The sequence below is a fragment of the Barbus barbus genome, assembly GCF_936440315.1.
Source record: "Barbus barbus genome assembly, chromosome: 25".
In the NCBI taxonomy this organism is placed as follows: domain Eukaryota; kingdom Metazoa; phylum Chordata; class Actinopteri; order Cypriniformes; family Cyprinidae; genus Barbus; species Barbus barbus.
In genome coordinates this window covers 20,446,424-20,694,558 of record NC_136753.1, presented here as the reverse complement: position 1 = coordinate 20,694,558, position 248,135 = coordinate 20,446,424, and the positions used below count along the sequence as shown (strand labels likewise).

Genomic DNA, 248,135 nt, shown 5'->3' with positions numbered 1-248,135 from the left:
CTGTGAATGTGTGAGACTTTTGATTCATTTGTAAATAGCTGAAAACAAAGTGGAGTAAACGTTAAAACTATTTAGGCTACTAACCAGTGTATAATAATATGACAAAAAATACCAAATTGCAATATCAAGCAGCATAACAGTCTATTTTTGTGCAGCTAAAATAACTAAAAGCAGCTGGCACTGGAAGCATTGAAGGAAAAAATGGCTGCATCCATTCTTATGGTAAAAATAAGATGGTTAAATAATAAAATATGGCAAAAATATGCTGTTTAACTAACTTTATCTAACTTGTTCAGGTTTTGTAATGGGAGTATTTGACCTATATGAGAAAAAACACAGACTGGAGAAGAAGACAGTTAATGCTAATGTTCGAGTTGGCAATTTTTGTGGCGACAATGACAATGCAATGCATGCACAGACTTTCATTTAAAAAATTACATTTTGACACATTTTGAATGAAACAACATATGAAATCAAACTTGCATAGGTAGAAGCACCAACATATGTGCTTAGAGTATATATTAGGCCTATGACAACACCAGCAAAGTTTGGGGTTTGCACAACTTTTGACCAATGAGTTTCCATGACTTGCAGCCATTCGTGACTATTTGAAAAATTATTTTATAGAGATTGCTCTCGCGAAGAGCAATTTCTAGCTGATGAAATATCATCTGTACATACTTTTTCAGATGTTATTCCATAACTTTTCTTGGCCTGAAATAACCATTTTAAAATTGTATAACACTTCCAAGCTTTCCATGACAGTGAAAAAATAAATAAATAATATTACCATTTAAATAAGTAACAATTAAATAAAGCAAAATTAAGCTTAAGTCGGTAGAGGTTTAATTTAGGCTAAAGTGTTTTTCCTCCCACTAATGCCCCAATTAGTTACTGTAAATAATGTAAAAGCTGGACTTAAAAACAACAGCAACTATTAAGACATAATGAATAGGACACTACATATCATTAAGTGGTGTATTCAGCTGTCTTTGAGATCACAATGCCTCCACTTCAGATTAGATTGCAATATGGGAAAGGACAGCCTTACTGATGGAATTTCAGAGTCCATTAAAGCAGAACCGATGGGAGGAACGAACCAGACATTAAACGATCCGAATCCAGAATGGAGAGACCATATCAGCCACATCTATTAAGAGCATTATTAGATTAGAACAATATGGTGGAAGAGGCATACCGGCAAAGAGCAGATCAATCAATACAGGTGATTTTTTCCCCCCAAGCAAGTGCTCGGAACATGCGGTAATACATCTGCTCTCTCTTTTCTAGCTTTCTTTCTCAGTGTCCATTCCTCCACTCGCTTTCTCAAACAGATCCATCTGTGAGAGCCGCTCCGCCCACCTCCGCACTTTCTCCAAGTGAGCGGGGCTGGCTCTTATATAGAGAGAAACATGAGTAGCTATCCGTGTTATCATTGCTATTGAGTGTATTCCAGCCACTGTCAGGGTAATCTAGATTGATTCGGCCCTGATTTATGGCCAGTGTTTATCAAATGCAGCCTGGAGAAATAAATATCACCGCAAGGATTGGTGTCTTTTAGAACCCATATTGAAGATTGGACTTTAACATAACCTTAAAGACACTCTTAACGCCTCTCCAGTGCTTTTTTTTTTATTGGGTCATCCAAATTACTATAATCGTGTAGCACCCATAACCTCACAAAGTTACTAATGGTAGAGTGTGTTTTTATATAAACTATGGTACTTATTACATATTAATGTGGCACTTGGGGGTATTTCAAAGTATAACATGAGACTATGTCCAATAACCATAGCACTATCATCGTACATGCCCCAAAACAACAAAAAAAAAACAAAACTGGTTTAGCTGGTTAATTTTGACCAGTTATCCCCTTCTGGGCCCAAAGAGCATCTTTCTATATTAGCAGCCATTCGAAAATTGTGTTTTCCAGCAAAATACATTCTTCTCCAAGTAACATACATTTCCAATATTGTTAGCAGATGTATAGTAAAAAAACAGAAAAAACTAACTTTTACCAGTGTTTTACAAGTTCCCAATTTGTTTGTTTGTTTATTTATTTATTTATGTTTTTTAAAGAAGTTTGTTATGTTCACCAAGGCATTCATTTGGAATAAATAATGGAATTAGACTTAATAATGGCAAAATAAAAGCACATAGGGGATAGATAGATAGATAGATAGATTTATATTTTTATTTTTCCATTTATGCCTTTGACGTCACTGTTCAGGATAGTTGCTTGTGAAGGTATGTGCATGATGAATGGAAATGCTAACGTATGTGTATCTCCAGGTGTTACGTAGCTCTTTGGGAAACAGCATAGTACTTTTTAATATCTTTAGTGCTGTATAACTTAATATAATGAGATGAAAACCATAAAATACCCAGTAGTTTTGGGTGTGAAAATCACTTCACAAGAAATTGATCATTTGAATCAGACTGTATATGGAAACCATTGTAGAATCTCTCAAAGAGAGTATACCATAAATAAAACCCCAAAACAACATTTGATTAGATGGCAAGGTGCAGGAGCTGATTTATGGGAATGAAGAGGGAGAAAGTGAGAGGGGGGAGATACAGAAAGAAAGCGAGAGGAACTGAGGTGGGGAGTAATTTGATTGAATGTGTTATGCCGGCTTGATAAAACCTGGCAGAGGTCAACAGCTGCAAAACTGCCCTCTATGGCCTTGTGCTTCTAACCCATCGAAAACAAGAGCAATGCTGAAGCCGTAAAGTTAAATTGGTATTTAATGAGAAAGCACATCGGCTGATCACTTCAGCCACCCAAGAGTTTATGAAGTAACCACTGGTCTGCTTAATTAAAGAACTATCAGCCCACTTAGATTTAGAAGAGTTGCAAAATTATCATAAGCTCTGGCTCGAAAACCGAAGTGCATTTTTCCAAGCCGTTCCAGAAAGTAGCAGTGGGTGATACATCAGCATCAACAGAGAGAGAGAGACTCTGCAGGGTGCGCTGGAGATTGCAGTGCGTTTAGGTGACATTAGGATGGTGTTGTGTATCACAGTCACGACGGCGGTACCAGGAGTGAGGCAGTGCTGTCTAGCAGTCTCTTCATCACTTCTGTGCACGGCTCAACATCGCTGAGATACAATCTTGTTTCTTTAATCCATTACAGGCTCACATTACCCACACAACACAAACACATCTCAGTTTGCCATGGCCTGCTGCTTGGATATAAAAGTGGCTCATTTGATCAGCTCATTATTTTCTCCTAAGACCCCTCTCGCTCACATTTTTTCAGCTTCCCATGCGCTTACTAGCCCAAAACTCACACAGCAGAGGGACTATTAAGCTCTGAAGATATCTGTAGTGTGTTGCTTGAAAAAAAATATATATTTTTTTAAACCTTGGATTATATACTACTTCGTTAAAAAAGTCAATATGTGTTTATAAAGGTGAAAGGTGAGGTGCGTATTTTTTTGCACCTCTAGGAGCACCAATTGGAATTGCAAAAATAATGGCCTACAGCAGTGTTGTTTCTCGTTAACTAAAGCTAAAACTATTAAAAAGGGAAAAACCAGAAACATAGAAATGTTTCCCTGGGAATTAACTGAAATAAAATAAGTAATAAGAAACTACTTACTAAAAAAACTTACTAAAACTAAAATAAATAAATAACTATATACAATTTTATTAAAGTCCAAATTGATATATAAAATAGCTAATTCAAAATATGAATTAATATTATAATATATAAAACTGGCCATAAAATAACTAATTTCAACAAAGAAATAATAATAATGACAATGAAATATGGCACATCTACATTCATAACACCAGGTTTGGCAGGAAGGATTATTAATGAAAACATTACTTAATTTTTGCATTTTCCTCTCACCAGTGTTATTTTAGTCTTATCAATATACAATCACAGTTTTTGTTAATATTTTGAGTTAAATGTTATTTTAATATTTTATGTTTTTATTTTAATTTTTAATTTTTCAAAACATATGTTCAAAACAGCGTTTTAGTAATTGTATTGTTTTTGTCATTTTTAATACTTCAACTTGAACTAAAGAAAATTAGAAAATTAGACATCTAGCTAAAATTGAGTTGACATATATATTTTACAATTTACATTTTACTTTATCATATGCTTCAGAAGCATACAAATTATATAAACAAATTGTATTGTACTTTTATGGTACTTATTTGTCCTCTTTAAATTTTGGCAGGACAAATCACCATCCATGTTCATGGAAATCAATCACCATCCATGTTCATGGAAATCAAAGGCTCAGACATTCTGCATGATATCTCACTTCTGGGGAAGTCGTGGCCTAATGGTTAGAGAGTCGGACTCATAATCCAAAGGCTGTGGGTTCGAGTCCCCGGCCGGCAGGGATTGTAGGTGGGGGGAGTGAATGTCCAGTGCTCTCTCCACCCTCAATGCCACGACTGAGGTGCCCTTGAGCAAGGCACCGAACCCCCAACTGCTCCGGGTCTGTGTTCACTGCTGTGTGTGTGTATGGGTCACCATACTTTGTTACACATTAATGCTGAAAATTAGAATGACATTAGGTTGAGTAAAGGATGCTAAACATTTCAAAAGAAGCCTTTAAGATATTTCCCATAACGGTGAAACATCATCAACCACTGGACAACAATACGGTCTGAACCTATTCTTTCATCTCTTCTCCTTGTTGTTTACTTTCCTGCTTTTAAATGTCGGCCCCTGTTCCTGTTTTAGACATAAAGTGATAACATGAAGTGTGTACATGAGTGCTGAACTGAGAGTCAGGACACTGATATGCTTCTCTTGATGGATGGCTAAATCAAAGAACAGACTTCTCCCAAAAGGAGGAAGTGAGGAGCAAAGGCAATGATACAATATTGCTACATATTCTTCAAGGGATGGATTAGTCCATAATATTACATATGATATGTTATTATAATATGATTTTATAAGTGGCTAATTGTATAGTGGCACTCTCCCTAGCAATAATCTTTTCATAATTACATTTTTTCTCTCACATTTATCTCACTCTAAGGTCTCATGGATGTTTTCTCTCATTACAATTAAAGCATTTACTTAATGCCGTGGAGGATTTTGTTTTTGTTTAATTAACCAAAGCACCTTTGTTCTTGCTGGAGGCAAAGAGAAAATGCATATCAAACAATAAATCACGATACAACGAATGCATGTTACAGAAGCGGATGTGGGTTGACGTTTGCGCCCCTCATTAAAATCGCTGTACTTTTAAATTATTCATACACTCCTGTTTTGTTATAGCTGTTGATCCATAGCAATTGAAAATCACCAACCAGTCGGTGGATTCGTGCATGATCTGTTTATTAAAAAGGAGTTCGCTCGCCTTGTGTTTCTGAATGTATAATACAATTCCAGAGCTCCCGAAGCAGAACACCCAAATAAATCAAATTCATTAACTCTGTAATTGATTTCATTATTTTTCATGCTCATAACAGAGAGTTTTTTTTTTAAAGGTTTGCAGGAAGGGATGGAGGCAGCTTGGGAGCATGAGGCAAAGGTTGAGCGCATAAACAGCTTGGCCAGGGGGAAAGTCGCTCTTTAATTACATCACAGAAGAACTGTGAGCCGTCGGCAACCCCCTTCATCAGACCAGCAATAGTGGCTGCACTGGATTAGAGTTAAAATTCAACCAAAAATGGAGAAAAGCAAGAAAAATGTGTCTTTATAGTCACATAATATATATACACAGTATGCACATATTATATAAACAAAAACTGGATTTGGATGCAAAATCACGCGATTAATCGCTACTTAATACCTTAACCCCCGGTTTAACAGACAAAGCTTAAGATAGTCCCAGACTAAAATGCATGTTTGAGCTGTCTCAACTGAAAATATCTTGCTCTGACATATCTTAAAATATGTCAGTGTCATTGTTCTGTGTCAAGATGCACACCTTAATGCTTTCTTCTAAGATATTTTTGTAAATGTTGCTTAAATATCTTAATTTAACTAAGGCTTAGTCCTGGCTTAAGCTAAACTAAGCCTAAGTCATTTTGCATCTCAAGTAAGTATCTTGATATAAGAATGTTTAGATATTTGTACTGGAGAACAAGACAAAAACACTGAGTAAGAAAATCTTTTTTTGTTTGTTTGTCTATATTGACCTTTATCTGAACATTTGTAGCAGTGTGCATTGAGTATATGTTTGTTTTCTGTTTCTGTCAGTTCAGATTTTGATCAGTTGTGGAGGTGTGACCCCAAATTCACTGACTGCAGGCCCATTCCCATGAGCACACGCTACAGATTGCTAGCCACTTTTCACACAGCTCTGCTGTTCAGACAATCCCACTCTTCTGATACACACTGAAAAACAGTGTTCCCTCTCGGCTTGCTTTTCAGTAACATTCAGTGTGTTTTCTTAACTGACGTTCTTACTGTCTAATGTCCTTAAGATGAAATTTGAAGGCTTGTTGACTTTTGAACAGCAGAACATTGAAAGTGTATTTTTGTTTTGTTATTAATTTATTATTTATTTTTTGTTAAATGAAAAGAGTTGAGAAGAACCATTAACATATTCCTTTCTGCTGAAATTAAAATATGTAAAATTGAACATGAAAATGTTTGAGTAAAATTAAAAAAAGTTTGAGTAAAATTAAATTACTGAGGAAAAACTCATTTATATATCAAATAGATTTACATACAAAAGATGGGTGTTGGTATGAATTTTTTATGATATTTGATTAAAACTTAAGGGTATAAACCACTAATAATATATTGCATTATTAATATTGTGAAATATTATTACAATATAAAATAGATGTTTTCTATTTTAGTAAATTTTTAAACGTTATTTATTCCTGTGATCATTCTAATATGATTTCATGCTTAAGAAACATTTCCTACAACAGTTTATTACAACAGTTTATACTTTTGTGGAACCGGTGATCATTTGGTGATCATCTGGGATTTTGACAGACAATTTGAGGGTTCTTGGTATGGAAGACTCAAAGAAACAAAGAAAACAAAGAAAAGGATTCAAGCAGAGGTCTTTTGTTGTTGTTTAATAGCAGCCCTGGAGCACAATATCAAAAAGTGCAATCTGCAATAGCTGCAACTGCCTGGGCAGCAATTGTAATTCAATAACAAATGCTTTTGAAACAATGATAAACCCATGCTATTGTGTAGATTTTGTCTGAATTCATTGAAAACAAGACTGTGCTGTCATACTGCTTTACTGACTGCAGCCTGTAACTCTAAACACCGGCCTGATGAGCGTGATGGTATCAGATAATAGTATCCACCAAGAATGGATTACACGCCATAAAAGGTTTCCTTAACCGTATAAAGGGAACATGCAAGGCAATTTTATTTCAACTGCAGTCCTGAACATTGTAATGGAGCTCTCAGTTCCATGGTGAATGCTTTGCTTTACATGCTACAAAATCAACCCTCTACACAAGTGGCTTCTAACAAAAGATGAATTATTCTTGCTTTAGAAGCTTCAATGCATGAACCACAGCAGAAATCCAAGGAGCTCTAAAAAGTTGCTGACATGGGAAATATACTCTTAACTACATATAGTGTACACAGAACAATGTAACCATATTCAGATGTCAGTTTGCGCATGTTTTTGCGTGCTGTGCTACCTCTCCAGAGCATTCATTTACTTCAGAAATGTAGAAAAACCTGCCATTGGTTTTGTAGGATATTTGTCAGAGAGAAAAACACTAATTTAAGTAAATAAAATTCACATCATGTTTTTCTCGCTTCGGTTGAGCACAAAATAATATAATATTATATTTTGAAGTATGTTGCTAACCAAACAGTTCACGGTAGCCATTGACTTCCATTGTATTGAAGAAAAAAAAATCTGTGGAAGTCAATGGCTACCGTCAACTGTACAGGTTTGGAACAAGACTTTTTATTTTTGGGTGAAGTTGTGGAGCACAAGGAAAACAAGCAAATTAGGTAACCCGAATGAATCAGTGCAACAAGCAAGATTTTCATAGAATTTAAATGACACCCCTGACATAATGAGATTGACTAATTATCTTAGCTAGGTATTAATATAGACCAATAAATTAAAACGGATCAAAAAGCTCTTCAGGGAGAAAGCTTTACAATGACCTTAATGAAAACACTGAAATGACTAGGAAAGAGTGCTGCAGAAATTACAAATATGAAGAAAAGTAATCCATTGAACTGCTTTTCCAACTGGTGCTGATTGATTATTGATTGGGAAAAACCAGAGAGGCTGCGGTGATTGTGAGATGTTGTTCTACCTACTGAGGGATGTTTGCTGTGATGAATTGTGGGTAAATATTTATTATCACCCCTACTTTGTCACATCTCTCACTCTGTTTCTTTCTACTCTTTTTACTCTTTATGTGTAAATAATGTGTGCTGCGTTTTATAAAACATAAATCTTTACCTGCGCTGAAAGGAAACATAATGCTCATACCTCCTACACTTTAAATATATATACCAAACCATTGATGGTAGCCACTGACAGCATTTCTTCCCTATTTTTCCCCTAATTTAATGGTCAATGGTTACCATCAACTGTTTGGTTACCAACATTCTTCAAAAGAAACATGTTTGAAACAACTTGAGGGTGAGTAAATTATGACAGAATTTTAATTTTTGGGAAGATTATTGCTTTAATTCTGCCAATATTTTTCAATAAATAGATAAAAAAATATGCTAACACTTTAGAATAGGGAACACTTATTCACTATTAACTACGAATTGTCCCTCAATAAATTACTACTTTGCTGCTTATTAATAGTTAGTAAGGTAGTTGTTAAGTTTAGGTATTGGGTAGGATTAGGGATGTAGAATAAGGTATTAATATGTGCTTAATTTGTACTAATAAATGGCTAAAATTCTAGCAATATGCATGCTAATAAGCAACTAAAGAGACCCTAAAATAAAGTGTTACCAAAAATACATTTGACGTTATTTATTTGAAAATGTAACTTGTTATATTGTGGTGTAAATTTAACAAGTAACATGTTACTTACTTTAAATTAATCTGTTTTCATAATGTGTTCCCAAGACTGTACAATAGTTATAGTCTTGGGAACACATCTGGTTGTTGCTATTGTGACTGTACAATAGCAACAGGACAAGCTCACATCAGTAACATTACTTGTTTTGCATTTTTGTTGGGCATTTTTTGCTAATATTGTGTGTGTTAAGCGGCCCAAAAGCATATACTGTAAGCACACTTACACAAATAACCTACATATGAAAAACCAAGCAGGAAAGTATTGATTTCTCACCATAATGCCAAAGCAGCAACATGAGACTCACAGCACATACCCTTAAAGTAGTGATCGATCATCGATCTGCACATACCAATGCTGCCTCACCTAAGGTCTGACCATCATGCTTTTCACAAACGCCATGTTCTCTCAGTCAGGACTTTAATAGGGGTTCCCTCATGACCCAGTTCAACATCCAGAAGAATGTTCAGAGGAATATGTCTTATCCTGACCTACTTTTGAGGATGAGTTCCTCTTAATGTGGTACTACATATTTTTAAAGACATTTTTTTATGATTTATTTGGTCATTGTTTTATTATTAAATAAAATCTGAGCAGTTTATGCCTGCATTTTGTCATTAACCCCTGCACTTTCATGGCATTCTTGGGATCTCTGTTTTACATACTTTTTAGCTCATATTTTGTCATTGGCTTGTTTTGTTTTATTTTGGTACGGTCCATTATTCTATCATCCATTTTTTTTTATCTCTGAGACCAATGTAGTCTATTCCTGGATGAAATGAAGCAGTTAGAGGTAATTTACTTTGAAATATCTGTTACGGTCCAGAATATAACCTGGATAGAAATCAGGCCAAAAATACTTCAGAAACAAGATGCTGAGGTCTGAGGTAGGATATTAGGCTATTCTAGTCTCAAAAATGTTCAGTCCATCACGCAACATCATGTGGAGGCTGATTGAAGTCAAGATTGGGCCTGAAACCAAACGCAGTGTTTTTCCTTCATTTCTTTCAAAAAAGAGAAGCTGCATCAAAAGCACATTGGAGTAAAAAATCTATTCCCTGTGTCACAAAGAGAGACTTTAATGAGCTGGCCGACTGCTCTCTCTCTCTCTCTCTCTCTCCCTCCCTCACTCACTCACACAGCCACTCTTGAATTGAGATAAACTGTGTCAATCTGGCACGAGAAATCACAGGGAATTTATTCTGTGCCGATTTTTGAAGTTGTGCATCTCTATTTAATATGCATGCCATGGATTCCATTCTGAATACCAGTGGCAGCTCTCTTAAGTCTCAGAACACCGTGAACCTGTTCCAAAACCTAGTGACCATTCTGTCATGGAACCTCACAAGTGACCAATTTTTGTGCGCTCTGTAGAGGCAGCATCACTGCACACCACACATCGCTCTGCATTGGAAAACATAATTTACAATGAATTCAAATGCTATTTCAAGTCTAATGATCTTATAATAATCTAATGATATCATAATACCTTATATTTATTTAGGTTTGTGAAATATGCCTCTTATGATTGCCAAGGCTACATTTATTTCATAAAAATATATAACTATAAATATAAAAAGAAACAAACAGTATATATAATTTTTTAACAGCAGGCCTAATATTGTGAAATATTATTACAATTTTAAATAACTGTATCTTATTTTAAGATATGTTAAAATGTAATTACTCTTGTCTTCAGTGTCACATGATCCTTCAGAAATCATTCTAATATACTGATTTAGTGCTCAAGAAACATTTCCTCTTATTATCAATGTTGAATACAGTTGTGCTGCTTCATATTCAATCATTGATGAATAGAACATTATAAATATATTCACTGCCACTTTTGATCAGTTTAATGCATCCTTGCTAAATAAAAGTATATGTAGAATCATCTACACCAAAGAAAAATAGGAATGTAGCATTGTTTTATGGTACACAATTGGCTGCTTATTGGCTGTGCCCAGTTATAATGAGGATGGTAGTGCAGTGCTGAGAGAAGCATTTTGTTCTTCCTCAGTGTCTGTAACTATTGATTAAAAAATACCTTTGCTGATCTTAGGTCAGTAGATGGATGCTACAGGGTGAAAAAGGCAATAAATCAGAGTCTGTCATGTATTTAACAGATTAATGGTTCATTTGATTCCTCCATCTGGAAAAATAGAGGGCTTGTTCGACTTGTAACCCCGTAACACTCTTTCACCCTGAATATATACACTGGTGGCCAAAAGTTTGGAATAATATTGATTTTTGAATGTTTTTGGAAGAAATCTCTAATGCTCACTAAGGCTGCATTTACAGTATTTGATCAAAAATACAGTAAAAACGAATATTGTGATATATACATATATATATATATATATATTTACAAATAACCATTTTATATTTGAATGTAGGCTACTATCAGATCCTTTAGAAAATGCTGACTGTGTTAATTCTCTCGTTTTTGTGTTTCTCATGGGTGAGCAGCCTATGAAGCACAGCTGAATGGACAGGGATGTGCATAACAGACCAGACTTTCTGTCTTCAGGCTCTGGGACCAAAAATCATGTGATACATAAGTAGACAGCTTGCAATCAGAAAATGTATTGCTTCTGTGTAATATGCAATAGTCCAGTAACCTGGGAATAAAAAGGAGGTTTGTGTTTGTGTGTGAATGAGCGGTGGATACCAGTGAATGTTTTAACTCTGTTGACATTCCCAGCTGGTGAGGGGAAAGAACGTTTGCATTTCAGCCTTGGGGGATGTAGCTTTATTCAGGGAGTCCTTCATCTGAAGAGTGTGAGTCACAGAGGCATGAACCATCACAAGTACACACTCGAACACACACATACACACACAGTGACGGAGATATATGGGGACCTAAAATATGAGCTTATCTCATATACTTTCTGAATAAGATTGATGTGGTAGTTACAGTTTTGGAATGTTTTCACTAGGTCTGGGCTATCTTTATCTGGCCCTGTACATCCAAAGATACACACTGTACCAGAACATCCGGTCACATTTTATTTTAAGGCCCAAATGTCGCTATTAACAAACCATTAGCTATGACTTTTGTCTCAATAAACTCCTAATTTCTTAATTAATAATTAGCAAGTAAGTTTAGGTACTGGGTAGGATTAGGGATGTAGAATATGATCATGCAGAATATGTGCTTTATGAATAATAAACAGCCAATATGTTAATAATAGGCTTGCTAATAAGCAACTAGTTAATAGTGAGAATTGGTCCCTATACTAAAGTGTTACCGAACATCCGAATTTGTTATTCATACTTCAAAGATTAATAGAATATCAGATAAATTGCTGTTCAAAATTTTGGGTTTAGTAAGATTTAAAATAATAATAATGATAATACTTTATCCTTTTTCATATTTTACATTTAACCAAGCCTTTTTTCTCCTAGAAAGCAATGAGTTTAAATGGAGAACAATGGAGAAAAAAAACAAACAGATTTTGTAAGTTCTTAAAGTCTTATCAAACGTCAGATTTTAACAGAGGTTTCAACATGTGTAGGCATAAATGAGATAACCGTTAAGCCTCCCAAGCCAACTTCTGAGGAATGACAAATTCCTCTTGAGATGATACCATGGTGTACGTTGATAACTTTTTTGTTAGTGGTTAAAAACAGATTTTTGCATCTGTCTGAGAAGAGAAACTGCCAGAACTCCCTCAGCAGCAAAAACATGTAGCTCAGAACCTGTTATTCTAATAAACTCTCCAACAATTCTCCTCCGCTCTGTCTGGAAATGCTCACTGACATTCGTGCTAAAATGTAGAGAACACTGTTGAAGGCACACCATACACAGCACCGGTTTGAAAGTACTTTGAGTTGGCATGTGTTACAGTATAATGCTCTTGTCGTTGTTTAGTGTGATTTGAATTGGAGGCTCAAGGTCTGTGTATTGTGTGGGGATGCACAGAAACACAGTGACTGGTCGCGTATAAGCGTTCCCTATTATACTGAGGGGTTTCTGGGAATCACGCCAGGCTTTCCAGGACAATAATACTATGATACAATACAACATTTAGAGATATTGGAGTCCACCTGTTCTTATAAGAGAGGTCAGATGAATGTGGTTGAAATGTAGCTGGAAGTTTCAACATCATGTTGCCCTTTATTCTTTGCTTGCAGTTGCATATGTGTGTATTGCTTCAGTATACACACACACACACACACACACACACACACACACACACACACACACACACACATGTTGGTTTTTGTGGTTTATGGGGGCTCTCCATAGGCGTAATGGTTTTTATACTGAACAAACTGTGTGTGCTATTGCCCTACACCAACCCTACACCTAAACTTAGCCCTCACAGGAGACTTTGTGCATTTTTAGAATTTCAAAAAAAACACCATTTAGTATGTTTTTTAAGCCTTTTGAATTACGGGGACATAGGCAGTGTCTTCATAAACCACCTTCATATTGTAATACCTCTGTCATACCCATGTCATTATACAAATTTGTGTCCTCATAAACCACATAAACATGCACACACACACACACACATACTGTATATTTACTCACCCTCATGTCTTTCCAAACTTGTATTGTTTTCTTTCATCTGTGAAATACAAATGGAGATGTCAGCAGAATGTCCAAGCAGGAAAGCATAGTGAATGGTGATTTTAATATTTTATGCTCTGAAAAAAGGCACTATACAAAGTATATTGTGGTCCATTTTCATCATTCACTACACTGAAACAAAAGGTAACTGGTTTTATTCATGTCAATAATTTTATTTAACATCAATGGATCAACCTATATACATCAATTACCAACAAAAATATTTTTTAATAAATTCAAAATAGTTAATTAATGAACTAATTTCAGGGTTTTCATTAGTTGACAGCTCTAATATACAGTTAACAAGGTCTCCATTTTTTTTTTATAGTGACAATGATGCATGTACAGTATTGCATATAATTCACCATATGTATTTTTACAGTGAAGAGTAGTAAAGTAAATGCAGAATATCAGAGGTACAGTGGCTGTGCATAAAGTACAAACTCTTACATCAATACATCATGTAAATAATAATATTAAATTGTTCAATATTTGTTTAGTATTGTTTGTATGAAATATGCTCATCTTGTAATGTTGACTGGCAGTTCAATTTGTTTGTCAATACATGTTTGATTGGCAGTTCAATATTCATGCTGTTTAGGGATACAAACAGTTCCTGAATCTGCTTGTGTCGGTTGTTATCCTGCAGAACTTTCCTCCAGGCCACAGAGATGAGAACAGACTGTAATCAAGGTGACTGACACCCTGAACGATGGTGCAAGCTTTGCTGTAATAGCAGCTGTAGTAGATGCTCCCTCTACCCTCTGCTCTGAAAACCTTGCAATACAATGGTAAAAGTTCATACATTTACTCTCGAATTTACTCATGCAGTGCTCAGGCCACATTGCATTAGAAACTGCAGTGTTATATACTTCACATTTCCATAATACAGTTGTCTTGAGCGTTTTATTGAACAGAAAATGAATATATTCATACCAGATTTAATTTAACATAAGCTTAAAAGAAAATTCTGGGTTTAATACCGACTCACCTGACAGCATTAATACTGATTACAACAAAAAATAACTCATTCACCTTTTATTAAAAAAAAAATCAATGTTATAGTGAGGAAATTTGAAATGATCATTATTTGAAATAAAAGAAACATCAAATCAAATATATATATTTCTGCCAAGGCAAAAAAATATACAAATAAAATATAGTTCAAAGTGAAGTTAAAAATCTAAATCAAAGGGACAGTAGCAAATGGATATTTTTGGTAATCAGTATTATCTCATATATGCTGAATTTCATTTGTACTGAACTAAAGTGAAAATCTTGCATGTACAATAGATGTTTATACTGTATACTGTAAACCCTAATGTTAACCCTAAAGTTTATACTAAAATATCTCTCAAAAAGTCATAATTAGAAGTTCCATTATAAGAACATTACTGTAAATGTGTTTTACTGTGGGATGAGTTGAAATCATTTCGTGTGATAATCAACAGCATGCCATGCCATAGATCTAAAAGTGATTAAATTGTATTTAACCCAGAATGTTCCTTCCTGAAACTTGTCTCATCCCCACATGGAAGGACACTGGTGGCAGAGAAGTGAACTGCCTTATTAGAGGGTTAGGTCTGTGGCACATCTGTTAATAAAAGCTTGTTAGGAGTATTTGATTGCCACATATCAGCTATGTGGTCATTGATGGGCCCTACGACCGACAGAACTGATTTCCTGCCTTGCTTGGCTTTGATTAATTGTGCTGTCTTTTGTACGTGGGTGTGGAGGTCAGTCGTGGGAGATGGCAAATGAGAATTTACTCCACACACTCTTATTTGTTATTGGTGAAGACTAATCACATGCACTTCACCTCCTGCTACCACTTCTGAATACAGCCCACACACACAGAGACAATAAAGAGATCTGAGCACTCCTGCTTCTGCACATTCGCTTTTCTCTCTCTGTGTAGCTTTCTTTTTAATACATAATAATGAACACTAGTGGGTGTAGGGAATAGGTGATGTCTTCAGAATTTAAAATTCTAAAAACTAAAAAAAAAGTTCACAATTTGTTAAAAATTTGATACTTTGTTAGATAAATTTAACGTGTAACTTGAGATTTGGATTTCGTCAGAAAAACATAAAGAAATAGTTCACCCAAAAATGAAAATATGCTAAAAACGCACTTACCCTGGGGCCATCCTAGATGTAGATTCTGACGGCATCCATTCACTGCACAGGATCCACTGGCAAGCAAGTGATATAATGCTACATTTCACCAAATCTGCTCTGATGAAGAAATAAACTAATCTACATCTTGAATGACCTAAAGTGAGTGAATTTTTGTGTGTGTGTGTATGTGTGTGTGTGAATTACTCCTTCTTAAATACTTCAGTGTATACAATATGATATATGCAGCAAGGATACAACAATAGTTTGTATTTTATGTAGATGTCTTTTATATGTTGATACATTACATCTTCAAACTGACAAACATGCATAGTAATAATATTATTTATTTAAATATTCAAAAAAAATGTGTGTGTATATATATATATATATATATATTGTGACGAGTCGGCTGCCTCCCCCCTGTCCATCATCACCACCCCGTCCCGTATTCGGCGCCCTTCACCAGGCTCCCGACGGGAGTGGGTGTGTAAGAGAGGAGGGGCGCTGAACACCTAGGGCTGGCGGCGTGTGATGAGGCGCACCTGATGTGAATAGAATAGAGCCTCATCACCGCCGCCGTTTAAACGCCGAGCGCGCCTCTCCTCGGGAGACCGGTCTCTTCCCCGTGCATGCACGCTGGTGTCCTTGTGGGTCCAGGAAGGGTGCGTCGAGCAGGACTGCTGCACCCGTTAGGCGGCTGACGGGCCAGGATGCCGGGCCGCCGAATCCCCCAGAAGCGCCGGGAATCCAGGAGATGGAAGGAGCCGCGCAAGAGACGCCGCCGCCACTCGCTCACGGCCCCGAGAGGGGAGCGCGTGCGGCCACCGGACTCCGCCCCTTCCCTGGACCCTTCCCTGACGAACACTACCCTCCTTCACTAGCCCCGCGGCACAACGAGGACACCAGATTCCCCGTTTATTTGGACACTTTTCCCCTTGGACACTTTATTTTCCCTTTTTATTGTTTAATAAAAACCTCTCCGAGGCTTGACGCCACACCCACTGTGTCTGTCGTTGGCTCCTCCCGCCACAATATATATATATATATATATATATATATACACATACATACACATATATACTGTATATACACACACACACACACACACACACACACACACACACACACACACACACACACACACACACACATATATACTGTATGTATATATATATATATATATATATATATATAAAATCGATACAAAAATGATGTAAATGCGAACACTGTGTGCATGCAACCTAGAAATGCAAGAAACGTATGTACAGGAGGATAATGGATACAGAGGAATTCCAGACTGTTACTTCCAAATATAGCACATGAATGCATAATGATGTCCCTAAAGTAAAGCTAGAGAAGGAAAAACACCCACCAGTCAGATTGAGGAAAAAAAGATGCTATATTTATATAAAAAAAGTCTTCTGTTGGTCATGCCATACAGCAAATACTAGCATGCTTTAAGATTACCCCACAGGACCAGCCTGATTCTGTATAGTGCAGTTTAGCTCATGTAGGTTGTGCATTCAAAACCTGACTCATCATGACTGGGCGCTTTACAATCAGGCGTCAGATGCAATCAAAGCTTCTGGAACACCGAAGGCTTTGGCATTGAAGGGAAGCAGTGACATACATGAACACCTACAGGAATAGATAAGCCAAAAATGTTATATTGTTTCCTATCTATACAGTCATATCTGACCTAAGTCATGAGACCTCTGCAGGTGCAATGCTCACTTCCCTCTGTTTCATCATACACACTTCTATATGCACGATCAGCAAGTTCAAAGATGCTTGTCATTGGTTAGTCCCCAATAGCAAGTTTTTTTTTTCTTTTTTTGAAGTGCACTTAGTTGCTTACAATGCCTTTTCTCAGACGAGAGCAGTGAGAGTTGAGGGAAACTTTAAAAAGCACATGCAAACCAACATTTCTTGGCACTTAAGTACTTACGAGCACAAGAGTTTACGAGAACTATCTAGACCCGTGCACGATCTTCAGCCACTCCACTTCTAATTTCTCTATCTCTCTTCATTTCTGTCAGGGGTAATAAGCAAATTGCACTTCTCTCTCTCTTTCAGTGTGTCTACAATCACTGAGACAAAGCAACCTAAGCAAACATTTTATTTTAACAATATTTTTGTTTACTTCCGTAAATAATGCACTTTTGTTTTTAGGGGCTTACAGTATAAGAACATTTCAAAGGCTAAATTAGTCAAGGTAATGTCTATGAAAAAAAGCATGTCTGTGACCTCGTGTGTAAAGTAAAAACCTGCACATTTGTTACTTCCTAAAATGAGGATGAAACATTTATGAATAAAAGGCAGGAGGTGCGAGTAAGTGTGTAAGAGAAAAGACAAGGAGTGTAAGCGGGAAAATCTAGTTAATTATTTGTGAGCACTTTGTCTTCCACATATAATGGTTATGTGTGGATTTATAAACCTATAAATAAAGTAATATAGAAAAAGAGTGTATGATTTATTCATACTACATATTTTGTACTGTGTGCAATGGTAAAAGTATTTTACTACACTAGTACTCCCTCTCCTAACTGGTTTACAGTAAACTAATTATTTTACAGAACTGAACATGATATAATTTTATGATCAAGTTATAATATGTCAAATCATGTTAACAAATCATAATTTCTCTGGAGCTGAGTATTACAAAAATGAATATGCTTGTGTCGTAATTTTAAGTCTATGAAAGATTATACCAGACTTTCAGAAAACACTTAAATTGTATTAATTATGTATTATTATGCATTATTGTTATAATCATTATAATGGCAGAAATACTAAGAGGATTGTAACAAGGTTCTATTGTTAGTCATTACTCAGAAAGCGAATGACATTTTATAATATTCTGTTATAAGATTTTTAAAATATAAATATATATTTTGGTACTATTGTGTTTCCGATCATTGATTTTATTAAATATGATGGAATGCTCTTGAATTGACAAACCAACTAATATGTTTGTTGTTTGACCTCCAACAATAATGTCAGTTCTATGATGATGTCATTGAGGACCTATATAGCTTTTTTTAGTTAAAGCATAGAAAGTGAAATTGGACGCACACACACACACACACACACACACACACACACACACACACACACACACACACACGTGTATGTTTTTATACTGAACTAACTGTGTGTGCTATTGCCCTACACCAACCCTACACCTAAACTTAGCCCTCACAGGAGACTTTGTGCATTTTTAGATAAAAAAAAAAAAAACACCATTTAGTATGTTTTTTAAGCCTTTTGAATTACGGGGACATAGGCAGTGTCCTCATAAACCACCTTCATATTGTAATACCTCTATCATACCCATATCATTATACAAATTTGTGTCCTCATAAACCACATAAACATGCACACACACACACACACACACACACACACAAACAAACATATAAACTGATTATCAATATGATATGATATATGGTAGAGACACGAAAATGTACTGCATAAAAGGAATGACCCAAGAACGCATGGGCAGATAGTCATTCAATAAAAATTCTATGAGGAACTACTGGGATACATGCCAAATAATCATCTTTCCAGAAAACTCTGATGTTCTGATGACAGAGAGGGTCATGGGCAGGGGGCTGCATCCTGTTGTCCTTATAGGATTGGCAGTCCCAGTCCACCATGGCATAAAATCATTGGTTGATCTAGTGTGCATTTATGGATTTTCAAATTCCTAAGGATTGCATGGCAGGAATGGAGATCAGAGAGTGAGGAAATGGATGAAATTTCTCAGAGTAAATGCTTGTTCCAGAATGTTCTGCCTGATGGATTAGAGGTAAGGCTGTCTGACCGTTTAACCCCCAACCTCTTGTGGAGCTGATTGGTCAAGAAGGTTTCCTTTATTCCCCATGAGTCACTGATTCATTGCGGTTTGGTGAAGGTTGTGCTGTAGTCTGCCTCCACCATGGCTTCATATCTAAGGGGTGGCTCTTCTTGACAGATAACTATTTTTCATTCTGGCAGTCGGACTGATCAATTGGGCAGTGATTCAGTCCTTTTGGTCAGGGGATGAATGGAGGTGGTGATTAAATGCTTGACTCCAGGCCGTTTTCAAAACCCAGGTGGACCTCACCCACCGTCTAAGATGCTGTATAAACATTTTTGATGGAAGAAAATACAATCCTGAGTTACTTGAACTATGCATTCCATCCAGTATTTGTGTGTGATGCGTATTTGTTGTGCTCATTAGAATATTGAGACTTTAGCCTAACCAGATACTAATGTTTGAATCAACTGTGAGTCTTTTGTGAGTGTGGGATTTGAGGATTGTATTTTTGTTTTGTTAGTAGCTATTAATGCAGTAGCCACTCCTGAAATCATTTCAGTTATGAGTTATTTTTATATAATAATATAAAGGTATATTATTATATTTATTTATTATATATATAGATAATAAAGGTCAATTTTTGTATTTGTTCATATTCGTAATAATTCTAGCACCGATTATGCATCAATAAAAAGTTTTCAGTTCCATGTTTTAACAAAAAAACACTTTTACCATAGTGTATGATTTGTAAACTCATACATTGTGATTTGCATCACATAACCTGCTACATATGAATGGCTTTTCTGACGTAGTAAACTTGCTCGGTAGCTCACCTAGTACAGCACTGCAAAGTGCTCAAAAAGGGCATGGTTGCTTCGGTGAATGCATTTTATCCCACATTTTCATTTTGTTAACACTATAACAATTACTAGTTATAGATTATTCAACTGTTTAGTCAAAATTAGTCTCTAGGGGGTGCTATAACTTAACCTCATAACTCTGCAACCATTTTTTTTTCATTGATACTACCATATCTAAAAATACTAACATGTCATGCAATACTAGTCAGAATTATCACATTTTGGCCATGGTTTTTTACAAGATTAAATCAATTCAGAAGATTCCTCTTCTTAAAAGACTGATTCATTTTGAATTCGACATGGCTTCCCATGCAGGCAACTAAAAAGTATTGGGTGAAACAGCCCACATATGCAGGACTGTGCTCTGAGAACTTAAAAATAAATTTGGAAAGGTTCTGATATTTGAGAGCAATCATCCTTCTCTTTGTTATCCCATCTACTCGGACCCTGCTAATTGCCACTTGCTGCTAAATTTATTATAACTTTTTATGCATATCGAGTGCTAATGATTGCAAACAGAAATGACAATATTCAGTGAAGAGTGTGAATCCATTTGTATCAGCACATCAGTCAGTTGTGTGTGTGTGTTTTAAATAAAACACAGGCTTGTCCATGTTTCAGCATAAGATGTTTAAGACTTTTTGTTCTTGCTGAAAAAAAAATCACCCATCTGTCAAAGCTTACACTGGTTAAAAGTGAAAGGTGTCTGAATTGTTTTCATATATTTAGTTTGACTTTTCACAGAGCTGACACCAGCAGAGATGACAGACAGCAGCTTGTATAGTTCTCTTGTCAATGGGCTAATCTTCACCACCGCTGTGGCTTGCAAATCAAATACGGTGACTATGGCATGTTTGATGTCATGGCGCCTAGTTATGAGACACTTGAGAACCAATGATTTTTGATGTTACTGACGTCCAACCTGTGGCATGGGTGCCATATTCCATTTGAGAGCCACAGTGGAGGTGAATATTATCCATGAATACTTACATTTCTGTCTTATGAACTACTTTTCAAGTTCTTGAAAAAAACAACAACTCCTGTTTACTCATGCATGTTGTGTTCTGTACTATCAGTGTGTGTTTTACAACTAATGCTGAGAAAAGGCTTGAGCAGTGATGGGTAAAGCTAATTGTGCACATAATACTACAATTTACATTTTCATGAATCAAACATATGAGTGACCTAGCTGTCAGACTCCTCAAATAATTCCAGTGGCAGACCGCCTGCCACGTTTTGCATAAACAGCCATAATTTGACTCTCATTACAATTTTGTTTTTTATTATTTTGATTTATGAAGGAATTTGATGAGAATGTTTTCAATAAATATTTGTCAGTTTGGCTTCTAAGCTAAGTTTCACTGGAAAGGCAAATACTCCATTCACAACCGGACCCTGTTTTGGTATTCGTTTTCTGGAATCAACTCTAAAGCCACTAAAGGTTCTTCTTCAACCGTTTTTCTTTATTATCATGGTAAGCTCAGTTGTCCCCTACAGCGGTTCATTCATCACACCATGCCCGGGTAGTCTCTGATGGAGAAGTATTACTGTACAGTAGGGCTGTGCAATTAATCGAATTCAATTATCATGCGCATCTAGTCAGTAAAACCGGTTTCTTGATTAGTAGTAAATCGCCATCACCTGCTTTCAAATGGAGCGGGAATTACTACACACAACCGTAATTCACTGACAAGCTAGGCAATTTTGTGTTCATAATCGAAGGCGATTCGTCTGCGATTATGAACGTGATATTGCCTATCTTGTCGGTGAACTACGGCTCTGTGTAGTAATTCCCGCTCCATTTGAAAGCAGGTGATGGTGATTTACTGCCAATTACTGAACCCACTTTCGATTATCATGCATGATAATCAAATTCAATTTAATTGCACAGCCCTACTGTACAGGCCCCATCACAGGGTATTGACCATACAACATGGTCCTTGTCGCCCTTAAACAGCCTTCTGTCCTGCCTGGTTCTATCGTCTGAGTGGCCCAATGGTCAACACCATACTTGGCTTAGCTTCCTTATGACTGATTTTATTGGAGGGAATCTGTAACCTATGTGATCCTGAGAGATAAAGCACCCCTTTACTCTCTGAAGTGGTAGTCAACCATATAAACAATCCTGGAAAATTTGTTAATCATTTATCATGGTTGTGCAATATTCAAAATGAATGAATTGGAATCTGAATTGAATTTGCCAAAACTAACTATCTATCTATCTATCTATCTATCTATCTATCTATCTATCTATCTATCTATCTATCTATCTATCTATCTATCTATCTATCTATCTATCTATCTATCTATCTATCTATCTATCTATCTATCTATCTATCTATCTATCCAAAAATCATTAGGATATTAAGTAAAGATCATGTTCCATGAAGATATTTTGTAAATTTCCTACTGTAAATATATCAAAGCTTAATTTTTGATTAGTAATATACATTGCTAAGAACTTCATTTGGACAATTTTAAAGGCGATTTTCTCAATATTTAGAATTTTTTGCAGCCTCAGATTCCAGATTTTCAAATAGTTGTATCTCAGCCACTTAATTGACACTTAAGACTGGTTTTGTGGTCCAGGGTGACATATAGACAGAGGACAACACAAGAGTTACAAATTCTGACAGTGGATGAACATCCAGAAAACGATCAGGGTCAACAGCCTGGATGCTTGGTGGAAGGGTACAGAGGCAAAACCGAGGAAGAGGCATAAGAGGCCAAGGCCATATCAGATGAAATAAGGGCCACTATTGTGTACCATGTTGTCAATCATGGCCTTACGATGGCTGAAGGGTGCAGCTAAATATTGGGAGATCGACCATATCCTCAATAATTCACACATTTCGAAACAGTCTCTTTCAATCAATATCCCACATACAGTAATGTGTAAATTTGTACTTTTGAAATGGATATATGGCATACATAAGAAGCACAGCCTTCTGCATTTCAGTACAGTAACTCTCATCCAAACTGTTGTCATAGTTTACATCAGGTAATACTAACAGAGTGCAGTGTTATATTGACATTCATCTTGTTTGCGAACAATGACGCAAGGACTTTTCATTCTGATGGCATTGATATGTTCATTGACATAAATACTTACTTTTGAGAGATGAACTAAAGATTTTGAGGCTTTTGCAGGAAATCCATTGTGCGGTGCTGTTTGTACGAATTGTTTTGAGAAATGCACAAACTCCTTTGCAAATATTGAGGATGATTCGAGAAATGCACCAAAGTGACTGAGAAAAACTGTAGTAAAAGTGTTTATTTATATATTTTTAATTAAATATTGGATGTTTATCATACCCCTTGTTTTTTAAATTTAGATTAAATTTGTCAAATGCTTACTTACAAAATATAAAAACATTAGGAAAATTCATTTTTTGCAAATCTGAAAATGAATATCCATTTTCCATACTGTACATACACAACTAAATAAAAAAAGAAAAGAAAACAAGAGCAAGTATGTTTTGAACTTTGCTTTTAATAATAATACAAATAAATTTCTTTGTATTTCAGAACAATTTAATTTCAAATTAAAATTCAATTTGCCTTTTTAATTCATTTTTGTGGCCTCAATTTTAATTCAGAAATTTAATTTGAATTTAAATGTCGTTCTCAATTAAATTTTAAATGATGCTTTTACATATTTGTTTGGAATTTTATGTTGACGTTCCAGTTTTTTTATTTATTTTTATTTTATTTCCTGTGTTAATTTTGCAGTCCTTTGTAATTCAGTTTTTGATTGGTTCCTGATGTTTGTTTACCCAGGTGTGCCTTTTATTCCAATTACCCCTGTGTATTTGTACACATAGATCCTACTCTCCTCTGTTGCTGATTCACCATCATTACAAGTGCACATCTCCCTTATGTGCTCTTTTTCTCTTAAAGGAATAGTTCTTTCAAGGATATAAATTTAATCATTATTTCATCTTTTTTTTTTTTTTTACCAAGACTGTTTCTTTTCGTAGCACATTATAGCAACAGCTGTCATCATTACAACTGGGCGGTGCCATTGAAATCAACATTTACAGTATTCTTTGAGAGAACAAGAGGGCACAGCTTTCTGCTTGACCCCTGTTTGTGATTAATGACCTTCTTTAATGAACTGCCTCTGTTGCGATGCGTCCATTTCCCCTCAGGCCTCATTGTAAATTCTCCACCACCAGTTCTTCCATTTCCTCATTTAACATCGCTAATTTAGATTAATTACACATCCCTCAGTGCAAATATTCATGCAGCGCCTGTTATTAAGTCCAAAATCTACATTATTGGCATCCCTACAGCTCTCCTCTCATTGGCCTCCTACCTACAGGCACAGCTCAAGCCAATCACATTTAATATGGCCTTCTTTTGCTTCTCTTCTCTATTACCCGGAGGTGTGATCTTAGTGTGTGAAGGAAAACAGAAACATATAGTTTCATATAGTTATATAATCAACTATAAGAGTCAGGCTGAAGCCCTCTAGTGTGGTTTGCTCTGTCATCAGAACATTATCTAGTTGATGAGAAAGGCAAATAACAGTGTTTAACATGCAGATATTTCTAAATAAAGTGCCATAGTGCTGTGATCTCTGCTTGTGTGGGCACTCCGTTACCACAGGGATCTGTTTTTTTCCAGGAGGAAACTGCCTCGCATGGCACGAATCCCCATGGAGAGCGTTTCCCCTCACCGATGAAAATCAGATTCCTCATTTATATGCCAATTACTGAACAAATTAATACAGCAGCGTGAAAAATAATTCCGGCGAAGACGTCAGCGACTCCTGTTTGCTCAATCATATCTGTTATACTCCAAATAAACTAATTATAGATTGCGACCTTTTAGAGTATTCTTTGCAGCTGAAGGGCTAACGATTGATAATGCTTTTTAATTAACCACACATGCTAATTATGCTTCCCATGACATTTGCCACAACATCCACTGAAGCTGAGAGAGACATATGGAGCATATGTTTTCAGAAGGGATTCTACTGTGCTTATCGGTGCATTATGAAATTCAGAAATATACACCACGCAGAGATTGTTTTAAAGGGTATACTGGTATTTTGAATCACTCTAAACCTGTATTGGTTGTTGTATGCTTGATAAACATTTTGAAATATGAATCTTCAGTTTTGACCTGGCCATTTTGTTTTGCCATTATAGTACAAGCTGGAGTAACGTTGTATTTAACAATAAGATATGAAAGGCCATGCTATATGTTGAATATAGTCACGATTAATATAATATAACATGACGATACAACAATTCCCCATTCATATTAATTATTAATCTATCTATCTATCTATCTATCTATCTATCTATCTATCTATCTATCTATCTATCTATCTATCTATCTATCTATCTATCTATCTATCTATCTATCTATCTATCTATCTATCTATCTATCTATCTATCTATCTATCTATCTATCTATCTATCTATTTGTCATTCTGTCTGTCTATTTATTCATTCATAAATACAATTTTTATGTAAATATTTAATATTTATTTATACATGCACATTCTAAACTTCTGCATTTAGATGACATTTTCCACTACAGCGCTCACTAAGAGGTAATCCACAAATAATTTAATAACACTATTAAAATTATTTTTAGAAAATATGAAAATATTTTTTTTTCATACTGTACATTTATGATTATGTACAGTAATCATACAACTAACAACTAAATCATTTGTAGAATTTAAAACAACTGTTTTTTTTGTCAGTATTTTATTTTTAAGATGTATATAATAGTATAAATCATTGGGTCATCTGGGAAAATTTTAATGTCCATGCTTTTCTAACAAACAATAACAAAATATTATTCTTTGGCTGATTTGCAGTATACAAAGCAGCCAGGTGAGCAGATGTTTTGTGTCATCAATGTTATTATATCATTTTAGCATAGCTAAAACACTATATTAACCAGAAGTCAGTAATGCAAGTTCAAATGCAATCCTTGCCGAAACTAGCACAGTTTGTGACACTTTTATAGCTTCCAGATCTTTTATTTAACTGAAAACCCAAAACAGCTTAGTCAGAAATATATCAAATAAACAGGAAAAAAGTGTGCAGGGTGGGAACTCTGAGTATCGGACTATAATAAGATTCCTGTTCAAGCATGAAACCTATTAAGCGGTTGGAAGGATTTGCTCTTATTCACAAAATCTAAGATTTAATTTTTATGTTGCACTCCATTTCCTGACTGAACGACATGAAATGTCCCCTTTGACAGATTAGACAGAGTCAGCTTGCTTTAAAGGCAATATCCTGTACCAGAGAACATAGAACTGCTGTATACACAGTTATACTGTATGCTGCAATACTGTGCAATTCTGAATGTGCAACTCTATTGCATTAAAAGGCAACTGAGCTACATGCAGTATAAGCTTTCACAGTAATGATCTAATTATGATTATTTGTATGCTGAACATTTCTTAAACTTTGTTTTGTATTGAGTTCTAACTTGGGTCATTTTGTCCACATACCAGTAGGAAAGAAATGACTAAATTATATTTTATAATATCTCCATTGTTTCTTCCAGACAGCAATGCGATTAAACGCAGGACAATGGAGATTTTTGCTTATGATTCCTGCTTCTCAGATTTTTCTTCACATGTAACCTCCACAAGAATTTTCATAAGATCATATCACAACTGTGTGTTCAGATTTGCTAAGATCCCAATGTCTTGCTAAGATTTCATTTTGAACTCAAAAATCAAACAAAGATCAAATTTTGGGAGCTCTGCTATCCACATTCATTTTAGAGCTCTGTGCTCATGTCAAAATTTGATTCCATTTTCTGTTTGAAGGGACACATCTGAGAGAAAACTGGTGCTTGAACTATGATCATAAAGTCTACAATGTCTCCTGGGCAGTGAAAGAACAATACAAATGGCCTCTTGTGACAATCTAATCCACACACACACACACACACACACATGTTGGTTTTTGTGGTTTATGGGTACTCTCCATAGGCGTAATGGTTTTTATACTGAACAAACTGTGTGTGCTATTGCCCTACACCAACCCTACACCTAAACTTAGCCCTCACAGGAGACTTTGTGCATTTTTAGATTTTCAAAAAAACACCATTTAGTATGTTTTTTAAGCCTTTTGAATTATGGGGACATAGGCAGTGTCCTCATAAACCACCTTCATATTGTAATACCTCTATCATACCCATGTCATTATACAAATTTGTGTCCTCATAAACCACATAAACATGCACACACACACACACACACACACACACACACACACACACACACACAAGTGTGTGTTTTCTCACCTATTTTTCTGAAGTTCATGACCTTTAATTAGAATTAAAGCAGTCCAGAGTTTTTTTTTTCGTTTCTTTTTATATGTATGTAGACTAAAAGCTAGAAAATGTCACATTTTAGGGGATTCCCCATCTTTTTATTCCCCTTTTTGGTCATTTTCAATGTTGACATGGAATAGTTTGTCCAAAAATAAAATAAAAAAATTATCAGTAAAGTTTTATTCAGCAAGGATGCATTAAATTGATCAAAATGTGACAGCAAAGGCATTTGTAATGTTACAAAAGATTTTGGTTTCAAATAAGTGTCGATCTTTTGAACATTCATCAAAGGATCCTTAAAAAATCATCATGGTTTCCACAACAAAATTAAGCAGCAGGAACAGTTCTTTTTATATTATTTCACATACTGTTTTTACTGTATGTTTATTTAATAAATACAGCTTTGGCAAGAGACTTTCAGAAACATTAAAAACTTCATTATTGCAAACTTTTGACAGGTAGTGAATATGATAAATTTGTGTGAGGGACAGAATAAAATATAATTATTATTTGTGGCTGATGGAGCTTCCCATTTCTGGGTCACACCTACATGGGGACCTGCAGTGATGGTACCTTAACAATTAGACATCAGTCTACTGTGACAGATAAAACATGAGACAGATTGAGCAGTTTACAGCTGGATTTTATAGCTTCAGGATCAGGGGGTTTCATTTTAATAATGATCATACCTCTTCTGAAGTCTCATGTCTCAAAGCCTCAATGCATTGCAGTTTTTTTTGCCATTTATCACAAGAACGATTTCAAAAAGATGATCATTACAGGAAAAAAAAAATGAATCAATGAGCCAGAATCTGCTGCCCAATGCTGATCCATGTTATTTTTGATAAAGATAAAATGATACGCCTTAAAGATCCTGTTTTATATCCCCATTAGTTAGGTGGCAGGGGAAAGATCAGATTAAAAATCTATTAGGAACCAACTCATGGGATTCATTAGAGGAGAACTTGTTCTGCTTACAAGTGCATTTTCTACTTTAATTAGTAATACCTGCTAAAATGAAGTTATCATCCCTTTTCAAATGAGTTGAGGGTAATAAATCACGTGCATACATGTCAACGTGCCCTTTCATGTCCACACAATGCCATAGTGTCTGTATGTGTGTTGTGCATGTGCGTGTGTGTTCAGTGTAGCTAGTGATTTTTAGTTATTTTTATGTTTACGTTGGTTCATATAATTTGCATAATTACAAATTTGCTGTAATTTGAGATATGAATGATGGAGACTGACCTGTCTTTGTTATGCAGTGAGCAGGCTATTTCATCTAAATCTATCTTCACAGCATTTCATAGCAGAAGCTGGGAGGATGGATATTTATTTTGCGGTGATGAATGATCATGCAAAAAACAAGCAAATGAAAGTAGACAAGCCCACAACATTATAGAAATGAGCAACAAAACAAGACAGTTTAACCTCAAGTGATGTAACAAATTAAACTGAAATATATAAAGTCTTAAAAAAAATCAAAAGGGGGTTCAGTGATTAGTTACAGTTACTTAGAAAAAATGTGTAATTACATTACAGTTACTTATGAAAATGTATGATTACGAAAGGGGGTTACATCTGAATATTTTCACACATATACAGATTTGATTGATTTTTTTTTTTTTTTTTCAAATAGCATTGACTGCTTTAACCAGTGACACCAGTCACACCAGTGTTTCAGGAGTTTAGGACACAGAATAGGACACATGCTTATTTGATAACTGTTTTATTTCCTTTTTGGGTTTATATGGGTTTAAGTTTGATATATCTGCTTTTTTTTTTAAGATTAACTGTTTTATTCCAAAGCATTATTAGATGCCAGTGTTTACTGTCATGGCTATGCAAAGATTTAATTTCAAAAACAGTATCATAGCTATTAAACTATATTTTGCTATGATTTTAACCTGTATTTAACCTCAGAACAATCTCAAAGTAAAAAGAGGTGTGGCTAATTTTGTGGTGGCTGTGTTTTAAAATTACAATTAAAGTGATGAAGGATTTTGAGAGTCTGATAGTAATCATAGTTGAGTCCTGTAAGGTTAACACTGCCTGCTTTAAATGTTTCAAAATGTTCAGTAGTTGAAAAAATGCATTAGAAATTTAGGAGAGTAATCAAAAGTAATCAAATTTAATCAGCTACATCAATTGAAATAGTTACACCACATAATACATTTTAAATAGAGTAATTTGTAATCTGTAACCTAATGCATTTCCAGAGTAACCTTCCCAACACTGTTCATAAGTAATATGAGAGCACTGTCTTTAATTGTCTAAAGTCTTTGATGAAAAATAAAAACAATGAGAGCCAATCAGAATCCATCCTGATTTAAAGAGCTGACCATTTAAAGTGGCAGGACATTAAAAAAGAAAAGTCGTGACGTATTGTCATTGTTTATTAAGCAAGCTTATAAACATAACGTTATTGTGTGTTGATGTGTACGCTAATATAGTTATCTATCTGTATTTGAACGGGCACTTAGTGTGAAGAACATTTTAATAATCTATAGAAAGCTCGTTAAAGGTTATAGGTGCTATGTTAAAGGTTCTTCGTGGAACCACAGATGCCATAAAGAACCTTTATTTTTCAGTGTAGGTTACATGCTACAGGTAAAGGGGATCAAATAAAATAATATAAACTAAAGTAAGTCTAACTTTGAACTCACTTGCATTTGAGGCTTTTTCACACAGATGAGTCATATTATTCTGATTGACAATTAGCAGTGTGTGTTATAAAATATGGATGACAATTAGCACTTTGATATGTGATGTGAGATTTTATGGCTACGTGTAGCAACTAAAAGAGGTCTGTAGAGGTCAAATAGGAGTCACCCAGTCAGCAAAATGTAAACCGAAAAACAATTATGAAACATAAGTATCAACCTAGTGCTTTCCCCATCACATACACGGCGTCCTTCAGATGACTGATGGCGAACTGATGAATCACTCGTTAAGAACTTGTTCAGCTATATTGGCAAGATATGATCCGAGCAGCACTGCTGTTTCCACATGGCCGCTGATTAATACATCTATTAAATGATAGCAGTCACATGTGCCAGTAACATTAGTCATGTTTATGATGTCTAACCCTTTATGTTCATCTCAGCTTGCTTTAGAAGCACTGCAGATGGGGGAGGGCTCGTCTGTTTTCTTCAGAAATGCAGGTTGGAGTTTGATGGTTTTATTGGCATTAGGACATGTTCTCAAAAATAGTCTCCTTTAAGATTTTTTTAATTTCCCCCCCAGTTTCTGTTATTATAGTGTCAGATACTGTATTTATTCCCAACACTGCTCAAACCCAATAAGATAGAGTTTGTATTCAGTTATTATTCCCCTCACACTGCCTTTGAATTACTATTAAATTGGATGCATGATGGAGTGTTGTGCTCAGGATTTGCAAACCTGATGCAAGCTTGTCCAATCTGCCCTCTCTAAAGACTTGATAAAACGGTTTAAAAACAAAATAAAAAAAAAAAAAAAGTAAATGAATTACCTTCTCACAGGCTGGGCTCACCAGGATGACAGAAAATGTATGAAACAAAAAATAAACACAGAACACTCCCTGCCTGCCATTGGTCAGTCAAACAGATAGTACCGCCCCAAACTCACATCATTGGTTGAGAAAATAATATGTGTTGGGTGGACAGGCTGCTCAAACAACAGAAATATTTTGATAGTGCCAGTGTTTATTCATGTGATGCAAGAGAAATCGAGAAATCAACCTACAATTGATTTACATTGTCACGGGGTGAGGAATCACACGACAGGGAAAGGCAGGTTAAATGATTTATAAGGAGAAGTGCAACAAAGGGAGAAAAAGTCCCTGTGGGTGCTCCGGTGCGGTGAGTGTCTTCTTGCCCCCCCCCCCCAAGCGTTGTCCTGTCGATATTGTGAGATAGTAGGGGAAATTTAGGGGGTGAGTGGGGAGTGACCCCCAACAGACATGTGAAAGCTGCCCACATCCGAGAGAGACCATCAGCGTTGGCGTTCGCGGCTCCAGACCGATGACGCACAACGAAGTGGAAGTCCTGGAGTGCGAGGAACCATCGGGTCACCCTGGCATTGGTGTCCTTAGCGCGAGCCATCCATTGAAGGGGTGCGTGGTCAGTGACCAGGGTGAACTTCCGGCCCAGGAGGTAGTACGCAGCTCCAGGACTGCCCACTTGATGGCCAGGGCCTCCTTTTCCACCGCAGCGTAGTTTCTCTCGGCCGGGGTCAGCTTCCTGCTAATATAAATGACAGGATGGTCCTCACCTTCCTGGATCTGTGACAGGACGGCTTCCAGTCTCGTATCGGAGGCATCTGTCTGCAGCAGGAAGGGGCAGCTAAAGTCCGGGGCTCGGAGGATTGGTGCCGAGGTGAGGGTCCCTTTTACCTTCTGGAAGGCTTCTTCCGCTGCTGGTGTCCACAGTACCTTCTCCGGCTGCCCCTTCCTGGTCAGGTCTGTCAGGGAGGCGGCTAAAGAGGAGAAGTTAGGGATGAAGCAGCGATAGTATCCTGCCAACCCTAAAAAGGCTCGTACCTGGGCTTTGGTTTCGGGTCTCGGGGCATACTGCCTCCACCTTCTTCTCCTGTGGCCGAATGATGCCCCGTCCGACTTGGAAACCCAGGTACTTCGCCTCGGAGAGTGCAAGGTGGCACTTGCGAGGGTTGGCAGTGAGCCCAGCCTTCTGGAGCTCCAAATGATCCCCCTCCCGTCACCTGTTGGAAGACGTCATAGAAGAGGTTAGTATTTTGGGAGGGGGACTCACCATCTCTCCCGCTGTCTGAGGCCAAAAGAACGGGGTGCTGGCGAGGTCCTTTCATGGGCCTCCGTCTCTGGCGGCCCCCTCGGGGGCTGGCAGACTGTGTTGCGGTGGCCAGTAGTAGGTCAATCCCGGGCCAGTCTCTCCCGATCAACACGGGCACGGGAAGATCCTTCACGACCCCGACTTCTACGGGCCAGGTGATGGACACGGCCGAAATGGTCACTCTGCGAGCGGGCACTTGTCGGGTGTCCCGTGGACACATGTTATGGGGAGGAAGGTTTTATACTCCATATGTGGAGCGAGAATGTGAGACTGCACCAGACTGACCACACTGCCAGAATCCAGGATGGCCCGAAACGGCTTCCCGTTAACTTTCACATCCACTTCCGGAGCGCCAACCGGTAGGTCGCGGTGTACAATGCAGCCTGCCAGCCAAGTCCATGCGGGAAGCGCGGGAGCCTCTGTGGGCATGGGCTCGAGGAAGCCCCCTCCAGTAACCAGTGTTACGCGAGTGGCGTGAGTTCAGCGGCTTGGGCACGGGCTGGCAGACGGGGCTTATATTCCCACTCGTGGAAGTACTGCGCGGCACAGATAGGGGATAACCCTAGGCGGGCGAGGATCTCTTTCTTAACCTCCCCATACTGATCGGCGGAGGCGGTGGGAAGAGCAAAGAATGTGCGCTGAGTCAGCAGAGGAGCCAGCGCCCGTGCCCAATCGTCTGGATGCCACCCCTCAGAGGTTGCTGTTGTTTCAAACATCTGTAGGAAGGTTTCCACTTCATCATGAGTGGTCATTTTGGGGAGCAGTTTAGTGGCTTGCACTCGGGGGTCCGGCAGTGGAACGCGTTGAGCGGCGGCGGCAGCTTGCTGAGCCGCGAGCCCTTGCTCCGTCTCTCCCTGACGGGTAGCGAGGTGCTCAACAATCTGTTGCTGGCGGATGCTAACTTCAGTGAGCCGCTGGAGGATTTCGTCCATGTTGGGGAGGAGCGCTCGCCTGAAACAAAAAAAAAGGAAAACAAAGGAAACAAAAGATGAGGTCAAGGAAATCGCTTGTCGGTGATTCCTCACGAATCTGGCTGCATTCTCCACCAGTGTCACAGGGTGAGGAATCACACGACAGGGAAGGCAGGTTAAAAGCCCCGGAGGGTGGCTTTATTTATAAGGAGAAGTGCAACAAAGGGGGAAAAAGTCCCTGTGGGTGCTCCAGTGCGGTGAGTGTCTTCTTCCTTCTTTCCCAGTGCAGTGAATTCCGTGCTGTGCTCCAGTGGGGCTGGTCGGTCACATGCTGCTGTCTGTGGGAGACATGAGAGGGCGGGTTAGTGCTTGGTCTCATGGAGAAGTCTCCCTGTGTGTTGGGCTTGCGTGGCTTATGTAGCTGCCGTGTGATGAGCCGTAGCTGTGACCGATCAGCCTGTGATGAGGATGGACAGGTGTTCCTCGCTCGTTTCCAGGGCAACGCTGATGAAGCTTCGGGACGCTCGTCACAACATGTTTCTGCGTATTAATTAGGAGGATAGGAGGAAGTAGCCTATTTTAACATCGATACATAACCAAATATGTAACACTCTCTGTAATTTTAAATCATGAACTGTATGACGAGAAACGCAATTATAAGCAAAATAAAACAATAATAAGATTTTTTCTTGGCATTAATAACATTATTATTAACAAAAACTATAAATGTCGTTTTGTTGCTTTTAACGTGGAGTGGAAGATCAACCACCCAGGGGGATGCTGAGGATCCGGGGGGCCAGGGTGGAGCCGAGGGCTCTGGTGACCGAGGTGGAGATCCAGAGATCCGCGGCGGAGCCAGAGCGACTGAGGACCAAGGTGGAGTGGGCGGGAGGGAGGAAGGAGCCCAACGGAGCCAGTGGGACGGAGCGACGAGGTGCAACCGGGGAGCGGAGTTGCACCCCACCATCTGAGACAATGGTGGGTTGACGCCCGACCAAGGCGGAGCTGAAGGGATGAGGGAGCCCGGTGGATCGATGGGTGACGGTGGAGGCGAGGGAGCTAGGAGCCGAGGTGGAGCCGCTGGGTCTATGGGCCAAGGCGGAGTCTGGGCCTCGGAGGCTGGAGGTGAGGGATACTCCGACCACTGCGATGCTGTAGGACGGCAGTCCCATGGATCTTGCACCGTATAGATGGTGGGCTGAGGGCGAGCAGAGGGATGCCAGATGACAGGAGGAGGCAGGATCGGGTGGGAGGGCGGGAATTTATGAGCTTCCGGGCTTTCAGGGCTAAGCTCAGGATCGGGAGCCCTCTCTGGGCCGGACATGGGAACAGGGGTGACAAAGGGCTCCGAGGAAGGAGGGAGTAGAGGGAGCAGGTCAGCCTCCCTGTCAATCAAGTATTTTTCCGCCTCTCCTCTATCCAGGTCCATCATAAGCTCACCTTCAGCCACGGTGCAGAGCTCCTCTCCACACTCACACCGTCCACAGATTTCTCCCTCATAATTGCCGTTGCAGCCAGTTCACGCACCTGGTCTGACGGGTTGGGCTCTACTTCAGGGGCAGTAATGTGCTCTCTGTCATCGGTGGGCTTGGGCAGATGCTCCGCACCGAGGGGAGATGGTGGGCTGGGCACTGGGTCTGGAGTGGATCTGACGAGATCATCCTCAGGAGATAAAGGTGAAAGCTGATCCGTTTCTCCCCAGAATCCACTCCACAGGCAGCGAAATCCGCTCGAGGACCATCTTCGGACGATGCCGCTCTGCACACGATGTTTAGACTGGCGTCATAGAATGCACAGAGCGCGTCTTCCGGGTAGCTGGCGGTGTTAGCTAAGAGCAGGAACAGTCTCGTATGGTCCTCGAGCGATCTCTCCCCCTGCTCCAGCAGGAGGAGGAGATATTCCGGGCGAAGGAGGGTATCCATGAAGGAACACACAACGGAAACAAAAACACTGAGGCTGGCTTGCTTTGCATGGTTGGTTCACACGCTACTGCCTATAAGTTCTTGCCCAACCCCAAAAAACATCAGTAAAACCACTGTTTAAACAACATTTCATAAGATTTTACGTTTACCATAGGAAAGTCATTCCAGTGTCTATAGCTTGTCAGTTATAGTTTGATATTTTTTCCCATTTATTTTTAAAGCATTCCTCTTCCCAGTACTTGGACTCATAAATACGTGCCCTACTTAAAATGATAGGAAGGAGGTATGCATAATTGTATGCGCAATGATGTTGATAATGACAACAATTAAAATATATTAAAAACACCTCATCAGAATTTGAAATAAGGCAAAACCAATTACTTGAAAGAGTAAAGTTTATTCCATTTTCTCATATTGTCCTCAGGACATTCAGCCCTCATTTATCTAATCATTTAAACACATTTCTTAAATAGAGATCTGGTGATTTGTGGGGTTGACTGTACATAATAAAACCTCAAGACGTGAATATTAGAAAAAAAGAAAGAAAGCAATGGGTCACATGTGTGGATTGTGGGTTATATATTTACAACATACAATAGAAGAGGGAAGAAAAGTAATCAAAGAATTAATGAGCATCTACTGACACAATACAACTGCAAAGCAACCTGTTAAAATGACATGTTAACAGCACACACGGGATATTTTAAAGAGATTTATAAATATATTTAGATGATTTGCAAGCACGAGTATACAACATTACTCTCAACCAGACAGCAGTTTTCAGCCCCTGAAGAAGAGTAAGTGCATGTGACCAGTAGTAAAGAAATCTCCCAAAACAAAATCATATATCAGTGTAGAATCTCTAAATGCAAACAATATCATGCTGTCTAAATCTATGTAATCATTGTTGCTGTACACAAGGATATAATACAAATGAATCACAACAAATATGATGTGAATTCTGACAATCAGAAAAATTTGGGTCATTTTCATGTTGGACGAGAACCTGAGACAAGTTGTGTATTGATGCCAACGCATAATTCCCTCAAATGCATTACGAGCTTTTCCATTTACCTTCAACGAAAATAACCCTCACAGGAAGGGAAGGAAATGAAGTGATGTGTTGTAAATGGGCCATATGATGTTTACATAAGGCCCACAATGATATCTGAAATGACTCAGGCATTCTTTAAAAAAATGGAGGGGAATAAAACACCCAAACCTCTCGCTTGAAAATCATACAGTAATGCTACACATCTACTAACAAAAAGCAAAACAAGTCAGGATTGTTCGTCTACTTATGCTTGATGTGCATGATGGCATCGTGGAAATCCTTTGCAGGCCCTGATTTAAATACTCCACATTTGCAGTGTTTTTTTTTTTTTTTTTCTTCATTTTGATATCCTTGGAATGAGATAAGTGTACAATTATTATCTTATCTTACATGTACTGAAGCACTTTACATGATTGCGAAAAGAGTGGCATATAATCATATCAACCCAAGGCGGATGGAAATCATGTTCCAAAAGCATATCATAACAAGATTATATACAAACTTTGTCTAAATAAGAGCATAACAGCAACGTTTAGTGCAGCTGATGTTTACATAGCAAGCTTTGAAACTGAAGACATGATTTGACCTACAACCCTTGTTATATTGCATTTCCACAACTATATAAACTCCTGCGCTCCAACCATAAAGATTTATTGGCATTTGCAATTAGCATCTTTCAATCAGAATAACACAGCAACATCTACAAATTAAAAACAGTTCTGAGTGCATCATGCGGAAGTCCTGTGGCTTCAAAAATTGCAACATTGTACAGAGATAGTCTTTAGAAAACCGATTTTGAGCATGTGTGAATGGGAATGTGAGTACATACGTACTGTATGTGAGAATGGGTTTTGGTGCAGGGAGCATTCCTTCTAAACCCTTCACAACATCGCAAAGGTTCAATTGTAGAAAACCTCGATATATATATATGGCGCGTAAGTACGTCCCATAAAAGTCAGAGCAAAAAAAAAAGTCTCTATTTTCCACTTGGCAACATGAAAAAATTGTGAAGGGGCAAAAAATCCATTGATGTCTCAGGCCTAATTCACATAATACAGCCAGTAGATCAAGTTGAAAAGAGAGAAAGCTGAGGGAAATATTATCCGTGACCATCGATCGATGGCATTGACGTCTGTGAGGTCAGGGATTTTGATTTTGAGCTGGGAGGAGCGTCTGCGTAGCCGCGGTTTCTTGGGATGTGCGTTCCTGTCCATGCTGTGGCGGCCATCGGGCCGTGCTGCGCTCTGTTTACGATACTGGATCCCTGAGTTATCGAACACCATTGAAGTGGAGTTGCGAGCCTCGCTGACGCTGGTGGTGATCTCGTTCCCAGCCACCTCATTGTGGATCTCCAGAGTGGTCAGAAGGATATTTCCCTGGGAGTCCACCTGCAAGCAGAGACAATCCTGGTTACCACATTTTTCTTTAACTAAATAAATCCTACTGTATTATATTTGATAAGCAAATTTCTAAGGCCATGATCAATACTCATCAGGCTTTAAAGGGTTAAATAAACTGAACGGAATAAACAGTGATATAAAAAGGAAGTTATTCTATAAAGCTCCCAAAAGACATTATCAAAGCAAGGAAGCGTTTTTTAAAAAGTGGGGATTTGATGAATGAAGAGAGGTTAGTTAGACGAGTTACAATGGAGGTGAGTGCCTCATGTGTTCTTTGCACAAAAGTAAAAGACAACTAGCTTCATATGGACATATTTTATCACAGTGTTGTCATTTGAATAAGATTCTTCAGTTACATTATGTAACCACTATATGGAATGCTCACAAGAAAAAATAATAATGGTATATATTAAAGCACTGCCATAGACACATGCCCCAGACATTAATTACTGCTGAAGTGCTAGGCTCTCCAGTATAGAATACGGAATTGAACAGCACTCATTTTACAATCAAACACGCTAATGCATCATTATAGCAACAATATGATAATGAGACGCTCTAAACAAGCCACAATTTCAAAAAGTAATATTCAGTAAAATTAGGTTGTACAATTGTAATCTCAAATCATAACTAGGTTGCGTAAATTGGTAACCTCACAAGGATCATAATAGAAAGTAGAAGTTTTCATCTATAAGGTGAAGGTTTGAAACTGCAATGTAACCTGAACAATGTAAAAGCCCCAAAAAAGCAATATATTTGTCATATTCTAATTTAATCAATAAAAAGACGTTTGTTTATTGTATTGTGCACACACAGAATACAATTAATGTGGATTAATTAAAATAACGGTATAAAACAAGGGGAAAAAATGCTAAATGATAAAAGTAATTGCTATTGTACAGAAAAACAAGTTCAGGGCTGCGTTTCCCGATAACGGTGTCTCTTAACGGGTACACCTTAACTAGGGGTATACATTTCCTTGGTGCGCTCCCCGAACTATACCTTAGGATGTTGCTTAAGGTAAACCTTCTTACGTGTGACGTTAGCAGGTGCTGACCGTGGCGGTGGTGCTGAATAGGTTGATATAGATGGCTCGAGAATCGATTGTTCACTATATACAGGAGCTCCTAGCGTTATAGAGTGGGTAAAGTATTGAGAAAGCGATGTTCATTATGAAGAAGCACTTTAGAAATAGTAGAAATTGCATTTATCGGGGCTCACTGCATTAATAAAATAATCCAAATTGCAAACTAAATGCAACCTTGGATATCATATATATATATATATATATACGTATATGCTGTGCATGAATAATTTTGCAAGTGTGCGAACCCGTAACCTCCCGGCCAAAAGTAGGCTATTCTGCCTTAACCAGCTACATTAACTGGATGTTTGACTTCGCTTGCTTTTGAAAGGGTTATTTGTATTATCATGTTCATGTGTATTATGAAGGCCTGGTTGAGCGCTGATGGGGTGGCGATGGGGACAAGTGTCCCGTCAACAAGGCCAATTACTCGCGGGACACCCGCAATGGCATGGAAGCCTTGATGTGCCTCCATCACTTTGTGCCTAGCTAAAGGCATACATATATAAGCGGTGGCGTGACAGAGCAGGATATTTGTAACTGAATGAACACACCGCCACACCGAGGTCTTACTCAGCCCATATCCATCCCCAACCACCTCCAGAATACTCCCAACAGCATAAAAACGGAGAGCCGCCAGCAGCTGAATGTCGGGGCTTAGGGGGTAGCTCAGGGCCGGAGTGGGATCCATTTTCAGCCCGGGAGTGTAATGCTCAAGACCAGCCCACCACCTATCCCCATCCAACCCCCTCCCCCCGTGGTGGAATCTGGATAAATGAAGTGACAGATCTGTTCTTACTATCCTGTTATATTTATTTTTGACATGTTTCAACAAAAAAATATGAATAATGTAAATATCGCCATAAATATCAATAACAAATCACATACTGAGTTTTCTGCAACAAAGAGTCTAACTGTTACATTATGAAAAAATGGTTTGCATTCAAACAAAAATAAACTTAGTGCAATAAGAAATATACTTTTTGCACTATTGTTTTTTTTATATCCATGTCAATGTAATAAATAAAATAATGAAATAAATATGAAACATTTCTGCTACAAAACATACAACTGTAACAATATATTTTTTAAAAAGTTCAATTCAAAATTGAAAGCTGCCAAGAAGTCATCAATAACTAAATGGAAAATCAGTAAACATCTCGAAAGAAAGAAAGAAAGAAAGAAAGAAAGAAAGAAAGAAAGAAAGAAAGAAAGAAAGAAAGAAAGAAAGAAAGGCCTTCTACCATTCTTCACAAGTTTTGGTTTACACTCAGAACTGAAAATGGCAAAGCCTTACAGCATCAACAACCGCAATGCACTGGTTTCTGCAACTTTGTTTATTACTGTCTCAGTGTCTATAGACATGAGGATTTCCTTTTCTGTGCCCATTAGCATGAATGACTCTAATTTCTCTTGAGCTTCTTAGCCTGTTCTTAACAAATTTCAGTATTGAGAAGCTTACATTTAATTGAAACAGATAATCAAAAGAAAAAAAAAAACTAAACTGAATAAAAAAAATCCTTCAATGTAAGTCACTTTGGATAAAAGCGTTTGGCAAATTCATAACTGTAAATGTCGCTAGTCACTGTAACTTTACCTCGACTCGAGTCGCCAGTTCACATGTGCTCGTTTGTCTTCTTGACAAAATATTTGTCAGTTTGGCACATTTGGCCGCGTCATCCTCCAATGCCTTTCTCTTTTTTTACCTGGCTTTTTCAGCGCCTCCAGGCATCTTTTTTTACTATCCATTTTATTCTTCCCGCGATTAGCGCACTCTCGCTAACTCACAACACAGCATTAATGGTTTCGGTTTGTCTCCATGGCAACGACCTGGGACATGCGCTTGTGTAGAGGAAGAGAGAGTGCGCGCGCTCTGACAGAAAACGTCACATTTTAATGTTAAATTCAAATTAGCTTAGTTATCAGTCACACAGCAATTTAAACAGATATACGTTATTTCGTGTATGTAAAAAATAAAATAAAAAAATAAATAAAGCAGGCGAGTCTGCCGGCCCAATTTATGAGTGGGGCAGAGCGGCCCACCGGGAATTCTCCCGGTTCTCCCGATGGCCACTCCGGGCCTGGGGTAGCTCCATCAAGTTTGTCTTGACAAAGTTGAACCAACAAGATGTAAAAGCTTCTGAATTTGCTCCCTGTAGCATGTTATCTTCTGACATGGAAGCCAGGGGACTAAAGTTTTCTTTTATGAAATAGTGCACTTGCACTTACACTTACTGGTTCCGCGGACACAGCTGTCTTTGATTTAGGACAACTATTCGCTGTCTCGCTGCCATATAGTTTGACCAAACTCCCTATCGCATTCATTCCCTTTAAATAGACTCCTAATTATGTGCTTCCTAATGGTTTGCCAGCCGATGTGCCTTTGTATATTATAATGGAAAAACTAACAACCATCAGTATAATGACATTTTTATTTTTTGCATAAAAACACTTCAATTAATTGAACACTGGGTCTATTACAACTTTAGATTTGTAATATTTATGTGGTTCTGCACTTTGTCTTGTCACAGAATTACAATCGTATCGACAAATGTGAAGAAGCTTTTTGCACAGTGGTGGCCACTAGCGGAGTGAACTGTGAACAGCGCTAAGGTATAGCTAAGTGTGGTCCAGACCAACCTTACGAAAGAATGACTTACAGAAGGTATACTTAACTAAGAACGTTTTGGGAAACACGTATTAATGATAAGGTACAGCTTAAGGTACAACTTGAGAACAACGTAGCGTTAAGAAGGTTTTGGGAAACGCAGCCCAAGTTATTTCACAAGAGGAGGTCCCTCTGTGAGATTAATTGTTTATTTACTGTTACCTCAGAGTCTCAGCAGTAAAAAATAATTCAGAAATACATTTTTGCAAAAAATGTAATTACAGCTCAAGCTCAAGTTGTAATCTTGATCAGTGTTTGTGATGGGGTGAATGAGAGAACAGTAATACAACATGCGTGTAGTATATAGATGATGTGCACTGAACCAGAATGTTCAACTGAATGAAGAACATCACAAGTGGATTTCTGAAATCACACCATTACATACGAAGGAAGAAAAATAGACACAAAAACAAGATGGCACAAAATAATGTCAGTGGTTCTCAACTGGTTTTGAATGAGGATCCAGATTTACATCGGATATCAAGCAATGAACAAAAAAAATGTAATGTTATAATAAATGTCTCTAAAATCAAACATTGCAATTTATTGGCATTACATGAACTGCATTAGCAAACTTCAAAATAAAATAAAATCCAAAAATAATATAATAGAATAGTACAAAAAATACATTTAAGATGTTTTTTGAATTTTGATGGTTTCATGCATACAGTAAGAAGACAGATCTATATCTAATCTGACTATCTTCTACCAAGTGATTAAAACCATTGAATACTCAAGTATTGGATATTAACAATATGGGAAGCATTTTCTAGATTTTAAAAGTTAATACACCTTTTTCCTTGCTGTGAGAACAAACATACAACCCACCAGTTGAGAAACACTGTTATGCAGTAAAACTGTTGCTAGGAGGATTTCAGAAGGAAGCTTACAAATGTTGGCAAAACAGTCAGCAATACACACACTCACCCCTCGTGAGTGACGGTGGCCTTGTACCTGATTGGACTGTTTAACAGATGATGGCTTGCAGTTGCCTCCCTCCTGAACAGACTGGTCAGAAAAACACAAACAACAGTTTGTTCTTCATCTGCTTTAAACTCAAAGGAATTTGTCTTGTGATTAAAAGAAAAAAAAAAAGACATTTTGGGACATTTTGTTGCGTAACTATTTACATGCAAATGACAGTGGCCATATTTCTCACAGAACATTCCAGGAGTAAACATGCAGGAGGAATATTGACTTTCATCAGTACTAGGAGATTTCTTAAACATAATAAAGAGAAATAAGTTAATAATTTTCCAGGTCTCAAAACTGTACCACTAGAAGAAGCGCAGCATGGAAGCAGCTTATAGCTTAGCAAAAATGTTTTGTAATGTTTTTTTAATGTTATCATATCCACACCTTGTCTTAACCAGACACTATATTTTTTGACAAAGCAATTTGTCAAAACACAAATCACTCAATAATCAATCACAAATCACAGTCAATCACAAGAGCATGTGGGTGGGTTCTCTGCAAGCGCATTGCACCTGCAACAATATACAATATACAACAGTATATAATTTAATTCATAAATATTAAAACATTTTAACATTATTAAATATACATACTAAATGGCAGATACAATCCTTGTTATGGAAAAAAGTAGTTTTTTTATGTTTCCTTTATTTTCAAGATCTGAGGTAAATTATCCTCTGTCTTTTTCTGCATAGCTATAAAGGTCATGCAAAATGACATTCAGACTTGTTTTAGACACTTTTAACATTAAATAAAGCACTTTAGGTTATCATTGTCATTGTTTGTATGTTGTATACAAACCTAATAGACCATTTCTAAAACAAAATCACATCATGTCTGGTTAGGACATGTTTTTGGTTCATGGTTTATATTTATTTTTATCAGTTATAAACCAGTGTTGTACAGTACTACCCTAAGTCGTCCAAAGCATTTTGAAGGCTACAAATATTTGTTTCTTTTAATTTTGCCATGTTGTCAGCTAATGATGTTGCATTGTTACTAATTTGGTAGAACAGTAAGAATTTAATTATTTTTTTAATTGCAACATTTTCATAAACTTCATTACTGTTACTTAGAAACTTCACATTTGTGTTTTTTCCTCTTCTTCACTCATGCTATTGCATCGTATCCCCCAGAGCTATCATAACAAAAACTTTTACCAAAAAAAAAAAAAATTATTAAAAATCTAACATGCTTACGCTCTTCTTTAGCACACAATACAGTCATTCTCCAAACTGGCATTGCAATAGATAATAATGACTTTTACCTTGTTGCCGTCGTACTTGTTGCGGTCGTTATTGGCTTTCTCAGCTTTCTCTGCCAACTTTTTCTGTATCTGAGGCCCTCGTCCAAAGAAAATGTAGTTGACAAAAGCATATTCCAGCAGAGCCAAGAACACAAAGACGAAGCAACCCATCAAATACATGTCTATGGCTTTGACATAGGGGATCTTGGGAAGTGTTTCTCTCAGGTGGGTGTTGATGGTGGTCATGGTCAGCACAGTGGTAATACCTGTATGGAAAAAAAGTATTTATTATTATTAATAATATACAAATAATAATAAAAAATTAATAGTTGAGCAAAAATAAAAAAGTATAATTTTTTTATAATGTTGCAAAAAAAAAAATAACATACGAGTTATAAGCGCCATGAAGGTTAGTAAAATAATGACAGATTTTTCATTTTCGAGTGAGCTAACCATTGCAACATATGGGCTATGAAGTACATGCAAACTTTAAGGCTTACACACTCAGTCTCAGTACAACCAAGTGTAAATAATTTGAAAGTACAAGCTTATGGAACACATTGACACTGAAATTTGAGGGAAGGACTCAGCCAGGGATGAAAGCGCTCTCATTTGACACCTCTGTTCCAACGCCCACCATGAATCTGGACTCTGAGAATGGGTGCTACAGATTGAGTGCTGTCACAATGTTTAAAATGCCAGATCCGAGCCCTGCTTAGTAAACGGAATTACACAACCACAACACTGTCAAATCTAGCTATGAATAATCCACTTATGATGGCAGAAGCCTGGTTAACTTCATAATTGATTGCAATACTAAATAAAATGCTGTTTTATGCCTTAATTGACAGTTTCCCAACCTCTAATTGCCACTACAAGGCCACAATGCTGCACCCTTTTGTATATTATGCATTATGTGAGCCCTGACCTAATTAGTTGATTATATTGGATTCATTTGTACCGAGGCCAAATCTGAGACATTGAGAATAACATACAGGGTATAAAACAGCATGACTGATCAACTTGGCCACAGCTGACGAGAAGAGCCCAGCACTGTTGTTGTTGTTTTTTCCTTGTGTGTCTTCCTCCCTTTTCCCAAAGCTTTCCCAAACGCTATTCATATTTAATAGAATGTCTTATATTATAGATTATATTATATAAATAGAAAAGTCAATAGCATTTTTCTTTTTTCTATGCATTTTATTGATTCTATGCCGTGATACTCTATTCTGTTTATTGTGTGAGTCAACCCTGAGTCAGTATCACTGTGAGTTCAAAGAGGAGCAATACTCCAACTGCTCAAACACCCACTCGGATATGTACAAACACACACACACACACACACAGAGAGAGAGAGAGAGAGAGAGAGAGAGAGAGAGAGAGAGAGAGAGAGAGAGAGAAGAGAACACAAATATACTGTTCCACTCTGTAAAATATCTCCATTATTTTTCCGAATTTTTTCCAAACAACAGGCATTTATCAGAGTCATTCATTCATTATTCATATGTGGTGATTTTTGGGAAATTATGGTCATAGATAAGGTAGAGGAGGACACTCTCTGACTTACATATAAAGCAATCATATAGTTTTTAAGCACTTAAAAAAAGACTATACCTCAATAATAGACTGGTGGCATTAAAAAGGATATCATTCCATATTGTTTGTAGAAAAGCATAGCAGAAAATGTTTGACATTTTGTCTGAGAAAATTTGACATTGTTCTAAGTGCCACAATGTCTATTTCACGAGTTTGTGTGCCCATATAATCTTAGCATTAGTGGTAAACGGATTTGGCTTGATGTCTGCAATGGAGGGCTCAGAGAGACTATTCTACTCGAGCTCCGATAGCCCCCCCTATAGACAGAAGGATAAATGAAATAAATATGCATAAAGGAGGAGATGGGGAGGTGGAGGGATGCCGAAAGAACTAACAATGGAACAATGGGCTGTTTTTATACTCTGATAATAATTGGAAGATTATATGGGCATACTCCCCCCAAAATTACGTTAATAACTTCACATAATTTTGTAAGATTTGATGCCACTAACCTGACAAACTTTGGCAAATCCAGCGATTATGTAATTGTCAAAAGTGCTTTTATCAACCAAATAACTTGTAAATATGACTTTCATAAGGCACAATGATAAAAAAAAAAAAAACCCTCCATGCCTTCACTCACGACTTGTGTAAAGTCAGCCAATCAGATTGGAGCTTGCCAGATTGAGAAAGTGCTTTCCAGTTTTATGAGAAATATGCATCAGTCAGATGGTCAGCGAACAGACTGTGGGCAGTCTGAGGACATGCCGTCTGAGAGTGAGACTAGTTGTGACATATCTTGATGGAACTTATCACTGCTTTCAAGGAGATTTCCTTAATGTCAAAACAAAAATCACTGTCTATGTGCAAACAATGTCAAAAACAATGTTTTTTTATTTTTTTGGAAAAAAATAAGTCTTTTAGGCCATGCAAAGAAAGTTAATTAGATGTTTTTTGAACCCCAACATTCGTTAAAGCATATTTGTTTGTGTTGTGTAAAAGAAAGTAACTTGAAGAGGCTGATGAAAGCATTTTCATTTTTAGGTGAACTATCCCTTTAACAACCCTATGTGTCACATCTGCTCTGCATATTTAGTAGTTCTACCTTTCTGCAAATCTCATTTTCAGATTAGACATAAATCTGCTTTACGAAATTCGGCTCCTGGTTAAAGCTGCCACTCAAATCACTGTGTTTGTTGCTGACTCTGCTGTAGCTGTGGTGGGACATAAGTGTGAATATGCCTGACTGGAGCAAGAAATGAAACTGTCAATATTTCTGTTGCCCTGCAAAGGACCGACATCTTTTGCAACAAACACAGCAAGACTCCATCATAGCTGAGCTAATTTCTCAAACAAACTGTCAACTTCCTCTCCAAACCACATTGCAAAACTATAAGGAAGTGATGAGCGTACATCACGACTATGACAAGCCTGATCATAGCTTAGATCTCGAGCACTAAAATTACAGACCGTTACTTTGGGTTTTTACTCTAATTAAAGTGTAATTAGTGCAGGGCAGTGTGCTTTACAGGGGACCTTGTCTCCACCACATTCACACTCCCTAAGGAATGCCGTTACCTCGTTAACGAGAAAAGGGTCTCGTCGACTGACTGCAAAGCAGCCATGTCCTAGTTTTGACTCTGAGGAGCATCACATTAACATTTAAAGTTACATTAAGCACAATTCCTGGAATTACAATCCAGGCACTTTTCAACCGAGACTCTGACTGCCGAGAACATCTCAAATAGTGGATTTTAAAAGAATGTACATGCTTTTCTTATTTTCTCTTGTCTCCTGACTATTTAAATGGCTTTAATAATTTAGTGTTAACCCTAATGCTACAGAGAACAGGTTTCCCACTGAATAAAGTGATTTTTGTACAGAATTTTGAGGTGAACATCTTTTACGTTCGCATGCATTATGCATATTCTTTAACAGTGTTTTTAATTTAAATGTTTAATTGCACTGGGCATAAATTAGCACTATGAATCAAGTAAAGCGATGCAATAACTTTTGTCTGCTGACTTGTCTAAATGCACATTTTCATCTAAACAAATTTTTTAAATAAGGTTTTGCTTTCTTGGCTTATAAATAAGTTGAATGTTATAACTATACAAGACTGTATTTAAACAGTAATATTGTGAAATATTATTACATATTTAAATAATTGTTTTCTATTTTAATATATTTTAAAATGCAATTTATTCCTGTGATGGCAAAGCTGAATTTTCAGCAGCCAACAGTCTTCAGTGTCACAACTTTTTTTTTTTTTTTTTTAAGGATTCTTTGACAAATACAAAGTTCAGCATTTACTTGAAATTGAAATTAATGTAACAATGTAAATTTCCTTACTGTCACTTCTGGTCAACTGAATGCAAGAAAAAAACCTATTGACCCATAGCTTGTGAATGTTGCATGAATAATGTGTATATTATTCTATAACACATTTATCTCATTTATAGTCATTGCTTTATATGTAATTTTATAAAGCAATACTTACCCCTAGTGTTGCTGCAGACTGGTTAAGAATCACTGCTCTTTAGAATCAATGACCCATCTGTCTGAATTAACTTTACATACCACCATCCAGTGTTCTAGAAAAAGGTGAGCTGTCACAGAACTGCACAAAATAGTCAACTAAAATTAGCATGTCTAGCCTCTCAGACGTTTTATTCACAAGCTTTATTACTGGAGTTGAATATTAGAATGTAGAATACAATTTAACAACCAGAGACCAAATAAAATGGTCGGCACTTCACTCCCACAGTGCGTTCACTGTAAAGGCCTGAGTTCCCAGAGTGAGAGAGGACATGTGTGGGCAGATGGATGCCTGTCCTAGCTTACATAAACTCAAAAGCAGCATTCTGGTGTGAAGAGGGCTGTACGTGGAGCACACTGCACTGATTTGTGCATGACCAGGTCACAGCAAGGGAGGATCAAACTCAGCTCTGCACAGAGTTCAGCGCAGAGGAGTTCCCTAACCAGAACAAACATCTACCTTCACACAGACCTGTCTGCAGTGAATAGTGTGGGATGTTGTTCTTTTGAGTTAGACTTTTGTGAAAAGTGAAATGCACAACATCAGCAAGCACTCAAGATCTATTTCGGACTGTTTTCAGGCACTTTGACCAGATGCATTTAGTTAAAGTTCCTTTAAAGAACTAGTTCACCCAAAAATGACTTACCTTCATGTAATTCCAAACCTGTACAGTACGGCGTCTACTATACAAAACAAAAGGCGAGGGAAGATGGTCAATTTCCAAAATGACAAAAAAAGTATTATAAAAGTGTTCAAAATGATTTGTGCGCTATATTTCAGATCTTCTAAAGCCACATGTTGCTGTAAATAACTTAAGTGACTTGCCTGGCTAAATAAAGGTTAATGATAGCTTTGTGTGAGGAGGAACAGATCAAAATAATGCAATATTCACTGAAAATCTTGACATCTGTCCTGGAAGAAGCAGCAACTCATAAATGAATCTGTTGATCCAGTGCACAAAAACTTTCTAAATTATTTGTTCAAGAACTGACTTCACACAAAGCTGTGATGATTTGAGAAGACAACTGATATTATTTAGTGCTTTTTTTTCTTGAAAACTTCAGTCCCAATTCATTGTAATTCCATTGAGAAAGAGAAACCAGCACATTACATAACATTTTGTTCCAAGAATGAAGAGGTTTCATACAGGTTTGGAATGACATTGGGGTGACTAAATGACAGAACTTGTGTGGCTGATTAATGTTAGAATGGAGCCAAACAAAATGCAAGTTTCCTAAAATTATATTAAATAAATACATACTGCCAAAATAGATAATTGGCAATTGGTAATTTTAATGAGACTAGGAATGTTCATAAAAAAATCTAAAAATCTGGACTACAAATATAACTGACACTATGTTCTGCTTTAGTCATTAGCCAGTCTTGAGATCTTACAGTATAATAATCTCAGCTGAAAATCTACACGCCTGACCACGCCAGCAAAACAATCAGAGGGCATCAATGAAACATCATCTACATCATTCGATATGTTTGCTTCTTGCTTCATTTGATAACTTCCTTTCTGAAGTGAATCAAGTCTTTAAGTGTGCTGCGGTAATGCAGTGCGAGATACAGGGCCGAGGCCGGGCCGGGCCGGGCCGGATGTGGCTGCAGAGAATAGATGGAGTCAGCGAGCGGTGGGAGGCGGCGAGACAGAGGCATTTAAGGCAGAGATTCATCTGTGCTGCAGCATGCCTTGGGATTGAAATGGAAGTTAAATGTAATTGTTTCCTAGCAACATTGATCCCTTTATTTTCATTTGGCTGCCTGGCTGTGGGAGGACAGCAGAAAAAGACAAAGAAAAAGAGGAATAGAAACAGAGAGAGTAAGAAAATAGATAGACGGGGGTGGGGGCCTTGTAATGATGCGTAGAGGCAGGTGAGATGGGTGGTATATATGTGGGGGACCCAGGAGACTCCTTCCTTCCAGTGTAAAGTGTTCTCATTTCTCCGCTTAACATGGTTAATGAGGACAATTTCCCTAAAGAAGGCCCATATCCAACATATCACATCCATCTCAAAGAGCCGCACCTGGGTGCATGAAAAAACACACTCTTGCACACATTAAACATGTGATTAAAAAAATATTGTACCGCGCCCTGTGATCTATCTCTGTGATTTAAAAATGCCCAGATGATAATATTGTATATGCACTGAAGTCTCTTCAGCAGAATGTGGTGTAAATCTGAGCTCATATGCTCTGAGTTTGCTGTCCACACAGGCAGTGAGCAGGCTGGAGGCAGTGAGACTGAAAGCTAGTTTAAAAGCCGCTCGCAGTAGCTCTGTTTCACAACCAAGAAAGCTGCCTTGCTGGCAAATGTCTAAATAGGCAGGCGCCTCCTAGGCAGCATCCTTACTGAAATGGAACAAGCTGCTCATAATTTAAACCAGTTCAACTACACAGTATCTTTGCATATAAAGGTAGTTATCAGTACTACAGGTGAATAATAAAAAATAGTCAACTACATTTAAAGTTGTTTTAATAGTGGAGCAAATTACAATTATGTATGCTATTATTAAATGAAACCATATATACAACGTTCATCATTTGTGGTAGGATTTGCTAAGGTTTTTGAAAGATGTCTCTCCTGCTGCATTTATTTGATAAAAAATATGTCAATATTGTTAAAATATTATTACAACTTTAATTCATATATTTTAAATAGTCGGAAGGGAAGTCGTGGCCTAATGGTTAGAGAGTCGGACTTGTAATCCAAGGGTTGCGGGTTCGATTCTCGGGCCGGCAGGGATTGTAGGTGGGGGGAGTGAATGTCCAGCGCTCTCTCCACCCTCAATACCACGACTGAGGTGCCCTTGAGCAAGGCACCGAACCCCCAACTTGTTTTCTGTGTAGCACTCCTTGTTTAAAAATACATGACACACACAAATATTACATACTATATAAATTCAAAGAGTACATTCTGATTATGTTGCTCAGATTTTTGCCTTCCTTAGTATTTGAGCAGTATTTGGAACCGCCTTCGGAACGGGAGTGTGCCTTAAAAGGCTGTTTATGCTGAGTTTTGAAACAGAGCTTTTGTGTCCTGCTACTCACTGCAGCTGGAGAGGTTCTGTAGCCTTTCGGGCAAACTGTTCTGTAGCCTTTTGGGCAAACTGAGTCACTCCTCATTCTGGAATAACCACATTAGAGCAAAGACACACTGGAAACAGTCTCTCTCTCTCTGCGAGCAGTTGCTGTAGTGTGTCAAAAGCAATGGGTTTGTGGCAACTTGGGTCTACCCGGTTCCTTGTTAAATGATGCATGCACCCCTACAATATCTGTCTGTGTATGTGTCTGAGTGTATATGTGTGTGTCGGTGTTTGTCTGGAGGCAAGATCCAAGAAAAAGTAAACCAAAGGGAGGGTGAGGACTCAGAGGAGACCTGGCGTGCGTACAGAAAAAGTTGCAATTCAAACAGAATACCGAATGTTGGCATTCTAGTTATTGGAGCATCCAACAATGCGCCGTTAAATAAAGCATGCACTTCCACAGCGGAAACGACGGATGACATACATCCTGTCAGCTGTATACAGGACATCCTAAAGAATAAATAGCATACCTAATGCCACTCTGGCCGCTGAGGCATCGTAGTTTATCCAGAAGGAGACCCAGGACAGGATGGTGATCAGGATTGAGGGCATGTAGGTCTGCAGGATGAAGTAGCCGATGTTTCTTTTTAGCTTGAAGCTCAAAGATAGTCGAGGATAGGCACCTGTTAAAGAGATAAGAAAGATAGTTAAAGACTATGAAAGAGAAAGAGAAGCAAAGACTGCGAGGAAAAGAAGTAAACAGGGAGACACGAGAGAGGAAAAAGATGGATATTTATTTCTAAAAGGCTTTGGAGAAATTCTTTACATTTTACATCAGTAGCATTGGCAGCAGGAGTAGCTTTTGTTGCTATGGCAACTGGCAAGCGTGGACAAAAAAAAAATCTGTGATTTGTTGTAGCTTAGCCTTGAGCACACACACCACAGTGTGAAAGGAGACAAGAAAAGAGAATGAAATAGCGAGTAAACATTAAATGTTAAAGCCCCCTATGAAATCAAAACTAGACTTTCATAGCTTGTAGTCCATGTCTATTAGTTTTGAAGCCATATATTCAATAGAACACTTTTAAGAGTTGAAAAAACATAATACAAATACATAATACAAATTTAAAATGTACAGGAAAAACTTACTCGATGTGCACTACAGACATTTTCAATCAAATTCTACTACTGCAGATTAATATACTCTCCAAACTTCCTTTGTCAAATGGAAATATGTCAACAAAGTAGTGTCAAAACTTAACTTTTCTGTTGTGAAAAGTGTGTTAAAGATTGGCACTGAAGTTATTTTTGTTTTCTTTGTGCACAAAAAGTATTCTCGTAGCTTCATAAAATTATGGTTGAACCACTGATGCCACATGGACTATTTTAACAATATCCTTACTAACTTTCTGGGTCTTGAATGTGTCAGTTGCATTGCTGTCTATGCAGAGTAAGAAAGCTATTGGATTTTATTAAAAAATATCTTAATTTGTGTTCTGAAGAAGAATGAAGGTCTTATGGGTTTGAAACAACATGAGAGTAATACATTTTTGCCGACAAAATGCAGTAATTTCAATAGGAGTCCACACCATTTGGAATTTCGTGTAAAGGTGAAAAATTTAGTGTATTGAGTGAAAAATGTTAAAGTTGGTTGTGCGAAAGCTCCCATTTAGCTGCTTTCTTTGAAAGTGACTTCTGTGTGAACTGTAAAAAGGAAATGTTGCTACACTATTGACAAAAGCCAATAGAAATTTCACTAATGTGACCTTTAGGGTTAGGGGTTTGAGGGGTTAAAGGTAAATTGTTTAACCCTGTTCAACTCATTAATCCAAAGAACAGAAGTTAATATAAACACATTATGCCTTATAATACCATGCAGCTTATGTGATGAGAAATCTCTGCTTAGTTATTTATGGAGGTGAAAAAAACAACAACTAACAAGCATTCAGCCAAGATACACATACACACCCAAACATGCACACAACCAATGAACAAAATCACACATCCTACACTCATAACACAACCGACAGATGCACATTATGCAACCTGTACACACATCACAGTCTATAAAAACATGCTACGTAACCTACATGATGAACTTAAGCTACCTACACATACTTCAGGCTAATTACTTACAGTGTACCTCACAAAAACCTTCCCACACTAATCACGTAAAATACGTACAGACTAGTGATGCGCGGGTCGGGTATTTTTCCAACCCGCGGGTCCCGCTTTTATGAAATTATTTGGCCCGCCCCAGCCCGCCCCGCACCACTGTATATATTTTTAATTAAAATGAAAACAGCCTTTATTTCAGCCTGAAAGTGCTTGGACACATCGCCCTGTAAACTGGCAACAACATATGATTATGAATATGAACGATAAATCAGGTCATATTAATAACAAGATAATGATACACATTTTAAACATTTACAAAGCAGCGTTTGTAATCTAGGCTAAACAATTTTTTATTTTAGATTTGTATAGGGCAGGCCTACAGTTTACAGCCTACGCTAAATAACCACTGACATTTTTTTTTCTTTTCATTTATCACACGGAAATGTTCATTTAGCGTTTTTACGTTCGCTGTGCAAAAAAAGAATGGCATCCACTGTACCGGGGTTTAATCTATTTCGCCTGGACACCAGCAACCGGCCAGCAGAGCTGAATGTGCGCTCGCTTGATGCGCTTGTGGCTGGGATACAATTTCTCCCGCACCTCGTCTTCCATATTCACTTTTATTTCTTTGTTTTTGTTGTGACTGGCAGCGGTAGCTGCTTGGCGCTTTCGTGACTTGTCACGTGACGTAACCTTATCAAAGAACTTAATAAAACATGAAAATAGATATTCCCAAATATTTAATATAGGCTATAGGGAATTGCACGCAACATACATGTTTTTTTTTTTTTTTAATGACCCGCCCCAACCCGCCCCGCAAATAAAGTGACAATTTCTTTACCCGCCCCAACCCGACCCGCGGGTTACCCGCGGGGTCCGCGGGTTACGAGACGACCCGCGCATAACTAGTACAGACACACAAGAAACTGCACAACTCTCCCCTCATCTTCTATTGGTCAGAAAAATAGATAGTCCCACCCCTAAACTCACAGCATTGGTTGAGTTAATGTTGCTGTGTTGGGTTGGTCAAGGTTTGGCTGGCTAGCCTGGGTCGGTTAGCATCTGCTGGTAGGTGTTGTGGCTTCTACACACAATTTGGACCCATAGATGGCCATCAAATCTCTATTGACAGCCGTTAAAAACAGTCATGAATTCTGACAACATTTTTTCCTCTTCTAGAAAAAGCTTATCATGGCATCAGCAGTACTGTCACATCCTCCTCAATCAAAACCTCACGATTCCCATAATCCTTTTCACTATGTGCAGAAAATAGCCAGTCTCTTTCTATGTGTCATTAATTCAGGATGGGGAATAATCATTACAGCGCTGCCCCTATGAATGCCTTAGTTTTAGAAGAGAATAATTTATGCAATGGGTCTTCTACCTCATGAATGGTTGTATCAAGTGGCTGTTTTTTCTCTTCTCTGACTGCATCTCTCACTTGCTCCCCCCTTCCATCTCTGCTCTTCTCTTTAGAAGCTTGAGGAAATAGAGTGGTAATTGCTCCTCCATTATTACTGGTCTGTTCTACCATGAAGAAGAGAGATATCTGATGCACAGGCCCCAATTAGGAGGTTTTCAAATAAGTGGTACATGGGAATACCACTCTCGTGAGAGTGAGGCCAGAAAACAGGACAAGCAGAAAAAAAAAGCGTTACCAAAAAAGGCATGATCTGCAGAAATCGGCACTTTTCTGCATTACAAATAGACTTAGTTAAAAATTTCAGCTTGATCAGAGCTTTAAAACACTACAAAAACCATTCTAATGGCACATTTTGTGCAGACAAACATCATGTCAAGGTCTTTTTTGGTAGTAAACTTCCTTGCGCTCTAATCCAAGTCTCTGCATTAAGCTATAAACTTTATTACAAGCGTAATTACATGACTAGCAAATTACACTCTTAAGACAACACATTTGACTATTTTAGTATTTAATACATTTTATTGTTATCGCCTCTGTAACAAGAACTGTAACAAATGATTTGGGCACCCCTTCATTGACTTTCATGGTGTAAACTATTGTGCTAAATCCTGCCTTACAAATAATAAAAAGTTCTAGCAAACAGTTTTAAGACTGTTTTAGGACTAAAATTCCTGTAGGGATACACTGAGTACACCTTTTGGATCCAGGCTATGTTGTAGACATTTTATAAAATATTTTAAGCACAAGCAAATCTACTTACTGTATTAAATATAGAAATACAGCTTTGTAATGCTAAAAAAAACCTTTGCATCTTAAGGGGTCATGACCTCAAGGTTGCAAATATGAATCATTTGTCACTTCATATGTTTCATTTTGAATAAAGAGGCAGGCACAGTATAAACTGTGAGTTTTAAACAGCTATATTATATTATATTATATTATATTTAATATAATTTAAATAAATAATGCCAAATATGTGGGACTAAAAGAGTAAAGAAAAATGTAATTAATTACTTTTTTTTGGATTACTTGTTATAATTTTAACCTGTCTTGCTATTTTACCTGTGGAAAAGACAACATTTCTGGATACAAGTTTGTAGTCAACGATGGAGAACTGTGGGAGCTCGATACGCGACACACCAGTTACTGCATTTTCTCCTCCCTTCCAGTAAAACTCGATGTCATCTGTTGTGTATCCATCTATAGGAGAAGCAGAAATCAAATTAATCAAAGAGTAAACGACACATTACTGGGTCAAAGTAAATATCAGATCACAAATCATGTTTTAGAGGGAGATTTACTGAGCTCAGACAGTGAAATTTAGATATTCATACATTAAAATATCTATATTTATGCAACTTTTCCCTCCTTTACAATTCTAAAAATATGGTTCCTTGAAAAAGCATTTCTTTTCCATAATTAGTGTGTGTAACATATGCTGAAAAGTAAAAAAAAAAGTCAGCAGAAGTGCATTGTTAGCATAATCATGCACATAAGCATCTGTTTCGCACAAGTGTGGGGAGCTGTTAGAGGTCAGATTTCCCACTGTGAAACACAGACAGCTCCATTTCATACCGGCATTGCCATGTTTGTAAACCATAATGAGCTACGTGGTTTTATTAGTGTGCATATGAAGCACTGTGTACTATTAAAGTTGGGTTATTTAGGGGAGTGATTACCATATTCTGTAAGTGAATTTACCCACAAACAAATTCAGGTAGTGACAACTGTATTGTCATTCAAATTTGTGTAATATGTACACTACTAAACTCAACAACTAGTTGCTAAAGAAGTGATATAATTAAAGGTGACAGTCCACAGAGAGTTGATTGTTTAAACACGGTTAATAAGCATAAACAAAACATGCTGCTTGTGTCAACAGAGTTTTACTACAGGTGCCATGCAAGATTCAATACCCTGCAGAGTCTCTTGGAGCAAAGTTTATTTTTGAGGTATTTGGAGAAGAAAATGTCCCTATATAGCTTTTTTGATGTAACCAAATCAATAAAATGTCTTACTGACCCCACATGGTAATGTATATGCTAAATGGATATGGTAATCTCATATATTCTGTTGAATAATAAAGTTCAAATGTCAAAGCCTAATCAATAATTATTACTATTTTAGGCAGCATATAAGAAAGATAACACATTATATTCAGTAATACTGCACATTTTATTTTTGCAGCTTCACCAGTGAAAAAAGCACCAAACTAGCACTGACCAGTATAAACCAGCTTGAAACAGCATGGAAATGTATGCTGGTCTTTGCAGCAGTGTGTGAGAGAGAACACTTACAACTCTCTATCTCCAGAGTGCAGTTCTGCTCATCTAATGGATATCTTCTCAGATCCATCATGCATGCGGCAGTGGTGGTGATTCTAGAAACACAGAAACACACACACAGGTCACAGAAAATCAAAGCCACAGTTCTATACATACAGCAGGTACTGCACTTGCTAACCAACACTCCAAAACTTATGTGTATCTCATTGTGAACAAGATGTGCAAGATGGAGCATTTTAAAATATGGCTCCCCCTGCCCTTCAAAAGGCTTTTGAACCAAATATAGCACAGAGCATGCATATGGATGAGTGGTCATGAACAAATAATACAGATTTGAATATATAAAAATGCAGTTTTTGCCCCAAAAAACTGGCTATTGAGTAGTGGCACTGCAAGCGGCCAAACAAGCTCAAGGAAAGCCCACATCTCATTTCATCCCATGGATGAGTTTACAAGTGTGAGTTTAGACTAAAATGTGATGACAAATGTTCTTTGTGAGTCAATATCAATGAACATTTAAAGTAAGGTTTGGTTTCTCATCCAGGTATAGATTTCCCTTCCCGGTAACAGTTGCAGTAAGCCTATTGTAAGTGGAAGATCATGTTCAATCCTTCTAATCTTATCTGGACGAATGCAGGGCTGTGGTCAGGGGTACAACCAAGTGGGGCTCACTAAAGTCCTCTATGGCAGAAGTTTTCAAACAAGGGGATACTAGTTTATAACGGTTTCAAATTTCTTGCATTCATTTTTTGTCCCAGGCTCTGGAATGTTAAGCTACAGCCCTGGAAAAACATCATTACTTAAATGTGGTCACTTTTACCGTTGTTCCATGAATTTTTGTAGACAAAATCCAGCCATTTCAATAGGAATCCATCTAATTGGGAATTTTGTATGGAGGTGAAAGATTTACCCACATAGATTTCGCAACTGGTTTTACAAGTTGCTCACATTCGCTGCATTGACCAGTCAAGTCACCTTTATTTATATAACGCTTTTTACAATACAAATTGTGTCAAAGCAGTTTGTGAATAATGCAATAGGACAATTACAAACAGTCAATTCTTCAGTTAAAGTCAGTTCATTGTTGATTCAGTGATATCATCATCCAGTTTAGTACTCTTCCAATAGTGTCTGTGCAAGCAAGCCGACAATATTAATATTGACAATATTGCTAAAGGCAACAGAGGCAGGGAACCAAACTCCATCGGTGACAGAAATGGAGAAAAAAACCTTGGAAGAAACCAGGCTCAGTCACTGTCAATGGACTTGATTTTCTTGGGAGAAAACAGGTCCATTGACAAGAGACAATGAACCTGTTTTGTCTGTGAAATTTCGCCAATGTGACCGCATATAGGATAGTTCACCCTCACCCTCATGTCATTCCAAACCCGTAAGACCTCCGTTCAACTTCGAAACACAAATTAAGATGTTTTTGATGAATTCTGAGAGCTCTCTGACCTTCCCATAGACAGCAATGGAATTATCACGATCAAGGTCCAGAAATGTAGCAAGGACATCGGTAAAATAATCCATGTGACATCAGGGGTTCAGCCGTAATTTTACGAATCTACGAGATTTTGTGCACAAAAAAAAGAAAAAAAAAGAAAACAACTTTACTTAACAATTCGTCTTATCCGTGTCACCCTATCATCATTTTGGAGAGTATCACATACGTAAACAATGAATGCTGTTCTGTGTCAGCTGCGCCATGCAGATACATTGTTTTTGTTCAGATCAAAGTGAAAACAACGCAGAAAACGTATCTGCATGGTGCAGCTGACACAGAACAGGATACTCTCCAAAATGGCGCCAGGGTGGCGCGGAGGAGACAAATTGTTAAAAAAGGCGTTTTTTTTCTTTGCGCACAAAAAGTAATCTCGCAGCTTCTTATTTTAACGATGTCCTAACTACGTTTCTGGACCTTGATCATGATAATTCCATTGCAGTCTATGGGGGTCAGAGAGCTCTCGGAATTCATCAAAAATATCTTAATTTATATTTTGAATATGAACGGAGGTCTTATGGGTTTGGAACAACATGAGGGAGTAATTAATGACAGAATTTTCATTTTTTGGGTGAACTATCCCTTTAAACTGTGGTTTATGTATCGCTATACTATTGATAATGGACAATGTGCCTTTTTACTTTGTGAAATTTCAAAGAAGTTTCACTAATTTGATTGTGCCTTTACACTTAAAAACTGCACAGATCATTTAAGAGTTGAAATATCCCTCATGCATTCAAATAAATTGTTTACTTGTTTTTTATCCCTCCAGTTATATATTCAAGTAACAACATACTAAAGCAGTCATTTATTTAATGTTTTTGTCTTTGTATTACACACTCTCCCTTGATTTTGACATATGAGCATATAACATTGGTTTGAAGTGGGTCATTACTATGTTTCTGTGGTCCTTCCTTTGTAGAGTGGGTAAATTAACGGGGAAACTCAGTGTCTTCATTCCATCTTCAGAGCTGTTTTAATGAGTGTACACTCAAATGCCATATGCAGGCTCTTCTTTCTTTAATGATGTCCAGCTCAGGCAAACAAATAAAAGCCTTCCATCCACACTTTCGCTTCATCAAACTACAATATCTGCGTTATATGACCAGGGAACTCCCTAGATGAACTGTAAAATGATATTCGATGGATTGCTGATGTTCCATTGGAGCGAAAGGAGATAAATCATAAAAAGACGGAAATGGTTCAACTTTATGAGCAAGACCCATGCATTAGCATATGGCCACATTAGTCCACAGGATCTAATTTGGAACAAAACGAAAGGCTAAATTAGGCTACGGTAACTGGCTCATAGAGCACTCCAGCTGGTACAGAGGATGAAGGCATACCCATGCTCTTCTGCGTGGGAACGAGCAATGCAGCTCATTTAGGATCAGAGTCTGATAACACTAAAGGGGTTTAACAAGATAAAGGCACACATTAACACTTATGCAATTTAGTAGGCGAGTGCACTGAGCAAAATAGGGCATGCTCTCATGATGTGCGTCCACTGAAGCCGCGTGCTATCAGACACTTCCCACAGTTGAAACGTCAAATACAAACAAATTATGTGAAAGGTATATTTTAGTAAAAAAAAAGAATCTCCAATGTGAGGAAAAAATACACTAATTTTCAATTTATTAAACTGTTATTACATATTAATAATACATTACATATGAATAAATTATTAAATTTATTACATAAAAAAGTATATATTATTTAAGTATTTTATTGTAATTTAAGATATTTCTATGTTTATTTGACATATTACTGTATATCTATTAGTGATCAAAAGCTGATTACTCATCAAAAACAGATAAAAATGAAAAATTAAACAGGTAAAAATGAAAATGAAAAACAAGCAATACTGGCTGATGGCTCTAGATATGGGATCAGTTCTCACCTTAATCCATAAAGAACTGTGCCATCCGGGTGCAGGCGGATCATGCGGTTCTTCACTGTGACACCATGGACAAAAGACTTCTTGTCATTTAGGAAATACGTGTCAGGAACCCAAAGCTGGTCGGCTACCCGGTTGTCAAGGGTGAGATTGAGAGGGATCCCAGAATATGCGAGCCGCTTGTCCCTCCAGTACTGCTGGAAATACATGGTCAATGTGTAGTCCTGTAGAAAAGTAAAAAAAGAATCATTAGGCTAGTGGTTAATTTTATCAGGCAAATTTAAAAAAAAAAAAAAGCCATCTACAGTAGCCATACTATTTACATTACAATTTTTCATTATTTATTAAAGAGAAAAAATTATTTAATAAATAAAAAATAGTCCAGTGTAATTAACAATTTTACCCAATATTTGTGCTTTTACTAAAATACTAAACTAAAACACTTTAGGTCTGCAAAATTGGAACAACTAATTTTGGACTTAATGCACTTTAATTGTGCAGAAGTAGTGCTGAAGTTCAACTAAAGATACACTGAAGTATATTTGACTGTGCTTAAGTGGAACTATTGCAAGCATATTTCAGGAACACTTTAAATATCTTTCATTTAAAGAGTGATTTTATTCAAATATCATACAATTCTCATGAATAGTGACAACAGATTTTAGTCTCAATATTAAGAAATGTGCTTTGTGCACGTAGTAGTCCAAATAAAGTTTAATTAAAATTTTTATATCTGTAAGTCTCTAGCGATATGTCTGTAAATATGCAATTTGAACTATACTTAGTATGAAATAAATGTATTTTAAATATATTACTTTTTTACTATGGCATTTTTTTTATTTATTCGAAACATAAACAATGTCAAATATTGCCTATTTGTGTCTTCATATTTATTTAGATTTGTGCACTCTCTCTTCATGCATGTGGCACTGGGTAAAGCAAAAAAAAAAAAAAACGTGGACACATGTGATCCACTTAGGACCATGTGATCACAAATGACAAAATAACTTCCTCAAAGTGACCATCACATGTTCCCTTAGCTAACAGCCTTGTAAAAGGGCCTTTTGTGAAAGTATTCAGCTGCTCACTTTTTTCTGGAGCAACCCTTCAGGTTGTGTCCCCTTCTCTAAGTGTCCTTGAAGGACTTCAAAATGCCGTTCAGACTCACCCTAGATTTCATATCAGAGCCTACACGCTCTGTTTTCCCTAAAGGGTCAAAAGTGTCAAGGTCAGAAACAGAAATCCAGAGTCTGTGGCCTTCAGCAAATAGATTTTCTGTTGTCTGAGTGATATTTATAGAAACGCCAAAGTTGGATTGCAAACAAGCTGCCTTCGGCCTACATTTTTCAAGCCTGTCTGCTACGAAGACGCTGCGTGGCCATCTCCACGAGGCAGTCTGGTCTGACTATAGATTTCCCTTACACCGCCAGAGTCTCAGTAGTCCACTCGACATCAGCTCGTAGAGCTATGCTATATGACCTCAGCGATTCACAGTATAGAAATTCAATCAAACTAAAGCATTGGCATGATAGGCCTTATATTTGGGCCGTCGCTGAGACTGAGAAAAGGGTTGAAATCACAAACTTTATGGACCTTATTTGTCCCCTGGGCCAGAGCTGAACTTGGTTGAAATCCAGTAGGAAGCACAGATGTGTCCACTGAACTGCTATATTAGGTACTCATGGGTAAAATGAAGATCTGACATGCTGTCCCCTACAATGTGCACAACCTGTTGATGTAATAAGAAGTAATTCACTTACAAACATACAGTATGTTAGAACGGGCTTAGGCCCCTGAGGCTGACTTCAGAGTGTGCCAGGGGATCTGTGAAAGCAGAGGCTGTGCAAGAGAGCGTGTAAGTGGAGTTCATTAGCTAACGAGATGAGGGGGGACGACATGACAGGGACACCTTCTTTATGATTACTAATATCTGTGATTCCCCCTCTCTCTCAGTCTTCCATTCTTTGCACTACTGTCCTTCCTCCTGCTTCTTATTGTACTCCTTTCTCCCTCCATTCCTTTCTGTAAGGCTTTTGTTTTAATTAACCACGTAAATGACACTGATGGATGCAACCCTTTCTCACAATACATTATACCCTAAACATCAAAAGTGTAGATGTTAATTAGAATTAAAAATGCTTGATATGCCAGTCAGTGTTGGGTAGTGTTAACACAATCCGTAGCCAACTTTTAAAGGGATAGTTCACCCAAAAATGAACATTCTGTTATCATTTAGTCACCCTCATGTTGTTCCAAACCTGTATGACCTTTTCTTCTTTTGAAACACATTTTTTATAAGATATTATAAAAATATACCAAACTCTCTTTTTATGTGTGTTCTACAGAAGAAAGAATGTCATACAAGTGTGGAACAGTGTGAATAAATGATGAAAAAAATAAATAATTTTGGGTTGAAAAGTAATGCAAGTGGCAAAATTAATACTTTTATTCAGAAAGAAATTGCTGTTTTTTTTAACTTTCTATTCATCAAAGAATCCTGAAAAAATATTTCCACAAAAATATTAAGAATGGTTGTCACGGACCGCTTCGGGAACGCTGTGGAAATGACGAATGACAAAAGTCTAGGTCCAAATGCAGGTAAGGATCCTTTTAATCAGAAACAAAAAGCCAACACGGCAAAAAAAACAACAAAGCAGTAACGGAATGGGATACGAGACGGCAACACAGTGCATGTATCCCAGACCAGAGCAAACACTAGAATTACAATTACAAATACACTTAATGCAACCAGGCCGAGTGGTGAGAGAGAGGAGACTATATAGTCTGTGGCAATGGCGAACAGCTGAGGGTGCAATAATGTGACAGGTGTGTGTAGTTTAGGGGAATGGAGTCCGGGAGGACGGGAGATGGTGACCGCTTGTGGTGAGAGGGAGAAGCGCAGGACCCGGACTCATGACAGGACCCCTCCTCTAAGGAACGGCTTCCAGACGTTCCACCATAAACCCAAAGTCCGGAGGGAGGTGAAACAGGGGGAGGAGGCTCGTGAGCGAACACCGCTGCCTCGGGAGGAACGTGAGCGGGCACCGCTGTCTCGGCAGGATCGTGAGCGGGCATCCTCGTCTCGGGAGTTTTGTGAGCGGATACCGCTGCCTCAGGGGAACTGTGAGGGGAAACTGCCGCTTCGGGAGATCTGTGAGCAGGATCCACCGCCTCGGGAGGCTCGTGAGCGGACATCCCTGTCTCGGGAGCTTTGTGAGCGGACACCGCTGCCTTGGGGGAACTGTGAGCGGAAACTGCCGCTTCGGGAGATCTGTGAGCGGGAACCACTGCCTCGGGAGGATCGTGAGCAGGCATCCCTGTCTCGGGAGCTTTGTGAGCAGATACCGCTGCCTCAGGGGAGCTGTGACCGGACCCTGCCACTTCGGGAGATCTGTGAGCGGGCACCGCTGATTCGGGAAAGCCTAAAGTGAGCTCCGCTGCCTCGGAGGGAACATCAGCAGGCTCTGCTGCTGCCTCGGGAGGACCACAAGCAAACCGCGCCGCTCGCACCGACATCAGCAGGGGTTCCTGCATGCTGCGTATCAGCCCAGGATGCTCCGGAAGCAGGCACGAGGTACTGGGTGCGGCCGACGAGGCTTCTGACGCCCCTTGGATCGCCGCATCGGGAGGACGGGAGATGGTGACCGCTTGTGGTGAGAGGGAGAAGCGCAGGACCCGGACTCATGACAAAGGTAACTGTTCTCAACACTGATAATATTAAAAGTTTTGAGCACTAAATCAGCATATTAGAATAATTTCTGAAGGATCATGTGACACTGAAGACTGGCTGCTGAAAATTGAGCATTTTCATCACAAGAATAAATTACATTTGAAAAATTATTAAAATAGAGAACAGTTTTTAATAATATTTCACAATATTACAGTTTTTTGTAAAAAAAATTTAATAAAAAAATACCATGGTGAATAAACACTTTTCACACAAAATTAAAAATGAAAGGTTTATAAAACTATGAATATTATGAATTCAAACAAACAAAATAATAAATAAATAAACAAGCTACTATTTTACATACAATATCATCATCAACATCTCTGTACAGAGACATTTCCATAACAGCCACAATGTTTAGTTATGAATTAATATACAAAATCGTGTACTGTATCATCGCAGTCCATTAACCAAACATTAGCTACAGCACACACTCATCAATTCACTATTTACTGCACTAATAGATGCTTGGTTTCACAATACAGATTTTTCAAAAATAAAGCAAATAATAAACAGTTGACCTTTACTGTGTTCATATCTGCTTTTTAAGCACAGTTTTAAGACTGGGCAAAAAGACTCCTCTGAATGTCTGTCTGATCCTCAAGCTACAAACTGGTGGCTTCCCTCTGAAGTATGTGGTGACCTAAAACACCAGGATCCATCTCATATGTGTAGTAATCTATTTTTCTATACAAAGGCTAATTCTAAGCGGTCACATGGGACGAGGCTACCATATCAGCATTCAGGAATGTACTAGATGAGTCAATGCCAAAATGCGACTGTTAGTCATGTATCTCTCCATCTGTGACTTTCTGTCTCTTTGCCTCACATATATTAGCATGTTCTGCAGCGAGGTGTCTTGAGGCTCTTGTTATGGTGAGTTCTCTGGGTCTTCAGTGTGTGAGCGCAATGATTCAGTACTATTACCCAACCTGATCCAGACAAACCAGCGAAGCCAGAAGTGCTCTGAAAACTGTGAAAACCAGTGTCACTTTCATGTCTGTTTAATAATGGATAAACAGATGCCGTCGTGCCAGCTGAGCAATTTGATACTTTTGATATCTAGGGAACTGTGCAGCAGTGGTCACACAAAATATAAGCAAAGGCATCAATTATTCATTGCTAGGCAAAATATTATAGTAGTCCATTCAAGCAGCAAGAAGAAAACTTAAAAATAGAAGCAAAAATCTTAGGATTGCTACATCTGCGGGTACGACTCCTCAGTAAATCATTGTTGTTGTTCTCCACTGAGAGGTTCTAGAGCGGGATTCCCTACAATAAAATGACACCACGTTCTGACATATACACCACTTTCCCTGTCCCACAGATAAAAATAACAGATGAAAGGCAAGAAAAACAAACAGAGAGACATTATTTCAAATCTGAAAGTGACAATATATTAATGTAGGGAGTGATATCAAACACATGGGCGCTTACAACAGAACTGCAGCATGGACTTACTCATGCTACATATAGATTGGTTACAGTTTACACAAGATTTATGGGAACCAGGCAGGGAAAAAAGTAATTTAAACATAAATTACTTAATATAAATACCACTACTACTACTACCACTACTGCTTCTACACAATTTGGCACTCAAGAAATTACACTTTCTTCCATATTTACACCATAATACTGAATTTTAAAACATGTGAGGAGAAGGCTTAGTCATTAAAAGGAAAGACAAATTCTGTCAATAAATGAGGCCTTCTGGAAGGGCGAGGTGACAGTGTCATCAGCTGGGTGAGGAGTGTGTGCTCGCATTTACAGACAAGCTTTAAGCATGCCAGTCAGAGGGCATTTACATCAACTTTCCACTGCCACATCTACTGGGAATACCAGAATAACAGCAGTAAGAGAGATTCCTCTGTGCAGTGTGTATATGTCAGTGTGAAAATTTCTCTGATCTATACTAAAAATATTGAAATTGTGAGATATACAGTAATAACAATAAATATATACACACACACACTATCAGTCAAACGTTTTTGAACAGTAAGATTTTTTAATGTTTTAAAGAAGTCTCTTCTGCTCACCAAACCTGCATTTATTTGATCCAAAATACAGCAAAAGCCGTAATATTGTTAAATAATTTTACATTAGTGTCATTCTACATAAGACAATTTATGAGATTTATAGTACACTTTTACTCAGAACTCACTTTAAACCACCATCGAGTGTTTGTAATAACTTACGTTTGCGAACACGTGTAGCCTATATACTTTGGGCGGCCGCGGTACATTAGAAAAGTAGCCCAAAAAAACGTAACCCACAGCTCTGTAATTTTTCCCGCGACTGTATTTTCAAAATAGCCCAATTGTGCGGGAAAACTGCGACCCTGGCAACACTGGTTCGCTGTACCTTTATCAAATATGAGTATACATATCTCTCGCGCACTGTCGCTCTCTCTCTCTCTCGGACACACTCTGTCTCTCTCTCTCTCTCTCTCTCAGACACACTCTGTCTCTCTCTCTCTCTCTCAGACACTCTCTCTCTCTCTCTCTCTCTCTCAGACACACTCTCTCTCTCTCTCTCTCTCTCGGACACACTCGCTCTCTCTCTCCGCGTTCGCTTCACTTTTGTCGAGCCTGGCACCTCATAATCACACAATCCCTGCATCCCAATGTGTACACTATCCACCCTATCTGCCCTAAATAGTACTGAAAATGACTAATATCACATATAATTTAGGATGGATAGTGTGCACATTGGGACGCAGGCAATGATAGATTACCTTCTGCGCTGCGATGACGGCAAGAAGTTGGGGTCAAACTTATCAAACGATTAATTTGCGTTAAAAAAAATGTACGCGTAAAAGTTTTTAGATTAATCGCATGCGTTAACGCGTTAACGTTGACAGCCCTAATATATATATATATATATATGTGTGTGTGTGTGTGTGTGTATGTATGTATATATAATTTTGACTGAGAACTATAATTGGTCAAAATGATGCACTCACTCTGGTGCACTCAAGACTTTTAGTAATTTGTCATGTTGTGCTAGGTATTTTCAACATTCGAATACAGGACAAATTACTCTTATGGTTTGGTTCTTGTTAGTGAATCTAAAGCATACAGTGCAAACAGTGTACCCCGATTCATGAATGACAATAATGAGTCTGCTCCTTTTAGTGCATACAGCTTACACTTAACAGGAGACCTAAATCAGTGTAGTTACTGACTGTTCCAACATGGAGTTAAAATATGCATTATGCATTTTGTCAATAGTACTTTAGAAATATTAATGAAAACTATGCCATTGATTTATTTCTTAAAGGGATAGTTTACTCCAAAATAAAAATTACTTTATTTACTCATCTTCATATAATTACAAACCTCTTTGAGTTTCTTTCTTCTTTAGAACATGAAGTTTTTTTTTAAAGTTAAATGGGTCCAAATAACATTGACTTTCATTGTATGACAAATACCAGAATTTTTCAAAAATATCTTATTTTGCTCCACAGAAGAAAAAAAGTCATACATTTAAAGAGATGGTGCGTATACTATGACAGAATTTACATTTTTGAGTGAATTCTCTTTAATATACTAAAAGAATTGTTAATGGAACCATCAGGGAGCTCAAATCTTTAAATTGCAAATAAAATAAAAAAATCCTAATGGCTCCAACTACTTTTGACTCTACTTTTGACTACTTTTGAAGTGTTGGGCTCTTGCATCTACTGCCCAGAAATTACATCTGGCAGCTCAAGGTTTATATCAGTCATTGAGCCCATTTTCTTTCATATAATATTGATTTTCCTCCTGACATCAACATGCTTCCTCCCATGCAAACAACAGCATGGAGGAAAGACAACCGTTGTAAAAAAAAAAAATACTTCCTAGTAACAGCAGATGAATTCCTAAGAGCGGAGAGAGGTACTCATCCCCAGAGCTCCGCAACTCAACAGGCTGTAGTTAACATGGTGTTCAAAGAGGCTGATGTCACAGCGTGATCTTGCTACTTGCCCTCTCCATTGCCTGCTAGTGCTCTGCAGGGATAAGCCCAGGGGCTTTGCAGTGCATTCCGCGCGCGTGAACGTCCTGTGTTTGTTGCACTTAATAAGACTTCCAACAGGAGCCTGAGAGTATCCAACGGGACATTTTGGGGTGATTTAAACAGTGGGATGTCCTCTTAACACGGTTCCATTTATAATTGAAGCGGAGAATCTCTGAATGTCACCTCATGGTCCACGTAAACTGTTTTTAGAGGGCACTTAGACCGCAACATGCTCCATTTGCCTTCAGGTCATATGACACATACCAGTCGCTGGAAGGAAACGCTTCCCAAAGCACACCTATTTATCCTAAAGGTGGAGATAATAGGCACTTAGCGAAGTTCAGAGTTAACACTTCTATACACTGATATTACGCCTGATTGAACAATTACAGGCCACAAAGCCGACTATCAGGCTAAAAATAAAGGGGGCGAGAGCAAACAAAAGACTAAATATATTAATAATTCTGGTCTCCTTGACGACGCTCTCTCTCCGCAGAACGCCCACACAGGCGTGCTGAGCTCTAGGCCGATACCTTGTGCGTTTCTGAGGCTTTCCGGGCATTCTTTGCTTTCTGTGCATTTTCCTTCTCTCGCTTTCACCTTAAAAGCTCTTTGACCAAACTCAACTGTCAGGTTACGGCTGCATTAAATGAAAGGAAATCACCAGCATTCATCATAACTGGATCATCATGTTAATGAAAGCTTCTTTGTGTCATAAAGATCAACTGATTCATTTGACAGTTTTTTTTGTTGTTGTTTTTTTACGCTTGACCAGAAAGCAGCAGGTACGATGGGAGCTTTTTTTGTAGGTATAATTACACTTTCAGGGCCAAATGCTTTTTTAAAAAAAATAAAAAAACTGTAATTTCATAAAGCCACCCCCACCTCCCTCTTCACCTGGGTAAGTACCACAAACATCTTCAAATCCTGACTAAAGATGATATTGGTTTCCAGGGCAACCACTTATACTTGCCACACACATTGTGCCAGAGCGATCATCTGCTGTGTATCCATGCAGTACTATCACGCTGAATATGTTTCATTCGTGTTTGTGCACGGATGAGAATTTCAGTCCTGTGCGTCAGTAGCACTTATAAAATGTTCCCTGACTTCAGATGTTGTTAGAAAAGCATCTAAAGGCCCAGACTGCCCATCAAAGCATATGGAGAAAGAGAAAGAGAGGCATTATATACTTTTAATTGTACACATAGTGATCTGGGGAGTCTTTCCTATGTGAATCTCACAAAAGCATGTTTAAGTCACCTCAAAAAACAAAGAAAAATAATTAAATAATGAATGAAGGCTTTAAGAAATCAAATATATGCAAAACAAATGCTGCTGGGGTATAAAGTCCATAAATCAGTGCTCTTTCGATGCAGGATTTCTAACTTCATCAAAAACGAATCACTCCAAGGCACTCGATATTATAGTGAAAAATTAAAAAGCCTTTATTCACATGGATTTACATTAAAAACAACTGTAAGGTAAAATTTAATGTTTAATGTAAAGCCATGTGAATAAAGGCTTTTTTATTTTTTAAGGTTTCTTTAAATTTTCTTAAAAGAAAAAAAAAAACAATAATAATATATTTAAAATTAAATCAGAAATCAGCAAAAAATTAAGCGTATAGCGTTAGTTCTGGCAGGTCACGTGAGTTAAGCTTGCATCAGCTGACTCTATACGACACCTATACGACACCTATCACGGCATTCCTATACAAGCTCTATTCAGTATTATTCAGTAGCTTTTTGCTTGCTCAGGAGCAAATTACCCTCCTCCATCCCCAAATCCTCCTTTCGCCACAGTCAGGACTTGGCTTTCTGATATTCCTTTTTGAATCAGACTCCTTTATCTTGAGTAATGTGTTACACTTAAATATAATTAAGAACATTAATGATATCTGCTTTGTTCTGTTCTGTTAACCCTAGGGGGGTTATTACTGCTGCTCTCCCTGCTTATTCATGACAGGCTGCATGGATGGGCAGGGTGTTTTTGCCCACAACAGAACCATATCGCCAAACCAAACTGTATGCTAAGCGTCTATCATTTTGACGATAGTGGTCATGACAGAAATTATAGGTAGTAATAAATATACAGTACATTTAAAATAAAATAAAAATATATATATATTTTTCCATTATACAGTAGTAATTAGTTTTTTTTATGTGGGCAAACATGACAACAAACAAGTAAAGAAAAGAACTTAAGATGTAGATTAATTTTTTCTCAACAGATTTAGAAAAAATTAGCATATAGCAGCTGCAAATCCAGCATTAACCAGTCCATAATCCATAATAACGCTCGCTCCAGTGAAATAATTCACCCCCGTTGTACTTTCACATCAAAATCCACAGACATATTTGTTTATAACTGTGAATTTGTTTGTAAATGGTGCTTCATCTGTGCGTATTTTTCCCCTGATTCAGACAACTTTTCCACTGGAGAAAGCAATATTATGGATAGAGGACTTTTATCACAAAAGCTTTTTGCTTCACAAGACATTAATTGATGGACTGGAGTCATGTGGATTACAAAAAGATTACTGATGTTTTTATCAGCTGTTTGGACTCTGACGGCACCCACTCACAACAGAGGATCCATTGGTGAGCAAGCGATGTAATGCTAAATTTAAAAAAAAAAATTCCGATGAAGAAACAAACTTATCTGCATCTTGAGGGTGAGTAAATTTAAAGCAAATTTTCATTTTGGGTTATCTTGGGGTAATATATATATATATATATATATATATATATATATATATATATATATATATATATATATATATATATACACGAATAAGAACATTGGGACTGAGAACTGCTCTTGACAGGTTTCGTGAGATTCACCCTCCTGACTGAACACAGAACAGCAGCAGTATATTGATTATGTCTGTATGCTTTTGATTTCTGAGAAATATTCTGCTTGCTAACAGCACATTTTGACAGGGTAATTTAATACCGCCTGTGCTGGGACCTCCTCAAGAGAGGCTGTGTAAGCTTCACGGTCCGTCAGATGCAAATTGTATTTAATTCATTTTTATGGAATAGTGTTATATTTTCAACACTTTTTTATGCCTTTTCCATCTTGCTGACAGACGTCTTGGAATGGGATACTTCATGCCATAATTCTTTCACTACAGCTCAACTCTGTGAGTGAAAATACGCCTCTGTGTGTGTAATGACATTCCCATTCCCTGATTTTAAAAGAGATGAGAGAGACTTCCGGGTCTGAAGACAGAATACAGCTGCACGCACTGACATCAAGAGCACAACATTAAAAAGCAGACCTTATTAGACAGTGCATGGATCACATTTCAAGCTGAAGCTATTTGGTTCATAATGTAATACATTTCCATTTACAGAATCCTACAATATTGTTTTTTTACTCGGGCATGTAAGGAGATGTCTACCAAAATAGCAACTGTGAGGAAAAGGAACATAAACCTGCTTTAAAGGAATGTTCCGGGTTCAATACAAGTTCAGCTATAAAACAATTTCAACTTGTCCCTCTATTGGTAAAACAAGCAAACAAAGATTGTGCTCACAGTAATGCATTTCCACTGAAAGTGGGACAAGGCAATGCACCAAAATAAATGTTAAAATACTTTATTAAGCATTTACGTATGATCTAACACTTTATAACACATTAAACATGTTAAACATGACTAGCCTGAATCACTTTCCAACGTTGTTAAAGCAAGGTTATATCCAATCAAACTGACCCACAAGAACACATAACTGTAGTTTAATCTACCTAAAACAATAACCACGCCTTTAAAATTATGATTTAGGAAACTTTTCAGCTCAAACAACACAGATTTTGATATATAAAAATGAGAAATCATTGAAGTAAAGCTTCAGTTAGTTAACACCCACTGTAATATAAAGCTGGTTTCTAAGTCTGAACATCCCTTTCATAAACAAATTTAAAGTTATCATATGGTTATATATTGTTAGACACAGCTGAATTAACTTTCTGTAACTTTTTTTCTGTATACAATTTAGTAAAAATTATCTTCAGTGCAATTATTGCCAATGTTGTAGAAATGTTGTCTTAGCAGCTAATTGAAATAAGTTTAAATTGAAATAAAAAATTAATAAAACTAAAACAGCTGAATACAAACAAAAAACTGATAAAATGACAAAGGCACATAACATTACTAAAACTTAAATATGAAAATGGAAACTTCAAAATGTAAAAATAAAAGCCAGTTCAAAATATTAATAAATACTGTAATAATACATGAATAATACTAAAATATCACTGTTTTGTGATAATCAATATGCTACACAGATCATAGTCTTACTTGTACTGCACCAGAAACATTGGTGTAACTTTCAAGAACAAACTTCAGGGTATGATTAGACCACAACTTCCACAACTGCCACAGTAAAGAGTGATTCTTTTAAAGCTTGAGTAAAAACCAATGAAGATGTTCAGATGAAACCCAGGGAAAACAGCAAAAACAAGCCTCTGGGGTAAAAATCTGGAAAGCATCTCAGTGTAACAGCCTTGTCTCAGACTACATGCTTGAATGCTGTGGGGAAAGCACAAATTCTCCTGTAATGTCTATCCATGTCACTACAGAACCTCTGGGACTGTTACTTTCGTCATAAAGTGACGGCAAGACATTCGAAAAATATCCACTTCATTGATTTCCTTCTTCTTGGTTTCATTAACACATGCACAAACTAAAATCTTGATGTGTTTCATGTCCGTATCCGGCACGTTAGTCTAGCTAATGAGGTACCACAATTTAACGTTCAACACACACACATGCGCACACACTGCCTGCCCACCTGACACTCTGCAAGAGCGAGCCTCATTGCCATGGCAGCTGGCTATTTATACACTACGCCACACAATCAGGCCTTGTCACAGTCAACAGGGGTGTAAGAAAAGCCGTGGATATGTCAGTCAATCAGAACATGTTTTCCTGTGACTCACTGGCTAATCGCAAGAGTTAACAGGTTGGACTAATCATGGCAGGATGAGGCAGTTGTGCAGTTCTGTCACTATGTTACCTCTATCAATCTATCACACACATCACATACAGTTACACTTGCGCTTGAACAGTCTAAATGTCAACATTTGAGCATCATTTACTCTTACTTACTTTCTGTTTTGTAAAATAGACAGGAGAAATACTGACTCCACTGAGGGGGTCAGGATTTGGGTAGCGTGGCCCCGTTAGCCTGTATTTGACTATACATACTGTTCTGGAAACCACGATACTTAATTTTTTCTTTTTTCTTTTTAATCTTTTGTAACATTATACATGTCTTTACTGTGACTTTTGATCAAGTGAATGCATCTTTGCTGAAAAAATAAATAAGTAAACAAACAAACAAATACAAATAGAAAAATAAATAAATATTTATTGAAATTAAATGAAATTGCATCACTGCCTATAATTGTTTTAATTAAAAGGTGTATTCAGCTGTAACTAAAAAAATATTTTAAAACTGTATACTTAGTGTCTGTGTCTGGATTGAAGATTACAGAGACACAAGTAAAAAAATCATTAAATCAACATAAGTCAACAAGCAACTATTCTGCATTCAAACCTTTAAACATTTGAAAAAACTCTACCTTAATACAAAAAAGAGCTATTCAAGCTGCTGTGTTGAAGAACAATACATTTTAAAGTCAACCTGGGGTTGAGGAAATTCAAAATAGCTGAAATTCCTAAAGATTTTGGTGTTGTCAGCCACGCTTACAGGAAAATCTGCACTGAACATTCCAGGGGCCTGTTACTGAAATTAACCAAACACAAAATGAAAGCTGCTTCATCTGACATATTGACAGTGTAAGGTCCTGTAAAATATGTAGTGAAGTGAAGTGACATTCAGCCAAGTATGGTGACCCATACTCGGAATTCGTGCTCTGCATATAACCCATCCAACGTGCACACACACAGCAGTGAACACACACACACCGTGAACATACACCCGGAGCAGTGGGCAGCCATTTTATGCTGCAGCGCCCGGAGAGCAGTTGGGGGTTCGGTGCCTTGCTCAAGGGCACCTCAGTCGTGGTATTGAGGGTGGAGAGAGCGCTGTACATTCACTCCCCCCACCCAGGGCTCCAGACAAAAAAATCGAGTAAGGAGCCATTGGCTCCTATAAAAGAAAAACTTAGGCGCCAAATTATTTTTTTTAGGTGCCACAGAATAAAAGTGATTTATTTTATTATTATCATTTTATTTTTCCCCCCTATTTTAACATTTCAATCATTTTGTCATGCGTTTATGTCTTATCTTTTCTAGGCTTTATCAGCATTTTAATCCATCTTGTAGATGATCAGGTCGACCGGGGGACTAAGGTTCACTTAAAGTGTGAATTAAATGTCTTTTACAACTTGAAATATACAGTCACAAAGAATTGTTCGTTACACAGAATCTGTACCAATATCATGGACCATAAGCATCACTTGGCAACTGAGTGCAGTGCATCCTATAAATGTTGTCACGTCTTTCACACATTCAGTCTGTTTTTCTTCATTAGTAAAATGCAATTTTATAGGAGGAGTTGAATCATGTACAACAGAATAAGTAAAAATATTAATATGCAACAGCGCATAAATATAGCAAAACGCTCCTCTTTATAGTTATTTTTCTAGCTGACTGATGAGTTTATGGACACTGAGTGGTTATTCTGAGGTAAATGTATTACAATGCAATGTTTACAAGCTTTATACATTTCCTCAGTTTGAAACACTGAATGAGATTTTCCATAAAACATTTCAGTAAGTTGTACTAGGCTCTCTTATTGCCTACCTTTTGATCATGTTCATTTCATACTATAGTAGTAAATCGAAATATATAATGGGTTCACTTGCTGCTTTAACTGAGGTGCTAAAGAGATCGCGCCTGAGCATTAAGTGCGATACTCTCTGCTCGCGCGATCCGGATGCATACACGGACCGTGTGGACGCGGGGTACTGGTGTTTATATTATCACTTTCAGGTCTCTCTCACTGCGTTCAGCAGACTGTGTGGGGCAGAGACAAGGACTGTTTGAAACTCTTTTCCAGTAAAACTTTGATGCGCATGGTCTTATGTAAGTTTAATACGTGAACATAACAAAAGATGTGAGCGCAAAACAATCGGGAAAAAAGTCCTTTCATGCAAATTATATATAGTCGCCAGTGGCGACCTCAGCAAAAACTTCACTCGCAAATTAATATTTTTGGTCGCAAATGCGACCATTTTAGTCGCAGTTTGGAGCCCTGCCACCTACAATTCCTGCCGGCCGGAGACTCGAACCCGCAACCTTCGGATTACAAGTCCGACTCTCTAACCATTAGGCCACGACTTCCCCTCGACTTCATGTATGTGTGTGCCTGACCATAAATGTCAGAGTAACAGAATTGAACAGAATTGAATTGCAAAATTACAGTAGCATCTGGTAAACATAGTAATACCCCCATCAAAAACATATATTGTATGTAAAGTTCACAATAAGTAATTTTTGTCCTAATTTGTGTTATTATATTCTTATATTATAATACATTCTGTGTTAGATAAGGTTAACAACTGATGTACTCAAGTTGTAACAAACTGTTAGCCTATGTCAAGACCTCAACATATGCAAATTCCTTCTTAAATCTTATACACAAAATAAGCATGAGCATTTCAGCACCACGGACAGCGGCATTCACATATATTTGCCTGTATACACAAGAGGTAACAAGTTTTTTTATGCTCACCAAAGCTGCATTTATTTGAAAAAAAAAAATTAAAAATCTGCAAAATATTTAATAGAGTGAAATATTATTATGTTTTTTAAGAACATTTTAAATTAATTCATTTAAATTAATGGCATTTTTTATGAATTTTTAATGATTTTTTTGGTGTAACATGATCCTCTTGAAATCATTCCAATATGCTTATTTGATGCACAAGAAACATTTCTTATTATTATAAATGCTGAAAACTGTTGTCACATTTTTGTAGAAAATGAAACACACACAAAATAGACAAGGACGCATTAAATTGTTAAAAAGTGACAGTAGAGACATTTGTTATGAAATAGCATTTTCAAATAATTGCTTTTCTATTGAACTTTCTAGTCATCAGTGAAACCTGAAAAAAATAACAGTTTACACAAAAATATTAAGCAGCAAAAACTGTCTTGCACATTTACAATAATAATAATAACCATTATTAACAAATGGTAACCAATAACTGATAATAACTGAGTACTAATAATAATAATAATTAGAAACTTCTACATTGATAATCAAGAAATGCTTATTGAGCTTTAAATAAGCATATTAAAATTATTACTAAAGGATCATATGACACTGAAGACTGGAGTAATGGCTAGTGAAAAGTTACAGGAATAAATTTCATTTTAAAATATATTCAAATAGAAAATAGTTCTCTTTAAGTGTAATAATATTTCAAAATATTGCTGTTTTTACTGTAATTTTGATCAAATAAATGCAACCTTTGTAAGAATAAGAGACTTCTTATTAAACATAAAAAATTATAATTCCAAACTTTTGACCAATAGCGTATAATCCATTTCCCTTCTCACATTCAACTTTGATGCATATATGAATGCATACTAAGGTACTTTTTTCCCTTTCTCACCATTTCTATAGTGCGCAAACACACACTCAATCATATCATTTCAAAGATAATCTCAAAAGAGATGAACTATTCCATACAGCCCACATAAGCAGTCATGTATACACAGGCAGAGTGTGTGCGTCGATGTGCACGGATATGCCTCTGCCGGTAATGTTTCATATTGCTCTCTATTCCTGTCACTCCCTGGATGCTTAACTGTCTCACAGAATAATAATCACACTGACTGCTGTAATCCCTACTGTGCACAGAGGTTTCCCTGATATCCCCACTCTGCTGGGCTGCGTTGAGCTTTGCTGAGCTGAAGCAACCCCCACCACACACATACACACATCCTCATCCTCGTCCTACCTGGATCACTGCTATTAACAATACGGGCCAAGTAATCCTAATTTGTGCCTATAAAGAAAGCTAATCCATTGTACCGAAATAACTAATCTGTAAAGAGCAAACACCATTCTTAGGCAGGAAAATCCTGCTTGATTACCTTACCATTAGACTTCCCGTGGAAAAGCGCTCTACGTTCAGTCACATGGCTAACCTCATCAACCGGGCTAATGTCTGCAGCCCTGTTGATTTCAGCAAACAAATTGAGTTAATATTTCATGCTGAGAGGGTCAGTTGTACTCCACGGGAGAACTAACGCTAAATGTGGCTATAGTGAATAATTCACATACCTGATAAGACCAAGCGTGGCTGCGTTTAATTGTTAATGATCTTAATATTGCAAAATGCACTGATCAATGCATTTCTACAGTGAGTGGGAGAAGTGAGTGAAAGGAAAGATGTGGGCAGAACAGTTGGGCTGAGTGGCATTGCATTACAGACAGCTCCATTCAGAGCAGCGCACATCTCACATGACAACAAGTACTGGATGATGCAATAACGAGTTTGGAGTTTTATTTTTTTCCTTACAGATAGAACTAAATCAAAAGTAATATAAGCTAAAAGCTCATTAACCTGGAAAATCAGATAGATTTCAGAGAGAGCTATTAGGGAAGTTTGTTTCCGCCATGGGATTAAAAAAAACATAATTGCAACTTTATCTCTCACATTTCTGTGAAATATGTCAGAAGTGAGAGATATAAATGCAGAATTTATAGATATAAACTTGCAATTCAGAGAAAAAAAACTAAACTGTGAGATAAACTCACAGATTTTAAAAATCTGAATTATGAGATTTAAACTCAGAATTCTGATTTGAAAAAAATAACTATGAGATGAAAAGTCAAAAGTACCTTTTTACTGTTATTTTTTTTTAAATCTGTGGCAGAAATGGTCTTTCATAGGATATGAAGCAATGCGTGGGTTATGTGACTTTCACTGCTCTGAGATCCAACAGACGTGTTTGGGGGTAATCTAGGATTAGAGCACCTTGTTCAAACTCTCACCTTCAAGGGTAAGACCACAGGTGACAGACATCAAACCTCTAGCACACATATCCTCTAATTTGACAAAATGGCAGAGCGAATCAAAGCCAGTGTATCTGAGATCAGATTAAGCCTTCATAAATAATACAATATGAGAACAACCATGTCAACTACTCAAAATAAAGTGCAAATATGTCCGTTTTGAACCACACTGTGACTGACACACAGTATCATGCTACCCAGATGAGGACAGATACTGAACAATTTCATCATCATGTCAGTGTCCATCAACTTTAGAACTGGTCCAGGTGACTGATGATCACTTCTTGTGTCACAGTCTTTAGCATATGTGCCCATCCCCTTGTGGCACTCTAAACTGACAGCATCCTCCACTCAGTGCCCAGGTGAGAGGGCTAACCCATCTGCATATTTATGATTGTGAAATGGACACAGTCACCATGGAGACAACCTGGTCTCATATGCTGATGTGGACATGGACCATTGAGGACTTTTGATGCAACATTTCGGACAGGTATAATCAAATCAGCATGAGTTCTACAGTCAAAATATAGATAAACAAATGCAACACATAGACTTCATATTGTATCAACTAATGCTCCAAATCAAACTTTTATCTATGTTGTACATGAAACAACTATGCTCACTATCTATCAATGAACCGTAAACAGTTTAATACAGCCAGTAGTCGCAAACTTTGACTGGCAAAAAAATATTTGGATACAGTGTCTAGTTCCAAAACAAGTAGGATATCTTTCAAGCTGTTTTTCAAAGTGATCATCTGACATTGGAAGTGATTTGCTGGTGCTGATCTGCACTACGAAAGCATTAACATGATGAGAAAACACCACATCCTCCACAATGTAGTACTGATGGGATTTTAATATTAAAAACACTTCCCTTCCTAGACCTTGGCACTAAAACAGATTGAGCAAAGCTCACAGGCAGATGAAACTAAGCTATGAGATTTCAGCACCATGGACAGTGCCATTAAAAGCTCCTTCTGGTACATAGAATGATAGGACATGTCCAAAGGTCTGCTAACTTACCAATGGCCCAATAAATAATTAAAGATATAAACAGACATACCATGTTGACCTCAGACACCATGTCTATGCTTGCCACATCGATGCTCATGCCAACTGCGACTGGTGCACCTTAAATGAGAAGAAAAACTTAATCCTCAAGTTTACAGAAAACATTTATTTATATTATATCATTGTTAAAAACAATCTTGACATACTTATGCAACCTTAAAAGTAAGATATAATGACGTGAGCAACATCATACCTCCAAAGTCTGGTCGAAGACGAATGTCATAGCCTTTCAAAAGCTTGTCCACTGTCTCTTTGACAAAAGACATGTTTCCTGGTTCATTGGCGCTGAAAATAAATAACAAAGAAGGTTATTTCCATCATATTAGAGCCCAGGAGGTCTATGCTCTCGCGCCATGGTCTCCACCGGCTCTTCTTACCTTTGAGCACAGCACATCACTGCCACAATTACCGGTAATGAAAGAACACCAAACAGCCTTCGTTTCTGTATTCCAAACATTCCTTATACTCTTTCAGGCAAGGAATCGAGCGACAAAACGGACGTTGTAAGGTTTCCTTGCGTAGGTAACAGGTTATGTTATTCCATTAGTGGGTCTTTGTTAAAGAACTCCAATTACTGTCAAACGCGCGTAAACAAATCGCTGCGATCCGGGTTTTCGCTCTCTTGCGGAGACTGCGTTATTTGGTTAGGTGCTCGGTAAATACAATGCATTTTGTCCAAGATACTACCGGAGCTTGCAGCAGGGGAGTCTGTGTTTGGGGCTCAGCCAGATCTCCATCCTTTGGTTTCGACGCCCGTAGCTGTGCTGTCCCGAATCTACACCCTCTGCTGAAGTCTCAGTCTAACGCCTCTTTTTATGTTTCAGCTACAAGCAAAGGACTTATTTTTCACACATACCCAACAAAATGCGCCTGCTATTAGATGCTCGCTCGGGAAAAACGTGTGAATTGGAAACTGAAAAACTGAAACTGAAAGTTCGGCTATTGATTCGACAACTGATGACCGAGACGACCGGAGTGTGATGAAATTGCTATGTGAGCACGAGGACTTCACTATAAGTAAAGTGGTCACGTGACATTCCACAAGCTTCGGCGCGAACGGCGTTTTGTTGGTGTGTAGCGCGGAGTTTATTGAAAGAATTCTTTACAAGTCAATTCAAACGGAAAACTTAACTATAGATCGTTAAACACGTGTGGTTTCGTCAGGTTCATAATCCAGTAAAAAAAAAAAAAAAAAAAAATACACGAGTAAAAGTTGAAGAGAACGACTGGGAGGGGTTTCCCCTCTGTGTTACTCTTCGCTCATGGAGAGCAATACAACGGTAAGTATTGTAGGCGATTTATTCATAAACAGCTCCTGCATTTTGCCATTGTTGCTGGTGGGTGTACATTTGAAATCTTTGTCTGGAGAAAGCAACCTACAACAAATCCGCAATGATGACTGAGTCCTTCCATTTGAGTGTTATGGGCATTAGTAATCTCTCCTTCTCTCTCAGAGAAGATCATTTCAACTGCACCTATCTATGGTGGTATCAGATAGCAGTGCTTTATATTTTATTAGAACATTACATTTATTAGGACATCTCTTGTACTGTACCTCTACGTGTGTGCACGCATACTAATGGTGATAAACAGAACATCATGTGACAGAGTGGAAGAAGAATAATTCTGCTTTATTGACACCTTCTGTGAAACAATCAATCTGATATATTACTTGTTCTCACTACCACTCCCCATCAATGGATAGTAAGGCTCCTCCATTTAGCCTCTAGACAATTTTATTATACATAATCAGATTTTCAGTGAGGCTTGACAGTCTGCTGGAGATTAAGCACAAGTGTAATGGATTCTACCAAGCCTTAAAAACTCATTAAACTAATCCTGTTAATTTGACCTGTGTTCAAAAAACAGCTCCGCATTGTTCTGACTGAATGCAAAGGCTGTTTACGAGAGCTGTTGGTGGATTTGACACGGTCAGTGGTTGAAGTTAGTTGCCTTCTTAAATCCCTCCCACTGCATTAAGACTGTAGTGTGCGGACTGATGCCGCCCTAATGCTTTTAGAAGCAGACGCCGGATGCAGAGGGATGTGGCTGTGCTTCCTGGTACTGTTTCAGAAGCTTTATTCCAGAGAGGGGAGGGTTGAGACTCCACTAAGATGTTATTGGATGCTTGCTCTTCTTATGTCCTCAGGTACATTATGTTAGTATAGCAATATTTAGCTTTTGATTCACTGCCTGAAAAAGTGTTAGGACTACATTAGTCTATAATGATAGATATATTCAAACCCTCCTCATTTTTTATTGATAGCAAATCTTGTTTGATCTATTTTAGGACAGTTGGTCCTGTCTGTGCCAGGATTACCATTCACTGAATGGCTTTTAAATTCCATTTCAGTTTTTGAGTTTGAACTCAATAAGAAATTTGAATTGAGGAACACAACCCAGAATTTGAATTTGAATTCGAAGGGAAATAGAGTTAAGTCACGCATGAAATGAGATCAACAGAAATTTTATATTTCATTTATGTATTTAATTTTATTTATTAAATTAACTTATTTATTTATTTTTTTTGGACTGGGTGAATATACAATACATTTCCCAGAATGCATTACCTGTGTTGAATTACAATTTAGTACATTTATTTTCGCATTATTCCATTTTAAATTTCAGTTTTAATGTCTTTAGGACATGGCCAATACAGTTCAGACTCATGAACTAGCAAGATATTAATTATTCAGTTTTGAATTTTGTAACAACCCATTTCTGTACAGAACTAAATGTCAAGTGTACTTTTTTCACCTTTTAACCTCAATGTTGGGATTAATAGAGTATAAAGTATTTAATATCATTGCAAAAACTGTTTCTGGGTATTTCTTTGTAGCCATTCATATAGGAAATGATTTCTAAGCTTCTTGCAGCATAAACGTTTATGAAGAGCAGCTACTATAAGGAGAGAGATGGAAATTGAGGGTAGCTCTGAACACCACTTACCCACACACACCCACATCCCATCATCCAAACAAAGCACTCCACTCACACATCATCTGCAAATGCAAAGGCTCCTCAGTGTGTGGGCTGAGCAAATGGCACCAAGTCACGGTCACACACCAAGCCAAATGCTGTTAAAGCCTTTAAAGTAACACTAGTCAAACAGGCTGTGGGAGGACTGGAACCTTTTACTATGATCCCTGTCTTTGCCTTTAAAATGACCAGTGTCCTCTGACCCCTCTAATTGTGAGGTATAAGGCCGTGTCCGCAAATTCACAAGGCACTTTTCTTTATTTCACCCACTGGACTATCAAAGCGGTTTTCTGATCTACTGTATGGGTGATGTAGTGTCACAAAAGGGGGGGAATGAAAACATGGTTGCACTGGCTTCCATTGAATTTTCCTTCCATTTGTGTCAAATTGCAGATGCAGAAGACCTCTCTCCTCTGCATGCCCCCACCACCCCCTCCAGATTAAATGGACACAGATAAATAGATCCTCTGGATGGAGTGAATATTGCACTGTGCTGAATGAATAATGTATGTACGTGTCTGACATTGCGGGTCTGATTTGTTTTAGATTGAGACAGAACTCTGCAAATTCACTCATAATACCTATTGAAGGATTCAGACTCCTGTACTACAGAAGCGATGCATAGATTCCTCCTGAGACGTTAAAGGAATAGTTCATCTAAAAATGAAAATTAGCTGAAAATGTACTTACCCCCAGGCCATTTAAGATGTAGATGTGTTTGTTTCTCCATCCCAACAGACTTGGAGAAATATAGCAATTATCTCACTTGCTCACCAGAGATCCTCTGTGATGAATGGGTGCCATCAGAATAAGAGTTCATACAGCTAATAAAAACATCACAATAGTCCATAATAAGGCTTCCTTTAGTCCATCCCCTGTAATTCTCTCACATCAAAATCCACCAACATATTTATTTGGAATAGTTTAGGACTGTTTTTTGCTTGTTAGCTGTGTTAGGTCTGTGCATATTTCTCCCCTGATACAGATTAGACACTTTTTTCCACTGGAGAAATCAATAATATGGATAGAGGAATCGTATTTTAGCTGGAAACAATGGTTTGAAGTTAAAAACATCTTAATGATGGATTTGTTTATTACAAACATGCAGCTTTTCACTACATTTTAACAGATGGATTGAAGTTATATTGTAGATTATTGTTATGTTTTTGTCAGCTGTTTGGACTATGATTCTGGCGGCACCCATTCACTGCAAAAGATCCATTGGTGAGCAAGTGATGTAATGCTAATTTTTCTGAATGCATTCATATGAAGAAACTCACCTCCATCTTGGATGGCCTGAGGGTGGGTAAATTCTCAGCTAATTATAATTTTTGGGTGAAAAATTCCAGCGCGCAGCAAACAATAGTGAGTGTAAAAATGCTATGAAATGTATTTTATTTGTCATACACATTGAGTAACTTACCTTGTGTCATAGATTGCAAACAGCTTTTTATTCCCATCGACTGCATTCCTGCAAAACAGAGGGAGGTGATGTTACTATTCCCATCATTCAATGCCCTGTTACTAATTTTAGAATAAACACATTCTGTAAACAATTGTGATGTTTCTGATCCCCAAAAGCATTTCCAAATATATTACATTTAACATGTCTTGAGTTCCAATTGTGTCGTTCTGTTAATCTTTGTTATTAAAGATCTGTTTAACATAAGCACATACAGTACACCCCCCACCAACACAACTAGATCAGGATTATCAGATGCTCGCAGGACACAGGTGGACTGTAGAAGTAGCAGCTGCTCTCGTGTGAAAATCTCTGGAGTCCACATCAATGAAGTCAATCAGCAGTCAGACAAAAGCACTTCAAAAATGAATCAATCCCCAAAACACATGACTACAATATCATATTATACCTACACAACAAAACTGTCTGTACAATCTCCATGAATCTAGTAATAATAGATTACTAGATTCAATAATAGATTACCCCCTCAATAGCACTGTGACCATTAAAGCCAACCCAAAGCAGATGTTTAATTTACTCGCTTGAATCAAAAACTCTTTGGTTCTCTTGCTGTAAATCAATGTTACGTCTTCAACATGCATTACTTTATTCTAGATACCCATAGCGAGTGTGTTTTACTGGGATTCTTCAATACACATGCTTGTTTTATGTATAAAGTTATAAAGTTACTTTTGGATTAGGGTTTTGCATAATTACTAGAACAGTCCTGTGCCACATTTTTGTGTGACGTGTAAGGCATTTAAGACATTTCCCAGATGTCCTGTCAGCCCAAATCAGCAATAGGGTGTCATTTATAAAAGAAACTAGCTCAATAAGTTCTTTATGCACAACATGAAACTGGAGCAGGTAGAGCTTTTTAAGTTTTTCATTTATCGACTGAAGCACTGCATTGTGATAGTCAGCATCAGAAAAAATGGGATTAGAGTTCCCTCTGATGGCTGTTCTCATTACTACTCGTGCCTTTTATAAAACAAAAATCAACTCTGCTCTCGTAAACCATTTTTGAATCTAGTCCTATCAAATCAATATTATGCATCTTTGGCTGATACCTTGATTACTTATAGCTAGGCTTCACACATGCTTTAATTTATCCTCAGGACGATTCTCTAATTTACAACCCGTTTTAATTGAGTAGGCTAAAACTGATACTTTTAAACCATACATATCCCCAGTGGAGATATAATACTCCGCGCGTAGAGGAAGCCAGTCTTCATTAAACAGCCTGGCGGCAGGGGGGCTGCCTAGGGGTAAATGCTCGCGCGCAAAATGCCTAGTAAGCAGAATTGTTGGGAAATCCGCTCATTTTCTAGCGTCCGCGCTCGTAACGCACGCCGGCGCCGGGGTAATCGCGCTTTTCTCTGAATAAACTCAAACAAGATAAGTTTCAAACCCCAGCCGCCGCTCAAATTTCCCTCGGTGGGTAATTATGCAGCGCGCGCAGAGGTGACATCCTATTACTTTGGTCCCAAACATGAACAAATGCCACTAGAGTGACAGTCGGGCTATAGAGTGGGGAGAGCAACGGACGTCCAAACCGGCGACCCGGTAAGCGGAGAACCCTGTTAAACTCTGTAACGCTTGAACGGTTGCGCAGATAAGCCTTGAGATGTCGTGCACTAGGCTACCTCAGAGGGAAGAAGGGGGGAAAAGTAATGGTCTGTTAAAGGGGATGTGTTGACTGGAGGGGGAATAGGGGGAGAGAGAAAACAAAGACTGTTTTAAGGGCTGTTGTTCTGTCTGGTTACTGTTGTTCAATTGGATTTAGGAGTGATGAAGAGGTCTTTGGGATGCGGGGGAAAGGAAGGGATGCTCTGCAGCGGTTCTTCAGTCACTGAATCGTAAGAGAGGACGGAACAATGAGCCTGTATGGTTAAGACTGGATATATCTGAAGAACAACGCATCACAGTACTGCTGTAAACTGAACGTTGCGGGATTTTGCTCACTGCTTCAAAAGGAATTCAATGCAGTTGTTCAACGTGGATCCACTGCACCATTCAGGTATTTAAGGTAAGATACGAGGCTTTTACTGTACACTATCTCTGCTCAACTCTGCTTTGTGGGACTCGCCATAAATGTTCGACAAGTTTATACGCCAGAGGCTGTTAAAACTATGAATTACAGCTGCTGCAAACTCAGCGCCCCTACAGCTTTTACAAACGATCACGTTGAATGAAATGTTGTAAACTGGCATTCAGGGGACATGCAGAAAAACGGAGAACTGATTCTTGAATTGCGTAAAAATAAATAAATAAATACTTTAATTAGTAAATAATCAAATTACATTATAATTAAAATCAAATAAAGACAGCATTGTAATTGCATCAATAATAATAATTATAAAAAAGTATTTGGTTAATACTTTTGCTTAATTGCTTTGATGATTTGCGTTGTTTTTTAGTTTACTGGTCATCCTATTTTATGTTTTTTGTATGCACCCAAAAGCTTTGTTTTTCCCTCGTAATTTTCTTTTTAAATTAAAGTGTGCATAATTCAGTTTCCTGGGGAATGGTCAGATTCTCATAGTGCTGGATTGAACTCCCTATGCTGGACTTTTGCAGGCATGGGATATGGACCACATTGCAGCGCTAAAATGAGAAGTCTGTGGGTCGGTGTTTTGTTCATGACTTTCACCTGCCATCTGAGGTAGATTGCATGTTTAACGTATAACTTTGTCTTTTTTTTTTTCTTGTTTTTTGAGTTTATTGCAGGAGTCAGTTAATGTTAAATTTCATATGTCTATAATTAATTCATGCTAATTCAAATTTCCAGACCACTATATCATTGTGGTCATGTTTGAAAGGAGGATGGGAGTTAATACTTGTAGTTAGTAATTATCTTTGTGGTCTTGTCCATCAGCCTTTCCCAGACTACTACAGGGATTCCTAAAGAGTCAGAGCTCAATGATAACATCACAGTTTTCACACGAATCCTGGATGGATTGCTGGATGGCTACGATAACAGACTGCGACCTGGGCTTGGAGGTAAACTGCCTAGATACCATTTCCATCTCTAAAACCTGATCTGTAGCAAAATCGTGCTTTAGTGAAAGGTGTTTTTTTTCTTTGTATATTAATTGCATTTAGGTCTGGCATTGACCTCCGGGAGGTATTCTAAAAAGATGTGTTCAGATAAAGGCAGATGGTTTTTGAAAAACAGAGAGAACGCCTGCACATTCTATCGTGACAGCAGCATGAAGGACTTTCATTAAAAAAAAGAGAACTGCTGCTTTTATCCACTAACTGGAAGGAAAAGTACGTAGAAAAGAAAAAAATCTGTGTTTTTATACAGCAGATGTTTTCACCGAGCAGAAGTGATGGCTGAAATTGCCTGGTCCTCTGTAAAAATCAAACGGCCACTATTTCCCGGCACTCTCAATTACAGTATTCTTGCTAGAGATGGAGGTAGAGAGAGAGAGAGAGGGTGAGAGAGGGATATGAATGTGGCTGCTGACCTTGAGAAAGCTATCATTCTTTTCCAAAGGTGCAGGTTCATTGTTCTCAGAGGTCGAAAGCATGGCAGAGAAAGAGAATAAACACAGGCTTCTCTGTTTCCATGTGAGAGAGTTCAAGGGAGCACATCTCATAACTGTAGCTGCAGCAACGTGATGTCAATTGACGATGGCATTGGACTTGATTTAGTGCCTTGAGAAGGAAAGTGCAATCAGGCAGATTAAATTAATTGCTTTTCATAAAAAAAAAAAAAAATGAATGCAACTAAATAATGTGGCTGAATCAAAGCCTACTTCAGTGGAAATTCTGTATATTTTTATGTTATATTTACACATAATATATATTTACTTATATAATTCTGCACATATATGTATTTCATTTTTAATAGTTTTAGTTTTTTTTTTGTATATGTCTATAGTTTTCATTTTAGTTTTAGTTATTTTAGTATATAAAGTTAAAGTAAATTCAAATGAAAAATGTTACCTTGGCAACTAATTGAAATAATATATGCATATTTTTTGTATTATATTTTATTTAATTTAATGTTTATTTTATTTTATATAACAAAGTTTTTTAAATGGTTTTAATTTTAGTTTCAGTTATAGTTTTAGTTAACTATAAAAACTATATCTATGTATTTATATATCTAACTATGTATGTACTGACCAAAATTGAACTTGATCTAAAAAACAAATCGCAATTTGTTTTTGATTTTACAGTGAAAGTGACAGAAATAAAGACCAACATCTTTGTGACCAGCTTTGGACCAGTGTCAGATACTGAGATGGTAAGTATTTCAGCCATATCTTTCGTCATGAAGAAACACCATTCATTAACCTCTACAGCTGGAAATTCCCACCCGAGAGCTCTCTTCATCCCCTCGTTAAATCCTGCCTCCATCTGTAACATCACTCACCTCTGCAACATTCCCTTATATTCTGCATGCAATATCTTAGGCAGGTCACAGTACGATCTGATGAATGATTCTATTGTTCATTTTTATATTCAGTCACGTGACACATTTGATTCTGCCTTCAGGCAAGGTCGTTGCTGTAATTGATGGGCCACTGGAGAAAAAGTTTATGGGGAGGCCTCAGTGGGCCCCTCCTCCTCATCACAGGACCTGGTGTCCCTCACAACGACCCTGCCTTCAGGTGCACACTAATGACACTAACGTTTTTCTTTCAACAGGAATACACCATTGATGTGTTTTTCCGTCAAAGCTGGAAGGATGAGCGTTTGTGTTTCAAGGGGCCGATGGAGATGCTACCTCTGAATAACCTGCTGGCCAGTAATATCTGGACACCGGACACCTTTTTCCTTAATGGCAAAAAATCCATTGCTCACAACATGACAACGCCCAACAAGCTTCTGAGACTGAAGGATGATGGGACATTGCTGTACACCATGAGGTACCAGTTTAAGCTATAACGCCTTGTCATTTCACAGCATGTGAACTGCTGTGTGCATGAATGGATTTGAGTAGTTATGGGTTGTACAGTTACACATTTGACCTTCATCTCATTTTTGCCCTTCTCACCCCTGTTTTGCACTGTTGAACCCTCTGCCATGTGACAGATGTGTTAAGCACACATGAACTCAGCATCTCATGTTCCACATCGTACAATCTCAGCGGGAATGTTTAGTTTGCCCCTGCTAAAGCTAGATTTATCTCTATAAATTTTTTGCCGATGCTGTCTATCTATCTATCTATCTATCTATCTATCTATCTATCTATCTATCTATCTATCTATCTATCTATCTATCTATCTATCTATCTATCTATCTATCTATCTATCTATCTATCTATCTATCTATCTGCTTGCCCTCCAACATTTTCACAGGCCCCAACACAAATATTACAAATGAATATATTTTTTTCTATTTTGTTTAATTTAATTTGTAAAATTATTTAAAATGTAATTTGGAAAATGATGGTATACATGGCAAAATGTTACTGATCATTTTGCAACTTTAAGTCCATTATTACTGATGCTACCAAGACTAATCTAATCAAGACTAATGTGTAATTTTTGCACTTAAAAAAACATTTATTTTGTCCGCCTAGATAATTTTGCCTAGTTTTCAAGTTAAATTTTTTATTACTTTGAGCAGTGTGCTGAGGTTCCAGAGGCAAATGACAATTTTGTTGACACTCCACGCACATTCTTTTCAGAAAATGTACCTACTGCATCTAGTTTATTTTGGTTTCTCTTTGTGCCCTGAACCAGTCAACCAAAGGGTGTTCCAACCTAAGGGTGTTCCAGAGAAAAAGCAAGAGGGGGTGAGACAAAGCAAGAGATAGAAACAAAGGGAAAGGAGAAAGCGTAAGAGGGCATGTGGCTGTATGTTTTATGCCCCTGTTGTTGAGTTGTTCTTCACAGACTGTCTGCTCCATTACTCGCAGTATCAGGGCAGAGGGAGAGAACACGCACGCACACACTTACAATCACACACAAACAGTTTCTGCTTGCCATGCTATCATCAGCAACAATCTACAGCCAAGCACTGAACACTGCTGTGTTAGTGCTGTATAAAAGCCGCTATTGTTGTTCTCAAATGGCATCAATACTAAATCCTCTCTGTAGTAGAATCTGCTTGAGTAAGTGCTGAATTTTGAGGAGCACAATCGTAAAGTGTTTAGATTGTGGTGGTTATGTATTAGTTGTTTTTATTCTCCCAGGGTTACAGTTATGAGGATCCATTATATAATGAGTTATTAGTTTTTAGTAACTCAAATTTAAATGCAAAGAGGGATTTGGCGAGTTTTCCATAGAGGTAACAATTAGATTTCATGTAGTGGGGCTAAAGCAATATAAAATAAATGAAAAAGTCAAAGAACATGGATCATTTCATTTACATGAAACACTTTCCCTTCTCATTTGCGGAGCGTCACTGTTTTTTTTTTTATTGTCTGTGTTGGATATTGTGAGACCAAATGCATATTACAAAATTATTCAATTGCTAAAGCCTTAGATAGAGCTGCTTTTTTAGATTGAACGAGATCATCAATCAAACATTAATGACTCTGAGAGGAAATGACTCGGAGCATGTCATTTAGAAATCAATGGTGAAGCTATTGTAGCTTGCCTACAATAAACTCTGCCCAGCGTTGCATTTCCTAACAGTGCGAACCATTAAAAGGGCCTTTTACCACTCACTAATGTGCACATTGTTTCCAGAAAAGTGATCAGCAGTAAGGTTTTTTATTTTTCCTGCTGAGATGGAAAGGAGCACCTTAGCTGCCATGAAAAAGCAGGGCAAAACAGTTTCACCACCCACATTCTAAAAGTGGAATGCAGTCTACAGGCTTTTATTAGAGTTAAAAAGGAGGTTATGAGACCGAACAAAAGCGAGATGTTCTAGAAACTGTCAGATCTTCTGAAGGATCTGCCATGTTTTTAAAATAACTTCTTAGGTTGAGCTCAATGTTGAGACAAATGGTGCAGTAACGAAATCATACATTGTAAAAATACATACATCGCAAATATAAGGTAAACACATTTTTAAACAGAGTCATAACCAACTCAGACATTCAGAGGGACACCTCAATATTCAAATTAATGGTCGACTAAAGTGAATTTTTCAATGAGCGATTGTTAATATTTTACCTTTGATCCCTCTTAATATTGAATATCTGTTTGAATTTTTGTGTGTATACATAACTGCTTAGTATATTAGTGCTGTGTATATTTATTATGGATATATAAATACACACACATGCATGTATATATTTCAGAAAAATATGTTGTTTATATATTATATATATTTATTTATAATATAAATTATTTGAATATAAATATAGGCGTATATACATGTATTTTCCAAATATATTCTGTATGTGTGTGTATTTATATATACTGTACATAATAAATATACACAGAACACAAACATATATTATGCAAACAAAAACTTTTATTTTGTATGCGATTAATCGTTTGACAGCACTAATATATATATATATATATATATATATATATATATATATATATATATATATATATACATAATATACTTAGTATATGCTTAGTATATATATATATATATATATATATATATATATATATATATATATATATATATACACACACATACATACATACATACATACATACATACATACATAATGGATATACATAACTGCTTAAAATACCACTCAGAAATAACCAGACATCTGATTCTGATTTTTAAACTACTACTTGACTGTTAATTAATACATAGTCCTGTAGATTGTTGTATATTGTTATGTACAATAATTTCTATATATTGCAATGACACATGCATACTCTGTATATGAAGAGTTAAGATAACTCTGTTTTTAAAAATGCTCAAAAATCATGTTTTTTTTTTTTTTTTTTTTTTTTTTTAAATCCTGCATTCCAATTAATATCAATCAAACTCCAGTTGGGTTGTTTTGATTAAATAATAATAACTGAAAAAATACAGCTAACTAACAATAAAAACATGATAGCACAATAAAAAACATGATTTATGAAAATGAATAAAAACGGAGTTATCTGTTTTTGCAAATAAACTCTAAATGAATCTGAAAGGTAGACACTTCTAATAGTAAAAAGCACAGTCTATTACAATATTATCTCTTTAATGTGTAAAGAAACGGTGAGAAAGTAGTATTTTAAGTATGCATTATTTATAATTACAGCTTAGGTTTGTATATTACTATAGTGTTGGCACAGAATCAGCCACCGTTATTTAGAGATGTGGACTTCTTCTACAGAACATTCATGTGAAATTTGTTAGACAGCCAAAGGAAGAACAGAAAATAGTAATTTATGAGTTTTAATGGGCTATCACAGACCAAATAAAGCTCACCATCAGGATAAAGCTCTGAGTGCTCATGATTTGTCAAGGCCTCGGTGCCACATCATTTCATCTCCACATCCAACAATGCTGACCTCAGCACTAACTGTGTTCAGTATGAACATAGCGAGCCCTTTGCCTCCCATATGGCTGGTTTTGATAAAGTTGTGTGAGCTGGTCGAATGGAGGTTGAGTTTAGAGGACAGTGCTTCATTTTTCCAATACAGCAATTCATCATGGAGCTGTCAGAGATGAAGGCCCTGCACTGATTAAGTGAAGGAACAGCGCCTCACGTGTCCCGCCCCATTAATTACATTCTCGCAGGATTTCCAGTCAGAGATACAAGCATGGGCCCTTCAACCCCAGTCTCATCCTCAGATGCTGATGATGGCGGTTTTGAGCAGTTCTAGTAGTGTGGCAATATCAAACACTTCATTACGCTGCCAGCTGAGGGTCAACGCTGACGTCTTATTGCATTGCTTACACCAAATCATTGAATAGGCTTCAGCCGGGATGTTGAGGGAAAGGCGTAATGGCTCGAGGGTGGCATAATATGGCGGCCATCCTATAGCCATTATGGTAATGCTAGCTATGATCAGCCTTGATCTCATATAATTGCTTTGCTAAATGGCTTTGCTGACTTGGTTTAGCAGCAGACTTTGAACATTGATTTAAATAGACTTTATGCAACCTGGCATTGTAAATCTAATGGACGTATTTTGTTGTAACACGAAGTGCCCGAATCCTTCTGGCTGTTCAACAGAGGGACAGTAATAATGTGATGCTACTTCCATTTCATATTTCTTATGTCATGTTAGATCACTTATATACTCTATAACATCTAGCAATCAAATTCAGTGGCACTCTCGCAGATAGAATGAATTGATGTTATACAGTTGCAAAATCCATCTCCATCACATTTAATGTCTTTAGCCTTAGATCTTTTCAGAAAATCATATGGTTGTAGAATTAAAAACCTGTGTTTCATAAGTGGTCCACTAGAGGGGACTACAGGATAGCAGATTCAGCCACTGCAGAGCCTCCGCAGTGTTCTATAGTGTAAGTTTGTTCTCTCTTGTTCTCTCTGTTGTAAATTTTAACTTTTAACATAAAGGCAACTATATGTTTTTACATATAAAGACTTGTTTATATATATATATATATATATATATATATATATATATATATATATATATATATATTTGGAGTGTCATCTTTCTTTTGACCAACGTAATCAGTCTCTCAGTATTTTTTCCTTCTTTTGGAAGGAAGCACTATGAGATCACTGTGCTGACTTCCACTTCTGAGAACCCCAGGAGGGGGGAAAAAAAGCAAAAATATAATAAACAACATCATTTTATGTAGTTTTAGTTTATCAAATTTAAACTTAAATTTTAAACTAAAATTCCATTTAAATTGAATGTAGTCCCTAGTGAAAAAAAAATGTTAAAATGTATTTGAAATACATTTATTTCATGCTAAGTATATTACAAATACATATACATATTTTCTTTTTTTTGTGATTAATAAAAATACCCTGCAATTGTTACTGGTATACTTAGAGTCTGGTAAGTTGGAACAACTCATTTTGTACTTAATGCACTTTAATTGTGTGGAAGTAGTGCTGAAGACCAACTAAAGACATACTGAATAATATTTGATTGTGCTAAAGTGGGACTTGTGCAAGTATACTTCAGGTAAACTTTAAATATCTTGCATTTGAAGACTGATATTATACAGAGAACATACAATCCTTATTAGTAGTGATATTTAAATACATTTTAGGCATAACATTAAGAAATGTGCATTGTGCAATAAATAAATACTCCAAATAAAGTAGACTTTTAATTTTTATATCAAAAAGTCTTAAATGATGTCAATAAAAATGGGTTTGAAGTATACTTAGTTTGAAATACATGTATTTTAAATAAATTATAGCACAGGGTTTTTTATTTATTTATTTTTTTGCTAGGGGTGACATGGCACAGTAGTATTATTATTATTATTTTTTTTTTTTGCTTGTAGTCCTCAAATATTCCAATAGGTGGCGATGTCCGTTCAAAATAGATCTTTGAAGTCCTATTGTATGAAGCTTGAGCGTTTAAGAATGCATTGGAATCGAACGTGAGTGAAAACTGAATATTGAATAGGAAACGGTGTTTTTATGCATGTTATTGTAATGCTGTGAGTATGTGCGTGCGTGTGTGTATATGTGTGTATGCATGTGTGTATGCGTGTGCGTGTATGTGTGTGTGCTTGCTTATAAGCAAATCCAGAATTAGAAGTGCTTTACTTCACCGATTTGGCAGCATTCCTACATCTGGCACATGAGGGCACCCTTGTTCTATAAATACATCTAAGAGCACTCAACAGCTAGCTCAGTCTTCCTATTAATATACACAAGTTATTCAAGCCTAATAGCTACATTAAGAGGATTTTCAATAAGACATTGAACACTGATTTAATTTGTTACAATCAGCTACTCACTGTTCCAGTGATGATTGTCACTAAGCTGATGATGACTGAAGACATGTTTATTCTAAAACTGATCTTTAAAACATACTCAGATGTGCTGATCTAGATTTAATCATATTTTAATTTAAATTTTTCTCTCTGCAGATTGACCATATCAGCGGAGTGTCCCATGCAGTTGGAGGATTTCCCTATGGATACACATGCCTGCCCACTCAAATTTGGCAGCTGTAAGTCCATAATAATTTATTTATTATAAAAAACCCCATTGTACATGTTTCATTGCCATTATAAAAAGATTTTAAAATAGCAGATTCCAAGAAATCGTAAAATAATAATAATCCCTCTGATGAAATATAGTCACTACTCAAAATGCAAGATTACATCCATCTTATTTAGTAAATGCATATGAATAGTATCTTTCATGTAGATGAACAAGTTAGAAAATTGCAGAATCTACCCCACTTTCCAAATTCTTGATTATATATATATTATGTGTGTGTGTGTGTGTACATATATATTTATAAGTATACACATACAGACACATACGTTTGTTTTTGTGAATTGTGGGGACATTCCATAGGTGTAATGGTTTTATACTGTACAAACCATATTTTCCATATCGCCCTACACCAACCCTACACCTAAACCTACCCCTTACAGGAAACTTTGTGCATTTTTACTTTCTCAAAAAAACTTATTCTGTATGATTTATAAGCCTTTTGAAATATGGGGAAATATCCTCATAAATCACCTTCTCCTTGTAATACCTATGTCATACCCAAGTCATTATACAAATTTATGTCCTCATATGTCACAAAAACGTGCACGCGCACACACACACACATTGCCTTAGCACAGCATATATTCACTTATGAAACGTTAGCAGAGCAGAGATAGGAATAGGAGCAACATTGTTGTATATTTTATAGGAAATTCCCGCTGCAGGAGATGATGGGAAATTCATCTTTCTTATATTATGTACCAAGCACCTCTTTGCCTTCATCTTCATTTCACTCTGCATTTGTTCTCAATGCATTTTTGTGTACTCTTTACCAAAATATTCAGTAAATTTATGCTAACTTGGCCTACTTTAGTCAGCTTGATTGACTGGTGTTTAAGGTATATCTGAACACATACTGAGTCCATCTTAGTCTGATTATCACGTGGCATCCTGTTCAAGCAGGATTAAGATTATCACCTGGTGCTTGCAGAAAGAAGGGTGATTTAAGGACTGGATTAGGAAGGTGTCCTTCCATCCCTCCTGCACTCACGTACGCACTGCCCACACACAAAAGAAAGGCTTTTTGGTGCTAAGAAGCCAGGAATGACCTGAGATGGGCTCAGCTTTCTTTGATGTTCAGGGCATTACAGGAAAGTGCTGTACATGGAGAGCCTTTGGGTTGGGATACAGCAGAAACCATGACAGACAGCGCTTAGGAGGGGTGCCACTGATGTTTCATGATTGCGCATATCTAAATATTTGATTGTATTTTTGTAGCTGCATTGTAAAATCCCTCATGACCTGAAGTTCATTCAGTAGTTGCATAAAACTACGCATTGTGCTTACGCTCTCCATGGGTATGTCAAGATTTAATAAATAAATAAAAAATCTGCCAGCATAAGGTGATGTTTAAACTAATCTGTCCTGTGACTTAAAATGAGTCTGATGCAGTGCTTTTGGGAATCTCATAGGCTTCGCAATGTGATTGGAGGGAATGTTAAATTAGAACATACAAGTACAGTATAAAATCTAATCACTCTAAAAGTAAAATTGTACATGCCTGCCTAGCTTGACCCGAATCCAAATTGATGTAGACAATCCTTGAAACTAATATTAAACCAGCCACATTGCATCAATTTAAGATCTATCTAAAAAAACATTTAGCCCATTAAAAAAACCTCTCTACTTCTGGTATACTGTTAATATTTTTATAACAATTATAACAAGGCTTCATTTTTTTCCCACCAGTTCTTGTTTTGTTTATATCTACTTTATTGATAATAGCATAACCAACAACATTTACTTGATTTAATTTTTTATTCATTGATCTGATCATATTATCTCTTTTATTATAGAAGCAAGAACTACTTAACGCACTATGAATATTTAATGAAGATTGAGCGTGATTTTCACAAATGAACAGTGCAGTGCAGTGTTAATAAACATGAACTACCCTTTACAGAAATAATTGGATTCTATTATTTAGCTATTTTGTTTAATTAGTAATTTCTCAGTATTTCTTGGGTTTTTTAATTTTACATTCTACTGAAGATTTAAAACACCCTGTGAGCTATCTCAAATGTCTCAAATGGAATTAATTATTCATTGTCAGGTGGTAATTGAAAATTTTAACTTCATTAGGACTCAATGTACTTACAAACTTAGAGTTCACAGACTTGTTTAATGCCATTTCCTCTGTGTGAGTTACACTATGTAAAGGTAGCAGAGAATTAGTGCTTTAACTTGTAAATCGCACAACAAATGTGTTTACTTGAAGTATTGTGCTCTGTTATGTAAAGGTTTATATAAATTCTGTCTGCACTTAGCAGCTTTTGTTTGGCTGGTTGGATAACAGTGACAGACGCCTGGTTTTAACCATCATCTCAACCAAAATGCCTTAGAAAGGCAACGCCATTCATGTAAACGACAAAAGTTGTGAAGCTGATGTGTGCGTTATGTTAATGCAGAGCCTTTTGTTAAGGAATATTCTGCTCTTCAAAGAGACAGACAATCATTCTCATAGTTAATCTCAACAGACACAATGTACATCTTTGGCTAAGAACATTGAGAGAATCAGGTACAAAGACATTAATTTCACGATTAATGTAAAGTCAGATGGTCATTATATCACAGAATAGTCCCTGATGTGAAGCTTAGCGTCTCGTATCACCCTGTGAGGGTTTATTTTGTGGAAAAGATAGGCTGACTGTACAGTACATTATCCCACTTATTGCATGGCTGGACATGAAATATTGATTTTGAGTTGAAATTATTTTATTATGTGAGAAGAGAGAGACTGTGGACTGTCTAGGAGAACTTAACTCTATATATGACTGTTTACCTGTACATTAACCCAGTTATTACATGGTTTTACAAATTAATAAATAGAGATTAAACATTTTGGTTATCATTGAAATTATTATATTAGTTTAGATGTAGAGACTGTTGAGTGAAAAGATCAGTAGGTAATTAACATTCATTTATACAGCCTTTATACAGCAATATACTGCATAAACAACAACAAAAAATAGTAAGTTGCTATTTTATGATATTTTTCTCTCTGTCTTTCACTCCATATACTTCCGTCTGTATGTCTTTTTTTATATGTACTTTCTGCCATGTCCATTAAGGTTTATTTGATGGTGTATAGTGTATATTTAGTGCTTCCCGTACTGCAGTACAGCCTTCAGGTTCTCGTGCCAGCAGATTCACCTCAAAAGATTATATAGACCAAAGATTACTGCAGGATGATTCAACCTTGTAAAGGTCCCAAATGGTGAATCATATTTTTGTTCCGATTAATCCAATATATCTCTTCCCACAGAGTTTTGAGAGAGAAATAAGATAAGGCATAGATCAGCAATGGAGGATATACCGTATGAGGTAGATCTAAAACAATGTGTTGCGATACAGGTATATGACTATTTAAAGGATTGACAGTAGACAGACACTAAACAAATATGCATACTCATTTAAAATATGTCTAAACATACACACACACAAACCAGCATTTCTACCACCAAGCCTTACAATCACAAACATATCCTGCAGCTTTAAAAATACTGTCTGTTTCTTCTCAACCTGCTGATCTAATGGCTAAAGATGTCTCTAGCTGGTGTATATAGAGTATTAGGGTCACCTTGGGGCAACCAAGCCTCATAATCTCAGTGTAAAGAAATACAGGCTTTATAGGGACAGGTTGAAAGGTGTGGGTGTTTGTAGAAAAGGATGGAGTGTTATTTGTTTATTTCTTTGTATAAATGGACTTTATATTACTTATGCTACCATATGTCTTCTAGCTTGTTTATTAGTAAATGTTTGATAAAGAGATTCTTTTATTTATTTATTTGTTTGTTTCCAGATGGGAAAAAAAATAATATCATTTGCAGTTTTTTATGAAATTGCCTATGTCAGTGCTTCAAACTAGCTTCAAGCATTTTTTATGTTTTCTGAATGTTCGACATTTTATATTAACAACAAAAGACGTCATTATTATAATGTAATTGTATTTAAATAATTTACTCATGTAATTTTTTCAGATTGTCACATTTTGGGAATGAATTGTTGAAGTGCTACTTAAGTGCTTTAACTTACTTCACATTGTCATTGATTTGAAATACTGAAAGGCATTCAATATTGCATTAAAAGCAAGAGTGGATTGTAAATGAGATGCACAAACAAAATGAAAACTCTGACATTAAATGATTGATTTAGACCTGGAATAAAATAAGCTGTAAAAAAAAAAATAATAACATTCTTAACCACAAATAAACACACACATGCTGGTTTCACAATATTAATGAGGGCATCTCATCAAGTGAGGCCCACTTTCTGGGTGTTTGATGTTTCACTCTATTTGTCAGGACATTTCCCAAAATTTGCTCCTCTCGAGCATAGCCAAACTGGTATATCCACGCACACATTCTGTCAAGTCAGTCCACACTGAACAATTTCATTTTACTGGAAAGTGTTTCAGTCGTGTGTGAGTAAGAAGGTTATTCTACAGGCTATTCTCTCGTTGGGCTGTGGTGACCCTGTCATAATGAGAGCTACATTTGTTTCCCTCAAGTCTCAACCCTTGACCTATGAGAAATATTTTGTCCTCTTTAAGCTAGACCTTGTCACTTCCTTTGGTTTATCAAACGTTGTTTCCTTAGTGTCTACAGACTACAGTATGTCAAAAAAAGTAAGAATAACATCTCCCACAGTGCTCTGGGTATAGTATAAACACACAAAACCTATATTTTCTGTACTTTTATAATTCTACCATGATTTCTATCGTCACTACCACTATATACAACTTCAGTCTCCTCCTTAATTCAATCCATAGTAGGCTTCACAAAGTGTATAGTTTTTCATTTCAACTTAAATGAGTTCAGAGCTTATTTGGATCAGCTGATGTCAACTAAATTCAATCCAATTAGATCCAATTACAATCACCATATATATTTTGCAGCAACACTGTCTTCACACTCATTAGTTTGTTTAGTTGTAGGCTCCTGAACTTGCACTGAGCTTCAAACACTATCCTTAGGAGAACTGATATCGAACCCTTAAAAAAGAGTTTCAGGTTTTGTTCGGGTTTCTTAAAAAGTCTGAAATGTCACATACAGTCAGTAAAGGTCCATGCCATAAATCCACAATAATGATGAGAGCAGTAATGTGCTCTGTTCTTGTGTGTAAGAAAGGGAGATAACACAAAATACAAACATATCAGCTTATAGATTCTTGATTTTTCAATGCTTAGCAAATATAGGAATTAGCACTATAGCAACATGAAATATAAAATAAAAATAGAGGAAAATGTTTTGCAATTAAAAATTTAGATAGATTGAATCCTTTCTATAAAAACATGGGGCCTTATTCATGGAACACACAGCATTTTTGTGTCAATTGTATTTAAACCCATTGGTGTGTAAATCTACCTATTGATTTGAATACATAAAATGTAGAAATATTAAAGAATTCCATGCATGTTTCATGAATAAAACCCACTTTTTATAGAACTGTAAACATACCATTAATTTGTCCCAAAAGTGTTGCATAACAAAGTGTTGTATAAAATGCTGTAGTTAAAAATAGAAAATTACAGGATTTTGAACTAACTACTTTACTATGCTCTCTGTCCTAGCTAGCACTCAGTATTAGCTTTACAGTCTCATTTGGCTGGTGCCCTATAGAGTCTTAACAGGTAATGTGTGGGCTTGTCCTTAAGTGGACTGTCTATTCTGAGAAGTGTCTATAAGAATGGCCTAGAAGTTACTTGCCTATGATGCCTTACATAATAAATCAAATTATTACAGTATTTCAACATGCAAAAGCCTTTTCTGCAACCATCCAAGGAAATCTGGCACTGTTTTTTGGTAAAAGCACAACATTATCTGTAGGGGTACACAACCCCCAGATGAAAGCTTTCACAATAACTGAACTGTGTTTCGGTGCTTCCTTAAAGTGGATTTAATGATTCAGAGGAGTATCTGGTTGTGAGTATGTGTTAGGTAGGATTTAGTCAGGACATTTGTTGCATTATCAATAGAAAGTTTGATTTTCCTAGTTAGGGGAAGAGTAAAGGAGTGGGGGTAGTGAGACTGACACTTTGTAAAGGGCAAATTAGTTTGCAGGAATTTTGCTGGGGGTATCTAAGGGTACGTGCGTCTGTGTGTGTAGATTGTTGGCAGAATAATCCCTCAGTCTAGATGGTCGAAGTCAATCTTAATTGTGATGGAGACAGCCGGCATGAGAGTGGCAGGATTAATGTTTTGCTTCAAGATTGAATGTCACAATGGTGGGAGGGGGTGAAAGGGGAAAAAAATAAAGTCTTAAGAGTGTTAAGAAAGTCTCTGTAAAGCTGGAGCTATTTTATGTGAAATTTTGTTTCACATTTTGTTAAATATGAGTTTATTACAGTATGTAAATAAAAATACATAAATATACAACAAAAAATATTCATAGTAAATTATAAAATAAAATGTAAATTGAAGAAAAAAAATATTTGTGGATCAGTGTATTAAGAGGATTGTCTGTTTTTTTTTTTTTAGATCTCTTTTTTTTGCGGGACAACTATACAAAGGTTACACTTTTTTATTTATTTATTTATTTTTACTTGCAAAGACATGTCATTTTATTGAAGTGTTCCTCTAGTTGTCTTCAACTGAGGTGCAGGTGTTTATGAACATCTCTTTTTTTAACCCTCATGGTCTGATCCTATTTTTCAACACAGGTGCAGATGATTACATTTATTACCCAGCTCTACACTTGGCAGAGTCAGAAAAACATGCTCCCTGTTGATAAAGGAAGCTGATATTTCCCCATGATTGACCAGTGTAGACACTGTACCTCCTAAACCTGAGAAATGAAAGTTGCTTGCATGCAAATCGCAATGCAATCAACTGTCAATGACTGTACAATCAAGAGTGGGTAACACTTATGCAACCTTATTCAAAGACGGACTAAACAGATTACATTTAATTTGAACTAATCTTCCAGGTACTCGCAGTGTCTGGTTAATAACCGTTATCATTGCATAATAAGTGTAAACAACTGTGTGTTTTTCCAGATGCCTACCCTATCTCAGAAGTGGTGTATAAGTGGACTAAAGGCCCTGGCATGTCTGTGGTAGTGGCAGAGGAAGGGTCACGTCTTAACCAATACCATCTACTCGCCCACACTGTCGGTACAGAAGATATCAGCACAAGCAGAGGTAAATAACTTTCTCTGACCTAATCTCATTCATTGCAGATCTGTGATTCAGCTTTAGAGTTAGGACCATGCTCCAAAAAGTTTTATAGTAATGCAATGCCCATTCTTGCTAATATATTTTATTTCACAGTTCATCTCACCTTCTAACTTGTTACATCTAATGCATTATTTCCAGGAACAGGATGTGTTGCATCACACCATTTCAGTTTCATTTTCCTACACCGTGTGACGTCGTCTCTCTTAAATAAAGTGATAGTCCTTCTGTGATTATAGCTTTTTCAAATCAAGCTGGATGGTAAATGAGTGATGAGGATTTTAGTTCACCTCCCACTCATGGCCAGCTGTCTCTAGGAACAACGAGAGTACAGGAAGAGATGAAGATGAGAGAGAGGGAGGGGAGAAAACAACACTTATCCTGAGCCATTGGGTCTGGAGGGTTAATCCTTGTGCTTCCCCATCAGTTGTGCTTTTACCATGTGACGTCGGTCAGCCACCATTGGCTCAAGCCGGCAAGAGACACATGGGAGACGAGCGAGGGGGAGAAGAGGGCCTAGGCAGCATCTGTCTAATTCGGTTATGTAAAGATGACTGGTAATACACTCATATCATTTCTGCCTCTAGCTTTGTAATCATGTGCGGGGGGGGTGGGGTTGGGGGCTTCCCCTTGTTCCGCCTTTATGGATGTACATATATGGATAACTGTGCTGAGCTGGCGTACACTCATATTCAATAAGACATTATTATGCTCTAATCATGAGCTAGGCAGATAGTATCAACTACGCCGACCACGTCATGTTTTATACCCTGCTGAGCCATCTTTCTTTTTCACTGCCATTGATTTAGACATCAAAGTTTGCCAGCTGTCATCAGGTGGCCAGAAACACTTTTAGAAACTAGCTCTGAGGCCATGGCGTTCCTTTCTGGCAGGACTTTATAACCTCTCTTCCCCATCTTCTGATTTTTGGCCTGGTTGACTTGCAGGACAAAGGTCAGCTGGTCATTACTGCTGCTAATCTGAGGTGCAAACCTCTTTACAAAGTTAAAAATAGATCCACCAGGACTTCATCTTATGAGCGCAGGGTCATTAGCTCAAACCCAGTGGAGAAGAAAGAAAGAAAGAAAGGGAAAAAAAGACCTTCTAGAGTCTGCCAAACAGAGGGTAAAATTATCTCCAGTGGAAATGTCAACATTCAATCACTTGGCCTGCACTGTAAAGACATCCAGATAACCTGTCAACTTTTATTAATAAGAACTCCCATCCAGAAAATTGCACCTACCCTTCCCAACTATTTCAAATTGATTTAGAAGCTGACCCCCCTCAGGTGCTCATCTGTTCCTGTCGACATTCAATGCTGTGTTATTTTTCTTTGAGTGTAAAAAAAAACAACAAAAAAAAACAGACCACTCACCAGTTGACCAGCATGGCAGCGTTGTTCTCTGCTATGAATGGGAGTTCTCCATAAACACTCCAAAAGCTTAGAAGTAAAATCCACCACAGTCGCATGTTTGTAGCTCTCAGAAGAGTCCCACCCCGCAGGGCACATCCAAGGTGGAATATATGAAATGGGGCACTGCCAGTTGTGCTTTCATCCCGGTCATTGAAATAAAGGGGCGAGCCAGACGAAGGGGATGCGACGAGCTCCTCATGACGAGGACATCTTTGCCCCCAGGGCCCTCACGACGTTCAAACTTTTCCTTGACTTCCAAGGCTCAACAGCTTGTCGTCCTCTTCATCTGATCCACTTGATCTGTCCCCTGTGATCTCGACTAGATATTGTGATTTTGCTCAGTTTTTACCCCCTTTTTTGTTCACTCGCTTTTTCTCTGCAAGCTGTGAAAGAGTATATCCTAAACGCGGATGGCCTGGCCTGACAGAATGGATGGAACTATTGAAAGAGCGAGAGACAGAAGAGTTTGTGTCTGTGTGTGTGTGAGAGAGAGAGAGAGAGAGAGAGAGAGAGAGAGAAGCCTGCAGGATACAGATTGTGACAAGGGATTAGTGGGACACAAAAATCCGATTTTGCCAGGAGAAAGCAGCAGTCATCAGTGGATTTTCTATAGTTTATCAGACTGTGTGGCTCAAAAGGATTTTTTTTAAAAGCTTCAAATTCAATCTCCGCTTGGCTAACAGGATATATAATGTTTTTCACTCTGTATTCTCTTTTCTATTCCAGTTAATGATTTACCTCACCGTGTTCCAGTGCACAGCGTGACAGCTCTTAAACACACCATAAATGTCACTTTTGTTTAGATGATTCAATCTGTTCCATTCTGATGATTTATGCTGTTTTTATACATTTAAAGTCATTTATGTTGTACTCTTTTCACTAAAACAAAATCAAATCATCTTTGTGGTCAGACATGACAGTAACTGTCCACTGTTTGGTGCTAATGAGACCACAAACTAGAAAGTAAAAGCGTTTCCCTTTACTCTGAAAGAATACTGACAATACTGTTGGAAAATTCCATAATCACATAACTTCCCATTTGTTTTGTTATTATGTCTCTGCCTTCCCTTGACTTGTTTCTCACCACCACTCTCTCTCTCTCTTTTTCTCATTTTCTCTTTAAACCTCTCAGCTGGTGTGCACTTATCCCCCCAAGAGTTTAATCACACTCTATCCCTCCCTCTCTTAGTCCCTTCGTTTCTTCCCTTTCTTATTTTTCCATTACTGTTTTCTATTCTCATCGTTTCTCTCATTTCATTCTTCTGTTTCGTTGTTCCCCCTGTAGGTCAATACACAGTCATGATGGCCCATTTCTACTTGAAGAGGAAGATCGGTTACTTTGTGATTCAGACCTACATGCCCTGCTTCATGACTGTCATTCTGTCCCAAGTCTCATTCTGGCTCAACCGTGAATCTGTCCCTGCCAGGACAGTCTTTGGTTAGTGCTTCCTTATTTTTCTCCATGGTATTCAATTTTACACACACACACACACACACACACACACACACACACACACACACACACACACACACACACACACACACACACACACACACACACACACACACACACACACACACACACAGCTGTTTTACAAAATGGTATACAAATAGTATAAAAAGTAATATACAAAGTAAAAATCATCCTACATGAATAGGTCACCCCCTCATGACTGCTGCTATTTACCCCCCCCCCCCCCTTTTACTTTTAATTTTGGTAACCTTATTACTTCAATGATTCTGTCTAATACATATTTTATTTCAAAAACTATTTTTAATAAATTGAGTTTTAGTTAACAACACTGTTTAGCAAGGCCCTTTTATCCCCTGCTGGTTAATGTCGTAACTACACCATCTGGATACAGCTTCTTTCTTTACTGAGAAATCCAAAATTAACTGTATAGCATTTATAACTCAGGTGATTTGAATGAAAAGTTATAAGAAAATGCTAATGCTAATAGCTTTTTCCAGTTATAAAAGAATTCCTAAACTAAATTGTTTAGTAATTCGATTTATTTATATAATTGTATGATATTTATTATTACTTTGAATTACTTTTTTATATATTTTCAATCTTCATTTTGATTTAGATTTTTTTGTGTTTTTTAATAATTCTTTTTTGAATTTTGTTTCAGTTTTCGTAATTTTAGTATTACAATTTAATTTCAGTTAGTTGGCAAGGGAACATTTCTAATTCTCATTTAAGTTTTTTAATTAAAGTCTTTTATCTAATATTTGTATTTTATTTCACCTTTATTAAAATGACCAAAAACTAGAGATACACGATATTATCAGACTGTTATCAGAATCGGCCGATAAAGGCTTAAAATGCAAACATCGGCATTTGCCCGAGATGAAAAATGTTGCTGATTTGGTGAAATGTTAAGGTTACTATTGCATCTGTTTGACAAGAAAATGCACTGTTTGTGCATTCATTTTTTCTATAGTTATTTTTAAAGCTTTTAATGTACTCTCATTATACAAATAACTTTATTTTTCTTTAGTTCTAACAAGTAAGTTTTTGCTCAAAACTAACAAAATAAAAATGTTTATAATCTCTTGGTGTTGATTCCAAACAAAAGAAAATATATCGGCATCGGCTATAGGCCAAATTAAGATGACAATATCGGCATATCGGATATAGGCAAAATTCCAATATCGTGCATCCTTACCAAAAGAAGATTTTAATAGTTTTAGTTAGGATTAACAACACTGTTTAGCATTTGTTTCATTAGCCCCTACTGGTTGATGTCAGAACTACATCATGCTAATGGTAATAGCATTGTCCAGGTATTACAGATTTATTTGACAAAAAAAAAGGCTTGCACCTTTAAAAACTCATCAGCATCAGGTATTTACACCTCCAGTCCAGTTTGAATGTAGAGGATTTTTTTTTATAATTATATTCCGTTTTCACTCACCTGGCATGTATTGATTCTTATCTGTTGATCTTTTCGTTCTATCACGTAATGTTTTGCTTTGTACATCGATAATTCTCATCAAAATGGAAATCAGAATTGACTGATGCAATCAGACAAAATGAAGAGCTAATCCAGTCGGATGACTGTTTTTGAATTCACACTGCCGTTCCTATTCAGTTCTGGGGCCTTGCATTGTATCTTGGCAATAATCAGCAAAGCGAGCAGACAGTCCACAAGGAATATGTGCCCACGCAAACAACATCTCTACGACTGGCCAACAAAGGATACATCAAAACATAACGCTTTCTCACACACATAAATATACAAATATCCTTGAACAGAGGCTCAAAGACCCACTCGCTGATATTGCTCATGTGACAGTGTTTTATTTGCATAGCCCGAGGCTGAGAAATCCCGGAGCCGTATGCCTGAGGGACTGTAGTACCATAGCTATTTATGTCTAAAAGTCTCTGTGACCGCTGCCTGGGGCAATCTGCAGATCTCCCTCTGACAGGGACAGCACACCTCCGCTCCTCAGACACTTATCGAGAACTATTCTCAGATGCTTTGCATAAAGAATTATAATGATACTGTCATTCTAAGGGCATGTTAGATTAAAAAAAGCCATGTATATCTGAACTGCAGTGCTGCTGTGTTTGACCCTTCATTGCTACCTTCTATACAGTTTTTTATTTTCTTTGATAGAAAGTAGACTGCATTTCTGGGAATGAAATGATCTTAATGTTAGTATTCCCAGCTGGTATGCTTTGTTTTGGTGTTAAGATGAGTTTATGATTCATGAAGCAATATTTTATTCATGCACAGTATTTTAAATATTAAAAGAATTATGTTGGATGAAAGACAAAATTTCCCGGCTCACTGGTAGCGGCATTCATAAAATGGCTCTGCTGCTACTGAATTTTTTTTGATGGATTACTGTGATTGTTTTCGGCACATAAATCATGTCATTTTATAAGCATTATATTCCTGTATATTTTGCAAAGAAATTATGGTGTAACTCTTATATGTTTTAAAGAAATGTATTTTGTTAATTAAGCATGTTGTTTGATTTATGGTGTTTTTCAAAGATACAAACTTTAAGGATTTAAACTGTAATGTCTATTATTTTTGATTTACACTACCTGTCAAAAGTTTGGATATATTATTTGGAATAAATATGATATTTTATTGTTTCTGAAAGAAGTATCTTATGCTCACCAAGGCTGTTTATTTGATCAAAAATACTGTGACAACAATATTTTTGAATATTATAATTTACAATAACTGTTTAATTTGAATACATTTTAAACAGTAATTTATTCCTGTGATGGCAAATCTGCATTTTCAACAGCTCTTACTTCAGTTTTCAGTGTCACATGATCCTTCAGAAATCATTCTAATATGCTGATTTGGTGCTCAATTATTATTATTTTTTATTTGTGTTTTTGCTGCTTAATATTTTTGTGGAAACCATTATACATTTTTCAGGACTATTTGATGAATAGAAAGTTCAAAAGAACAGCATTTATACAAAATAGAAAATATTTGCATCATTATAAATGTCTTTACTGTCACTTGTGATAAATTAAATGTGTTCTTGCTGAATAAAAGTATTGAGTGGAGTAATTGCTGCTGACAATTCAGCTGAATAGGTTAAAACATAAATTTATTTTAAATTGTAATAATATTTCACAATATTACTGTTTTTACTGTATTTTTAATCAAATAAATGCAGCCTTGGTGAGCACAAGAGACTTTATTATTAAAAACCTGATTCATTCCAAATTTTTGACCAGCTTTAGAGAGCCCCTATTTTATAATATCTTAAATCTATGTGTTTGATCCTCCACAGGTGTGACCACAGTGTTGACCATGACCACCCTCAGCATCAGCGCCCGCAACTCTCTCCCCAAAGTAGCATATGCCACTGCAATGGATTGGTTCATCGCTGTTTGCTATGCCTTTGTGTTCTCTGCGCTTATCGAGTTTGCCACAGTGAACTACTTCACCAAACGCAGCTGGGCTTGGGATGGAAAGAAGGCCTTGGAGGCTCAGCAGCCTAAAGTAAGTTAGTATGGTTTCACGCGTTTGTGCATATGTGATGTTCAACTCTCAGAAAACCTCAGAAAGAGTCTTTGTTGAGTGCAGTTGCATAACATGACAGTTCAGTTCTGTTTGACGCGAAGGTTACAATATATTACGGTTATATAATATGCTTTTTCTAATTGTTTTGAGACAGCCGAACAGCTTGAGAGTGCTCAGTCACAACATTTCAGATGGTGACACTAACTCAAATGTCAACTGCTTTATTAGATGAGCTGTATTTGTGTTAGCTGCTGATGGATGTCACATTTTGAAATTCTACAGGATGAATATTTAGCCTTTACCCAGAATGCCCTTCAGACCAGCCACTTCATTGAGATTTCTGAGAGCTGCTTGTTTGATGTACATGTAAATGCCAGGTTTCTCCTTATGCAAGATCTATTTTTCATTTGCAGTGGACAAACAGAATTCAAAGAGCGGTCAGTGCACATGTCACTGTGCTGAGTTTGTTAGTAAAGGCTCTGCAGTCAGACCTCTGAAGGTCAGATCTGGACCTCCAGCACAGCTTTCTTAAATGTCACCCTCACTTTTTTTTTTTATCAGACACCAACTTATTCCTCCTCTCCTGCCGAGGAGTCTTTCTAAAAACCCTGAGCCCCTGATGTGGGGCCCTTCTTTAAGAAAGAGCAGGAAGTGATGTATTCAAAACACTGCTCATTATGTACACACACACACTGCTATTCAAAAGTTTGGGGTCGGTACTTTTTTTTGTTGATGTTTTTGAAAGATGTCTCTTTTGCTCACCAGGAAAAATACAGTAAAAACAGTAATACTGTGAAAATTTGTATAATTTAAAATATTCGTTTTCTATCGGAATATACTTTTAAATGTAATTTATTCCTGTGATGCAAAGCTGAATTACTCCATCCTTCAGTGTCACACGATCTTTTAGAAATTCTAATTCAACATAAAAATGATAATATTTCAGAATTCTTTAATGAGTAGAAAGTTAACAATAAAAAAATTTGTATATATGTGTGTATACGCGAGCTATTCAATGATAATCTTTCTTTTCAATGATCATACAATCTGTGAGTTGAACTCAGGAACTCTGTTCCAAATAAGATCAAATGGCTCAAGACTCATTTGCAAATCACCCATCACTACTTCTCATATGAACTTGAACATGAATTAAATTTGGATGTTTTTCGCGCCTTTCTAATGATGTAAGACGTGTAATACAGCGCACAGACTTTTATGGACTATTTTAATGATGCGTTTGCATGCTCTTTTAGACCTGAAAGCTCTATTCTTTTAAGCAAAGATGAACTGTGGAAAAATGGGGTGGCTAGAAGCAACTCAGAACCTTTTGTCCGCCACCCCCACAAGCTGGCATGGTGACAGATTACCTCTGCCCACCTGAAAGTACTGGAACATAAAAGCAATACAGCAGGATTTTAGAGCTAGAGCTGTTTCTTATTTTCTTTTCTATCTAAAGTAATCATACTGATTGTTGAGAAATGTCCTTGAAAGCAGTATAACTTTTATAGAAGAACATGATGAACAAAACGATGTTTAACTGTGATAAACTAAACGATATTTCACCTCAAAGTCACTTGCACATACCCTTGAGTGAGTCAAGTTCAATCCACTCTTGTCTAAACCAGTCTCAACCGCTCCATTATTATACTGTCACCTTATTAATTAATCTCTTCTGCTGGCCCTGCAGAGGCCATTGTTTAATGTTCAGACTCAGATCTCTGTTAACCATGACTGTATTTCACCTTTAATTAGAAGGTTACGGCCTTCAAACTGGTTCATTATCTGGGCTTTCTCATGATCAGATAGTTGGCAGCTTTGTTCTTACATTGACAACCTTGTTTAAAATCTCCTGACTATAACAATGTCTTCACATTTCTCAACCACAGAAAAAAGATCCACTGGCACTCTCCAAAAAGCCCAACAATGCCTGTTCGTCTGGAGTTAACTTCACCCCCAACATCACGAAGGATGCTGCTATCTCAACCATCTCCAACAGCACCACTGTCCAGTTGAAAAGCGCTGAGTCCAAGCCTGCAATGGACCCCAAAAAGACCTACAACAGCGTCAGCAAAATTGACAAGATGTCCCGGATAGTTTTCCCGGTCCTCTTTGGGACTTTCAACTTGGTCTACTGGGCCACATACCTCAACAGGGAACCGGCTATTAAAGGAGACGTTTAGCCCACGCAAAAATCCCAGACACCACCGCGACATTCCCTGCACAACCTCTTTTTCTTCTCCACTTCAGTATTCAACGACAAGCTGACCCTTGCAAAAAACGATGCCGAGCACTTATTCACTGCACCTCTCTATCTATAACAGGAGTGCTCCTGTTGAATTTTCCTCCTGATATCATAAATTGCATGATATATTCTAAGCTCTATGGGAATATAATTGCCATATCTGCCTTGACTTCCTACTTTATATTTTCCCGGTTTCCACTGGTTATCGCATTCATCTTTCAATGAATTGAACGCCACACAAGCTACCATTTCAGTCATGAAGTTTCCAAGGGACGTGAACAAAAATGAACGCATTTGGCATCAACATTTATCACAGTATAAAAAAAAGATTTATGACAAGGAGTACAGCAAGGCCAAATGCTATGCAAAAACCATTTTCTACTATGTTGCAATGGGTAATTGCTTATAATGAAACCCTTGCTTTGTACTGAAGGACTTGAGGCTTCTCTTCTTTGTTTAATAGCTTTAGCGTTAATGGTATAAGGCAGACAGATGCTATGCTAAGTTTTTAGCCATGCTAAAAATGTTGCCTTCAGAGGGATTTCTTCATACGAGTGCTCGGGAATGTCCCGAAATGACTGATTTCGCTTTCGTTTGTCATTTTTTCTAAGCTATCTATAATTTTTTTTCCGAAGTAGCTAAATAGAATTGTGCACCTTAGGCAGCTTTTCACACTTTAGACCAAGATATCCTGCAAAGTGAACAAGGTCGGGTTGCAGCTAAGACTTTCTAATCATTTGTACATAGCTTGTGTATGCTTTGCTTTTAACGTAGATGCGGCTTAACTTTAGTGAGAAAGAGCTGAAAATGGTTCTGATACGCTACTCTAATGTGCAGCTAAAGCGACATGAATGATGGTGAAAACGCAGATTGTATTGTGAAATATTGTAGGCTTTGACAGAATGTGGCATTACTTTACAGTCAATAGTTTTTAACTTGGCTTTTCATGGTGTTTACTTTTCTCTGTGTTGTAAATTGGTCAGTGGGTTTTGAGGTTGGAACGAGTCAGCAAAAGCCTTAAATGTTGACACCTAGTGATATTTTCTTTGCGCTACCATGTAGACTAATGTGAAATGATCAGGTAAAAAGGTCTGAAAACAAAATGAAAGAAACATTTACATTGAATAGTTCATACATTTTTCAGATTCTAAAAGAGAGAGAAATAATGTCAGGTATAGAGCAGAAAGGAGCAACCTGCTGTTGTCAAGCATGTTAAAATGGATCTTGTTGAAACCGAAATGGCACACCATATTGACATCTCAGACCTTCAACCGCAACGCATGGCTGCTTATTTGGAGAATGAAATGGAGGAGCGAACAATGACCTTGTTAGTGTGAAAGTGCGACTCAGAAAGATAGAGGTTTTATCCTGTAATCATTCTATTGTGAACTTGTTACATGAAAGTGAGATGGCACAAAGAACTAAGTGACCCCACAGATGATGTGTAGCTCATTAAGAGGCCAACTATGAGAGCCATTAAGTTCCTCTGTACGCCACTCAGGCCTATAGGAGATTGAATCATTAAAAGAGTTCAAGTGAGTCAGTAATGTGCCCTTTTACAACAATGGATGTTTCCAGAAATGTACAGATGTTCCTCAAAGCATACATGTCTGAAGCAATAAATTCTGCCTGATATGTTTCTTGACCAAATTCTGTGATTACTTCTGTTTGGGTTGCTCAAAATATGTCTCTTAATTGCAAATCTTTTCAACTAACCTGAATGTTAAAGCCAGTCACATTTGATCAACAGCCAGGAGCGATGATCAGCAAAGACTTTTTTTTACATCAAAAATAGTATGCAGTTTGTTGGCTTTGGTTAATGCTGGACCATGTGCCATGGGATTGCAGGGTCTTTATTTTTATTGGGTTCATGGCTGCTCTTCACAGGCTCATGGCAATAAGACATGCACATGAAGCTTAGTATGATATTGTCCTAATGGAACGGTTGCTGCAGAAGCCACTGTAACTGTGGAAGAAGGATTCTTCCTGTGATTACTCCTGGGATTATACAAAACACACATGCATGCACACATCAAGACCAGAGTTCCTGGAGCAGGGAGGATATGGAATCCTTCCTCTGGTCCTGTGTGCCAGCAACATCTGGCCCACATCTGTTTGTGAAGGATTTAGCTTCACTTAAGTTGCTTTCCCAACCAGTGCTCCTATACATGGTATCGAATTAAACTAGCACCAGTGCGAGCAAGTATTTGCATTTCTGCATTACGTGTGTGATATTATATGCTAGCATATTGCTGGAAACTGGAAGCTGTGTTCTGTTTGTGTCATAGAACATACAAATAAGATATTTGTGTATTCTGTGCATTTATATATATATATATATATATATATATATATATGTCACCGTTCTTAAGTATGCTTTATGAAAGTATGTTGTTATTTTGTTTTAGAGTCACACTGACATTTATTTGACATGTCACGCTCTTGTTGTGGGTTTAGAGAAAGCCTTTACTTCATTTTAATACATGCAAGGCAAGTGTAAACCACTCCAATATACTAAACTCATCCCTCACACAATAATGCACAGCATGCCAATGGACCTTAAACCTTTAATCCCATGAGTGGTGGATTGAGAGCTTGGAATCCTATTCCTGGTGCCGGACTGGAATTCCACTAGTGTACAGTTGAGAAGCTGTCACTCAGATGTGTCATTACAGATTTATGTTTGTATCATGAAGAGATGCCTAGTTGTTTTCATTGTATTATTGAGAAAAACCCATAGATTGCATCTTCTAAAGCTGAAAATGCATTTTGGTATCAAAAAGGGGCTTTGGTTATGTCACTATTTTGATTTAATCTATTGTGCAAAGATGGCAGCTAACCATTTAAAGTGATAGTGGCATGCTTGTTGACAGATAATGTGTTGATCATACACAATTTATGCATTGAGATGTCAAAATTGACAGTGCTTTAAAAGCATAGTATTCAAAACACTTGTACACTGTAATAATTGTATCGTTATTATTCAGAATGTCTTTGTTTTCATCCACTCCTATTCATTTCTTCTACTTGATTTTATTCATTTTACGTTTGAGGGTTGTGTGTGTGTGTGTGTGTGTGTGTGTGTGGTTCAACTTGATTTGCTTAAATTCAAAGTGGTCTTAAAAGAGCATGTGTTTTTTTTTTCACTGGAGGGGTTGGCACCACTTTGTACATAAAAAGTTATGTTTTTAATTTGAGTGAGTTAGAATATTTGACAGTGCAGACAGTTTTCTTGTCACATACTTTACCCTGTGGTTAGTCACACTCTTTTTTATTTTTTATTTTTTTTAATTCTCCACTTGTATTTGGTTCAGTATGTTCTAATCTCTGCTGCACTTCCTATCTGCATTTCTGTAATCAGCCACAAGAGGATAGTCTATCATTCTTTTGAACTGGCTGAGTTCATGCTCTCCAAAAAGGGAGACACCATGCCGTCATAATAACTTGGAAACAAAACGAAGTGGGATGACATGTAGTTTTATGTATTATTAAAACTGAAGTGTGTCATTTCTTATATGTTAACATACTTTATCCTATATTCAAAGATAAAGAAGTAAGGATTTCTAAAAAAAAAAAAAGTAACCACTGATGCAATGTGGGGTTACCAAACATTCACTCTCGACAAGCACGTCGAAGACTCAACCAATAGCGTGCGTTTGGGGCGGGACTATCTTTTTGTCTGACCAATGGCAGCCGGGGGAGTGCACAGGGAAACCTGTTTGAAACAATAGCCATTTTATAAATTACATTGGGTGATGCTAGCGTTTCGAAAATACGCATTTTAACTAAATGGGAGTCGTTGTTTATTTATTTATTGTTTTTGTTAATTTATTTATTTAAATTGAACCAAAATGACAACGGACTATTTAAAAAATATTCAAAAGTAGATTTGCCTTTGGCGTTTTTTGAGTACCACAGATACTGAACCTTCTAGAGAGAAGTCAGGAAAAAAAATCTCTCAACACGCAGAGCAAAGCTAGAGAGAAAGGGGCTTGTGTTTTTTTTCCCAAAGTGCGTGGGCGACTGGGAGCTGCCTGCGGTGATAAATGTCGGCGCTGTCTCTCAAATATTATACTGCATATGTGCACCTGCTCACATACAGACACAACAATGCGAAGACAACGTATGGATAGACGCTTCTCTAGCTTTAAATGTTAAATTAGCCGCAGTAGTTATATATATATATATCCGGCTCAGATAGTAAAACAAAGAAATAAAGAATGACGAATGACATTTCACTGGCAATATTACGGCAAATGGCAAAGTAACTTACAGAAAAATCCATCTGTCACTACATGTATGCCAGAAACATCATAGTGCGATGCACTGAATAATACCCTGTAGTAATTTATTCGACTCCAAATTGGTTGATGACATTTTCCTCACCCTCAATCTTGCTCTATTATCGGGTTAATCTGCTGCGATCAATGCACGTACAAAGTAATTACAGCAATTACGCGCCAATTTCCATTTCCAACACAGTCCGCGCGGTAATCATTTACCTATCCGATACTGTAAACAGCCGCTTTTTAATGTCTCTCCTCGAAGCATTCTGACGCTGTACCCGAAGAGGATCTCAAGTTCCGCCGAAGCGTCTGGGAAGGCAGACTTTGTTTTTTATGACGTAATTTGCAGAAACTAGCGGATGCGTTTTGGGTTTGAAGGTGTCCACTTTGGAAGTTTGCGCTCTGCCTCTGTGTGAACGTCAGTATGTGTATCTGGCGGTGCAATCGAAATCAGCGCAACTTCAAGGAGCAGGAGGGGCTCTTCTATTATTTGATTCCGCTAATTGCCAATGTAAGTGAACTTTAAGCACCGGCCACTAGCCGAGGAGGTCTTGCCGTTCCCGTTGGACTATAATCTCGACTACCCGCCACTGTTTTAATTGAGCCTGGAAGAAAAGGCTGCAGCTGTGTCACTTTTTTCCTTAGAAGAGTCTGCGTGCAGTGTGCCACATTCAACACGGAGCCAATCTCACCTAAAACATGTCCACCAAATTGTTCCTCTACTTCTTACTTCTGTCAGTGTTCATAGCATGGTAAGTGGCCGTCTTTGTCTTGGCATCAAATAATTGTTCATAAGAGTAATTCTGTTGCAGTTATCTTATGGATAGTCTAGCCTGATGCCACATAATATATCGCCAATCTGGCGATGAAGATGTGATGTACGCACTGAACACCTAACTTTAGGAATAAGACTTTTGATTTGTGCTATTTAAGAAGTTCAAAGGACTTTGTGTATCTTTATTTCAATCTTTGCATTAGTAGTTTTTTTTATATATGTATCGTAGCGCAATCGTATAAGACTTAGATCTTTATTGTCTATCTTCTAAACGGCATCTCTGTAGGTGTCTTGTGTGAGGTTGGAGTTTGTCTGGGTTTTTTGATCATTAAACAAATCACGCTTTTAAATTAATCTTAACTAACGTCGTAGGTTATTTCACGGTGGAGATAACGCTTGTGTGCGTCGTTACCGGAGCTGTCAGTTCCAAAGGTGCTGAACTATGTCCGAAAGTTTGTCTTCCTAGCCAGAAAACAGGGTGGAAATGCTGGCAAACGTGGAAATCGAACGCTATTTTATGTGGAGCTGCTTAAAGTTGTTAAAGTTTTAAACTGAATTCTAGAAATGATTTTGCTCTGGCAAGAATTTGATCAACTTGTAATGAATGATTTGCAAGAGATGTGCATCATTCTTTGCATTCACACACACACACACACTCACACACACACACACACACACACACACACACACACACACACACACACACACACACACACACACACACACACACATGTATATATCATGCAATATGTGAATATGTCACTCTTGGTACAGACAAGGCTAATGGATTAGATACAAAACTGTCCTTGTTGAAGAAAGAGAGTCACTCATTTTCAATTCAATTCAATTTCAATTTAAATTCAATTCAATTCAATTCAATTCAATTTCAATTCAAGTTTATTTGTATAGCGCTTTTTACGATACAAATCGTTGCAAAGCACCTCTACAGGAAATTAAGTTTCCACAATATATTTCTATATTGCAGAACCTTAATATGTTTGACTTATGGCAAAATTTGGTAATTCTGTATGTTGTCTGAACTTTGGCATCCTCTGAGGTCCTCTGAGGGGTTGTCATTATGTTTTCTCAGGTGTTCGGTCATCTCAGATCATTTAAGGGTTGGATCCAGACTGAAGCTTCTGTTGATGTTAATCCCGTGGCAGAAACAGAGAAACAAATAGAGACATGATTAGCGTAGCTGCTGTTCCATCTAAGCAAAAATGATTTGTTCAACCCAAGCTATAGAATAATAATAATGTACATTTGATCAGATATAACTGCAGTACAAGATTATAAGATGCATTATGTGAATGCTTGGCTAAAGAGATGTGTCTTTAATCTAGATTTAAACAGAGAGAGTGTGTCTGAACCCCGAACGTTATCAGGAAAGCTATTCCAGAGTTTGGGAGCCAAATGTGAAAAAGCTCTACCTCCTTTAGTGGACTTTGCTATCCTAGGTACTACCAAAAGTCCAGAGTTTTGCGACCTTAGGGAGCGGGTTGGATTGTAGCGTGGTAGAAGACAAGTTAGGTACGCAGGAGCATTTAGGGCCTTATAGGCAAGTAATAATATTTTGTAAATGATACGGAACTGAATAGGTAGCCAGTGCAGAGACTGTAAAATTGGGGTAATATGATCATATTTTCTTGACCTGGTAAGAACTCTAGCCGCTGCATTTTGGACTATCTGTAGCTTGTTTATTGAAGATGCAGGACAACCAATAGCAGTGCATTACAATAGTCCAGTCTAGAGGTCATGAATGCATGAACTAGCTTTTCTGCATCAGAAACAGGTAGCATGTTTCGAAGCTTGGCAATGTTTCTAAGATGGAAGAATGCTGTTTTTGTAACATGGGAAATATAATTTTCAAAGGACAAGTTGCTGTCTAATATAACACCCATATTTTTGACTTTAGAGGACGTAACAGTGCATCCGTCATTTAGCACACTCTTACTCAAATGTCATATTTTAACATTACATATTTATTGTTAATTTATTATTTATCTGCAGCGGTCAAACAGTTGACTATTATTTTAATATTTAAGTGTCAGATAACTGATATTTAAAACTGATATTTAATTTTGTTTCTACATCTATATCTCATTCTATCTTTTGATTTATCTCTACTGATAAAATGCTAACTAAACATAAACATTACATGCATTATGATATATTTTATAGTAATAATATTCAAGCCAATTATCTGGCCATCTCTATGTATTGTTTTATGTGTCTCAAGTGGGATGTACTGAGGTTGGTATTTTTGGATATAGTGTACAATGGTTTTGCAGTAAATGTAATATGATTTAATATGCACTTTGCTCTCTACTAAAATGTGGAAAAAAGAGAAATATGAAAATTAAATTGCATGTAACGGACTTATGTGGTCAGAGGGTAATGTATGAATATTTTTTTACGTGCTACTTGGGTAATGTTGCTTTTGGGAAGCATGCCGTAGAGAATAAATATAACTTACTGTACTTTTGACAGAAATTCTACTGAGTGCTTTGGGAACCCCAGCCTTTAACTGGCATTTTTTATGAGAGTGCAACTGTGCTTCCATATTGGTTTTATTGTCTGTTTGCTAACTATACTCATCCTTCTCTGAAAATGGCGACTAATACGTTTCTGCTATTCCACATTGCTGTAACTATTAAATTCTGACATAAATGTATTAATTATTGTCTTCAAAACAATTGATTATCGAACTGTCTTTACACAAGCTGAAACATAGCAAACGACCTCAACGGTGACCTGTGGAACACATTTTCTTTTATTTCTTCAGTTCTCAAACAGTCGCTTCTGAGGATGATGAGTACGACGATGTTACTGTGAATCAAATGTTGGCCCCCAAAACCCACGAGACCGACGCAACACAAATACTAAACAACTTACTAAAGGAATATGACAAAAAGCTGCGGCCGGATATTGGAGGTGAGTGCTTTTCTACTCTGTGGAGCTGCATTGAGCTGTCCATGGTGCTGAAATCCATTCAGCTTTACTGCATTCAGCTTTACTCATCTTGGAACTCCATTTACCAATCTATATCATGTACATAAATTGAATTTACTTTAAAGTCCAACTGCTGTGTTTACCCCAACAATTCATGTTTTTGTAAACTGTTGAAGTGCATTAGCTTCACACTGTGGAGTAGAGAATACACCTGCAAATTACACTAAGCGACACAATTTTCCTTATACTATGAAGAATAAAAATGTCAAATGTATTCACTGTTTGAGAGACACAGAGTTAGCAGCAGCTAGACTGCGGGTTTATGGTTTTGCATTAAGTAATTGAATTCCTGGAGCAGTGGAATATTTTCCTATGATTTTCTACTTATTTATACAGGCATCCCCTACTTTTTTCTATTTTAACCACTCAGTGCTCTTAAAAGTCTCATGGAATGCACTACCATCCACTTTTGCATGTAATCTCACAGATTTGCTTGTTTTCATGTGTTTCAAGAGTTATATTAGCTTAAAGAGTGCCTCTATGAGTGCAGGATTCATGGATCCGTCAGGAAATTTCTGGCGTTCCGTCAGAATAACATGAAATTTTCATTTCTTAACATAACTCAGGGTTGAGATTGATGCTATTTTCTAGTAAATGCAACTAAACAGAGTGCCATGAGAGGAAATCACAATCTGCAATTCAAACAGCACATTCTGTACTTGATCTGAGATGTCACCGCAGAACATCACAACCGCTCTTGACACATCTGTCAGGTCTGTTATTGGTTTTGTGGCATCGTTGTGATATATTGCATTTTATTGGGTTTGAAGCATTTTAGAAAGCCTATCCCTGCAAAAAATCTCACCGTTTCTAAATGTTTTTTGTTTCCTATCAATGAGAAGAACAACCTCAGTGTTTGATGGATGACAGTCTCCAAATTATATTTCTTATACTCATGTCTGATTTCTAAAAGGAAGACTAAGTTTATGTGCTCTCTTACTCACACACCACACCTATAACGACCCACACAAATCAAGCATATTGCCTCAGAGCCACCTTGCCATGAAATAGCTTTTGTTTTTCACTTTTGTAGCTCGGTCTGTCTGGAGAGAACTGGACTGCTATATAATCAAGAATGCCACTGAATGGCAGTGATACTATGTATAAAGACAGCTACTGTACATGAGACACTGTTAAGGAAGTAGAAAGATTCCAGTGAAGTCCCCAGAAACTGAGGAATGGAGATGGTGGGCACATCTCAGATCTGTCAACTCAAGTGTATAGTGGATCAATGAAAGGCGTTCTAATTCACTTCTTACAACTGGACCTTCTGTTTCAACTCTCTCTCTCTCTCTCTCTCTCTCTCTCTCTCTCTGAGGATGAAGTCGTGGCCTAATGGTTAGAGAGTCGGACTCGTAATCCAAAGGTTGCGGGTTCGAGTCTCGGGCCGGCAGGGATTGTAGGTGGGGGGAGTGAATGTACAGCGCTCTCTCCACCCTCAATACCACGACTGAGGTGTCCTTGAGCAAGGCACCGAACCCCCAACTGCTCCCCGGGCGCCGCAGCATAAATGGCTGCCCACTGCTCCGGGTGTGTGTTCACGGTGTGTGTGTGTTCACTGCTGTGTGTGTGCACGTTGGATGGGTTAAATGCAGAGCACGAATTCCGAGTATGGGTCACCATACTTGGCAGTATGTCACTTCACTCTCTCTCTTTCTCTCTCTCTCTCTCACACACACACTTTAGTTTGTTCTTTCTCTCTCTTTTTTGCTTTACCACCACTTTAGACAGTTTGTTGTGAGTCAGAAATGTTTTTTCTTGTTTTTTTCTCCATGCAGAATTCATAGCTATAAAAAAGAAATAGCACATTAACCATTTTCACATGCAAGTTGTTATGAAGTACAAGAATAGTTTGCAAATAATAGAATCCTCTTTTGCCCATAATTATTTATCTGCTAGCGTTTCTCTATTAAGGTTGTCTGTTATGTTGTTCTGTTCAGCTTCCTGATGACTTGTGTGTATTGAATCAGCAGGTATGATTGCTTTGCTACAAATAGTGCAAACATGTATGATTCATGATGGATTAAAAACAAACAACTCCTCATGGCCATCTGGTCTCTTATAATAGGGCTAGGTGGTATGGCCAAAATATTAATCACAATATTATTTATCAAATTACCATTAATGGGGAAGGAAATGGTATCCACATGTTTGTTAGACCACAAGAATGAATGTAAACATAACTTGTTTGTTCACAATTAAACTCCACAAAGTAAGATAACTTTTAGTTTAGTGCCTTATGAAATCCATTTTATTTTTCCAGAATTTTATAATTTTTTCTGATTTATGGTTTAATAAAAATGTATTGTCAAAATGGCATCTAATGAAATGAATCATTAGAAATGAATCAAACTTTAACAAGTTAATACATTTTTTAAAAATTTAATATGAAAATATAACAATTTTGTCCTAAAATTTGTTAAAACGTATAAAAATATCTTGGTTGAATGATGTTCCTTTAAAACATTAAACAATATAAATTATTATTATTATTATTACGCAATTAGTTTCATTGCGTATTTGACAATAGTTTTTTTTCAAATGAGATGGTAGAAATCTTGTGAAGTGGCTCTCAGAGCAGCTCTGGAGGTGAAGTTCATGTGTTCATGTTGAGACATCAGATGCTGAAAACACTGAGCGTTACAAGTGTTTGGTGGACAAAATTACTCCATGCATTCATCTATGTATGAAATTGTTTAATGGCCAGCTCTATCTTATAACATCAGCAATATGGAAACTGTTCCAGGTTCTTGTTGGACACAGATTAAGCCTGAGTGTTTTCACTATGGAAAATCCCTGCAGATGATTTTATTGCAGAAACATACAGAACTTGTTTTACCTTGTGTCCTCAATAAAATTTTAAAATATTTACAAATGCAGCATATTCCTTCTTTTTTTTTTTTTTGTCAAGTGTGTTACAACATTTTATTGCGAAATATATGAACAATAATATATTCAGGCCTATTGCAGTCGCAAAATGGGAAGATTACAGAACAAAGACCCAAACCAAGAGCTCTGCTGGTACATTACAGACTCCTTTACAGTTTATCAGCATGTTTTCTAAAATCCCCTTGTACTGAAACAGATGTATAGCATATTGTTATTGTCATAATATTGCATTTTACTGACTCAGAGGTTGTAAAAAGCACTCTCAGGTTATTTTTCTATTCTATTCTTATTATGCCTGTTATTATTTCCTGAATCTCCATGATGTTGTCCTCAAACTCGTCTACAATATTTGATTCGATTATGGCACTGGTGCATTATCCTGAATGCCTGTGATTAATAGTACATTAACGTCAGTCTTAAACATGCCAGTGTTTTATGGAGCTTGTCAATGGATGGTAGTGCATCTGTGGAAGTGAATTAGCTGGAAGGCTGCAAGTTGTGTGCAAAAAACCTGCTGCTTCGAGCTTGTTTTTATCAGCTTTGTTTTCTCATTAGGGTCCATTTTTGCCAGTGATTTGACCAGTGATTCACTGACTTCTAGGAATTAGCTCCAGATAGCACAAGATAGCACTCTTCCCTCTTCAGCATTCATTTGTTGATTTTGTTTCTTTTGTTGGCCAATGTTCAAGTGCCATCTGTGCTAAGCTCAATCAGCTAGTTACAAGGTTGTCTTTCAAAATGGTCACATGGCTACTGCTCTTAGTCTACTGCATTCTAAAAGCATGAAAACAACTGGTGCATTAAAGCTAATATGCGGGTGCAATTAGAGAGGGGGGGGGGGGGGGGGCGATGCTTTTTTCAACAAGGAATTCAACAGTAATAGATTGTAAATCTCATTGACATATTTTGGGAAAGATGGATGCATTTTAAACAAGATAATTAGCTAGTTTTTGATATGCAGTGTGTAGCATCTCATTTAGTTCATCATGCAAATATACTCTCTGTGGGAGTGCTTTATAGATGATACGATTAAAGAATAGTTCACCCAAAAATAAAAACTCTGTTAATATTTATTCGTCTAGCTCAAGGGTGGGCAACGTTGATCCTGGAGGTCCACTCTCCTGAAAATACCTAACTTCCTGAAGACCTTGATTAGGGTTGGAGCTAAAGTCTGCAGGGACACCGGCCCTCCAGGATCAACATTCCCCACCCCTGGTCTAGCTTAATATCATGGTGCTAGCAACATTAAGGTCATGGGTTTGATTCCGAGGGAATCCATGAACTAATAAAATGTATACATTAAAAGCTCTTAAAAACAAAGGGTCCAACAGGACGATATGTATTAAAATTGTACATGAAAGGTGCATGAAAAACAGTGATTTTGCCTGTAATTTGCGCACAAATCACAAAGATTCATTCACAAATATAAACACACTCAATTATTTAGCTGACTAAAGAGGAAGACTATCGGTCAGTAACAATGGCATTTGATTTTGGAATTGGTGCTGCATTTTGTTTTCTTAGTCAAGCTATTGTATAACTTCAGAAGACTTTGAACAGATAGGCCTACTAAGTCTTAGACTAATATACTTTTTTTTTTTTTGATATTTATAAAATGTATAAATGATCAATTTGTCAATGTATCAAATCTATATATAACAAAAAATATTTTTGCTTCACAGTAAAATAGAAAGTATTTGTGTTTGGAACCACATGAGGGTGAGTAAATAATGATTTTTTTTTTTATGAACTGTCCCTTTAAATGTGATATCTGTATGGATCTCTGGGAGTGTGCATGTGCAATTTTGGTATTGACACCACAACTGCCGCAACAGTAGCAGTGTCACAGTGGCCCAATTGTGTCAGCTCTCTTTTAGGCTGAGCTGTAGGGGAAACCCTTCAAAGTGGGTCAGCCTCCCTCTTCTCTTCTTTTTCATGTGCATTGAGCCTCGCTCAGCCGGGCGACATCATTACCAGGGTAAAGGAAATACTGGATAAGAGGGTTTTGGGACATTAAACGCATGTGACACATGCGCATTGCAATTCAGGAAGCTGATCCTGGGCCATCCATGCGAGTTTCCTTCATAAGGCGGATGGCGTATGGTGAGTGGCAGACGTGCTAGAGCAATCTGCTCTGTCTGCTGCATAAATAGAGGGAAAAAGAATCGCTTCGCTTTAGATAAGCCCCCTGACCAGCCCCCTGGAGGAACACTCATTATAAAGTGCTAGTTTGTGTTAGCCCAGCTTCATCTATGCAGCAGAGAGATGGAGAAAGCTGGGGGCGTGGTGGGGGTGGTGTGGGAAAGTGGGGGGAGGTGGACTGGTCATTACTATGTTGTGATTTTTATCGCAGCGGAGAGACAGTGTGAGGTGAGAAAGAAGTAATGGGCCAGAAACAAAGAGACCGAATGTGGGAGGGAGGAAGAGAGAGAGGAGTATAGAGAGTGGTACTGTACACAAGCCTTCAGGCAAAAGGAAAATTTGTGTGCGTGTGTATGCAGAGCGAGAGTGTATAAAGCTGACTTGCCTTCACCTCTAAGCCCTTCTTGCCATCAGCAAAAGCAACCTCTGTTTTATCATTAGCCACTAAATATTAAAAATATGAGAGCGTGTGTTTGTGTGCCAGAATGAGTGTGCAAAAGTAACACCAAAAAAGATTTGATTCTCACAGGCACAAGATCAGGTAAATGCGAACACTGTGCAGAAACGGCTTCATCGCCCTTACTTTTCCTTTTTTTTTTTCCTAATATGTTTTCTCTTTCAGAGTGCTCATTGAAGTCAAGGCGGGTATATATATATATATGTATGTATATATGAGAGGCAGTCCTTTATCCACACAGTCCTGGCACAAGTACAGATATGTCATTCTGCCACTGTCACTGTGCACTGTTCTGTACATCTATGTGACATGTTTGCCAAAGAGCTGATTGATTTTGCCACTGGAGATCAGCAAACTAAAATTGTATGGCATAACTGCCAAAGAGTCAGATATGGGTATTTAAACACTAAATGGTGATGTCCAGAGAGCAGGTTGGTCGATTTAATATTAATAATAAGAAATGAATATTTAGTTTGCAAAGTATTGACTCAGAATTGAAAAGGGTGAAATAAATCTGTTGCAAAATATTGCAATATTTTACCTCATGATGCTATCAGTATTACCCCAAAAGTGATAGATAGATAGATAGATAGATAGATAGATAGATAGATAGAGAGATAGATAGATAGATAGATAGATAGATAGATAGATAGATAGATAGATAGATAGATAGATAGATAGATAGATAGATAGATAGATAGATAGATCAAAAGTGACATAAATCTTTTGTAGCAATGTAATTGCTGTTCTTTTGAACTTTCTATTTATCAAAGAATCCTGAAAAACATAATCACAGTTTCATTAAGCAGCATAACTATTAATTAGAAGGATTTTTGTGACACTGAAGTCACTGAATAAAATTCAGCTTTGCCAATACAGAAATAATTGATATGTTAAGAAATAGAAAACTTTTCAAAATGTAATATTTTACGATATTACTGTTTCTTGATCAATATTACAGTTTTTAGCATCCTCAGAGACATTAAAATAAATCTTAATAACCTCAAATTTACATTTCTGATTATTAATATTTAAACTTCCATTCAGAAACATATTGAGTAAAAGTTTGCAATAATTTACAGATTTACACTAAACTATTAACCATTATTATTACCTGATCTGATTCCCAACTCTATTCACAGGACATAGCTTAATGTGCTGCCATTAACTTTGTTCAGTTTTTTACTGTGTTCCCTCTCTCCTTGTCTCTGTGTCTTCTACGTATATGTTTATTTAATGAGCTGTGTTCCACTGAAACTCATTCATCTCCATGCAATCTGCAAATTCTGTTCTGGGGTCTGTGGAAGCGACGAAAAACACTGAATACATACACTATGATATAACTGTGATAAATTGGAATAATCAGAATGGTTGTTTAGTATCACACAAAATTATATGAGGTGGAATGTTCTTACGGACTCAAAAGAGCCTGTGTATGAAATTTCTAATCTTCCAGGAAGAAATGATGTCGCAGGCTACCTTTGCATTCAAAAATGGAGGAAATACAAGCAAATTACTTTGACATTTTCCATCTCACTTGAGGGCATCTTATTCTTTAAAAGTAAAAAAAGAGCTTCCCTTTGGACATTTCAGAACAATATCCGTAGTATGATGTGCAGCTGCCGGCAAGGACAGACTCGCAAACAACCTTTCAATAATTCAACTTCTCATCATCAAGGTCTGATTTGCTTACTTGATGTTTTAAAATGGATATTGCTGATGGATTTGAAATAGCATATTAACAGTCTTTAGATATTTGGAGGAAGAGAAGGAGGCTTTCCATCATAATAATTATTGGTTCTATTTTAGATCTTGTAAAAGTAAATCAATGTAAACTGCTTAGCCAAGAGTGCATTTAAAGAGATAGTTCACCTGAAATTGCGAATTCTGTCATCATTTAATCACGCTCATGTTGTTCCAAACCTGTATGCATTTCTTTATTCTGCAGAACACAAAATAAGATTAGTGTACATTAAAAATTAGTTTGTACTCTGAAAATGATGACTTTCGCTGCTTTTCAACTTCTTTATATAAAATGAGTTCAGTAAAATGACAGTTTACTTAATCCTTTTAGGTATTTTTGCTGACACAACTTGTTAAATTCTACTCTTTTAATTCGATAACTTATATTTCCATTCTTTGCATGGGACCATTTGGCAAGACTTTAAAGAAAGGCCATATTCGGTGTTCATTTATATTAGAGATGTACTGCAGAAGATATTTTTGTTACAGTAGTTATATTGTGCTGAAGAGTGGAGCTTGTACTGTGGATTCATGCATGAGGTAAACATTAGATTAAATTCTACATATAATTAAAAAAAAATCATATTTGGCATGCTAACATATGCTATATTGATGTATATTGTGACACTAATCCTTAATAAACCAAATAAAGTTGGACTGACATGGAATTGATAAAATAATCCTTTGTAAATGAGTTTTGACAAACTTAATGACATTGACTTAAAACTACTAAAGTGCATTAATTTGACAATCCAATTAAATACGCTCAGTGAAATTGACTTTAACTGGATAACAAGAAATTGAATGTCTATTCTTTCATTCAGATTAAGGGAGGGTATGGTTTTTTGTTCCCATACAATGGGGAAAACGTCAGTATCATCATAGCCCTCACTGACTTTCACTGTAAGGACAACAGTTTAAACATTCTTCAAAATATATTCAAAAATTCTTATGTGTTCCTCATTCAGGTTTGAAACAACATGAGGGCGAATAAATTATGACAGTTTCATTTTTGCATGCACTATCCCTTTAAAGCTAAAGGTCTATGTCCAGTGGACATTCATCACTTGTCAACCAACAAATACCCATCATTAACACCAATTCTCTTCAAGACCCTCTTATTTAAAGCATTACCAATGGTGATTGTGCTGGAATTGGCTGCTAGTCTTTATTAATCCCTATTAAAAAAGGTCAGCAAGCCCAGATGTCAGAGTGCTTCTCTGTTTTCCTCTGGCTCTTCAGCAGGCCGACAGTCTGATCCCAGCCATTTCCACAGGCCTGTTACCTCCGTGTCATGCCACCTGCCTCATACGTCTCTTTCCCTCTCAGCATCAGTGACATATTCCAGGTCTCGACTTGGATATCTGCCCCTGCTCATTGAATATTTCAAAACCTCTTGACATTTCATCCTGTAATGAACCTATACGCATCTGCGGAAGGAGGGCAGGAGTTAAGGAGAGTCAGACTGGGCTTCATTAATCCAAACCCTTTTGGCTTGAAGCGAGAAAGCATCAGCCAGACACGTTTCTGCTCATTCACCTGGACTAGACCCCATTTATTTAGTGTAGTGATGCTGAAATCCCTCATAATCCAGCGAGTGTGCAAGAAGTCTGACGCTCCTGATTAGGTAGAAAAGGTGAGCATGAAGGAACGCTTAACACCTTTCTGCCAGGATGTAAGCCTTAAAGATCACCCTCCTCCACAGGATCATGAGTACTTATCGCAGGTTAGCACGGTTTCAGACACAAAGGGACGTGGAGATTAGTTGCTGTGAAAAGATGTGTATTTCTTCAGCTTTGTTATATCAGAAGAGCACTCCTATCTGTCAGTCCTCTGTCGTGTGTGTCATGTGTTCCCACCTCTTGTGTCCATATTTGGTTTGTTTCCTGTTCTTGTTTAATGTGATCATTAGTTAATTCTGTTCCAGCTGTGTTTGTGTAATTAGCCTGTGTATTTAAGTTCCTGCCTGTTCAGTTTCATGTCGTCAGGTCTGCTTGTTACTCCCTGGTGGTCCTATCTGTGTGAGCCTTGCCCTGCCTTGTCTGGATTTGATTAAAGACTGTTATTTGCGTTTACATCCTCGTCTCGTGTTCCTCGTTCCTTCCTGCTGTGTGCACCGTGACACTATCTGCATGTTTCAGATCAGTTTTACAGATTTTTTTGACAACACTAATTGCGCTCAGGTCTGAGAATTTCAGACCTGAGAGTTTTTAATTGTGATTTCCAGGCTTGAAAAAAAAAAAAAAAGGTGTGATACAATGCAGTTAAAAGTTTGGGGGTTGGTAAATGTTGTTTTTGAAAGACACCAAGGCTTTTTTATTTGAAAAACTATAATATTGTAAAATATATTACAATACCACTGTAAAACATGATGCTGACTTAACTTAAAAAAATTGAGGAAACCCGTGGCCTTAAAATTAAGTAAATAATAATTGAAAAAAAAAAAAAAAAGTTGTGACAATTCACTTAACTTATACTTTTTTGAAAAAAAAAAAAAAAGGAAAGCAGCTGGACCTGATGGGATAACCGGCCGTGTTCTGAGGTCCTGCGCTGAGCAGCTCGCTGGTTTGTTCACTTCTATCTTTAATGAGTCCCTTGCTACCTCCGTGGTTCCCACCTCATTCAAAAAATCCATCATTATCCCTGTGCCAAAGAACAATAAACCCTCTTGCCTGAATGACTATCGCCCAGTTGCCCTCACATCAATAGTCATGAAGGTTTTTGAGAGACTTATGAGCCACATCTGCTCCTCCATCCCTGATACTTTGGACCCTCTTCAGTTTGCCTATCGCCCAAATAGATCTACTGACAATGCCATCTCTCACGTCCTCCACTCTTCCCTCACACACATGGACAGCAACAATGGGAATTATGTAAGGCTGCTATTCATTGACTATAGCTCAGGTTTCAATACTATAGTCCCCCATCAAGCTAGCATCTAAACTCACAGACCTCGGCCTAAACTCCTCACCCTGCGACTGGATTCAAGACTTCCTCACTGGCAGACCTCAAGTGGTGAAAGTTGGCCAGTTTACCTCAAACTCCATCACTCTTAACGTAGGAGCCCCACAGGGCTGTGTCCTGAGTCCCCTGCTCTACTCTCTCTACACGCATGACTGCATGTCCTCTCACAGCTCCACATCTATTATCAAATTCGCTGATGATACTGTGGTTCTTGGCTTCATCTCCAACAACGATGAGACCGCATACTTGGATGAGGTAGAGAGTATCACATCATGGTGCCAGGACAACTGTCTCTCTCTGAATGTGAGGAAAACTAAAGAGCTGATCATGGACTTTAGGAAGAGACAGCAGCGGCCCTACACTCCTCTTATGATCAGTGGGACCCCTGTGGAGAGGGTGAGTAGCTTCAAGTACCTCGGTGTAAACATCTCCGAGAACCTGACTTGGATTACACACATCCAAACACAGATAAAGAAAGCCAGGCAAAGTCTGTACCATCTGCGACAGCTGAGGAAATTCAGGGTCTCACCAGCAATCCTGAAAACTTTCTATTCAGGGACCATAGAAAGTGTATTGACTCAGTGCATATCAGTATGGTATGGAAACAGCTCCAATCAGGACTGCAAAGCACTACAGAGAGTTGTGCGCTTAGCTGAGCGCATCTCAGGGTCTGCTCTCCCCTCTATGCAGGACATCTACCTCAAACGCTGCAAAAGTAGAGCTGTCAAAATCATCAAGGACTCAAATCACCCTGGTAACCATATATTCACTTTGCTACCATCTGGTAAGCGCTTCCGTAGCCTGATGTCAAAAACTGAGAGACTTAGGAGGAGCTTCTTCCCCCAGGCCATCAGGCTCCTAAACTCTAACTCTGTGTCATAACATCTCATGACTCCATGTAAATACCACTATATCAATAAGTTATTCATAATTTTTTTCTACCTCGTATTGCTGCTATGTACATACCCTGTAAAACTTTTTGCACATTCCTTCTTATAGTACTATTTAAGTCACAAACATACTGACCTGCACATTTATATTTATATTTTTTTTATCTTTATTTTATTTTATTTTATTCTTTTATTTTTTTCTAATATCACATAGAATTTAGGATGGATAGTGCGCATATTGGGATGCAGGCAATGACTTCCTTCTGCATTGCGATGACGGCAAAAAGTTGGGGTCAAACCTTATCAAACGATTAATTTGCGTAAAAAAAATATTAACGCGTTAAAATTTTTAGATTAATCACATGCGTTAACACGTTAACGTTGACAGCCCTACTTAAAATTTTTAATTTAGTCAACTAAAATACTCCCTTATTTATACTCTCCCAGTTGTCCCTTAAATTAACATTGAGTACCTTAAAATTACAAGTTGACTAAACTAAATATTTTAAGTCAGCGGGGTAACAAATTATTTGAAGTTGAAACAATTTTTTTAACTTTTTTTTTTACAGTGATAGTTTTCTATTTTAAAATATTTTTTATTCCTGTAATGGCAAAGCTGATATTTTTTTCTCAGCAGTCGTTACTCCAGTCTTCAGTGTTGCATAATAATCCTTCAGAAATCATTCCAATATGCTGATTTTTATTTTTTTGGCTCAAGAAAAAGTGTCTTCTTATTAAACAGTCCTGCTGCTTAATATTTTGTGGGAACCATACATTTTGTTTTCTGTACTCTTTGATGAATGGAACTTTCAGAAGAACAGCATTTATCTGTTTTTTTTTCTTACTGACCCCAAACATTTGAAACATAATGCATAATACAATTTGATCAAAACACAGGGAATGACCACAAAATTGATCAACTAAATTAGATTATTTTAGATAATATATTGAAAATTCTGACATTTCTGAAATCAGAAGATGTCTATTACACTGAAAAAATAGATTTTGTGGTGAAGTAAATACTACATAAACCAAATGTAATTTCTACATTAAATAATTTAGTTCAGGCAATAATTAAAAAATGCCTGAACTAAGTAAATTCTATAATATTACTCAATTTAAGCTTGTAGAAATTAAAGTTTGAACTAATAAGTATAATTTACTTAGAATTGTTTGTTATGTTTACAAGGATTCTTTAAGTTATGGTCCTGTTTTTCTCATCATGCACTGGGGCATGAATAATTAAAAAGGTAAATATTTTCACTGTTTTAGAGTTGTATTCACCCTATTTTATGGTTGCTTTTGTTGTTAGGTTTAGTAACTTACTGTTTTCTGACATCTGGAGTTAATGTTCTATTCAAAAATGACCCATTCATACTCAAACACTATCCACAGATTGTCATTGTGTATGGTGTACCAAGTATTGAGGTCTCTGTGTTAATTTGGGTAATAATTATATTGAGTGGACATATTTGAAAAGAATGACAAGCTGTCTACTTGCTTACGTTCATGTTTGCAAGTGAACCACATGTTTTAATAACATGTTATTTTCCAGTGCTACATTAAGTAAATTTTATAGTGACCGAGTGAAATGTAGCAGTGCGGTAAGCAGACCAATAGTTGAAGATCTAAAATAAGTTAAAATGTTATTTTGGTTCAACTCAATTAATTATATTTTTAATATAGTTACTTTTTCTTATTTGTAAGTCGCTTTGGATAAAAGCGTCTGCTAAATGACTAAAAGTAAAAAGTAAAGAGGGTAAAGACCATCTACTCCACTGGGCTAGGACACCGGCAAAGGATATGTATCGCTTTTTATTTTTCTTTATATGTTTATATGCTTATTGAAATGTTGTTGTATGCATTTGTCAATTTTATTTAATTTCTGTATTTTCTTAAATGGGTGTGTATAGAGTATTTACAGAGTGTTAACTTTTAGTTTTAGTTACTTTTTCTTATTTGTAAGTCACTTTGGATAAAAGCGTCTGCTAAATGACTAAAAGTAAAGTAAAGTAATATAAATGAGTTTAAATGTTAAGTTAACACAACTTGAAATTACTTGGTAGATTATATCATATTGCATGTTTTAAGTAAAGAATGTTCAGTGAACTCAAATATTTAAGTTCATATGACAAAAATTATTTGTTATTTTATTTAAAATAAACAAGTTGGGTTTACTTAAAAAGTATGATGCAAAAATGGTGCATATATATTTTAAGTAAATTAAACATCAGTTTTACCAGTGTATCCATCTATTTTATCATACACTATATTGCCAAAAGTATTGGGTCACCCCCTTCTAACATGTTTGACTACTTTAGTAATTTCTATGAATACAAATCTTAATGTTTAAGCATATCATGATATTCTTGGGAATTGTGTGCTTCTTATTTTATAGCAACAGTTGGACCCTTTTCTATTCTAACATGACAGTGCCTCTGTGTATAAGGCACGGTTCAAAAAGACATGATTGATTCAGTCAGTGTGGAAGAACTTGACTGGTCTGCAGAAAGCCAAGTTCTGATCCCAGCTGAACTCCTCTGGTGTGACTTTATATGCAGACCTTGAGCCAAAAACTCATGACTTGTACGTAAGGGTACTGTCATTTTAGACATGTCCAAAACTGTTGCAACAGAGATGGAAATATAATTTTTAAATACACGAATTATGTTTCCATCTTTGTTGCCACAGTTTTGTTAGTGCCTTTTTCTCTTCTAAGGAAGGGGGTGTCCCAACACTTTTGTCCGTATAGTGTCTATACAAGTCATTGGTGTTTGGTGATCAGTTTTTGGCTCAAGGTCTGCATATAGTCACACCAGAGGTGTTCAGCTGGGATCAGGACTAGACCAGTCAAGTTCTTCCACACTGACTGAATCAATCATATCTTTTTGAACCGTGCCTTATACACAGAGGCACTGTCATGTTAGAATAGAAAAGGGTCCTGTCCAAACTGTTGCTATAAAATTAGAAGTACACAATTCCCTAGAATATAATCATATGCTTAAACATTAAGATTTGTATTCATAGAAATTACTAAAGTAGTCAAGCATGTTAAGCATGATACTCAAACATGTTCATTAGAAGGGGGTGACCCAATACATTTGGAAATATTGTGTATACTAAATACAACGCATCATTCGCCCATTGCTGTATCCTTCATGCCAGCAACCATACAATATCTCTGCCAAGCCTCTTAATTTCTCTCCATGGGAATAATGCAATAACTTGCCTTGACAAGGACACTATTAATTTGATCTGCACTAGTAAGGCAAAACTGCCTGTGGCCACAAGCTTTGTTTTGTGCGGCGTCTCTGTCAGCGTATGTCACACTAATTGACTAGGGTGTAATTCCGGGACTCCTCTCTGTCTGTCCCTGTCACATTCTGTCTTTCTCTTGCTCTCTCTTTCCTTCACATACACACACACACTCAACACTTCAATCCAGCATTCATGTAAAATTACTAAAAGGCTCTTGTCTGATTATAGTGAGGGCATACAGCTAAAAAGAAATGGAAGTGAATAAAATGATAAATGTGATGTAGGGAGATGAAGGGGAGGATTTGAGAGAGCTGGACATAGTCGTAGTGCCAATCATTTATTCAAGATGACAAACATGTTTATAAGTAACTGGTTTGCATTGGAGCTTAATTAATTGTTATGTGGTTTAAAAGTTTAGCATTTTTTTATCCACCTGCCTAATCTTGTTTGTTTTTCAGATAATATTCAGAAAATAGAATTTTTGAAATGCAGGCACCTTAAAGAAGATTGTATTCCTTTCAACCAGTGCAGTAATGGATTTTAGCATTTGTATGAACTTTTATTAACATTCTGCAGCAATATGCATATTAGGGTGTTTCTTAAACTGTGTACACGCAGTATAACTTTTCACACTATTAATTTAATTTATTTAGTAACAATGTCTAACAGTGGACATACAGCACATTTTTTTTATGAACCAAAATGGAAAAAATAACTCCATATCTAAAATAATTTTGTTCGATAACATTATGTGATGTAAATTACATTTTTAAAACATTTTTGGTATAAATTGTAATTGCTTATTACATTATTATGTTGCATTATGCATGGCAAATGATTATGAACGATTGTCTTTTTCTGATTAAGTATAGCTAAATTACAGAAAGAACGACTGAATTATGTTTTGAAGATTGCAAACTGTGGTTGATGGGCCAGAAGGAATAGGTGTCTGTCTGACAGAAATGCGTGTCTGTAAATGTGAAAGAAGCATTAATTTAATGCCATTTATTCAGGGCCAAATGACATATATAGGGAAAGAATTCATAAATGCGGCACATTATGAAAGCTGAAGACAGGCAAAGAGGGGATGAGAAATGACAGGAGAGGGAGAAAGATATGATAGAGAGATCAGTTGCCCACTGGTCATATCAGCCTTGTTTATCATGCCCTCCCCATCTTCCCAGATGTCTCCTGTGCGTCTGAGTGTTTGACATTGATATGGTTCAACTTCTCTGTGACATAAACTCCTCCTCTGACTGGTCATTACCCTGCTACAGATCAGCAGCACTCACCCCCCCAGGGATGTTTACACACCCCCACATGCCAGCCTTTCCGGAGGCATCATCTGCCTCGCTGAGGTTCTGACGATGGCCACATCATCTGATTAAGATCTGTTGATTCTTCTAATGCACCAGTACAGAGCATTATGTCTATGGCTGTAGCAGAGGTGGACAGATGGTGGACAACATGCTTACTATGGATATATTTTTAAATGTAAAAAAATAAAATAAAAAAAACTTTTCTGAAAAATCACACCTGAAATAAAAGGTACTGAATGTTCCTCAAAATGTCAGCAAATATATTTCTTGGAACCTGCGATTCTTTTTTTTTCAGGATTCCTTGAATAAAAAAAAATTCTGAATTAATTTTTTTTGTCAGTTTAAAATATCCTCACTGGAGAAAAGTATTAATTTCTTTAAAAAAAAATTACAGACCCCAAACATTTGAACGGTAGTGTATATTGTTACAAAAGATTTCTGTTTTGATTAAGTTCTGTTCTTTTTACTCATCAAAGAATTCCTGAAAAAACATACATGTTCCAAAAGTGTTCTAGAGTATTTTAAGATATATTAAAATCGAAAACTGTTATTTTAAATTGTTGTAATATTTCACAATATTACTGGTTATTACTGTTTTTTTTAACAAATAAATACAGCTGTGTTGAGCCTAAGAGACTTATTGAAAAAGCATGAAAAATCATACAGATCCCAAACTTTTAAACAGCAGAGTATATAGAACAATGCTATATATGTAAAACAATGCTCACCAAAGTATTTGTGATATAATTTTAAAATGTAATTTATTCCTGTTACATCAAACCTGAATATTCAGAAGCCATTACTCCATTCTTTATTGTCACATTTACATTCAGAAATCATACTAATAATCATGATGATTTGGATATTAATGTTGGAAACAGTGGTGCTGCCTAATATTTTTGTAGAAACTGTAATACATTATTTTTCAGGATTCTTTGATGAATAAAATCTTCAAAAGAACAGAACTGATTAGAAAGAGAAATATTTTGTACATGTAGTCTTTACTGTCACTTTTCATCTATTTAATTCATCCTTGGTGAATGAAAGTATTAATTTCTTTCAAAAGAAAATCTTACTGACCCCAAACTTTTGAACATTTCAGAATCCCACTGTATATAGACATGGAGCTTGTTACTGGATCCAGATGTGATATTTTATTATTGGCTAAAATGTATGTTTGGTCACTGTGACAGCAGAGATATTGTGTTGCTGTAAATATATAAGTTATCATCTGTAAAAACAGCATGTAGTATTGAGTGGAGTATGTCGTCAGATTTGTGTGCGGTTTTTAACACAAATGCAAGCTGCCCTCAAAGACATCTGCTTGGCTGATGATGCATTCACAGAGTTCATCATCGCCCAGAGCAGGAAAATCTGGACGATTAATGCATTCAGTGTTTTTGCATTGCCAACTGTACAGAAAACTGGTGAGAGGTTATAAATAATACAGCAATTTGTGGTATTAGTGGGGTGTAAAATTCTACAGCATTTTGGTCCAAATACTACTATGATCCATTAGCAGCCTAGAGGTGCTATTGGTTTACTGGAAATCAAAGCTCATATGTAAATGCCGAGTAAACACAAGCTTTGCCTTGTTGCAGAACTGTACTGAAATTTGGACCGCATACTGTGAGAACATTATGAAAACACCTACGCCAAACAGGAGGAGATGAAAGGTGTTGGCCAGTGACTCTTTGTTTTTGACTCATAAACACCACAAGGATGTGAAAGGTCTTTCCGTAAAGAAATGTGCTTTGAGGAACATGCAGTACTTTTTATTTCAGCCTTGCGATTTGGAACAATGTACGATGATTTTGCAGTTTTGACAGGCGTTCCATTGGAAACGTTAGTCCACAATGAATACAAAGGTCCTTTGTATGAGTCTGCAAAGCAATGTAGAAGCACAGCAACAGGGAGAGGTGTTGTTTTGGCAGGCAGGTCACTGCTTCCTCCTCTCCAAGAGTAGTTTGACCCTTATCATGCAGAATGCAGAAAAAACTGTTGTTCTTTTAGACTTTAGAGGCTAGCCAAAGAAGTGTTTAAAATCAGCTATTGGATGTTTTCCAGTAAATGTTTCAAGAGGGACATTCGTCTTGCCCCAAGCCATAGTGCTGATTGGTGAGCGCTCAGCTTCCCCCTGCTGTTATTTCACTTACACAGGTCGGTTGAGGTTAATGAATAAGAGCACAGACATTCTCCCGAGGGCAACACACACTTCTCTAATGGAGCTAAACAACTACACCAAGCTTCACTGCGGTGTAAGTTTCAAGAAATGTCTCCTACTACCCATTGCTCGTGAGGGGCCGACCCTCCCTCAGCTCCTCCCACTCAGAATAGCATTCAAATTGTATCGCTTTCTAACACGACCAAGCTCTCAGAGCTTCTGCGGTGTTAATATTAGCTCCGGCAGGTGGTGGATATTTGCAGGCAGCTGATTGGGATAGAATTTGAATTGGAGTGTCTCAGGCAGCATTGCAGTTTTGGAGCTGTGATGGTACACTCTCGATTTGCCTGAGCAATTTTTCATTAGGGTTTGGACGTAAGTGATGACAAATATTAGCCTCCCAGAACCCCTCCTGTCCACATTTCATTTTGACTACTGATGAATGGATGTTCATATTCTCAGAGAGAATAAATCCAAGGTGCTCATATGCGAAAGCAAAACACAGCACGGCAGTATTTTAAAGAAGGAAAAGTATTTGGGGGGAAATCTGTTCAAATTTAATGTGCAAAATGGAATGAGAAACCTGTCTGTTCCTTTTATTAGATCTTGCTTAGTGTGACTTTGATCAAGTCTAGACATGAAGAACCAGAGCTAGCGTCTGCCCTTTGGAGGCAGCTGCTGAGATGCCTTTAGTAATCACTCTAGATTGTTACTATCTGTCAGTCTAACCACAGATGCTGAGCTAATTATGCTGTTGCCTGTTAGCAGGTGAAGTATGAGGATAAAGATGCAGTCTTGCTCTCCAAAAGGAAATTTGAGCTTTGGTTGACCTTATTATACTGGCTTGTCATAATATTTATTCCGTGTATGTATTTGTATGATATTATTATGAATGAAGTGTCATACAGATAATTGCAATTTAATGATTTTGTCTGTTTAGTTGATGTCATTTAATCATAAGTCATATTATATAGTAAAATGCATCTACTAATTTGGTCGTCATAAATTACACTCTACAATCAAAATAAATTCCCTATATTAAACTAATATAAGGGTTGATATTAAGAAGGATAATATAAAAAAATGTATATACATCATTAATTATACATTATGTATATTTTTAAATATTTACATATTTAAGTGTTTAAAATCTTTCTGATCTTATTGACAGTGTAATGTTATAATGTTATGGATAGTAATAGTGTTTGTGTCCTAAATTCTCTTCACGTACACAGATTATTTTAAAGCAGCTGAGCTCAACCTATAATGGACAAAAATATTATGTGAATATAAGTACAAAATAAAGCTGGAAATGAAGCACAACTGTGTTCCTGTTTATTCTATTGAGTGAGCGTGGCATGAACCGGTGCAGGCGGAGGTTTATACTTCAGATATTCTTCAGGAGCTCCTTTGAATGTGTTTTACTGTATAGTGTAGAGTTCATCTGGAGTACTTACATAATCTACTACTGCACCAGAAACAGAAACATACAATGGGCATTTCATAGCTTTTCTATATTCAATTAAAATTCCATTTGGGTGGAAATGCGATTGAAATTTAAAGTGCACAATAATTTTAAATCACTTGTATCCAGCATGTATTCATCACGGATTAGGAAATTTCAATGTAACAAGCTCAGCTAAAAGATTCATAACAAATGGGAAACATTCATCATAAAATGTAAGCATATTTTCATTCATTACTAAACAGTATTGACAGGAAATTAAAAATGTGTGACTTAATGATAATCAATAGTTGTATAAGCTATTAAATTAGCTACATGCATGTTTTTTTCTTATATTTCTTTATTAATTGTCATTGTAAATTAGACACATATTTTGGAGTATTTTTGAAACCATACTTTTACAGATGTATCATCACTTTAAGTATATACAGTATTTATATTTTTCCGTTTTTTACGTCAGCTATGGTGCCATCAGCCAATTTTCCTGTGAATTTTCCTGACATTTATCTATCAACTGATAAATATAACCAGGCCCTCAAGATGGCAGATTTCAAAATCACATGCGCCAGCCAAGCTATAGCCATTTAAACTGTCGAGAAATGTAATCTATAACTCCAGATATTACCTCATTGTTTGTTACATGTCAGATCAGTTTCTTTTAAGTTTACGTAGACAGTTGCACACATAGATAGTGGACACGGAGTAAGCTCACCACAGACTTTTCATCAAATGCTATTTACCTCTAAATGGTTGCATCATTAACAAGGTCAGTGTTTCTGTGTTTAGAGAGTTTTAATGGCTGTTTATGGGGTGGTGGATGTCATCATTAATGTTCCTGCTCTCGGTCTGTTGCGGGTGATTTAATTAGTGTGTCTATGGTGATTCTGGGCAGAGAGCTTGCATATTAATGTTCTCATCGACAGACACACACAACTCTGGGAGGAAACATAATGGTGCAAGGGCTAAATGTGGCCATGCAGGGTTGATTGCTGCTAATTTGTTCTCTTCTATGATGATGGCTGCGCTGACAGGAAGCGTAAGACAAAAATTGCCCTTGTGTTCGGCCACGACATGGTCACTTGACAAACAGGATACGCTTTGATCACTTCCTTCACTTTCGTGACAAATCTTGTGAGATAGACAACGTGTTCATGAATTTCTCAGCTATTATGAGTTCGGTCTCGTCTAACCTATCAACATGCCCAGTGCAATTTACATCCTCTTCTTAGCAACCGAACACCCACTTTAGAGCTGGCATCCCTTGGATAACATTAGAGGATTGTAAAATTATAGGAGCGTGCATTCTGCTATATGCCACAGTCAATACATGTTAGCTTGATAACAATAGGACTCAAAGGACTATTTGTCAAAGCGCATGCATTTTATTACAGTGATGTTGAAGGGAAGGGATATCCCTCAGCGGCACAATGGGATATAAATGCATGATGAACTCCTTCGTCTGCATGTGACAAAATCCTGTTGTTAGACTACAAAACTTTCAGCTCTGATTTAATTGGCCAAGACATAAGGCCTGTGTTGAACTGGATTGCATAATGATGTTCGTGCAATTTACCACGTGAGTGTGAATGGCTGGTTGTAGCGAGGGAGCGCTAATAAATTTAAAAGATTGCTCTTTAAATGTTGGGTGGAAGCTGAGCATAAAATCCCACCGATGAATTGTTCATGACGTGGTTCGATAATGTGGAGGCATGGCGGAGGATGCAGGGAGGCCCAAAGTGCTGCTGCAGGAATACAGATGAACGAGAGGTAGAGCACAAGAGTGTCACAGGGTTCAGAGAAGAATCAGCTTCAGCTAATGTCTCCTTTCTTCTCTATTCTCTTTCCCTCCATTTTCCATGTAAAAACTTGTTGTACTATTCCAGGAATGTCATACACCTATACTTGCATTTAAAGTTTGCTTGCCTCATGCCTAATGTACCATTCTTTCTCAGTCGGTGTGTTGCTTGTATATAAAATGTTAATTGGTTCTTTGGTTAGTTCTCTTTAGTTTCCATTGATTATGCTCTTGTGTGTTTGTTTACTCATTGGTTATAATTAGCTTTGTCTTCCAATACATATAAATGTTTCACTACTTGTATTGACTTTGTCTCGACCATTTATTTGAAACACAGAAGATATTTGCTTTTCCTTTCTTTGTGCACCTTTTATTTTATCACATGTATATTTTATGCAACTCTTCAACAAAACTGATCTGATTTTTAATCTTGGACTAAAAGCCTCATGTTTCTTAGAATAGATTTTAACTCAATTCTTTGGCTAGGTGCAAGATACCTTTTTGTTTTATTTATTAATTTTGAATCGATTCAAATAAATAAATGGATGGGCGTGGAAATTTCTGTGGGTGATTTACTGACAATGTGCAAATTAAAGAACACAGACACAACATCTCATTTCCACAATGACTAACGCAATCTACCAAGCGCAGTGTAAATTATGGATTATTAAGGATATTTTCAGATTCGGATAACATGTCTTCTGGGCATTCCAAGAAATAAATAAATTAATACTTGTGGAAAAATTCATCTCCCTTCTCTGTTTTTTTTTTTTTTGGGGGGGGGGGGGGGGGGGTGTTAAATAATGATAATTTTTTTAAATAATTTTTTCATAAGTTATATACCTCAATTTTTTTCACTTTCTGCCCAATATTTCCCTGTCATCAGTTCTCCTTTTGTAAATTATGAGGTGGTTTATGAAGTCTTTGGGAGTTTCATGATGATTTTCTTGTAGTGTGAATTATCTAAACAGATTCACTAAATCAATGGCGAGTCTCTTTATATTTTGAGACTCTCTAAATATTTTGCTAGCAAGGAGCATTCTCTCTTTTGTGAATATAAGTCAGTGAATTTGGTGACTTTTAATGGGAGTGCATCATGTGCATGCGTATGTGCCATGGTAAGATGGTGAAATAATTAACACTTGTATGGCTAATTGTTTTGTTGATATGTTAAATAGGACATGGCAGGTCATCAAAAACATTATTATTCCTAATTTTCATGTAACGTGTACAGTTCATAGCATACATTTCTTTCAAAGTGTTTGCATTGGCAGATTCACTAAAATAGGTACCGGATATAGATCGTTGTGGGTCAGATTAAACGTTCTCTGCTCTGATTTCCTTCTGGCTTTTCCTTCTGCAAGTATTATGCAAAGAGTCATTGATATATTTATTTTTACCTTTTGTCTTCTCTTCTCTTGGCTAGGTGGCCACATCTGTGTGTAAAGCAATTAATGAGTTAGTGTGACATTTGACGCAGGTGTTTGTCCTCATCCTAACTCTAATGAGCAGACATCCTCTGTTGGAGACAGGCCCCTGACCCCCTCACCCGACAGCGCCCCACAGCTGCCAGAGGACACCAGACCAATACCAAACACGAGTTTACAAAGAATAAAATTAACCATGCTTCCTCCCTGACTTTGAAAAGGAAGTTGAGAGAGAGAAAGTGTGCAAACATGTGGATGGTGATGCTCAGCTATAATGGCATTGGCAGACAGCAGGGAGAGATCTATAAATTTTATATGGAAGCAAAACCAAACATTCTGTGTCCAGCTCCAAACACTAAACTCATTAACTTTATTGCACATTATCATAGCACAGCAACAATATATGTCTAATTTGTATCATCGCTGTAAATTGAAAGAAATTACAAACTGTAAATGTAATTTTTCAGCTGTGAAATAGGACATTGGATGATGAACTGTGACTTACGTGAGTAATGAAATATTCATGGTACTTAGCTGTTATTTCCCATATCATGTTCAAAGTTGACAGCAGTGTGTTATAGTTCTTTATAATTAATCAAACATATCCAATAAAAATTTAAAACAGGTACAAAGTATTGCTTCTGACTTAGAGCCTAATAAATGTTCGAGCAGTCATGTTCTAGCAGTACATATGATGTACTTACCCATGGTTTTGGTTTCAAATCAAAAATCAAAGTCCAGTCAAAACAGAGAACAAATTAAACAAATAGTCCATGAGTCATATGGACAGCTTTTATTTTGGATTTTTTTCCCCCAGCCTCTGTTCCTCTTCCACTTTTATTGTGTGGAAGTACACAGCTTGGGAATCTTTGTTTTGATGCACACTCAGTGAAGAAGGCATTTAGGAAATGAGAAGGGAGATTGAAAATGTCATGCTCATATTTAAGAGTAAGTACACCTGAGGGGGTTGTGCCCACTCGAGCGCTGTTGGACTGACAGAAGTGGTCAGAGGTTGGCTAAGGCATCAAGACTGAGGGAAAATGCATTTGTTACATTCTTCAAAGATTTAAGGCAAGGCAAGGCAAGTTTATTTATATACCACGTGTCATACACAGTGGTAATTCAAAGTGCTTTACATAAAAGAAAGTGAAATAGACATTAAAAATCAATAAAAACATGGAAATAAAAATAATAAAAACAAGGAATTTTAAAATGATATAGAGATTGATTTAAAATAAATTTAAAGAAAATTATTATACATAAAATTCATTGCAGTCAGTTCGGACATATAGCACAGTGCTCATTCAAATGCACAGTTAAACAGATGAGTTTTGAGTCTTGATTTAAATGTGGCTAATGTTTTAGCACATCTGATCTCTTCTGGAAGCTGGTTCCAACTGCGGGCCGCATAATAGCGAAAAGCAGACTCCCCTTGTTTTGTGTGAACCCTTGGTATTTCTAACTGACTCGATCCTAATGATCTGAGTGGTCTGTTCGGTTTATATTCAGTGAGCATATCAGCAATATATTTAGGTCCTGGGCCATTGAGTGACTTATAAACAAGTAAAAGTACTTTAAAGTCAATCCTAAATGTAACTGGAAGCCAGTGTAAGCACCTGAGGACTGGTGTGATATACTCAGCAGGGCTCCAGACAAAAAAATCGAGTAAGGAGCCATTGGCTCCTATAAAAGAAAAACTTAGGCGCCAAATTATTTTTTTAGGTGCCACAGAATAAAAGTGGTTTATTTTATTATTATCATTTAATTTTTCCCCCCTATTTTAACATTTCAATCATTTTGTCATGTGTTTATGTCTTATCTTTTCTAGGCTTTATCAGCATTTTAATCCATCTTGTAGATGATCAGGTCAACCGAGGGACTAAGGTTCACTTAAAGTGTGAATTAAATGTCTTTTACAACTTGAAATATACAGTCACAAAGAATTGTTCGTTACACAGAATCTGTACCAATATCATGGACCATAAGCATCACTTGGCAACTGAGTGCAGTGCATCCTATAAATGTTGTCATGTCTTTCACACATTCAGTCTGTTTTTCTTCATTAGTAAAATGCAATTTTATAGGAGGAGTTGAATCATGTACAACAGAATAAGTAAAAATATTAATATGCAACAGTGCATAAATATAGCAAAACGCTCCTCTTTATAGTTATTTTTCTAGCTGACTGATGAGTTTATGGACACTGAGTGGTTATTCTGAGGTAAATGTATTACAATGCAATGTTTACAAGCTTTATACATTTCCTCAGTTGTACTATAGGCTTTCTTATTGCCTATACCTTTTGATCATGTTCATTTCATACTATAGTAGTAAATCGAAATATATAATGGGTTCACTTGCTGCTTTAACTGAGGTGCTAAAGAGATCGCGCCTGAGCATTAAGTGCGATACTCTCCGCTCGCGCGATCCGGACGCATACATGGACCGTGTGGACGCGGGGTACTGGTGTTTATATTATCACTTTCAGGTCTCTCTCACTGCGTTCAGCAGACTGTGTGCGGCAGAGACGAGGACTGTTTGAAACTCTTTTCCAGTAAAACTTTGATGCGCATCGTCTTATGTAAGTTTAATACGTGAACATAACAAAAGATGTGAGCGCAAAACAATCGGGAAAAAAGTCCTTTCATGCAAATTATATATAGTCGCCAGTGGCGACCTCAGCAAAAACTTCACTCGCAAATTAATATTTTTGGTCGCAAATGCGACCATTTTAGTCGCAGTTTGGAGCCCTGCTCAGATTTTCTGCTTCTAGTCAGAATCCTGGCAGCAGCATTCTGGATGAGCTGCAGTTGTCTAATGGTCTTCTTGGGAAGGCCGGTGAGGAGACCATTACAGTAATCCACCCTGCTGGTGATAAAGGCATGAACAAGTTTCTCCAAGTCTTGACTGGAAACAAAACATCTAATTCTTGCAATGTTTTTGAGGTGATAGTATGCTGATTTAGTTACTGCTTTGACATGACTACTGAAACTAAGGTCTGTCTCCAGAATCACCCCAAGATTTCTGACTTGATTTTTAGTTGTTTGACCCCTAGAGTCAAGGTATGCATTCACCTTGAGAACTTCATCTTTGTTTCCAAATACAATGACTTCAGTTTTCTCCTTGTTTAACTGAAGGAAGTTCTGGCACATCCAACTGTTAATTTCAGCAATGCATTGGCAGAGGGAGTCAATGGGGCTGTAGTCATTTGGAGATAAGGCTAGGTAAATCTGGGTATCATCAGCATAGCTGTGATAGGCAATTTGGTTCTTCATCATTATCTGACTTAGTGGGAGCATATACAGGCTAAACAGGAGCGGTGAAAGAATTGAGCCTTGTGGGACTCCACATGTCATGGCCGTCCACTTAGACTTATGCTCTCCTATACTCACATAATAACCTCTCCCTTCTAAGTATGATCTGAACCATTTGAGTGCCATCCCAGAAAGCCCGACCCAGTTTTCCAAATTTAACAAAATATACTTTTTTCATCATCTGTTTTTATCTAAAATGAAAGGGACCTTAATATTTCTTCTATTTTTTGTAATTTTTGTGATGCTGCCTAAAATCTTGCTAAATCTTGGGTTTCTTGAGAACAGTCCAGATGTTTCACATGGTTCAGAGTTATTAACATTACCTTGGCGGACACTCTATGCTGCTATCAAAATGATATGAAGTTTATCATACTTGACTCGCTATCTTTTTGCCATTTTGTTGGGTTTGTGAAGAATGAACCCCTCCTTCATCTCTTCAGCTGCAGAAAATGCTTTCCTAATGGAGGGTTGTCAGACTAGGCTTTCTCTCATATTGAAATTCTCACAGCCCCCCCCCCCCCCCCCCCCCCCAACGTTCTACTTCATCTCTCAGAAGTGACGAGTGCTTTTCAGCCACGCTTAATGTCAATCAAACCAATGTTTTAAACTGTAGATTATTGTAATCAACTGCTCAAAGAGGAAATCCTTTAAGACAGATTTCGGTTGGATTCAGGGTGAGAAGATTATGCAATATAATGGCATCACAAGTTTATGACCTCTTGGTGTACAGACACTTCATTCATTATACACTGTCAAACATAAAATTGCTTTTACACAGGATGCATAAACAGATGGCAATTCAGTAGCTGCATTGTGAAACACTTTCAAAGATAAAGCTTTCTTCGTTAAAACATTTTTGTTTTATGGTAATAAGTCTAATTCTTTGTCTCTCTCTATCTTTGTCTCTCTCTATCTCTCTGCAGTTAAACCGACAGTCATTGACGTTGATATCTTCGTAAATAGTATTGGACCGGTTTCATCAATAAATATGGTGAGTGAATGCATGTCCATAAGCTGTGCTATTTTAGTCATTATGAAAGTTGATGATTTTTTAATTTGTATAATTCTAAAAATTATAATTTAAAATATTTTATTTTACTTTTTTATTATTATTATTCTGTGGAACACAAACAGAATTTTCAAGAATCTTCATGCTGCTATTTTCCATAAAACTGCTTAAATAATGAGAGAAGTTTGGAAATGGGGTGAACTATGTTCCTTTAGTGTCTCCTTTTCTCTGTTTCTCAGTCACTCTCTTTCACTCATACAACAGTTATAGTTTAGTCCCATAGGTGACATATGGCTGTAGGTTTGAGTTGAAAGCAGGGCCACTAGCTATCCCTCTGAGATGTGAGTCCAATGCTTAAGCTTCATCTCCCCTGAGGCACAGAAAAGCTTCAGGGGAAAGACAGAGGAAGAAAAGACTCAGACTTAAAATGAGACATAGGAAGCGGCAGAGGAAAAGAATATCTATGTTTTTTTGCACAGTAGTTGGCACTTGATATAATAGTTGATCATAAAAATTAATCGCCTTTATCTACTGTACTAATAAAAAATTAAATAAAGCTGCAGCTTGTTCCATATTTATGTGCGCTTCAGTAGAAATCATATGTAAATGTGGACGACGGCGACAGATCACTTCAAATGGATGTTAAATTCCTCTGGAGCTCACTTCTGTCTTTGGTTCCCAATACATCAGATTCATCCTTGAAAATCTGTGTGTGTATTCACTTCCAATTATTACAGTCCAGGCTCTGAGAATGAGAGAGAATTGTTGGATAATGATTAGCAGCCAAACAACCACCTGAAGAAACAGCAACTATCAATCGATATGTCACCTAACAGTGTGTTAAGGGCTGTTTTAAAGCCTTAAGGGAGATGTTTCTTACAATTCACAGCAGACAATAATATTCAAGAGTGCTAAAAAGTTTTCAAGGTCTAAACATTAAGTTAGGAACATTGGCATTCCTTTTAAACAGGCATCTGAATGGAACCTGAGAGGTCATAACCTCCACAACGAACACAGTCATGCAAATTCATATGATTTATTTGCATATTCAGCCTAAAGAGGTAACAAAAAAAGTTTAATTTCTCAGAGGAATTTGGCATTCGCAATAGCATGAATGGAAGTCAATTAACATGAAATATCTTCCTATCTTTTCATTTTGGTTTATTGCATGGGCTTTATGAGTTGTCAGAATGCAAAGTGCGAGAAACATTTAAATATGCTTACATTAATCTATTATCCCGTGCTCTGTGACACCTTTTCTCTCCATCCCCCAATATCTCATTTATTGTCCATGACAATTTCATTTTCTTGAAATGCTGCACATACAATAACATTGTCAGGCAGGTTATTTGTTATTAGGACCGGCTCAGCCAACAAAGCAACTAGCATTTTTATTTTCTGCAGCTGGCCTTTACACCATCCACCTTAGTAAATTAAAACACAACCAAAAGAGGAAAATTCGAAAATATATATTAAAAGTAGTATATATTGTTGCCTATATTTGTCATATAATAGTTGTAGTGGTGATCTTATAATGTTCAGGACTCAATAACTCCCTCCTCAAGGCACCCGTTCTCCCATCATGGTCCGATCCTGCTGTTTGTGCATTCCTTTGTTTGGCCACTGCTGTATTACATAGTGTGGAAACTCTAGAAAATTAATAAACACCTAAGCAGAAGCCACAGCAGTGATTCCAGTGGGAGGGTTTTTGGCTGTGAAACTCAATCGCTAAATGCACTTATAGAGCGTCATCGTGCCGCATGGGTCGCCTCTGACGTACAGGGACATAGCAACCGTTGTAACCTTTCCACAGTGGTGTTTAGAAGTTTGGGGGAAAATAGTTATATTTTAAGAGTGACAAAAAAACTGTAGTCAGCCACATAAAACAATCGATTAAAGACCAAGCAGGAGTCTCTGCCAACAGGTCGCACTTGAAGTTGCTCAAACAAGTAAGGAATAATCCTGGTAACACTTTACAATAATACAATAAGGTTAACATCAACTAACTATGAACCAGTTCTTCTACAGCATTTATTAATCTTAGTTGATGTTAATCTCAGTATTTACTAATACATTTTTAAGATCAAACGTTATATGTTATCATTAGTTAATGCATTGTGCACTAAAATGAGCATGAACATTTTTATGTACTAACATTAACAGGTTAATAGGTTAATACATAATGTAAAAAATGTATTGTTCATGTTATTTACTTCATTAACTAATGTTCAAAAATTAAACTTTATACGAGTGGTGCCCATTTACCTGCCATTAAGCAAATAATTTCCTCTGCTTTAAGATCATGATAATTTTATTAATTATCAATGAATATGTAAATTATATTTTATATAAAATATATTGTCTTTATGTTTTTAATTCAATTAATTATTAATAAAGACACTTTATTTGTTTAGTATTTATTAAAAATTATATTGGACTATATACATTATTTTAATTGTGATTATTATAATTATACTTTATTACGATGCAGCACACTCCTTAACTTGTAATTGATTTTGTGTACTCTGCTTTACTTATCCCCATAATTATCTTTAATGGCATACATCATTTGTGTACATTAATAAATGCAAAACCATTATCAGCTAACTACCAAACCAGCTTTACTTGTAATGGACAGGAAATACTGTGTGTAATTTACCTGCAATTAAATCAAGCCATTATTATTCAAGTTCACGCTGTGATGGTGGAATAGCAAAATAGAGCTTAATCATTGTTATGCACAGGTTGTGCCAAAACCATTGTCAACCAGGGACAAACTCTCTATCGTTATCACTTGTTGTTTGTGGCACCAGAATTCCTGCTGGGCTGCTCAATAATTATGGTGGCTAGCACATTTAATATGGCATTGATTGTTGTCTTAAAAGATGTCTTCATTTGTGTTTTGGTTATTCTGAATCAGTGAAAACACATTGATTCAAGTAAGCAAATGTATAGATTTCTGTGGAAAGAGCTTGCAGAGGAACAGATCTGATCCTCTCAGTGCTTCATCTTCTTTCACCATACACCACCACTCCAGCAGCACAACATTTACGCAATAAATTAAAGGTCTAGGAGAAAATTGCGGATAGACAGGGTCAATTTCCCCCAACACAGCAGGTTGCTTTAGCTGCACCTAATTCTCCATGTGCCATTTAAAATCCCGTGGATTATAGGTAACAATTATATGAAAGAATGTGGGGATTAGTCAGTGCGGCAGATCATCACCATCACAAAACGTAGTTAATACCCTGCAGAGACAGGCAAAGGTCCTGTCGCTCAGTGCTCGGGTCCTTGTCCAGCTCACAACTCCCTACAGAAAAGGTGAAAAGGTTTAAGCATGGCCCTCCGGCTTCACTCTTTTTCTGGCTGACTGTGAGCCTGGCCACACCTGATTGCTCTCAGACCTTGGTTCTTTTAACTGCATATTGATCTCATCCTCAGCTTGCTTTTCCTTCCTGCTCACCTGTTACGGATTGCAATCTCCCGGGGAGAGACAATGGCTCATTGCTATTTTCTTTTTTTGCCAAACTGTGTTGATTTTGATTGATTATGGTAGCCTTAGATGTTTATGCCCACCTGCTGGATATCTAACTTTAGATATCGTGTGGGATCAATAAGCTGTGATATCTTTGAGTTGGATTGGCTCAACACCAAACTGAATGGATGTGATAGCTTTGCATATAATGGGAACATTTACTGGAGGGATAGTTTAGGCAAATATGAAATTTTTATAATTATTTCATTATATATATATATATATATATATATAAGCATTACATTTTAACTGTAGAAACAGGCTCTCATGTAAATTGCATTACATTGTAAACAGAGACTCTGCTTTCTGAACTGGTTGGTTTCGTACTGATAGAAATTCAGAGTGTTTTACCACTATACCGTGAAACCCTACCTGTGGGAGAGATATTGGAATCCCAGCAGTTCATCAGTCTACTGCCACTACAAAACTGGCAGCGATTCTGTCTTCTGAATTCAAACTTATCAAGACCTGTCAAATCTGTATGTATCAGTCAGTGGTGTTTACATACTCGGTCTTTATTCTGATAACACATACACTGAGGTGCATATACGTCTAAATCAAATTTTCACTTGGTTCAGTTGTACTGATAAGGCCGGGGAGAGCTCATTTCATGATGAAACTTCGCTGTCACTTGTCATTCACTCCTGGGCTCAGAATGAATGGCACATTTTGCACTGCAGCTCATTTGCTTGATTTACTAATGCTTAGAGAAGAAATATTTTATAGTTTGGTTTAAATGTGCTGTTACAGTTTCTACAGTATTGATCAACTCTGTTTGTGCATCAATCTGAGACACACTGGTGTGTGGAAAGGCCATCAATAACAGAGTTCATGCAGAGGGTATTCACAAGGGTTCAAGATTGGCTGGTTAACGTGACCCAGTTTGCCCCTGCTGGTAGATGTTGTTACTGCAGCATCTGGACCCAAAAAACAACTTTTTTCTATTAATATCAATTTGAAAGTTTCATGGTATTCTCTCTCTATATTTATTATTATTATTGTAAGCAATAGGCCTATATAAATTGCAAATATTTAATAATATTATAGTACACTAAAAAAATATTTAGGCCCAAATTTAATATATACAATACGTTTATGAATTTAATAAGTAACAATTTTAATATTAAATATTAAATGATTAATATTTGTCAATCATACATGAAATGGGTAAGAAAATTTAATCATATTTATAATATATTTATAAAAATTGTTTAGAATAAGCATAATTCTGTTCACTTTGAAGAAAATTTTATTTATTCAGTTAAAAAGTATAAAGCTAAAATATCGCTAGCTTTGGAACAAGCAATATTTAGTTAGCCTATATATTTTATATAATTACTAAGATTAAACCAAATTGGATTTATTGATGGTAAATATATAAACCTTTTTATTGTGTATTTTAAAACACAAATATTCAATTCAGGATTTTTTGAGTGTAACTACACAAAACAAAACAAAACAAGCCATTAAAAAATGTGACTATTCTGATTTTTTATAATTTTTAATGAGCATAAATCAGCATAAATCTGTTTACTGTAAAAACTATTTCATTTATTCAATTTACAAAGTATGAACACGGGGAAAATATGGCTAGCTGTCGAACAAGCAATATTTAGTCAGTAATTAGTTGAAATGTGTGAAATTAAAACAAATTAGGTGCATTGACTACATTTATATGAACCTTGTTATTGTGTATTTATGACATTTTTTCTGCTGTATTTCGCGTCACTAGTGAAGGATGAGGCAAAAACAAACAAAGCAAATTTCAGATGGGAAGACTTCCTCCCTAAGGCTGGAGTGGAGGATTACTAAGGAGGTACTGAATAAGGAAAGCAGCCGTCAGCCAACATCTGCTTGTCAGTTTGAAGTCAGCGGTCACTCCATTCACTGAGCGATTCTTGGCCTTGGCCAGTGACTGCCCGAGGGTGTTCAGGCTTATTGGAAGGGTAAGAAATGGCCAGTGTGAGATGATCAAATTATTCAGAGGGCTTCTGTTAAGAGGCGATGCATGATTATGTGAACGGCAGGGTTGAACAGGAGGCTTGAATAGATTTGCACCAAAAATAACAGTGTGGTTTGCTTACGGTGTGATATGATGCTGTCATGGTGCTTCAGAAATATGAATGCTCCTAATAACTGACCATGATTATCAAAGCGCATTGAGTGCCGCTTGATTTTTGTCCACATGAGAAATCAGCTTTACTCATCAATCTAATTGTGGGAAGCTGAAATAGCCAACTTTATAGTATTCACTGTAAGCGCCATATAATTTGATTTTAATGGCTCTATAGAACATGAGTCAGCTAGCAGCCAGACGCTGAATAGGGCTGATAAATTAGCATTAATCATCCCTGTTCCTTGTGTCCCTCGTGTCCCTAAACCACAGTTGATGGTATAATTGTAATTAATGGAGCTTTAAGATCTACATTAAAATGTGAGATCATTCTACTTATGTTGATCTGTTTCTCGCCGCACAGCTAAAAGCTGTGACAAGATGAAGCAGTTGATGCGAAAACGGCCCTGCGTTAGCTAGGCTGATGTGTCGAGCTAATGTCAAGCCCCGCAATGAAAATCTATGATCCCGTGTGAAAGCTGAGGTATGATTGATAGCATCAAACTGAGCGTCATCCTTCAGCTTCCCCTGTCGGTGGCCTACGGTTTACAGAGTCAGACAGGTATGTGCTCTCAGACAAAAGACAGATGTCATTGTAGTCTGTCAAGGGGAGACGTGCTTTTCCCAAGTACAAAAGGTGTGTACACTTTACAGTGATATATGACCTTGGACCACAAAACCAGTCATAAAGGTAAATTTTTGAAATTGAGATTTATACATCATCTGAAAGCCATTGATGCATGGTTTGTTAGGATAGGACAATGTTTGGCTGAGATACAACTATTTGAAAATCTGGAATCTGAGGGTGCAGAAAATCTGAATATTGAGAAAATCGCCTTTAAAATTGTCCAAATTAAGTTTTTAGCAATGCATATTACTAATCAAAAAATAAGTTTTGATATATTTACGGCAGGAAATTTACTAAACATCTTCGTGGAACACGATCTTTATTTAATATCCTAATGATTTTTGTCATAAAACAAAAATCAATCATTTTGGCCCACACAATGTATTGTTGGCTATTGCTACAAATATACCTGTGCTACTCATGACTGGTTTTGTGGTCCGGGGTCACATATGTCAAATGGAGAAAATGTGGGGAGCTAGCAATATTTACTCTCTTATTGGGAACGTATACATAAATTCAGTGTTTTCAGTTTTATTTGTTTAAATTTTTATTTTAACTGTTTCTTCATCTTTGTATTTTATTCGTTTATTTTCATTTTTGGATTAACTAAATGTTTATTTTTATATTTATATTTTGAATTTCATTTTTGAAATCATTGTCTTTCTGGTTCTTGATTTTATATTTCAATTTATACATTTGTATTTAATTTTTGTGGTTCATGTTTATTATTAAAATTTTTGGATGATCTATTCCTATAAACTCCTTGGTGGTTCTGTATTTATATATGTTACACTTTAATTTCTGAATTCTTTTCTCTGTGGTTCTTAATTTTTTATTTTCATTTATGCATTTTTTTATATTATCTTTTCTTAATTTTTATTTTTTATATATTATACATTTTAATTTAAATTTTTAGATGAACTACTTAATTTGTTCTTATATGTTTATATGCTTATATGTCTTATGCTGTTTATGCTTACGTCTTCGCTATTGACTCGTAGGCTACGATGCACGTTACTATAGAAGAAAAAGACGTCATCAGTATGTGCTATTGGTAAACAAAAAGAGCATGATAAATCACACTTTAGAAGTTGTAGCTTTTATGTGTCCTGAAAAAAGTAGAAGCGGCGAAAAAGGAAGACATAAGAGCTTGAGGTAAGCAGTTTTATATTTTTTATGTCGCGTTGATTTTATGTCGCATTTTTATTGGTTGGTCAGTAAACGTGGATTGTAGCAGTAAATACACTGTGCAATGATCGTGCTTTATTTCTGACAGTGTCAGAAAATTATCATAGGCTATCTCTGGTCACAAGACCATGACAACAGCCATCTTTGAACCTCTCTCACTGTATGACTCAGGACCACCGATTAGCAGCCACGATCACAGAAATCGCCACGATTGTTTCACAATGCCAATCTTTTGTCTGGGACAGCCAAAAATCATGCAGTGTGTTTCAAGCTTTATGGGGGTGCTTTGCTCAGATCAAACGCACGACACAGGGGAGATATAATATATCCACAGGAAATCCAGGAAAAGTTCAAAACAGCAAAGCAAACATATCCAACAATAATAACCAGCAACTTAATGGGGAGTATTTATACAAGAGCAGGACTAATAACTTAACTGAACACAGGTGAACAGAATGACATAATCAAGGGAACATGGGAAAATAGGTCAAAGGAATAAAAATCAGGAGAACAAAAACAGGGAAAAACAACTAAAAGTCCATAACTGTATCAGAGCCTAGGTTGTTTTTGATCAATTTAACACATCCTTGCTGAATAAAAGTATTGATTTCTTAAAAAAAAAAAAAAGGTTAAAAAATGTTAAGGAGCAAAAATAGTCCTTTAACATCTTTGTCTTTGTGGTTCATATTTTTTTTTTATTATACAGATTTTTATCATACCTTATCATTAGTCCTTTAGTTGTTTTGCCATATATTCTAATACACTCCGTAAATAGTCCTTGTTAATGGCCATCCGGCACTTTAAAAAGATCCTCACTAGTCTCTAGCAGCGGGGAAGGAGGGGACATTTTTAAGTAAGTAAGTCGTGACGTATTGTCAAGTATGGTGACCCATACTCGAAATTGGTGCTCTGCGTTTAACCCATCCAAGTGCACACACACAGCAGTGAGTAGTGAACAAATGCACACACACACACACACACACACACACACCGTGAACACACACCCGGAGCAGTGGGCAGCCATGCTGCAGCGCCCGGGGAGCAGTTGGGGGTTCGGTGCCTTGCTCAAGGGCACCTCAGTCGTGGTATTGAGGGTGGAGAGAGCGCTGTACATTCACTCCCCCCCACCTACAATCCCTGCCGGCCCGAGACTCGAACCCGCAACCTTTCGATTACGAGTCCGACTCTCTAACCATTAGGCCACGACTTCCCCGTTTGTTCCATTTTTTAATGGAACAAACTCTTCCTATCTGCATACACATCTCCAGCTGTATGAGCTCAGCCACAAGCTTTCTCTTGACATTAGGTAAGAGGCTGAAATCTGTCCCTGGCACATCTGAAGAGAATTGCCAGTAATGCGTGCTAGAAAATCACAAGGGCCCTGCATATAACATTGTCTGCATTCTGAATTCTCTTGATCCCAGTTTCCGGCAAATAAAAATAGCTGTTCTTTCTCCACTAAAATGCTTTTGATGTCACAAAATATGTCTCCTGCGAATGTCTTTATATCACTGCATCTTCATTTTCTTTGCTACTGAGGTGTCATGTTATACTTTCTGTTGAAGCTTGTACCAAAATTAACTTTGCATTGAATCGATTATCCTCCTATGCACGTCTTTGTTATGACCTTCTTTGATAGCAAAGATTCAGTCAGTGATATGGCCAAGATAACTTGTGCCAAAAGTCATTTTAAAGGCAGCAAATTCTGGAGCTTTGACAGCAGGTTGAAGTCCCTTTTTCTCTGATAGACCACTTTGTATTCACTTTTTCTATGGCATTTTTCAGGTAAACAATGTGAGTATAAGGTGTTATGACTGAGCAAATCATATAGACAATGAGTTTCACCTCATTAACAGGGCTTGGCTTGAAAAGGCCCACTTGAACGTGGCGGTACCGGGGGTGGCTATTTTTAAACGTCTAGGTCAGTCTGTGTCCTAGGCAACCATGTGTAGCTAAGGAAATCCTTCACTGTGGTACCCATCGATAGTAACATGCTGGCAAGCCCGTCTCTCCCACACAAACACTCCAGTACAGTTGGTTCTCTTCAGTGCAGCCACCTACTTGCTTTCAGTGAGGTATTTAAAAGTAAGGAGGTGATATGAACAACGTTTATAGAGGTTTGCAGACATTACTGCAGGTTAGGTTGAGTTCCATGTGTGACTGAACCAGTTTCAGACTTGATTTAACGTCCATTTACCTCAGACAGTTTACCCAAAAATAGAAATTGTCATAATTTACCTACCCTGTAATATCATTCCAAACCTTTATACAAAAAAACACATTTTGCAAAACTACTGGTAACTACTGATACACTGGTAACACTTTACAATAAGTTTTAATTTGTTAACTTGTTAAAGGAATAGTTAACCCAAAAATAAAAGTTTGCCGTAAATTTACAAGATGTAGATGAGATTGTTTCTTCAGATTTGGAGAATGAGCATTACATCATTTGTTTACATCCTTTGCAGTGAATAGGTGCCATCAGAATATCAAAAAGCTGATAAAAACATCACAATAAGTAATCCACAATTAATTGACACAACTCCAGTCCATCAATTAACATCAGTTTGGACGGTTTTTTTCCATATAAACAGTGATGATCTGTGAATATTTTTTTCCTCATTCAGACGAGATTGCTTTTTTTTATTACGTTTGAAATATGGATATTTTTCTTACAAAAATGCATGGATTTGCTACAGGAGGCCTTTATTCACCCTCCGGAGCCGTGTGAGTTACGTTTTATTATGGATGTGCGTGCTTTATTTGATGTGTTTTGGACTGTTGAACAAAAACACTTGCCCACTGCAATGATAGAGCTTAGAAGAGCCAGGACAATTTTTAATATAACTCTGATTGGATTCGTCTGAAAGAAGAAAGTCATATACACCTAGGATGCCTCAAGGGTGAGTAATGCACAGGCTAATTTTCTTTTTTGGGTGAACTAACCCTTTCATGCATAAACCAATGCTTGCTAATAGAACCTTATAATAATGTTGCCGGTATACTTTCACCCCGACAGATCATGTTGCAGCTGCTTAGGACAAAAACTCTGATTTACATAGAAGATATACCCTCTATCGCATTGCTTAATCTTATCGTGTCTGGTTCGAAAATGCTTTTCTGCTTCTAAAATCTAATTGGTCGATAGTAATGTAGTTCCAGGACCAGTAAGAACGTTGATCCAGGAACATGTCCTACTTCGGTAAGTTACAATAAGCACATCTCCTTGGAACAGTGTGTTGAGGTTATATTTGTATTTGAGCACACAAAAACAGCATTTTACACTTATCTCGTTGTTCAGATGTGTGTAAAAAACCATTAAACATTTACAAGCTTAAGTGGAATTAGTCAATGCATGATAAATATTTCAGGTTTTTCAAAACAACAGAGTCAGCCAGTTCCTCATCAGCGCCACTTTGATAATACACATTGACAGCATAGCACACATAAAAACACATTAAAATGGGTTTAATAGAGCCACATAAACTGTTAATGAGATAAGCAGCCCCGTAAATGTGCAATTCTGTCTCATGAGTGGTTATTTTCTTAATGAAAGCTTCAGAGAGAACATCATATTATCAGCATTCCAGGTACTGCCTTAATCAGCATAGGACTACATTAGTGCATTGCTAATTCTGAATGATCAGTGCAGAAACTGTTATTATTCTTGTCACGTACAGGATTGCCAATGATTTTTAGGCAGGAAGTGGTTCCACAAATATTTCTGCCCATGGACATCATAGTACCAGAGAATGTAATGAGAAGAATATTTGTCTGTTTCAGTGCCTTTCCAGGTTTGCCTTATATGTGTGTGCGCTTTATATACAGTATATGCATATGCAAGTGATCGAATGGACAGCTAAGAGTTTTATATAGTTTTATATAAGTTATGAATTCCACTTCAAATAAATGCTGAAAATGCTCAAATTAGAATTAATCACAGTTTTTGGTTATTTTAACATATGAACATATTCATGTTTACATTAGTGCTGGGCAACGATTAATTGTGATTAATCCAAATCCAAAATAAAAGTTTTTGTGTACATAATATATGTGTGTGTACTGTGTACATTTATTATACATAAATACACACACATGCATATATATATTATATATGTATGTCAGAGGTCGCACGCCTCTGGAGCAACTAGGGGTTAAGTGTCTTGCTCAGGGACACATTGGTGTCTCACAGTGGATTCGAACCCGGGTCTCTCACACCAAAGGCATGTGTCTTATCCACTGCGCCACCACCACCACAAATCAAATACATCTAAATACTTTCAAAATATATACTGTATGTGTGTGTCTTCATATATACATAATAAATATACACACATATATATCATATAAACAAAAACTTGTATTTTGGATGCGAATAATCATGATTAATCGTTGCCCAGCACTAATTTACATATATGTTTATATTGCATTTTTTGGTTGTTATATATATATATATATATATTTGATCATTGTCTTTTTGGCAATATTTCAAAAATTCCATTATTATACACCAATGTTCCAACTCAGTTTTTGCTCCAGTCACAAGCCCCTTCCACTTGACAACGTTCACAAACTCTTCATACATGTTATAGTTCAGAAGCAGTTTTTTTCCCCCTCTCTTTCTATTCACAAGGTTTTTTCTCATCCTTTTTATGTTATTTTTTTCTATAATTGTTTTGCTTTTAGAATGACTCACCCCCAAACTGTCACCACAGTGTTTCAGTCGTGCTGTGATAATCACTAGATTCTGTGTGTAAGGAGGAGATGGAAGAGAACTAGGGGCTAAGACTGAAGAGTTAATGGAGGATGGGTTTACTCACTACTTCAGATTGAGACAGAGCAGATTGAAGTGGACACCATTGACAGAGATTTGGAACAGAAACCAGAGTAGCATTCTGCCACAGAATGTCACCTTGAAGTTGAAGGGTCATTTGCGATCAGGAGTGTGCTGTGTTACATAGATTAATGGAGTGTAGACAAGCAAGGCAGACAACGATCCACTTGCTCGTTTCATTCTTGCACTGCTTCTTGAAAGGCTAAAGGAGACTTTAAGACTTCCAACAGTCTCAAGGCTGGAACTGAAAGGATCGTAGCTGATATTGTCTGTGTCTAAGTGTTTTGCAGTGTTTTGGAGTCTGGGCTTTGGTAAGAAGGGTTTTGCTTTAGCTTTAGAGAGAAACTGTGCAGAAGCCTTGAGAACCTAAATAAAGATGCTGTAACTGAGTTTTTAGGTTTGCACTGATATGCGTTACAGGGGAGTCCATTGAGAAAACTGTAGATACTGTATATATAATACTCATTTATAAATGCTATATATAATACTCATTTATAAATATTTACTCATTTAAAAATGTATACTCGTTTATAAAGTCATTTATAAAGCATATTGTTTCCAAAATAAAATGTTTATAATTGTTATTGTACTTAAACTGATTATGTTCATTGCATGAGATGAATACATTGTATTTAATGATTTTTAAATTGGTTCTTTTTTTATATAATAGTTTGTTTACCGACTTTAGAGATGTTTTTCTTCTTTCCGTGTTACCTATAAAAAAAAATCACAATTAATTGTCATTAGTTAAAGGTTTCTAACTGTTTTTAGAAAGCAGAATGATTAAATTGAGTGAATATGAATGTAAAAAAAATATATAAAATACACTTTGTGTTCATATTTATAATATTTTCAGTTACGTTTTTGTAGAGATTTTCTGAACCTTTCAGACAAGGGGATACAGAAGTCTTATGTCCTGTTGCTGACTAAATGAAATGTATCTCTGAAAGGAAAATTTATTTAAGCAAAGTCTCTCATGCAGCTCTGAAACTATGTAAGGCATTTAAAATGTATAACTCACCAAGCCTGTTCTCTTTGTTTAAATATTTCAGTATTTTTGTTCAGAATCATTTGGCAATGGCTTCTGAACCCAAACTTATGAATTATTGTGAAGAGAACTGAAAAAGAAAGAAAATATCTCTGTCTGTGACTCATTTTCTGGTTAAATGGAATGCCAGCATGAGAACTCAGATTAACATGATTGTTTTTGTGCTTTGTCAGTGTCACGTGATGCACAGAAACAAATCACTTAAAGGAACACAGTTATAACACATGAAAAGCACAATGAACTTCAGTACATCGTGTATTTGTTTTGCTCTTTTATTTTTGAACATTTTGTTATATCTTTTCAGCACGTGTTATAATGTTTACCGAGACTGACATCTTCTTCGCACAAGATTTTGAATTGCTTCAAACAAAAGAAAAACATTTTTTCTCAGATAATCGACCTCCTACTCATTGTCTCACAAAGAAAAGGATCTTAATTTCCTTTGCCCCCAAAACATAGATGATTGCATATAAATACACCGACCATCATCTGCTTACACTATCATAATCATTATCGCTAGAAAATTGGATTTGCTCATGAGAATCCAGCTGAATGTCATGGGGTCAGTATATTTTAATCGTGAATAAACACTCAGTGAGGTGCTCTGTAAATAAGCTTTGAATGTCTTGTTCCATTCATTTAAGCACATAGTATATAGACTATATATACAGTAGTGTGTGTGCATATTTTCATTTTAAACAAAACCACAGCAACACATGGTAGAGGTGTTTTGTTCTGGAGTCAAATAGCGTTTTTGAACCATTTAGTAAATGATTCAATGACTCACTGTAAAGGACAGTCGTTTGTTTAGTTTCTGAATGAACCAGTGTTTTGAACAATTCGTTCGAGTGAATGATTCTCTGATTTAAAAAGCACTTGTTTATTTCCTGAATGAATCAGCGTTCGAAATGACACTCTCATAAAGACAATCACTTGTCGCCACCTACTGGTGAAATTATGTAATTTACAGAAAGAGTATAAAATATATAAATACATCTAAATTGATTAAAAACAGGCTAAATGCAACTATTTTAACTATTTAAATGCTTAAAATTGCAGCTGCATGTCTATAAGAACTTGAAAATGTTCGGTTTTTAAAGACGAAGAAGGTTAATTGAAAACACTGATGTATTAGAAGAAGATAAATATTGAATTTCTATGTGCTATATTTTACAGATAAAGACATGGCAGAAAAGCATACCACTTAACCCAATCCCAAAGGTATGCAGTGCATTCATGCAGAACCTTTTCACATCTAAGACCAACCGGTCATTTGGATCCTGACAGTAAGACCAGTAAAGAGTTGACCTTAGCAGTAATGTATGGCATAGTCCAGTGACCATTGTCTCCTCTTCTACCTCCAGTGGGTCAACTCTATCATCTTTGATGTATTTATGTTGGATGGTTCACAACAACACAAGGGAACAGATTGTAGCTCTGACATAGAAATCATCTTTTGCTTTTGACTGCTGGCTGAGAGGCTGAGAAGTGATTTGCTTTTCTATTATGCCAGAAATCTAGCAGAGAAGTGCCGCTATTTATGGTCTCGAACTCTTTCCCAGGCCAATGTCACTGCTGTGTAGCGCTCTAGTGTATGCTCACACACATAGACAGAGAAAAGCTGTTGAACATTTTCACTGTTATAGCCCAGGAAGAAAACTAAATATTTTTCGATGTTGAGGCATGTGGTCAGTCTATATAAGACAAGTGGTCAAAAAGACATTGAAGGTAAAAAAAAAAAAAAAAAAAAAAAAAAAAGAAACAGTAAAATTTTACAAGGTACGTCCAGAAATCAAACATTTAATTTGACAAACAGTTATTGTAATTAAAAATTGTGTCAATTTAGAAAAGAAAAAAAACTTGACAATCTTATCCGTAAAAAATGTGACAGTTTCTAACTTAATATTATATTTCATTATATTATAAATAGACTTTTAGCTGACAATGCCTTTGCATTGTTTTATTGTTTAATTCAGGTTTTGAGCTAGCTAGAGAAATCATTTGTGCAATCAGACTTTTGACTTTTGACTATATACACATTTTCAGAGATCATTCAACAGGTCCTGGAGGGCAAACAGAATTCATAGTTTTTCTTCTCTTTGCTTGGAGTAATGAGTCAGAACATGATACGCTGAATTAAGTGCTTATCAGGAATGCATTACCAATAGCAAACTCTTCATTAAACATGCATTAATGGCTAATTGACCATAGCATTAACATTTAAAACATGCTTATATCAGAAACGTATGTCTAAATACTAATTAAAATCTTTTAGGGTGGATTATTAAATGCTCTTAGTAGAGAACTTTCCATAGAATACCAAACAATAACAAATAAAAGCTGTCAAAAGAGGAAAATATGTTTATTCACAAATAATCAGATGTCCAGATTATGCCATTGCGAAAAACAACATGAAACTGAGGTGAACTCAATAATTCAAAGCAAATAAAAATGCACTGGTAGAAGAAATACACAAGCCTTGTCAAAAATGAATCCTCCTTCCTATTATTAACCATGATAATTAGCTAATTAATGCTAGAAAAGTTGCTCCTCGAACCTCCCACACACGAGGAACACGCAGCAGGCATCCTTCATCCCCTGAGAAGCCAGTCTGAGGGAGGTACACCATTCCCAAACTCCTTCCTGCTTTCATTGCCTAGAGTAAGAGGAGGAGTAGAGGAGGATGTGAAAGGCCTTCCTCAAGATGAGGAAAGGAGAACATGCCGTTCTCAGTGTGTTAACCAGAAGCGATGATGATCTCTCCTGATGTTAGCTAACCAGGGGTTTGGATCACATAAAATGTGCAACACCTACGCGTTCGGTGCGGGGAGGGTGGAGGTGTTACTGAGGAGAGGGGTAGAACTGCTTCATCTGAGCCTAAAGAGAAGGTAGAGTCTTGCATCAACCATATAATTTATTTAGGTCTCAGTTTTATACAGAACAATCAGCCCACCTGATTCAGTAGTAATTTTGTGTTTGTGATATATCGAGAAATATTTTTGGGTTTGTGATATATTGAGAAACAGTGCCTAAACAAGGATTGGTAGACAATAAAGCGGCGCTATAAGTTTGTCCCAGTTGAAATATTAAAAATGAAGATTGTTTAACAGCTACTGTATGGAATGCCTCAGCTATCATCACTCATCACTATCATATTCCCTAGACTTATAGGGAATAGTTCATCCAGAAATGAAAATTTGCTTAACATTTACTCACACTCAGGCCTTCTAAAATGTATATCAGTTTGTTTCATCATCGAAATAGATTTGGAGAAATTTAGCATTACTGTACATCACTTGCTCACTACCCGATCAGCTAATTAAACAGCTAATTAAAAACATAATCCACAAGTAATCAACACACTTGTCTTGTAAATTGAAAAGCTGAATATTTGTATGTTTTTGACTTCAAACCGTAGCTTAAATATGAGTCCTCTACCTATAATATTGCTTTCTTCAGTGAAAAAGTCCTCTCGTCTGAATCAGGAGAGAAATATGCACCGATCAATCACTGTTTACAAGCATATACAGTCCAGAGCAGTTCTAAAGAAATATGTTGGTGGATTTTTGATGTGAAAGGACAACAGAGGATGGACTTTTTCACTGAAAGAAGCGTTATTATAGGCTATATTTTGGTTAGACTTTAAACAACTTGATGGATTTGTTTATTTCAAACATGAAGCTTTTTGCTTTACAAGACATTAATTGATGAACTGGAGTTGTGTGGATTATTGTAATGTTTTTGTCAGTTGTTTGGACTCTTATTCTGACAGCACCCATTTATTGCAGAGGATATTAGTGAGCAAGTTATGTAATTTCTCCAAATCTGTTCCAATGAAGAAACAAACTCATCTACATCTAGTATGGCCTGCAGGGTAAGTACATTTTCAGCAAATGTACATTTTTGGGTTAATTATTCTTTAATAAATTTGAAATTGCACGTGCATATGCAAGGATTTGTTTTCTTTTCCTTTTTTGCTGTTATCTGGCTTTGATAAGTGCTTAAAGTGGCTAGTTTAGTCAGATGGTCTTTAATTAAATTTCAGTCAGACTTCTCACTGATGAACAGCTGAGCTTAAATTCATGTCACTGATTTCATCTCCATTGAGATAAATGCTGACACACTGCTCTTTCTCCATTTCCATGGATATCAGTTAATTTGCGAAGAAGCTTTAGGGAGCACATTAAGGGCAAGTATGAAAGCATCAGCCGAGCATATCAGCCTCTTACATGTCTCATTCTTGCTTTTACCTTCTGTCAGTGCATAATAGTGATTTTAATGCAATTATTCAAATAACAAGAGCTGAAACTCTATCAGCACACTGGAGTGATGTGACCGCGTAGTGTTCCTGAAGTCATAAGAGCTACAGTACATGACTGACTAATGTGAGCTGAATTAGACATGGCATCATGACACTGTACCTGAGTAAGACGCTAAATAACTGGAGAACAAATCAGATGAGTCAGAGTAAAAATGCCCCATTGAACATTTTGTTCTTGCCACTCCATTTTAGCTTGTTGTGCGCTCAAGGCTGCAAACTACAGTCACTGTTAAAGGAATACTAATTGAAAATCTAGACACTTGACATGACATATATATATATATATATATATATATATATATATATATATATATATATATATATATATATATATATAATCTTAATTTAAAAAAATTATAATTATTTATTAAATATTGCAATATATAATTGGAGTCTATTTAAAAAGACTTACATTTGTATATTACCTTTTAAAAAATAAAAATAAAAGACCAATTACTGTGGACTATGGGCTCAATCTATTTATGAATGGGCAATCTCTTGGGGATACTAATGCTAATCAGGACCCCAACAGGAAGTAAACAGAGAACAGGACAACATTTTTAAGCCTGTAAATTAGAACAACTTTTTTTCTTAATTAAATGTGTAATGTTTATGCGGAACTACTTCCCTGTTCATGTATTGAGTTTTGCAGAGTGATGCTTCATTAATAAGCATAAACAAAGTTTTTACATATTTGTGTGGAGATGCTTGCGGGAGTCTTAACTGTTGGAAACAATGTGTCAAGATAGATTAATACCTATTATAAACAGCTGCCTGCAGTGTGACTTGCTAAACTACATCCAAAACTTTAAACAGCATTTATCAAAGTATATTTTAATTACTGGTTATCTTTATGACCTCATATTATTATGTTAACATTCAACATTGAATATTTGCTCTTTTGGAAATTCATTTGTCTCACTGCAGGATCATTGAAAAGAACTAATGAAGGCAAAAAATAATAATGTTATTAATATGCCTTTGTCAGCTACCCATTGTGTTTTTTACATAATTCATTGATTTATGAGTTGCGCATTCGTTTACAAACTAGAGATAATGGCCAGGATCCCTACTTGTGTTTTCAATCACTTTTGAGGCCTGAAGGAAGTTGAATAGAAGAAAGGCATTATGTAATTAAATGGAAAATATAAAGAGCATGCTAAAGTTTTTGTCAGTATTATGAAAGAATAGCTCTATGGGCTTGTCATAAATGTTATCAGTGGTGAGGATGACACATTAGAAACTGGAGACATTTCTGATCACTTAAAATTGCTTTATGATAGATAAATTGCTTCCATTGTAAGTTGTGTAAATTAAAAAAAAGTGTAAATTAGCCACATACCACATATTTTATTAATACCTGGAAAAAAAGGTACATTCTTTCAACCAATAATTTGAGGAAAGTTTCCCCTTACTAAATACTACAGAGGCACTGAATTGCTTAAAACATATGTAGTTTTTTAATGTATAGATGACAAATGTCCCAATAATCAGGTTTATATGTCATCTGTGGGAACACACCGAATATAATTGTTGGTTTTTTTCTCCTCTTCACTGTCTTTGATTTAATAGAAATACAAACGTGGGCTGATAGTTGCAGCTGTACAATGACTCTGAACATGAGGAGCGCTTAACAAAACACCATTATCATTCCATGAGCATATGAATGCACCTAGTACAACTCAACAAGCCTTCAAAACTCATCATAATTCAGTTCACTTCATTACACTGTAAACCACCCAATGATTATTGCAATCCAAGTTCAGTATATAATTACTTTTATTAATTAGCTGTGCCACAACTGTGTTTTCTGTTTTAGCCCAGCAGACAGTTTCATTTCCACCTACACATACATTGGTTTCCTGATGTGCTGATTGACACAACCGAGCGATATGCATCTTTGCATATACAGGAATAAGAGACAAGATGCTGGTCTCTATATAGATGTCCTTGTTTTGAAAGTGTATTGATCACTTTGGGAGCTTTTCATCACTCTTATGCTCTTTCTGTGCTTCTTCATGTGACAAATTGGCCTGCTTATCACACAAGACATTTTCCCTTACGAATCAAATTGTCCATTATCTATCAGCAGCCCCCGTCATCTCCCACGCGTACACTGATGCAGAGACACCCCTAGTCATGCAAATCACACTGGTATATTGCAAAACTACTTGATATGTATACACAGGTAAATGCTTTCTAATGAAAGTGGCTTATAAGAATGTTTGTGTATTGCTGTGTGTTGTATGTTTATGTTATCAGGTTCGTATCTTATATTCTTTTGCTGGATTGCATTTGCACTTTACATTCTAGTGCGACTCCAACATGATCGAAAAAGATCCAATTGAACTGACCTCCCAAAAATTGAGGTTAGCCATACATTTTCTGTTATTTTTACAAATTTTAAAAACACTGATAGATCATTTAAAATGCTTCCTATCATTTTGACAGATGAACAACAACAAAACCTAGTTTGTTGTGTTTCCCTGTTTTAGAGATATTCCCACAGTAAAAAGATGCTCATATGTATTAGAAGTGAAGAATAGGGCATAAAAATACAATTATTTTAAGCATCCTTGCAAAAACAGCGCAGGAGCAGGTTGTTTTGTGATTTTTGCCTGTAGCGAGGAGTTGTCCGTGTTTCTCTCACTTCACATTTACATATACATTTATTAATTTAGCAGACACTTTTATCCAAAGTGACTTACAAATGAAAATAATAAAGCAGAAGCAATTAATTCAATGCAGACTTTACAAGTTGTGCTACCTTACTGAATTACTTATCAATATTGGCTAAATATATCGACCAAATGTTTTTGTTTTTGTCACTTTATTTTACTATTTTTTACTATTCAATTTACTATTTTCTCTTTTGATTTGAATTTTACTGAGAAATCGAGCGTAGCGTTAGTTCTGGCAGGTCACGTTAGTCAAGCTCGCATCAGCTAACTCTGCAGGACTGAGTTTGGGCACCCCTGACCTAATGTCGTCAGTATTATCAGCAGTTTTCGCATTGCTCAATAGCATATTTACCCTCCTCCATCCCCAACTCCTCCTCTGTCAGTCAGGATCCAGCCTTCGGATTCTCTTTTGAATCAGAAAAATTAAAAAATGTGTACATAAAATTACTGAACTTTTGAACAAATCTGCAATACTTTTGTTGGTTCTGTTCTGTTTACCCTGGGGGTTATCGCTGCTCTCATCCATGCTAGGCTGCATGGATGCGCAGGGAGTTCTTGCCCAGAACAGAACCATTCCGCCAATCCATCATATTTGACGATAGTGGTCCTGACAGAAATGTAATTTTATATATATATATGTTTCAAGTAATGGAAATGTTTATATAATTTTAGTTAAGTGACAAATTTTTGCTAGGTTATATTTCAACATGTCGTATACTTTAGGGCCAAGGCTTCTAAACAGGTGTGTTTTTAGGGGCGTGACATTCAAATTACGATTGCTTTTAGCCGCCACATTTATCAACGTATGATAGGATTGGCTGCATATGAATGTTTTGTGAATAACACATGAACTCTGTTGTAAGTTGATTTGTGTGCTCGGATCTGTCCTCGTTTCTACGTTAGCTTGATAAATGAGGCCCAATTTGTCTTGATTGCATTTAGATGTGCATTTTAAGTGTTATTTGGTTGTGATCTGAACGGTTGTAAACTGTTTATCGATAAGGGACTCAAAATAAACTATTGTATTAAATTAAAAATAAATAATTCAAATTAAGATCAGAGAACTATACTAGGGCCCGGTTTCATAGACAGGGTTTAGACTAAGCCAGGATTAGGCCATAGTTTAATTAGGACATTTAAATAGTTTTTATAAACATGCCTTAGAAAAAAGCATTACTGGGGTGCATCTTAAGACAAAACAAAGGCACTGATATATTTTAAGATCAGTCAGAGCAAGTTTCTTTCAGTTGAAACAGCTTAGAGTTACATTTCAGTCTAGGACTAGGCTTAAACCTTGTCTGTGAAACCGGGGGTAGATCTAAAAAAATAAATTAATCTTAACAGGAAATCAAGCAGCAAAGCAATCATGATGTGCTTACCCAATAATCATCACAAAAGAAACCTGTAATCCAGTAATCAGCATCACAGCTACCAAAGAGGCATGCCTGACTGTAACATATATATTGCCGTTTTCTTGTAATCAAGAAGAAAATCAAGTTACACATTTATGCCAACAATATCAGCCTAAACCATTTATTTATGATGATATTGTCCATAAAGCCTAGGGTGTTTCCAAACTTTTGTAGGGCACTGTATGTACGCTTACTAAAAATTCAACACACACACACACACACACACTTTAAATCTTGTTCTAAAAGTGCCCAAACAAACCAGGTGAGTTTGGTGGAAAATCACTGAACTGTGCTGAAGAAAAGTAGGTCATTAATCTAGAACTGAACACGCAAAATACAGAATATGAAATAGAAGCAATTCTCTCAGGACAGCAGAGCTCGCGTTATCTCAGGCATGGGATTAATATACACGCCACTGTTATACAGCAGCAAAGTATGCATATATTAACAAATTTTCACATCTGGCTATTTCAGTACATTTCAGGTTAAGAAGGTCAAGAGAAGTATTCCCATGTGGGTCCTCTCGGCAGGCTTAGGTGCAGCTAGCAGATTCAGCAAGATTGTCCCAGAAACTTTTTCCTACATGTTTAGCAGCAAAGTTGGCGAAGTCTGTAAGTTAGCCTGCAGTGTGACACAGCGACAGCAACATGATAAAAGCAAAGGAAACATTTAGCAAAAGCACCACAATTGCTCAAACAACAGCATAAGGGTAGCGAACATGATCAAATACCAAAAAGAAAACATCCCAGAGCTGTTGGTAAGTCCCAAAACTCTCATTCTTATAAACAGAGTGTGAACGCTAAGACAGTATTCCCTTTGATCTCGCCTTAAACAGGATCTGTTCAAACTCCCAACATTGCTGTTGTACAGACAATGTAATCAAGGCACAGTTTTGCTGTTTGAAAACAGGCTCGGTTACAGTAGCACATGGCATGTGATGACGTAGGATGTGGCTGAAGATCAAAACAGATTCCAAATCAAAGCTGCGATTGTGCACCTGCCATTTGATATGGAGATGCAAATTCTGCTTGAGTCTGATGAAGTAGCACAACAACAATGTAAGCAGTGATGTCACTAGGCACGCAGACCTGTTCCTTTGTTTGGCATAATGAGGTAGCTCGAAGTTGAACTCGATATTCATATGCAGAACATTTTTAAATTAACTTAGCTGTAAATGTGAGCCATTCAGGCCGGAGTGAGTTGCAAATAGGTGACCCTTAGAGAATTGATTGACCTTCCATTTTAGTTCATTTTCCACTCGAAGTCATGCAGCATATACAGTCATCCATCATATTTCCTGTTATATCCATCAAGTGTTTCCTCGTATTTTGAATTACTGCTTTGATTTATGATATTACAGTAAAAATTCAGATTTTATTTACATATAGGCTATGTGGTATATTTATATTTCTGTTATGATAACTCTCGGAGGGATTGGCATGGTAATGTACATGACAATGTTAATGTATTTTGTCTTGGTGGAATAGATCTGCTACGCTGCTGCTGCTGCGGCAGAGCAAGTACCGAGACTTGCTACTGCCAATATATCCACAACATGCTGCTGTGAGCATGTAAGAAAAATTGATTCTGCAAATATAACATACATAAAATAATCCCCATATAGCATACGTGAATCACCTCATAGCAGATCTATACAGGTGAAGCTGGGGAAGCTGTAGGTTTCTGAAGCATGCTGCAAACTGCTACAGCAAGCACTAGTCATATATTTGAATGTTGAGCAGCGAGCTTATAGGCTACCGATACAGGAAAGAACCAATCAGCTGTGCCATGTGATAATAATGTTATTAGGTCAGATTGAGTTAGACCTATCGGACTGCGCCATCTAGAGTTTCATGCCAGAACTCTGTTTTTCTGTCTTGACAACTCCTGGAGGTATTGGCATGGTAATATACTGTACATGACAATGTTAATGTATTTAGTCTTGGCGGAATAGATCTGCTACGCTGCTGCTACTACGAGTACCAAGACTTGCTACTGCCAATACAGCCACAACATGCTGCTAAGCATGTAAGAAATACTGCTGCTGCAAATATAATATATCTGAAATAACCCCCCACAAAGGAGGAGATATAGAAGGTACAATACAAGCCAAAACAAGAACAAAACTCCCCCCAACAAGCAGATCTATCACCAAGACATGTACTGCTGCTGCTCCGAAGAGCCATGTGAACCACATGTATTACTATCTATGTATGCCTGGGCTACCACGCCGACTGGCTTAACACTAGTGGCCTATGACTTTGTGAGCCTTGGCTGCTTGGCTACCAATACAGGAGAAAACCAATCAGCTGTGCCATGTGATGATGTCATGAGCTCAGATTGAGCTCGGACTGCGCCATCTAGAGTTTCATGCCAGACCTCTGCATATTTACAGCTCTCTGGAATACTTGATTCTGATTGGTTGATCGTGCCAGTCTATGGTCTGATTTGTCCCTGTCAAAAGTACTTCCTGCACAGCACTGCTGTAGTTCCTTTTTTTCTCACATAGCCTGATACTCCCCTATAACAGCATTATTTCATGACCATTCAACAATATATTTGGTAAGTTGCCATTTAATGAGAGGGGTCATTAAAAAAGGATTAAAATCACTCTGTTGGCACTTATTTTGCAATATTGACCCTCTGACTGTACTGTATTAATTCATAATTCCAAGATGGTTTAAATCTTATTTACATAGGAAATCATACTAGACTCTCACATTTTTTGAAGGATGAGGAAACTCCATCTCGCTGCTCCTGTAATCCTCCTTTGACTGTTAAAACATTTATTTAACTGCTTTTAATGTTGTCAGACAGCAGTTTGTTCAGAAGTCTCCCCAAAGGATGTTTATCTCAAAGATTACTGTATGTAGCTTTCTAAATGAATGTATAAAAGAAGAGACAAACTGGGTAAATAATTTACACATTCATTCACTTTTTAAGCTAATTTTACCCAGTTCTTGCCATGGATATTAGCCTTAGATGCTGACATGACATAAAACAACCAGAGCAGGGATCATAGAAAATGCTATGGATATAAACGAAAGTCGCTGGAATATTTTAAAGACTGAATGTGGCCCACTAGTCATGAGGATCTGTGTTCTCTGATTTTTACAACGGCAAATCTATTTGTGCATGTGCTGTTGTCTGGTTAACCTTGTGTGCCCCCAATTTCATTTCAGATTAAACACACTCAATTTTTGTGGTCACTGCCATTCTCCTATTTAATTTCCTCCTGAAAAATGCAGCAAGGAGGGGGATGAGTGCCTTTCATATGTAATCTGCCGCTGCAGTAAATCAGTTTAGTATGAGAAACTATCATGTGAGTACAGGACATGATGATGGGAAAGTATGACGCAGGACCATACTCAGCATTCCTCTGTGGATGAAATTCCTGTTCTTGTTCACTGCATTCCAAAAGTGATAGAAGCTAATTTTAAATGTAATAATTGCAGCATAGATGGACTGCTAACAAGGTATTCAGGCCATTCTCTAACAACATTAGGATTTATTACATTTATTTATTAATCTAGTTCTGTGTTGACAAAGACAGGCCAGATACTGTACTGTAAATGTGTTGGGGAGCAGCTAAAAGTGAATAAAAAAGTGACTTAACTTTTTTAAACCACAGCTGTGTAACCCAAAGCACTTTTCAGATGCTCTCTTCTAAACGGTCCTCTCTCGTATGTAGCCAGTAAGCATCCGATTCATTCTAGTGAATCATCTATTCAATTAACAAATAAAAAAAAAAACATTCACAGATTCTCTGCTTTTTAGTTTATACAGATTATAAACAAAGTTTATTTTGTTGTTGAATTTTATTTGTTGTTTCACCATAATGAAGTTAATTTAAAAACCTTTTGTTTTTGTGCCACAGAAATATAGGTGTATTAAATTTCATTAAATTCTGTATTAAACTGAGTAGCTAGTTTAGGCTTTAGGTTGCATCATAAATTATAAAGGCAGCTTAATATATTGTGTTGTTTAATATGTTTGGCCGCTTACTGATTATTTAATGGTCTGTTAATGATAAACTACTTCCAGAGTGTATATAGCTGGATATATTATATATATAAGTTCTCTGTAAAGTAAATATGTGACCCGTGCCGGCAAAATGAGAAATTTTGAGCTACAGGCAAAAGAAGTGAAAAATGTCAGTTTTGTCAGCGCACGATCTCCCTATAAAGTACATTGTGAAATATGTCTTGGTAAGATTCACACAAAAATAATCTGTTATGTCTTACATGAACGTTTTGTTATTGGTTGGTGAAAAATCTGATGTGTAACATTATATTAGATCTTAATATAGATCTGTCTCAATGTTAATCAAACATTAGGCAAGGCAAGTTTATTTATATAGCACATTTCATACACAGTGGTAATTCAAAGTGCTTTACATAAAAGAAAGTAACATGGAAATAAAAATAATAAAAACAAGGAATTTTAAAATGATATAGAAATTGATTTAAAATAAATTGAAATAAAATTATTATACTTAAAATTCATTGCAGTCAGTTGAATTTAAAAGAAAGGAGAATTAAAAGGAAAGAGAATCACTCGCTGCTCTTGATTAAACTACAATACTGTTTATTTGCTTCTTTGTTCTTATTTTTAATAACAAAGATAAAATAAAAAATAGCTATGACGTGATTGATAATATAGTAATTATTATTAAGAAAAGAATTGGAGGAAAATATGCAATTTCGCTTTGAAATCTTTAAGTAAATTTTTCTCTAAATCAGATCTGCTGACTCTATCGCCTTCAAATGACTGTAGCTCAGTCATTTTTTTGTCCGATTTATTTTATGACATAAGTCATATGTCATTTTGAAGGTATTTTAATTTTTGAAAATTTGGTCACTCCGACACATTTTGCCAGCACTGGTCACATATACATGTACAGGTCCTTCTCAAAAAATTAGCATATTGTGATAAAGTTCATTATTTTCTGTAATGTACTGATAAACATTAGACTTTCATATATTTTAGATTCATTACAACACAACTGAAGTAGTTCAAGCCTTTTATTGTTTTAATATTGATGATTTTGGCATACAGCTCATGAAAACCCAAAATTCCTATCTCAAAAAATTAGCATATTTCATCCGACCAATAAAAGAATGGCCATTATGTTCATTTATGCACTCAATACTTGGTCGGGAATCCTTTTGCAGAAATGACTGCTTCAATGCGGCGTGGCATGGAGGCAATCAGCCTGTGGCACTGCTGAGGTGTTATGGAGGCCCAGGATGCTTCGATAGCGGCCTTAAGCTCATCCAGAGTGTTGGGTCTCTCAACTTTCTCTTCACAATATCCCACAGATTCTCTATGGGGTTCAGGTCAGGAGAGTTGGCAGGCCAATTGAGCACAGTAATACCATGGTCAGTAAACCATTTACCAGTGGTTTTGGCACTGTGAGCAGGTGCCAGGTCGTGCTGAAAAATGAAATCTTCATCTCCATAAAGCTTTTCAGCAGATGGAAGCATGAAGTGCTCCAAAATCTCCTGATAGCTAGCTGCATTGACCCTGCCCTTGATAAAACACAGTGGACCAACACCAGCAGCTGACATGGCACCCCAGACCATCACTGACTGTGGGTACTTGACACTGGACTTCAGGCATTTTGGCATTTCCCTCTCCCCAGTCTTCCTCCAGACTCTGGCACCTTGATTTCCGAATGACATGCAAAATTTGCTTTCATCCGAAAAAAGTACTTTGGACCACTGAGCAACAGTCCAGTGCTGCTTCTCTGTAGCCCAGGTCAGGCGCTTCTGCAGCTGTTTCTGGTTCAAAAGTGGCTTGACCTGGGGAATGCGGCACCTGTAGCCCATTTCCTGCACACGCCTGTACACGGTGGCTCTGGATGTTTCTACTCCAGACTCAGTCCACTGCTTCCGCAGGTCCCCCAAGGTCTGGAATCGGTCCTTCTCCACAATCTTCCTCAGGGTCCGGTCACCTCTTCTCGTTGTGCTGCGTTTTCTGCCACACTTTTTCCTTCCCACAGACTTCCCACTGAGGTGCCTTGATACAGCACTCTGGGAACAGCCTATTCGTTCAGAAATTTCTTTCTGTGTCTTACCCTCTTGCTTGAGGGTGTCAATGATGGCCTTCTGGACAGCAGTCAGGTCGGCAGTCTTACCCATGATTGCGGTTTTGAGTAATGAACCAGGCTGGGAGTTTTTAAAAGCCTCAGGAATCTTTTGCAGGTGTTTAGAGTTAATTAGTTGATTCAGATGATTAGGTTAATAGCTCGTTTAGAGAACCTTTTCATGATATGCTAATTTTTTGAGATAGGAATTTTGGGTTTTCATGAGCTGTATGCCAAAATCATCAATATTAAAACAATAAAAGGCTTGAACTACTTCAGTTGTGTTGTAATGAATCTAAAATATATGAAAGTCTAATGTTTATCAGTACATTACAGAAAATAATGAACTTTATCACAATATGCTAATTTTTTGAGAAGGACCTGTATATTTATGATCATCCATACTTTTCTGTCTCTAATATAGCACTTTATGTGCATAAAGGCAAATGTAACATGAGTTAGCCTGTCAAGATGCATCATGAAAAGCAGGATTGTGATGTCTGGGCAAATGTGTTAACTCATTTATATGTGGCTTCAGGGTAATTATGTTTTTAACAGCAAGACACCGAGGTACAATACACTTTGTGTATGTGAACTTGGCAGGGTGATTTTAGCTATCTGAAAGATAAAGAAGAAAGCGGCATGGAATGTTTAGATCGAGTTCATTGCTTTGCCTCAAGCTTAGAGCCGTAACCTATTTAGCTGTTTCAGTAAGGCTGGAAAGCCCTGTAGTTCCCATCAATAAAATAACCCTGGGGTGTCTGTAATGAGGGCAGCAGCACATGCCTCCAGCTCTGCCAGTGAACATATGCAGCCCTCTTTCAGGGGCTGAGGTTGACCCTGCAGACTTTTGCGGCATAATCATGAGCGCTGCCAACATTTCTCCACAAGTCAGCGGCCCACTTATCTGTCACTTGGTCTGGGTGGGCTAAGATGATCAGAAAAAACTGCCACTTTTTACACCTGTCTGTTGGAGACCATCTATCATCACGGCCTCTATTTCTCTTTTGAGAGGGTGTGAAATGGAGGGTTTGAGTTTTGAAGTACCAGGTAAGCACCTGAGTTAGATGGGGAGTTTGAACACTGAAAGGGATGAAATGATGGAATGAAGAGAGGGAGGAATGAAGTGATGGAAAGGTGAGTGCTTGAGATGGGTACGGACAGAGGAGAAAGCGACGTGTAGAATGTAAATGAGTGTGTGCAAGTGTGAGGAGAAACTGAGGGGAGGTGAGACAGGAAAGGAATGGTATGAGAGTGTATATGGAGGACAGAGGGAGGGGTGAAGAATGAATTGGAGTAAAAAAGCAGTGTAAGCACTTTTTCGCTTCACTGGAAAGTACATGAATTTGAAAGGCGCTTTCTCCAAGAGGGAATTCCTAGTGAAACTGGTTTTCTTTGGGTGCAGCACTGTTCACAACTACTTTGTGTCTACTCCGGGTCTTATGTAAAGCTACAGTTCACCCAAAAATGAAAGTTCTGTCATTATTTACTCATCTTCTTGCCATTTTTGAAGAATGTCCTGGAAACAAATCAGTATAATGAAAGTGCATGAGGACTGGGGCTTTCAAGCTTACACAAAAAAGCACCATAAAAGTGGTTATTTTGACTCATGTGCTATATCCAAAATCTTTTGAAGCCATTCAATAGCTTTTTGTGACAAAAAGACCAAATGAAGTTTAAAAAGTAGCAATGTCTGATTCATGAACTAATTGTTCTTTTGAATTTGATCTTTTCAATGAACCGAGTTCACAAAACTAATCTAAATGATTTCTTCTCAAATCAGAAAGACAGATCAGGTAAATTCTCACTGACTCAAATGTCTTACAATTCAGTATGTTCCTAACATCTTATGACTAGAAGGACTTGCAATATTGCACGAAAGCTTCTGTTCCCAATTCATTGTAAAGGTTTCATATGAGAGGTAGCAAACAATAACGGGCCTTTCATTGTTGGGTGAATAATTCCACATGAACAGAGGAAAACAAGATTGTTTCTGAAATTCAAAATGTTCACAAGGTCATCCTACTTTCTTTTAATTGGATAAAAATCTAATATAGAACAGTTCACAGGCATTTCTGGAGACTTTTACCTGGAGGTAAATTCTCAGTGTTTCAATGAGGACACAAACAGCAAGCTACATTATTAGGCCATAGGGGATGTTAAGTGTTAATTAGCATTGTCTCAAGAGGATGAAAAGTGTCTGTTTTTCTTCAAGAGGACAAAATCTTTGAGGGACTCCACATAATATAAATGGTTGTGGCAGTTATTATCTACAAATAGAGACGAAAGGCACACTATCACACTAATCCAACACAAATATTTTAAAACCATGCTTAGTCAAACTAACAAGCGCAACTTAGCACCTCAGCAAGCAAAAGCCATTGCGCATTGTAATCCACACCAGTGTTGCTGATGCTATCAAAATTTATGTGGAAATGTTACATATTATATTAGCACTGGTTTTCAGTGGTTTAAAGTTACCACTTTACAGGTTTGTTGACTCTGTAACATAAATGCGGTTCCTTGGAGCCCATGGTGTCCTCAGGAGACGTAGCACAGATCTGCAGCTCAGTTGGAAACTTTTCCACTGACTAATCTAAAGAGTTTACTCAAGCCTACCGAGAATGCATTGTTATTTCCTTAACGGAAGTTGCTGAATAAATGAATACAAATGTCTTTATGCTGTTTATAATGGAGTTTAACTAATTTACTTTGTAATACTAAGTTTGCAATGTTAGGATGAGCTAAATGTTAGTAATAGTTTCTGTATTTCTGTAGTTCTGTATTTCTATATCTGTTGTCAGAATTAAAAGTTCAAGTTCAAGTTTATTTGTATATTGCTTTTTACGATACAAATCGTTGCAAAGCAGCTCTACAGGAAATTACGTTTCCACAATATATTTCTATATTGCAGAACCTTAATATATTTAACTTATGGCAAAATTTGGTATTCTGTATGCTGTCTGAGCATTGGCATCCTCTGAGGTCCTCTGAGGGGTTGTCATTATGTTTTCTCAGGTGTTCGGTCATCTCAGATCATTTAAGGGTTGGATCCAGACTGAAGCTTCTGTAATTCCTAGTTACAATGTTAATCCCGTGACAGAAACAGAGAAACAAATAGAGACATAATTAGCGTAGCTGCTGTTCCATCTAAGCAAAAATTATTTGTTCAACCCAAGCTATAGAATAATAATAATGCACATTTGATCAGATATAACTGAAGTACAAGATTATAAGATGCATTATGTGAATGCTTGGCTAAAGAGATGTGTCTTTCATCTAGATTTAAACAGAGAGAGTGTCTGAAGCCCGAACGTTATCAGGAAGTCTATAAAAATATATAAAATACCGTATACTATACTGGTAAGAAAAAACGGGCACATCTTGCATAACTGCATCTTTAGGAACATAAAGGAACTCATTGAAGCTGTGCTCACAATAACTCTAGAAAACCTTTGTGTAATTGGATGGATAAAATGTATATTTAATTAAATGGGAAACGGCAGTGCAAATGTACAATTCCTTTCAGAGTTTGTGCTTTGAGAAAGCATGCTTTATTCTTTCCTTTCTGTGTTTAGAAGAGTACATTTTTAACATTTTTCTCCTCTCTTTTTTTTTTTTAGATCTGCATAAAGATAAAGTAATGTCTCAATACAACATAGAACACTGATCTCTGCAATGTGTGAACAAGCATCATTTAACATTATATCATGCAGAGTGTGTGTATAATATTGGCTTTTGTGTGGAATTTGTATTTGGAATTGGGAAGATGAAGTAATGCCAAAAACATTTAATTTTGGCACAGCAAATATGCAGTATTGTGCATCCCTAGTTTGCATTATAACTAAATAAAATGGATAAATACACAATTCCATTCATTTTAACACATACTGTATAGGGTAATGGGTATTTTTGAATGGCTGTCAATGGAGAAAGATGCTTTTTGGGTTTGTTTGACCCATTTGATTTTACAATACAATTTCAGCTCTTGTTAGACTTTGCAGCAACAGGCTCATTTGTTAATTTATGTAATTAATTTAATAATTAAATGCACTTTTTAATACTTCTTATACTGTTAGGTAACAGACTATCCCAATGAAAATTGTCACCAAAGATTAAACTTTTTTTTCTGTGCTTCCAAGCAACACTTTCGACCACCTCAGACCTAGACTCCCCGAGGTGTATTTCCTGTGGGCCGCTCCCCTGTGGTCATGTCATGGCTAAATGCCATATTCATTTAATGCTGCTCCATGCCATGCCATGCCATCCCTCTGGACGTGAACATTCCAGAGCTTGAATAACTCTGCCTTGGCCTGTTTTATCATTCATTCACCAGGCCTTTATTTATATATTATCTTTCTCAGATGATAAATGGCACAAGGAATTTAATTAGAGCTATGGGAGGAGAAGGGGCCTGATGAGTCTGATACTTTGTGCCTCTCACACACAAATCAAAGGTGAAAGTGTGTGTGTGTGTGGGACAGCGGAGCAGAGAGATGTCATTACCACAAATGACGTGATGTGCCTGTCAGGCGTAGTGGAATTAACTCACTCATTCTGATCTCAACAGCTGAGGGAGCCACTATGCTCAGGGAAATCACTAATCTGTATGCAGGTCATTTGTGGACACGACAGGAACCAGAGCAGAAAATTATTCCTTACTCACAAGAGCCTGGGCCAGACAATTTACTGTAATGAGTGATATTCCTACAAGTCCTTCAGAAATTACATATGAAAATATTTTCACTCTGAAATACTTCCAGAGAATATTTTTGAATGAAGCTTTAAGAAGATGGGTATACAGGTGCAACAAATGTCTATTTAGGTTACGACACTTTATTGGATAAAAATAGATTCTTATTTGTGGAAAAGAGCCATCAAAATGTATGTACTTTGAGAGCTGAAAAAGCTAGGATGGTTATGTATTTTGGGTAACAGCTAACAATACTGATGTAAACTATGGTCATTTCTAATAAAAATCCTTGAGCCTTATGGGACTACACAAAAATGAAGCCATTCTGATGCCCACCAGAAGAGTTGGTAACACTTTCTGTGAAGCCCATATTTATAATACATTATAAGGGTGTTCTTAAGGCATTATAATGAATGCATAATGCATTATAAAACAAAACTGTTATATAAATATGTTATATCATCTTATAAATAATCATAACAACAATTATAATGCATTATAATGCTTACACATTTATGGTTATAACTTTTAAGATTGATTATTTATAACACAATGAACACCATTGTGTTATAAATAAGCTCAACTTGAACTTGAACCATTTTAAATCTACTTTTACATTTCTAATGCACTGTCATTTAACTCAAATAATAATAGCACACAGCATTAGCAGATCTATCTATAGCAGTAGTAATTCCTACTGAAATGCAATTGTACACAATGGTTATTATCCTTTGAATCAAGCCCTACCTCAAAGCCTGCAGCTAATGAATGTGTTGGCATACAACCACTGACATAAATGTGTCTGTCAGGACCTCTAAGGAAAGGGAAAATTAGTTGTTTCATTTCTTATTCATTAAATAAGTCTTCCCATTGCAGTGTACCACAAAGCAGGAACCTTGATTTTATATGCATTCTCCACACATTACCATTTCCACAGCCGTCCCGACAGATTATCCAGACAAAAACAAGTCTGGTGGAATCAAACTATGGCAGAAATTATTTCAATGGAAACCCACAAACTGAGTAAATCTGCAACCTAGTAAGATATGTGAGGGCATGCTTTGTGATAAAGACATCCAGTGGGACACAAACAAACCTGTTGCTATGTTCCACCATCCATTTTGCAATGGCATAAACCACTTATATACAACATAGTACAATAACTGTGTATTCTATTGTATGTCGTGTTTACTACTGTTTTGGCCATGTAATTCCTTGTTTATCACACCAGTAAAGCTTCTTCGGTGAATCTCTCCCGCATCGGCATCAGCTTTGTGATTTAGAGAGCACACTCAATACTGTAAAACATTCCTTTTTTTTTCGGTGTTTGATGCTTGCCCGCAGCTTTGAAGCAGCACTCCAAAACCTAATTAATATAACAGATTGTCTAGCAGCATACAGACTGTGACAGTCTGGAACTCTCAACAACAAGAAAATGTTTGCACTCATTTCGTTATACAGGATCATTCATAATCTTTCTTTTCAAAAGAGTAAAGTTAATGCATAATTCTACTTTGTGGCTCATAAACTGGAAACAGTTTGTCTTTAGGCGTCTTTGAACCAACAGACTCTCCCTCTATTGTTCACCATCTGTGTGTTGTTTTTGTCCAGATGTAATGGAATCACCTCACATTAGTTCTGTTTATTCTGACGCTCAACACATTTTCACTTGGACGGCGATTAGACCTGAAGTGATGTTCTTTTCCGCCTACCTCTGAACTCCCTTTGGCTTCTAGAACAAAAGGTCACAATTATGACCTGACGGCTCTCATGCCCACTGACTTGTGATAAATGAGACTGGTATTATAATGAAGAGACCCACCTTTGGGGAGAGATAGCAAAAGGTCAAATGACTGTCAGGCCGGTGCAGGTACGTGGGGTTGGAGGATGACAAGCACCATTACCATTATGAAGCACCATTAATTATGAAGTGGGACAATCAGTTTAGATTGGAAGAGGAGCAGCTAAGACAGAGTTTTCAATGTTTTTGATGTCAAGGATAATCCACCCCATTCATAAAATATAATTGAAATATTATATAGTATAGCACATATTTGCTATACAACTGCATTTTCATGAATATAACCTCTGTACTGTGTGCGAAATAGTTAACTGTGTTAATTAAAATACATGTTGTTTGCAAAATAAAATAATTGGCTGTCCTGACATTGTCCTAAAGCCAAAATAATTAAGTACGTATTAAATTGGCAGTGCATCTTTTTTCTATCAACTCCTAGAGCAATGTTAGATTATATACCTGAAGAGAATCATATAGCATTTTTCACAACAAATACTGTTCCAAAGCAGCTTTACAGAGAATATTGCCTAACAGCTCCCAGTGAGCAAGCTGAAGGCAACAAACGCAAATCTCCAGAAAGATACAGTACAAATACAAACTCTTATGTACACTGCATGTACAGAGAAATAAGAAATGTCTCTTAATAGAATACAATAATAATCTTGTGACTATTTCCTTTAAAAAAGCAGAATGAAAAGTAGAATGTTTATTTAATTATTGATTTATTGCATTTTTATTTACATTTTCTTTTTCTGTAAAACATAGCTCCATCTTTTGACCCCCTGGGGGTCTGCTGACCCTAGTTTGAAAGCATTAAGAAAATCAGAGCTCTTTTTGAATGTATTCAAACAATATATAGTCATCACTTTGAGTTTGGTATACAATGCGATGACATTTTAAGAAAGTCTCTGTCATGCAGCGTCACAGATGCCCACATTTATCTTGCTCATGGAACATTTACTGAGTTAGCGCAGGTCACATTGATCAGCTCTGTGTGGAGGTTTGTGCAGACTTTAGTGGGGTCAGTGCACTTAAAGGCTGGTCGGTTGAAACGTCTGGAGTAAATGAGCTGGACGTTTATAGGGCTAGATTCAGACATCAAAGCTGGAATAGATAATGAGGCCATTAGTCTTCCTACCTCAAATCACTGCAAAGAAGGTCTTTTGCACATACACAAGCTGATGCATAGGCACATATTTTGATTAGACTGCTCCCACAGAATAGTTCTAATCGTGGCAAATGCTTGAAATGGAAATGAATTCTGAGCTATTTATGCACTATTTCAGATGCAGTGACTCTTACACCTCAGAGACCCTGTCAAACTTCCGCATTCAAGTTCTGTCAGAAATTCTGCGTTATGGTTATATTTACCACTCTATAATGCAGGAAACATTTACACCTAAAATAACATTCAGTCAGACTGCATATTAAATGCATATCCTCCATTAGGCAAACCCCATTATCAGCATTCGCTCTGACAGTAAAAAAACTAAAAAATTACCTCCAGGGATTTTTTTTTTTCAAGCATAAAATTCGATGTACCATAATTAATGTATTAATGGTATGATCTGATTTCAAAATTACCCCTTTTTGGAGGCTGATTCAGACTGTAATGGCAAAGAGCATTTATGAAACAGCTGTTGAGCTTTCAACAAACTCTGGCCTCACTCGCTTTTTGTTGTTGCTGTGTTAAAAGGATCCGTCCTGTAAATGTCTCCTGCAAGACCTCCTGCCCCCAAAACACACTACTGAAAATATATGATATGAAATATCAGATGGCTTTTGACCATAATGTGATTTAAACCATAAACCATTTTTCCTCACAGGTTGCATTGGTCAGATGGAATATTTAACCACGTATGCAAGTATCCAGCAGCCTTTGGGGGCATCTGTACAACTGCTTGGATGACTTACTGTATAAAGCCAAAGAAATCCCTGAAAGTTTGTGGATCATGAGGGTGTGATTATGTGTCTCTCCCCACATTAAATTCTTGTGGATCCTGCTGCCAGTTTCTACAGTGCCAGAACCTCATAATCCTTGTTAAAGTATCTCAAAGCTGACTTTGACCTCCATCCAAACCACAGTGGGATTGGCGGCGCTCCATCACTGAATACTGAATAATTCTGCCATTAATTTAAGGGCTGATTCTATTAATTGTGGCTGCTGCTGTAAGGCTCTGTTTAGGAATAAATCACAGTGGGATTGTTTTAAGAGTGCTAAATAAGACTAAGTCCAGGATTTATTAGAATGGGTTATATATGAAATATGAATTAACAATAATATATTGTATATACAGGTATTTATGGTTCAGAAGTGACCACTAATGTTGCTGCAATGTAATACTTGGTCAGAATGTTATTCATCTTCTTTGATACATTACTTTTTTTTTTTTTTAAACAGGAGTACCAGATTGACATAATATTTGCGCAGACGTGGACGGACAGCAGGCTCAGATATAACAGCACTATGAAAATATTGACTTTGAACAGTAATATGGTTGGGCTCATTTGGCTACCAGACACTATCTTCAGAAATTCCAAGAACGCAGATTCACATTGGATTACTACACCAAATCAGCTCCTTAGAATATGGAATGATGGGAAAATACTTTACACTTTGAGGTAAGACATTTTTTAATAATCTGATATTTGATTGTGAAAATAAATGAATAAAAATCCAATGTTATTTAAGATTGTGTTTTTAACAAAACTAAGCAATTATGTGGAAAAATATATCTTGTTGTTTATTGTGTTGTGTCTTGTTGTAAATGTTTATTGCAAATAAAAAAATCAGTTACTTTTTTTACTTATGGAACTTAAGCAAACAGAATGTGCACAATTGTTTTCTAAGACATTTAAAATAAAGTCAAGAACCATTTTCTTTACTGAAATATAACACTGTTAATGTGAACCAATTAATCAATGACAGTGGCCACTGATTTTCAGTGTCTTTATTGAAAGTGTTTTTGTTTGCTACTTTTCATCTTTGCGAGATAAAAAGTAAATATAGGGATATTTTGTTGCTGAACACAAACAATTGCCAGTCTTGTCGATTCAAATAAGGATCACCCTGACAAGGCCACCAGAGGAAAAAAATACATTTTTAAAACCCACAAGCTTTTGACAAGGTCATCATAACAACACTGTATGAAAGGTACAAGAGAAAAACTATTTGCAAAACAGGATGTAATGATAAAGCAGACAGTATGTCAGTGTCAGTGGTCTAGTTTCAGGATTCTTGCAACAGAGCGTAAAGTACTTGAGTGGTACTTGTGTTTTTGTTTACTTTAATCAGTACTATTAAGTAAGCTAAATAAATTAGATTATATAAATAAATATGTATATATATATAAAATTGTATATATTGAAAATTATACTTTGCATAATGTCTAAAGAAAACTGTGAGGCAGGGGTTTTCAACTCTGGCTTTTCAGGTCACTCTCCTGCAGAGTTTAGCTCCAACCCAGTAACTTTCTATTAATCTTGCCCTTATGAAAATTAACCATGGTTTCACTATAGTGAAAGTGTAGTAACCATGTTTTTTTGGCGCATTGATTACCATTTGTATGATCACAGTTTTACATAGGCCTTAATACAGTGGTTAAACTGGTTAGTGTAGGAAAACAATGGTTAATTTGTGGTTACAATGGTTTAACTGTAGTAACCATGTGGTTTTATTGGTCCCACTTTGTATTAGGTGGACTTAACTACTATGTACTTTAATTTAAATTAATCATTTGATACAATGCTCTTATTGTGTACATACATGTTTTTACATTGTGCTTATATTTTAAAACCTAAATCGCTAAAGCAATTGCAAAAGTGTTTTGCAATACAATATGAACACAATAAGTACATTATACTTACTGTTATTTTTGATGTAAGTACATAGTAGTTAAAGCCACCTAATAAAAAGTGGGACCGTTTTATTTGTAGTAAAACCATTATTAATTTCCGTAAGGGTTTACAGTGGCCTGTGGCCTGCAGTTGATTCCTGAACAACAGAATTTTGACTTGTTCTTCAGTTTGTAAAAAAGAAAAGAACGTGTGTTTAAAGTAATGCGCTTGCAATGGAGACCCAACAAGACAGCTGGAGGGAAATGTCAAGATGTTTGTGGTTGTTCTTTAAATTTTTTCAAGCGTTTAAACATAGCAACAAATCATTTTTAAGTGTATAATGATAAAAAGTCAAATGAAATTGAATTTTTAAGTAATATGTTTAGTTGGATATTAACACAGAGTATGCAACAAAGAGTCTGTGATATGATTTTATCAGTCTATAATTAACTATTTCACTTGCTCGTGAATTTTCTACTAGATACTTTAGGCTTTTGAGTAAAATTTGGACACAACATTCTTTTCTCTGTACTTTTTACACCCCTTTTTGTTAGTTCCAAAACCTCTGTTCCTAAATATGATTTCCAGCGCCTCTAATCAACTACCCAGACTGAGCAGATGTCACTTTGACATTTTTAGACACCTCTATTTCAGATTAGGTCATCTCTTTTAAAGTCCTTGGTGAAATATCAGGAGCTGAGATTAATTTAGGTCCACAGTTACACATTTACAGCAAAAAAGTCAGCAGTCACTGCCAAAGGCGCTATGTCAAAGAATATTCTCTAAGACAGCAAAACACAGTGTTCTGTTCTGATAAGTAATATTTATAATATTTGATGAGTCCGGGATGGGTCTGTGTTTTGATCGGAACATTAAAGGCTTTGGAAATCCGAATTCTCGTTGACATCCGCCTGTCCTCTGGGTTAGAGCTCCACTGCGAGACAGCCTTTCTGGTCTGGTGTGACTCCAGTGTCTGTGACGTTGAGATGTGATGACACTCGTTCATATCCGACTAGCCTAGTTTGGTTCAGTGGTTGGTATTTGTGACGGATCTGTTCAATTAGACTCTAGGCTAGGTTTGACAACAATTAGGCCAGGAAGCCACAGAAACTGCCTGTAATATCGTATATCATTTAGCAGCCCGCTGCCAATGGGGCTTGTGAACAAACCTTTGAAAACCCTGCATGGGCAGCAGCAGAGTCCTCTGCTTAATCTTTTATAGGGGCCAATTCACACTGTGAATGAACTGCACAACAACCTCTTACACTGTCTTGAATTTTTGGTCAAACAAAGTGCTTATGATTCGAATGGCAGCTGCAACAAACAGTTCATTTAGGAAACGACTGCCTCCTCTCTTGAGAAACATAAACAACATTATTTACCTCTTGTTGATGCAAGGAAAACTTAATTAAGTGGCTTGGAGATAGACCTCTGTCATATGGGGACTAGGTAACAATGGTACTCTCTTATTAAATTTCAAGTTATTCAATGAAATGCGAAAAGAACCTCTAAATTCCATTGGGGTTCTTGGAAGTACTTGCGTCTATCCTTAATGTGTTGACTGCGTTTTAATAGTTTGTTTATTTATTACTTCTAATAGTTAACACATTTTAATGCTCATACTTCAAAATTACAAATCCTATTTATTTCTTGCTTTTATTTCAATTGATTTTTTATGCATAATTTATATAGATTTTATTTGATATCTGTTAACTATAAGAATTTATTCTAATACTTCAATTGTTGTACTCGTACTTAACGTATATAGATTCTATTTATTTTTTGTGGTCTTTTAAATAATTTAACAATTATCCTGTTGTGCTGAAAATTGCTTTAAAAATTGCATAAATGATCACAATAGTGTTAAGAAAAAGAACATCTAAAACCACGCAATTTTCTTCCTACCTTATTTTATTTATTTATTTTTAATAAAACACCACAGAGAGTGAATGTGCTTACACCATTGTAGACATTACTAATGAGAGCCATAATGTGAATTGCAGTATATGCCTCTGGAAATTCTCATTATAAATACATATGTATCATCACGGCAGACTGGGGTACACATGAGAAAGCATCGTTTGCTTATTGCAAACTAACACTGTAAGCAAATGGTTCATACATTTTCTTCAGCGGTGTCATCTACACCAACAGAGCCCAAAGCTCATAGTTAACAACATAAAGCATAAACAAAATGCATAAAATCTGTCTGTCTTTCTCATTTGAATTGCCCTGTCAAGCTAACAATTCCAACTTTGATTCAAAGTGAAAGTGGAAATATGACAAATATGGGCTTGTCACATGAAACTAGTCTACTGTTGTCTTTTCATAAGTCTGAAACTATTGCTGCAGTTTTCCAAATATAGTCAGATGAGTGGGTGTCCACTGAAGCCCACTCTGCCCTAGTTATTCAAATCGGGACATCCAAACACACACTGCTACATTGTTTGTCATGTCCTTTTCAAGCTGTCCCTTCAGAAAAGCGCACCCCAATGAGAACAACAGCAAGATCAAGACCTTGTCTGCTTATGTACAATCATGATTTAAAGGCCATGTGTTCAAATAAATATACTGAAAGCTGGCATTAACTTGGCAAAGAACAGTGAAGAGCCTTCACACAAGCAAGAGAATATCAAGTCTGATATTCAGGACAAAATAACATGATTCCTTTTATACTGCTGTTATACAACGATTACATTCATATTGCATAACAAGTTTGGGGTCAAGTAAAGTTTTTTTAATGTTTTGAAAGTCACTAACGCTCAGTAAAATACACAAAAAATAATAATATTGTGAATATTATTGCAACTTACAATAACTGTTTTCTATTTTAATATATTTTACACTATAATTTAGTTCTATGATGCATTTTCAGTGTCTTCGGTGTCACATGATCCTTCAGAAATATGCTGGCTTGGTGCTCAAGTAACATTTCATAATATTATCAGTTGAAAATAGTTTTAAGTGCCGTTTAATTTTTTTGTGAATGCTACGATTAATTTTTAATAGAGCATTCAAACAATGGCATTTATTTTATGTATGTATTTATTTATTCATTGTATTGTTGCTTTTAATCAATTTAATGACTATTTGATGAATACAAGTATTAATTTCTTTAAAAAAAAAAAAAACTTTTGAATGAAAGTGTAGTATTTCAGATGAAATTTACCAAGTTTTTCTTGTTTTCGGAAATATCAGCACTCTTGGAATGCCGCTTGTCCAATCAAATTAGAGAAACAAATGTAACCATTGTATTAAGTGATTTAATGAATAGTTTTCTATTTTGTTATGTAGTTAGTATTCGCCTCAGGCCCAGACATTTTAATACTTCCTTTTTCATATAGATTTCCAGACCTGTGCTAAATATACTTTCAGATTCACAAGTGCTAATGAAGGTGGAGTTAAAACAACAACATACGAACAAGCGGTGAAGTATTTTGGGAAAACAGCTACTTGGTTAGTGCATCTCAAGCAGAGTGATGGCCTATTCAGGTAACTCTCAGCTGCCTGAAGACCAGAGCGTCTATTTGGACCAGAGGAAATTTCACAGGCCAGTGGAGAGACTACATCATTCCGTCTCCAGCGCTCCATGAAATATTTCCTTGGCAACAGGAGAAACAGCATTGGTGCTAAGGGGCAAATTCTGCGGATAAAGCCAATCTGGAACAAAGGCTAACTAGATGCTCCCATATGGAGCTCATGATCGATATTCAGTGACACAGTAGACATGCAGCAGTGGTATTTAGGAGGTGTGTGAAGGGAACAGGGTAGTGCAGACTACGAAATGTCACTCTCTATTTTAATTGCAGTCATCGGAGCTTTGAAGTAAACAATGCTGGAATTTGTGAGTGCTGTATGCTTTCTGAGCTGCAACACGCAGAGCTCGGTGGCACCGATTCAATTATCCACTGGTGCTATGTTACTCACTGAAGCAAGGGATTGTGTTTAAACAGCCAACAGAGCAGTGTGTATGTACTTGTCTATTCATTTCAAATGCTCTAGAACCAATCCATCTCTTTGTCTTGCAGAAATTGAAATTTACCTATAATCTACTTGATTATTATACTTTATCATATTCCTTTTTCTAATATAAGATCTAATATAATTTACTGTATATGTTATCATTTGTAAAAATAAATAAATAATAATAATTCTCTACCTATTCACATGCCACTGTTACTATATGAGGTGGTCCATTTATCATTTTTAACTTAATTAAATTTGCTATTAGCAGATGCCATTATTATTATAACTGGTATTTTTTTAATTGCAATTATTTTTGTCATTGAAATTTCTGCCATAATTTCTCATGGATCTGCATAACTTTTAAATTCATGTAATTAACCACTCTTGAACTGCAGGAATGATCTCATGTCATTTCTGATTGACTGAAACTAAATCATGCTTTCAGAAAAAAAGGTGCAAAGCTGGCACTGGGGTGATAAACTAAGATACAAGATCTGAAAGGTATACATCTCTCTACCTTATTTATCCTTAAATGATACATACAGTCATGGCCAAAAATATCGGCACCCTTGTTAAATGTGATCAAAGGCAGCTGTGAAAATTAATCTGCATTATTTAAAAAAATTCACAAAAATCGAACCTTTCATTGGGTAATAAGAATTTAAAATGGGGGGGAAATATCATTATGAAATAAATGTTTTTCTCTAATACACATTGGCCACAATTAACGGCACCCTTTTATTCAATACTTTTTGAAACCTCCATTTGCCAGTTTAACAGCTCTAAATTGTCTCCTATAATGCCTGATGAGGTTAGAGAACACATGACAAGAGATCAGAGACCATTCTTTCATCTAGAATCACTCCAGGCCCTTTAGATTCCCAGCTGTTGGTGCTTCTTCTCTTCAGTTCACCCCACTCATTTTCTATAGGGTTCAGGTCAGAGGACTGGAATGGCCATAGCAGAAGCTTGGTTTTGTGCTCAGTGACCCATTTTTGTGTTGTTTTTGAGGTTTGTGTTTGGAATATTGTACGGTTGGAAGATCCAAACATGGCCCATTATAAGATTTCTAACAGAGTCAGTCACTTATTGATTTTTTTATCTGTTGGTATTTGATAGAATCCATGATGCCATGTGTCTAAACAAGATGTCCAGGACCTCCAGCAGAAATATAGGATAAAAAATACAGCAATATATTTCATTGTACACATGGGGTACTTTTTATCCCTGTGTTCACCAAACCCATCTTGAGTGTTTGCTGCTAAAAAGCTATTTTTTTAGTTTCATCTGACCATAGAAGCCAGACCCATTTGAAGTTCCAGTCGTGTCTGATAACTGAATATGCTGGAGTTTGTTTTTGGATGAGCTAGGAGAATTTTTCATGAACATATTGCTGGAGATTTATTTATTTATTTAATTTTTTTATATATATATATAATCCAAGTGTGCTAACTACCGCCAAACTACTGGTAACAGAAATATAACTTGGCCATGAAAGGAGAGAATAACATTTCTGTGTCATATTAACGGTGTCATCCTTATTCATGCTATATGGTTAATAAGCATGCAGTCATCACAGCTGTGGTTCATTATATTCTTCCTGTGGGAGATAATAATTAAAACTTTAAATCCTACACTAATGTATGAAACAGACGCTTCACACGTCAGTGACTTCACCTGAGCGTCACACACTGGGCTGTCGCTGTCACACTACAATTTCTCATCCTAAAAATTAAAAGTTAAATAAGCAGAAAGCATTATTTGTCAGCTCACGTAAGGGGAACAGCTGATCATAAAATGTTATGAATCAACATGCAATTATCTAGCATAAGTAGCAAAAAAAAAAAGCATGAATAAAACAGGGGATTTAGATATTTCAATTAAAACAAATGGCTATTGCTTTCTGCACTATATTCTACAGACATTACTGTTGCATCATAACTATGTTGCTTTTTCTGATCATAGATTGACCATAAATGCAGAGTGCCAGCTTCAACTGCATAACTTTCCTATGGATGAACACTCCTGCCCCCTCATCTTCTCCAGCTGTGAGTATCTCTTCTCTTTAAGGTCAACTTTATATTTCCATTTCCTTTAAAGGCCCTTTTTCTTCTTTGGTTTTGAATGTTTTGGTTGTCATTTGTTCTGTTGTGCAAAACAACCTTAAGCATTCATGTACAGCAGTATCATCATGCATTTATGAAATGCTTCATTTGAAGTATATCAGTGTTGCATAAGCAACTTCGATCTTTTTGAATGGTCAAATCATTTCTCGCTCGGTCGTGCTGTACATGTTCAGTTTAGATGAACAATGTCTTTGAAATGTACACAAATCTTTGGGAACAAGTGGGAAATGATCTGGAAATCCACTTTAGCCATTGATTTCAATGGATGTTTTTTATTATACCACTTCTTTTTTTTCATATCAACAAAACCAATACATTTTTATTTTCAAATAATAGCAGTAAACACAACTTACTGTAAAAGCAATTCAAACTATGACAATATTTCACATGTGAAAGAAGCCTTTACATTGGAGCCACAGCAGCAAAAAATGTTGTCTATATGGAGAAATTGAAAAACTAAATTCGTACTAGGTTACGTATGTAACCCAGGTTCCCTGAAGGGACTGAAAGCTGCGTCCGAAAACGCTATGGGAACGTCTTCAGCGTGACCACGCTCTGAATACAACCTGTAATCAGTCAAAATAGAAGGGCGAGGCGTCACATGCGGGGTGACGTCACGACCAAAGTATATAAGCACGTGCGGCGGAGCCGGCGTCAGCTTCAAGTCAAGCGCTGGCAGGGATGCCGGAAGTGTGGCTACGAGACGCAGCTCTCGTTCCCTTCAGGGAACCTGGATTACATACGTAACCTAGTATGTTCCCTTCCAGGAACTTCGAGCTGCGTCCGAAAACGCTATGGGAACGAGATACCAACGCCGCCAGACTGACAAGTCCCTGCCTGGTGTCAGGACTAGAGGACGGAGGAGCCTGGAGTGGCTCGGATGTCTAGGTTATAGAACCTGGCGAATGTCAGGGGCGTGGACCACCCAGCAGCGTTGTAGATGTCCTGCAAGGAGACACCTGCCAAGAAGGCCTTGGAGGCTGCCACACCTCGTGTTGAGTGCGCTCTGACTCCCAACGGCAGGGGACGCTCAGAGGCCTCATACACCAGATTAATGGCATCCACTATCCACCTACTAAGAGTGGGCTTCATAGCAGGAAGACCCCTCTTAGGCGGACCAAAGCACACAAGAAATTGGTCCGAATTTCTCCACAGGGCAGCTCTGTGGATGTACGTGCCCAGTGCTCGCACTGGGCACATACAGTTGTGCCTTTCCTGGTCTGGCTCCCTGAAGGGGTAGGAACCTTCCCTTCCCTTCCCTTTTATTTTGGAACCTTCGGTACGTATCCCGCACGTGGGTAGAGAAAGACTTTCGCCAAACCGGGCGCAAGGTCAATACACGAAGGGGCCGTAGACAGGGCCTGAAGGTCACCCACCCTCCTCAGAAAAGTGATGGCCAACAAGAAAACGGTCTTAATGGTGAGGAGTCTGTCCGAGATCTCCTCAATATGCTCAAAAGGTGCCACGCACAGAGCCTCCAGTACCACAGTCAGGTCCCACGTGGGGACACGTGATCGTACCGGTGGCCTCAGCGCACCGCGGAGGAAATGTGTAACTAGGGGGTGTCTACCCACTGACTGGCCACTACTAGGGGCGTGGTATGACGAAATAGCTGCCACGTAGACCTTAATAGTGGAGTGGGTTAACCCTGCGGAGAAACGGGCCTGCAGGAACTCCAGAACTGCGCGAATCGAGCAGTTGACTGGATCGAGCTGGCGGTCCCCGCACCAAGAAGTGAAGAGTTTCCACTTCAAGGTGTACAGTTTCCTCGTGGAGGGAGCTCTGGATTGGAGGATGGTCTCGACAACCTCGGTTGACAGACCGGAAGCTATGAGTTGTGCCCCCTCAGGGGCCATACCCACAGCTTCCACAACTCCAGGCTGCACTATGGTGCCCCTGGCCTGTGAGAGGAGATCTCTCCTGATCGGCACCGGCCACGGGGTGCCGTCGAGGAGAGAAATCAGGTCCGAGAACCATACTCGGCCCGGCCAGAACGGTGCTACTAACAGTAGACTGACCTGGTCCCGGCGCACTCTCGCCAGAACTCCCGGGAGCAGAGCGATCAGGGGGGAAGGCGTACAGACGAAGCCTCGGCCAGGTCTGTACCATAGCGTCCAGTCCCAGAGGAGCTGGAAGAGCTAGAGAGAACCAGAGGGGACATTGTGCTGACTCTCGAGTCGCAAAGAGGTCCACCTGTGCCTGGCCAAAATCCTTCCAGATCTGCTTCACCACCTCGGGGTGAAGCATCCATTCCCCGGGCCTCGGCCCCTGTCTCGACAGGACGTCTGCTCCCACATTGAGATACCCAGGAATGTGCACAGCTCTCAGTGATAGGAGCTTGCCCTGGGACCACACAAAGATCTGGTGTGCCAGCTTGTACAAGGGGCGCGACTGCAGACCTCCTTGGTGGTTGATGTAAGAGACCACTGCCGTGCTGTCGGTGCGGACCAGCACGTGGTGACCTCTCAGGTCCGGGAGGAAGTGCTTCAGTGCACGGAACACAGCTAGGATCTCTAGCCAGTTGATATGCCACGTCAGGTGGTGACCACTCCACAGACCGCGGGCAGGGTGGCCACTCATGACCGCACCCCAACCGGTGAGGGAGGCGTCCGTCGCAAGCGAGACGCGGCGACAAGGAGCTCCCAGCACCGGGCCCTGAGACAAGAACCAAGGTTTCCTCCACATGTCTAAGGCACGGACACAACGGCGTGACACTTTGACAGCGTGGAACGGGTTTCCCCTCAGGGAAACCCCCTTGGTCTTGAGCCACCACTGTAGGGGCTCGTTGGACACAGCTGCCAGGAGCCCAAGCAGCCTCTGAAACTGCTTGACAGTGGATGGCTGGCCCTCTCGTGACTGCCGTGAGGATCGACTCGATCCGAGCAGGGGTCAAACGAGCCTGCATCGTGGTCGAATCCCACACCACGCCTAGATAAGTGGTTCTCTGAGCTGGAGAAAGCACACTTTTCCACACTTTTCCGTTTATTCTTAACCCCAAGTCTTTCATGTGGGCGAGAACGACATCTCGATGCCGAACCGCCAAATGCTCTGATTGAGCGAGGATCAACCAATCGTCGATATAATTGAGTATGCGGATGCCCTGCAGTCGCAACAGGACCAGAGCTGCATCCACACACTTGGTGAAAGTGCAGGGTGAGAGTGCTAGGCCAAAGGGAAGAACCCGATACTGGTACGCTTTGCCCCCGTAAGCGAACCTCAGGAACTTCCTGTGAGAGGGAAGGATGGAAACATGGAAATAGGCATCTTTGAGGTCTATTGTGTCAAACCCTCCTCGGACCTGATTTGTGACATGACCTGCTTGACAGTGAGCATTTTGAACTTCAGCTTTCTGGCTGAGCGGTTCAACAAACGCAAGTCCAGTATGGGCCCTCAGCCCCCCATCCTTCTTTGGAACAATAGTAATAATAATAATAATAATAATAATAAATACATTTTATTTGTAATGCGCCTTTCTTAAACTCAAAAGCACTACAACATGTACAAACAAAATAACAAATCAACCAAAACTACAATATCAAAATAAAATCACAGTAAATAATCACAAATTAAAAGCTTTACTAAAAAATGAAGTACCGGCTGTTGAAGCCGGTGTGAACTTCGTGAGGAGGAACCAACTCGATGGCTTCCTTCCTCAGCAAAGTAACGACTTCCTGTTCCAGCACCAGAGCCTGCTCGGGGCGGACCTCAGTCACAACAACCCCTTTGAACGGCGGAGGTGGAACGGCAATATCCATTCTCTACCGTGTGCAGGACCCAAGGAGACACATTCGGCAGTCGCTGCCAGGCTGCCAAATGATCTACTAAGGGAATCAGTCTCTCGAGACTGACCTCTGGTGTCAGAGAAGCAGCCAGACCGCTGTCTCAATGCGGCGAACCGGAAGGAAACGCACGATCTGGCGGCTGAGGTGAGTCTCTCAGGCCCGCTGTGTTCACAGGCGGAAAAACCTGAGAGAAATACTCGCTGGGACCCGCTGCGCCCTGGGACAACGGCAGGGTTGGCAGACAAGTCCCTGAAGGGCACTGAGGTGAGACGGTCACCGTGTCCCACGGTGTAAGCCGCTCCGCCCCAGGAGGGGTCGCCCTCCACGGTCCTGGGGCTCGCCCGTCAGGACCTTTTGCGCGAGGAGCTGGTAAGCGGAGGAGGCTGCGCCCGCCCAGCAGCCACCTGAGTTTAGAGAGCGTGCATACCCTCTGCCCATCAAAGATGTTATAAGCAGAGCAGGAGCCTTCAAAGACGATGCCATAGAGGGAGACAGATAGCTCGCAAGCGTCTGCACAACCCGCGCAGGGGCGTGTCTACGTGGTGGCCAGGGGTGGCACCGGCCCCCCCTGAAATTTGGCTGGCCACCCCAGGTGCCCCTACCAGATGTCTTGCGATAGGCTTGTTTTTAGTTTCTATCTGCATCTGACGTATCTTGGCATGTGTAGGCAGCTACCTAGGGCCGCTTTCTTCTCTTCTTTATTAATTTTAGGCATTTTAGCGTGATCTAAATGACAAATGTCGAGAGCGCATAATGTTACCCGATCATGTAATGCGCGAGCACGAATCTCTCCACTCGCAAGCGGATTTCCTTCAAAACTGGACGTGTGCTTTTAAATCTACATTGTTCTTTTATGAATTGGCTCGGGTCTCACTCAGATATTATGTGTATGCTCAAACGTTATCCTCGCATCACTGAAGACCAGAAAAGCTTTTTTTTTTCTAATTCAAATGAAGAGTAGGCTTTTCTCACTAAATGGAAGCAAGCTGAATATAGTTAGCCTTCTCTAGTTATTAATACTTATTTTAGTTAAGTGCTTAAATTGTAAATATGCATTTATTAAATTATTTTATGTAGTACATTTGTATTTTGTTGTTTTTGTATATGGTTAGAAGCATATCAACCAGGTTCCAGTAATAATCACTAAGGCTGCTCCTGAAATAAGTGGGGGTGCTCTCTTAAATGCACATTTTCACATATTTTGTCCCTTCTATTGCTATCAATATGCTGCTACTTCGAGAGCGAATCCCGCATAAATATGCAGATGTCATTCCCAAAACTTTGCATCGTGTGTGTGGGCAAAAAACAAAGTTCTACATTTTAAATGGATTGCTTAGAAAGCTCGCAAAGAGTGCTCATAACCAATAAAGCTGTCACTCTTTGTTCATCGCGATCTCAAAAAGTTCTGTGAGGACCAATGAATCTCACACTTTGCAATTAATAGCCTATATAATATAAGCCTATTAACATCGTGTATCCAACCCCTGGCCGATACGGGAGGAGATAAGGACATACCCGTCTCACTCTCACCAGCCAGATCAGCCTGCGAGCCCCACGAGTGCAGCCGCCGCTCTGCCTCGGCAGAAGCGGGATCGAAACCGCGCGGAGAGCTCGTGAGCGAACGAGGCGGCAAAACCTCGTCAACGCTCGTTACGTCAACCTCCTCGGAGGAAGAGAGACGAAGCATTGTGCCCTTGTCTCGGGGGGAAGAGTACCACTTCCAAACCGAGAGACCGGGCGTCAGATCTGGCGGATACGGGAGGAGATAGGGACATGCCCGTCTGACTCTCGCCAGCCAGATCAGCCTTTCTTTTTTTCTCTGCGATCCCCGCGCTCTGCCTTTTTCTCTCTCTTTTTTTTACGGCACAAGCGGGACCGGCTTTATTTTTCTCTTATGCTTGTGCAAACACTGCAGTTTACAAAGCTAGGAAGACAAGCAGGGCGTCGAGCCCTCTCTCTGGGGGAAGAAACGCGGCTTCCGAACACAGAGAGCGGGCGCTGGATCTGATGATCCATGTGCGAGCCCCACGAGTGCAGCCGCCGCTCCGCCTCGGCAGCGCGGGGGCCAGCACCGTGAGGAACACTCGCAAAGGCTCCCTCCTCGAAGAGTGCGGAGTGTGCGCAGCGAGAGCTGCTCACAGTGCGGGCAATCGGCTCCCTCGAGACCCGACGCCGCACGCTCCGCACCCAGGCAGACCACGCACAGATTGTGTGTGTCCCCACTCGTGATGTAGCGAGGGCAGGGACTAACACACAACCTGAAACGCGATCTGGGATCGCCCATCGTCTTGGCCTTGGAATTAGGCATCTTTTAGGACAGACAACACTAAATAAGACTCACAAAACACAAAACGGACTGACAACATACAGAGCGCTTGCTGAATGACAGAAAGCTGACGCACGTGCTTATATACTTCCTGGTCGTGACGTCACCCCGCCCATGACGCCTCGCCCTTCTATTTTGACTGATTACAGGTGATATTAGGCTTGTTTGAGATGCGCCTTGCCTCGCCTGTAATTTAGTCGAGAGTAGGCGGCTGCAGTGAGGGGAGGAGTGAAAAAAGTGCAGGCAAGCCGGACACTTCCTGAATCTCGTTGTGTTGTTGGACTGCAAACGTCAGCAATGGAAGAGATTTTTGATATACGTCAGCATGACATCAGAGCAAGATCGGTTTTGCACAGATTTTGCTCATCTCAAACAAGCCTATTCAGAGCGTGGTCACGCTGAAGGCGTTCCCATAGCGTTTTCGGACGCAGCTCGAAGTTCCTGGAAGGGAAATAATTGTTTTGGCACAAAAAAAAAAATCTAACATTATATAAGGACTTCAGGGGAAAAAATTAATAAGGGAAAATGACCCCTTTAACAGAGAAAGACAATCAGAAGTGATATTTAGCCTGTAAAATTGGAATTTATGGATAAGATTGCTAGTGCACTGTTCTGATGGCAGACATGGCATTGCTGTAGGGAATGTGTCACCGCTAATTAGGATGTCATGCTTTATGATGTAATATCTCATTTTTGCTCTCCATATATTCTCTTATATTGAAAGTAGGCCATGGATTTCATTGTATATATACACCAAGGGCACGGATAGGATGGTAATTACTCTGCGTGTCCGACGGGCTCTTGAAAGCTGGCTTCATTAGCAGGGTGTCATGAATGACATTACTCAAGGGTGATGGGTAATAGGTGATGCATCTGTGGTGTTAAGAGTCCAGGCAAAGAGGGACATAGGTAAATTGGAAAAGTTTGTGTCCTTGTGTAATGTTTTCTCACTTCTGTTTCTCACTCTGCCTCTGCTTCTACCCCCTAAAACACACATTAGGGCTCTCTGCTCTTCTCAAAATATTTTTTTTGTCATACTCATTTGTGGATCCATGCTCAAAAAGTCGACACCTATTTACAGAAAGCTATGTTTTGCATCACACCCATTTTCAACAGAAATCTTATTAGAGTTTGTGTGGCAAGCACTAACTAAAGGTGTTCTTCTAAATATCAATGTTTTATTGAGAGAGAGCTGTTATAATAAATGTTTACGGTTGTTTACTTAGTGGTTGCATTATAGAAAATATAGTGAGTTCAAATTCAGAGTATTATTTTAACTAGTCGCCTTTGTAGTGCATGGCACGAAAACATTTGTTTATGTGTATTTACTCATATCTGATAATAACTTTGATTTTGTATTATGACTGAAAGCTTGGCGCTGACTGTATTGAGACTTGAAGCACTGAAGAAAGTCCTACCTCTTTCATTGCCATGGAGACTTTTGATCTCAGGCTTGGTTTAGTTCTTTTAGAAAATAGTTTGTGACATTGTTGACATCTCTTCCTCTCCAGTAGGCACTAAAGCAGATTCCAGGGGCGCTTGGAAAGATTTTGATTTTGATGTGTTAAATATATAAAGCAGACTATGACTCTTCAAGAGCGTTTTGTACTTGTCTCACTCAAAGTGAATCATTTTAATAATGGTCATTGTTATGCTAATGATAAAGCTAAGTAGTATCCAGTATAATTTGAGTTCAATGAAACAGATTTCTGCTTTGGTGTCAGTGAAGGGGTACTTAATTCTTACTGATGGCGCTGTAAGGAATACAAAAATGGTTGCGAAGAGACTGCTCATGAGGGGGAAAAGGCATCTGAAAAGCAGGAGACATAAGCTAAAGTCTCTTTTGGTCTATATTTAACTGTATTGACTCAATCAAACATTATTCATTATGTGTGTTATTGCTACTTTCCTTGAACTTGAAGTTTTTTTATATACACTATTAATTTATCTCATAATTAGTAAATTGATGACCATGCATCTCAGAAGGTCTGTGTGTGCCTTTAAGTTACTAATTATATAAATTCTTGAAGTTGGTGTACAGGTTTGTTTTAATTTTAATTTGTTCTGAATTGAGGCACTCAATTATATCTACCATTTTTTTAGAGCAGAACAAATTTATTTTTGTTTTTGACTAGAGCATTTGTTTTTATTGGAAAAAATGTTATTTTCCTTCTCAGTATTTTAGTTTCGTTTTCCAGTACAAACATTATTAAATCAATAACCTTACTTTAGAAGCAATATGACTTTTTTCAAAATTGAGTTTGTGCTTGAAATAAGAAAAAAAATAATATATGTCATTTTGCTTCTCAAATAATTTATCTTGATTTAAGATTGTTTAGATATTTGTACTAGTAAACTAGACAAAAATACTGAGTAAGAAAATCACTTTTTACAGTGTTATAATTTGCAGATTTATGCACTTTGAAGGGCTTCATTCAATTATTTAATTTTATTTAGTTTTATACAAGATACATACAAAACATATAGGATATCTTGCATGTGTATATGAGGACAAATTTGGGTCACACTTTATTTTAAGATCAATTCTCGCTTTTAAAAATGTTAATAATAGGCATGCTAATAAGCAACTACGTACTGTAGTATAACTAGTTGCTTATTAGCATATTAGTAACATATTGGCTGTTTTTTGGTACTTAGTATAAAGCACATATTCTACATCCCTAATCCTAGCCAATACCTAAACCTAACAATGTACTAACCATTAATATGCAGCAAAATTAGGAGTTTATTGAGGCAAAAGTCACCAAGAATTGATCTTAAAATAAACTGTGACCCAAATTTGAGAATTGGTCCATATAATAAATTGTTACCAAATTTGTATCCAAAAGTGAGATGAAAACATTGGTAAAAACTGTATAAAAAGTGTAGGCCTGTGTAGGCAATCGTGGAGTGACTTTTCAGAAACTCGCGGTTTTCAGCTATCTTTTAGGAGGCTACAGGAAAATCTTAATTTCAGATAGAGCTCATTCGATACAACATGAAATAGTAGTTTGAAGATGTTTCTCCTCTGAATAGCTTCATTATTGGTAGTACGATGGGAATATCCCTGGCATTTAAACTTATCACGCACTTGCCTGGTCATGCAACTCCAGATTGCTGCGGGAATTGCTTCAGTGAAGGTATGAATTTAGATCACTGAGAGAATCACCTGCCTGGCACTGTGAATCACAATCTGTGAGTTTGAATTGGCTTGAAACCGCCGATGTAGAGATGTCAGAACTGCATTGTAAGTAGCTCATAAGAGATGTTGTAGATCCTCACTCTCCCCCTGCCGTGCAGGGATGCATCTTGACATAGATGACATCCTTTATGCTGTATAAACCATATGCTGTCTTCTCTGTCCTGCCTCTTTGCACTGGTCCCTAACAGCAGAAGTTGTGGTCCTCCAGTATTGGACAATGTGCTTAAACAAATTGTTTAATTTTTCTGATGTATAATATCACACAGTCCTTGTTGCACTGATAGGGATGGGGTCAACAAATGTTGGACGTCAGAAAAAATGGGTCAGATATATGTAGAAATAGCAATGTCATTATCAATTGCAAGAGATAATAACATGTAACAGTCATTACTTACTACTGCTTACACTTACTCTGATGTATGGATATATATGTTACTACTAGAAGTGCCAGGATGTAGATCAGGGCTGCGTTCAGCCCCGAAAAAACGGTGCAAAACGTTTATTAAACGGAAACGGTGATGCGTTGAACACCCTGTTCTGATAACGCAAGTGTTGCTACTATGGGCCACGTGTATTCTTTTTGAAGAATTTTCAGAACCTGATAAAATCGGTATAAATACGTGTTTAATGCTGCAAAATGCGCTCAATGTTACAGTCACTGCCCTTGCCGTCCAGAATAAAAGAGAACATCCCATATCGAGTGAAGAGATTTGTGGAAACTGTGGTTAATTATTGTGATCCAACATTTGCTTCGCAATTCAGGATGAAAAGACAAAAAATTCAGGTGAAGGATAATCCACTTCTTACCTCTGAGACTGTGTTATGATCGATATGGCCTTATTATTTTTATTGTGAGTATTAGGCTTATTATTATTGCTGATCACTGCTGTTGTGCTATGATATTGTAATATTTACCATTACATAATCAGAGGAGCATAGAAACGTTTATGAAAGTGTCACTTCACAATAAAATAGCAAAATATATAAATATGTATTGTATTTTTATGTTACATTAATCAGTGTCTAGCACACCTTCCTGAGGAAAGGATATGGACCAGAATACATTGCAATTATTACATATTTAGACAGACTTAAAGAAGTTCCAGATCTATACTTGTGCTCTTATTATTTCAGTTATTTTGCCTTTAATGTAAATAAACATGTGCAAACAATATACTTGCTCTTGTGAATTTATTTAGATGTTAATTACATTTACTTACAAATTCACCATCATCATCATGGTGATATGCTATGTTACTATAAAACTCTTACGACGAACATGTCTTCTAATCTTCAGTTGTTGCGTATACCGAGCTGCAGCGGACACATGTTAAATAACTTCATTTGGACCCATTGTGCGAGCTGTCTCTTTAATACCGTGTGGTTTATATACACGTTGCTGCTGATTGGACTGACATTTTTGACACACCCACCAAACAAGAGAAAACGTATCTCAAACCCTGTTGCACACCGTTGCACACCGTTTACAGGAAACATGCCGTTCAACCCGGAAACCGTAGCAAAACGTTGGCCACCGGTGTGAGCATGAATGTGCCCCAGGTTTGACAGCTGTTTTCTAGTGCTTTCAAACAATTAATCACGAATAATCGCATCCAAAATAAAAGTTTTTGTTTACATAATGTATGTGTGTGTACTGTGTATATATAAAAACACACACATGCATGTATATATTTAAGAAATATATGTAATGTTTATATATTAAATATATTTATATATGATATAAATTATATAAATATAAATATATACACGTAAATACATGTAAATATTTTCAAAATATATGCTGTGTGTGTGTATTTATATATACATAACAAATAAACACAACACGCACACATATATTATGAAAAGAAAAACTTTTATTTTGGATGGGATTAATCGCTATTAATCATTTGACAGCACTACTTAGTGTAAATAGCATCTATTACTATTTTCATTTAGTGTAAATAGCATCTATTACTATTTTCATTTAGTGTAAATAGCATCTCTCGCTAAGAAAATATGCTTTTTTCACTTAGTGTAAATAGCATCCAATTGCCATTTACACTAAGTATAAATAGCATCTATTGCTATTTGCACATAGTGTAAATAGACTCTATCGCTGTTTGCACTTAGTGCAAATAGCCGCTGCCTTTATATAATGAGGAGATTCAGTTGAGGCTTCTTAACAATGGATGTGAGCAAGATTTCTTTTTTTAAGGGTAGAATTTAAATTCTCTTTGTCTTGTGCCCAAACCTTCTCCGCAGGGCCTCTAAAACACAGCAAAGGTCCAAATTTTCACTATTGAGGAAAGGAGAATGAGCCATAATAAGCAATCCCTCAAGCTTCTGGACACCCTCAGTCCTTTTCTTCACCTCTAAGCTACTTCCTTCCATTTCCCTGCAGCATTCGCCATTTGTTTTTGAAAAACCAGCACTGGGTTCCAAGCCTTGCATTTTAAATTCAGTTGATATGCAAATGAAGTTTAATGCCCATCAGGCAGGACCTTGCGGACGTTCTCATGTTAGCGGCCACACAGGAGCGAGCGTACTCGGACTGAAATGCCTGCCCCTGTATCAGTCACAAAGAAAATGGTCCCCCATCTGCACCCGAGAGGAGCAATTTGCCAGAAAGATTATTTTAATATTTCACACCTCACTGCCCAGCACAGCAGCTTGTCCTCTAAAGCATATTTAACAGACTCAAACATACAGTGCTACTGTCCCTGTGTGCATAAACAAACAGACAAATGAAACACTCCCCAGCCAGTGTGTCTGTACTTGCCCTGCAGGGAAGGAGGAGCTTTCAGGTGTTTAGCAGACCTGACACCAGGCATCAGGTTTGTCTGCTCTGATCCGGCTGAAGCAATCTGACTAGAGCAGTGGGCACCTTTCTACCTGTGTTTATCAAAGATGTCACCTGCCTCAAGGCTATGGGCTTTCACTGTATATCTAGTGACATTAAAGTGGTGTATATTTTTATTTATTCATGAACATTTTTGGCTTTTATTTCATTGGAGTGAGGCCAGAAAGTACTTGGGACAGAGCAAAGGGATCATGAAATTATGGAGGCTGAAATCGAAACAAGCTGACTTTAAAATATGACACTTTTTAAAAGGATATTTCACCCAAAAATTAAAACTCTATCATCATTTACTCACCTTTATGTTGTTTCGACATGTATGACTGACTTTCTTCTGCAGGATACCAAAGAATGTTAGGGTCCAAACTACTTTCATTGTATATGGCAACACAGGCTCATTGGAAATATGTGCCTCTAAATACATTTCTGCAAAACTGAAAAAAACATACCTATACATACGAATTACTGCATTTTCCAGTTAAAATAAACACTAGATGTAGTAAAACTCAGACAACTTTTGTTCCTTTTTATACAAAGTAGGGATGTAACGAATAACAGCGAGCTGTTTGAAAATCGATTCAAATATGTGACGATTCAAATCTGTTGAGATGCTAAACAAATTGCGATACAATTAGGGGTAGGAGTTTATATGAATGTATTTCTGAGGGGAACTTACTGTCTTTAGAAAAGTTTAGATGGTATTTTTTCTTTTCATCTTGCCTCTGTATAAAGTTCATAAGGGCAGCGCTGCTTAAAACACCTGCAAATAAAGAAAACAACTTCCTCAATTTTACAACACACACGCTGCAAATGCTCACAACACAACCAAACAAAGAAACGTGCTGCAACTAAAAAAAAAACGCCTGCAAATTAAGAAAACAATTTTCGCCAATTTGACAACACACACGCTGCAAATGCTCACAACACAACCAAACAAAGAAACGCACTGCAAATAGAAAAAAACGCCTGCAGATTAAGAAAACAACTTTCGTCAATTTGACAACACACATGCTGCAAATGAAGTGAAGTGAAGTGACATTCAGCCAAGTATGGTTACCCATACTCGGAATTCGTGCTCTGCATTTAACCCATCCAACGTGCACACACACCGTGAACATACACTCGGAGCAGTGGGCAGCCATTTATGCTGCAGCGCCCGGGGAGCAGTTGGGGGTTCGGTGCCTTGTTCAAGGGCACCTCAGTCGTGGTATTGAGGGTGGAGAGAGCGCTGGATATTCACTCCCCCCACCTACAATCCCTGCCGGCCGGAGACTCGAACCCGCAACCTTTGGATTACGTGTCCGACTCGCTAACCATTAGGCCACGACTTCCCCGTGCTCACAACACAACTAAAAAAAGAAACGCACTGAAAATAAAATTTATTTGGTTGTGCTGTGAGCATTTGCACCACCTGCTGTCAAACTGATGAAGATGTTTTCTTTATTTGCTAGTGCTTTGTCTATTTGCATGTGTTTTCTGAAGTTGCAGCGCGTTGAGCTCTCTCGGCCACCCTAGTTGAGTGAATTGTTACATCCCTAATACAAAGTATGATTTGCTTTTCACATAAAGCTTAATTTTCGCACAATTACTTGAGGAATATCATGTTATGAATTCAAAACAATTTTAACATGCTGCGACATTTGAAAACTGATACTTTTGAATGTTAGCATCACATATACAACTTCATATGTATGGGTTTTTACGTATATTCTACATTTAGGTTTGCTCAGTAGCTCACGCAACTTGAGAGGTGAAGAGCTTGGGTATGAATCCTATGAAACTATGGTTCCACAAAACAGTTCAAACCTGCATATAAGGAAGTTCAAATGGGACAGTTGCATCAACAAATCCATTTTTACTGTATTTTGCATTTGTTACCACTATTGGGTAGATTTAGGGTTGGGATTGGTGTAAGGGATATTTCCAACACAATAGAGCATAGCGACACTACAAAAACAACGTAATATCAACATAACAAAAACTTGCCTGGGTCACGTATTGGACCCACGTTTTAGCACCACTCACTGGACGTTAAGTAAATTATTACAGAAATTATCACTTTTGGGTAAACAATATACATTATCAAAGCACATTATTCAGATCATCCAAAACCTGGTTGTATCCATGCAACATGCTTGAAATCCATCAAGCAATCTGACCTAAAGATCGTTTGGAGACCTGATGAAAAGTCATTGGTCATGAAATTCTGTACAGTCTGTAATGAAGATAGATGGAGTGTTCAGACTGATTTAAAAGGTGGAAAAGTGCTGCGTGTGCTTGCAATTCCTGCAAAAACCACGTTTTGTGGCCTTAACCGATGGGAGCTGCTTTTCCTGCTCCACAAAATCACCTTAGTGCCATTAACTCATCGAATTGCTTTGACTCCTCTTCATAGATTCGCTTGGAGGGGAAGACATTACCATTTCCATCAAAGCCTTTTTACTGTGCATAGAGGCAGTTATGCGCTCATGCTCTGATGGCACTTCTGCTCAGACATGCCAGAGCATTTATTGGTCATTTTCAAAGGATGGTCAAAAACAGATCTAGATGGATGCTGGGGTTATTAAATGAGAAGCTTCCTGAAAATTATTTGTTCACAATAATGTGTGAGACTGAGGAAGCAACAAGTGACACAAAACAAGAAAGATTTGGAAATTAATTGACTAAGCAATATTCACAAAATATTCAAAGTGAATCAACTCTAATAATTTCCAAAATCATAATTGATTGGTAGCATATTTAGCGGCTTTCGCTTCTGCTGTGCTGCACATAAATCATAATAAACCAGTCTTTTTTGTGCCAGTATTAGAAAATGCTCTGCTTGTTCTCATTCTTCTGTTAATTTGTTTTGTTCTCTCTCTCTCCACTCTTATATCGTCTGCTACACACTTGTGGTTACATCTCTATATTTGTAATGTTTCAAATGTTGCAATACGTTTTCAACTTCAAAACATCTTTTCTCGTTCTGTTCAAGCAATTTACAGGATCAGTTCACTGTCATAATCCAAACTTAAAAGTTCTGTAAAATTAGAGAACCTGCCTTCTATCAGTTATACAAGAAGCTATCTTCTTTCAGTTATAGCATCATCAAAGGCTTGCAAATGAAAAAGGTGACAAAAAGTTTATGTAGCTGAAAGTTTTAAATGAAAATGGTATACGGAATCTATGGCTAAAAATAAATGAACACTATCCTGTGTCCAAGCTTTGATTAAAAAGGCATTCAGTAATATTGTGAGCTGAACAAAGGGAGGATGTAATGTTTAAAATTGAGCAAAACACTCAGACACCAATTATAATGCTGATCTAGGACGGAATCAGTTCATTAAATAAAGTGGGAATTTTTAAATGATGATAGGGACTGCTGTGATTATCTTTTGATCATGCACCTCTTCTGTCTGCAACAGCTCTTTTTTTCAGCAGGCACTAAAAGAGCACATGCTGATCTCTTAATACCTCGAAGTCAGAGGAGTTGGTGAGGATTAATGATTAAGTATTGCCAGGAAGTGAAAAAATGTCCTCAAGCAGAACTAAGAAGATCATGTTAACATGTAGAAAGGTATATTATGAACAACAAAAGTTGGTGAAATCAATGCCCAACCCTCAATAAAAGCACAACCCAATAGTCAGGTTGCCGATTATTGGTTTAAATTTGTTGTTAACCCAAAAATGCCTTCCCAAACTTGATTTTCTTGTATGATGTTGTGCATAACAAATTTTTCCCCACCTCCAAATTTCCATCAAACATTTTAAAACAAGGTAATGCCTACAGTATGTATGTTTCTCATCGTTTCTCACATTGAACCAATAGCTGCGCTAACATGCTGTCATAAATTAAGATCGAGCTCCTTTGAACCAGGTGAAGAGATCCTGATCATGTTACTTTCAGATATGTGTAGTAGCTTGGGAAATTGCATGGAACATTTGAAGTCTTTAAAAAGTTATGAACCACGATGAGATATTAATCCCTAATCAAACTCATCTAATGAGAACCTTGGCACAAACTCAGTTCTTATGCAAGCCAGAGTTTGGCAGCAGACCTACATAGTCAGGATTCACAAGTCTGGTGGGGCATAACAAAGTGCTGAAGGAAAGTGCTGTACCATTAACTGAAATCCCAGCGAGAAATCCCCAGTGCTTAAAGAGGTGCTGGATGTGATGAAGTCTCCAAGAGTTATTTAATTCATCCAAAGCAAATGGTGCAGTTCAGTGGTTTAGTACCAAAGAGGGATGGAAGAATTCGGTGTTGTATAGACATACACTGGGTTGCAGTTCATGGGTCTTGGCTGGTTTTCGGAGCCGTTGGGCAAATCATTGAATCTGTTCATTTAACTCAGTTCTATATAAATACTTTTATGAGCCAAGAGTACACAAACAATAGTGCTGACAGTCACTCGTGAGGATTAGATTTGAACAGGTCAGTGTTTTTTATAGTGTGATTATAAACTTACTCTTTGATTTGGCCATTTGAAATGGAATGTGATATGCCACATACCAACATGCTTTTTCAGAGAACTGAGGGCATGAAGTCATTTGAAAATTATTATTTAATGCAGATAAACATTTTCAATAAATTCAACAGTCAAAAAAGGGAGAACAAGTTCAACATAGTGTTTGACATTACACATTACCATAGAAATAATAACTTCCTTTACCAATGTATAAATTTACAAATGTTTACCTCAGCTTACCATCTAAATAAGCAGGGAAATTGCTCAGCATTATCTTCCCACCTAATTTTCTTCCTGTGCAATGTACTGTTAAACTCAAACGTTGGTCAGTCTCATTATTCCAAAGAAAGAGTCTTATTGTAAGTGTGATATTGCTTTTACACAAGTTAAATGAACATATTCAATATTAAGTAACTTACATTTTAGACTCAATGCCAGTTACTTTGTCTGTTTTTGATCCTCCAACGAAAATAGTTCCAAACAAAGCTGCAGCTTGTCTCTAAGCAACACACAGGCAATGTTGTATTCCTAAATGTTTTGGCCTTTATTTTGATAGGACAGTGAACAGTGAGAGGAATCGATGTGGGAAAGAGAGGGGGGCAGGATCGGGAAAGGTCCACGAACCAAGACTCGAACTCTTGTGCTGGCCACACAGCTATCAGTGCTGAAATAATTAGCATTTTTGAATGAAACAGTTGAGTAAATGATTCAATGACTCACTCATGAAGTGTGTTGGTGAATTCGAAACCACATGCATATTACTCTTACTATTTTTATTGTATCTTTATATGGCAGGAATAGTCAGAGTAGTATTCATTCAGCAGATTTTAGTTTAGTTATATCTATTGTTTGAAATTCTAGCAAACAATAATACCAAATATAAGATTATGAAACCATTCTATTTGATACGTTCAGACACTCAATCAATGATAATACAATTTCAGCTCTGGTCCCCTGGTACCCCTAAAATACATCTATGGAGGCTGCATCTATTTTACTATTGTGTACACAGAATTTTAATTGAAACTATTTTGCTGATCCTTTGCAACCTCTTTATGGCTGATTGAGCCAAGAAGTTGTAAACTTTATACAATACACTACTAATTATTTCTCACAGTTCACATGGATGGCACAATGGGATTTACCCAGGGTAAGGATGAGGATTTTTCAGCTTATTTCCATGCCAATTAATAAAGTGCTTTTTTCTTTTCCTTTAAACCTATACATCTCTACTGGATATAGTTCTTGCTAGTTCCAATTAATAGGATTGAGAATTTAATGGATGTCCAACAGGTGTTTATGAAACTCTTAAAATACACAGTAATAGTATTGCACATATAAACTTTCACCCTCTCTTGTTTTGTGTATTTTTACAGCATTGAATCATTGCACATTCACTTCAGATCTCAATCTTGTTTTGGTCCATACTATGAAAATAAATAGGGTCAAATGTTGTTTGGACCCCAGTCACTATCCCTGTAAGGCCCATTAAATGTTTAAGCAATATCAAACAGGTGAAAAAAACTCCAAAAAGTGTCTTGATTCTATTATTTGCTGGTATAAAATGTAAACTGATTGTGGTCAAGAACATCTTTATTAGTACTTGAATGCGGGAAAGATCGGGAAAGGTCCACGAACCAAGACTCGAACTCGAACTTGTGCTGGCCACACAGCTATCAGCACTGAAATAATTTGCATTTTTGAATGAAACATTTGAATAAATGATTCAGTGACTCACTCAGAGTAGTACGCTAGAATTCAGAATTCTGCAAGTCACTTAAATTGTTCCTTAATGAATTAGCATGTATGAAGGAATCGATAGAATGAATGATTCCATGACTCACTTAAGACACTTGTCACTTGTCACCACCTACTGGTATAACAATGTAACCAGCAGAAAGAGGCACTGAATATACATAACCTTATATATTATATTTGCACTAGTTCCTGCAGCCAAGATGATTTTAAGATTACCTCTTTTGCAGCCAGGGTGTTTTTCTGATTCATTTGCATCAGCTTAGTTCAGCGTAATGAACTAAGCTGATGGTTTTTGTAGAGGTTTGAACTGACTGTCTGAGTGGGTTGTGATCAGTTGTCTATTGCCTCAAAGCTTTCAATCTTTCCCTTTTTGAATGTTTACTCTTTTTCTGTTTTTTTCCTTGCCTATGCATATCTTTTTAAAACTCTACTCTTCTTGTGTCCTCTGCATGGCCCACAGCTACACTGAATCCCATCTGAGACACCCAATTTTTAGCAGGTCTAAAACACTCCCATTCATCCTCAGTCGCCATCAGTTTCTTCTTTAGTACTTAAGGCCAAATCCGTCACACCAGCCCTGAATAAAGCCATTGTTTTACCCATGTCTCAGCTGGTCTGAATGTGACTTTGTGTCTGTGCATATTCATGTTAATGTTATGTAGCTGTCCTGATTATTGAGTGAGGAGGAGCTGATTTTGCAATCGCCTTTAAAAATGTGTGACTAAAGAATTTACTCGCTCTGCTTTTGTCTGTGAAATGTAAAGCTCCACTCTGCTAGATGATTCCCCACATCTCTGTATCAATGGTGTCACTCAAGATTATTTTCATTGCTGTATTTCTCTCTCCCCCACATTTGCTCATCAAATAACAAAAGATAGAGCTCATGCTGATTTTTTTTAATTGTATTTAGAGCTGCTTTTCATAAAGACCAAATGTTTAGTTGAAAATTATTAATATCTCAAATACTGACATAATGAGGATATAAGTTATATAAGTATGTTGTTTATGTGATTATTCTCTTTTTATATATCTTTGGCATTTTACCGTATTAGTGTTATTAATATTGCATACTACGTATTCTTGTGACCCTAAAACCAATATAAAACCAAAACTTTTTTTTTAATGTTTTTGAAACTCTCTTCTACTCACCAAGGCTGCATTTTATTTGATGGCAATATAGTAATATTGTGAAATATGAACTTTTTTGTTTTATTATATGTACTAATTAAATGTCATTTATTTCTGTAATGGCAAAGCTAAATTTTCAGCAGCCATTACTTCAGTCTCCAGTGTCACATGATCCTTCAGAAATGATTGTAATGTGTTGATTTGGTGCTCACATTTCTTCTTATTGTCAGTGTAGAAAACAGTTTAATATTGCTGCTTGATCATTTTTATTTTTACAAATTTCTTTCAGCCATTACACATTAAATGACCAAATGTGACAGGAAAGACTTGAAATATATTCGTATTTCAAATAAAAGTTATTCTTTGAAACTTTCTATTCATGAAATTCACAATTTCCACAAAAATAAGCAGCACAACTGTTTTCAACACTGAGCACCACATCATCATATTAGAATATTTCTGAAGGATCATGTGACACTGAAGACTTGAGTAATGAGTGCTAAAAATTCAGCTTTGTCATCACAGGAATAAATTACATTTTTAAATATATTACAACAGAAAAAAGTTATTTTAATAATATTGTAATAATATTTCACAATATTACTGTTTTTACTGCATTATTGATTAAATAATTGCAGCCTTGGTGAGAACAAGAGACTTCATTCAAAAACACCACAAAATCTTAGTGATTCCAAACTTTTGAATGGTAGTGTATATCTATGTCAGTTTTTTATGAAACTGTCCATTATTTTGCAAGGAAGTAGTTCATGACTCTGACAGTGTCCATTCAGGGTCTGACTGTCTCTATATCCTGTCTGGTTTTAGCCAGTCTCAGCAGGCACGAAAGCAAACCAGCCAGCTCTGCATTGAGGGTATTAGTATTGTGCTCTAGTCCTGCACCGCATGTGTGGACAGGACTCACAAGGTCTATAAAACAATTTTTTAAATGGTCAGTTACTAAATACAAAATCATGCTACAGAAGGCTGTAAGGTGGAAGTACATTAACAGTTTGTATGTGTGTGTGTGTGTGTGTGTGTGTAAAATCTTTGATTTTTTAACAAAGATCAATGTTTATTCTTTTCTTATTTGATTGTATTTCTGTGGGTCATAAGATGAGCCATAAATCTTTTTTGCCCACCTAAGCAGCATGGCATTCTCATCCGACATGGCAGACAGAGGCAGGATGTGTAAGCTGAAATGTATGGCTCGCATTTAGTCCTTCACAAATCAATAGTAACCTCCTTTGTTGATGAATGATGAAATTACAAAGTTATTTGTTATGCTACCAAGGCTTTCTCCACACACCCTATTAGGTTTAAATCACATCGCTGCCTATCTTCCCACCATCACGGGAAGTTCTTGCATGCTGTGATTCATCAGCGCCCCTTTCTTCACCCACTGAGGCCAATGGATGGTGTTCTGGTTCCCATGGCGATGGCTATTTTTTCCTCTGATTAAGTGGAATTTGCTTGTACCCTTTAGCCCAACATGACTTAAGGGTTATACAATAATGAACCAAGGACAATGCAAATGGGAGAGACAGAGACAGAGGGTGGCAGGGCAACTGTTGGGATGAAATGGAGCAGGAGTGTATCTTTGACACTGCCCATGGATAATTATGAAAAGAAATATAAAGAGATCTCCACTTCCACCCAATGAACTGAATATGATGCAAGGAGAACAGAAGTGTGGCATCAAGCTGGAGACAGCAGGTTATTTTAGTCATGTCTGACGAACAAGAAGTTCAACAATATGATTGAAAAGTAAGTGGTTTCACTGGCAAGGCATTTAGAGTTTGACAGTGGCCATATATATACTAAAAATCAAAAATTGATATTTCCTACTGGCACCATAAAGCAGATTTAAACTTTTGCACAGTATGTCTTTGATTTAGTCCACTCACATGATTTGCATCAGGATCACACTATTGTTCTTGCAATTTAAACCATTCTTTTATTTAGAAGTTAGTTTCTCATTAAGTCCATCCGAATTACTATTAATTAAATTGATTTACTTGCCAAAGTCAATTTTTATTTTGAATTTGGCACATGGTGAGTATCCATTTGGACCTATATACCACTAAAAGGGTTTCATTCAGCAGATTTTAGTTTAGTTATATCTATTGTTTGCAATTCAAGCAAACAATAATACCAAATATAAGATTATGAAATCATTCTATTTGATACGTTCAGACACTCAATCAATGATAATACAATTTCAGCTCTGGTCCCCTGGTACCCCTAAAATACATCTATGGAGGCTGCATCTATTTTACTATTGTGTACACAGAATTTTAATTGAAACTATTTTGCTGATCCTTTGCAACCTCTTTATGGCTGATTGAGCCAAGAAGTTGTAAACTTTATACAATACACTACTAATTATTTCTTACAGTTCACATGGATGGCACAATGGGATTTACCCAGGGTAAGGATGAGGATTTTTCAGCTTATTTCCATGCCAATTAATAAAGTGTTTTTTTCTTTTCCTTTAACCCTATACATCTCTACTGGATATAGTTCTTGCTAGTTCCAATTAATAGGATTGAGAATTTAATGGATGTCCAACAGGTGTTTATGAAACTCTTAAAATACACAGTAATAGTATTGCACATATAAACTTTCACCCTCTCTTGTTTTGTGTATTTTTGCAGCATTGAATCATTGCACATTCACTTCAGATCTCAATCTTGTTTTGGTCCATACTATGAAACTAAATAGGGTCAAATGTTGTTTGGACCCCAGTCACTATCCCTGTAAGGCCCATTAAATGTTTAAGCAATATCAAACAGGTGAAAAAAGCTCCAAAAAGTGTCTTGATTCTATGATTCACTGGTATAAAATGTCAACTGATTGTGGTCAAGAACATCTTTATTGGTACTTGAATGCCCTCTGCATAGACCAAGGAGAATTTTAATGACATTCAATTATTCAAAAAGCATCTTTTATCTTCTTCCACATTTAGTGTGCTTAATCTGATCAGAGAATGACAATTACCGCAGATGGCTATTAGGCTTGATTACCATTTAACAGCACAGGTCATTGTGTGTTTAACGGAATTAATATGTATTTCTGTGGAAATCTAATTGTGCTGTTTTTTAATCACAGTGTCTGGATGAAGTACATCCACTCACTTATCAAAGAATAGTCTATAAGAAATATTAGAAACTCTTGGAGCATTCTTGAACATGAGTGGCTTCAGCACCAGCACTCTTGCTGCTTATAGGGACAGTTCACACAAAAATGAAAACATTATTTAGTCACCTTCAAGTCTTTCCGAACCTGTGTGAATTTATTACTTTTTTCTTTTTTTCTTACTAATTTTGAAGAATTATTTCGGTCACAACGAAACATGGCATTGGAGATTTGACTCAAAATAACAATTTGTTTATGAATCCAGCATCATTTCATCTTTCATTAACTTGCCAAGGCACTAATCATGCTTTTTCAGTGAATAATGATTTAAATGTCTGTCTGTTTCTTTCAGAAAAAAAATATTGTATGGCTCTAGTAGACTCATGCATCTTTTTGTGATCAGTCTTCAAAAATTATCTTTTTGTGAAAGAACGTCATACAGTTTTGTCACGACATGAGGGTGAGTAAATAATGACAATTTTAATTTCTGGGTGAACTATCCCTTTAAGGCAGAATTTAAAAAAAAGAGTGTGAAATATCATACGCGAGAGACGTACATCTCAAGGTTGGGTGTCAGCATCAAGATGGATGCTGTGTATAATCGAACCAAACTTCTCATTTACTTGTTCTCTCTCTATGCCTTTGTCTTCCTTGTGCCTGTGATGTGCGTTTTATTAGCATGCTCTAGGCTAGAGACAAATGCTGCAGTTCGATGCCTGACACTGGGCTGCACTCAGGCATCCATCATAAGTGAAGGGGGTGCTAGGGGTCACTGGCTTATGCTCTGTGTAATTACAGATGGATACCCACGAGATGAAATGATTTACAAGTGGAGAAAGAATTCGGTGCAGGCAGCTGATCAGAAGTCATGGAGACTTTACCAGTTCGACTTCATGGGCCTGAGAAACACCACAGACATAATCAAGACAACAGCAGGTAATTGTTTTTTTGTTTTTTGTTTTTTGTTTTTTGCTCTATTAAATGGATCTAATAGGAGTTTGATTATGAATAAAGAAGTTAAATAAACAAGCTTGTTAGAAGGTTCAAAAGTCTCTTATGTTCAATGGCTACATTTGTTTGATCAAAATTATAGTAAAATATTAATACTGTGAAAAATGATTGCAATTCACAATAATGTCTCAGGTTACGTATGTAACCATGGTTCCCTGAAGGGAACGAGACGCTGCGTCGAAAACGCATATGGGAACGCCTTCAGCGTGACCAGGCTCTGAATATGATGTGTAATCAGTCAAACAAGGGCGAGGCGTCACGGGCGGGGTGACGTCACGACCAGGAAGCATATAAGCACGTGCGGCGGAGCCGGCTTCAGCTTCAAGTCATGAAGCAAGCGCTGGCAGGGATGCCGGAAGTGTGGCAACGCGACGCAGCGTCTCGTTCCCTTCAGGGAACCATGGTTACATACGTAACCTGAGACGTTCCCTTCCAGGAACTTCGAGCTGCGTCGAAAACGCATATGGGAACGAGATACCAACGCCGCCAGACTGACAAGTCCCTGCCTGGTGTCAGGACGAAAGGACAGAGGAGCCGGGAGTGGCTCGGATGTCGAGGTCATAGAACCTAACGAAAGTCAGGGGCCTGGACCACCCAGCTGCGTTGCAGATGTCCTGCATGGAACACCTGCCCAGAAGGCCTCGGAGGCCGCCACACCTCGGGTTGAGTGCGCTCTGACTCCCACCGGCCATGGCACCCACAATCCACCTACTAAGAGGAGGGCTTCGTAGCAGGAAGACCCCTCTTAGGCGGACCATAGCACACGGGCAGCTGGTCCGCTTTCTCCACAGGGAGGACCTGTGGATGTATGCGTCTAGTGCTCGCACTGGACACATACGGTTGTGCTTCTCCTGGTCTGGCTCCCCGAAGGGAGGAGGACAGAAGGCCTGCAGTACAACCGGCTGTGGAACGACTGATGGGACCTTCGGAACATACCCCACGCGGGGGTAGAGGAATACTTTCGCCGAACCGGGCGCAAAGTGAATAGAGGCCGTAGTCAGGGCCTGAAGGTCACTCACCCTCCTCAGAGAGGTGATAGCCAATAAGAAAACGGTCTTGATAGTGAGGAGTCTCTCTGTTATCTCCTGAATGGGCTCGAAAGGTGCATTGCACAGAGCCTCCAGAACCACAGCCAGATCCCACGTAGGGACGAGATCGTTCCGGATGCCTCAGCCTCAGCGCACCGTGGAGGAAACGTGTAACCAGGGGGTGTCTACCCACTGACTGGCCACCGGTAAGGGCGTGGTATGATGAAATAGCTGCCACGTAGACCTTAACAGTGTAATGGGTTACCCCTGCGGAGAAACGGGCCTGCAGGAACTCCAGTACTGCACCAACGGGGCAGTTGACTGGGTCGAGCTGGCGGTCCCCGCACCAAGAAGTGAAGAGCCTCCACTTCAAGGCGTACAGTTTCCTCGTAGAGGGAGCTCTGGATTGGAGGATGGTCTCGACAACCTCGGTTGACAGACCGGAAGCTATGAGCTGTGCCCCCTCAGGGGTCACACCAACAGCTTCCATCACTCCGGGCGAGGGTGCACCTCGGTGCCCCCGGCCTGTGAGAGGAGGTCCCTCCTGACGGGCACTTCCCACGGAGTGCCGTCGAGGAGATATATCAGGTCCGAGAACCATACTCGGCCCGGCCAGAACGGTGCTACTAACAGTAGACTGACCTCGTCCCGGCACACTCTCGCCAGAACTCCAGGGAGCAGAGCGATCGGGGGGAAGGCGTACAGACGGAGCCTCGGCCACGTCTGTACCATAGCGTCCAGTCCCGGAGGAGCTGGAGGGGTCAGCGAGAACCAGAGAGGACATTGTGCTGACTCTTGAGTCGCAAAGAGGTCCACCTGGGCCTGGCCGAAAATACCCCGAATCTGCTTCACCACCTCGGGGTGAAGCCTCCATTCCCCGGGCCTCAGCCCCTGCCTAGACAGGATGTCTGCTCCCACATTGAGATGCCCAGGTATGTGCATAGCTCTCAGAGATAAGAGCTTGCCCTGGGACCACACAAGGATCTGGTGTGCCAGCTTGTACAAGGGGCGCGACCGCAGACCTCCTTGGTGGTTGATGTAAGAGACCACTGCCGTGCTGTCGGTGCGCACCAGCACGTGGTGATCTCTCAGGTCTGGGAGGAAGTGCTTGAGTGCACGGAACACCGCTAACATCTCTAGCTGATTGATATGCCACGTCAGGTGGCAACCTCTCCACAGACCGCGGGCAGGGTGGCCACTCATGACCGCACCCCAACCGGTGAGGGAAGCGTCCGTCGCTAGCGAGACGCGGCGACAAGGAGCTCCCAACACCGGGCCCTGGGACAAGAACCAAGGATTCCTCCACATGTCGAAGGCACGGACACAACGGCGTGACACTTTGACAGCGCGGAGTGAGTTTCCCCTCAGGGAGACCCCCTTGGTCTTGAGCCACCACTGTAGGGGTCTCATGTACAGCAGGCCAGAAGGTATCACGCTGGACGCAGCTGCCATGAGCCCCAGCAGTCTCTGAAACTGCTTGACAGTGAGTGACTGGCCTTCTCGCACTCTCCTGACTGTAGTAAGGATCGACTCGATCCGAGCAGGGGACAATCGTGCCTGCATCGTGGTCGAATCCCACACCACGCCTAGATAAGTGATTCTCAGAACCGGAGAAAGCACACTTTTCTTGGCGTTCAGTCTCAACCCCAGTTCTTTCATGTGGGCGAGAACGACATCTCGATGCCGAACCGCCAACCGCTCTGATTGAGCGAGGATCAACCAATCGTCGATATAATTGAGTATGCGGATGCCCTGAAGCCGCAACGGGGCCAGTGCCGCATCCACACACTTGGTGAAAGTGCGGGGTGAAAGTGCTAGGCCGAAGGGAAGAACCCGATATTGGTACGCTTTGCCCCCAAAGGCGAACCTCAGGAACTTCCTGTGAGAAGGAAGGATGGAAACATGGAAATATGCGTCCTTGAGATCTATCGTGACAAATCAGTCCTCGGACCTGATTTGAGTCACGACCTGCTTGATAGTAATCATGCTGAACTTCAGCTTTCTGACTGAGCGGTTCAGTAGGCGCAGATCCAGTATGGGCCTCAGCCCTCCATCCTTCTTCGGAAAAATGAAGTACCGGCTGTAGAAACCGGACTGGGTCTCGTGAGGAGGAACCAACTCGATGGCTTCCTTCCTCAGCAGAGTACCAACTTCCTGTTCCAAAACCAGAGCCTGCCCGGGGCGGACCTCAGTCATAACAACCCCGCAGAACGGCGGGGGTGGCCCGCCGAACTGAATACGATAGCCTTTCCCTACGGTCTGCAGGACCCAAGGAGACACATTCGGCAGCCGCTGCCAGGCTGTCAAATGCTCTACTAAGGGAATCAGTCTCTCGAGACTGACCTCTGGTGCAGCCAGACCGCGGTCTTGAAGCGGCGCACCGGCAGGAGACGCGTAATCTGGCGGCTGAGGCGAGTTTCTCGGCTCCGCGCTGCCGGGCAGACAAACCTGAGAAATATACTCGCTGGGACCGGCTGTGCCCTGGAACAGCGGCAGGGTCAGCAGACAAGTCCCTGGAGGGCACCGAGGGGAGACGGTCACCGTGTGCCGCGGTGTAAGACGCTCCACCCCGGTAGGGGTCGTCCTCCGTAGTCCTAGGGCTCACCCGTCAGGACCTCTGAACGAACCAGACCCTGCAAGGCAGGACCCAAAGAGACACATTCGGCAGCTCGCTGCCCAATGATCTTCTAAGGGAATCAGTCTCTCGAGACTGACCTCTGGGTTCAGAGAAGCGGCCAGACCGCTGTCTCGATGCGGCGCACCGGAATGAGACGCGTAATCTGGCGGCTGAGGCGAGTTTCTCGGCTCCGCGCTGCCGGGCGGACAAACCTGAGAAATATACTCGCTGGGACCGGCTGTGCCCTGGAACAGCGGCAGGGTCAGCAGACAAGTCCCTGGAGGGCACCGAGGTGAAGTGGTCACCGAGTGCGGCGGTGCAAGCCAATCCACCCCAGTAGGGGTCGCCCTCCGCGGTCCTGGGGCTCGCCCGTCAGGACCTTTTGCGCGAGGAGCTGGTATGCGGAGGAGGCTGCGCCCGCCCAGCAGCCACCTGAGTTTAGAGAGCGCGCATACCCTCTGCCCACCAAAGATGTTGTAAGCAGAGCAGGAGCCTTCAAAGGCGATGCCGTGGAGGGAGACAGATAGCTCGCAAGCGTCTGTTCAACCCGCGGCATCGCCGCATACCCGCGCTCATTCAGTTCCCGCGGGAACGACTGGCCGGGACGAAAAGATTTCACCCGCGATCTCGACACCTCGGTGAGGAGATCGGGGAAAACGGAAGGCTCCTGTGTAGAAGTAGCTCTCTGGGGCGAGAGAGGCGGCGAAACCTCGTCAACGCTCGTCACATCAACCTCCTCGGAGGACGCAGCGTCAAGCCCTCGTCTCGGGGGAAGAGATCGCTTCCGAACCGAGAGACGGGGCGCCAGATCAGGCGCGGGAGGAGATAGGGACATGCCCGTCTGACTCTCGCCAGCCAGATCAGCCTTTTTCTCTTTTTTTTCTCTCCGCAAGCCCCACGAGCGCAGCCGCCGCTCTGCCTTTTTTTCTCTGATTTAAAGGCAGAAGCGGGACCAGCTTTATTCATTTTATGCTTGTGCAAACACTGCAGCTTACAAAGCTCATAGTTATGTCATATTGGGGTGACAGAGGCAGCGAAACCTCGTGAACGCTTGTCACATCAACCTCCTCAGAGGAAGAGAGACGAAGCATTGAGCCCTTCCACACCGAGAGACGGGGCGCCAGATCTGGCGGATACGGGAGGAGATAAGGACATGCCCGTCTCACACTCGCCAGCCAGATCAGCCTGCGAGCCCCACGAGTGCAGCCGCCGCTCTGCCTCGGCAGCAGCGGGACCGGCACCGCGTGGGGAGCTCGCGAAGGCTCCCTTCTCGAAGAGAGCCCTCCGGGTGCGGAGACCGATTCTGCGTGCTCCGCACCCAGGCAGACCACGCACAAATCGCGTGTGTCCTCGCTCGTGATATAGCGAGGGCAAGGATGCACACACGACTCAAAACGTGGTCTGAAAGCTTCACCCCTGAGCTTGCCCTTGGCTTTGGCATGATACTGAATGCTTTCCACTTAAAACTAGGACAAACAACAGTAAATAAGACTGACACACACAGAGCGCTCCGCTGAATGACAAAAAGCTGAAGCCGGCTCCGCCGCACGTGCTTATATGCTTCCTGGTCGTGACGTCACCCCGCCCGTGACGCCTCGCCCTTGTTTGACTGATTACACATCATATTCAGAGCCTGGTCACGCTGAAGGCGTTCCCATATGCGTTTTCGACGCAGCTCGAAGTTCCTGGAAGGGAACCATATATTCTATTTAAATATATTTAAAAGTATTATTTATTCTTGCTATGGCAAAGTCTTCAGTGTCTCGTGATCCTTCAGAAATCATTTTAATATGCGTATTTGGTTTAAGAAACATTTCTTACTATTATCAGTGTTACTACAGTTGTGCTGCTTAATATTTTTGTGGAAACTGTTAAAAGTTTTATTAAATGATCAATAAAAAGCTCATGAACAATATTTATTTTAAATAGAAATTGTAATAGTATATTTACTCATACTTTTGATTAATTTAATGGTCAGTAAAATAGTATACATTAAAAAAAACTGATCATAACATTTTCATAGCTATATATTTTGGGGCTATAAGTTTTGAGGCCAAAATTTTCTAACTCAACCTAGCATGAATAAAAATGCTCAGTATAATATCTTCCTTTAATTTACATTATTAAATTATGCTAAACTAGCATTGACCTATTTTCTCAAGCAACTAACTTTACATCCTTTTAATGTCCTGGATTCATTGCACCATTGTATTTTGTGGCAGAAAGACATTTGCATTTGTTTAATGATGGTTTTACACTCAATAGAAGCGAGCAGATCAGCTGAAGATGATATTTAAGGTTGTTTCTCTTGACAGTGTATTTATCGAATTTTATATACAATTTTTCTAAAATGTTACCCCCTGCAGTATCTTAATGGACCCCCATTAAGATTGAAAACTCTGGGTCAGAGGATTGTAAGTGGTTGAAATGTCACTTCAGTTAAAGCACTACTGTACATACAGAATTGGATGACATTTTCTCAGGGCTTAGTAACTCTTCGTGTGAACAAGAAATGTTATATCCTCATATTCAAATACCAAATCTGTTATACTAGGATGGTAGAGAATAGCATTTTTGGTGCAAATCAGTGTTATATTCACTTTGCATTGAATCAAAGTTATACAGTAATGTTTCATATTTTCAGAGAGAGATAATTTCAAAGGACTGTGACGTCAGAAAAATAAACAGTGCATCAAGCTTCAATAAACTTTTTAAGATACAGATAATATCAACAAATCAATTTTAGATAGAGAAGTGTTCCCATGAAGGCGTGAACTACAACCTAGAAAAGCTGATTTGGGCATGTTGTAACATGGCTAGCAATTTTCAAATTAGCAATACAAGAGGTCTCTATGTGAGAACTGCAGCACAGCATGGAAAAATTATTTGCAATATGTGGGAAAAGATCAAAAGACATAGTACAGTTGAATTTTTGTTTCGTTCTATCATTTCACACACTGTTTATTCTCAGCCTGTGAAAATGGATAGTGACCTGATTATCACTGTATGAAGGAAAAATCTTCTATAGGCTACAATGAAAAGTGAAAAGGTTTTGTTTAGGCAAAACCGTAATAAAGTAACTGAAAGACAAAGTTCACAATATCTGTGCAGTATGAAAGAAGCAAGATGGTTTCAAACATTTTAAAATTTCAGATATGCAAGTACAAGGCTAACCTGTATATTAGCATCGCTGTAGAAACTGTTGAACTGAGAGATTTTGCATTTAGCATTTTTCTATACTTTAGATATGTTCCTACTATTCCATTTGAATACTTCAAATAGGTTTGAAATCTGGATATCAAGTGTCAATAAAGAAGAGAGAAAAATTCTAAAGCGTTGCTATTAAATCAGAGTGAGTGCCAGAATATTTTCAAGGTCATGGTCAGCTTCTTACAAAAAAAAAAAAAAAAAAAAGTTTTTTTTTAAATACTCATGCACACGTTTCATCATTTTTTTCTCTCTCTCTCCAGGTGACTATGTGGTGATGACTGTATATTTTGACCTGAGCAGAAGAATGGGATACTTCACAATTCAGACCTACATCCCCTGCATTCTTACTGTGGTTCTCTCTTGGGTCTCCTTTTGGATCAAAAAAGATGCAACTCCAGCCAGAACAGCACTAGGTACATGCAGTAAATACAGATACCTGATCCTTGTGTGATTCATTCATATGCAACTCGATGTTTGGGTTTCTTTGTCTTTAAATAGGCAGTATTAAAATTGAAATTTGTGATATTTAAAGGAATAGTTCACCCAAAAATGAAAATGTACTCACCCTCAGGTCATCTAAGAGTTTTTTTTTTTCGTTCTTCATTGGAAACAGATTTGGAGAATTTTCAATTTACATCACTCGTTCATCAATGGATCCTCTTTAAATGGGAGTCCAAATAGCTGATTAAAATATTACAGTAATCCACAAGTAATTCAAACAACTCAATTATCAGTTACTATCTTGTGAAGCAAAAAGCTGTTTGTAAAAAAAAAAAAATAATCTATCAATAAGTATTTTAGGTTTTTTTTTGGATTTGGTTTTTAACTTCAGACCATCACTTCTGACTAAAATACAAATCAAATCTGACTAAAATCAGCTGTTTGAACTCTTATTCTAATGGCCCCCCTATTCACCACAGAGGTTCTATTGTTGAGCATTTGATGTGATGTTAAATTTCTCCAAATCTTTTAAGAAGAAACAAACTCATTTGAATCTTGGATGGCCTGAAGGTGAACACATTTTAATTTTGGGGCAAACTATTCATTTAATAAATGTTTTGTTTTATTCGTTAACCAAGTTCACATATTATGAGAATGAACGACAGTATTTGTATTTGTCTTTATATTTTATTACATATGCATTCTTATAAAAGGAAAATCTGTGTTTTATTTTTAGTGTGTGTATTTGTTCACATTCTTTCATGTTTCATGAAAGCGCTTCATCTGCTTTTTTGTTGGCTTTACTCATTTCTTTATAGTTTCCTGCTTTGATTAAGTCCATGTCCTCTCCTGGTAAATGTCACTTTTGTCAAGGTAATTTTTTCTTTTTTCATCTTTTTTTTTTTATTTATCAACAAACTTTAGTTATGCCTGTAGTTTTTCTTTTATTTTGGTGTCTTTGTTTAGACCATGTTATTTCTTTTCATTTTTCCTCATATTGTCCTATGAGAGATCCACATGTAAAGTATCATGCAACATAATTTAGAAAGACTTTTAATCTGTCTCATGATGTAGCTTGATTAGCTTGCCACTCTTAGTCTGTCTTGTTTGATTACCTCTGAACACACCACAGATCAGTGTGGCCTGAGATGGTGTTCCCTCTGAAGATTCTCAAGCTAACAAGCAGGATCGGTGACGGTCAAAAAAAACAGGATCCTAGATTGACACAAATTGGTTATATTACACCAATCCTATAGCTAAATGCTAAGTAATCTGGAAGAAAAGGCCAGAGCCCTGCTCAATCTATGTTTGGAAGAAAAGGAATAAACTGGCAACATACTCTGAGAAGAAAAAGAAGGATGAATGCAATTAATCTGTCTGACAAAAGAAGTCATTACACCTTCAGTGGAAAGAAAGGGAGTAGGAGAAAAAGTAGAGATTTACTTTACAGGCATCCAGTTGATCGATGAAGTCCAGAGAGAAAGGCAGCCAAGATAAAATGTGAGAGAGAGAGGGCTTGGGCTCACAGCTGTGGAAATGTCAGGTTAGAAAAGGATGTGACCAAGATAGAACCCAGAAGAATGGCGAGGGGTCAAATATAGGGTGGTCAGTCTGTCTTTTTGAGCAACTTTTTGTTGACTAACTTGAAAATGTATTTCATTTGGTAATACCGCAAATTAACTGCTTTTGTTCAGTCTATACATGGTCAAAAAAGAATATGGACACCCAAACAGTACACTCATATGTGCTTTTTTATTTTGAAACCATGGGTGATAGGGATAAGAGCCTCCCTTTTCTGCTATAACAACTTCCTCTCTCCTGGGAAGACTTTCCAATATGTTGGAACATGGTTGCTGGGATTTGCTCCCATTCAGACGTGAGAGCGTCAGTAAGGTCAGGCACTGATGTTGGTCACTATCATTGTTCAAATTTTTCCCAGAGGTCTTGGTGTCACAGTGGTGTTCAGGTTTAGGCAGTCAGTTTGGTCTATATTCCCCGCCTTATGCATAGAAGCATTATATATATATATATATATATATATATATATATATATATATATATATATATATTTGCTTAATACTGTATATACCTGTTAATGGGTTTAACTAAAATAGCGAGACCTGTTAATTAGAATATAGCATCCATGTACTTAGCATGTAAGTGCACAGTGCATGTATTATGACTAAACCTACTTGACTATATTTAGTTATAGAAATTAATGTAATTTTATAGGTCAGTCCACGTGGATTTTTTTTTTTTTTTACTTTGCCATCACAACAATAAAACGTCAATCAAACGAACATTATATTTAAAAATAATAATAATAATAATAATTTACATTTTAGAAAAGTTATTTTATTTTAATAATGTTTCACAATATAACTGTTATTATTTTATTATTTTGTTATTATTATTTTTCTATCAAATAAATGCAGCCTTGGTGATCATAAGAATCTTCATTCGCCCAACTTAACAACCCCAAACATTTACACAGTAATGTTATATTAATGATAATAATAAAATATAAAAAAACTGAAATTTGAGCAGAGAAGTACTGAACACATCAAACAGTCGGTCTACAATCATTCAACTCTTCCCACCCACAAACCAACAGCCTGGGTATCATCATTGATAAGTATAGGAAGTACAGCATTACAGTCATTTCAACATCCAGAGAGTCGTTATGTCATTCTTATCCATCGCAAAAACAGACGAGAGAACTAATGAGGCTAAAATGGAGCCAAGCAGTTCGAGAAAGAGTGCCATTTTGAAACGCATATTTCATTCACAAGCTTTTCTGACTCAGGCAGGCAGTCATTTAACTAAGTGCCACTGTATCAGGGGAAGTCAGTCTAACAGGTGAAGGTAATCACCGTGGCCAGCAACAGCAGAGGAAAAAGGAATGGAGTGCGAAATTTCTGTCAGAAGTAGATGAAGCTTGCTTGTTTCCATAGAAACCCTTGCAAAACAGGAGCACAGTCACTGGTTCTCTGAGGCAACTCTAAATGTCCATGCAAGATTGGAGCTAAGAATGTCTACACGCTTCTGAGATTCTAGGTGTTTGTGTGGGTGGCAGTTTTTTTATTTGCAGGTGCCTCTGTTCCTATCGAATACAAGAGAATGACTTTGGCATCTGGACGTGTAAGATTGAAAGAAAAAAACAACATTGTGTTGTCTTTCTGTTAAAAATAATAACAATAATTTGCTGTAGTGGTGATGTATGGTGGTGGTTAAAGTATTGCATTAGTTTCTCTCATATTGGCTGTTTTAAAATCCTGTCTATGTAGGGCATTTCAGGGCATTTCCTTTCAAGCCTAGTGAGGCAGATTACTAGGTTTTAGAACACAGCTATTGTATTACACCTGTCCAACAGCTACCAGAGCAATGGAGTCTTAGATGGAACTTAATGAGGTCTACTCAGCGAAATGGCATCCCATAATTAGCTTAGAGCCAAAAAGTAACAGTGTTTTGTATTCAGCAGAGATATCAAACTACATTTTACACATGCTAACAATGTCAGCATACACTTTACATGATTTAGCTAATTTTTTTCATTAGCAGGCATTTCCCTTGTTACCAGGCTTTGCATCTAATATCCTCTTTTGGTTATGCAGGAATAACAACAGTATTAACCATGACAACGCTCAGCACGGTGGCACGGACATCACTACCCAGAGTCTCATACGTCACAGCAATGGACCTTTTCGTCACTGTCTGTTTCCTGTTTGTTTTTGCGGCTCTCATGGAGTACGCCACACTCAATTATTACTCCTACAGCGCTCGCAGTCGCAGACCAACCTGCAACAAGACAAAAAGATCGGTGAGCACCATATTCTGAATCATTTAAAGTTAGGAGAAAACTATGTATCCTGTTCACACAATATCTAAGGGACGCTTTAATTTTCTTGCTCTAACAGGGGGCTCCTGAGTTTCTAGCAATCTATAAAAGGATTCATGTACAATATCTATATTAAAATGAAGACTGAAAACTTCCAATGCCATTTTTAAAACAGTACATTCAGCTAATCATGTTTAATTTAGCATCAATGTGCTTTGGCTTGAAATGAGAGAGTGAAAGTGGAATAATATAAGAGACAATAGTAGGGTTTAGCAGTAATTATTATTATATATATATATATATATATATATATATATTTAATAATTATATATATATATATATACTGTACTACTCTTCAAACGTTTGGAGTCCATAAGATTTAAAAAATGCTTCTTGTGCAGATATCTCTTATATGTGTGTGTGTATATATATATATATATATACACTAACGGCCATGATTGACCAATGTGAATCAAGTAATCTGGTATTGACATGTATGGTGTACGGTAAGTCATTAAATTGTTAGTTTCAGTGGGAATTGATAGACAGAATGTATCGTTGTTATACTTTTATAACAATATAGTGATGCGTTATTACTATACGATCTATGCAGACAAAAGTTAATTTTCCCATTATTTTGATATAGGCGATCTCTCCGGATGGTATGGTATGGAAATATGATTTCATTAGGCTGTCGTTGTTAGTCTTTGTCTATGTGTGTAATGTGATGCTAAATTACGATTGAGCAAGCACATCTTACTTTTTATTCATTGTGTTTCTCCGGTGGCAGTCTCCGCAGGTGAAATTTTCCCACTCGCTCGTCGATCACTCATTTTGATTAGATCTTATCTCTGCTGAGAAGCACAGATAATTACCATAGCAATTTTACACAACACAAATATTACCCTATAGGTGATCTCACATAGATTATCTTTCAGTGGTGTAATTACCATGCTTTGCTAGTTATGTCACAATAATGAGATGAATGACAGGGAATAAGTGGCAGAAAACTGCTGGAGAGTTTTGGGTATGTGGTCTAGAAGGGTTTAGAGGAAGGATTTAGACAACCATGCTCAGATTTTAAGGTCATCGTATCTGCCCGTGAGAGATCGATGCTGCACTTGACTTGCCCACCGGAAAGAATACTGTTAGTTCAAGTGAGTGGGAATCTCTTAGAAGCCACCATGATCTTATGTTTTGATAAACAGCCCACTCTGAAGGATTTGTTTTGCTCACGGCATAGATTAGATGCACTTCAGCTAAACTTGTGTTGTTCTATTGGGTGAAATTTTGTGTACAGTACATGCAAAGCTCATCCAAATTTAGGACTCCAGTGATGATTTCCATTCACTCAAAATAAGGTTTTTGGGATGCATACTGCAAAACAAGAGCCCTTAAAATTCTAAAACAATGTTGTTTTTTGTCCAACAGAACTACTCAGTACTGGATGTGGGACCTCCTCCCACAGTTATCACGCTCAACAACTCCATGTACTGGCAGGAGTTTGATGATGCCTGTGTTTATGAGTGCCTGGATGGAAAAGACTGCCAGAGTTTCTTCTGCTGCTACGAAGAGTGCAAAGATGGAGCGTGGCGAAAGGGCCGTGTGCATATAGACATTTTGGAACTCGATGCATACTCTCGTGTCTTCTTTCCCACCTCTTTCCTATTGTTCAATGTTGTCTACTGGGTAGGCTACTTGTATCTTTAGCGGTCCCACACACCTCACAACGCAAAGAACTTGACTTTTGGTTCTGTCAGAGCAGACACGAAGAACAGACTGAACCAGGACTTTTCAAGGTAGGGTAAAAATAAAAGTGGATACCGGTTATCAGAGTTGAGCTGTGGTGATTCAAGGACTTCTCCAGTAGGAGATGAAAATGAAAGATGAGACAATGCTACAGGAACCGAAAGCTACAGCAGATGCATCAAAACCCTTAAAACCAGGCTGTTTTTATATGGTCAAGGAGGATATTGCCACAAGCTCTTTAAGTGGTTGCAGTTCTCTGACAAAGACCTTTGCCTTTTGTTCTTCAGGTACCAGGGAAAAAAAGATTCACAATGTTCCCCTCACACAATCTCGTCTTTTTATCGTTGAGAGAGCAGCTGTAAGAAGTCAAGGTGTGAAAAATCCTTAGGCCAAGACAGCGTGAGTAAAAAAATGCCTTGCATAGCATGTGACCCTCTGACTTTTGGTGTCTCTTACAATTCTGGTAGATCGTTCACTTGAATGGAAACCTGTCATCTAGCCATCAGTCAAAACCAGAGCGGCTTTCATGTAAGTGCAGCTTTCAGAGCCATCTATAGTGCCTTCCACTGGAGGAGAAGCCATCAGGCAGAGAAATCTTAGAAATGATGGCAGGAGCATCGTCTGGTCTTGACTGACTGCTGATGGTTTTCTTTTGGAGTTTATTCGAGCTTTAGTTATAGTCAATCATTATTTTGATACATTCAACATGGCTAAACCCATCGTCACTGCATGTTATATGATAGTATTACGCTCTACCCTGAATCAGCACAATAATGACAAGAGAGTAGATCCATTTTGAAATATTTGGAATATTAATTAGTATGTAGACTGCAAATGTTTGCCTATATTTCTAGATTTTATTACATATTTTTTTCCACACAAAAGAGAAATTAATTAAAGATTAAATCAATATATTATATAGTAGATAATATTTAATTTTAAAATGTCTAAACTCTATTAGCATTAATCTATTAGTTAAAAAGTGCATGTATAGAATGGATCTTAAGTTCCATAGATTCTCACCCTTCAGTCCAGCCTGAGTTGGCACAGTAGTTGCTGTCCATGTGTACACCCAAAGGAAATCACGGAAAGTGAGTGTCTCTGGATCATCATTGACACATTTGTATTATTTACAGATTTTATGATTTTGGACTTGCATCTACAGCCCCATCCTATGATATGGCAATACATTTGACATGTGCAGGTTGGGTATCACTGCATATACTGTATAGGATAGTTCTTTCAATAAGTAAAATTCTGTCATCCTTTATTCACACTCATATACTGTACATTAGATTTCTCACTTATGGGATACAAAAGGAGTGGAAGAATGACAAGGCTGCGCTTTTTCATGCAATGAAATTCGGTAGTGCTTTTTGAAAACAGAAAAATCTTACAGGTTTGGAACGACATGAGGGTGAGTACATACTGACAGATTTTTTTTTTTTGAGTGAAATATCCACTTAGTAATAAAAAGAAGTGTTGGAGTAATACTCAATCAAAACAATCAGTAACACTTTACAAATGGTTAACATTAGTTAATGCATTAGGTATCTTTGAAGTAACAATGAATAACATTTTCACAGCATTTGTAATGTCAGTTTATAAATATACTGATGTTCATTCATAGCACATTAACTTATCTTACAGTTCATGATACCCCATGCATTAGCTCATGTTAGTGAATTGAAAGTGTTACCAAACAATCTTCAGCACACTGCAGTAAGAAACCCTACATAATCACTGTGCTCATTACCGAACTGTAATTCACAATAAGAGTTGCTCCTGTGTTGCCTTAGGGTCACCTGCACAGAGATACTGTGAGATGATCCATTAGAGAAAGACAAATGGATTAATATAAGGTATCTACGTCAAATTATAGTCATTACCAAAGGATACACACTAGCTGAAAACATTCTGAGGCAATCTCAAACACTTTTTTTTCTCGAACTATGATGAATTATTTTGTAGTCATGTTACATTATCACTATCACTATCATCTCATGGGTAATATATTAATGTGTGATGCACATCAAGGCAATATTATTGTTAATTTCTTCCTCAACGATTGTAGCAATTTTTTTTTTTTTAATGGAACATTTTTCCATCTCATACCACTGTAGTGGGCTGTGGATTCTACCATTCTGGCGCCAGCTTCAGCTCTAATACATCTGACCTACAGAAGATATCAATATTTAATCAATCAAGTCATTTTCCACCTGGGCTCTCTCTAAGTTTCATCTTTGAAGTCACGTTTGTATTCGATTTCATCTTTTACAGGTACTCGTTTTAGTTTGTGCCAAGCATCTTTGTAAGGTAATCTTTTTAAGGATTGTCTCGGAGTCTGTTAATGAAGTTCTGATTAACCAGAAATGTGCTGTGAATTGCTGCCAAGCTGATTCTCCTCTTGCATTTCATGACGCTATAGTAATTTCTTTTGTTGTGGCTTCTAGAAGGTGTCAATCCACTATTGACCTGTTTTGCGATTCTGTTTGATGATAATCTGTGAGTGCTTCAACATGTTGTTATTGCAGCTGTTAATTCAGTTTGACGTACAATAATTATTAGCTGTTCATTTATCGTGGTGCTAGAGCTTCAAACTGATCATCGTTCGACTTCAACCATCAGAGGTTTTTGCTCTTCACTCCCAAGGAATCAGACAAATCCGACTTTGCCAAAAGGTCATGTTAGTTACCTAAAGCCATATGCTGGAATTAAATCCAATTATACAGCTTTTTATAGTGGCCTAATAATGACATTAATTCCAATGACGAAGTACTCTGAGGAAGGAAATAGAAAATCTTGTGCATTAGCCCTTGATGTATTTCAAGATTATTTGGTCACTTTTTGTCACTGGATATCATTCTTCACCATTCAAGCCAGGGGGTCTTTTCAGTGCAACGAATATAATGTTTAGTTGTTTTTTTTCCTCACAAGTAGAAAATGATTTACACATTCAAGTGACCTTTAAGAGGGTGGATATGCTATCCTTAATGATATATAACATGCTTTCACTGAACACTCAGTACTCTATAGCATCCTTCCCACAGTCCAGCCACTGATCAGACCGGATAAATCTGGTTCAGAATCGTCATTGTTTATTTTGACTTTCTTTTACATCCTAGGAATTTACATAGAATTAATAAAACCTTCAAACTGCAGGTCAACCGTTAAAGGCTGAATGCCAAAGAAATCTCATTCACTGATGTACTATGAAGATGGCTCCCCCCATTAATATCATTCATTTTTCACAGTAATGTTGTTGGGATTTGTTTGTGCATTACAGTACAGTAAATTACACTATAATTCCTCAAAATGTCTGAAACCCTCGTTTCAAGTAGTCAGATTAGTAGCAATCTTTGAATACATTAATGTCAGTGGCCTGTACTGTTTCTGGGAATAGTCTTAAAATATAACCACTGTACTGATAGTGATAATAATATTAATCATAATAAAAACTCTTCTGTCTGTTTCCCCAGTCACACAGACACACATTGTGCACCTATTTTTCACATGAACACACAACCTTTCATTGTAGATTATGGCTTTGTGTTTACAATGACAATTTGGTGTGTATTTCTCATGTTTCTATGGTTTGTGAGTGCTCACAATGTGCAGTGTTGTCAGTGGGGTTGTCAAATGGATTTGGTAACAAAGGGTTTCTGTGAGTTTTTGGCCTGTCTATAAACTCATTTCTATTTCTCGTGCTATTTTCATATATGTAGTTCTTTTTATAATTGAATTGTAAAGTGCAGAGATGAATCAGAAGATGTGAAATAAAACTTTGTTTTCTTTTTTCCCATTTCTGTATATCACTGCAATCTTACCTGCACTTTATAAGTGATTTAGTTCAATGTATTTACAACAAATTAAAGGTATTTTGTAAGTAGGACCAAGTTTCTTTGGTTAGCTGCAAGATTTGACTTTTCATTAATTCGTCTGTTTTTACCATCTCATCAAACGCTGTAATTAAAGGTACATGGTCCAGTAAGACTGATGTATGAGAATGTTCAAGTCGATTTCAAATTGATTTCTGCTCCGGCAGCTGTCAATAGCCCGTGTATCAAAATAACCATTGTTCATATTCAATGTTATCTGCCCGATTAAAGGGATAGTGCACCCAATACTGAATATTCTGTCATTCTGTCACCCTCATGTGATTCCTTTGAGTTGAATCTTTTCAGTTGATTTCATACAGCCTTTATGTTACTTACGGTGCTTTTGCATCCATTTTAGTTTGTAATGATATGAGGGTGAATAAGGAATGGTCACTTTTGGGTGAACTATTGCCCGTTAGAAAACAACATCTGTTTCTTGCTGCAGTGCAGCTTACTCAGCAGTAGTTGACAGATAAAACTGCATCTCAGCTAAAAGCAAACACAAATAAAAAAATAAAAAAATCTGAGAGAAAATAAACAATGAAAACATCAGAAGCAGTAAGTGCGCAAAACTGGGAATCTAAAAGTAATTAATGCTGTTAGTGTTGCATATGCATCCACAAAGGCCCTGCGCTCTCAAAATAATTAATTGAGCATTACCAACCTTGAGAATGTAGTATTTATGTAATGCACAGGGAGACGGGTGGATGATTACATTTTATAATGTCACAGATCAGATTCCCTGGGCAAATGGATGGATGATACATGACGTCAAAATAAGAGATAATGATGTATCTGACATTTAATCTAAAAGACGGTCCCACTCACTAACCCTGGAATATCATGATATTGCATATTGTTAAATAACACTTTTTATGATTTTGAGGGCAAAGGCAATATCAAATGGCATTTTATATGACAGATGTTATAGAGGGTTCACTAACCATAGCCTATATAGGCCCTTGAAATTGCTTCAGTTTGAAAATGCTGAAAATCCTACGTTTATTTTGTGGCTGTATCTCTTTAGAAAGGAATCTTAACACGGCTAACACAAATCCTCCTTAAATTTAATGATAAAGATAGCTGTTGCCCTCTAAGTAAAAACAAAGAATGTAGCAAGCGAATTAGGAATGAAAATGAATTTGAACACATGGAAGTGGCTTTGTTTGAAATGTTCTTGGTGCCTCTATTCTGATGAGGCCTGAATCTCTCTCTACCACTAAACTTGGAATGGTTGCTATGGGAACATTGTTCGTTCTGTGTGTTATGAAGTGAAGCCAAAGATGAGAGATGACTGATTTGGAACTGGAGTGTCTGGCCTACTTTTAAAGACATTTTAACTCCTCGTCTAACTCGTATGCTGTTTGACATAATCACTCAACTCTCACCAATAATCATCTTGCAGAGATTATATCACATCGAACCATCCCAAACGGAGTCTCAGACAACTTTCCTGAATGAAGCATCAAGAGATTTGTATTTGATATAAAATTCAACAGATCTTGCTTAAAAGTTAATGCTTAAAATGTTTTTTTATTAATTTTAACTTCCAGATTTTCTAAGAAGTTTTCATGATAAATGTATGCCACTATAGGGGATAAAGACATTATCCTCATTAATTTTAAAGGTGATCATTTTTATGTTCAAATATTCATTTTACACATTTTATTTAAAAAAATAAGTTGTTTTTTGGGGGAACCTGTTTGAAAACAGAAATGGAGTTCCACCTTTTCGTTTTACTTTTTAAAACCACAATTTTTCATTTTATTAAGAATAATACCAAAGTGAATAAAATTCTGTGAAATATAATGATGAAGATCAAAACTCTGCTGCATCATATTCATTATAATATGAGCAAACATGTCCTCTGATGATCCTGCATTATAATATCGAACACGACTCCATCAAACATGTTTGCTGTTTTTGCAATGAATTAATCACCAAACTGTAAGTTATTCTGCTCTGTTTGGGAGATTTAATTATCCGGACAACAATATTAACAAGTCAAGTCCTTCCTATCTCAGAATAACAGCAAATCTTTGTTAACCTCATACATACTCCAAACCTTTGATATGTGCACTCGCTGCTCCTGCAGGGCATTCATTTGAATGTATAAATGATTTTATCACTTTACATAAGCACTTTTTTCATGTCCATAACCTAATAACACCTAAATAAAATTTAAAACACAAATTTAAATTGCCCCAAAACTCTTTTCATCTCACAGTTTCAGTAGGCTAGAATTATGAATTATTAACTCTCCATTTGGCTTTTACTTTATGAAGTTTGTCTTCGTTGTCCCAGAACACAGTGCTGTGTTTATCTAGGGATGGTGAATTTTTACCTTTTGTCATTCACTTACAAACCTAACAGTGCGGAACATTTTTTTGCTGAAAAACGACATACATTTTTTATTAAAGTATGCACTCAATATGAAACATTTATATGTCCTCCTTACCCAGGTACAGCAAGGGTGTATATTTAATGTCTCAGCAAACTTATTTTTTATTTTTATTTTCATAGATACAGTATATAAAATTGCGATCTCTCTAAATGGTACCAAAGTGCTTTCAGACAAATGAAGAAACCAGTGCTATATATCATACAGATAAGGCCACATCATGATATTGCAAATGTTGACCAACATGAGATTTTCAAGTGTTTTGCAATCCTAAAGAGCGACTTCAAATGAATCAATACATCAGTGTTCAGAGGCCATACACAAATAGCAAATAAATATGACAAATGACCTGATTGCACTGACAGCACCACACAGCAATATTGTATCTCTGTCATTTGATTCAGCTGATTCTGTGATCTGGAGAAATATCTTTCTAATGAAATTGATTTAAAAAATATATATATATATAACATAAGAATTGCACTAGACTTGATTTTCAGTCGTATCTAAATCCACTGAGATCCTTTGATCAAATTTCAACAACTCTGTGATAAGTTTAGAAAAACAATTTAGGAAAAAAACTTTTTCATTTTAGAAGGTAGCTAGGTTAATGGGAAAAAAATACAAAAATAAATAATAATAATAATTACATTATTTTTTTTAAATCACCCACAGAAATTAATGGGAATTGTCTTTCTTTCTTTCTTTCTTTCTTTCTTTCTTTCTTTCTGATGTTATTAAAAATATGTTAAAAAATCATACAGACAGTGACTTTTATGCTGAACGCTTCTCTTCATTACTATAGAAAATTAAAATGTGTTGTTATTATTAATATTATATATTATATTTTTTGCCAAAAAATAAATATTTTTTTCTTCATGTTATTTATCATTGTTTATTTTTTATGATTATGATATTTTATGATGTGTACATTCAAGTGCTTGAATAAAATTAATGGTTATATTGCTGAACTCATGTCAAAATTTGTGGATATATATTCCACTTATTTTTCTAATGACATATTTACAAGATTCCTCCTGTTCATCATCTCAGATATCCTCATTTGTCACTGACCCAGTTATTTCTATAATTCATCCACTCCATTCAGAATAACAATGACATTACGTGGTCATTTTCTCTCTGTCATTTTCACTGCTGTCAGTTCCAGACTTCTAACACATGCTGCTGTTTATTTTGATGAAGCCTGGTTTCCAGATTGTGTGATGGATGTTTGTGAATATAGCAGGACAGAATGTCACGGTGTGTCTCTCATCTTTCCCATAACCAAGTATTGTGCCTCCACGGAAAAGCATGATGAAAGTCCATCAGCAGCAACAAGCCTCTACGTGAAAGATGGTGCGGTATTGTGTACGCTCCACGGATCCAGCTGAGCTATAGGCCTCTCCTCTATTAAGGTTATACTGCACCTCCTTCCCATCCCTTGAAAGCTTTCACAGTTCAGTTGCTTAGCTTTCCAGCACTTCATATGAGCCCCTCTCCTGTCACATCTATTAGACGAGGAAAACATGACATTTGTCTATCCAGAGAAAAATCTGCTCTAACAGAGTGACCAGTGTCACACAGGATATCGTAAAATGTTTCCAGACAAGCTGGGATGTTTGTCTATTTGTGAATGAAATCTGGGAAAAGGTTTAAATGGATTCAGTCGTTCTGTACTTCCACATTTTGAACTCTATTAACACATTTTTAAAGCTTCAACATTTGGCAAAAGATCTCAGCATTGCAAATTTTCTGGGAGCAATCAATATCTACTCTTTTTTATTTAGTGAAGTCTCAACTAGCTATTGTTACCAAGGCAACTGGGAAGACAATGAGCAAATTGAATAAAGTGATGTCATGAAAAGTCAGAACTGGCACATCAATTTCCTGTGAGACATTTTCATTGAGAAACATGTCTAAAGGCTTGAAGAGAATTTTAGCTGACTGATTCAAATTACAGGCTTTTGTGCTTTATTGAAAGCAGGATTTGACGAGAATAACCTTTTGTTTGGCTAGAACGTTTTCATTAGATGAAATATTTCCATTCACACTCACATAATTTCTGAAAGAGACCCTATACTGAATTAAAGTGCCACTGATTAGTGGAGCAATAGCAAGTTGGAGGCGGAAGTGGAAGTTCATTGAACAATCAATGAAGCCGTTAAGCACAGAAATGATTATAGTCATACTTTCAACCATTATCATCTCATAAACGGACCGAAACTAGTCCACTTCGTAATTACATTTTAATCAGGAGAGTGTCTTTAGAAGTTCCTGTCTGAGTCCATAGTGATAACAAAAACAACACTTTAAATGCTACAATTTTCTTTACAGATCCTGCTTGTCTTTATTTTGTCTCACAGAATTTTGTCCTGTTTGCAGAAAGAGAGAAGTGATTTTCTTTTCTTTTCTGCATTCTCAGCTATTTGATTCAGCTCAGGACTCCAGAAGTTTTCTCTGTCAATACTAATGTCAACAGCTTGACCCTCCGAACACCAAATGATGTTTTATTAACAAAGTTCGGGAGGAGCGCGTCAGATACTTAGCCTAATTAACACAGGAGGTTCGCACTCAAGTTAATCAACGCACGGATATAAATACAGCTGACATACCTCTATTCATTTGATGGTTAATCAGCATCCCTCCACCACCCCTTCTCCACTCAAAAGGTATCACTAGAGTTCTCTCCACACTATGGGGGGGTACTCTGGGTTCGGGCCATTCCTGAGCCCGGAGCCCTTCACTACGCATTACTATACTCGCCAAATACGCATTACCTTACTCGTGCTAAATACATGTGTGAACTCATGAAATGTGTATTATATCACATATAGCCCTATGGTAACCGGTGAAAAGTGAAATCAGTAATGCCTGCACCTTGTGATACTTAAGCAATTTGCTTGAGTGGTATGCTTAATTGCTTATACTTTGGATCGTAATGGTTCCGTGGGAATTGTGAGCAATGATGAACCACCCAACTAACTCACTCTATCTTTGTCTAATTTTCTCTTTCGGCTGTTGTTCACTCAGTTTAGGGCAATTGATCATTCTGCTGTACAGCTCACAGTAGAGGGCAGAGAGGCAGCAATTGGGATGTTCAGTAAAATGTCTCATGGGAATTTTCACCTGGAACCTTCATGGAGCATAACAGGAGAAGCAAAGCACACAATACAAAGTGAATTGTGTTTAAATTGCTTAAAGTGAATGAATTGGCTTAAGTTTCAGGTTACATGTGGTGTTAAATTTATCTTTAGAAAATGTAGACATAAAGAAATCTATATAATAAATTGGCCAGTATATTTTTATTTTAGTTATTAATGTACAGTGGCCTCAAAAGCATTAGTAAACTTAAAACACAATAAAAAAAGTATACATTATTTTACATTAAACAATAAAATATCAAACAAGTGGACTTTATTAATTAAAATCAAATAAGTGGAATTAATTAATTTGTTTATTTAAATTTATTATTTATTTATTTATTTTAAATTTAAATTTATTCAAACATGTTTCAGAAATGCTGTAGCGTCATTTGTTAGCAGATGCCACCTGCTTGTTTTTATAGTTAATGTAATGAAATTCAGATATAAATGTGACTTGAAGGCAGATTAATGATCATGGTTTAAACCATTTGTTTTATATGGATTCATTTTATGAGGCCTTTATGACCTTTTTGGATATAAGTTTTGGTTACCTAGACTTTCGATAGAGGGACAGAAACCTATAGGTTTCATTAAAAATATCTTATTTGTGTTTCAGGATTAGTCAAAGACTTATGGGTTTGGAATGACAAGAGGACAAACAAATGATGTCTTTATGTATAATGCATTATAAAAGTGGTTTTAATGCATTAATTATTGTGATATTATAACACTTATGAAGTCATTGTTACACTATGCATTTTAAATGCATACAACAAGATATAATGCATTGCAATGCACATTATGAATACTTATAATGCGTTATACCCTTTAATAACACTTTATAATGCATTATAAATAAGGACTTTAAGTAAAGTATAATTTAACATAGCTACCCATAATCTGAGTCTGGATTCTATTTTGGGCCACTGTATATCACCGATAGTTAATATCAAATGAGATATTACACATAATGGAGTGATGTATTCCTTTGATCTGATTTATATGGTCATGTATGGTGCTAGTTCACACAGAGTGGTTGATGAGAAGATTAACTAAAAGTTCAAACTGTACATCATTTCAAAGCCAACAATAGTGCATTGTTTCTTTGTATACGTGATTTTCTGATAAGAAATCCAATTAGGTTCAGGCAGAACCAGTCTCATTTCCCTTCCCTGCAATTACTTGATACATGTTTATAAATGATAAGCCTTTGTGATTGAAATATGTTTTAGTCATAGATATGCAAATAACTCATTATAGCAGTCGAGAGCGAAAGAGTCCTCTATCAGTTCTGATCAAAAGAGGCATCACTTTGGTACTTGCCCTCTAAAACCTGTATTCTTCTCATCAAAGTATGTTTGGAGAAATTGTGGGGTGCCGTATTGTCAGGCTTCTGATATGGTTGACAGCGACACTAAGTCTCCAGGCATCTCGGGAACAGCGCCGCTCTCCAATATACTTTAACACCAGCAATTTCATGGCTAAGGATTTACTGCCATTAGCCTTTGTCCAATTTCTCTCCTTGTGTGACTTTCTGAACGCTTTATTTCATTATAGTGCAGCACACTATGCAAGTGTTGTAAAACACTAATTCTCCTACAGACTCCAAAATGTCCAAAACACACACACACACACACACACCTGTGAATGCGCATTCTAATGATGTGCAAAACTGCTATGTTGCCTGGCAACCACCTAACAGCCTAATGTTAGTATAATTAACTACTTAGAAGAATTGTTTATTTGACATTATTCTTAATAAACGTAACTCTTCATTGAGTATTGTTGACAAGCAAAAAGCTGCTCAAAGCTGGATGTGATTTTACCACAGAGTGCTCTTAAAAAAAAACATGATCTGTGGTAAAATCACTGTAACACAGCCGCTCAAGGCTTATTGCTTTAATATTTAGACTCTCAGTAAGTAGTTTTTGTCTCTCTCTCTCTCTTCTTAAATATATGATTTAGAAAAGTAGTCTGATTGCTTTCTTCTTGTGTGATATTTGTGCACAATAACAAGGTATACGGCCGACAACCCGATGAGATATGATGCTTTGCGCCCAAATCTCAGTGCTTGCAGGAATGATACTTTTCAATGCATATACTGTAACCTACATGGCAACATTTTAATGTCCTACAGACCACTGTATAAATGACTGATGGTCATATCAGCCAGGAAGATCCTTAAGCATCTTTAAGTCATAATGGTGACTTAACCTGTCACCATTCTAATTTAAAGGAATAGTTCACAAAAAATGAAAATTTGCTGAACATTATACTCAAGATGTAAATGAGTTTGTTTCTTCAGTGGAACAGAGTCGGAGAAATTTTGAATTACGTCACTTTACTAGTTGAATCCTTTGCAGTGAATGGGTGCCATCAGAATGAGAGTCCAAACAGCTGATAAAAACATCACAATAATCCACAAGTAATCCACGTTTCCAGTCCATCAGTTCACATCATGTGAATCGAAAGGCTGAGTGTTTTTAATAATCCAATTCTTCATTAAGGTGTCTTAACTTTAAACTGTTGCTTCAATGTGTCAGTTCTAAAGTGCATTTAACATAAATGACGATTACTGGAAGAGTTCAAAATAAAAGATGGAGGGGGGGTTAGTGTTAGTATCATTAATAAATAAATAAAGAAAGAAAGAATAGTCCGAAATTTGTGAATGAATCAGTTTGATTCACAAATGAAATATTGAAAAAGTTTTTTTTCCTCTCTCTCTTTTATCACTTGACTTGACAGCAAATATATTTTCTTTAAATATAAAAGTGTTTAATTAAATTGTTTAAAAAAAAAATCCTGCTGTGTGATTGTTCTAATCATGAAGTCTGATTTGTGAACCCAGCAAGAAGAAAAATAATTTAGTGATTCATTTCTCAGTTTTAACTCACTGATTGAGCTGATTGAGAACTGAATCATTGAACAAATCATTGTTTTGATCCATTCACAGTAGATGGGACATTTTTGTTCTACATAAAGAATAAGAGCATACTATTTAACATAACTTTCAGAACTTGATAGAACTTTAATTTTGGATCAACTCATTTTTTAATGCTTTACATTTTATTTAGAATTTTTTTTTATGATAATCATAATCAGTCAACTAAAGTACACCTACAGCTTACATACTATAATGGTAAGAGCGGTCAAACGATTGCTTTGTATTTCTGCAGCATAATGTTTGGCCATGGTTAGAATGTAGAGGATGTTTAATCTTTCTAAACACCTTCTCTCGCTAGGAAAGCTGATGCATTCTGGTATGAAGAGGCATTTAAGTCTCAATTATTAGATTTTGTCTCTCTTCTTCTCCTATCCAGGGCTGCACTGACAGCCCTACCCTGAGGTTGGATTTCTGCTTTGCACTCCCTAATAGATCAGATTTCTCCTCAGCCTGATGGGATCGGTAGATTGATTGCTTCAGTCTGGCACCACACAGTGGTGTTCCCATGGAGACATGCCCAGATGTGTCTAACACCAGGAAAGAGAAGTCCAATATACAAAAGCAAAAGGACAAAACAACTGTCAGGACAATGCACATATTACAATACACCCGTCTTTCTTAAAAATAAATCAATAAATAAAATACAAACTGAGGATTTATGGAGTGTCTGTAAGGTCATGCATTTCACAAAAGTAAATGAAAAAAGAGTTAAATAACTTTGGGGTGGAAAAATAATAGCTTGTGACATAAAGTAAGTACAGTCCATTGTACAGTATATAGGCTTTCTGCAGCAGGATCACCTCAGGCTGCTTGGCAGAGAATCACTAGCCTATAAACAGAGCATGAACGTTCCCCACCCTCCATTACTCTTATTATGTCTGCAAGGATATCTTACATCCAGAACTTCTGTCAAATGCACCCTCTCATCTCTCGCCTTCCATAGGCATGCCTGGCTAATAGATGCAGAGATCCAGCACTAATGAGCTTTGACACATTTTCAAATCCTGTTCTATACGCTCCGCACCACTTTTCTGGGATTCACAGATGAATAAAAGCAACACTGAAGACAGCAGTGCAAAATGAGAAAAAAACGAAAAGTGAAGTACTATACATTCTATATGGGCAGTTAACATGACATACAGTTATACTGTCATCAAAGAAAAAGTTTTGTTTCCCTATTTTTAATCATTTGACTTGATAGCAAATATTTTGTCTTTAAATATAAGAGTATTTAAATTAATCGTTAAAAAATTAAAGTAAATTGTGGAAATTGTCCTGCTGAGTGTCTAAACATAAATAGTCAAATACCGAAATCTGTTGAAATTAACCAAAAATTATTAATATAATATTTAAAAATATTGGCATTATCTGACTGGGATCCATTTTCAAAAATCACTTGCCAAAAATGTACATAGTACTGTACTAAAAATGTAAAAGAAAATGTAATTAATTAATTAAATCTGTACAGTCTGGTGCCAATTAGGAGCTACTACTGAATATATAGGGCAATATATTATCTTTTCTAAATGGCCAGTTGCTAGGGATGGTTGAACATTTACAGCTTAAATGTTAATTTATGCAATGTTCATTTATTGAGTAAAAATGTATATCTTTGAAATTACGTAGTGCAATTAAAATGCTCAAAAAACTAAACGAAATGAATTTATGTCTATTTATCAACTACCCATATACTTTACATTCTGTTACACGTATTAAATGGAATATGCTGTTAACAAAACATATTCACAAGGAGCTCAGAAGTTACTAATCTAATAAAATAATAAGTAAACTAAAGCTACAGTATATGGCTACAATCAGTCAAAACTGTGGCAGTGAGGGATCTGAATCAAGCACTATAAAGAACAATATGCATGCTGGTAAATCCCACATATGTCAAGTGACAAGTGTCAGAAATGAAGTACATTTAAATAAATTGTCAAGATCATTTCAACAGCGTGCCTCTGTTCCTCGGTTCAGAAATCTGTAGAGACTTTTAGAAGTGTGATTAGAAGGTAAAACAAACGTACAAGACAAATAAAATTAGCTTTTTAAGATTTAAAACAGTACATTAAGATATCATTTCCCTGAAGATATAGATGTCTGTGTCTGCGGCCTTGGAAACTGAATTAAATTGAGGACACAAAGCTGTTTGGATAAGAATGCATGATATCCTATTATGATAGATAGATGAGAGATGACTGTTGAGATTCACTCACTCTTCTACAAACAAGAGAGATATAATTCTGCTCCTCGACCACAAGCCATCCTTCAGCCATCCATATGAGTCACAAAAGATCACCTTGCATACATATTCTTAGGCTATCCTGATAAGATTTGAAACAACATTGTAGAAATGTTTTAGAGTGATGTTTAGCAATGAGATAAACCTTGTGTGCATGCAGAATACAAATTAGGATGTCTACAAATAAGAGATTTATTAAAACACTTCTGCATTAGCTTTTATTTTGCACCGATTATTGTCCTTTTTGGTCACAGATGGAAAGTATTATAGGAAGGCACTGTTTGTTACAACCAACTGTGCCATTAATGTCACAAATGTTTACAAGTTTAGTCATTTTCCTTTCATATTTGTAAAGGGGAATCTTACAGTGTGGATGCATGTTGAACTGCGAGACCTTTGAAGAAACAGCTCGCAGCTGGCTGCAAATGTTTAGATGACAGATTGAAAAGAGTAGAGTTTGTTACATTTACTGCTTTTCAAATTAACCATAAGTGAAAGGATGACAATTCATCTGATTATCATTGATCAAAGATTTTGGTGTCGAGCTGTTCACTAAACAAAAGCTCTACTGTTCTTGAGTTCATACTCAATTTCCGTATCACAATACAAACCCTGCCGAAATAGTGGCAGGTGTTATTATTAGTAGTGTTCGTTAACATATAGGATTGTCAATTCTAATTAATATTATCATTTTTGTATTATTATTATTAGAGGAGACAATAAACTATGGAAGTTTCCACCAAAATCAATCAATCAAAAGATAATTTTGAATTTTTATCTCACAATTAAAAAGAAATTCTCAAAGTTTTGAGAAATAAAGTCAGTGCGAGATATAATTTAGAATTGATACACTGATATAAACCCACAATTCTGAGTAAAAAAAAGTTACATAAACTATATATTTTTGAGAAATATATTCAGACTTTTTCCTTACAACATCTTGCAATTCTGATTTTATATCTTGCAATTTTGAGTTTATATCATAATTATGTTTTTTTTTCAGCACTGCAAAAAAAAAGAAAGAAAAAAAAAAAAGGTCAGAATCACAAGATAAAAAGTCCCAACTACAATTAATCATGTAGATTCAAAATTACTTTACAGAAATGTACTGGTTCTTGCTGCCCCAAAATAGAACTAGCTTACACAAAAATCTCCCAATTACATACAATAATAAATTACAACTACATACATTTACAATAAAGTCTTATACGGGCCAAAGCTTCAGCTTTTACAAAGCTATATGATTGACCATATAGCTTTGCAATAGCAATACACAGTAACATTTAATCAAAAAATCAATGCAAGATGCATAACTGATTTTAAAAAAGAGAATTAAGACTAGCAGTCGTTCACACAGGCTGTGGCCCAGTATGAAGGTCATTCCGTCCATGTGTGATGTCCTGAAACTCTGTTTCTCTTGGGACATGGCTCACACATAAAATGAAGACTCAGTGCATCAGAGGCACTTTCACAAGGCCATTCTTGCTAAAGAGACCTATCGATGTGACAGATGGTGTGTTGCTGACGGAGCAGAAAAGATGTTCTTCGCTGTTAAGATGTGTCACTGATAGGATGAGCGGACATTGGGTCACCTCCTCTCACTGAGGTCTTGGCTAACAATGCAAAAGTTGACAAAGGACAGACTGACTCCATTCTTGTGTATTTTGTGATATGTTATGGTAAGAAAGAGAGACCGGAGGAAGAAGGGGCAAATGTTAATATTATTAGGCACATTTTTGGGAAGAAAATTCTCAAGACACTACAGTTCAGTATGCTGTTGTTTCATGTTGTTATTTATTGCTGAATAAAATGAATACTTTTATTAAGGTTGGATGCATTAAATTGTTCAAAACACATTAGTGTAAATGAACTGATTTTCTTTGGTGGTTGCAAATAAAGTTTTTTTTTTGTTAGCTAATTGTCAAGCTAGTAGATGATCATAAAATGCTCATAACTGTAAAAAAAAATCAATATAGCCATATCAGAAGTTTAACGTATTCTATAATCTTTGTTCTCTGTCATATTTGTCAAATACAGAACTACACCAAACTGATGAAAAATGCATTGATAAGCAGATTCTATTTCTATAAATTATATTCAGTGTGCATCAGTTTAGTACCTTGAAATATAGAGTGTACAGCTACTCCTCTAAGTGCTACAAGAGATACAGAAATCTGTGGATTCTGCATATTTTAATAGCATAACCAGAACTGTGGAAGTATATCTATTTTTGTTCCAGAGGGGGGAAACAGAAGTGGCAGGTAGGCAAGGATAGCCGGATAGAGAGACAAAAGTAAAGAGAAAAGATGACATGGAAGACTCATCCTGTGATCATTAAATGAAGAAGATTCTGAGAGAATTATGCAGATCTTCTAAGAAGGGAGGATTAGTCACTATGCCTCACATAACCTAAATGTAATTTCTTGATAGCTAAATTCTGGCCCGCAAACTTGAGAATGAGGTCAGCAGTCTTGCCACAGCTTCTCCAAATCTTTATTTTCTCTAAGCAAAGACAATTGTTACAGTCGCAGAGGTCTTGAACATTTGTGTCTATCTTTTCCTTTGTAGGGTAAAAACATCCAATTCCCCAAAGCCTCATTCTCATCAGCTTTAAAACACATTTGGGTTCAAAAGTTTACTAAAAGCTCCATTTATTCATGAGAACATTAAAATGTTCTGAGCAAGGCCTATTATTTTAGGTCTACTCCCAGATACAGTATTAGATAAGATGAAGATAAAATATTTAAACATTTCGAGTGCAATATTTTTCACTGTGTACACTGAAATAACACCTATCAGAGAAAATCCCTGTGTTTTCTGTGTCCAACCGAGCTGAGTGCTGTTAGAGTACAGCAATCACTGATCTCATATTTATTATTCTTTAAAAGATAAATGCATCCACAGCTCAGAATCTCTGCATGTTTCCCTGACATATCATAGTACTTCATTTCAAGTCACTTCCAGTTGATGGGCACACAGATGATGCCTCCAGGTGTTTTGTGCACTCTCAACATGAAGGCTGTTCTCTGTCCTCTTAGACAATGCTCCTTATACAGTGGAGAAGCAATTTCTCCCTGAAAAAATAAATCCAATATGGTAGACGTAAAGACTAAATGGAAAAAAGCTGAGTGTAATTAAGCAGGGATTTTATATATATATATGAAATGTTGGTCCCACTTCATATTAGGTGGCCTTATGTACTTACATCAAAAATAAGTACAATGCACTTATTGTGTTTATATTGTATTGTAAAACAAATGTGCTGCTATTCAGGTGTGATACGGGTAAGGTTAAGGACAGGTTTGAGGGTATGGGTAGGTTTAAGGGTGGGTTAAGGTGTAAGAGACGGGTCAACAGTGTAATTATAAATGTAATTACAGAATTAGAGATGTAACAATACAATAAAAAATATAAGTACAATGTAAAAACATGCATGTACACAATAAGTGCATTGTACCAAATTATTAATTTTAAATGTAAGTACATATTTAAGGCCACTTAATATAAAGTGGGACTGAAATGTTTTATATACTGTATATGAAATATTGCACTTATCATGCACATATATACAAGACCATATGACACTGACACCGCAAAAATAAAAATAAGAATGTTAACCTGGGTTTAGGAATGTACAGTGTAAAATGACAGCTGAATACCTTCCTGCGTTTGCATAATGATGCACTTAAAAGTTAATAATTGCACTTTATTTTACAATACGTGTACTTACATGTACTTACCTGAGAAAGTACTGGTAATATAAGGTAACTACATGGGGTAGGGTTACGTTTAGTGGTACGTGCAGGTTTAGTACCTAGTTATTACATAGTTATTGTAATTACAATAATAAGTATATTGTATGCACATCAGGAACAGGACTGTAAAATAAAGTGCTACCAACTTAATGACCAAGCATATCTTTATAAAAGTTCACAATGTTGTTGCAGATGAAATATAATATCTGCAGATGATGCAGATATTAAATAAATATTTTGTTTTCATCATGTTACGTATTGATTATCAAAAATACAAATAAACTGTAAATGAATTATTCCTTCCTAAATATTAATCTAAATAACAGAAATAGAAGCAATGTATATATTAAGCAAACACTTACGTGCAACCACCATCTCTAGTGACTAACAGTTTTTATTCATGTTTATGGTTCTAATTCATCCGGCATACTTATTTCAACATACTAAAATTTAATTTTAAATATTATGTATTTAGTATAAATAGTATGCGAATTTGGATGCAGCATAGAATTCCATTTACTTGGGGGTTTAGAATGACCCAGTGTTAACTATTTCACATGTGAAAAGCCCTTTTATTAGTTAATCTCTGGGGGCTGGAGCCTTCAGCAAACCCTTAATGGATAATCATCTCCTTGCACAGTGTCGTTGATGGCTTTATTTTGGGAATTATCTAGACGTGCATATGCAAAATAGGACCCTGATTGCATATTTAGTTAGTTAGAAACTTGCTTTGATGTTTATACATTTGATGTTCCTTTGTAATTGTCACACACTCTGCTTGGCATTTATGTAAGTCCAGGATTAGCAAGTATGTATTCCTGGCTATAGCTGTTCTTGTACTTGCCCTTATAGTATGTGTGCACATTTTTGTACATCACAAGAACATAAGCATAGTTCAATATCATGCAGGTCTCAGCAAAGTTTATGAACTATGAAAAGAGGGCTAACCTTGAAAGCAAGATGCAGAGAACCCAGCCAGTAAATAAATAAATAAAGTATCTGTTTGACAGTGGAAATCTTTTAGCATCCCCTGACCGCCCCCAAGTAGCTGAAGGGAAGACTAATGAGAGCGTCATCAATATGGATGTCACAATGACTAGACTGCTTTCACTGCCCCTGACATGACTTGTGCTCCTGTGTCTGTGTAGCTGGCTTTTTCTAAAGCCTCAAAAAACACCCTCTCACAACAACAGGAAAACATACGACATGCAATTGCTGTAGCCATGGATACAAGAAGAGCCTCAACATTAGCCAGAGGGATCTGGAGAAAACACTTTCAAAACTGTCAATCAACAACTTGTGAAGTCGCAGCTTGTTATGGGTGGCAAAGTTTAATATAGATTCTTGGACATATAACAAAATAATAAAAATAATACAATAAGGATATATAATTAATAATCAAGGACTTGTGCATTGACACATTATATATAACAAGAAACTCTGTCTATTCTCTCTCAGCTTCTCCACCTTGTTGAAATGTAATCCTGGTCTGTTTTGCGATTATTTGGTTCAGAATGAGCTGGAAACATATGCTGTTTTTGGAATGAACTTCAAAGGTCATCCCTGGAAACAAACAGAGGTTGCTGACTGACAGCGCCAACGCTGATCTCATCTTGTGTCTTATTACTTTGCGCTTCTACAGGCCAAGGTTCGATTATTCAGAAACCTTCCAGTGAGTCTCCCCTAAGCTCTAAACCCAATTTCTTAATTACAGTCGACATAACCCATTTAATCCCATTCTAATTAATATGGGACTCAGCATGCAGTAGTAATGGGGGGAGAAGGGCAATGAAAATTAGACACAGACTACAATCAGGGAGAGAGCAAACTCGGTCAGAGAGCTGAAAGGACAATTACAGTATCTGTCTTGGTAGAACAAAAGAGTAACAGTTCAATTCACATTGTAAAACCGCCATGTCAGGCGAAGCCTCCTACACAGTTTACCGGGTATTTTTCCTATTCAACATCATATGTAATGGTGCCAAAATAAAGGAGATTACAGATTAGTCAAATGCTAGATTCATATGCAAATTATCATACTGTATGTTTATGAATACTTCAATATGCTTCCAAAGAGCATTGTTCATTATCCAGCATGCTCTCTCTACCCTCTGTGATTTGGCAATGCGTAAATACAGACCGAGATTGATTCAACAGAGAGTTTACTTAAAATGCACGATGCCTTTAGTCTCTGTTTCTGGTCCATTCAAAATAAGCAACCTTATTGTGACAGTAAAGGTTTTGGCAAGCAAAAATATATACACTACCATTCAAAGTTTGTATTCTGTAAGATTTTTGAAGGTTTTTGAAAAAAAAATCTTAAAATAAACTAAGCTAAGCTAATTTGATCAAAAATACAGTAAAAGCAGTAAGATTCTGAAATGTAATTACAATTTTTAACAGCAGCCATTACATTAACCTTCAGAAATCATTTGATTATACCAGAGGTGTCCTGGAGAGCCACAGTCCAGCTAATCAAGGTCTAAGGGTTACAAGAAAGTTACAAGCAGGTGAGTTTTTATCAAGGTTGGAGCAAAACTCTGCAGGACTGACGTTTGCCACCCCTGGTCATGTTAACGCTAGAGGTCAAAGGAGAATTTAGGAGGAGAACTCAAATAACCACTCATTACAACCGATGTATGCAAGAGCACCTCTGAATGCACATCACATTGAACCTTGAAGAAGATGGGCTACAGCAGCAGAAGACCACACCGTGCCACTCCTGTCAGCTAAGAACAGGAAATCGAGGCTACAATTCACACAGGCTCACCAAAATTGGATAACAGAAGATTGGAAAAAGGTTGCCTGGTCTGATAAATCTCAATTTCTGCTGCAGCATTCAGATGGCCGGGTCAGAATTTGGTGTAAACAACATGAAAGCATGCCAGCCTGAACCACTGATGGTTCAGGCTGGTGATGGTGGTTTAATGGTGTGGGGGATATGTTCTTGACACTCTTTGGGCCACTCAGTACCAACTGAGCATCGTTTACATGCCAAAGCATATCTGTCATCTGAGTATAGTTGCTGACCATGTCCACCCCTTTATGACCATCTTGTGATGGATACTTCCAGCAGGATGATATGTGCCATGTTACAAAGTTAAAATCATCTCAAACTGGCTTCTTGAACAAGACAATGAGCTCACTAGCCTCCAGTCACCAGATCTCAATCCAATTGAGCACCTTTGGTATGTGGGGGAATGGAAGATTGGCATCATGGATATGCAACCAACAAATCTGCAGCAACTGCACAATGCTATCATGCCGCTATAGACCAAAATCTCTGAGGAATATATCCAGCACCTTGTTGAATCCATGAAGAATTAAGGCAGTTCTGAAGGAAAAAATTTAGTCCCTCCTGGTACCTAATAAAATGGTCGGTGAGTGCATATATCTCAAACTGTGTACTTTTAGCCACCCCTGGACTAGCCGGAATAAACTTCCCTACAGTAGATAACACCTGGCCCTCATATAAGTGGAATATCTATTCCACTTATATAGTTGGTGTCAGTGGGTTTAGAAGCTTCAGCAATGAATGACATTTGACAAGCTCAAGCAAGACTTTCAGTTCTATTCTCTCACGCAAGACTTTAGAGTGATTCAGAGACTAGAACTAAAACTACAGGAATATGAGATTGGAAAAGAGGCAAATGCTTCCATCCCTTAGGGATCAGCCCTCAAACAAGCGTAACGCACATAGATTAGATAGTGGGTGATGTAGCACCACAATAATGACTTATTCAGTGCTAACTAACATTAATCAATGCTGGCAGCTGGGGTGCAGATCCAGCTCTTTAAATGGCATTTACATTGCATATTAAGCCTTGAAAGGCTAACCTGGAAGAAAGAAACTAAGAGGGGCACACTGAAATGGACAAAATTGCATCAGTTTAGCTATAATGAAA

General features: G+C 37.4%; 3 protein-coding genes across 5 annotated transcripts; 2 read left to right on the top strand and 1 right to left on the bottom strand.

Annotated features, from left to right (window-relative positions):
* Positions 1-35,645: 35,645 nt before the first annotated feature.
* LOC306845356 (gamma-aminobutyric acid receptor subunit beta-3-like) lies at positions 35,646-103,361 on the bottom strand. 2 transcript variants are annotated; one of them, XM_079378107.1, is made up of 11 exons: positions 102,874-103,360; positions 83,239-83,286; positions 79,030-79,121; positions 78,829-78,896; positions 60,028-60,248; positions 56,636-56,718; positions 55,401-55,538; positions 51,328-51,480; positions 43,715-43,959; positions 42,400-42,480; positions 35,646-37,708 (listed from the first exon to the last, which is right to left on the bottom strand). In XM_079378107.1, the coding sequence occupies exons 1-11, from the start codon at positions 102,966-102,968 to the stop codon at positions 37,361-37,363; spliced, it is 1,572 nt and encodes a 523-aa protein (XP_079234233.1). In that variant the 5' UTR covers positions 102,969-103,360; the 3' UTR covers positions 35,646-37,360. The 2 variants fall into 2 exon arrangements, with proteins under 2 accessions (XP_079234233.1, XP_079234234.1); XM_079378108.1 differs by having other exon boundaries at positions 35,652-37,708; positions 42,427-42,480; positions 102,874-103,361.
* On the top strand, positions 85,860-111,807 carry LOC306845357 (gamma-aminobutyric acid receptor subunit alpha-5-like; the record flags this gene model as incomplete). Its single annotated transcript, XM_079378109.1, has 9 exons — positions 85,860-85,942; positions 86,156-86,280; positions 87,468-87,535; positions 87,940-88,160; positions 94,189-94,271; positions 101,322-101,465; positions 104,198-104,350; positions 107,686-107,897; positions 109,805-111,807. 9 exons carry the CDS (start codon positions 85,860-85,862, stop codon positions 110,096-110,098), a joined length of 1,383 nt encoding a protein of 460 aa, XP_079234235.1. The 3' UTR covers positions 110,099-111,807.
* Positions 111,808-115,145: 3,338 nt separating this feature from the next.
* On the top strand, positions 115,146-225,828 carry LOC306845358 (gamma-aminobutyric acid receptor subunit gamma-3; the record flags this gene model as incomplete). Of its 2 annotated transcripts, XM_079378110.1 has the most annotated exons (9): positions 115,146-115,198; positions 118,007-118,155; positions 144,984-145,051; positions 181,810-182,030; positions 189,177-189,259; positions 212,772-212,909; positions 220,100-220,252; positions 223,895-224,100; positions 225,550-225,828. In XM_079378110.1, the coding sequence occupies 9 exons, from the start codon at positions 115,146-115,148 to the stop codon at positions 225,826-225,828; spliced, it is 1,350 nt and encodes a 449-aa protein (XP_079234236.1). The 2 variants fall into 2 exon arrangements, with proteins under 2 accessions (XP_079234236.1, XP_079234237.1); XM_079378111.1 differs by lacking the exon at positions 115,146-115,198 and having other exon boundaries at positions 118,062-118,155; positions 225,553-225,828.
* Positions 225,829-248,135: the final 22,307 nt, after the last annotated feature.

Excerpts from the sequence above, each read along its gene's own strand:
- LOC306845356 (XM_079378107.1), bottom strand. The coding sequence starts at position 102,968 with ATGCGACTGTGGTGGATTTTACTTCTAAGCTTTTGGAGTGTTTATGGA. Across the intron at positions 78,897-79,029 it reads TCTTCGACCAGACTTTGGAG|GTGCACCAGTCGCAGTTGGC; the intron begins GTATGATGTTGC and ends TTCTCATTTAAG. Across the intron at positions 51,481-55,400 it reads AAATGTTGTCTTTTCCACAG|GTGCCTATCCTCGACTATCT; the intron begins GTAAAATAGCAA and ends TCTCTTTAACAG.